A 209,968-nucleotide genomic window follows, 5' to 3' on the forward strand; every position below is an offset into this window, starting at 1 on the left:
CCACTGCTCACTTGTTGCTGTTTTAGTTCTGCAAACAACCCTCAAAGTGTAGACCCTTATGCTACTTTTCCATTATTTTTTTTTAATTTTTATTTATTTATGATAGTCACAGAGAGAGAGAGAGAGAGAGAGAGAGAGGCAGAGACACAGGCAGAGGGAGAAGCAGGCTCCATGCATCGGGAGCCTGACGTGGGACTCGATCCCAGGTCTCCAGGATCGCGCCCTGGGCCAAAGGCAGGCGCTAAACCGCTGAGCCACCCAGGGATCCCCTACTCTTCCATTGTTGAGAGTTCTCCACCCCAGGGCCCAACCTAAAACCTTCCTCACCAAAGTGCTCTCACATCTTGGAATTGCTAGCATCTATGTTCAGCCTGACCATGTTCTAAGTGAGAAAACTGGAACTCAGGTGAAATGACATATCCAAAACCACTTAGAACTGGCCCTGGAGGGGCCACTCCTGTTAATCTTGACCACATTGTGTTTCATCAGCCTGTTATTCACATTGAATACAAGAAATAATCTAAAAGTCCAACAATAAGACAATGATAAGTATAGTCATACAATGGTTTACTACACAGCTATGAAAAATCATGATGTAGAAAATTATTAAATAACAAGGGTAAATGTTGGCATCATAGATAAGTGAAAAAGCCAAGTAGTGTAATCACAATTTTGTGTATGTGATTTGTGTATACATTGGAAGGTTCTATACATCAAAATGTTATCTGTGGTCATTTCTGGAAGATGGGATTAGAGGTATCTTTATTTGTATTTATACTTTATAATTCCAAATCAATACTTTTATAATAAAAGGGTATTTTAAACTTCTCCCCTGCACCACACTTCTGATTAAAGATCTGTATTTTTGAACACTATGATATATCTATAAATGTTAACTTTTCTTGTATAAATAGGATTCATACAATATGTATGAGTCATAAATGTGTAGAAAACCGAACAAACTTCATAAATATAAAGAATTACTAGAGGGGCACCTGGGCGGCTTATTCAGTTAAGCGTCCTATTCTTAATTTTGGCTCAGGTTATGATATTAGGGTCCTAGGATCAAGTCCTGGGTAGGGCTCTGTGCTCAGTCAGGAGTTTGCTTGAGGATTCTCTTTCTCCCTCTCCCTCTGCCCCTCCCCTCCACTTGTGCTCTCTCTCTTTCTCTGTTAAATAAATAATAAATAAATCTTTAAAAAAAAAGTATTACTAAAAACTAAATTAAAAGAGAGAAGGACTTTTAACTATCTTAATCAGCTATATAACATGAAAGATTTTTGGGGAAACATACATTATTATTATTTTTTAAATTTTTATTTATTTATGATAGTCAGAGAGAGAGAGAGAGAGAGAGAGGCAGAGACACAGGCAGAAGGAGAAGCAGGCTCCATGCACCGGGAGCCCGACGTGGGACTCGATCCCGGGTCTCCAGGATTGCGCCCTGGGCCAAAGGCAGGCGCTAAACCGCTGTGTCCCCCAGGGATCCCGGAAACATATATTATTATAATCAGGAAGCCTTTCCTTTTTCTTTGTAACTTTCATGTTCTAAAACTTTTCTTCAAGCTAATTTATTTTTTACTCTTTCTCAAATTTTTAATTTCTTTAAAATTCTTATAGATCACCTTAACACAAAACTAAATGAGCCATCCATTTATAACCTTTTTTTTTTTTGGACAAGTACAAGGAGTTTCTAAGAGTCTAACTAGCTTGACTAATCTCATAACTTCCAAGCTCAAGTCTACACACCAATAAACTCATGCTCTGCTGCCTGTCTACAGTCCTTTAAATTAATTTGGTGGCATTTCTCTGCACAAGTGTCCTTTTATCACCTTGTCCACTCTTTTCATGCTCTCAAAGTGCCACCTCTTGCCATACAGAACTTCAGGATGCAGCAAGGCACCCAGGGCTGCTCCATGATCCGGATCTGAATCGTCACTCCCACTGTCACTGTGTATCTCTCCTGTGCCTCTGCTCATGTGTCGAGACTTTTGGTAGATGCTTGTCTCCAGACACTCATGCTGAGGACATCCCCTTGGATATCCATAGTTGGGGTTTCCATAGAGCCTGACTTACATCTTTCCTAGAGGACTCATTGCATCATTTTGTAAGTATTTGTTCTAGTTTCTGTTTGTTCCACAAGATTATGAGTTCTTCAGGGGCAGACACCAAGTCTTATCTATTTAGAAATACCCATGGTGTAAAATTAAATCTCCAAGTAAACTAAACCTCTAAACACAAGTTAAAGTTACAAAAGATGCTTTTCCCTCTCTCTCGGTGCCCCTGCTTGCGTTTGCTCTTTCTCTCTCTCTGTCAAATAAATAAATAAAATCTTACAGAAAAAAAAAGAAAAAAAAAGGAAGGCACCTGGATGGCTCATTTGGTTAAGCATCTGCCTTTGGCTCAGGTCATGATCCCACAGTCCTGGGATTAAGCCCCATATTGGTCTCCCTGCTTGATGGGAGCCTGCTTCTCTCTCTCCTTCTGCTGCTCCCCTTGCTATGTTCTCTATCAAATAAATAAAATCTTAAAAAAATAAAGTTACAAAAGAAACAAATATTATTACTTATAGTACATGGTGCCAGTATTCTACAAAGTAAAATTCACAATGTCTTGTAGCTAATAAAAAATGTAGCAAATAAGGAAAATAAATCCCATTCACAGGGGAAAAATTAAATGAACTGAAATTGACCCAGAAATGATAGATGACAATTTAACAGATGGATATATTAAAAGTTGTTATAATTGTATTTCATATTTTAAGATGGCAACAACCTTCCAGCTTTGTAGTTCTTACAACATCTATTTCCTGAACCTCTCATAGGCCTGAGAAATACCTGTTGGTGCATTTTCTTCCACAAATATCCTGTTATAGTTTACCACAGCTGCACTGCAAACCCATGTCAGGCTGTTGATGTTCCATCTGCACCCATGATGGACCTCTTCTTACCAGCTGGTCAGCTTCCAATTTCTAATTTAATATCTTCCTTTAATCTGTGTTTTTCATCAATCTGATCATGATGTCCCTGGGTATAGAATTTTCATATTTATTGGCTTTTGGGTTTATTGAGTTTCTGGGATTTAAGATTTCACAAAATTTGGAAATTTTTTGACCATTATTTTTCCATTTAAGTTTTTCTATATTTTCTTCTCCCACCTGCCCTGCCCATCCTCCCTGCCCATTCAAGGACTCCAGCTACACATATATTAGTCTGTTTGAGGTGATTTTACAGCTCCCTGATGCTCCAAAACTCTTCTTCTTTTTTTTTTAAAAGTCTTTTCCCTCTTTGTTTCATTTTGAATTGTTTCTATTGCTGTGTCTTCAAATTCACTAATCTGTTCTTCTGTGGTATCTAATCTGCCAACAATTCCATCCCATATATTGTTTTCAACATGAACATTGTATTTGCAGTTTTAAATGTTCTTAAGCTTAACATATTCAATTTTCCTTCTAGGTTCTTGAGCATATGGCCCACAGTTATAATAACTATTTTAATACCCTGTCTAATTCTGTCATCCATGTATATTTTTCTGGTTCCTATTCAATTGGTTGTTTTTTTCCCACCTTTTAATGGGATAAATTTTCATGCTTCTTTTCATGCCTATTAATCTTTATTGGATACCAGTCATTTTGAATTTTACCTGTTGGATGCTGGTTATTTTTGTATTTCTATGAACATTCTTAAGGTTTGTTCAAGGAAGGCTTTAACTTACATGGATATAATGTGATCATTTCAGGTTCTGCTTTTAAAGTTTGTTAGATGGAACAGTAAGCATTAGTAGAGGGTGAAATCTCATCCCTACAGAGGCAATATGCTGTGGTCCATTCCCTGTGAATTATGAGATGTCTCCAGTCATGCTGGTGGGAACAGACCCCATGTGAACTCAGAGAAGGTTGTTCCTTATAATCCTTTCTCAAGGTTTTTTTTTTTGTTTTGTTTTGTTGTGTGTGTGTGTGTGTGTGTGTGTGTGGCCCCAGGACATTTCTTCATATGCTTGTGCAGTTTGGTACTCAGACAGACACTGAGAGACATGCACTCCAAGAGTCTCCTCTCTGTATAGCTCTCTCCTCCACATACTCTGCACTGGGAGCTTCAGCCATAATCCTTCCTTGGATTCCAGCTCTGTCTCCCCAAATCAGGGGCACCATCAGGCTCTGCCAGTTTCCCTGACCTGTGTCAGAGCCTTGCAGTAAGCTAGGAGAATTATAAAGCCTGTCTTTTTTATTTTCTACCTCTTGGGGGAACACTGCCTTTCATTGTCTTCATTTATTTTATTCAGTTTATTAGTTATTGCACATGAGAAGGTAAATGAACTTCCTGCTACTGCATTTGTTTGGAAGCAGAAACTTTTCTAAATTTCCTTTGAGAGTGCTTCCTGGAATCATGCCTGAGATCAACTGTTCTGGGCCAATTTTCAGGACACAAACTTTAACACTCGGATTTGCATGCATGATGTTTATGAGTGAGTGTTTTGAATAACATCTCTGAATGTAAGGCAAGAAGAATTGGGCAGGAGAAGATCAAGAGCAGTGCTATTGTGACAGATGTCTCCGCCAAAAACGAGGGAGCTCTGGAGAGAGAAGAACCTTTTAGAGTTGTTGGAGTTATGTCCCCTCCCTTACACACACAAACGAGATGCAGGCAGCTCTCAGGGAGAAGGCATGATCTTGGGCTGAGTGACATGGGGAGTGAAATGCCTCTGTTCAGAAGGGGTTTCTGGATTAATAACAGTGCACCCACAGCAGAAGCGACAGCAACACCATGTAACTTCAGGTTAGTATGCACCCCCACGAAGTGTTTTATTACACTCAGGAAAACTATCGCTTCTTATTTAAACAACTGATCAAAATGGAAATTATTTTTCAGCCAGTATCATGAAAATACCTTATTTCCTTATTCTCCTATTTTTTTAAGAATCACTACTCAGAGTTTCCTTTCAAAGATAATGAAAACTGTAAGTTAAGGTTTACCTAGACTAATGAGACTACCTCAGGCAGGGACATTTGGCTTTATAGCTGCAAGATTCAAATCCTCCATAACTAGTGGGTTCTGGAGAGACAGAATATTAGGGGACAGAGCTGAATCTAAGTCACAATTTTAAATAATATTTTTGATGACATAGAGTAACCATTCTTCTCTACTCCCTCTGTTTGAAGGACGCAGTGTAGCAGAGAGCTGGAGTGACCACAGGCGTAAAGTTTTAGTTTCGTGAAATGAATAAATTTCAGAGATCTGTTGTACACCATTGTACACCATTGTGGCTACAATTAACAATACTGTATCGTACATTCAGAAATATGTTACTATCTTATATTAAGTGTTTTCATCACAATAAAAAAATACCCTATGATAGAACACAAAATGATGTAATAGTGAGTATACTCTGAAGCCAGACTGCTCACATTTAGATTATGGTTCCACTCCCTCTTTGCTTTGGACTTTGGCCAAAAACTCACTTTTCTACTCCATAAAATGGACTGATTGCATACCTCATAAGGCTGTTGATCCCTGAGTCTGAGGCAGAACTATGTGGTTGTAAAGTGCATTGGTCTGGCACCAGACTGGCCAGACTGCATGGGCTAGACTCCTGCTCGACACTTACTAATTTAATTTAAACTTTCCACCTGTTTCCTTGTCTACAAACAAAGAGATTGTAATATTAACACATTCCTAGGGTGTTTATATGAATTATGTGAGTTGATGCAGGAAAAGAGCTTCATAGAGGGCCAAGCATACAGCAAGTTCTCAATGAGTGTGAGCTCTGATTATGAGGTGTGGAGGGGGCTTGCAAATTTGAATGGAATTTGGTAAGGAAGAGTAGAACTCGAGCAGGTGCTACTCTCATGCCCTGGGAGGCTAGTACATGTGCGGGGCTAGGGCATAAGGAGGGATAAAAATAAAGCAGAATATTTAAGAATTTTAAGAGATGTAAAGCTCTGTGGCAAATAAAGGAAAATGATGTCAATGTCACAGAAGAATGACAATTGAAGGACAGAATCTGAAAGGACAATTAACCTGAACCACAAGCAGAACATGTAGAATTGACACCTTCTCTCGATGGCTTAAATTCTAGGTGATTTATAACTGACCTAACTGCAAAGAGGTGGCGGAGCAGCACCATGGGTATAATTGCTTCTGGCCGTGGGGCCAAGTATCTAAGCTGCCCAGAGCTCAGGCTTTAAGAAACAGAAATGCTGCTCCTCTCTCTGACTTCCCCACCCAGTTCTAGTCATCCGGGACTCCCAATGGTGGGTGGAGAAGTGCTTACCAAGTCTACTTCCCCATTTCAGCAGCTCCCCAAGTAATCCCAAGAGAAAGCCCTCCCTGTTCTGTTTTTGTGGGCATGGGGGAAGTGAATATTTCTAACTACTTCCCTATGGAGCAGGGTAGGGTTATGCTGCCTGAAGCCAAAGAACTATTCCTCAATAAGGTTAGTATAAGGGAGAAGCTGCACTGTGGGTAGCTCTAGTAAAAGATGAGCCCTGTTTCTCACTGTTTCTCAGCCTTTGAAAGTTACCAGAGAACTTGGAAATCCATAAGCTGAGCTGTAGGGCAATCATCTGGGTTGGTGACTCTGAAAGATTTCAACAAGGTTAGTTAGCCTGGGGTATTGCAGAGAGCAAAGGCTGTGGAGGTTGGCTCATCTTGCTCTGCCACCTACTCCATATCAGCCAAATCTCTCTACCTCTCTGCACTTCAGTTTCTTTACCTGTGTGAAATACGATAGTAGTTTTCACTATTTGAATGCTTATTATCTTCCAGAAACAACATTTGAGCTAAGAATTATCCTTCTTTTTTCATAAAAAAGCAAATGGAATTCAGAGGGTATAAATAACTTACCCAGGTTAACTCAACTAACAAGGATTGGCATTAAAATTCATATTTCTCTCTAAAACCCATGCCCTAAGGAGCTAGCATACCTCCTGAAGCCTGGCATATAGCAGGGATGCAATAAATCACAGCTATTACTGACATTTCAAAATGGCATTGATCATGATTACCATGTGTACATAATACGGATTTTTTTTTCTTGTTTTCTTTTTTTTTTTTTCATAATACGGATTTTTTAAGAAAAAGATTGATGGGTCAATTGTACTCTTTTGCGGTGGCACATACAAATACCATCTTGGTTTATAGGGGAAGCATATTGGCCTCTTAGATTCATGGCCTGACCAGAGTTAATTCCAGAAAGAAGAGAAATTCTGTTTATGCATGCTGCATACATATACATAGCATAATAAAGAAGAGAGAACACTGGTCTAAGAATCAGTAAGCACTTTATATTTTCAAAAAAATTTTATTACCTCATTTCATCCTTAGGTTAATTCCCTTATTTTTGTCCTAATTTAATAGACGAGAAAGGAGTCTCTGAGTGGGAGTAGTGATGTTTGGCTTAAACTAGTGCTCCTCCATTTAATGCCTCTAATCCAGACTGCCTCTCATCCAAGTAGCCATGAAGCTTTTGGCAAGGCACGTCTCTTGGTCTGGGAGTTTTCATCTATTAAATACGGGTGGGCTAAAGATTATTTGATTTCTAAGACTTTTCTAAGAGTCTTGGCATCTTGGAACCTTCAGAGATAGCCTTAGCTCAAGGCAAAACTCACCCATTTGTGTGTTGGTTGCTTAAAATTGTGCTATTTTTACCCAATAGTCTTTCTACATGCTTCCGGCTATGCATTTGATTACTTTGATAAGATTTGGTTATTAAATAATATCTTCTCAAAGTTTGGTCCTACACTTTCATTCAGGAGAGTTCTCTGGAAATTTCAGTCCTGGGATAAATGAGACAGAGCCCTCAAGATGTCTTTATGTATATAGGAGATGTTTATAGGGCACTTCTTCAACCATAACAGTAACACTACTGACTCTGAAGTTATTTATCTTGCATATAGAAATACAATGGCGTCGCTGTCTGATTGTCAGCTGTGTAACCTCCAATAACAGTAAGATTGGGACACTTGGCCAAGCAAAGGCTATGCTGAGTGCAGAGGGCTGGACATTCATTTGTCAGAAGAGTTAAAAGATTTACTTTATAGGAAACTGGTTTTCCCCTGCAGAGTTTGGCCTCTGAGCAATGCCCAGTCCCAAGAGCAGAAAGGATTATTTAAAGATAGTTAATTATTTCTAGGCTCATGGTAACAGCCAAGTAGTGACAGAGGTTCTAAACCTTGGGTCTGTGCTTGGTCAGATCTCTCTGTAGTGACGTTGTTTTGGATCTACAGTATATTTTGCTTTGTTATAATAAGTTTTAAAGTATTTCCAGTCTAAGTATTGCTTGGCTTCACTGATCATGCTAATCTGCCTGCTTTTTGCTGGCATTTGAGCTGTCATATCTGAAACAGGGCCCCCTATTTGCTGTACTTTCATCGTGTGCCACACATTTTACAAAAATATTTATTTTCGGGAGAGAATTGTGAATTAGATATTAGCATCTCCAGTTTACAAATGAGTAAAATGAGGGTCAAAAGGAAAAACTTGCCCGAGGCACGATAACTAATAAATGCCACTGTGGACCCGCTGAGCATTAGGCTTGGTCTTAATAGGTTGTGGTTTCCTTGGATCTGTTTCTTCTGACTCTAGGGCCTTCCCAAGTGAGTGTATCAAGGGCCTCTACTAGACGCTATGACTTGGATTTATTCTTTTGTATGAACAATGGAGACACTGGACTTCTTCATCACAGACTTCATTCATCATTAGCAAAAACTTGAGCAACTAAGGGTGTCCTGAACTTGCCTTCCCTGCAGGGATCCCCCTGCACCCACTCTATTCATTTAAGCACCCGCCCTTTTCAAGCCATTCAGAGCGTCCAAAACGTGTCCTCAGTTACTACTGAAAAGAACTTGTTCGGCAGACCTGGGGAGGGGCGACATCGCCTAACAAACAGCTTCAAACACTTGTACCCTGTTCAGACAATTGAAAATCCAAGAGAGCATAATAGTATGCCAGCGGTTCCGAAGAGCAACGCCAGGTAGAGTGGACCTGATAGAGCTGCAGCTTACCAGAGCTGCCCATCAATCCTAGGGCCACGCTCCTGCCTGGCCCCGATCCCTCCCCAGACACCCAGCCCCCAGGCGGCCTGGAAGCGCAGGCCTGGGCTCGCCGCCGCGCAGCCCCTCCCGGGAGCCGCGGGGGACCCGCCCCCAGCCCCGCCGCGCCCGGCCGCGGTCTCCTAGCAACAGCCGACGCAGAGCGGGTCCGCAGCCCTCCTAGCTCAGAGCTCAGCCCCGCGTGGGTCCGCCAGAGCCCTGGGTCTGCCTCTACCATGACCTCCAAACAAACCAAAAAGAAAGAGGTGCATCGTATCAACTCAGCGCACAGTTCGGATAAATCCAAAGAGTAAGCGACCCCTGCCTGCCCACCCGACCCCTGGCCTAACCCCTGGGGCTGCTTCCCTGCAGCAAGCTCTGCCAGGGAGGCGTGGGGCTGGCCTCCTCGCAGTTTCTCTACCTTCTCTGGGATCCCAGACCCCCGGAGAGTCTTGCTCCCATTTCTTCCCCATGTCTGGCTCCATCCGCCCCCGTCCCAGAGCCCCTGCTTTGCCTGCCCTCACCTGCCCATCTGCACCTCTTCTGGTGTCTGCCCGTTTGTCTCCCACTCTGCCCTTCTCCATAGCCCACCCAGGCACCTTCTGGGGTGCAGGTGCCTGAAGACAGAGGCATGGCTCAGAGGATGGCCACTAAGGGTCACATCTTGCTGGCCCCAGTAATGACAGAAAAAGACAGAGACAGAGATAGAGGGGCGGAAAGAGAACTTTGACCTTAATGCTTAAGGCCAAATGGTGATTCCCTAGTTACTGTCTGCCCCAGTTCAACAACTAAAGACCTTTCATCAGATGACATCAGACGTAAAATGGTTTTAAAAAGTTAAACTATATAAATTTAGTTTATATAAAGTTTAGTAGTTCATGTTACTAATATAACTTCTTTCCTACCTGCATCCCTGTGTTCCTGATTCTCTAGTTCCCAGTTCTGTCTTTGCTCATCAACAGGCTTCCTGCTACCTACAGATAATCCATTCATTTTATTAACTTAAATTTCAGGTACTATATTACATAAGTGATTTTAACAAGTCTTGTAAGTCAGGTCATTTCAACATTTACTAATGACTTCTATTCTTATAGGGCCAAGTCTACAAAGCCCTATAGGATCAGACTCTTATTACCTTTTAACTTTATCACTCCTTTGTTCATATACTAGTCTCCTCTCTACTCCCTAGAACACCCTTGTGTTGTTCCTACCTCAGGACCTTTGTACTTGCTATGTCTGCTGCTGGAAAACTCTTCCCCTCAGGTTTTTATATGGTTTTCTTTCTCACCTCCTTTAGGTGTGTACCTAAATGTCATTTCTTCATGTCAGTTTCTTTGGCCAACTGGTTTAAAATCACAACCCTCATTTTCCTGCTAAAACCAAAAAAAGCCCTTCCTATTTAACTTTGCTGCTTTATTTTTCTTGAAATTTTTGTTCATTTAATGTACCATATATTTTACTTTTTAAAAATCATGTTTATTTATATATCTTCCTGATAGAATGTAACTTCCATAAGGGCAGAGCTTTTTCTTTTTCTGTTTTATACACTATTGCCTCGTTAGTACTTAGAGTGATTCCTGGATCACATAGCAGACACTCAAAAATGCTTATTCAATAAATGAATGACAGTGATTAAATAAGAGATTATAACAGAGTTGTGAAAGAATTTCTGAATATATATTTTTTAAAAAGCCCTTAGTCAATGATGGTTATAAATAATACACGTTGAAGGCTCACAACTCTTAAGGAGCTTTGGGGAAAATCCTTGACTTTAAAGAGTTTATATCCTGGAAGAGAAGAGACTGTTAACTCCCCTGGGGGGTGGGGGGGACGATCAAACCAGGTACCATAAATTGTAGTACATGGTCTGGGCCAGTGATGATTGTATCGCATGAGAGACAAGATGCTTGCTGGTAAGATGTTAACTCTTTCCTTGCCAATGCTTCCTTTTTTTTTCTTTTTGATGATAATGTTATTTCTAGCATGTTTATTTTTTCCAGAAAATATTTGAGTTGAATTATATCAATAAAACTGTATGCATATATTCATGAGCATAGAAGAGTCAAGGCAAATAGTCATACAAAATTTAGACTTTGCTAGAAACTATCTGTTGAGCATTAAATATCAAATCATTAGATTTTGCTGTAGCATTATATGATAAAATGTGAAGTTTATTATAAATCAAGTCTGTCCTCCAAGTTTTACTCAAAATCCAATTACAGATGCCAGGCCAAATCATCATTAAAAGGTAAGTTGTCACCCAGCATGAGGTCTAGGGATCAAAGTCTATCAAGGTTTCAGTGTAATTGTCATTTGAAATGTGCTAGGAGCATTAACAGCAAGTTTTTATATATCATTTTACCGTATTTTGTGGTTGCACATCTAGTAAATGCAACCAACTCAAACATTGTCCTAGATATGGAAATGAGAGAAAAGGATTTCAGAGCCTTGAAAATAACAATCTCCAGCATACCTCTTTTGTTCCCTAAAATTGTGTGTCATAATGCAGGCAAAGATCATGTCTGGCTCTTGCTTAGAGTTGTGGCTAGTACTGAGCACTACCACTTGATTAAATGAGCTCATAGTTTAGTGACCTAGCTTGGTTTCCATTCCTTCTGGATTGTATTAAAGCCCAGTTCCCCCTCCCTTTCTAATCTGACCTGCTGTTGGCAAAGTGCAAAAACGGAGATATTACAACTGAGAAAACAGTCATCTATGTCCAGCTCTGACCAAATTCACATGTAAATATGACATTGAATCACCAAGAAAAGTTATGCCAAGTAACTGAGTTGTTAGTCTTTACATTAGATTCACTTATTATCACTTAATCTATTTTCCTGGGATGCCTGGGTTCCTCAGTGGTTGAGCTCCTGCCTTTGGCTCCGGTTGATCCTGGACCGAGTCCCATAATGGGCTCCCTGCGAGGAGCCTGCTTCTCCCTCTACCTATTGTCTCTGCCTTTCTCTCTGTGTCTCTCATGAATAAATAAATAAAATCTTTAAAAAATATATTTTCCTGTATCAGGAAGAATAGAATCTTTGTTATAGGATTCATCTGGCACTATTTTTTTGGTGGCTTTGGACATGTCATTTTTATATTCTGACATTCAGTATTTTTCTTCTTTAAATGAAGAACCACCTAATTAAAATTACTCCTGATCCAACACACTCTGTCCCTACTTCTCTGCTTTATTTTTCCTTCCAGCTCTAAACTTCCATTACTTCATCAGATTAAAACAAAACAAAACAAAACAAAACAAAAAAACAAACTCCACTGTGTCCATAATGGGTGAGGGAATTTCATTACAGTTAAGTGTTTAAAACTTTGATTTATTTCATTTTTAGTAGAAGTTATCTTTTTAAAATTCTGTCTTCAGGAACAATAATTGTCATAACAACTGTCACAAATTATAACTTTCATTATCAAATATCTAATGATAATTAGAAAGTATGAACCAATCTAACTTAATTTGAAAACTAACAGGCATGGCAAAGATACTTTCATTAGTCAGATGCTATGAGAAGGATTTGCAATGACACCAAGTCAAAATTTAATTTTCTTGGAAGTACTAAATATAAGCCTTTGTATAGATCATGGCTAACTTGAAAGAAAGAAAATAAAATATACATTTTAAGTATTAGTGGTTATTAGAAGTGTTAAAGCTTACACTTTTAAACACCACACTATTTGGAACTTTTTTTTAAGATTTAATTTATTTATTCATGAAAGACACAGAGAAAGAGGCAGAGATATAGGCAGAGGGAGAAGTAGGCTCCCCATGGGAACTCGATCCCCGACTCTGGGATCATGACCTGAACCAAAGGCAGATGAGATGCTCAACCACTGAGCCATCCAGGTGCCCCTATTTGGAACTTTAATGGACAGTTGAGATAGGGACTGTATAGTGTTTATAGTCAACAAAATTTTGTTTCACTTCCAAAATAGTGCATTCAAACTAAGCTCAAACAGATAATCTGTAAACTCACAAGAATTATACAACCTTCTAGATTCTTAATGATGATGAAATATCATTAAACCTCTTTCCAAAACAGAATGATATCTATTTCAGAGTGCTCAATAATCTAACCTTACCTACTGAAATGCACATCTAAATTTTGTAGACTTTCAGTCCTTACGAAAATTTGAAAACAGGACTATTACAAAATCCAAACTGTGATCAGTGTTATGAAAGCAACATAAGATAGAAGAATAAAATATCTTACTGATGGTTAAATTAAGTGGGTTCTTGGTTCAAGAGGGAGAGCAGATTAAATGAAAGCATGCAATAGAGGTTGGTAGAGAATATGTTCCTCCACTTTCAGAGATCAGGGAAGAAATTCCCCATAAGAGAGTGGGAAGGTACCCCATAGTGCCACCATGTTCAGTCATCACAGCTCCACAGAGGAAATCAGAGGTAAGAGGGCCAGCTGAGGATGAAACAACTCATGGCTCATACTGAGTTTTGTGATTTCCCTGGATGACCTCTGTGGAGCCCCAACAACTAAGGTCAATTAATTAATTTAAAGGTCAGCTGACAGAAGCTTCCGTGGAGGAAAGCTTATTCTTTATGTCCATTTCTCAACTCTTCAATGGCATGTTTCATGCCCAAGTCACTGGTAGGTCTGGGAGAACAAGGAATTGTGAAACATGGTATCTTCTCTCCAGTGATATATGATCTGAAAAAAATCCCCTAAGATTAACACAGAAGTAACTAGGAAGTATGTGGTCAGGAGGTATGTGTTGGAAATAATGGAAGGAGCTATATGTTGGCATGGAATTAGATGAGAGCCATCATGAGATTCCTACAATGAGGGCTCCATGAGGGAGAGGAGAGGAAGATCACTTCCAAATGGAGCGGGTCTGTCCTTACTCTTCTACCAGCCAATGCCCAATTCAAAAGGCACAGGTGAGCGAGACAATCAGTGCAGGCAATGGGGGTGTGTAAGGCAGATAGTCATCCAGATGGCTGGTGTAGAGAGTCTGTGTCTGAATGGACTGGCCCATAAAACATCTACAATAAATATGCAGCAGGGACAGATTCAGGGGTTTAAACTTTATTAAGGGATTTAAACTGTGAGGGAAAATACAGATGTTTTTCTATGTTAAAATGATATATGAGGAATGATTTGGCAATTGTCTGTGTGGACTTTATGCTGGATTAAAAATCTTAGTAGTAAGAAATGAGTGCTAGTCTGAGGTAATGGGGAATGCTTGATTTGAAGAAATCTGGATGTAGTGAGGGACATTTTTATTATTTTATTTAATTTTTGAAATTATTTATTTACTTGAGAGAGAGAGAGAGAGAGAGATCACAAGCAGAGGGGAAGGGTAGAGGGAGAAGCAGGCTCCCTGCAAGACTCAATCCAAGGACTATGAGCCAAAAGGCAGATGCTTAACCAACTGAGCCATCCAGGTGCCCCGTGAGGGACATTTTTAAAGGGGAACTCTCCATGATAGTGAGGGACATTTTTTTTTATTAGTTTCAGAGGTAGAATTTAGTGATTCATCAGTTGCATATAACACACAGTGCTCATTACATCAAGTGACCTCCTTAATGCTCATCACCCAGTTACCACTTCCCCCTACCCACCTCCCTCCAGCAACTAGTGAGGGGCATTTTTAAAGATGGGTGCAGAGCTGATCTATAAGGTGATTGTGGTCAAAGACTATAAAGGTCAAATTTCTGATCTTCAGTTGCAGTGGTAATATTTGTGATGTCCAGGTAACGATGCCACCCTGTCTGAAAAGACAAAGAGGAAAGTGTAAATAAAATTCAATGTCAATTTCTGAAGGCCTTGGCTGGTTTATCTTTGCATTCTCTCAGGGCCTGGTACAATGTGTGTTTTTAACAAATGTGTGTATACTTTACTTGAGTTGAACTGGAACCCTGGTGTGGCTTTTTGGCCATTAAACCCTCTGGGTCAGAACCAGGGTGAAACTGTGAGAGTCCAGAGGGAAGAGGGCCTGTCAGTCATCCCCAGAATGCAGGGTAACACTTGGCACACACTAGGGCATTATATAAATGTCTGTTGCATATTTTTAAATATAAAACCTCAGCCCCAAAGTTCTGCTTAATGAGTATAGAAGTACAGCATTCATCTTGATGGGTTCTTCCATCAGTGCTCCCTTTAAAAGAAACCTAATCTGAACATTTAATAATTTTTTAAGACTTGATATGGTTTAAGAATCATCTCTGGCAATGAAATCTTTTTTTTTTTTTTTTTTTTTTTACATCACCTAATTTTTGCTTGTTTGGTTAGAAATGGTTCCCTCTAAAGTTGATTCAGTAACATTATTAGAGAAGTAGAAGTTACCTTAAAAAGATTTAAATTTATAAACTCATGGAATTTGAAGGGTTTTTTTTTCTAAGATTTTATTTATTTATTCACAAGAGACACACAGAGAGAGGCAGAGACATAGGCAGAGGGAGAAGCAGGCTCCCTGGGGGAGCCTGATTCAGGAGTCAATCCCAGGACCCTGGGATCATGACCTGAGCTGAAGGCAGATGCTCAACCACTGAGCCACCCAGGGTGCCCCAAACTCATGGAATTTGTATTTCATTGTTCCTTAAAAACATAATCAAATGTGTACTTTGAAACCAGTAGTATTGTTGCTAATGCTTCTAGATGTGCAAACTAATATTGCCTTTATCAAAAAATTATTTAAAAATATTTTGACTTTAATTTTTCTTTGACATTTCCAGGTCACAGCTTATTTACTTCAAAGGATTAAATAATCTATAAACTGATTATTCTACTTGGTTTGAGATAAAATGACTAAAAAGTGTATCTAAGACTGATTAAAAAGAAGTCTTTGATATAAGTTGTACACTTTGGTATGATTTGTATACTGTGAAAGATTGATAGAAATATGTCTAATATTTCTCACTTTCACTCCCCCCCCCCCCCCCGCCGCTTTCACTTTCAACAATGAAGATTCGCATATGTTGTCATAAGAAGTATCCTACTAGGTGCTTTGAAATGGTATTAACATTCCTTCCAGGAGGATAGGTCCAGGCTAATTAATTCCAAGTTCTGGGATTACAAATCTGCTAATTCATAGGGCTGAATTAACATATGTTATATGTTTAAAGCAAACATATACTTCTATTTTGAATGGTTTTGTTTTGTTTTGTCTTTGTGTTTGCTGATGTCAGCACAAATGCGGTGGTCCAAATATTTTGTAATTATATTCATACCAACCTTCTGATATAACGAATATCAGAATTACATATATTACTCCAGTTGAAGCTCTGAAAATAATTACTGTGCCCTTTCTGCCCTCATTTCCTCGGGGTGCGTGGCTGCCATCCACAGCCTCAGTGGAGACTCTCAGAGGCCCTGTCAGCTCAGAGCTTCTCTGTTCTCTTCACTGTCAGACCTTCTACAGCATTTGTTTCTGAGTAGGACTGCTTAGGAGGGCATTCAGAGGAGCTCTCTACTGAATCAGAGAGGAGGATGTATCAAGGTTAGTTATAAATTAGTGGGAAAGCCTCCAGCTCATAGAATCTTGTAGGTACAGAGGCAAAAGGAGAGGAAGCAGGAACTCTGAGGTGTTTTGCTTGCTTTGTCCCAGATGAACCAGAAGCACAGTTTAGTCAGGTAAGTCAAGGTCAAAGATGAAGGCTGTACTGCACACACTGCCAACAGGGCCCTTTCTACATACTATTATAATGAATGAATTAGAAATTAGAGACAAAGCCTCATTGTTTGCTTCACCTTGGGTCAAAGTCTAGGAGGAACTTAGGACTGGTTTGCACCATAGATGAAGAATGAGGTCATGAGGTAAATAGCTGGAGTTGCAGCTAAAAAAAAAAGTCATCTGGAACCTGTGCATGTAAAAGCCTGTGGGTCCTGCACACCTGTTATTTGCTTATTTTTTTAAAAGATTTTATTTATTTATTCATGAGAGACACACAGAGAGAGGCAGAGACACAGGCAGAGGGAGAAGCAGGCTCCCTGCGGGGAGCCCATTGCAGAACTCCCTCCCAAGACCCCCTCCCAGGACTCCGGGATCACGACCTGAGCCTGAGGCAGACGCTCAACCACTGAGCCACCCAGGTGCCCTCCAGCTTTCTTTATGTGCAGTACTATTAGTCATCACCTTTTTTTTTTTTTAATTAGTTATCTTCTTTTTTTAAAAATAAATTTATTTTTTATTGGTGTTCAATCTTCTTAACGCACTACTCTACTAGTGGGATGTTTCTGCTTTACAAAAGAAAGCAAGAAGGAAGTGGGGAAGGAAGAGAGAGAGAGAAAGAGAGAGAGAGCTAGTCGATGGGGCCACAGCCAGCTGCAACTCCCTCTTCTTCCAAACCCTAACATACGATGTCCATTCTTCCTCTGTGCCTTTCCCATCCTCTTGTCTCTGCTTATAGTTGCTTTTACCCCGGCCCTACCATTCTATGAATATCTTAAGGCCTACTTTTCTGTGCAGCCATCATTTAAAAAAAAATAATTTAAATTCAATTTGCCAACATGTAGTATAACACCTAGTGATCATCCCCATCAAGTGCCCTTAAGTGCCGGTCACCCAGTCTCACCGCATCCCCCTACCCTCCTTCCTTTCTGCGACCTTTTGTTCATTTTCCAGTTAGGAGTCTCTCATGGTTTGTCTTCCATCATTGATCTGCTAAGTCGGAAACCATTCCATCCCCTCTTCTGTGCTGATAAAGCTTTTAACTTTTTTAAAAACCCTTTCACTTTTGCCTTTGTAGCTTTCTTACTGTGTGTATTGATTCTCATTAATTTTAAGTTATTTGGGAACAGAAACCAAGTCTTACCAAACTTCGTATTTACTCAAGCGCAATGTATTGAAAAAAAGGATAAATGTTGAACTCTTAAAATTCAGTGTCCAATTAAATAATTTTACTAAAACCAAGAGAATAAAAGGGCAGCATGACAACCTGGCCTTAACTATTTTTAATTGAAATTTTTTTTAAGATTGCAATTTATTTCCTTACATATTTGATATTTTTGAAGAGTACAGCTCAGAATGCCCCAACCCAAATTAAGTCAATTGTGTAAATCTGTTCATATTCTGATTCCTTCCGGGTATTAGCTGACACAATTTAAGAAGGCGTGCTGATTGCACAGTGGACGAATAAACTGCCCCACTATGAATAAAATCGTGTCTTTACTCTGACCAGCATACTTGAAGAAAACAATGGCAAAATTCCAGACCCTCATTTTATTGAAGTTTTAATCCCTTGGGTGAAAAATAATCTAATTAAAGCACATATAGGACTATGTATATGTAAATCAGGTTCTGAATTTTTTTTTTTTTTTTGCTTAGTCTCTAATGATTTTGTACTAGCTAAAGTTTTCTTTGAACGTTTTCAGCTCTTACACATTTTCTATTGTATTATTTAATCTTCTTAATTGATTTAAGAATTTTCAAGAAATCATTTTGTCATCTTTGCAAGGTATGTGATTATTTGTTTTTAAGTTTTAAAAAATTATTTTATTCATGTTGTATTAATAATTGGATTATAAAATACATTTTAATACAATTATGGACTACCTTTATTAAATATAAAGATGGTTTTGACTTCTTCCCAACTCCAAATTATTCAGGGTATTTAATTTATCAGGAATACGTATACATGAAAGAATATGTAGACAAAAGATGTTTTATTGCATATGACTCAGTAATCAAATATATCATACAATGTGGATTGAATTTTACTATATATTATCACTCTAGGAACAATGATATTGTTATTACAGTATGTTGTTTGGAATTTCCTTAATTTGTCTTCTATAATCCCTGGGCTTGTTTTGTTTCTTTTTCTGAGATCAGGCCCTGAGCCAAGAGCAACCTTAATGCACTGAGCCACCCAGGAAGCCCTCTTTTTCTTTATTTTTTGCAAATGTGTTTACTTTTAAAATTTTTAAAAAAGATTTTATTTATTTAGGGGAGAGATAAAGAGAGAGTGAGTGCACAAGGGGGGGAGGTAGAGGCAGAGAAAGAGAAAGAAAGACTCCCCACTGAGCAGGGAGCCTGAAGCAGGGCTGATTCCAGGACCCACAGATCATGACCCGAGCCAAAGGCAGACGCTTAACTGACTGAGCCACCCAGGTGCCCCTAAAAACAGATATGTTGGTGTAAATGTGACATACAGTAAATTACATGTATTTTACGGATATGTTTCAATGAGATCTACAGTACATCAACGCACATGAAAAAAAGACCACACACACACACACACACACATGAAAACATCAACATGAATGAAGACCACAAGCAGATTTATTATTCAAGATTTCTGTGATTTCTTGGTGATCCCCCACTTTCTGTCCCTTCCTCACCTGTCTCTGGACAACCACTCTTTTGTGTTCTGTCACCATAGATTAGTTTTCATTTTCCCAGAGTTTTATATAAATGGACTCATGTATACCTTTTGTGTGGCTTCTTTCATTCATTTAAATTATTTTCATATTCTTCCGTGTTGTTGCTAGCAGGTGGTATAGAATTGGCGTTATTTCTTCCTTGAGTAGTAGACTTCACCAATGAAGCCATCTGGACCTGGACTTTTCTTCATAGGGAAGTCTTTAATGATAAATTGATTTTCTTTAATAGATACAGGGATATTCAGTATCTCCAGTCCAACCTATCTCTTCTTTATGAGTTATTCTTTGTTTATGTCCTTTAAGGAGTTGTTCCATTGCATCTAAGTTATTGAATATATGGACTTAGAGTTGTTTGTAATATTTCTTTATTATCTTTTTAATGTCTAGAATCAGTAGTGATATCCTCATACTGGTAGTTTCTGTCTTCTTAGATCAAGCTGACTAGACTGATTAATTTTGATGATCTCGAAGAACTGGATTTTTTGATTCATTGCTTTTTCTCTATCATTTTTCCATTTTCTATTTCTGTTGATCTGATTTAATCTTAATTTCCTTACTTTATTTCCTTTAGATTTTACTAATTTAAGGTAGAAACTGAATATGTTGTTTGAGACTCTCTTTCCTAATATAGGTGTTTTGTGCTATAAAATTTCTCCTATATATTGCTTTAGTAGCAATAAATTCTAGTGTTTTTTTTTTCATTTTTATTCAGTTCAAACACTCTAACCTCCATTTTTATTTCTTCTTTAACATATTGGTTAGTCATAAGTATTTTGTTTAGATTCTAAATATCTTAGAATTTTTCAGATTTTTTTCTTAGTGATGTCTAGTGTAATTCCATTGGTCAGAGAAGATACTTTTTTATAATCTGAATTCTTTTAACTACAACATTGCTGAAAGAAATTAAAGGCATAAGAGAATGGAAACACATCTCATGTCCATGGATTGAAAGACTTCATGACTTTTTAATGCCATTACTACCCAAAACAATCTACAGGTTAAATCCAATTCCTACTAAAATATCAGTGATTTTTTTTTTTTTTGCAGAAATGGAAAAATTCATCCTAAAATATATGTGAAATGGATGACCCTCTGAAGATCTCAGTAGTTCATTCTTTGAGGCTTTCTGTTCTAGTCTCTGTCCTGCAAGGCCTAGCTGTTTTGGTGTCCCCTAGACTCTGACCTCCTGCTCCTCTATCCAAGGAAACTGCTGAGATATGCCTGGATTACTTCTCCTTGCATTGCAGCCCCAAACTCTCACAGCCCAAAAGCCGAGGCAGTAATAGGGCTCACCTCATTTGGTTCCTATCTTTTCAGAATCACCATCCTTTATCACTTGATGTCTGTCTTGAAGACCAGTTTCATGTGTTTTGCTCATTTTTTTGGTTGCCCTAGGGGGAGGATACATTTGGTCCCTGCTGCTTCAACTGAAAGAACATGCTATCTCTTAGGTTTCTTTTACCTAAATTTTGCATTTTATTTCTAAATATTAAGATGGGAGGGTTTAAAGCAGTATTTACAAATATATGCCCACAAATAATATATGCAAGTATGGATACAATTCATTCCTTAAAAATGAAATCCCAAATCACATGTAATTGCCAGTATATATTATCTTCTTAAATATTGGTTTTTGATGTAGTAGAGACATCTTGTTATAAGCATTTTAATTAAAAGAATGCAACTCACAGATATGATGATTACCTTAAATCATTTTCATAATTATTATCATTGTGCTCATTTTTGAATTGTATTGAAAATTCAGTATTCCTCAAGCATCCAGTTTTTTTGAGTTTTTCTTTTAAAGATTTTATTTATTTATTAATGAAAGACACAGAGAGAGCGAGAGGCCGAGACATAGGCAGAGGGAGAAGCAGCCTCCATGCAGGAACCCCAATGTGGGACTCTGGGATCACGCCCTGAGCCAAAGGCAGACGCTCAATCACTGAGCCACCCAGGCATCCCAAGCTTCTAGTTTTAAACCAATAGTCCATTATGGGATGATCCATAATATATATATCATATATATATGAATATATGAATATATCATATATTCATGAATATATGATATATTCATATATATATGATATATATATATGAATAAAATGATCATCTTTATACAATGGGCAAAGTCAATACTATCTAGAAAATAAAGTCCAAGCTCAACAGCAAGACCCTCAGTGGGGAGCTGGCTGCCTGCTTGCCTTGTATTTCTTTCTAACCTAATTTCCTCACTGGTTTATACTATATGCTCATGCAGTTCTGAAAAGCTCATAGTTTTCTGTACTCTGCTATATCTTGCCTCTGTACGGTCTCTTCTGCCATTCTCTTTTCTTACTGATGCCCTTTCTGCCTTTACAACCTGGAAAATTTCTCATTATCTTTCAGAACAGCTCAGATGCTATTTATCGCAGGAAGTTTTTCCTAATTGCCTTACATTGGGCACAATGCCATCTGTGAATACTTCCATCTCTGCATATACTACATTATATTGAAATCATCTGTTTACCTGTTTGAGTTCCAAAATAAACTCAAGAGCAGAGACATGTATTTATGAGCCTGTAACCCTATCATCTAGCACAGCGCTTGTCACAGAGCAGGTGTTCAATAAATGTTAGTTAAAAATAAGTGAACTGTTGGTTGAGTGAAATTCCTTTCTCATTCTGAAACAGTATTTTTCTAAAATGTCTTAGTCTCCAGACAGATTGGTTGATTTGATCTTACTTAAAAGAATTCTGCATTCTCAATTCCCTGTCTACCTAAGGCAGAGTTTACACTGAGTTATTCCCTAACGTCAGATCCTTTCTTTCTAAGTTCGGAAGTTTTATATTTTATTTCTTGAAGTATCTTTGCAATGAATTGAATGTTTGCTTACCCTAGAAGTTGCATATAGAAACCCTAATCCAAATGTCACGGTGTTGGATATGGGGCATTTAAGAGGTAATGAGGTCATGAATGTGATGCTTTCATGAGTGGGATTGGCATCCTTTTATGAAGAGGACTGAGAGAGGGGCACCTGGGTGGCTCAGTTGGTTAAGAATATGACTCTTGGTTTCGGCTCAGGTCATGATCTCATGGGTTATGGGATTGAGCCCCATATGGGGCTCCATGCTCAGTGGGGAATCTGAAGATTTTTCTCTCTCTACCCATCCCCCCACTCGTGTGCACACCCTCTTTCAAATAAATAAATAGATCTTTTTAAAAAACAGAAGAAGACAACAGAACTATCTAGCCCTCTTTCTACCATGTGATGATACACAGAGAAGACTTGGACATATGCAACCCAGAAGATGTCTCTTATCAGAATCTGACCATGCTGACACCTTGATGTCAGATTTCTGGGCTCCAGAACTATGAGGAATAAGTTTCCGTTGTTTATAAGCCACATAGTCCCTGGCCCAAACTGACTAAGACAATCTTTACTTTTAAAACACATTTATCTTCAGATACTTTCCTATGTAGTCAGTCTACAGTTACTCAACATTATTCCTAAAGCAAAACCAGGCACCTTAATGTCCATCAGAACTCCCTTTCCGACTTCATTTATTTTTGATAGCTTTTAAAAACATAAAGTTATTATCATTATTTGCTAGTGGGAAATACTTTTTAGAATTTTACCAAATGTTATATTGACACATTTGTTTACCATTGCTACTTGTAGCCCACACTTTCAATCTGGGTTCATTTCCTGTTTTTCTGAGAGAAATCCTTCAGTAAGTATTTTTATAGGAATCTATTATGGGAAACTCACAATTTTAAATGTTTTTATTTAATTCAAGATAAATGTTTCTACCTCATTTTAAAATAAGAGTTTAATTGGATCTTAATTTCAAGATTAACAGTTATTTTACATCATCAACTTTGATGACATCATTTCCTTGCTTTACCATGACTGTTATTGCTGTCAATTTGATTGTTTTTATATTTAGGTAATTTGTCATTTCTTTATGTATAGATTTTCATCTTTATCATTTATCCATAATTTTCAGTTGATGTGTCTAGATGTAGATTTCTACCCCTTGACCTCCCTTTTATCCTTTGTTATTGCTTGATGTACTTTTTTCCATCTGAAGACGTGCCTTTCAATTCTGAATATTATTCAGCAGTCATATTTCCAGATATTTCTCCTCATCCTCATTCTAGCTATTTTATCTGTCTGGGCCTCCTCATAGGCATACACTAGAGTTTTTCAATCTATCCACTTGTGTAGTTCACATTTTCTATCTTTTAATGCAAACACTTGATTTTATTTTTTTAAGCTTTTATTTAAATTCTAGTTAGATAACATATAGAGTGATATTAGTTTCAGGAGTGCAGTATAGTGAATGATTCAGCACTTCCATGCATCACCTGGTGCTCATCACAAGTGCCTTCCTTCATCTGCATCACCTATTTAATCTCTCTCCCCCCACTCCCATCACCTCAATTAGGTCTCTGTAGTTAAGAGTCTGTTTCAAACACTTGATTTTAAACATTCTACCTTCTAAATCATTAGTCCTCTCCTTTCTTTGGCCTTATTTAGTCTATTCTTTCAATAGCTGAACTGTCACTGATAAAATTTCCCAATCAATATCTCTTTGTTCACATTGATCTCATTTTTTGTTTGATTGCTTAATATCTTTCTGTGCTTGTTGCAAAGTAGAACTTTCCCTCCTTTATCTTTTTGGTGATTCTAAACATATTTAAATACCTTTTTGTAGATATCTGCAAAATATGAACTAAAAACATTAAAAAGAAAAAAATTAAAATTATGAAGAACTATCAGTAAATAAATTACAAAAAAAGAAATCACACCCAAGAAAAGAGAAATAAAGTAGCAAACTTACCAAGTATTTAAATATGTTTAGAAACACCCTTTCTAGTATAGCAAACTCTATATCCTTTTATTTTGCTTCATTTTTCTGGCACTTGGCAGTTGTCTCACTAATCTTTCCGTGTTTGTCTGCTTCCACAGGTAGGCTTTGTAAATTCCATGGGTAGGATCACAGAAACAGTGCCTGGATAACATAAGAAATCTGTCTCCCTGTCTCTCTGTCATCTCTTTACATGAAGTAAAGGGATGAATGCTCTTATGTATATGTCTATCATTTCTAATTAGAACTGTTTCAAGGTTTTACGCATAGGTAGAGATTGATCAGATGGCTCACCAGTCCTGTTTTCCATTTCTTATGTTTCCCATGTTTCCCATACTCCTTTGCAATTTGGCTAGTACTTTGTGGTGGTGTTTTGGACAATAGCATCTGGGAAGATGTGTTGTATCCCACCTTTAGGCTTATAAAACATCCTGTGAGGCACTTGTCAGCATGGCTCAAGCCTTCAGAGAAGATCTTAGAAAATGGTAAAGCCACAAGATGGAAGGAGCCAAGAATGCTTATTTAGCACATACAGAGCCACTACAAAACTCCTGATCATACCCTAGTATACATGAGAAATATCCTTTATTGTGTGATTGGGGGTTTTGTGATATTGTAGCTAGCATTGATTACTTCCTACTTGCTTCTTTGATATTGTAGCTAGCTTTGATTGTTAATGTTGACAAATATAAAGGGTATAATTCTTCTTTCAGGGATTGAATTTCTTCTTTTATATCATTATAAGCATATACATGGTAAATTACTTATAGATTATTTCTCTACTATCTTAAATTTTTGACGCTCAATTCTTTTTTGTTGTGATTTCTGAATATTTTTGTATATTCTTGCCTTTTAGGACACTTTTATTATGAGCCCATCCTTCTCAGGGTATTTTTTTCCTCCAATCCCCTCTCCCCAAGGTAATCCTGTACTGAAAGATTGTTTTTTCAATGTAATATGGAATTTTCTTCGTTCAGGTATCTCATGTAAATAAGCCATCCAGAAACCCATATGACTTTAAAGTCAGATCTCAAACCTACGTAAGTTTTAGTCCAAAGGTTTCCATTTCTCAAGGAAGATTTTTTTTATTTCCTTTTTCAGCCAAACACTAAGCATAGAAAATCTAGCTTTCTTATCATCTAAGATTATAGGGCAGATTTTTTTATTCACATTTTTACAAAGAATTAAACTGGGGAACCTGGGTGGCTCAGTTGTTGAGCATCTGCCATTAGCTCAGATGGTGAATCCTGGGTCCTGGGATCGAGTTCCGCATTGGGCTCCCTGCAGGGAGCCTGCTTCTCCCTCTGCCTACGTTTCTGCATCTGTCTTTTTGTCTCTAATGAAAACAAAAACAAAACAAAACAAAAAAATCCCACCACCAACAACAAAAACAACTTTGAAAAAAATAAACAAAAATAATTAAACTTTTGGAAAGTCGTGCCTTTATCTAAGGTTGGAGCACTCCCTTTCCTCGTTTGTCCTATGTATGTTAAAACAAAAGACTCTACATTCATAAGACTGCTAAGACTTCCCCAGGGAAGCTACAGCTTCAGCTTAGAGTTACAACATTCTGACTTTCAGTTCCCTCTTCATTTCTGGATCCTGAAGATTTTTATTTCTTTATGTAGGCATTTGTAGGTAATATTTTTTTTATCTTAATCCACTCTGCTGGAAAAGAAAGTCTAAAGACATATACATTTAAAGGAGGATTTCTATATAGCATGTAAAACAAACTGAGAAAAAGAAGACTAGAATAGTTTTCAGGAAGGAAGGGACATTTTTCATAATATTAATAGAAAAATCAAGGCATAAAATAGTACATTATAGGACCTCTGTTTTATGGAGTGTTCCTACAACCATACAGATAAAAAGAAGTTGGTGACTTTGTATCCATCAAAATCATGGTAAAATTTAACTCATTTGGGAAGTTCCATATCTTAAAAGCTATTTTTGTAAAAGGAGTATCTAATTTCTTAAAAACATAAAGAGCTAAGATTATATTTTGCTTCCCTCTTCATTCTGTCAAGTGTAAGTAAATGTGCTGGCTCCTTCCCTTAAGCTATTAAGCTTTATCACTAATTGGCCTACTTTCCTTGTAACATGTCAAATTTGATTCCATCTATATTGAAGATCACTTAAAAAAAGACTCATTTGAGGTACCTTATACCAGCCCAATAGCTCACCTACAGTGTTAAACACAATATAAACAATAGTCAAATATAGCCCAATGTCAAATATACTGTAGACTTCAAAAGATCATGCACAAATATGTTGCATTTGAAACTGTCAGCGCAGTATGCCTTTGATGTTGACTGAGAGAATGTGTCTACTGCTGTCGTACAGCCGATACCCTTAAATACGCAAAGCACATGACTCCTGGTCTCATCAATTCTGAGAGCAAGCTAATCTTTAAACACAGAAGCAATTCAAGACTTTTGAAGATTTAGGAACTGGTAATACCAGGAAATAAATGTTCCCAAATTCTAGAAAATTATATAGGCCAAGAAATCAAACTTGACACACTGAAAAATCAGGGGGATACACTATTTTATTCATATAGCAATATATTCAAGGACTAGTAAATGATTCAATACATTAAAATTAAAAATTGCATAAGATTTGAAATATAAATATATCCTCAAAATATATGGCTAAATACTCCCTTCTACACAGTGAGTCTAAATACGCTATTGAGACAGGGGAAATGGCACTGACACTTTTAAAAGAGGCTATAAATTTGTAAATAAAATATATTAATGGAAATTTATTGTTTTTTAAAAACTTAACACAGTCAATGCGGAGTGCTTATAATACACATCCTGTATATCATACACATTCTGGTATCAAAATGCCAAATGATATTCTAAAGGAAACTGATATTTGGAGGGAGAAAAAAGTTCTGCATAACCAGACAATAGGCTGATTTCCAGAGTAGAAATATAAAATATAAAGGTGCTCCTGGGGAAAAGAGAAGCAGCAGCACAAGCAAATTTATAACAGCAGGCCAAGTTGGACAGAAGAGTCTGACACGAAAATGATATATTAAGTAAGCAACAATACAAAGGTGTTAAGATGATTATATATATATGTATATATATATATATATATGTAACTAACATAGATATATAAATAAATATACTGTGTATATTATATATTTGTGACTGGAATGAATTTATCATGATTAAAAGCCTTTGAAAAATGTGAATGAGTGTTTGCCAGAGGCAGGAGTTAGGCAAAAATGGGTGAAGGTGGTCAAAAGGTATAAACTTCCAGTTATAAAATAACTAAGTCATGAGGATGTAATGTACAGCATAATGACTATAGTTAATAATACTATATTGCATATTTGAAAATTGCTAAGAGAGTAGACTTTTAAAATTCTCATAAGAAAAAGATTTTGTAGCTATGTGTGGTGATGGATGTTAACTAGCTACAATACCAAAGAAGCAAGTAGGAAGCTAATCAACACTAGCTACAATATCACACAACCCCCCAATCACACAATAAAGGATATTTCTCGTGTATACTAGGGTATGATCAGGAGTTTTGTAGTGGCTCTGTATGTGCTAAATAAGCCATGCTGACAAGTGCCTCACAGATGTTTTATAAGCCTAAAGGTGGGATACAACACATCTTCCCAGATGCTATTGTCCAAAACACCACCACAAAGTACTAGCCAAATTGCAAAGGAGTATGGGAAACATAAGAAATGGAAAACAGGACTGGTGAGCCATCTGATCAATCTCTACCTATGCGTAAAACCTTGAAACAGTTCTAATTAGAAATGATAGACATATACATAAGAGCATTCATCCCTTTACTTCATGTAAAGAGATGACAGAGAGCCAGGGAGACAGATTTCCTATGTTATCCAGGCACTGTTTCTGTGATCCTACCCATGGAACTTAAAAAGCCTACCTTGAAAAAAAAAAAAAAAAAAAGCCTACCTTGGAGGCACACAAACACGGAAAGATTAGTGAGACAACTGCCAAGTGCCAGAAAAATGAAACAATATAAAAGAATATAGAGTTTGCTATACTAGATAGGGTGTTCCAGAAAGTCCCTCCCACCCCAGCCCCAAAAAGTGAAACCAGGAAAGACCTTTAACCTTCTTGTTTATTTTTTCATATTTCAATTGTTGATCTACTACCAGCATTTAGATCTGTTGTGCATTTTTTTACTTTAAAAAATGTTTTACTTGGCACCCAAGGTAAAACCCTCTACTATTTTATTCCTACCACTGTTTCTCAATGCTGTCATAATAAAATACCACAAACTTAGTGGCTTAAACAATATAAAACTGTTATTGTGCAATTCCAGAGGTCAAAAGTCCAAAATGGGTCTCACTGAGCTAACATTAAGGCACTGGCAGGGCTGCATTCCTTTCTGGAGGCTCACAGAGAGAATCCATATCCTTGCCTTTTGCACCTTCCAGATACCACGCCCTCTTTTTGGCATGTGGCCTCCTCCTTTTGTCTTCAGAACCAGCAGTTTTGCATTTTTCTATTCATGCTTCCAGAATCAAATCTCCTTCTGACTACTTCTGTCTCCTTTCACTTTTGAGAACACCTGTGATTACATTGAGCCCATGCAGATAGACCAGGATAACCTCCCATCTCAAATACTTAAAGTTGTCTACACACTCTCTCTTGCCATGGAAGGTAACAGATACCCCAGTTCTGGAGATTAGGGTGTGGATGTGTTGGTGGGGCCAGGGGTGGGGGGGCAGGGAGAGAGGATGCATTATTCTGCCCACCACTCATGGACTGCTTTTCTGTTTTCTTCCTACTCTTTCTGACTTTTCATGTGGAGTATCAGGGCAAGTAGACAGCTGTATTGATAGACTATTGAAATATTTTAATATTGATTATTGAGTAGCCTTACCAATAACCTTACTAATAACCAGGAGCCCCAGACATTTCTGCCTCTTTCCTAGAGTCCCTGACCTACCCTGAGGTCCTTACATCCCTGATCCCATTATTAAAGTAAATAATGTCTGGCATATCTGGAGGCTTTGAGGGTTGGTCAATGCTCATTCCTTACCAGTTGTTAGGTGTTTTGATTAGCCTTCCTGGGAGTGCCTGTTCCTTAGGTATAGGCACTTTGTTGGTGATTTAACCCAGTCTTAAGACTTTAAACATCATCTAAATGCTGATGGTTCAAATTTTCACTTTTAGAAAAATCCTTTCTCCTAAAGTCTCAGAATCCTATGTCTAACTAACTATTCAACATCTCCACAAACATGTGATAAACATTTAAAACACAATAATTGAAAAGTGAAATGCTGCTTACTCTTAACCTCAGGTTTGCCCTATCCCATAGTCTTCTGTTTTGCAGGAAATATCAACTCAATCTATTGGCTTTATCTTAAAAACAGGGGACTCTCTTCCCTCCTCTACTGTTAGCAACCTGGTCCAAATCACCATTAGCTCTCACCTGTTATTTCAGTGCCTTCTATTTATTTATTCATGACAGACACACAGAGAGAGGCAGAGACATAGGCAGAGGGAGGGCGAGGGAGGTGCCCCTCAGTGCCCTCTAAATTCTCTGTCTTGTTTCCTTTGGCCTCTTCTCAATAGAGCAGCAAGAATGATTACAAAATTTCCTGCTTGGGGCACCTGGGTGGCTCAGTCTGTTAAGCTTTTGTCTTCGGCTTAGGTCATGAGTCCTCTTGTCGGGCTTCCTGCTCGGTGGCAGGTCTGCTTCTACTTCTGCCTCTGCCCCTGCTCGTGCCTGTGCTCTCTCTCTCTCTCTCTCTCTCTCTCGTTTACTCTCTCTGTCTTTCAAATAAATAAAATCTTTAAAAAAAGACCCAAAACAACAATAAAACCCCACAAAATTTCCTGCTCAAAACTCTCCGTTGGCTTCCCTTCTCACCTAGGGAAACCCATGTCTTTTCTCTGGCTTAGATCACCTTCATAATCTCTGCATCTCCTGTTACCTCTCTGAAAGTATCTCCTTTTACTTTCCTTCAGCCACACTGAATTTTTATTCTTCAAGTAAGCCAGGATGCTTTCTGCATCTGGAAGGTTCTGCATTGCTGTTTGTACCTGCTGTTTCCCGTATCCAGAACAGTTTTCCCACAGATCCACACAGCTTAATCCTTTATGTTCTTTTTTTTTTAAGATTTTATTTATTTATTTATTTGAGAGAGAGAGAGAGAGAGAGTGATTGAGACAGACCGAACATGAGGAGGGAGGGGGGTAAAGGCAGAGGGAGAAGCAGACCCCCTGCTGAGCAGGCAGCCAGATGCAGACTAGATCTCAGGAACCTGGGATCATGACCTGAACTGAAGGCAGACACTTAAACAACTGAGCCGTCTGGTGCCTCAATCCTTTATGTTCTTTCACTATTGACTTACCCTGTATTACCCTGTAATACTTACCTGTATTACCCTATTATGGAGTGCTTTCTTTAACCACTGTATTAAAAATTGTGTATCAACTCTTCAGTTCTCCTTCCTATTTTATATTTCTGTTTAGTATTTTTTGCTTTCTAATATACTATATATTTTACTTATTTTATGCTGTGATTTTGTGTCTCCACCCACTAGCATATGAACTCTATGATGGGAGAACACAGGGCTAGCTGAGGACAAGACCCGAGCGTGGGGCAGCACATCGACAAGTCCTTGAAATAGGCAGAGGGACATTCCCCTATGGACTCAACTGCCTCAATGTTCATACTTTGCTAAGGGCAAAAGCAATCTTAGCCCACCCCCCAGGAGCCTGTAAGCCTACTTTAACATATAAAAATTCCTTTAGAGATTTCCTTTATCTCTAAACCCCCAAGATACATGTTGGCAATCATCCCCCAAGCACATGGTACATCTGAAGGGTCTCATGACTCAGGTTTTATTAGACAGTAATAAGTGACCTTTTCCCAACAATAGCTAGCCCTCCCAAGGTTCTGGAAACCTTGCTTCCAAAATTCCTTGGAGAGTACACTATCCTCAAACTCCTCCCAACTCCCAGGTATATAATCAGCCACCCCTCACAGGCCCAGGGCAGCACCTCTCCCTGCCTATGGGTCCTGTCCCCGTGCTTTAATAAAACCACCACGTTGCACCAAAGATGTCTCAAGAATTCTTTCTTGGTTGTCAGCTCCAGACCTCACCTATTTTCCAAAACTTCATCACTCTAGAAGGGTAGATATTTTAGTTGTTTGCTCACTGCTTATCCCAGGGTCTGGAGCAGGGTTCCAGGCTCACTCATAGTTAAAACTTGAAAAATTAAACAAGGCACATATTTTAGACTTTAAAACTTACAATAATAAAAAAGTAGGGACAGGGATCCCTGGGTGGCTTTAGCGCCTGCCTTCCACCCAGGGTGTGATCCTGGAGTCCCGGGATCAAGTCCCACATCAGGCTCCCTGCATGGAGCCTGCTTCTCCCTCTGCCAGTGTCTCTGCCTCTCCCTCTCTCTCTCTCATGAATGAATGAATGAATGAATGAATGAATGAATAAATAAATAAATAAATAAATAAATAAATAAATAAATAAAATCAATCTTAAAAAAAATAAGGATGCCTGGGTGGCTTAGTGGTTGAGCGTTTGCCTTTGGCTCAGGGCATGATCCTGGGGTCTGGGGATTGAGTCCCACATTGGGCTCCCTGAGAGGAGCCTGCTTCTCCCTCTGCTATTGTCTCTGCCTCTCTCTGTGTGTCTCTCATGAATAAATAAATAAAATCTTAAAAATAAATAAATTTTAAAAGTTTAATTTTTAAATTTTTTAAAAAGTCAAAGTTTAAAGATATGAAATTGTAACATTTTGATAATAAGTGTATAAAACAAGTCCAACCTCTCTGTAGTTAATTAGTAAAAAAAAAAAATCACAAACTTTAAATATGTATATATTTGGGCACTGTAAATCTTCTTACTAAAATCTATCCTAAGAAAAGAAATAATAATATATGCAAAGATTTGGCAATAAGGATAGCAATCAAAGTCTTGTTTATGATAGTGAAAAAATTTTTAAATCAAAACCTTCAAATTTTTAAATATAGAAACTTAATTAAATGAGAGGCAGTATATTTATACAATGGAACAGTCTACAATAATTAAATTTGTATTTTATAAATTCTCATTGACAGAAGAACTATTTGCAATATGCTGATAAATTGAAAGAAATAGTTTATAAGAAGAATATGCTGAATGATATTATTTTTGAAAAAGAAATATATATCCTTCCACATTAGTCTGAAAGGATGGACAGTGGTTTAAGAATGTGGTTTATAAAATGGAGTGGGCCTGTCTTTCTTACTTACCTAATTTTTTAAGAAGATTGCTTTTTTATTTTATTTCTGAAGATTTTATTTATTTATTCATGAGAGGCATAGAGAGGCAGAGACAGGCAAAGGGAGAAGCAGCTCCCTGCAGGGAGCCTCATGCGGGACTGGATCCCAGGACGTTAGGATCACGACCTGAGCCAAAGGCAGATGTTCAACCACTGAGCCACACAGGCACCCCTAAACATTTTTATTTATTAATTTATTTATTATTTATCTTTTTATGATGAGAGAGAGAGAGGCAGAGACACAGGCAGAGGGAGAAGACAGCTCCCCACAGGGAGCCCAATGGGAGACTTGATCCCAGATCCCAGAATCACACCCTGAGCTGAAGGCAGAGGCCCAACCACCGAGCCACCCAGGTATCCCAAAGTTTAGTTTAAAATAATGATCACATAATACTCTCATACTGGCAAAAATCAAAATTCTATTTGTACGGATCTTCAAAAAGCCATTAATAACATACACGTAAAGGATTTTAAGTGTGAGTTGTATATAAATGTTCCCCTTTATGGCATTTTATGTATTTATGATGAGGATCCTGCATTAGTAAGTAGGGGCTAAGGCTCAGAATTTGTATATGGAATATTCTTTCTGGGTATTTTAGTTTTTTAACCCTAAGGCTAGGGTTAGAAGCTGTCTGACTACAGGTCAGACTATCGAAAAAGGTCTTTCGCATGACCACTGACAAGATCACTTACTTTATACCATGCAATGAATCCAGTATTTTGCCTCAGAGATTTAACTTAAAACTAACCCACCTCCCTGCTCTATCTCTAGTAGTAATATACAACCTAGTTCCGTTGAGCAGAAGAAGGGGAAGTTCCCGATCTGGCCAGAATGGAGTGAGGCTGACATAAATGCTGAGAAGTGGGATGCCGGCAAAGGTGCAAAAGAAAAGGACAAAGCAGGAAAAAGCCCTATATTTGTAAGTTCACTTGACTATGACTGGAGTTCATTTGAGTCTTAAATTTTAGAATAATATTTGTTAACACAGGAATATACTCATTCTTCTCCAGAGCCTCCATTCAAAAGAGAAATTTTCAATTTTGTCTTGGTCCATCTGTCTCCCTCCTTCCTGCCTGTGTTTCCCAGCTGTGGACCTGAACTTTGCTAATCACATTTGAATAAGCAGAAGGAGAGACATAATGAAATTAAGGGGAAATTGATAGAACAGGTTAGATAGTAGATTTTGGACAGAATTGGGAACCAGGCATTTAGAGAGAGGCCCCAACACACCTGTGAGCTATAATCTGGAGATTATAGGAGACTTATTTTTAAACAATGTTACTGTGAGATTAAAAAATTGAATCTTTCTTAATATCCCCCCACCCCCAAGATCTATTTGGTAAAAATCTCAGGTACTCTTTGTTTATTGATGGACATTTAAACATAATAGGCCCCTGAGATTGGAGCTGAGAATGATGTTCCTACATTTTCCAATGATATGATTTTAGTTTCTCTTGCCCATTTAAAAATGTTCACTCTATTTCTAAGGACTTCTTTGTTGAAGATATGAGTCTGGGTTGCATTTTAAATAGGACCCATTTATTTGGTGCAGTGATTCATTCAATAAAAATGTTTATAGAACACAATACAGTTTCAAAACACTAACAAAATTGCCAGAATGACCGTGTTGAACTCTGGTGTCTTTATTTGCATAGAGAATTCTAGAATGGTACTTATTAGCAATTACATTTTGTTCACAAAATGAAGAATTGTAAACTGCATGATTCATAACATAAATTTGTTTGCAAAAGATAATAAATGTAACTAATTGCTGATTCTGTTAGTACTTGAACAATTTCAAATTAGGAACCTGTGAGGGAATACATTCTTTGTACCATACAGAGAATATTGTGGAAGTTTTAGATGAAAAGGGATTTTGAGCTCTCTGGGTTCAAATGAAAATGGTCATATGCTATGTATTGTTAATAGAAGTTTACAACTAATGGGGGTTGAGTGTGAATTTACATCAGAAAGATAGATGCTGCAAATCCTCAGTTAAGCATTGAGCTCTAGAAAAGACCTAAAGAGGAGTCACTCCAAAGTGTAAAGTAATAACAGGGAAGAAAAGAGCAGAAGTGCCTGAAAACTTTGGAATGGGAAATAAGATATAACCTGTAATATGTTGGGGACCCTTGGAGAGCAAGTAAGCCTTTATTAGATGACTATGAAAAAATCTTGCAGATCTCTGGAAGGTTAGGCATCAAATTCTGGAACTTATCAATGTTACTGAAACAAGGCCAAGTCTGTTGGAAGAACATTTATTGGAGGAAAACCACTGAGACTGGAGCAGAAACCTGTGTGCTGGTTACTCGATGCCCATTTCATTTGGGAACATTGCTAGCTGAACATCAGACCCCAAAATTGATTTTGTGGCCCTTGGACTATGGAGATGTATAAAACTGCATGATTAGGGAAGCACCAGCCCTCCTCCTGGTGAATCAGGGCTATTCCAATCGAGTGGGATACATGAGAACCTTGGTCAACACTCCATTCTGCCTCTGCCATCTTCATAAGGTAGAAGAGCAGCAGGTCAAACCCTGGTTATTACAGCAGTGCGAAGGTACCTTCTGGGATGCAACCTTGTTTCCCACACTCAGTTCTGTTCTACAACACCATTCATGGCTCAGGAAGCAACAGTCCTTCACAGGAGTGAGTGGTGGATACCCCAAACCTGGTGATCACACTTCTGTGATGTAGCAGCATGGTAGGTCTTAGCCATGATTTGCAACATCCATGTTTTACCAGGATTAATTACCTTAAGCATCCAACCTTTAGCAAGTAGCCTTGGAACTTTCGAGAAAGTCTCTTCCTTAAATGTGAGGATAATGATCAGGGAATCAGCATCAGATAAGCTAACCCATTCCTGTAATTCCAGAATCAGGTCTCATTTCTTTAGCTAAGTGACAACAACAAACAGACATGATGGGTAAACCAAAATGAGATATATTTAATGAAGCACTGTAAGGTGGATATAAGAAATACAACTAAGGCAAAATGATATGGAAAGATTACCATTAATGTAGCAATAGGAGAAAAGGGAATCATACCAGATTATGATATGATGATTACCTTTTTTTTTCTTCTCAAAGACATTTAATAATTCAAGGTGTGAAAATTAAAGGCCAAGCAGAAAGTAGTAGCCTTAGGGCTTATGTCAGTTTCTCTGGGCTGGAGAGAGAGAAGATATTGTCTGGGACTGCAAAAGCAGCCAAAACTTGAAATCCCAGAAACACAATCTGAAAGTTTTGCATATAATTTTACTTCGAGACATTTACCCAAATCCTAAGCTATATGTGTGAGGATTTTGCTGCTGAGAAAATGAGTAAAAAAGCAGTAGCTTGGAAGCTAAATAACTTAGAAATGGTGCTAAGGCAAGAGTTTGGAATTTAGCGTATACCAAGGTGAAGGGACTTGGACACTTCAACCTTTCAGTTAGTGCCCCAACATAGCTATAGCATTCTGTGTTAAGTAAGGGAAAACCAAAACTACACCAGCCCTACCAAATGCTGAGGCTCAGTGTTGATGGGGTAAAGTTCATTTTGTACTTCATCTGTCAGAAAGGAATAAAGTCCTCCTCTTTGGAGGAAGACATCATTACTTAGTGCTCATATACATTTTTATATGTCATGTATATCATACAACCAAAATTTACCACACGTGAACAGAAACAGAACTAAGTGGCTGAAAAATAAGAGGAAAAATTAAGTAATAGAAATAGATCCACGGGTAGCTCTGACTTTGGAACTGTCAGATAAGGGACTTTAAAATAACTGGATTAATAATTTGTAAGGGGAAAAAAAACGACACGAAGCAACCCCAGAATTCTACTGTAACTCTTGGAAACTTCAGCCTATTTTTCAGGGACTCATTCTTTGATCGTTTTGACTAGATGTTGGGATTACCTTTGTCTTCATCCAAAGTGTTCCAGTCTCTTAAATATGCTCCAGATACATATAGATGCTCTGTGTAAAGCTCAGACAATACCCTAAAATATAAACTATTTCTCAGGTTACACTAGCATTAGGATAAAAATATGACTACCATAAAAAATCACAAAATGGTATTTATGTGCTCATGTCACTATTAAGTCAGGTGAAATTTAGTTGTCTCTTTCTTGATTAGCATTGTTTTTGTACTCTCAGCACTTTCTCTTTTTTTGTAAGGACCACCCCCACAACCTGACTACCTTATGAGCTGTGAGAACTTTTACATAGTAGCTACTTAAAGTCTCTCTAATGTACTATATTGCTGGCATCTGAGAGTAGACATTTGGATATTATTCTTCCTCCAGAGCTCACTAATTGACCCACATTAGGGTCTCAAAAATTAATAAATTAATTGCATACCTGGGCATTTATCTCAGAGAAATGGAAACTTATGTTCATATAAAAACCTGTAAACTGTATGCAACAATTTATAGCAGCTTTATAAGTAATAGCCCCAGATAGGACAGATGGTAAACAAACAAATATCTGTATCATGAAATATTACTCAGCAGTAAATAAGAACGAACTATTGATACATGCAACAGCTTGAGTAAATTGAATATCCATGGAATTAGGCAGAGAGGGAAAAAAGCCAACCCGCAAGGTTACGTGCTATGTGATTCCATTTGTATACCATTATTATTTTTCTGAAGATTTAGTTATTCATTTGAGAGAATGTGTGAGAGAGCAGGAGAAGGGACAGAGGGAGAGGGAGAGAGAGAATCTCAAGCAGACTCCATGCTGAGAATGGAACCCAACACAGGGCTGGATCTCACGACCCTGAGATCATAACCTGAGCTGAAACCAAGAGTCGGATTAACTGGCTGAGCCACCCAGGTGCCCCTCATATAACATTATTGAAATGATAAAATTAATGAAAGAGAGACCAGATAAATGATTGCCAGGTGGTAGGGATAAAACAGGTGGTAAGGAAGTTGGAGGGTGGGTATGCCATAAAAACGCCTGGGAAGGATCCTTGTGCTGCTGAACTGTTCTATATCGTGACTATGTCAATGTCGGTATCCTGGTTGTGACATTGCACTATAGTTTTGTAAGATTTTACCATGGGAGAAACTGACTAAAGAGAACACAGGAAATCTATTATTTCACATATGATGTGGTGAATCTATAATTATGTCCCAATGATGTTTAATTTTAAAAATTAATAAATGAAAGTCAGATCAAAAGTACAAATTTCATTGGCATAATATCATATTTATGATTCTTAAAAAAATCTTTTTATTCAGGTAAACAAAAGAAATCACAATATTTTTAGTGCAAAATATGTCCATATCTGGCTCATCCAAATTGTCTTCCTACTATACCTACTTCACATTTCGAAGCAGCTCATGCTTGTTTGGACTATTTCTTCTGCAATAAAATGTTACTCAACAAAGTTTCTCATTAAATACAGTATGATTAACTTCAGTATTCACCAAATACTCCACGAACTAGCTCTGAGAGCAAACACACAAATTGCTCTAAAATGCTTATTTACTGATCGAATCTATGTGCTTACTAATTTTTATTAGGATTAAGCTGCTTTCATTTTAATAAAACCGTATGGAGAAAAAAATCAATATATTTTTTATATAGCATTTTTTTGAAGACCCTGAAGGAAAGATTGAATTACCACCATCACTGAAAATTTATTACTGGAAACGTCCACAGGAGTTTTTAATTAATCAGGTAAGAAATATCTTCACTATCAAATAAAATACATATTAACTATGGGCTATAATATCTTAGTTGTGAAAATTCTCATTTTAAAAACAATTCAGGGTAAATTTTTCACATGGTATTCAGTAAGAAAAAGGAATTACTTCTTGGTATTTAACAGAAATAAATGTTTGTCAGCATAGTTTAATATTTCTTCTACTGGCTCCCAAGAGAATATTGAAATTTTTGTTTAGGGTCTTGAATTTTCCTTTTCTACGTGATATCAAAGCATAGCTTAAAATGTTTGGGAAGTTATTCCTTAATTTCTTTTTTTTTTAAAGATTTTATTTATTTATTCATGATAGTCACAGAGAGAGAGAGAGAGAGGCAGAGACACAGGCAGAGGGAGAAGCAGGCTCCATGCACCGGGAGCCCGATGTGGGACTCGATCCCGGGTCTCCAGGATCGCGCCCTGGGCCAAAGGCAGGCGCCAAACCGCTGCGCCACCCAGGGATCCCTATTCCTTAATTTCTGACAGACTTTCCCTTTAAAGTAATTTTATTCTTTAAAAGTTTTAGCCTTCATAAGCACTGCTACTAATGCAATTTATCCACCGTATTTCCAATTACAGCTACTAGTTGAGTCTAATAATCTGAAATTCAAAGATATTCGGGAAAATGAGAAAATGAGAAGATATATTTATTGAATGCCTACTTGTAAGACATTTTAAATAATATAAATCAAATGTACATGAACCATGCCTTTAAATTACTTGTAACGTTAGATTATATTGACATGAAGAATATAAATTCTATGGTGTTAATAAAGTGCACTTAGTAATAATGTATTATTAATAATATTCAGGCTCTGTGCAATGGAAGTTGAGAGTTTACATTCCATGAAAATAAAGGATATTAATTCCCTGCAGTGAGAGTGTTTCAAATGTGAATAAGTGGCAAAGTTTTATACCATCTCTTTTTCTTTTTAACATATCTTAGTTCTGAGAGATACACTTATATTATAAATTCATCCATGTTGTTAATGGCACCTCTCTCTACATTTATCATAATGCTTCTGCCCATCTCAGCACCTCTGCACTCCTGCACTCTTTATTCTTTTTCTTGATCCTGTGCACAGACTTCTCTTGGGCTATGGACCAGAACAGTCACAACCGAAAGTCTAGCTAACTAGGAAAACCTCAGAATAGTGTTTTTCAAGTTCTAATGTCCAGATTAATGGTGGTAAATACGTTTTACATTGAAACTCTCTAAATGTGGGCATATATAAAGGTTAGATAAAAATTTAGCAAAACAATAATGACCTTTCTGTGTGAGATTTACTCTATTCTACTCTAAGCAAAAGATGAAGTCTTTTGTGAAATCAAGTGGACATGATTTAAGTCAGAGAGAAGCTAAATTATGAAAAAACTAAAAAGCCTGGATTTAGGATAACCAAAATCAACATGGACTATTCCAACTGAGGAGGTTAACAAGCCCTGACCACTAAGGGAATGATCAGATTTATTTCTGAGAATCCGGTATTGATTGCTCAGGCCCTTGAACGTTGATTATATTGAACAGACGTAAGATGTCCAAAGATGTATTCTGTCTCGGGTACAGGCATAGGGAATAGAGACCTCCATAGAGACTTCTACTTAATATTTGCTGTTTTTTACACACTGTCAGTTTCTACTTTACATTTGTTGGTAGGCAACTATTAAGTTTCACTCCTCAAATTTTAGTTATTCAACATTTATTTAATCTATACTCAATTTTAATGTTGCCAAAGAGTATGGGCATTTTAGAAGTGCAATTAGCCAAACTGGAATTTAAATATGTATTTTTGTATAAAATATTTTATGCAATTTATATATATGTAATATATATATGTAATCATGAATTATAAACATAAGATTCAATTCAAGCCTTCAAGGTAGTTTTGGGTTAATTTTTTGGACATAAAATATTTTACTGAGTTTTCAAGATGCTACTTACCATATGTGATTGAGAGTAGTTGGTGGTATTAGTTTCCATGAAAATGTTTTATTAATCAAAACCAGATTTATGTTAATTTTATATGTTAAGTATATAAGCTTGATATGAATTTTAATGAATTTTAAAAACCTGTTGTGAATCATATTTTCCCTTATTATGTTTATTCCTTAGTGGTCTAAATACATAAAATCATCTTTAGGTATGTACCACTTAAATAATGACCATCAAATGATATTTTTTAAATATAAGAGGATTTGAAATTGGCCAAGATTTTAAAAACCTGTCATACCTAATATTTTTATCAAAGGGATGAAGATATCTTTCCTGCTAGCATGTATTAACTAAGCTTCAGGTTTAATTTGAAAGGTTAATTTAAATATCAATTCATTTTTTAAACTCTGAGATTGTGTGTGTATGCATGCTGAGATTATCTGCATATATTATATCTTACGACATTTCATTTGTATATGAAAATGCTGTGTTTGATAGGCATTACCTTATTAAGTGAATGTCACCTGTAGCTCCAACAGGGTTATTTTATGGAATAATGAGCTTTTTTTTTCTTTTAATTCTTCTGGTTGTGAGGAATTAAATCAGGTTTGACTTGTTTATATCACATGAAACTCTTATTTCATTCAGCTACATTTCCTTTATTTTTCCTAAGAAGTAATATTCCTTTTTATATATATATTTTAATTTCAGGCTCCAGTAGTTGTGAAAAATGAAATCCTGTTTGACTTGTTTTCAGCAAATGAACATTTACTCTGCAGTGAGGTATGTAGGGAAGTTTTAACTGAAGGTGATTGCAGAATAACTCACAGGCCTGCTTCAAACAATTCCGACGGTCAATTTCAATTCCTTTGCTCACCTCTAAGTTTTGATATAACTCAGGATTTTATACACTAGATATTCAAAGAGGAAGAGAAGCCTCTTCAATTGAGTTTAATGGTGGGAAAATGTATTAGCATTGCTGTGCCCTATTCTCCTTCCCACAGACCTATGTAGCTGGGATCTCATAATCTGAGAGCACTTCTGCTCTTGTTTTACATGCTCTTATATCTAAGAGCATGACTTTTCCCCCAGTGAGCCAGAGCCATTCACCTTTCTTGTCTGTTCTTTCTTTCCTGGTATTTGCTGCTACTGAGAGGCCTGGTCCCACCCAATCTTTGCCTAACAATTGACAAGTTGCTGTGGAACTTGCTCTGTACTGTGCTCAAGAGCAGGTTTTCCTGATGTTGTTTGGCTTGCTAATGCAGGGAAAATCTCCCCTAAACATCTCTCCACTCTGGATTTTACCCATCAGAAACAGACCTGTTCCACTCCCCTAAGGCGGTTATATCAGAAGCAGGGCAATTTTTTAAAAATTATTTTCTCCCAGAAAAAAATTCGTCCTCTTTTTTAAAAAAAGATTTATTTATTTATTCATGAGAAACAGAAAGAAAGAGAGAGAGAGAGAGATGCAGAGACACAGGGAGAGGGAGAAGCAGGCTCCTCACATGGAGCCCTATGCGGGCCTCAATCCTGGATCCCAGGATCACTCCCTGAGCCGAAGGCAGATGCTCAACCGCTAAGCCACCCAGGTGTCCTCCAGAAAAAAATTCTGACCCAGTCAGAATAGTCATTATTGATTCAAACATTTTGTCTTTCTTATCTTAAATATCTTGACCAGTATTAAGGTCAAAACATTGATTTCTTTAAAAACAAAAACAATTGATTTCTTCAACTTGTATGGGTTAGTGTAATGTTATCTCTAAATTGTTTTATACTTTATATTTTAGGCTAAAATATGCTCATCTGATGATCCAAAGCATGCATAGACTTTAGCTTTTCATTTTTTTAAGGAAGTATAAAATATTCAATAGCAAAATTCCCAGATATACATACAAGAAGATATTTGATTTACCTTTTTCAACTAAACTAAACTTGAAGAAATGTCCTAGATAATGTAAATTAAGGAAAACATGAATCTTATAAGGTTAGTCTCAAGTATTTAATCTTCTTATCAACCAGGCAATTAAACATGAGATGATTATTTCAGGAAATCCGATACTACTAAGGGTAATATCTTACTTAACACCCACTGTGACGCAGAGATTTTTAATGCATTATTTCTATTACCTATAAAATGCTGAAAAATAGATAGTATAATCTGCATTTTACAGACTGCACTACATAAACTGCAATTTAGAGACAGTGAAATGACATGCCCCAGAGCAGAAGGATATGAAGAAAGATCCAAATTCTGGTCTCTGTTTCTGCTCTGAAGCTCAGCTCCCCACTGTGCCTTGCTGCCTGTTGAAAACTCTGCAAGTGGGAGTTTTACTTAGAGCATTTCTGTATGTACAGATTGGCATATGAAATATGAGACTTAGGGAATATTTAAATGTGTGTGCAATTTTAATTCTTTCTCATATCTCATTCATTGTCGAGCTGATCCTATCAACATAAAAGAGATAATTTTCTTCTCAAACTTCTCAACATTTACAGATGAGTAACTTAATCATTTATAAAAAGTTAATTCCAAAATAAAATTATGACAACTTTCAGAAGCATTCAGTCTCCCCGCCCCACCCCACCCCCCTCAAAGCTGAAATGAAAATCAATGTCAAAAGGAGGTCAATGTCAAATTGCTGATAGTTTACTCTGGATAACAGCTCTTCCCTAAGAGTGTATTTAGCGTTAAGTCTTTTTCACTTGTACTGTGACTATATTTCCTGACAACAAAGGCAATAGATACAACTTTATTCTGTAAGTCAGAAATCAAAATATGGAGCATGTTATGTGCAGAATTTAATATTACCATTGGAAGTAGATTTTTGACTGGTTCCCTCCTAGATTACATACCAACAACTGAAAACACTTGATTAACATTAGTGGCTTTTGTCTCTAGCTGATGAGATGGATTATCAGCGAAATCTATGCAGTGTGGAAGATCTTCAATGGAGCTACTTTGAACAATTATTTTAAAGGGACTGCAGCAGAACCTCCTCTTCTTACCTGGAAGCCCTGGGAACACATCTACTCTCTGTGCAAGGCTGTGAAAGGTCATGTGCCTTTATTCAATAGCTATGGAAAGTATATTGTGAAACTTTACTGGATGGTAAGTAAGTTCACATTCATGTGCATTAAAATGTGTCCTTCATATTGACATATATTTGTCTTACACGCTGTTTCCTAGGCTAATACAAAATCGTGCAGTTTATACGGGACATCAATTGTGCAGTTACTTAGAAGACGTGCCCTACATATGTAATTTGGGACCAATAACAAACATCGTTGTTTGTCTTGTGACACCCACATGCTCTTTACATTGGTATATCTTGGAACATGGAGGGGTGGTCCTCTGCATTCTTTGTCCTCCCAGGCAGGTGGGCTGGGGAGGTAGGTGATGCACAGGGCTCTCTTCTTTCCTCCTCTCTCTGTGATATGATATGAACTCTTGAACAGAGGGAGTGTTCGAGCATGGTCTGTTCTTTCTTTCCTGGTATTTGCTGCTACTGAGAGGCCTGGTCCCACCCAATCTTTGCCCTGAACTTGAGATTTCTTCTCATGCTAACAAATCTTACCTTGACAAAAAGTTTTTGCTTCTGCCTGAAAGGGAGCAAAAGGAATAATAGAAATAGAGAATTAAAAATCCCCTAGTTAATAAAGCAAGTAGGCTCACACCACGTTTAGCAACACTCGACTATGAAACACCTTTGAGTTTTTGTTGATGGAGTGGTCTTTCTAAAGGCTCAGACTCAGAGGCAGGGACAGCTATATTATTTGCAGGGCTCCTTGTTAAAAAATTATAAGATGATAGCAACACTTAAAAAAATGGGCTCCTTCTTAGTGTGATGTTCCTTGTAACTATACAGGTTGTATACCCATGAAGCTGATCTTGGTCACTAAAGAAGAATACTTTTGAACATTTGAGGATGTGGGGGGAGTATGAAAAGTTAATCATTCCATTCTATATATCTAAGAGCATGACTTTTCCCCCAGTGAGCCAGAGCCATTCACCTTTCTTGGGATGGGGAATACTAAAAAGCCAATGCTTAGGAATTGATGGGCTCATTACAACAGAAAGGTAAAAGTAAAGAAGGTAATATTAGCCTCTGATCTCTAAAATAGGACTTTTGGTGTTTTGATGTTCACTGCAAGATAATAGACTTTGAAAGTCAAAACTTTATGAGGAGAGAAAATGATTTCCTAAATGCCTTTATCTTCCGTATTTACCAATCAGAAGGCAGATTTGTCAGACAAGAGTTCAAAGTTTTAATGTGCACTAAGGGGTGAGAGAGAGGATAGGGTATTAGAAGGTGGATGCACTGTGGATAAGGTTGAGAGATTACAGAGTGAAGGCAAATGTGGGAAGAATGAGGAGCTCACATGCCTGGGTATTTGCTTCCCGTTCTCCCCTTCCACACATTTGCTTACACTTGAGATGGGAGTGAGTTCAAAACCATTAAGAATTACAAAGCAGCATCAGTAGACTATTAAACCAACCCTGTTAGTTACTTTCTCTGTTTCTTGACATCCTTCCTTCTTTGCAAATTTCCTTTTGGACAGAGGCCAACATTTATTAACGCTGCATTCCATTTTACAAGGAAACTGTGATTGATTTCTCTTTGTACTGATTCCTCATAAGCCCAAACCCACTTGGATTCAGAATTTTAAAAAATATTTTAATACAATTTGAAATTTCATTCTGAACCAACCATTTAAGGAGTCTAGATAAGGTAGTCCTTGGGAGAAGAGGCGCCTGATGTCCAGTGGCTTCTTCTGGTTGCTCACTCATCTCACCTGAGGAATGGCTTGTGGGAGCTGCCACTAAGCTGTTGAGCACTGAGATACAATTTGTTACATGTGGATTATTTTTGTGAGCAATTTGTTGGTGCTGGTGGCTGAAGTGCCAGACCATATTCCTGCTCAGTGATACTAAAAAAAGAAAAAGCTTGACTGGCTCTCAGCATTTCTAAATCTACTCGTTGGTCCACAGACCCTTTAGGATCCATTGCACACAGAGGCAAAGGGACCACATCACTCAAGATAATAGACACCAAATATGACATGGAATGAATACAGATGAAAATAAAATATGGTGACCATGTAGAAGAATCTAGAGAAAGTTCTGACAAAGAGTACATTCTCAACACTATTAGTGTCCTCTCATTCATTTATTCCTTCCTTCCCTCTTTCCCATTGCTACTGCCTTCCTCTCTGAAAGCCAAAGGAACAGATCCTTCCTCTCTCTGCCTCTTACTAGCACCAGGGGAAAAGCACCTGATCAATGCACTGGGTGCTTCCTGCCCAGCAACTATTCTTACGTGAAGGTGTGAAGATGAAGGGACATATAGAGATGGTGGCAATGCTGTGTCCCACTGCTCCTGCAACATGGCCTTGCTGTGTGTCCTTTGCTCAAACTTGCTTAATTCCTACCAAGTTCTGATGCACAGTCCTCCAGTATCACGTCAAATCTGTATATCCCTTATACACCTCTTGAATTGCCTATGTTGTGCCTACTTATAAAACAGGTTAAGGTTTTGTTAACACTTACAGTTGCAAGTGTTCTTTTATATGTTGCAGATAATCACATAATGTGGGTGTAGAAGTGCTTTGAAATTTCTTTTAACCTTACATCTTCCATCCAAATTGAGTTTTGTAATTTTTATCTAGTCAATTATGTCATTATTTTTCTTTATTGAGTGTAGGATATTTATGTGATTTAAAGTAAGATATCACTGGGGGCCTGGGTGGCTCAGCCGGTTAAGCATCTGCCTTTGGCTCAGGTGCTAATCCTGGGGTCCTGGCGTAGATCCCCCCCCTCCTATGGGGCTCCCTACTCAGTGAGGAGTCTGCTTCACTTCTTCTCCCTCTGCCCCTCCTCCCTACCCATGTACTCTCTCTCAAATAAATTTTAGAAATTAATAAAGTAATATATCACAATCTCAAGAATATAAAAATATTTCCCCTTATTTATCTATTATTTTAAGCTATGTTTTAACATTGGTCCTTTGATTTGTTTATCTACTGCAAGACCTGGTTTATTTTTTACTTGAAGTCTCAGCTAATTGCCCCAGGATTATATATTGAACGGTTTACCGTTTATCTCCTAATTTAAAAAACCACTTGATCATACATTACATTACAATATGGACTTGTGTTTCTTTCTGGATTCTATTTTCTTCTATTGTTCTTGTCCTTTTTTGTTTTTTGGGAGAGTGAGGGGGATTATGGGACAGGAGGGGTAGGAGAAGAGAGAGAGAGAGAGAGAGAGAGAGAGAATCCCAAGCAGGCTCCACACCCAGTGCAGAGCCTGATGTGGGGCTCAGTCCCACAACTGTGGGATCATGACCTGAGCAGAAATCAAGAGTTTGACCCTCAACCAATTTAGCAATCCAAGCACTCTTTTCTTAATTGTTATGAATTTATCGTTTGTTTTGATTTTTTAGAACAAGATCCACCTAATATTCTTTTGCTTTAATATTTCCTTGGCATATATGCTTTTTGAATAAACATTTTTATTGGTATTTATCTTTGAACACATTTATAATTATGTATCCTATATTCTCTATAAAAAAGGGTTTAGTGCTTATTATCCTGCTACACCTTCTCCTCTCTTGAGTATTTTATTTTGATTCATTTTTAATTCAGCTGGAATATGCAATCTAGAATTTTATTTATATAGGATATATATATGCTGTATATTTTGGGTAATTTTAAATATTGAGGTCTATTTTCTTTTGTTATATGAATGATAATTTGCTTACATATGGAGTACTTAGATAATACTTTTTTGTTTTAGAACACAACAGACAATACCTGAGTATCTTTTGGTTGTAACGTTAAAAACACTCATTTTGAGGCCTTTACTCTACACCATATCTGAAACCCTGACAGTTTATTCTCACCTGTCCTTGCTTCATTTTTCTCTAGAGTCCTGAGATTGGAGCATCCCATGCCCCATCCTCTTAGGAAATTCATTAGTATATGTAAAAAAATGTAAGAAGCTATAGTCCTCTAAATGCTTTCTTCAGGCATTTTGCTTAAAGGTACATTTCTTATATTCATATATTGGTCCAATCTACAGGTTTTTAAAAGGTTATTGAAGTATAGATGACACACAAGTTACATTAGTTTCAGGTATGTAAGATAACAGCAATTCAATAAGTTTATACATTATGCTCTGCTCACCACAAGTGTAGCTACCATTTGTCACCTTAAATGTTGTTACAATATCATTGACTATATTCCCTGTACTATTTTTGTCTACCCACATGACTTATTCATTCCGTAACTAGAAGCCCGTATCTCCCACTCCCCTTCACCCATTTTTCTCATCCTTCCACTTCCTCCCCTCTGGTAACCACCAGTTTGTCCTCTGTATTTATGGGTCTCTTTCTACTCTATTTATTTGTTTGTTTATTTGTTTTGTTTTTTTAGATTCCATGTATTAGTGAGATCATATGGAATCTGTCTTTCTTATTTCATTTAGCATAATATCCTCTAGGTCTATCTATGTTGCCACAAATGCCAAGATCTCATTCTTTTTTATGGCTGAGTAATATTCCACTCTGTGTGTGTGTGTGTGTGTGTGTGTGTATTCCACATCTTCTTTATCTATTCATATATTGATGGACATACTTTGTTTCCATATCTTGTCTATTGTAAATAATGCTGCAATAAACATAGGGGTGCATATATCTTTTCAAATTAGTGTTTGTTTTCTTTGTTTTTCTAGTAATGGTATTACTGGATCATGTTGCATTTCTATTTTTAATTTTTTAACCTCCATACTATTTTCCACAGAGGCAGCACCAATTTACATTCCCACCAACAGTGCACAGGGGTTTCTTTTTCTCCTCTCCAACACATCTTATTTCTTGTCTTTTTTATCCTAGGTATTCTTTCACATGTAAAGTGATATCTCATTGTGGTCTTGGTTTGCATTTTCCTGGTGATTAGTGATGTTGAGCACCTTTTTCTATGTCTGTTGACCTGTATGTCTTCTTTGGAAAAATATCTATTTAGAGTCCCTGTCAAATTTTCAATTGGAATATTTATTTTTTGTTATTGACTTTTATAAATTCTTTGTATATTTTGGATATTAACTCCTTATTGTATATATCATTTGTAATTATCTTCTCTCATTCAGTATGTTGCCTTTTTTTTTTTTATAGTTTTGTCTGCTGTGGAAAGCTTTTTATTTTGGTATAGTCCCATAGTTTGTTTTTGCTTTTGTTTCCCTTACCTTGGGAGATATATCCAGAAAATGTTTCTATAGCTGAAGTAAAAAAAATGACTGCCTATATTTTCCTCTGGGAGTTTTATAAATTCAAGTCTCACATTTAATCCATTTTGAGGTCTTTCATCCATTTAGAATTTTTTTGTGTGTATGATGTAAGAAAGTCATCCTATGTCATTCTTTCACATGTAACTGTCCAGTTTTCCCAGCACTATTTATTTAAGACACTATCCTTTCCCCATTATATAGTTTTGCCTCCTCTTTTCTCATAGGTTAATTGACTATATAAGCATGGGTTTACTTCTGGGCTTTCTATTCCACTTCATTGATCTATGTGTCTATTTTTGTGCCAGTGCCATACTGTTTTGACTTCCATAGATTGCAGTCTACTGAAATCTGGGATTGTGATACCTCCAGCTTTGTTGTTCGTTCTTTCTTTCTTTCTTTCTTTCTTTCTTTTTTTTTTTTTTTAAGATTTTACTTATTTATTCATGAGAGACACAGAGACACAGGCAGAGGGAGAAGCAGGCTCCATGCAGAGAGCCCGACGTGGGACTCGATCACACCCTGGGCTGAAGGCAGCGCTAAACCACTGAGCCACCCGGGCTGCCCTGTTGTTCTTTCTTAAGATTGCATTCGCTATTTGGGGTCTTCTGTGGTTCCATACAAATTTTACTATTATTTATTTATTCTAGTTCTGTGAAAAGCATTGTTGGTATTTTGATAGGGGTTGCGTTGAATCTGTAGATTGCCATGAGTAGCATGGACGTTTTAACAAAATTAATTCTTCTAATCCACGAGCATGGAATATCTTTCCATTTGTTTGAGTCATCTTCAATTTCTTTCATCAATGTTTTATAATTTTCAGAGTAGAGGTCTTTTGTTTTCTAGAGGTTGCACTAAGGATTAAAATATACATGCTTAGCTTATCATAAACCAGTAATAGCAGCATTTTCCACTTAAATTGGAATATAGACACTCTTCCATGATTTGAGGCCCTTTCTTTCCCTTTCTTTATAGCATAGCTATCTAGATATTTTCTTTATACATATTCAGAACCTGCTCATAAATGTTGCTTTTAAATGTGAAATGTAATTTTTAAAGCTCAAAAGCCGAAGAATACTTTATTGTATTTAGTCATATGTGTTTATATTTTTCTTTGCTCTTTCTTCATTCTTGATGTCCTAAGATTTATTGCATTTCTTTCTTTTTTTTTTTTTAATTTCTTTTCACCATCTTTTTTGGTACTGGTCTCTTGGTGATAAATTATCTTAACTATTTTGTCCAAAAATGTCTTTTTTCTTTAACTTATTTATTTCAGTGAGAAAGAGTGCAGGGGAGAAAGGCTGTGGAAGAAGGAGGGAGGAACTCAAGCAGACTCCATGCTGAGCAAAGAGCATGACATGGGGCTCAATCTCACAACCCTCAGATCAGACCTGAGCCGAAACCAAGAGTCAGATGCTTAACTGAATGAGCCACCCAAGCATTTCCTTGTCTAAAAATGTTTTATTTCATAACACTTGATATAGTGTTGTGGGTTGGCAGGCCTTTTTCTCAGCATTGACAACTAGTTGGATCCTTCTGGCTTCTGTGGTTTCTGAAGAGCAATCCAGTGTTCTTTTTCTCACTAGCTGAATTTTAAGGCATTTTTCTTTGTCCTGAGTTTTCAGAAGTTTGAATTTCATGTGTCTGGGTGTAGATTTCTTTGAGATTATCCTCTTTGGGATGTTCTGAGCTTCCTTGAAACTGTAGTCATATCTTATGACAAATTTGGAAAGTTTTCAGCCATTATTCATTTAAATATATTTTCAGCTCCACATTCTTTTTTCCTCATTTTTGGGGACCCTGATGACATGCATGTTATATCTTCTTTCATTGTCTCACAGATCTTTGAGGTTCATATCATTTTTAAAAATCTATTTTTCCTTGTTGCTCATAATTTCTATTAAAATAACTTTCAGTTCTCTAATTTCTTTGCCATTTATATCCTGCTATTGTTCTTTCCCTATGAAGGTTTTGTTTGTTTAAGTTCAAAATTTCTGGTTATTTCCTCTTTTACATTTTTTATTTCTTTGCTGAGATATTCTATTTTTTATTTTTTTCAAGAGTAGTCATAATTACTTCCTGGAGCATGTTTATGACATCAGCTTTAAATTTCTTAACTAAAAATTCCACATTCCCTGTCCTTTTGGCATTGCACTATGTTGATTGTATTTGCTCATTGAAATTTAGATTTTCCTGGTTTTTGCATGATGAGTAATTTTGAACAGTTTCCTGGACATTTTTAGTGTTCTATTTTATGACTAGTTTCTAATTAAATTTTTTATTTTAGCACGTAGTCAACCTGTTTAGATTCAGAGTACACATCCTGGCTCATTCTGTGGGCTGTGTTTCAAATGTTAATTTAGTTTATAAAGCCTGTGCTTTGCTACTTCTCTCTGCCACTCTTGTTTGTTATCCAGATGATAAGACTCAATCCTGCAGTATCCTGAGCACCACCAGGGGAGGAGGTGGTATACTGCTTCATTCCTGCCTGGGTAGAGTGTAGAAATCAGAGTTCCTCCAACAGTTTCTACAAATTTTACAGTTTCTAATGCAGAAAGCACTTCCTCTTTACTGCAGGAGAAAGATAGAGGTCATAATTCTGCCCACTGACTCCCCTGGGGAGGGAAACTGCCTTGTTTACTTCAGGAAGTCACAGAAGTCAGAGTTCCACCTTCGGGCCCATATGGGAGGGGCACCACCTGTTACTGCGGAAATGGTGGAAGTACAGTCAGGGTTCTGTCTACATAATTATGCTCATTTATGTATTTGCTCAAATCACTGTCCTTGATCCTTTGTAATTGTGATTGATGCTGTTACTTAAAAAAAACATTTTTTATTATCCCTTCAGCATGGTTGTGGGAGGGAGAGGATATAAATTTATGTGGCCATTTAGTTATCTTGATCTAGAATTCAGGTGTGGAAGATATTAAAGTTTGAACATGACTATATTCTAGAGTAACTTGGTAATTTATATTTATTTTATTTTATTTTATTTTATTTTATTTTATTTTTTAAATAAATTTTTTATTTATTTATGATAGTCACACAGAGAGAGAGAGAGGCAGAGACACAGGCAGAGGGAGAAGCAGGCTCCATGCACCGGGAGCCCGACGTGGGACTCGATCCCGGGTCTCCAGGATCGCGCCCTGGGCCAAAGGCAGGCACCAAACCACTGCGCCACCCAGGGATCCCCCTATACTTATTTTAATAATAGAGGTGTCCTTTTTCATAAGCATGCTAAGTAATTAGTCATTTAAAATTATGTCGTGTTAACACAGTAAACTCAATAGAAACTGCCCGATGTACATCATTTACATGTAGTTTAAAAAAAAGTATACAAATGTTTTCAGTGTTCTATGATAAGGTCTCAAATAAACTCAGTGTTCTATGATGGCATCTCATATATATATATAATATTTATGTTATACATATATTTTAAAGATATTATTTATTTGAGAGATAGAGAGAAGGAGCACACACATGAGTCAGGGAAGGTCAGAGGGAGAGGGAGAAGTAGACTCCCCACTGAGCAGGAAGCCCGAATCAGACTCTATCCCAGGACCTGGCAATCATGACCTGAGCTGAAGGCTGACCCTTAACCGAATGAGCCACCCACGTGCCCCTATATATATAATATTTAATTTCTTCATAAGCTTTAAGGAAGCACCCCAACCAATATACTAATATTAAAGAATAAAAAAGTCCTAAGAACGTTATTATGTCCAGTTAAATTATGTTTTAGATATGTAATATTGAACACTTATCCCTTTGTATTTTTCACAATAGCGGTTTTGAGATGCAATCATATGCCATGCAATTCATCTATGTAGACTTATAGTTCAATGGTAATTAGTAATCAAAGCATTCTCTTTTTTTTTTCCAAAGCATTCTCAATTGAAATATGTTATTGATCAGATGGAAGCAGATGATACTCATTGAACTGGTTTAACTTAAGTTCTTATAGCAGCTTAAAACTTTTCCTTCATAGGGATCCAGTTGGTTCCTTCAAAAATTTTTTTTGAAAATTAAAATAAAGAAAGGGTACTGCTATTATCACTTTTTTATTGTGGTAAAATATGCATAATGTAATATTTAGCATTTGACCACTATAAATGTACAATTCAAAGGCATTAAATATTTTTACAATGTTGTACAGCCATCACCACTATTTCTTTCTACAACTTTTTCATCATCCCAAACACAAACTGTACCTGTTAAATCTATTAAACAATAATTTCTCAATCCCCTCTTCTCTCAGCCCCTGGTAACCTCTATTATGCCTTTTGTCTCTGTAAGTTCACTTTTTTCCGTATATGTCATATAGGTAGAATTATAAAATGTTTGTCCTTTTGTGTCTGACTTATTTCACTGTGTATTCCTTTGGGTCATATCATTTGAAATTAGAAGAGAGAGTGGCCAAACACCTGTGCTTCAACCCTGTCTTGCCCTATATCATCTCTTAGGGAAGAAAGAAAGACACTGCAACCAGGAAAGAAGGCGTATCAACTCACAGTTATACATGCCATACAAAGAAACCATGTTTCACCCTATTGTTCCTATCTACTTGGGAACTGTAGACTGTTTTTTGAATCTGTAGTTCAGATGTTACCTTCTTGTGAAGCTTTCCACCAGCAATATTTGTCACACTTTCTTTTCTGGTCCTAGAGCACTTTGAACACATTATATTTCATATTGTTTGCATATAGGTCTTCCCTCACTAGATTCTTTGCAAGTCAATGGTTTAGGCCATGTGTTGTGCAGGTCTTTAGGTTCACAATGTCTGTATCACTACTGAAAATATTTCTTGCTCAAAAGAATAAATCTATGATAAAATTTTGCATGTAAAACCAAAATTAAAAAATATATAGTTTTTGACATAATTATTAATATTATCATTTGTCTTTTTAAACTTTTAATTGTGAAGTAATATGTATACAGATAAATATATAATGATTTTATTAAATAAAGTATTAACTTCATCAGATCAAAATTAGATCTTTAATTAGGAGTAGAAGGAATCTGGCAATTGGAAGTTTAATATCACTTAGTCTAGCAGGATAAATAATTACTTATATTTGGAGAATTTGTGTTATGACTATATGGAGTTATTAATTACAGCCAAAATTATCCATGGCAGTATAATGTTTTGGTTCTGCTATTTGAAACACTTTAACAATAACACATTACTGCATGATGCAGGTGGGGCACCCAAAAATGTGTTTGCAAGAACACATAAATAGTGATGCTATTGATATAGTTACGGATGTGCTGATATTAAATAAAATGGTCAACAAAAATTCTCAGCTTCAGTAGAACTGAAAACCAGTATGCCAGGCTTTAGATGTAAGAAGATAAAGTAAAATTTAAAAAGCAGTAAAGAGTAACATCAGTGGTGTACAATAATGGATGAGAAAAAAGAATGTAAATCACTGACATATTCATTTTTTCTTATGTTTAGGGTTGCTGGAGAAAGATAACTATTGATGATTTTCTGCCTTTTGATGAAGACAACAATCTATTGCTTCCAGCCACAACCTATGAATCTGAACTCTGGCCAATGCTTTTGTGTAAAGCTATCATTAAGCTGGCAAATGTTGAGTATGTAGAAGGAAGAATGATCACTCGTATAAAAACAAAAAGACAAACAGCAAACAACTATACAGCTATATTACATAGCTTTATTTTTAAAAAAAAAATCAATTTAAAAGAGCTTTCCAAACAACATGAATATTCTAATATAAAAATGAATATGCCAAAACCACTAATTTGAAATATTGGGTTAGCCAGCAAAAAGACAAAATTCTCTCAAGAGACAATACTCAAAAATTATTCTATATCCAATGCTTTCTTATGATGAATAGCAAGTAATCATGAAAAATAATGTTTCAGCTTAATGTGAGAAAGAAGCTGTTTTGTAGGAGATAATATTGGTTCATCTAAATACTGAATAATACATCCCAGAATCCAGTTCAAGGTTTAGCTTCTGCATATGCAGCAAAAATTTACTAATATTGAAAACCTGAACTCTTCTGAGGGATGTCAGTTGCTCCTCATGTAACATTGGTTCCTTTTAATACATTTGTGATGAAAACTACTCATATTTGCTTCAATGCTCTTGTGAAATTTGCTTGTGTCTTCCATTCCTGTAGGTCTTGTGCACCAACATAGAGGCCATGTCTGCCATGCTTATTCTCTTGGCTTCCATCTAGAGACCCTAGGTCAATCCATCCCCACCCTAACCATGCAAAAATAGCTTAGATGCTTAACTTGCCAAAGCATGGCAACTTTGTATCATTGCTGACTGGGAGAATTTTCACATCCAGCTTGCATTTGATGACTTTTGCCCTCCTGCAGGGTGTGGGAGCATCTCATTCTCAACTGAACACCCACATGCTCTAACAGAGACTACTTTGCTCAAAGCTCAGCCTTCTCCCCTTCAGTAAACAGAGCCTTGTCCATCAGAAGCCTGCTCAGGTTTTCATGGATTTTCCTTTTTTTTTTTTTTTTTTCCGAAGGCTACACAACAAAACCAGCCACTCCTACTGCTATCCTTGTCATCTCTGTTTTCTATCGTCAACCCTTGATTTCTCTGTTTGGAATTTGTTTCACCTAGTTCACAGCTCTTAATTTCAATGATTTTTTAAAAGAACTCAGCCCAGATCTTTTAGGTAGCTGAATTGTACTAAGTATTCACACTGGTGACAGGTATGTTTGTTTGTTTTGAAAGAACATAATGTTTCTCATGTTCCTAATTCTCAGACCTAACTTGAAGTTCTGAGAATTAGAGCTGAATTAACATCAGTGAAGTGTTAAACATGTGACCTGGAAAGTTGGGAGTGGCATTGTGTCTTTCTTAAAGAGATAGTTGCATAGAATTTTATAGCAACCTAAGAAATAGAATTATTTTTATTTAAAAAAAAAACCAGATGAATCCAGCATGAAAATAAAGGACCACACTAAATGTAAGACATTTCTGAAGCTTTCTAGTGGACACCTGTATTGTGTTGTACAATTTGCATCTGTCTGTGTATTTATTTTTCACAGATTTTATAGTCCATAGTAATTATTTTCATATGAGTTTTAGCTTTCTACATTAAAAAATTAACATGTAGTAATTATGTCAATATCATTGTGAGCTATGAAAAGGACAGAATATTATCTTTATGAGGTTTGCATAGTTGTTCCTAAATATGATTTTCCACAGAGGAGTTTAGACTAGACTGTGAAATGCCCCAAGAGATTTTTGTTATCTCTGATATATTATAGACACATCAAAATTCATAATCTATAAACAATGAACCTATGCAAATTTATAAATTATAGAACATGTGACTATGGTAATAAGATTTCTTTCTGAAAAAGCACATGTATGGTCAATACCACCAATCACCACTATTGCTACATGATGGACTGAAGTTGTGACCCCTGGCCAGAATGAGCACATTTATATGTAAATAGATTAATCACTTCAGAAAACAGGAGGACTCAAATGGAAAGAGTGATATTTGGTCATTCACAATTTTATTTGACCTTATGCTATGGTGGCATATCTACTCTTTTGTATAGGATAGAACAGATGTTTCTGGTCTCTCTGAAATTATCTAAGAATTTATTTAGGGATATCTGATGCCTATCTTGACCTGCCAGGTATGAGACTGATTTAATATAGAGCCTCAAAGGCATCTTAAAATAACTGATATCAGAAAGATAAAAGACACTGTTTTATTTTTTAAAGACCATGTTAATATATTGAATATAAAAATATATATAATCTAAATTCATATATTTTATAATATATTTGTGAATGTTTTGTGTATATGACATGATTATTAATTTGTATCTCTTAAAAATAAGGCTTATAGCATATCTTTTTTAAATTATTAACTCATGAGAGAGACAGAGAGAGGCAGAAACATAGGCAGAGGGAGAAGCAGGCTCTTCACAGGAGCCCTATGTGGTACTCAATCCTGGATCCCAGGATCATGACCGGAGCCGAAGGCAGCTGCCTAAACACTGAGCCACCCAGGCATCCCTATAGCATATTTTTATAATAAATATGAAATTCTATCTTTGAATCTCCTTAAGTGCTTTAACAAAACAAATCTGTTTTGTTAGAATAGTATTTTCTTATATTTTAATATGTAATAACCAATGTTACATTTTTTATCATCATATCATATCACTGTTTATTAAAGATTCTTAGTCCTTATACCTCTCTGTGTTTCTTTTCAAATGTTAGTAACTATACTTTTGTTTGCTTTTTTAGTATCCATGTAGCAGAAAGGAGAGAACTAGGGGAGTTCACTGTTATCCATGCACTTACAGGATGGTTACCAGAGGTGATTTCTCTCCAGTAAGTTTTACTGTTAAGTTCTTCATATTTGTTTTTCCTTCGTCTCCAGTAATGTTTGCTTAACTAAGATATTCTTAATCTTTAACTAAGATATTCTTAGTCTTTAAGAAAATGTCAAGAAATGACACATACTACAGAATGTTTGTGAAAATAATATTTTATAGTATTATATATAATTTCTGGAGAATTTCAGAATAAATTCTGTTTTCTTAAAAAGACTATGCATTTAATTAATTTTTAAATATCTGAATTACAAATATTAAAACAATGTTAATTTTTTATTATGGTAAAATATTTATATGCATCCCTTTATACTTACACAGTTGCTACAGAAACATAAAGGCAACTTTTAATTAACTACACATACTAGGAAATAATAATAATGAAACACCTATTAGGCATTAGACACTTTAATGTATCATTTCTAATTAAAAAACACAGTCCTGAAAATATCCTTTAATCATTCATGTGATCTCATCAGCTGGGTATATGTCATTACAAATGAGGACAGCGAAGCCCAGAGCTTTTGGTTTGGTTTTTATAAGATCAAATCTATAGCACAGTTATCAACTTGGATCATCTCTGATCTTTGATTCATTTTAGGAAGCTACCATTCCCAAAAGGTTCAGGTTAGAGGAGATTGAATTCAGTCCCCAGCAATTTGGATCCTACCATCTGAAGCATCTTTTCAGCAGGATAAACTGGCTGTTGCTTGGTTCAAATGAACATATCTGCGGGGGAAGAAAAATGGAAGGGGAGATCCCTTCCTCCAAGGACTGCTTTCCTGAAGGGAGAGCTGATCTTATGTTTTTATTGTAGGAGAAGGTCTAGATAACACCCTTTTCAGTCTTGTCATGGAAAATCCTTTTCTGATATCGAAGAGAAGAGAATATTTCTTGACATAATATGGGCAATGTTAATGGAGGGAAGTAGAAATGTAGTGAGGTTTAAAAGTATGGACTTTTCTAAATTTTTATCTCTATCTAGAGTTTATGGAATGCTTATAATCTTGCCTTAATTTTTCCTGTGTGATAATGAATAAAGAAAGCAGAGATGTGAAAGTCCATTGGGCAATGGTAAAGAAATAGATCAAAATAATTCACAACTAGAAAATCGGTCGATTAGAAATTGTGAATCGTCTCTTGACAGAATCAGACACTGAAATCATAGATGATAATGGAAAAATGTTCATATACTTTCATAATTATAAGGAGGCCACCTTAAAATCAATAATAAAAATTTTGAGCAGTTTTAGATATTCAATTTGCATGAATTTGTGGTTGCTTATGAAATTTATGAAAATAATATAAGGGGAGAAAGCTTGAGCTTTGGAGTTAGCACCATAGCTAGATTTATGTTCTGACACTTCCAGTTTCAAGCTATGTGAATTTTGCAAATTATGTAACTTCTCTAGGTAGGCCCCCTTTTCTTCGTATGTACAATGGGGATAAAATAACCAATTCTATATAGTTGTTCTGAAGATAAGTGAGCAGGTGATAGAAAAAGTAGCTACTGTATGGTGGTACAGACATAATTACTATAAGTTTCTTTCCTTTTCTAGTGACTATCACTAGATTATTTAATATTATCTAGATATATGTGTAATAGTAATCAACCTTTGAAAATAGGGAAAAGTCTAAAGATGAATAAGTGAGACTAATACAAACATTCAAATTTCTCAATTTTCTCCTAAATACAACTAAAAAGGAAAAAATACACATTTTGATCTATGCATGTCATGATTTGTAGAGTTTTTTCCTATGAACGTTTTACATTATTCATATACTTTTGAATTACAATTATACTTTAAAATTACAAAGTTAATTTGTGCATACATATGCAATATTAACTGTAAAGGCTGTCATGAAATAGTGTATAGATGATTGTCAAGAAACATTTAAGTTGAAATATGGAAGCTATCTTTATCAGCCAAGGTTGCAGGCAGGGGTCAGGTAGGGGTTCATGGAGATGTTCCTACTTGGTCTGAGCCTTTATTGTTGACTGATTTTGTTTGAAGGAAGGAAGGAGCCATCTAGTGAAAGCAGGAGAAGGATATTTCCAGAGACACATGGTATGTTCGGAGTAGGATGTTTCTGTTACCAAGAAGGATGAGAATGTAAAGAGAAAGCCTCTTAGGGATCTGTAGTTGTGTTCATGGTTTTACAGGAGTCAAGGAGATTTAGAGTGCTGAAGTTTCAAACTCATGTTGGTTATTAGAACTTTTTTCCATGTTCAGTTAGGACTAAATCAGTTGGGACTAAAGTGTTCTGTGGCATTTCCAACAGACACCTTCCCTTCCACTCTCCTGTGGGAGTACCAAAGGGAAGCACTGGTCTACGTGCAGTTCTTGACCTCATCTCTTGTGTGTTCCTTCAATTAGTGCAGTTGTACTGTTTGAAAAGGAAAAAAAAACTCTTGACTCTCTATATAATAGAAGCACAATCAATGATATGTCTGCATGGATATAAAAAGACAATTTTAAATGAAGAGATGATTAGTTTCTAGGCACATTTCTCTGATGTTGGTATAGTTCATCTGGAATAGAGAGCACTTTGCCACCTTGCCTTTTTAAACTGAAATATAATTGACATACCATATCCTATTAGTTTTAGGCATACCTCATGGCGATTCAACATTTTCATATGTTACTAGATAATCTCGGTGACTATCTGTTACAATATAGTTATGACAATATTGTTGACTATACTCTCTATACTGTACACTCCATCACCATGACTTATTTTATAACTGGAGATCTGTACCTCTTAATCCCTTCATCTACTTTACCTGATCCTTAATTTCTCCCCCTCTGATACCCAACAGTTTATTTCTTGTATCTATATGTCTGTTTCTATTTTGTTTTTGTTTTGTTTTGTTTTTTTAAATATTTATTTCTTTATTTATGATACACACAGAGAGAGAGGCAGAGACACAGGCAGAGGGAGAAGCAGGCTCCATGCCGGGAGCCGGATGCGGGACTCCAGAATCGCGCCCTGGGACAAAGGCAGGCGCCAAACCGCTGAGCCACCCAGGGATCCCCTCTATTTTGTTTTGTTTTGTCTTTTACATTCTACATATAAGTGAAATAATATAGTATTTGTCTTTCTCTGTCTGACTTTTTACATCTGGCATTTTACCCTCTAGATCCATCCATGTTGATACAAATGGAAAGATTTCAATCTTTTTTATGGCTGAGTAATATTATACACACACACACACACACACACACACACACACACACACACACACACCCCACACCCGACACCTTCCTTATCCATATCTTGGCTCTTGTAAATAAATCTGCAGTAAGCACAGTTGTGCACATACCTCCTCATATTGGTGTTTTCCTTTTATTCAAATAACACAGAATTGGAATTGCTGGATCATATGGTAGTTTTTTTGTTTTTTTTTTTTAATTTTTAAAAGAACTTCCATACTGTTTTCCCTAGTGGCTGCACCAATTTACAATCCCACCAACAATGCATAAAGATTCTTCTTCCACATCCTTGCTATATTTGTTATTTCTTGTTTTTTTTTTGTTTGTTTGCTTGTTTGTTTTTGATAACAGCCATTCCAACAGTTATGAAGTAAAATCCAATTGTAGTTTTGACTTGCATTTCCCTGATGATTAGTGATGCTTAATACCTTTTCATGTACCTTTGGTTATCTGTATGCTTTTTGTTTTGTTTTGTTTTTTTGAAAATTATCTGTTCAGATCCTCTACCCATTTATTAATTGGAGAGTTTGGGTTTTATTGTTGTTGTTGTTTGTTTTGTTTGCTATTGAGTTGTATGAGTACTTTATATATTTTTAATTCCCTATAACATATATGATTTGTAAATATTTTCTCTCATTCAGTAGGCTGCTTTTTTATTTTGTTGATGATTTTCTTTGCTGTGCAGAAGCTTTTTTACTTTGATATCATCCTACTTTTTATTTGCCCTTGCCTTTAGAGTCAAATCCAAAACAAACAAACAAACAAACAAACAACAACAACAACAAAAAAACCAGTATCAAGACCAATGTCAAGAAGCCTTTTTTTTTTTTAGGAGTTTTATGGTCAAACAGTATAATGAGCTTTAATCCATTCAAGTATTTAATCCATTATGATCTGATTTTTGTGTATAGTGTCAGATAATGTTCCAGTTTCAATCTTTTGCATGTGACTGTCCAGTTCTTCCAACATCATTTCTTGAAAAGGCTTTTTCACATTGTGTATCCTTGACTCTGTTGTTTTAAGTTGATTGACTATATATGGGTGGGTTTACTTCTTACCTCTCTATTGTTTTCCATTGATCTAAGTGTCTGTATGTCAATAGTATATTGTTTGATCATTATAGATTCCTAACATAGTTTGAAATCAAGAAGTGTTGCCTCCAGCTTTGTTTTTTCTCATAATAGCTTTGGCTATTAAGAGATTTTTATGGTTCAGTACAAATCTTATTATTGTTTTTCCTATTTCTGTGAAAAATGTCATTAGAATTTTGTAGGGATTGCATTCAACCTGTAGATGACTTTGGGAAGTATGGATATTTTTACAATATTAATTCTTCCAATAAATGAGCACAGAATGTCTTTCCATTTATTTGTGTTGTCTTCAATTTCTTTTATTAATGTCCTATAGTTTTCAGTGTTCAAGTCTTTCACCTCTTGGGTTAAATTTATTACTGGGTATTTTATTCCTTTTGATACGAGTTTAAATGTGATATTTTTCTTTATTTGTGTTTCTGATGATTCATTTAGTGTGTAGAATGCAACAGATTTTCGTATATTGATTTTGTATCCCGCAACCTAACTGAATTCATTTATTAGTTTAACAGTTTTTGGTGGCATCTTTTGGGTTTTCTTCAAATAGTGACAATTTTTTTTTCTTCCTATCTGATTTGGAATATCTCTTATTTCTCTTTCTTATCTACTTGCTTTGGTTAAGACCTGCAATACTATTGAATGAAAATGATGAGAGTTGGCATCCTTGTCTTTTTCCTGATATCGAGGAAAAGATTTTAGGTTTTCACAGTTGAGTATGATGCTTGCTATGGACTTGTCATATATAGCCACTGTTATGTTGATGTATGTTCTCTCTATACCCACTTTGTTGAGAGTTTTTATCATAAATGGATGTTAAATTTTGTCAAGTGTTTTTTCTCCATCTATTGAGATGACTTTGTGATTTTTATCATTCACTTTATTAATGTGATGTATCACATAGATTTGCAAATGTTGAACCATACTTACTTGCATCCCTGGAATCAATCCCCTTTGTTCATAGTGTATTATCCTTTTAATGTATTGTTGAATTCTATTTGCTAATATTTTGTTGAAGCTTTTTGCATCTATGTTCATTAGAGATTTTGGTCAGTAATTTCCTTTACTTGTGGTGTCCTTGTCTGGTTTTGTTATCAAAATGATGATGGCCTTGTAAAAGAATGTATTCCTTCAGTTTTTTCCAAAAAATTTGAGGATTGGTGTTAATTACCTTTTAATTGTTTGGTAGAATTCACCAGTGAAGCCCTATCATTCTGGAGTATTGTTTGTTGGGATTGTTTTTATGGCTGAGTCAATCTCCTTGCTAGTAATTGGTCTATTCAGATTTTCTATTTCTTCATGATTCAATCATGGTATGTTTCTAATTTATGTTTCTTCTGTCTGATTTGTCGTCATACAATTGTTCATAGATTGTATTGTGATCCTTTGCATTTCTATAGTATTAGTTTTAATGTCTCCTCTTTCATTTTTGATTTTGAGTTTTCTCTATGTTTTTCTTAGTGAGTCTAGCTAAAGATTCATCAATTTTGTTCATTTGTTCTTTGAACAAATGTTTTGCTTAGAAATGTTCTGTTTCATTGATTTTTTTCTATTGTATTGTCAGCTCCACTTCATTGATTTCTACCCTGATCTTTGTTATTTACTTCTTTCTGATAGTTTTGGGTTTTATTTGCTCTCCTTTCCTAGTCCTTGAGGTGTTAAATTGTTTGAGATATTTCATGTTTCTCGATATAGGCATTTATCACTATGAACTTCCCTTTTCAGGAAGCTTTTGCTGCATCAGTGTGGGTTTGTTTTTTTTTTTTTTTCTCATTTCCAGATACGTAGAAGCTACTCAGCTAGTTATAGGCTTGTTTGTTGGAGAAAGTTATTCCATATGTAGCTCTAGACTCCATGTGCCATGGGAATTGTTAAGCTCAGAACCCTATACCACCATCTTGAAGCAGAGCTCTGTGTTTGGTCTCTTTCCATCAGCAAGGCCCAGCACACAGTAGACATTCAATCAAAGCTTATTGAATAGATAAATGTATAACGGTGTTTTTAACTAAAATTTGAAGTAACTGTTGAAATTAGTCTCGTGGAATAGAAAATTGATTTTTCTGTCAATAATTTCTTGATGTTCGATAGTGGTGTTAAAAAATGTAATTTGGAAGTTAATGTGGATGTGTTCTATCTAAGCCCAGGATATGTGGACAAAGTATGGGAGCTCTTGAAAGAAATATTGCCTGAATTTAAGCTGTCAGTTGAGTCCAGCTCTGAAAGCAAAATAACTGTGATAGATAGCAAATTAAAAGAACCAGGGAAAGAAGTGAAGGATGGTAAAGAAGTAAAGGATGGGAAAGAGTTCAAACCTGAAGGTTCATCGACAGCATTAAAGTTACCTGAGAAAAGTGACAAAGCTCCAAAGGGTAAGACATTTTATATTACAATGTAATTCATATGTTTAATATGGATATAGTATATAAATGCTCTATAATCATTGCTGAATTTAATGATTATATATTGTGATTATCATTTAGTAAGTGTTGTGAAAATAATTAAGATCCTATCTTTCTAGGATTTTAGAACTAGTAATGTTATTTACTAGATGTTAGTTATTAATATTTTACTGTCTTTTTAAAAAAGATTTTATTTATTTATTTAACAGAGAGATAGCACAAGTAAGGAGAACAGCAGGCAGAGGGAGAGGCAGGGAGCAGGCAACCCACTGTAGGGCTTGATCTCAGGGCTCTGGAATCATGACCCTAACCAAAGGCAGATACTTAACCCACTGAGTCACCAAGGCACTCCATATTTTGCTGTCTTTAAAAATCAAGGGCAATTATATATTTTGATGATACTGAAGTAGTATAGTATTAATATAGGAAGAGACATTAAGCTTTCAATTTCCATCAAACACACTTCCTTATGTTATATGTAGAGTGGGATGGAGCAAAACTGAAAAGGGGAAATTTGTCTTGTTTTTTTGTCTTTTTTTTCTCCCTACCAAGGAAATGTGAAATAGACACAGATTGGATTATGATTTGTTGACTACTTATTGTAAGGTGGAAGTTCAAATTTGGAAATAAAATAACTTCAAGTTATTTTACAAAGTGTAGGATCTTGTAGTGACAAACATTGAATAATTATTTTATATTTTCTAAAGTATTTCACATAGCTATGCATATGAATTATAATGTTTTTATAGTAAAGTAGAATTAAATATACTCAGCTTTTTTATATACCTTGAGAGCATCTATAATCATCTTTCAAATATCTGTTTTATTTTTTTTAAGATTTTATTTATTTATTCATGAGAGACAGAGAGGCAGAGATACAGGAAAAGGGAGAATCAGGTTCCATGTAGGGAGCCCGATGTGGGACTTGATCTCTGGACTCCAGTATCAAGCCCTGAGCCAAAGGCAGACGCTTAACCACTGAGCCACCCAGGCGTCCTGTCAAATATCTGTTTTAGAAAATATTGATATTTTGTCCCAATTTTTCCTTATCAAGATCTTACCTACCAGCATTTGAAACACAGAAATTATTACTCTAAATGTTCCTCAAGAATTCACCAAGATCAAGTGTATGAGTGATATCTGCCTATCATAAGCTCTTCTTTAAATGACCTGATGTGCATTAGTTTACGAAAGAAAACAAAACAAAAAGGCTGATTAAATTTGTTTTACCTAGCATATCTCAAATTAATTGGAACTTAAAAGGCTTTTTTCATGTATCACAAATTAACATCTGTTCATCCATCCATTCAGATGTAGTACTTGCTGGGTTGAATACCAATAAATGTTCCAGGAATTAGCGATAACCTGGTGAACAAAATCTGATGTGGAACTTATCTCCTGGTGTTTATGATCTAGTGTGAGAGAGGAACATTAATTTTAATTTTAAAAGCCATAACCATATACTAAGACATGAGATTTGAAGGAAAATACAAAAAACTATGGGAGTTCATACTTAGTCTAGGTCATCAGAGAAGAATTCCCTAAAGAATTTTGAGCTATGTTTGCAAAGACAAGAGATTTCTTGAGGAAGATGAGCGATTTTGGAAAGAGCATTTTATGGGAGAAAACAGCAGATATAAACCTAGTGATGCAGTAGGAGGAATGAGAAAAATAGCCTAATTCTAAATGGAAAAATTAGCCTAAAGTTATATATAATATATAAAGTTATATATTAATATATAATGTAAATTATATTCAAATGAATATAATGAATATGCAATTATATCCATCTCCATTTAACAAAAAATGTGTAGTCAATAATCAATTCTTCATGTCTTTGACAGTACATTGTCAATTTTCTAAGTTTTCTCTTGCTTTATTTTGATGTTTCTAATTAGAGGGGAGTAGTGTTTTGGGAAATTTGTGGCTATTGTTTTTCATTTAAATAACTATTGTTTTGGCCTTCTTTGAATATAATACTGAATAAATAATATAGCTTGAAGTTCGTAGTTCAAAGATTTATCATATATATTTTTTAATATGTTAGAAAAAGCAGATGCAAAAGACATTGGGAAGAAGAAGAGTAAAAATGGAGAAAAAGAAAAGGAAAAAGAAAAATTCAAATGGTCACTTCACACTTCAAGACCCTCATCAGATGTCCAGTACTCTCTGCAGTCTCTGTCAGATTGTAAGCTTCCAGTATCCTAGAATAATAACTATTTTAGCTGTTTCCTAAAATGTTGGGAAACTTTGGAGTTTATAAAATTGGAATGCAACTTTGGGACACAATAGTGTATTTCCTATTTTGGCATACGTAAATAAACTTGCTCAAGTTTGCCCATAATTTTTAAACTCTCAAGGTGATATTCATATGGGGGCAAAGTCTTACATATGAAACAGAAGTCTGGGTTGTCCAAGTTCTTATGGTACAACAGTCACAGAAGTGTTTGCAGGGAGGAGGATATATACTAGTAAATGTATATATTATGTATTAGTGAGTGTATCACAAATAATATATTATATATTGTTATTATAGTATAATATAGAAAACATACTACATAAAATACAATAGATATATGATATATAGTATAACATCCATAAATATTAATATGTAATCATATAAACTATATAAATAAAAAGTAGAATTACATATTAGTGTATATAAATATATATTAGTATTTGTCTTACTCCAAATAAACTATATACATAAATATACTATATATATGTGTGTGTATATATACATATTATATATATTATGTATATGTATATATATAAAATTAGCCTAGATTCAGGTCTGATGCTCCATGAAAAATATACAAAGTTTAATTTTTAAATGTAAAAATATGTTTTCCTACGTTTGGTATATTTTACATCTTAATCTATTCTAGAGACAACCTGGGTTCGCATCTAACTTATATTTTGTAGCTCTAAAATATTATTCTTTAATAAATATCTAATATAGTTCAATATTAGTGCTTGGATTTGTAAAGGGATTAAACAAATTTGTAATTAAAAATAAAAACAATAGAAGAAAATTAATTAATCCATTTTAGCCAGAATCTTTAAAGAACAAAAGCATACTGAATCAAATATAGTAATTTCAGGTCTGTTAAGAAACATGTGAAAAACTAAGTGATACTCAGAAGCACTAAATATTAAATAATCCATATTATATACCTGAAACTAAAAGAACACTGTATGCTAACTATACTGGAAAGGAATAAATACATTCACACATAGGAACTTCCTGGCCTAATATGTATATATACATGTATATGGCAATTGAAATTAAGTTACTTAGTTTTCTTTCTTCATGGAAGGATTATTTTGTTTATGTTTTCTTTCTTCTGGAAATAACATAGAAAGTTCTGGACTTCTTTAAATTCAAAATAAGTTTTTATCTATGAAAGCTAAAATATTTCAATTTTAAACTATTTTAAGTGACATTGACTGATAGCTAGAGTTTTTGTGATAACTTTTTTTTTATAGTGACATAAATAATTCTTAAGCAATTAGATGGTATTATAATGAAGGTAAAAACTAAGGTGTTCTATAAAACAGATGCATATGTGAGATTTAACATTTGTTAAATACATGTAGTCATTTACCTATTTTTCACCAGCAAAAATATGTTCATTAAGGAATTTAAACAGTCTGAAATGATTTACTGATAGACCCATTTGGCTAGAATGTCCATGACATGATATATGTTTTTTTTTTTTTTACAGGTTCTTCAGCAACACAGTCTCCTCACATGGTTGTATATGCTACCTTTACTCCTCTCTATTTGTTTGAAAAGAAAATCTTTTCATTAGAAAAAATGGTAAGCATTCAAGGCCGGGAAACACAGTACCATTTATGGGGTGTTCGTGTGTGTATGTATATGAGTATGTGTGTGTGTGTGTGTGTGTGCGCGCGCGTGAGAGAGAGAGAGAGAAAGGGAGAGAGAGAGAGAGAGATTATTTGTTGTAGAAGGTATATCAGAATTTAACTAAAATTCTATTGCTGGATTTCAGTCTACTTATCTTTAAAAAATTAGATACTTGAACACAGGGACCTAAAACATTCAAAATTATCTTAAATGATTGCAAAAAGTTCCTCGTTTAAAAAATGTAGGGATCCCTGGGTGGCGCAGTGGTTTAGCGCCTGCCTTTGGCCCAGGGCGCGATCCTGGAGACCCGGGATCGAATCCCACATTGGGCTCCTGGTGCATGGAGCCTGCTTCTCCCTCTGCCTGTGTCTCTGTCTGTCTGTCTCTCTCTCTGTGACTATCATAAATAAATAAATAAAAAATAAATAAATAAATGTAGACTCATGTATTAGTATCATTTTTTCCATTCTAAGCAAAAGAAAGGCATATGAGTTACATATTTCAGTAAGAATCATGTAAATGTACCTAAATGATAATAAATTACCTTTCCATAAACAGATCATATCAGATCATGTTTTCTTAACATGAGATGATTTAAGTGAACTCAGATCCACAGTTGGTTAAACTATTCTTATAACCTCCTTGTATCTTTAGACAATACACACAAAAATTGTTAATTGATTTTTCTAATAAATATAACAGTTTAGAAAAAATTTAGAAAATGTACACAAAGACATTGAAATTAAAATATTCATAGTACAAATACCTAGACATAGGCAATGCTAACATTTTGGCACCTATCCTTTTATTTTTTTCTTCTGTGCACATATTTTGTGTATATATGTATGTACTTTTTTTACACAATGGAATTAAAATTTATGAATTTATTAAATTTTGGAAGCCAGCTTTTTCACTTGATACTATATCATTAATTTTTTCCATGATGTTAAATATTTAACATAATATTTCATACTGGCATGGCATGTATAGATTTCTCATAATTTAAAATTATGGGAATTTTTATTTATGTATATATATATATATATATATATATATATATATATATGTAAATTTATACCTCTTTTACCCATTTCTCCTACCCCCCACCATCTGCCTCTAACAATTCTACCAATCTGTTCCCTTTCTCTGGGCTTGTTTTGTCTTAGATTCCCACATCTGAGAGATCAGATGGCATTTGTCTTTCTCTGACTTATTTCACTCTACATAATGCCCTTGAGGTCCATCCATGTTGCCATAAATGGAAAGACTTCATTCTTTTTATGGCTAAGTAACATCCCATCATTCTGTTTTCTTTTTTGCTGCTCTAATAGGGTGAGTTCCACTGCCTTGTCTCTGTGTTAGTTGATCCTTTCTTCTGTTTCATCTAGTCTGCCATTGGACTTTTCTAGAGTATTTTTCAGTTTTGGTACTGTATTATTCAGCTCTTTGACTGTTGTTGCGTACTTTCTTATGTTTCCAACTCCTTGTTGAAGTTTTCACTGTGTTCATACATTTTTATCCCCTGTTCAGTGAACATTTTTATGACCATTACCTTGAACTTTTTACCAAACTGATTACTTAGCTCTCTTTTATTAAGATTTTCCTCTGAGTTTTTATCTTGTTCTCTGTGTGTGTGTGTGTGTTTAAACATATTCCTCTGTTCTTCATCTTGCTTAATTATCTGGGTTAGTTTCTATATAGTTGACAAAACAATCATCTCTCCCAGGGTTGAAGGAGTGGCTCCATGTAGTTGATGAACCCAGTCTCGGTTCTGATTGTCTCTTAAATCTTGTGCTTGTCCAGGCAGTCCATTATATTTTTAATAGCTTCCCATCAGTGAGGATGTGCTAAGACCTGTCAGCATCTCTAAGGAGAGGATCTTAGCACTTGGATTCAGGCAGTTTGGAAGCCAGATCTATAAGCAGCAGCTTTAAAATTATGCAAATATATACTGTTCTAGGGCATACAAATGTCCAGACTATCTGGTGGTATCCCCTGATTGCAGACACAAAAAGTTGGGGTTCCAGATAGTAAAAAAGCTCTTTTCTGAACTCCTGGTGAGCTGCAATAAGTCAGAGGTAGAGTGCCAAGATAGTGTCCACAGCTTGCACTTCTTGAGAGCATCTCCATAGTTCACTAAGTGTGTGCCAAGCCTGAAGTCCACCTCAGACTGCAGCTCCAGGACAAGCCAAGAGTCCTCCTTAACAAAAAGACTGGGGATATGGCTCAATTTGCTATCTGTGCAGTACGCTGGGAGTGGCAGCCAGCCAAGGACTGTCTTACCAATTGCCACAGTCCTGTGGCACCCAGAAATGCAAGCTCCCCCTTGCTACCAGAGCCAGACAATCAAAAGACTTCCTCTGAGCTGTAGCTGCAAAATTCAGAGTGCCAGACATAAAACCAGGGCACCAGCCATGTATAAATCTCCCCTCCAGAAGACCTGCTATTCTCGAGTGTGATAGAGGGAAAGCACAAAGATAATGCTTGCTCTCTGAGGTCTCTGGAAAGGATCACAGGCAGACCCATGATTGTGTTTAATTAGAAATCTGTCCCTCAGGCTACAGCCATGAGGATTACTTAATAGGCCTCCTCCACAGAAAGACTGAACTCCTGGATCTGTTGCCTCTTGTGCCCTGGGGGTGGTAGTGATGGTAGCTGTTAATGACTCTCCATTGGTTACAGTCTGGTGGGACCCATAAGCGGAAGCTCCACTGGCTGCCAGAGCCTGGTGAGGCAGAGGTGTCCCCTGACAGCAGTCACAAAATCAGGGCACCAGACAGGAGCTCCTTGCTGGGTATCACTAATTGTTATAATCCCATAGGACCAGGAATACAAGTTTCCTAGGACTCTTGGCAGTCAAGAGGCATTCCCTGGGTGGCAGCTCCAAAGATCAGGCATTAGAGGCTTATAAAAAGCTTCCTTCTGGGAGATACTGGAGCAGGGCAAAAAGAGAGTGCAAAGCTGGCTTCCTCTGGTCTCTGTTCTGGGAGAGTGTTCCAGCAGGCACCTATCTGTGTGTGTGAAATAAGATGCCAGGCCCTCAGGACGAGGCTTTAATATAGGCAGGTTAGCCTCTTTCACTTTGCCTGGGTGCATTCAGCCAGACTTTGGGTATAAAAAACACTTTTCTCTTTCCCTTATAAAGGGTAAAGTCCACCAGATTACTTACTTTTCACTCTACTTAGAGAAACACAATTTTGCATTTGGAACTTATCAAATCCTAACCCTTTGGGGACGCTTAGACATCTAGCACTTTAGTTATAGAATTTCATATGCTTTGAAATCACTGCATTTAAAATATGAGAAGACTCTAGTCTTCTTCTAGTAATATAATTACACATAAGTGTTCAGTGGGTTAGTTAAAAACAGCTGGGTATTAAAAATTCAATGAAAATTTGGTTGAAGTGTAAATGATCCAATTGGATGCTTATTGCACTTTACAGTATATTTTTCTTCTAGATAACCTGCCCAAGCAGCATAACATTATCACTCCTTCTCTCTCCCTCCTCCTTCCTTCGGTCCCTCCTCCTAGGCCTCTTCCTCCCTTTCCTCTTCCTTCTTTGTCCTTTTTTAATAGAAACCATTTCTTCATATGAAAGTCTGCCATTTACCAGGGGTAATATTGTCAGGGTGACAAGGCATAATGTGCCATTGTGAATGTAGAGATAGTAGCAGTTTTTCTGATTTTAATTCAAAGTTAATTAACTTTAGTCATTGACTAAATCCAAGTGTGCTTCCTTGGCCTCCCACCAGTTTAAATTTCTGATTAAGATTTGAGCTGGTCGTCTATCTCAGCCCTGAGTTTTGTTTAAAATGTTTTATGTGGCACTGCCCTAGCTGCAGTCTTAAATATTCCAAAGATCAAATGCTCTAACACCATGGATTTAAAAATGACCTGAGCTGTGCTTTGTTGAATGCCATGATCTCATCATGGGAAGTACTTAAACACTTTTTATAACTACAAAATATGAGAATGGGATGAATACATCATACACACATACACAACACACAAAATAATCCTTCTGAACACGTGGCTGTCCTACTTAGAAATTAATATTTAAACACAAAGTTAGTTTTGAATTTAAAGGACAAAAAAGGTCACCTATGTTTGTTGTTAATTCAACATGTTTATTGGTTATCTATTATGTGCTAAACAATGATTGAGACTTTGAGGAGCTTGTAATGAGCAAGACTAACAAAACTCCCTCCTTAGAAAACTCAGAGTCTAATGAAGAAGACAAACAAGGCAACAATAGTAATAAAGTTAGAAAACTGGTGTAACAGAGATCATACAAGGTATTTGGCTGGTAGAAACAGTGTTCAAATAATGTGTGTTGAATGAGTAACCAAATGAATGAATGAATAAGTATAAAAATGGATATGGCACACGTAGCAGCAACACATCTTTCTAATGGTTGACTAAGGAAGTCTTCTCAAAGGAAGAAGTGTTTAAGTGATGGCCTTAGAAGTTAGCTTAATAAATGGGAAAAAGTATGCTCAAAGCAGAGGGACACTTTTATTGGAAAGTCTGGAGGTGAAGGAGACCTTGCTGGGTTCAGAAAAGAACCCAGAAAAGAAGTTGAGCAAGTAGTAAGGGGAGAAGTCTCAGAGGCAGTTTGAGATGTGGGAGGGAGTCAGCACATACAGAGTGTTATAAATCCTTCCTCTGGGGCATGAAAATGGCTTATGAGACCAGAGGTTCAGGAATTAGCCCAAAGTCTGTAACAGCAATTAAATAAACTATTTCACCCATCTCCCCACCCACCTCCCATCTAGTAACCATCAGTTTGTTCTCTATAGTTAAGAGTCTGTTTCTTGGGTGAAATAGGCAATAGGGATTAAGAAGCACACTTATTGTGATGAGCACTGGATGAACTACTGTAATTCAAGTAATATACTGGAATATATTACTTTGACTATAGTACAAATTACTGTATTGTACACCTGAAACATGTAAAAAAATAAATGAACTTCAAGGCTATAATGAGCTGGCTATAGCCTCATGTTCTCCCTAGTTTACCTGCTAATTCTTTTACATTAGTTATTAGGTTAATCTAGTTCTCCTGCTCAAATCAGAATATCAAGAGATACAATGTTTTAAAGATAAATCAAGAGAAAAAATTTGTATTCAAATGGAATTTTGTTAAATGCTATACATTTAGCAATATATACTGCTAAAAATTATAGCCCCAAAGACAATGAGGCCAATATGTAAAATAAAGTCAATACCTTACATTTCTTGTTCTTGGACCTTCTAAATAGTTTTAGTTTTATTTAAATAAGCAATCTGCAAGTTCTAAGAAAGCCATTCACTTGCTCAAACTACTACTCTTAGACTGTTAGAGGCATGTCTGGCTGGCCCAGTGGATAGAGCACTTGACTTTTGATCTCAGAGTTGTGAGTTCCAGCCCCACCTTGGGAGTAGAGTTTATTTTTAAAAAGAAGAAGAGAAAGAAGAAGAAGGAGAAGGAGAAGGAGGAGAAGGAGAATGTATAAGTTGGGATGGGGCAGAGGAGTAAAAGACTCTTCTGGGCAAGGAGCCTTCTAATAGAAGTCTATTTTGAATCATTCAAAAATATTTCTTGAGTGCCTACTCAGGGTTTCACCTGAGTGAAATTTTACTATTCTAAATCTCTCTTTGCCCCAACTCTAATGTAAGAAAACTTGAGGTCCTTTTTTCTCAACATCAAACTGCAACTATTATTAAAAGCATTAGTTTACATCATTCAGAAGTATCCTAGGGTAGGCGAAATAAAATGATGAATGAGAAATCAGCTTACTTACCTTAAATCCAGCAAGTACTTATGTGGATTATTCAAACAATACAATAGGTGTTAATATCATACTTAGTTACGTGACACAAAACCTTACATTTTCAAACGCTTGAAATCATTTTATTTTCTGATACTCTGAGGATCCAAAAAGAGTAAAGAATCTATATATATTTGGTTGCAATTATAAGAAGGATTTGAGATATGTAGACCAAATTTGATGAATAATAAACCATCTGGAAATGACTCAATTTATAAATATTACTTTGGTCATGGCTTCTATTTTGAAGAGGAAGTATAAATTTTATAATGTACTTTTTTGGTTACTATATTGAGGCATTGTCTTATTGAATAATATCAATAAATTCTCCCATAAATTTCCATTTTGAGTGATGGGAGATTTCAACTTGGCAGGGTCAAAGTTGTTTAGACTTTAGAACATCTATGAGAAAACATTTATTAAGTCATTATAAGGCATAATACCAGAGGTTTCCAATTTTTTTTCAAGAAATTGCTAACATCCACCAAAGGGGTTAAGAGGGTATAACCATTTCCTCTGCTTTTTTAAAATGTGGGTTCTGATCCCAGTGTGGAGCCCAACACAGGCTTGAACTCACATCCCTAAAATCAAAGCCTGAGCTGAGATCAAGAGGGAGATGCCTAACGAACTAAGCCACCTGGGCCCCCTTCCTCTGCTTTTTAATTAGGCTTCCCCCACTCCTTGAACATTGAATCACTTTCCTTTTTATTTTGCATATTTATAACACTTTTGGTGGCTTTTCTGGTCTCAGTACACTGATTAGTTCCTTCCAATTATTGATTAATTGTTACAATCATTAGTTAATCCCTGTTTTCAGAAACAACTGTTTTATCTTACAGACACCCCCACCTATTTGGCACCTTCCAGAAGTATAGATTGAGCTGTAGAGAAACAGTCACGAGAGCAAGACATGTTCTGGCAGAGGCAATAATTTAGAATAGGCTAATAAGTGGGTTTCTGGTCCTAATTTAAATGACTTTTATAAATTTACATTTTCAAGCATTGCTATTTGCACAGAAATCAATGATCCAAAATCACTAGGAAGAAAAAATAGTTACTGGCAAATCTGACCTAAATGTAGTTATTTTGTTTTAATTTAAATGTTTCAGCATTTAAGCTGTGAATGCCAGCATTTGACTATGGAATATATTACTTTGACTCTCACAGACTTTTTGATTTCTTATGGCATATTTCAGCCAGCAGTTAGTAACTGAAGTGCTCCTCAAACAGGATTCTGAATTGTCCCAAAACAGTGTGGCTTCAGGAGATCTGAAGGGTCGCCTAAGGGAAGCATCTTCCTGGAGAATTACTTGATTTGGCAGGATTTAGGGCAGCCTCTCCTCTGCCCTTCTCTGACTGGTTCCATTGTCCAGAGAGATCATGGGGATTTCCTGTGGGAGAGCCTCTGTTTGACGGTGAGGGCATAAGCTACAGACAAGACAACCACTTATTGCCACATTGACCTGACCTACTAAATGCATTGGATTTTTTCCTTTCTTTATTTTTATTTTATTTTTTAAATATTTTATTTATTTATTTATTTATTTATTTATTTATTTATTTATTTATTTATGAGAGACACACAGAGAGAGGCAGAGACATAGGCAGAGGGAGAAGTAGGCTCCCTGTGAGGATCCCAATGGGGGACTCCATCCCAGGACCGCAGGATCACGCCCTGGGCCGAAGGCAAATACCCAACCACTGAACTGCCCAGGCGTCCCTGGATTTTTTTCTTTAATATTACATAGCAATTGCTGGTGACTAAACAAAGAAACAAAAACTTCAGATGTTAAGCACTTTTATCAAAGATTTAGCTTATAGTAATAATAATGATTGATTTTTGGACCAAAACTGATATGTTGAGATTTTTTTTAAATCTCAGTGGATCTGAAACTTTTAGAGCTGAAAAATGGCTTCTAGTTCTAGTCTCTCATTTTGTAAATAAGTAAATGGGGGCCTCAAGAAAATAAAAACAGGAAGCAAAATACAAATTGTAATGGAGCTTATGGTAGGAGGTGGAAATATGGGTTATTTTTCATTTATTACCACTTTATTGTGGTAACCATATTTTTATAATGACAAGAAGTGGTTTATTTAAATTCACAAGGCAATGGCATGTGTCCTTTTAAATGAGCCTTCCACTCTTTAGGCTGATTCTGCAGAGAAGCTGAGAGAATATGGCCTTTCCCACATCTGTAGCCATCCTGTGCTGGTAACCAGGACCAGGTCTTGCCCCCTCATAGCACCTTCAAAACCACCTCCCGTACCTGCCTGGAAACTCTTTCGTCAAAAAAAGGAAACTGTGATAACAGATGAAGCTCAAGGTATGGTTCGTGTGTTGTCTGAAAATCTTTCTAATGAGCATTTCTCTATATGAAGGCCTAATAGTTTCATTTGTGATGAGAGATGTGTATCAAGGCAAACCCCCCAGCAGCATGCCTAAAGTCTACATTTAATTTTATGTCTAAATTTTACTTCTTTATAGGAAGAATTCTCCACATTTCAGAAGCTAAGCAGTTTGGTTTACATCTAAACTGACCATTCTTTGGTTGAGGGTATCATTGTCATTGTGATAGAAAATAGTTTGTAGTAAATAATAGAAAAAAAGATTTAAATAGTATATCTAAGTGAAATCACTCTAGAGTGCCCTGTGGCACATAGTCTTTGAAGTAACTGATTTATATTTAGAATAGAAACTGACCTTTACTTAGAATATAAGAATGGAACTTCCACCCTGGACTGGCTCCTGTGTGAACATTGACATAAGCCACCATGAATGGCTGTTGTGCCAGAAATACAGAAGTTCCCTTGGGCTGAGGGTGGGGTGGAGGACTGTGCTTGCCTGGCTCTTATTCTTAGTTCACTTCTAACTTCCTCACAATCTTCATCTCATCCTTCACTCCTTCACTGTTCTTTCTCTCCAAGTCTCCAGTCTTAACTCCATTTTTTCATGAGCACCAAGTTTGAATGGCAAAAGAAATGAGTGAGGGCATTAATAAAAAAAAAATAATAACACAGATGTATGAATCTGAGGAGACAGGATTAAAAGAAAAAAGAAAAAACAATACTTTAAAAATTATGGCCCAGCAGAATAACACACGATTTTTGTTCAGGCAACATCTGCAGTGTTTCTGAGGCTAATTTAGGCCTTATGGAGATATATGCTTGCGTGCGTGCGGGTATATATATATATATTTCTCATTCCAAAAAACTTAAATTGTCTTTGTTCAAAAATGTTTTTTTTTAAGTCCTTTGTGTTTGCTTGCTTTTGAATTTTCTCCCTTTGTCTTTGCTGATTGCTCATTGTTTTCTAATCATATTCATCCAGCCACAGTAGTTCTAGGGGTTATTGCATTAGAGGCTTGTGTTCATGGGCCTGTTACCTGAATGAACAATGAAGGCAAAGCCACAATGAACATAGCTAGGCCGATTTACTGATGGCATTGCTGTGAAGCTTCTAAGTTTGCTTTAAGCGTTTGGTCCCATGCAGCAAGTCTTATCCCCCTCTGGATGGTGCTTGCTGCAGCTCCTGCTACTGAATCAAGTCATCCATGGTGACCTGAGAACCTTGTCTTTGTCACAATGTGATATGTAAGTCTCAGTGGTACTCAGGATCCTAAAACAGCAATGGCCACATAGATGGGAATATTTACCTGGTTCCTGCCTCCTTCTTCCAACCATAATTTACATGTTTTTAAAATACAAATTACAACTGTTAACCATGTAATTTTCCTTACATTTGTTTTCTACGTACATGATACAACCAGTCCAGCTGGTAGTAAAGGTTTTCTAGCACAACATGTTAGATCTTTGCCAGAAAAGAACAAAGATTAAAGAAATATCTGATTTGGATGGAAAGAAGAAATGGTCAATTAGTTTTTTTTTTTTTTTAATTAGCCTATCTACATCTCTCTCCTGCTTGATTATTTCATTTCTTTATATCCTCTGAGCTTCTGTAGTAAGCTGTTGGTGCCAAATGCTGCTTTATAGGAACTGTCCAGTTTTTATTCTTCCCTCCCTTCCTTCTATTGTCTTTCCTGTTCTGTCTTTCTGAACCAACGATCAGCATTCACATGATGCTGGAAAGGAAATCTTTTGCTTTTAAATGCTGTATTTTAATTCAATGTGTAGAGCCACACTTAAAATGGTTGTTCATTCAGAGCATCAAATAATAGTCGAATGAAGGGGAAAAATATTGAACATACAGGCCTTTGCTGATTTCACTACCCATTGTAGTGTAATCCTAGGTAAGTGATGGCTCTAGTTGTTTGTTTGTTTGTTTTTTTGGTTTTTAGTTTCTTTCTTTCTTTCTTTCTTTCTTTCTTTCTTCTTTCTTTCTTTCTTTCTTCTTTTTTTCATGTTGGCTCTAGTTTAAGCTGGGTTAGAAAACCTGAAATTGGTGGGATTCCATAACTGTGGTGTACCACCTGCAGGCTCACCCTGTAATTATCTTTCTTCTTTCTATTTGGCTTAATATTTAAGGTGAAAATTAACAGGAATTAGCAGGACAATTAACAGGGAGGGGAAGAGAGAGAGAGAGAGAGAGAAAGAGATTATTTTAGAGGTTACTGTGGAAAAAGCAGAGAAAAGTATGTATTTGTGTCAAAGCTTCACTTTTTTCTCTCCCAATAGTTATCCTTCCTACTGTTGGAGGAACTTTTGTTAAAACAATCATCTCTATGTGAGTGCTTGGGCTCTGTGCCATATCCATGGAGAATTTCTTCCTCCTCGATCAATTTCAGACTCCTTTAGAAGGATCCACAGAGTATTCACTCCTGTAGGAGTGGATCCTTTCTTGATTCATTGCTTTCTTTTCTACCTCTAACCTCTACTTTGTTATATTTTTCTGTTCTTTTACTACCATCTCCAGGTAATAGTCTGCATTTCTTCTTCATGTTTCAGCAATTGTGTTGCAGAAGTTAACTCAAAGAATGCAGATTTTAATGAAAAACTTTTAAAGAAGTAGCAGTAAATGTCCAGCAAGGAGACATAGCTAACTTCTTCCTTGAGACTTCATTGTTTCACATCATGAGTCTGGAAAGCAACGGAGAAGCAGACTTTAAAAATCTAATATCGTCAGGATCTATATGGCCTTTCAATAAAAAAAATATATATATATTTATCCTAGTATAGTCCTAGTTACTTCTTTTGAGATTTGCTGGATAAACAGCTAATCTAATCAGCACTACAATAGATGTTAAGTTATGTGTTTAATCTTGGAAGATTAAAAAACAAAAGAACATCATACCACTTGTTTCTTTTAGAACTAATAATAAAGAAGCCTGAACAATTTCTTGAAATTTCAAGTCCATTTTTGAATTATAGAATGACTCCATTTACAATTCCAACAGAAACGTAAGTATGTTAACATTCTTTCCCACAAATACATCTTGCTGACAAATGAAGTATTTTGTGAATTGTGTGGTTAAAAATTTATGCCTTGGTCACAGGTAGACTAAAGCTTGTATCACTGCAATGATTATAGGAAAACAGTATTCTTAGATTCTTTTTCACAGTAATAAATAGCTAAGATAAATTCTGAATACATTAAAATAAAGCTTAACTATGCCTGGCTCTACAGCTTTGGCTACTGTTTTAGAACAGTAATGTCTTTTGTTTTATGTAAACATTAGCACTAACAAATGCTTTTGGTTATTAATTGATACTGAAATTATAAGAGCAGATGATTGCCATAGAAACCAGGGAGATGAAGTGTGTTACTCTTAGGGGGGAAAAACAACTTAAATAGAACAACAAGGATAATCAAGAAGTAAAAGGAGGAAGTGGAGGAGAAGGAATCCAAATATACTAATGTTTGACTATGACAAAAGAGTTAGAAAGCAAGACTGTTGTCTTGGATTTAAAATTTCTAATGAGTTCAGAGAAGCAAACAGAAGTCTGCAAGTAGCAATAATGAAAAGAAAGAGTGAGTGACATCAGTGGAGGATATGATTATTACCACTAAAGTTATGGTAATTTGTTACACAGCCATAGGCAACTGATACATGGGCATATACATGTGTCAAAGATTACTAAATTTATACTTTGAATTTATACTGTTAACTGTACATCAATAACACTGTAATACATAAAAACTAATAATAATATGTAAATATGTAAATGGTTTTAAAAAATCGAATAGGGATTCTAGGAATTCAAGAGTTCACAGAATACAATAATAGCTGAAAATAAGAATTCAGCGGATGTGTTTCATCAGACACTAGATACAGCAAAAAAGACAACTAGCAAAATGGAAAAATAGATCAGAAACAATATCCAGACTGAAGGATGAGACCAAACATAAATCAATAAATGAGTACAAATGCAGTAAAAACAAATGGGACAAGTTGAAAAAGACCAACATACTAGCAAGTGAATCTCAGAAATAAAAGACGGAGAGATGGGGGAATAATCACAAACTAAAAATATAATGGGAAAATATCCCCCCCCCCCAAAAAAAAATCAGGTCAAGATTCAGGCAGTTCTGAAATCAAGCAATTTAAGTACAAAGAAAACTGCAACTAGACACAGAGTAAAACCGAAGACAGATACGGTACAGTGGTCTGTAGGTATAAAGTGAAAGGAGTTCTGTCTTACAAACTAACATGCATGAATGTCACACACACAAATATGAGACCCCAGAAGTCTGGTGTGAAAAGTACACAGTTGCTTTTAATTATTCTACTAACAGACACTATGCAAAGAATAAAAAGCAATCCATGGTATTGGAAGTCATGATGGTGATTGTGGTGAGGAGGACTGTCCATGCTTGGGACACACAAGGTAGGACGAGGGGGTGCTGACACATTAGCATCCATTATCTGAATAATGGTGACATGGCCATGCTTACTTTGAGATTTTTCAGCTAGTTTTACATTTATGTTTTGGTCCTTTTTTTGAATGTCTTTTAAACATAAGTAAAATTTTATGACACATTTTGAAGGGCTTAGATGAGAGTGACCATTAGCTATGGGTTAGTCTTCCTTGAAGGTGTTGAGATCCATGACAGGAATGTCAACTGATGAAAAAAAGCAGTCAAAATTGAGATCAGTTCATTGTATTGTTTTACCTTTAGATCCTCTTGACATCACAACCAGTTAAGTTACATTTTATGAACTCTAAGTTGAAATATTAGAGATTCTTCAAATCGTTTGCCTTCAAGGCTCTTGTCAGTTCTATGCACCAACAAGTGACTGCTGAGAAGTGGGTTAGGAGGGACCTCTAGGCAACAATGTGACCGGATGGCTGGCAGTTAGCAACCTCAAGTTTTGAGGGACAGCTTTATCAATCAAAAAGACAGTTTGCTGCTACTTTGACTTCCAAAATTTGTTACTGTTACTAATTTGTAGATCTACTTTTCCTCAAACTTCTGTTTGAATTTTTCATAAAATCTTATTTTATACCTAGAGCTACTAATTTCCATTAAAATCTTAAATAAATTTAGTTTTGCCAAATTTAAACATTTTAAATGGCATTTACTACAACACTGTTTTGTTATCTCCCTAAGTACTTTAAAAGCCAAAAATCATAGCAAATAAAATCTTGCCTAGTATTTAAATCCTTATAGAAGTTTAAATAATCAAGCATAAGTATTTTGAGAACCTTAGTTTTTCTTATGTATGTTATTAGTTTTTACAAACCAAAATTTTCTTGTACCTTGTAATTTAATCATGAAGCTAAAATTAAACATGCTATACGTTGAAAGCCTAATTTGCTCTGAGCCACCCAAGTGTCCCTAAATGATTTTTCCATTCCCACTGAGTTTTAATTATTATCTTGCAACTGATTGAGATTGCATACTAATCAGAGATTTTGTGGATTTTGAGAACCAGAGCTGCAGACCACCAGGACAAATTTTCTCATGATCCAAAATGCCATACCCAGACTTCTAGAATTTCTGTGCCAGTAGGCACCACAAATGGATTGGTTTCATAGTCCGAATTCCCTGAGGTATTCCCTTTCTTGATTTCCTTAGGTCTTATTTCAGCTTTATTATCCGGTCAAGGTGAAAGGAAGTCTACAATCCAGATGTAGGTTATAGACTTTGACACCTGATTGGATTCAACTAATTTAGTTACAATTTGAATCTGTAATGAATTTCCTAGCTTATTTATTCAATCTAGCAGAGCCAAAAACAAAAATATGTGAATGACATTTCATCCTACACAAAAGAAAGGTCCCTTATCCTGCTTTGCTGTGCAATCAGAGTTCTCAGGTCAACATGAGTGCAAGCTCTTTTTTTTTGGCAAGTCTTTGGGAGTGACTGTATCACAAGTGCTTTTCCCTGGAACACTGTCTCTGTAGCAACATGCCAAATCTGCCCCTTCCTGGCTCCTGGCCTAAAGGGAATCCAAGCTCACAAATATGTTTGTGCTACCCTCTAGTGGCAGTTTCAGGTAAACCAGAGATGCTTAGCTTGAGGTGAATTGAGAACTATGAACACTAGAAGGGGAAAAAAAAAGAGAAAGTTTAGGAAGTCTGTATACATGAAACTTAATTTTATCTTTGAAAAATACTTAACCTAAAATGTATTTACTATAACAAATGTCTTTTTATTGTGCCTATAAACTTTTAGGTATGACAATGGCAATTCAAAAGGTCATATCAAACAATTAACTTGAAAGGAAATACTGTACACTTCAGTAGCTAGTATGAAGGTCACAGTTAAAAAGTGCTCAAGACTCATAATTAAATTTCTGACTCTGAGCCTCATTTCACAGATACATTACTCAGATGTTGAGTTAAGTCAAGTCCAAATGTCAAATCTGATTGCCAACATTTAAAAATGACCACCATAGTTTTAAAAGCATATCCCAGAAAATTTTTACACCAGTGCGATGACTGACAGAGATATTTCTTCAGTAGTGTAGAAAGCAAGTACATTTTTTTTAAAGATTTATTTATTTATTTATTTATTTATTTATTTATTTATTTATGAGAGAGAGAAAGAGAGAGAGAGAGAGGCAGAGACACAGGCAGAGGGAGAAGCAGGCTCCATGCAGGGAGCCTGACAGGGGACTCGATCCCGGGACCCCAGAATTGCGCCCTGGGCCAAAGGCAGGCCCCAAACTGCTGAGCCACCCAGGGATCTCCCCAAGTCCATGTTTTTAACATGAAATAAAAATTTGTTGTTGGATGTAAAAGGAGGAGATGATACAATGAAAAAAATCAGAATTTTCCACTGTTGACACAATCGTTGCTACTGGATATACAATGCATTATCATTCAGCCATAAAAAAGAAGGAAATCTTGCCATTTGTGATAACATGCATGGACTTTGAGGGCATCCTGCTAAGTAAAATAAGTGAGACAGAGAAAGATGATTACCATGTGATCTCACTTATATGTGGAATCTAAAGAATCAAAAACAAAAACAGACACCCAGGATACAGAGAACAGATTGATGGTTGCCAGAGGAAGAGGGTGGGTGAAATGGGCAAAGTGGGGTCAAAAGATAGAAACTTCTAGTTATAAAATAAATAAATCATGAGGTCCAATGTACAGCATGATGCCTGTAGTTAACAATGCTGTATTGTATGTTAGAAAGTTGCTAAGATAGTAGATCTTAAGAGTTCTCATCACAAGGAAAAAAACCCTACAACTATGTGTGATGATGGATGTTAACGAGACTTGTGTCATCTTACACTATATACGAGTATCCAATTACCATGTTGTACACCTGAAACTAATACAATCTTATATGGCAATTATACCTCTATAAAAACTGCAATTATTTATTAGTAACTTTAAATAAGAAATTAAGGTAACAGAAGTTTTTTTTTTTTTTCCATTAGTCATTTTGTACAATCTTTTATTAAGAAAGGTGTGCCTTCAGGGTTTGGTTTATCATCCCTGACTGAAAATGATGAAACCACCATCATTAGCCAGCCAGACATAAGCCAATTGACAGGAACAGTATCTCAGGTAACTATGTTACTCTTATTATTGATCCAATTATTTATTTTTTTAAGAGAAGATTTTATTTATCTATTTGAGAGTGATTGAGAGAGAGAGAGCACAAGTCATGGGGAGAGGCAGAGGGAGAGGGAGAAGCAGGTTTTCTGCTGAGCAGAGAGCCACATGGGGCTCGATTCCAGAACCCCGGGATCATGATCTGAGCTGAAGGCAGACGCTTTATAGACTGAGCCACCCAGGTGCCCCATTAGTAAAATTCTTAATTATAAAATATTTTTTCTTAAATTATGAAATATACACAAAAGACTGTATAATATGCATCTGGACAGAATAAAGAAAACTATGAAAATAAACTTTTTAATTAGAAAGTGGCATATTCATTCCTTACAGAAGTCCCCTGTGTCTCTTCCAGATTGTATCTCCTAACTACTATTCAGAGTTTGGTGTTAATCAAGTCCATACTCTTCTAATTTTGCCAATTATGTTTATATTTATAAACAATATAACCTTAGTTTAATTGTTAAATAATTTTATTTAAATGGACTCTTTTATTAATACTTCTGGGGCTTCCTTTACTTAACATTGTTTACGAGATTTGCCTTTTGTTGTGTGTCATGGTTTATTCATTTGACTGGTTGAAGGAATTTAATATACAACCAACCTACTTTTTTCTTAATCTTTCACACTGTTAATGAATGACTACATTCATTGTTTCTTGTTTCTTTTTTCCTCTTTCAAATTTAAATTCTAGTTAGTTAACGTAAAGTGTAATGGTTTCAGGAGTAGAGTTTAGTGATTCATCACTTGTATGCAACACCCAGTGCTCATCACAAGTGCCCTCCTTAATGCACTTGTGATGCATTCAACATTGCATTGATGCATCACCCATCTAGTCTGTTTCCCACCCACATCCTTCCATCAACCCTCAGTTTGTTCTCTATTAAGCATCTCCTATAGTTTGCTTCCCTCTCTCTTTTTTTCCTTTTCCCATATATTTATCTGTTTTGTTTCTCAAATTCCACATATGAGTGAAATCATATGGTATGTCTCTCTGACTGACTTATTTTGCTTAGCACATAATACCTCTAGCTCCATCCATGTTGTTGAAAGTGGCAAGATTTTGTTGTTTTCACTGGCTGAGTAATAGTCTATGGTGTGTGTGTGTATGTGTATAGTGAGTGTATCTGATAGATAGATAGATAGATAGATAGATAGATAGATACCTATCTATCTATGTATCTCACATCTTCTTTATCCATTCATCTGTTGATGGGCAGCTTGTCTCTTTCCGTAGTTTGACTATTGTTGATGCTGCTGCTATAAACATTGGGAGATTCTTGTTTCTTACTCCTATGAGCAGTAATACCACAACTATTCTGGCATGTCCCTGTACACATGTCTCAGAGAGTTGCCTTAGTTCCAGGGTTTGTGAACTTCTTTGTATCATGACTCCCTTTGCCAATTTTGTAGAACATTAACACACAATGAAGACAGTGCATCTGTGTCTGTATATTAGTTGATTATTGATGATAGGGAACAGTGGAAAGCAAAATAGCTGTTTGGGTTAGCACCATGAGAACACATAACTTCACTGTTTGGTACTGAAATGACCACTAAGTATAGTTGCCAAATGGTTGGCCAGCTATAGGTCACAGGATTATCTGTAGCAAGTAACACATGACTACTTGAAACCTAACAACAGGCCTCATAACTGCAATTTCAGAGTAGTGATCAACACATGTGACATTTTAAGACGTTTGCAACAACTGTAATAATATGTAAGATACTGTGATTTCTTTCATAAGTAAGGCCACAGTTATTACTAATAACATTGTGACTATTTACCTGGATTGATAAATTGAGGACTGAAGAAAATACTGAACTTGAACTGAAGATGAATTTTTTTCAACCATCCATTTTCCTGAATTCCTGAAATCTTAACCATGGGCCCCAAGGGACACACTAGACAAGGAAACCCTCTCCAGGATATAAATCTGGGAGCATGATTGATGAATCATAGGGCATTCAGCAATTTAACATGCCAAACAATTTTCTAATACAGGTGTATCAATATTTACTTCTGTCAGCCCTGGATAAGAATTTTCTTTGCACCACATCCTGGCCAACGCTGATAATGCCTGATATTTCAACTTTTGCTAGTGTGGTGGGTGTAAAAGGGTGTTTGTTTTTTAATAGGTAATATGTTCACATATTCAAAAATAAAAATATAAGGGGTGCCTGGGTGGCACAGTCAATTAAGTGTCCAACTCTTGATTTCAGCTCAGGTCATCATCTCAAGCTCATGAAATCAATCCCTGCTTGGACTCCATGCTCAGCAGGGAGTCTGCTTGGGATTCTCTCTCCCATTTCCTCGGCCACTCTTGCTCATGCAGTCTGTCTCTCAAATAAATAAATCTTTAAAAAAATTTTAAAAATAAAAATATAAGGCATACATGAAGAAGTCTTGTTTCCATTAATATACTTCTCCATTTTCACTGCTGTGGGCTCTGTAGGACACTTTCTGGGTTTTATTATGTAAATTCAGAGAAACACACATGCAATATTCCTTAACCTCCCATTTTCTATTCAAAATTTAACAAAGGAGTTTTTACTTAATACATACTGGAGATAATTTCATATCTATACATAAAGAGTGTCTTTATTCTTAAAGTTGCATAATGTTTCATTATGTGAATGAACCATAGTTTATTTTGCTAACTTCTCTAGATGGCATAAGATACCCTGGGTGGCGCAGTGGTTGGCGCCTGCCTTTGGCCCAGGGCGCGATCCTGGAGACCCAGGATCGAGTCCCACATCGGGCTCCCGGTGCATGGAGCCTGCTTCTGTCTCTGCCTCTCTCTCCCTCTCTCTCTCTCTCTCTGTGTGACTACCATAAAAAAAAAAAAAAAAAAGATACCTTGCAGGGCATGCCATTGCATACAAGTAAACAAATTTTTTTTTTAGTATTAGTTGAAAAGCAGATTAACAAATGATAATTCTGGTAAGAAGAATTAATAGATTTTAACATTTTTAAATTTTTTCTTTGGTTTTAAGCTATTCCATGAAATCATTTTTAAAAGTCAAAAACATTATTAAAAATAATAAATCTGTCTTATCCCTCCTCAATATTGGCCTTAGTCTTCCCCCCTAGAGAGTCAATTACTTTTATTTTTTTGTATTTCTTCTGGTATGTATCTATTTGTAAATAGTAGGCCTTATGAAGACAGAGATGATGATTTTATCATCATCACACTGTTTTTCTCTCAACACTGGCGAATATGCCTAGCATATGGCAGACACCATTACATATTTACTGAATGATGAGGTTCTTTTATTTCTTGATCTGTCAATTTAGATATTATCCATTGCAGAAGATGAGGATTTAGCACTCCTGTCCTCACTCACCATGGCAAATCTCCACTTCCTTCTGTCTTCCAGATTTATTTGTTGAATCAATATTCTAGCTATGTAAGGATTATTACTGTGGAGGCAAATACAATGGCATTTCTTATACAGCCTTTGTACAAGCTAATTACTGCATTTTTCCATTTGATTACTTTTCTATGAAACATTAGTAAACCTTCCCAAATATGAAAGAGAGAAAGAAAGAAAGAAAGAAAGAAAGAAAGAAAGAAAGAGAACTAATTAATTTCCTCTAACCAAAAAAAAAAATAATAATAATTTCCTCTAAAGACTGCTGGGCACACACAAACACTAGGTGTTCTATAAATGCCAGTGTGTTCCTGGAGACAAACCCCTTCACCCCAGAATCCTTTGCTGTCTTGCTCCAGTTCAAATGAATGCAACCTTATATCTGTCATCTTGAGACCTTCTTTTGTCTCTCCCTGATGGATTTCTTATTTCCTGAAAACTATGTTCTTCTTCTAGATTATAACCTAATTTTCAAGAGGTGTATTTTCCAAAACTTCTGGAGAAAAGATGTGTAGAAAATGGAAATAATGAGAATTTATATGCTTGTAGTAGTCTATAATCCACCTTCCACCTGATTTATATTTTGGTGGGATATAGATTCTAGTTCAGAAGTCATTTCTTTCAGAATTTTGAAGTTCTTCCTTAACCCCTTGTTCTAACTTCAAGCATTGCTTTCCTTTTTTTCTTCTTTTTTAAAACTTTACTGAATATCACCACACACACACACACACACACAAAGTAGAATAGGTTAACTATGTTAGGTGATGAGTTTGTAAATTATCTTTTTTTTTTTTTTTTTTTTTAAGAGTTAGGGGAGGAGCAGAGGGAGAGGGAGAGAGAATCCTAAACAAGCTCCATGCACAGTGTGGAGCCCAATGTGGGGCTCAATCTCACCATCTGAGCCAATATCAAGAGTTGGATGCCTAACCAACTGAGCTACTTAGGCACCTCAAATTTTAAATTATCTTGATCTTGGTATCATTCTACAATATTTATATACAGCATGTAAGCATTGCTCTTGAGAATACAAATAACATTGGGATTCTTAATCATTTATATGTGACTTTGTTGTCTTGAAAATTTTTAGGACCTTCTTTTCATTGGAATAAACTTTGCAGTGGTTGGCCTTGGCATGAATCTTAACTTTGCTGAGTGTTCCATGAGCCCACTCAACCTGGAAACTCATGTTGTTCAGTTCTGGTAATTTCTCTTAATACTCTTTCCTGAAGGATTTCTTCAGTTTTGGATGATTTTTCTTAATTCTGTTTCCTGGAGAATTCCTTCTTCTCAGTACAATTTTAACTACATTCACATTGTCAGGCAACCAATCTCCAGATCTTATTTCATTTTACAAAATGAAAACTCTATGCTCAATAAAGAGTTGCCTATTCCCCCTTTCTTAGTCCCTTAGAATCACCATCCCACTGTTGTCTCTATGAATTTGACTACTCTAGGTACTTTGTGTAAATGGAATCTACAGTATTTTTGTGTATTTTTGTGACTGACTTATTTTACTTAGTATAATGTTCTCACAGTTCATCCCATATTGAAGTGTGTGTCAGAATTTCTTCCTTTAAGGCTGAATAATATGCATAATATATTATACTATATAATATATGAATATTATATATTCATAATAATATATTCATAATATTATGCAGCCTTAAAGGAAAGAAATTCCTCTATCTATGTATCTATCTATGTATCTATCTATCCTTCACATTTTGTTTATTCATTCATCCAGCAATGGATGTTTGGTGAATAATGCTGCTATAACCACAGGTGTACAAATATCTCCTTGAGATACTGCTTTCAATTCTGTTGTGTTTATATCCACATGTGGAATTGTTGGATCACATGGTAAGTGTACTTTAATTTTTCAGGAGCTACCATGCTGTTTTTCATTTTATGTTCTCACTAAAACTGCACAAGACTTCCGATTTCTCCATATCCTCACCAACATTAACTCCTGCTTTTATTTTATAAGAGTAGCCATCGTAACGGGTATGAAATTATATCTCATTATACTTTTGATCTTCATGTCCCTAATGATTAGTGATGTTGAGCATCTTTTCATATGCTTGATGGTCACCTGTATATCTTCTTTGGATAAATATCTAAGACCTTTGCACATTTTTAAATTGGTTTATTTGGTTTTTGTTGTTCCTATTGTTGATGCTACCCTTTTATCAGATACATGATTTACAAATATTTTCTCCTATGCTGTAGGTGGCATTTTCACTGTATTAGATTTGTCCTTTGATGCACAGAATTTTTTTATTTTGATGTAGTCCAATTTATCTATTTTTACATTTGTTGTTGTTGTTGTTTAGTGTCATATCCAACAAATCACTGCCAAATCCAAAGTCATGAAGCTTTCTCCAATGTTTTCTTTTAAAATATTTACAGAGTTAATATCTTTGTCTTTTGTGTCAACTTTGTCATCCAGACTTTCTGTTGAGTTTATTTCACTTTCCTATTTTTAGTTTCTAAGAGCTCTCATTAAGACTCCATCCTTCATTGTCTGGTGATACTTTGTTACACATATATATCTAAGGAATTCATGGCATTAAAGAGCTGCTGATTGGAAGTGGCTTTATAGAAATGATAAGCTTGTCAGCTGGCAGGATAATTAATTTAGGATAATTGGGGATAAATGAGCTTCATCTGGGGGTAGGATTAGCTCCAAATGTAGATTCCTTGATGTTTTTCCCTGGCTTTGGTCAGTTTCTCCAGTTAGGAGTCCTCTAATCTCCCTCCTGGGGTAGAATGGGTCACAGAGTTTGGTATACATTTATCCATCAGTGTTACAGAAGCCAAGCAGCACAAAGGAGCTGAAAGTCTCAAAGTTTAGCATGTGGACTTTCACTTAATTCCTCTCCTCTCTGCATAGTAGCTTTTTTTGTTTCCCACGGTACCTGTGAACCCAGATCTGGAGATTTCTCATTTAATTTCTCCTCATGAAGCAATTTCTAGTGTTCTGTTTAAGCAGAAGAAGGCTAGATGCTAAACCAGAAAGGATTAGGGCAAAGTAGGGATTTATCTGTTCCTTAATCATTCCTATATTTTGATATGGGTCCATGTATCATTCTCTTCTTCTCAGATGCCTGCTAATTATTTCTGGGGCCCTAAGTCATGGATGGGCTTGCTTCTCACTTGCTTCTCAGTTAGCTTTGCTCTGTTATCACCTACCTTTACATCACCCAAAATATTGTTGCTATCATCAATCATTTGTCTGTATGAGTTTGTACATTTTACTTTTACACATATTTTAATTGTGTTCCAGAGAAAGCAGAGTTGCACAAAGCAAAATCAACTTAATTTCCCTGTTAAAATTTGGAAGAACCATTTTTATAATTTGAAATCCACCTTTCTAGATTCTGTATATTACTTGCTAATTATAATCTCATTATATTCAGTCCATAACAATGCCGGGTGCTTCATACCAAGTAGAATAACTACTTAAGGATACTATTGTTTTAGTTTAACTTTTAAGACTCAATCGTTTAATAAACTCTCATGTTCTAATGTTTTAATGTCACAACTTTAAACCCTCAGCCAATTATTTAATTAAATTCACATCGTTGAACTTTAAGGTTAAAAACAAATTTCTGCTTTATCATGTTTTAGTAACATTTGCAGAAATCTGTTTCTTCAATGATTAAAAGAAAGTATTGACTTAAAAACATTGGTGCTTTAGATAGCTAACATATTTTGCTGAATTTATAAATGGTTTCTTAATGTGTTCCTTTCACTTCACAGAGTAATATTCTTTCACAAGTTATCCTTGGAAAAGGTAAATTAATAATCTTCTCATGACTTCTATTAACATCAAAGCACAAAGGGACCTCTGCTTCTTGACAGCTCTTAGCTCTCCCTTCTCTTGGCTCTCAGGGGCCTCCTCTGATGTGTTAAATTTAATCTACTCTGGGCTAGAAAAATCAGATAATCTCACTTGTCAAATTCATGCTTAAAGTCCAAATAAAAGATGATCTGATTAAGGGCTCACAAGTACAGTTCGTGTGTTTTAATACATGCATGTGATGATCAAAGCATGGAAACCATTGCCAATTCCCCAGTTCCTAAACAAAGATTTGGCCAATCCTCAAATCCAAAAAAACGAGTTTTGTGGCATGTGCACATGTAACATTATAATTCAAGAAGCCTCTAAGACCTTCATGACATTATTTGATCAACCTAAGATAAAATGCAGAATCACTAACCGTGGGGAGCAGTTCAATGGCTTCTTGAAATATATTTATTGCAATAGCTCTCCAAGGTTCTACCTTCTTCTGGTGCATGAGCCATTCCCTCTTATACGAATATGTCTGCCTAGAGCAGGTGTTAAGTACCTAACCTAGCTAATTTCTGCTAGAACTTTATAATCTGTAAAGAATGGGCACGCAAATTTGTGAGAGCGATTTCAAATTTTGAACACTATGCCATTTAAGTTAGGATTAAATTCTTCCAAGTGTATGAAAATGTGTCTCTGCATGGATCTCCCCATATATGAGGCTTGCATGTAAAGGATTGCCTCAGGAAACTTTTTTTTCTTTATTCAAAAATAGACTTCACTATGCAAGCTCTGCTCTATAATTTCCCATATCTCAGGAACTCCCTATTTAACAACATAGGTGCAATTGACATTTTTGTTTCCTGCTATGCACAGACGAACTGATGGAACTTGGGCTGAATGACGGAGCCCATCAGGGTGAAGGATATAGTTTGGAAAGAGATTTGGTCAGCCAGACAACAGCAACACAGGAGAAATCACAGGAGGAGTTTGCAACAATAAATAATAGTGTTTCTAAAGAAATATGGTTGGATTTTGAAGACTTTTGTGTATGCTTTCAGTAAGTATAAATATTTTGTGTCCATTAGTTATAGTAGATATGTAAACCATTAATTTTTAGCTATCATTCAAAAAAGTTAAAGCAATATTAGTCTGGTGTTGATCTAATATCAAACAAAAATGTTAGAAAAATAGGTGAGTTGATTGTCCACAGAATATTAAGAGCCAGATCTCAGGCCAGTTTCAGCTCACCCTCAGACACTTATTTGTTGATCAGAATAAAGATAGTTTATTCACTGAGAGGGATCATGTTTGTCTCTTTTGGACAACTAATTCAATGCAGTTTTTATTATTTTTTGTCCAGCTTAACTGACATAATTTATAAATAAAATTATAAGATATTTAAAATGTACATGGTGATGAAATGATATACATTGTGAAAGATTCTCCCTATCGAGTTAACACATCCAACACCTCACACATTTACCAATTTGGAGGGTGGAGGCAGACACACGTAAGTTCTACTCTCTGTAAATTTCAGTGATACAATCCAGTATTAAGTATAGTCACCCTGCTATCCATTAGATCCTCGGAACTTATTCAGCTTATAACTGGACATTTGCACCCATTTACCAGTGTCTTCCCATTTCCCCCACTCCCAGCCCTTGGCAACCACTTTTCTTCTAGGTTGTTACTATTTTTAAAATTTTTCGTCTGTCTTTACCTCTGCCTGTAATTATTTGATTCTAAGAAACTTATTAACATATAGTACTGGTCTGTTGCATATGACAATGGTAACCTGTTATAAATAATGTTTTTCAGGAACATATATATTTTTCACAAGCCAAGTTCATATTGCTTTAACTTTCAAAAAACAGAATTCAAGGTAAATATATTATGATCTCTTCTCTTTTCCTTCTTTTATGTAAATTTTTTATTAAATCATGCCAGTGGAAAACACCTTCAAATCTATCAAGCATTTCTAAATTCGTAATTATATTAAACAAAACAAAATCAATTCTTTTTTTTTTTTATGATAGTCACACACACAGAGAGAGAGAGAGAGAGGCAGAGACATAGGCAGAAGGAGAAGCAGGCTCCATGCACCAGGAGCCCGACGTGGGATTCGATCTCGGGTCTCCAGGATCACGCCCTGGGCCAAAGGCAGGCGCTAAACCATTGTGCCACCCATGGATCCCCCAAAATCAATTCTTAATTCCTTACACAGCCAATAAGCAAAATTCTGCTACCTCATATCTCCAAGTGTGATTCATCTGATTATGTTCAATCCTGAGCTTCATTGTATAAATTCACATTAAAAATGTTTGATTTATGAATAACTGAAGCACAAATAAATTCATTATATTTGATTTCAATTAGCATCTATTGAATTACATGCTATTCCTAAGACAAAAGCACATTTCTATGCTCTCTACCCCTTTCTGCTCCATTGGTGCTCAGTATGTAGGTGGGGCAGGGGACACCCAGAGGTGCCCTGTGCAGACACTAGACCAGGGTACCTCCCTGTGACCTCCAGGGTCATACTGTCCCCAAATTCTCAGACTCTCAAAAATAGCAGCAGATGAGCTCTGTGCAGAAACTCCTCCTCTGGCATGCACACTGGGCTGGCAACCCTCAGCTTCCTTCATAATTTTAGAGAGTGAATACTTGAGTGCTTGAAACAACCATCTTTATAACCAACATGTGGCAGCTAAAAGGAAACAAAAAAGATAAATGACAAATGCTTACTATTGAAAAATATTGGGGGAAGCAATCATTTAAAACATATTTATGTTGTCTGGAGCATTTCTAGCAATCTTGTCATACTTGATTAAATAACAAGGTTGCATTTTTCACAGTATCACTAGAGGTTTTTGTATCATATTTTAATTGTTTATTTAAATATTGTGTAAAATGATATGAAAGCTCTTAATGTATAATAGCAATGAAATTAATTTAACACACTTACCCTATGCCATCAGTCATTGAAACAGCAAGCAGTTGAGAGACAATAAAAGTACAATAGTTTCAAAGACCAGCCCTGTTGCTGGCCAATAGACAGACCTACTTTTGAGTCTCAGCTTTGCTACTTGCAAGCTCTGTGACCTTTCGCAGATTACTTATTCTCTTTGTGTTTCAGTTTCTTCATCCATGATTATAGATGTTAACAGTACCCATACAGGATGGATTGAGTTCATGTTCATGTAACCCTTATGTGGCTGTCCTTTAAGGGTAGTTCTGGTTTTACTCAGTACTCTCCTGCACCTTCAAAACAAAAATCCAGTCTGGTACATTAATGTGCAATGGCTAGGGCAGCCACGGTGGCTCGGCAGTTTAGCGCCGCCTTCAGCACAGGGTGTGATACTGGAGACCCAGGATCCAGTCCCACGTTGGGCTCCCTGCATGGAGCCTGCTTCTCCCTCTGCCTGTGCCTGTGCCTCTCTCTCTCTCTCTCGATTAAATAAATAAAATCTTTAAACAAATGTGCAATGGCTATATTTCTGAAACTCTTGTAAAAAAAGGGAAGAAAGTGTTTATATCACATACTGCCCTATAAAATACCTTAACACAACCCCATTAGACATTTCCATTCTCTGCCAAAGTTATCAGGAACCTGCATTCTCAGAGCACTGCTCAGCCATCAGCCCAGTCTCCTCCATTTGTTATTTCTGGAACAAGCATACTCCTTTACTTTGTTCATGAAGAGTTTTGACTCTCTCTGACAGAGCAGTCAGTTTCACACAGATCCTATAGACCCAGCTTCCATAGACTATTGCCAACATTTACCCAGCATGATTTTCTTTATATCATTAAAACTGTAAAGTACTTATTGTGGTGTCTAGAGCACAGTAGGTCCTCTATAAATGAGGTATTGTATTATTATTAAAGTGGCAAATACAGCATTGATAGACTAAATATTAAGTTCAATGATTCACCTGATTTCTTGCAGTTCTCAGATGAACGTGTATCCTACTATTTATTTGTGGATAGTCTAAAACCTATTGAACTACTGGTTTCCTTTTCTGCATTGGTACGATGGGGAGAATCTGGAGGTAAGTGAGATATGAGAAAATTATAGTCTTAAGCCCAGCTTACTTTCATTCAGTCTAGGGGAAATACAAGATTTTTTTTTCTTTTTGAAATACAAGATTTTAAAGCTCTGGATAGGAAACTATTTCCTCTCCAAAGTCTCTACAAGAGTCACCCTTATACCACCTTCTATGATGCTCTTGCTTCTCAGATATCATTGGTGATGCTCCCTCTTGCCACCTCTGCCTCTCCTTGTTCAGTCCTGTGTTTATGTCTCTGGCATGACTAGTCTCTCTGTGTTTCTTTCTACCTCTATACGTCATCATCTTGGGTCTTTTAAAATCTATTGAAAAACATACATTCTTTCTTACCTGTGCATACATACACCTTACCTGTGTGCATCAGAGTAGCTGAATGCAACTGGAGGAAAAATAATCCTGTCAGCTAGCCCCACTTTCAACTGAGGGCTACACATTTCAAAGGGGCCCCTAAGTATGGCCATGCACATGGTTCCCTGGTTCATGCACTGCCCGCTCTTGTCCTCATGGATGACTATCTCAAACCTCCAGATTTCCCCAACCGTTGCTCTCATCCTCTTGCATTTTCAGGGGATGACCTTACTGCTATCTTCACTGGACAGATAGACAAAAATCAGGAATGACCCACCTCATCTTCCCATAAGGAGCTCTTCACAATTCTAGTCACCTTCCCTCTTGCTCTCATGGATGGACTGTTCTTGCTTCTCTCTGAGACCAGCCCCTTGAACATATGCATAAAACACCATTCTCTGGCCTGTTTTGTTAAAGTTAAATCTGTTTATTTATTTATTTATTTATTTATTTATTTATTTATTTTTAATTTTTTTAATTTTTATTTATTTATGATAGTCACAGAGAGAGAGAGAGAGAGAGAGAGAGAGAGAGGCAGAGACACAGGCAGAGGGAGAAGCAGGCTCCATGCACCGGGAGCCCAATGTGGGATTCGATCCCGGGTCTCCAGGATCGTGCCCTGGGCCAACGGCAGGCGCCAAACTGCTGCGCCACCCAGGGATCCCAAATCTGTTTATTTAAAAACAGATCAAGAAACATTTTTTTCTTATCAGTCTATAGTTTTACCTATGGTTTGTTTTCAATCTTACCTGTAGTTTTATTTTTAATTAAGATAAACTTGGCTAAACAGATCACATTATCCATTTTAAAGAAAATATGGGGCAGCCCGGGTGACTCAGCAGCTTAGGCCACCTTCATCCCAGGGTGTGATCCTGAAGACCCGGGATCAAGTCCCACATCGGGCTTCCTGCATGGAGCCTGCTTCTCCCTCTGCCTGTGTCTCTGCCTCTCTCTCTCTCTGTGTCTCTCATGACTAAATAAATAAAATCTTTAAAAATATGCATAATTGAAAAGTTTTCTTTATTTTTGGTAAATAAAATTCAAAATATTACCTCCTATTTTAGATGAAATAAATATTTTTACTGGATTTCCCAAGATCAATCATGTTTATCCTATGTGATCAAAGAAAAGCTATGGCTCTTATAGAAAAAGCAAAGCGTAAACAGCAAAATCCAATTATCTATAATTCAAATTTATATTACCTGGCACTGTGGAGGTACCATAAATATTTGCTGAATGCTTACTATTAAACGTACTACCAACTTTGATCACAGGGACTATGATTTTCCACCCAGTTATAGCCAATGTTTTGAATGGTATCTAGTGTATAGTAGTAGACAATAAATATTTGTTGAGTAAACTTGCCAAACTTAATAGTGTAAGCTTAGTATATATACTAATAACTCCTAAGCCACAGCATGTCCTAAAACACTATAGTTAATGACACTGTATTGTATATTTGAAAGTGGCTAAGAGAGTAAATCTTAAAGATTCTCATTAAAAGAAAAAAATTGTAATTGTGTGTAGTAATGGGTGTTAACTAAATTTTCATGGTAATCATTTTAAAATATATGCAAATACCAAATCATTATATGGTACACCTAAAATTAATACAATAACGTGTCGGTTTTGTCTCAATTTTTTTTTTAATTTAAAAAGTGTTTTGGTCTTAGCTACTGATGAAGAATAGTCTATGTTCTTTATTCATTTTAAGAGGAACATATAATGTTAAAATTAAATTTTTGTTCATTATTTGCTATTTCTACACATAGAGCTGAGAGTTAAAAGTAAAAACGTAGATTAAACAATGGGATATTTCCACATTGCTTTGTCACTATCTTAGGAAAATCTATTATCCCATGTGTGGTGCTTTTCTTCCTTAAAACTGCATCTCTAGGGGCATTGTGATTTGTGCTCAGATGATTAAAGTGATGGGTTACTCCTATGAGACAGTCTTGTCTGTCCTCTTACTAACTCTTCTGTTCCTTGTTTCTTTATGTGACGGATTATTCTGAGGAGGAAAATAGGACAGAGAGGAAGACTTGAGTCTCACTTCAGTATTATTCCCAATAATTATTTACCCAGAGTATTTTCTCCAGGTTTTACGAGTATTTTCAGAAAACATCTAATTCCTGATATTATTATTATCATTACTAAAATGTTGTGAAGGCCAGCTAAACTTTCAAAGTTAAATTTTAACATTTTTCCCTCTTCCTAGCTTTAACAAAAGACAGCCCCCACATAGAGCCTGGATTGCTTACAGCTGAATCAGTTTCTTGGAAATCTCTGAAACCACGGGAACTTGTTAGGAAGATTCATACATATGCTACCAAGGCTACAGTGGTTCGCCTGCCTGTTGGGTACGGAGTGACTTTATTTTTCCCATATGAAGAATTTTTTGAAGCCTTGTAAACCATTGGCTACTACATACAATATGGGATTTAAGATATTGTCTCCTAAAGTGATTTTGTAAGAAACAGATCTGTTATTAAGATTCTTCAGAAAAATAATTCTATGAACAAATACATTGAAGAAATGCTGTTCAGTGAATCTTCTTTCGGGAGATTCAGAATTGTCAAAGTTCGATAATTTCTTATGAAAGAATATGGTTTAAATCAGCATTGCCGGGAATCCCTGGGTGGCTCAGTGGTTTAGCGTCTGCCTTACGCCCAGGGCGTGATCCTGGAGTCCCGGGATCGAGTCCCACGTCAGGCTCCCTGCATGCCTCTCTCTCTATGTCTTTCATGAATAAATAAATAAAATCTTTAAAAAATAAAATAAAATAAATCAGCATTGCCTAAAATTAATGTATTAAACAATCTTTTTGTTTTCTTGTAAATCTTATATTCCTTGGCAAGAAGCACTATGATATTTAAAAACAAATGGAGAAACATAGCATTTTTTCCCCTATGGTTTCTATTTTTTTAACCTGTGGTTTGTTTTTAATCTTACCTGTAGATTTATTTTTAATTAAGATTAACTTGGCTAAGCAGATCATGTTTTTCATTTTAAAGAAAATATGCATAATCAAAAAGGTTTTTTGATTTTAATAAATAAAATTCAAAATAGTACCTCCTGTTTCAGATGAAATAAATATTTTTGCTGGATTTCCCAAGACCAATCATGTTATTCCTATGTAATCAATGAAAAGCTATGGCTCTTAAAGAAAAAGCAAAGCCCACAGCAAAATCAAAGGCTGAAATAATGTGTGGCAAGCATCCAGTATTCCTAGAAAACATTAAATCTTAGAACTTCTTCAATATTTCTCACATCAAAAAAAAAATATTTCTCACATCTACCCTAGAGAGATAGGGCCAGATAGGGTTTTCCAGGCGCAGCCAACACTGCTGCATCACACAGACCTCGAGCTTCTGATAAGACGGCTGGTTGGTGCTGGGCCCAACCCATGAAGGTTGGGAAGAGGCAGCAGGAATTTGTTAAAGGCAGCTGTTCCAGGCTCTTCCGTGTTTTTGCTGGCCAAATAAAGTATTTTGAGCACCACAATGGAGGAAATCCGGTCAGCCAAATGCAGAGCTCAGACTTCACTAAGGGCTTTTCTTCAGCTTTTACTTGAATGTTGACATAGAATAGATACCTGGATGGAGAACTCCTGGTTGTCCTACTGCCTGCTCTGCCTTGCACTGTGGTTATCAATTTTGCTGACATCAAATGTAGGCAGGTACTAGTAGTAGGCTCACAACGTTTGACCTCGACTGGTTTTTCTTTTTTTTTTTTTTTTTTAATTTTTATTTATTTATGATAGTCACACACAGATAGAGAGAGAGAGGCAGAGACACAGGCAGAGGGAGAAGCAGGCTCCATGCACCGGGAGCCCGACGTGGGATTCGATCCCGGGTCTCCAGGATCGCGCCCTGGGCCAAAGGCAGGTGCCAAACCGCTGCGCCACCCAGGGATCCCTCGACTGGTTTTTCTAAGTTATTTTGTACATTTTTCAGCAGCGAAACCAAACTGGGTCTTCAGCTTTATCCCCATTTCTTATACGGGAAGAGCCTTTATACAACTGGACACATTTTGGTTTTTCCTCATTGAGAATTTTAACCCTTTTGTATTCTTTCTACAATAATTTGTAAACATATTTATTTTTACTTTTTTTCTTTTTTGTTTTTTTACTTTTCAGGCCGAATATTTTATACTGCACTTATTTGTCAAAATAAAGATTCTCACTTAAAAAAAAAAATAAGGCCCTATTTTTTTTTTTCTTTTGCAAACATCTTTATTAATCTTGTATAAAAATAAGGTCCATGGAGAGTTCCCGGAGCTAAGGGTGGAGCACGAGGTTGCACTTTATAAGTTAAAGGCCAGGCTCCGGCTGAGGCTAAGTATGGCTATTAGAGGGTGAAGGGTGCTGCAAGCAGCATTTGGGGGAGCAGCCGGCGATGCTGCACCTCCACCACGCCCCTTCGCCCCCCCCATCCCCACACCCACCACCTGGGGTGGGCCCATCTCAGAAGGTGGCAGCGCCAGAGGGGGTCGCCCAGGCCCAGCCGAGCTGAGGGCCACCTTCCTTGGCATAGAGAGATTATCCCAGAAGTCATTATTTTGAGTACCCCTCCATCAAGACAACCAAGAACAGGGAATAATAAAGATATACATATATATATATATATATATATATATATATGTATATCTTTCTATCTACGTGTTTCCCCACAGTATCTAACCTATCAGCATGAATGTTTTGTTTTGAACATATGCTAAGTGCTATGTAACTGAGGGGAAATGAATGTCCCTGCTCTAAATGATACCACAACCTGATAGAAGAGACACAAACAACATACATAAAATTATGCATTTGTGAGGAAATGACTATGAAATGACTCTGAAATCTATAAAGCCCTGTAGCACCATGAATTATTGTTGTAGGGAAAAATCGGGACTTAGTCTCCTGCAATGTGACTGCAGTGTATGGGAAGATACCTCCATCATGTGTAAGTTTGTCATTCAGTGTAACCATTTTATGTCCTATATAAGTAATACAATAATATTCCATGATCTCTGATGATTCTTTCAGAGTGCTAATTCAAAGGTCTTTATCCTGTCTGTGTTAAAGAATTCAACTCTCACTAACCTTTGACTTCATTTGAGCATAAATTGTCACCAAACAACTAATAGAGGCAAGGACTACAACAAAGGTGCCCATTGGTCCTCATATATTTTCCATTGTCTTTAGGAGACATATGCTGCTTTTCACCGCATACTCCCCCATAGGGCATTCCATACACCTCTGCAGCATGGTGACTTTTGTCATTGGAGATGAAGATGTTGTACTACCCAACTTTGAGCCAGTAAGTATGCAAGCAACTGTGATTCTTTTTTTATATGTGCCTTATTTTCAAAGATTTTTTTTATTTTCAGATTTTGATCTAAGTCATATTCCTGTTTTTTATTCAACTTGTCCATGTTTTTACTTTTTAAAACTAATAAGTTTTCTATAAGAAATTCTATAAGTATTCTATAAGAAATTCCCCCAAGTGACATGTACAATAAATAAGTTAAACTCTGCAGGGATACAAATAAAATAAATTTAGTTTTCTCCAACAACTGCCTCTGCTCTGTGGAATCCCCTTTCACATCTGTTAGAATCTCAGTTAAGTCTCCTAGCATATTGGTCTTTGGGAATAGAGGATCAGTACAGTCCTTTTCATTACAGTTTAAAATGTGGTATCATATGGTCCTTTTACCCCTTCCTTGTCCTAAGGAATTTGGAGTGTTTGGGATTCGGGGAAAGAGGATCCATGGAAAATTCTGTCATTCTTGTTTATCTCCTCTTCTCTTGGCCTCTTCTTAGTGTCTCTTGCTCCTCTGTTCTGACAGGGTCTGAAGGAAGAAGCAAGGTAAATAGTCCCAGCATCTCCCCTGAGGCCCTGTCTTGGTTTTAGATGTCATCCACAAGACATCTTCTTTAGATATGTGGGCCTCTGCCTTTTTGGAGGCCAGTTTGCATGGGGCATTCCCACTACACAGTTCAGTTTTACACCTCCTCCAAACCCATCTCCATGTAGCACAGCCTCATATTAAAAAGGCAGGATCCTCTTAGCCAGTCAGTAAATCTCTGGGTTAATATAGCAACAAGATGGCTCAGGAACAGCTCTCTTTGCTAATGTTGCTGTGGCCCAGAAATGCTCAGTCATGGATTCTTACCTCTTCAGACAGTGGTTGTGCAGGATTCCCCATGACTGCCTCCTCTCTGCTGTGCTGTTTCTCACCAGTCCTCTCCCTCCTGCTCAATAGAAGGAAGATCAGTAAGCCCACCTTATAAGTACATGTCTCTTATTCCCTTAATTATATTTATCCTGATTATTTTAAATTCTTGTTTTATCTTTTCTTCATTTTCTTTAAAAAAAAATTCTGCTTTAGGTAGTATGGATTATCCAGTTTGCTTCTTTCTTTTTTTTTTTTTTTTTTTTTTAATTTTTATTTATGATAGTCACAGAGAGAGAAAGAGGCAGAGACACAGGCAGAGGGAGAAGCAGGCTCCATGCACCGGGAGCCCGACGTGGGATTCGATCCCGGGTCTCCAGGATCGCGCCCTGGGCCAAAGGCAGGCGCCAAACCGCTGCGCCACCCAGGGATCCCCAGTTTGCTTCTTTCTTTAGGTGACTTGACTTCATAGGTGTCTACTTACTTTGGTCTGTGAACTCATCTTTCCCTGGGGTTATCAATTCCTCCATCTTGTAAAAATGATTGAGGCTGGGGTGCAGGGGTAACTCAGTGGTTGAGAGTCTGCCTTTGGCTCAGGTCGTAATCCCAGGGTTTTGGGATTGAGTTTTGCATGGGGCTCCCTGCAGGGAGCCTACTTTTCACTCTGCCTATGTCTCTGCCTCTCTCTCTCTTTCAAGAATAAATAAATAAAATCTTGAAAAAAAAAATCCTTGAGGCTGAAAGTCAGACCCTATTATTCTTCAGTCCTAATGAAGAAGCAAGAGGAGAAAAACTAGTCCAAGAGCAGAGAGACTCAAGCTCCTCAGAGCTGTACGTGATCACTTTCAGAGTTGCTGCTTGACCAGACAACTTTTCTGGTCATGGTTTCACCTCAGAGAGAAACACCATTGAGAGAGGCTTTTTCTAGGCTTTGGGAGGTTGAGAAGAAGGTCATAGAATGGTAAATGCATTAAGGGGACAAGTCAGTTGCATCTGTCTTCATTAGCTCACCCCAGCAGGGAATCTGTACTATTTACACATAGCTGCTGGGCCATTCCTCAAAATTTCTGCAGGGAACCAAGGAGCAATGATGACGCCATAGTGCTCCCTAGGAAAGGAGCAAAAACAGTTTTACAAAGTTTTGTTCCAACTTCACCCTCTTAAATGCTGTCTCAAAGCACCCTCTGCTCTGGGCAGCCACTCCTCTATCCATTAATTACCTACCACACACCAACCAAAATAACCTACAAATTCCTCAGGGTTCTTTTTCTCCCTTTCTCTCTCTTTCTCCCCACCACCCCCCACTGACTCTCTTTTTGGTTTTGACCTACAGATTTGCAATTTGATATCCAATTTCTTTTTTTTCACCAGTTTTATTGAGGTAAAGTAGGCAAATTAAATTTTAAGTTATATAAACTGGACATTGTAGTGATTTGATATACATAAACATTGTAAAAGGATCCCTACCATCTAGTTATTAATAATTAACATAACTATCACCTCACATACTTACCTTTTTTTTTTCTTGGTGACAGCGTTTTTTTGGTAACATTTGAGTTCTATTCCCTTAACTGTATTGTATAATACAGTGCTATCAACTATAGTCACTATGGTTTACATTTAGATCTTCAGACCTTATTCATCTTATTGTTGAAGGTGTATATCTTCTCACTAACCTTTCCTTATTTTTCCCACGCCCAAGTCCCTGACAACCATTCTACTTGTTTTTGAGTTTGTTTATGTGTTTGTTTTTAAATATTCCACATATAAATGATATCATGCAATACTTGTTTTTCTCTGTATGGTTTATTTTACTTAATGCCTTCAAAGTCCATCCATCTATATTGTAACAAATGGTAGGACTTCCTTTCTTCTCATGGTTAAATAATATTCCATTTTGTGTGTATGTATGCATGTATATATATATATATATATACACATTATGTATATATATGTATATATTCAATATATACACACATACATACATACACACTACAACTTCTTTATCCATTCATCCACTGGTGGATACTTAGGTTGTTCCCATGTCCTGGCAAATGAGTATAATCCTGCAATGAATATGGGGGTACAGCTATCTCTAATGTCCTATTTTCATTTCCTTTGGCTATATACCCAAAAGTAAGATTGCTAGATTAGATGATAGCTCTGTTTTTTATTTTTAAAGATTTTTATTTATTTATTCACAGAGAGAGAGAGAAGCAGAGACACAGGCAGAGGGAGAAGCAGGCTCCATGCAGGGAGCCCGACATGGGACTCGATCCCGGGTCTCTAGGATCATGCCCTGGGCTTGAAGGCAGAGCTAAACCTCTGAGCCACCCGGGCTGCCCTCTGTTTTATATTTTTTGAGGAACTTCCATACTGTTTTCGGTATCCCTGTCTCCTTTTTTGCTTTTATTGTTTCCTCAGAGTCAATAGCAGTCCCAGAAGCAGGAGGGAGCCAGTTCACTTTCTTGTCTTTGTAATCTTTATCATTGTCTCCCTGAACTCTTCACTATCAGCTCTCCACTCCTACTAACTTTTGTCAAACTAATTCCTAGACACCCTTCAGAACTAAGTCTGGGTATTAATACTGTAGAGGAATTTCCCCTGGCTCCCAATGTGAACTAGGTGTTCTTTCCATGTGTTTCCACTGCAGCAGGAATCATATCCCTTGTTTTATATTGTTGAGATCACAGCCCCTAGCAAAATGCCTTGATCAAGCAAACACTTCATAAAGAACTATTGAATCAACTATATAGAAGTTTAATATATTAACAGAAATTAAATTTTTGTCAGCTTAATTAGACTTAAATTTTTAAAAAAGTGAATCTGGCTGCTATGTTTTGTCCTCACAGGAGAGCTACCGATTTACAGAGCAGTCTTTAACAATTTTGAAAGCTGTTGGAAATGTGATTGTTAACTTCAGAGATAAGGGTAAACTGTCTGTGGCTCTGAAGGATTTACAAACAGCTCACTACCCTATACCCCTCCAGAATAAAGAACTAACTGCACAGCACTTCAGGGTAAGCATGTTCAAGTTATGATGTTCCTAGAAGGATAATTTCTGTTTGAAAAAAATATATATCTTATATTAGGTAATCCCCAAAATTTAACCATTAAAAAGACTTACATACACTTCAAAGAGAAGGAGAAAGAACTTGAATTGCAAGTTTTCTAAAGTGATATCTAAGAAAAGGGGAGATAAAGTGTCTCTTCCTTTATTTTCCATAGAGAGAACTAAGCCTTGCTTTTGAAATTTGTATCTGCTCACCTAGAGCATGAGTAATCTACAAGAAATACCTGCCATGATTTATTCTTCAACCAATCTGATTGCCTCCCTTAAGTGAACTCTGTTATCCATTCTTCAAGGTGAGGCTCTAGATAGCTTAAGATGGTGTTCACAAGCTCTAAAAATAAGCAAATAATTAAATCATCATATGACAAGAAGGCTCTGGTCTCCACTGCTACAGCTGGCCCTCAGGCCATAGCTGGTATTCAACATCTCTCTCCTCTACCAGCCATTTTAGATTTCCCCTTCTTCCAACCAAAGCTTCAGTTGTTCTTGTTGCCTGGTGGGTGACCTAAACCTTCAATCCTGATGAGCACAACACCTTGATTGCCTTACTCTTTCTAGGCCATGATTAATCATTCACTGCTGAAGCACCAGGAAGTGTCTCAGCAAATTCAGGCATGATTCTTCCTGTCCCATCATGCAGCAGAAACCCTAGTACCTCATGACAATCAGGGTAAATTCTCCCCCCACACCAATTATATTAGTTTCTTTTTTTTTCCTATTTGTATACCAGAATGAGGAGCTCAAAGCAACCAGGGATATATCATAACTTAGGTTTACTGTAAATCATACTGTGTTCCCAGATGGAAACATTCCTTGACATCCATCCCCAGGAATTAGGTCCTCCAATTTAGCAAACTACCTTTTGGGACAGAGAACACTGATTATTGCAAATGGACCACTGGAAATAATGGTGAGAGATATCCATCCTACTTCCAATTTTTGAATCCTAGGCCTGTATGACTTAGCTTTTACAGATACAACACTGCATGTTGGTTTCTGGTTCTGTTCATATATACTGTGCCCCAGAAGATACTGTGTCAGTTCTGTCAGGTGTCATCTTCAGGTTGGCCTCTTAAATGAGGATTTTATATGCCATTCCAATTTACCAGGAATTCTAGCAATTATTTTTTTAAGTTTTTAAAAAATATTTTATTTATTTATTCATGAGAGACACACACAGAGAGAGGCAGAGACCCAGGCAGAGGGAGAAGCAGGCTCCATGCAGGGAGCCTGATGTGGGACTTGATCCCTGGATGCAGGATCATGTCCTGAACTGAAGGCAGACACTCACCACTAAGCTACCCATGCATCACCCCCCCTCCTTTTTTAAAAAAAGATTTTATTTACTTATTTAAGAGAGAGAGAGAGAGAGAGAGAGAGAGGGAGAGAGAGAAAGGACAAGCACAAGCATGGGAAGGGGCAGAGGGAGAAGTAGATTCCCCACTGAGCAGGGAGTCTGATGGAGGCTCAATCTAGGACCCTGGGATCATGACATGATCCAAAGGCAAATACTTAACTGACTGAACCACCCAGGTGCCCCTTTATCAATTGTGTCTATGGTATATATTAGGACCATTGAATCCCAGACATTCTCCAGTGGTTAAGTCTTTTCTGTATAATGCGACCCTTGGTCCAAGGGAGTGTTAGGCTGAATATGATGTTTGTAAATCAGATTTTCTGTAACCCCTTGGATAATGATGCTGGCAGAGGCATCAAGGAAAGAGAAAGCAAACTTGTACTTGAGGTATGTGTCAATGCTAGTGAGGACAAATCACTACCCCTCCTTGAAAGAAGCCCACCAACATAAACTTGCCACCAAGTGGCTGACTGGAATCCCCAGAGGATGATATCATATTAAAGTTTCTGCTACTGACAGCTAAGCCTGGGTGAAAGAGCCCAAACTATTGGAACCCTTCATAATTCCTGTCCTTGCCACCCTGTTTACTTATGCATGAGTCTGTTGTCCCTAGGCCAGATCTAATATGTAAGGTACCTTTGTGCATTGCATAAAAAGGAGCTATTTTGGCCGTGAAATACTTTTATATTTTTAAATATTTTTATACTTTTTAAAAAAGATTTTATTTATTTATTCATGAGAGACACACACAGAGAGAGAGAGAGAGGCAGAGACACAGGCAGAGGGAGAAGCAGGCTCCATGTAGGAGCCTGATGTGGGACTTGATCCCAGGTCTCCAGGATCACACCCTGAGCTGAAGGCAGGCACTAAACCGCTGAGCCACCTGGGCTGCCCTATACTTTTATATTACATAGTTATGTGACATTTCTTCAGAGCTACATCCCATACATTGATAGATTCCAAATTTGTCATAAATCCAGATGGATCTAGTGCAGCATACTATAAATATCCCATAGATAAGGATTCTTTCACTAGAAAATAACATTAATGTGTTTTCTTGGAGCTCTTTCATTAGCATGTTTACAACAGAATTGGACCAGGTGATCTTTTTTTGTTTCCTGGGATGCTCAAATCTCTTACAGATCTTTCTCTTGCTTTGGATCCCACTTAAAGCTGATGGCCTTCTAAGTCACTCAATAAGTGCATTAGAATAATATTCCCCAAAGCAAAATATACTATCACCAACTCCGGGGAAGACTATTAAGTATTGGTATCTTTTTTTAGTTGCAGTGTCTTATGTTTTACATTTGAGAGGATATCCCAGCATGCCTAGTCCTCTGGATCCCTAAAATCTCCACTGATGTGGTGAATCCATGCATCTGTTGCAGGGATTAATACCCACTCTCTAGCATGCATGTGTGTTAATCAGGAAGTCAGAGTAATGGCCCCTTTCTGCTCACAGGTCTGAGTTCACTGCTGTCATCAACAGTCACATGTAACCCAGAGTGATGTAACATCAACATGATCAAGGACTCTGAGCACTTAAATGTAACACAGAGTAGGAAAATTAACGTAATCATATATTTTTCTTATTTTTATCTTAGATGTTGAAACATTTTACTAACATGTCACAAAACACATCTAACTGATTAAAGTCATAACAAGGAGCTGGATGTGTTAATTTATTGTAAGGATATAGGGAAATCTTGACACCTAAAGATAGGAACGACTCAGTGAGGAACTTCAAAGAGGGGATAAACAGCTCTTAGAACTTATCTTCTTCATTTTCTTTTTCTCCTTATAGACTCCTAAGTTCATATCATGGAAAAACTGACTCCTGACTTATATCAATTTCCCATATGAGGCCAGCTTAGAAATTCTTGATCCTGATTTCAAGTTATTCAACCAAAGTAATGATTTGCTCAGCTTGGGTTAGGTGGTTGCTTGCAGTTTTACTCACCATTGTTAGCTAATGGGGCAGTTACAAATACAGATTATGAGATTAGATCCCTGTCTAAACATATGGGGAGGGGTGAGGAATAGTCAGAAGATGTGCACTAAGCAGAAAGTACAATGGTCATATGCCTTTGAAGGGCACTGGATTTCACCATTCTAGGATGCACATTTGTTTTCACACTTTAACATCAGAAGGAAGTCAGAGTGTGTCTTTTAATTGGTGATTCTTTACAATCATTGTTGGCCAGGTGGCCTTCAGGATTCTCTGCACACACATGGACTTGTTCATAGGGTTCGTATTGTCACTGCTTCAAAAGAAATATGTATATAGTTTGACAAATGCCTCGTCTTTGTGGGAGAGAATTAAATGACATTATAGAGCCTCTCAAACATGAAAGGACGGGGATTTTCCCTACACTGGGCTGACACCACCCTATCCCCCCCAGGGCACAGGGACAGAGAGAAGAAGAGCAAGTAGCTGGTTAAAAATCACCTTAAGTGATGCCCCTGGCACCTTACATCATCCACCAAGCACATTACTCCCTTTGGACAAATAAATAACTAAAAGTAAGATAGCAGCAATGTGCTGAGACTTGGTCATTATTTTAGTGGTATGACTGGATAAATGGAATCCCTCAGTGTTTCAAGATAAAAACCATGAAAAAACTTGGAATAAGGAATATGTGTTCTGGTTCTAATCTAAGAACCTTCCATGTGTCCTCTTTGGTAGGATCAGGAATGAGCCAGCACCAGCACCTACTGAATAGGGGTGGTGGCTTGAGCAGCACCCCAGGGATGAAAGAGCACACTTCAGGCCATGAAGCATCTTCAAAGCTTGACAACACAAATGACAAAATTATATAGGAAAATACAGATATTAAGTCTTTTCAGAAAGTGATTTGCAAGAGTAAGAGTTTGAATATGAATGTTTTCAGAATACTTAACCAGCTTATGTAGCTTATTTTATTTTTTCATGTATGTTTAAGTGTGTTGTATGATGAAAAAGCTCTGTCTAAATAAACCCCAAAGAGCTTTTTCAGTGGGAAGTAAATACTCATAGATGAAAATAAGAAAGTGATAAAAAAGTATAAATAGTGTATTTTCTTTTTGGTAACACATGAGACAATAGTGTGTTTTATGGTGGATGGCATTTTAGAACCAATGAAATAAAGAATTTAACTTGCGTTAGCATAAAGCCATATTTTTCATCTCACTCTATCTCTTCAACCAGTTATATTCTGATTGAGCATATATTATAAACATTGTTGTAGTGGTTAACTTTTATTAATTTAGAAATAGGAAGATGAGAAATAATTCTGGTCTCCTGCTGGGTGAGTGAGACTTTGAGGTCTTCTGTTATATCATGCATCTGAGAAATATGCATTTTTATTTTTAGAGTATCTAAAGGTCTTTAGAGCTTCTCTGTTCAGGTAATGTTGTTTTCTTGGTTTAAAAAATGTACTAACGTTGGGCAGCCCCGGTGGCGCAGCGGTTTAGCGCCGCCTGAAGCCCCGGGCGTGATCTGGAGACCCTGGATCGAGTCCCACATCAGGCTCTCTACATGGAGCCTGCTTCTCCCTCTGCCTGTGTCTCTGCCTCTCTCTCTCTCTCTCTCTGCATCTCTATGAATAAAAAAATAAAAAATGTATTTTATCTTTTTCAGGTTTTTCACATTTCTTTATGGCGCTTATTGAAAAAAGTTCAAATAACAAAACCTCCTCCCAACTTTAAATTTGCATTTCGTGCTCTGGTTTTGGATTTGGAGTTGCTCAATTCTTCCTTAGAAGAGGCTTCTTTAGGTACTGAATAATTTTAGATATTTGTTCAACAAAGGACTTTCTAGCCTTATGTAAGATAAGCAAGCTCAAAGTTTTTGTGGAGTAGGTAGTCTTGGACTATACCAACAGGTGGAGAATTCAAGCTGTGCTCTGGAAAGCCCACAGGCTCCAAGGATCTGCCTGGTGTCCCCAAGTTCACATATTTCTAGGGAAGCCCAGAATATCCCTGTTTTATTTGTTTTTGCCCTGAAAGACTATGAAAGTCACTAACACTTATGTATGATTTGAGAAATTCTGGGAAGATCTTCAGATCCATGTAACTCCCCTTTATTCCTCTCCATAAGCTCTATTCATGCAGTTTTAACAACTTCTTTCAATTTTGAAGGAAACCCTTTACTACTCTCACAGAAGAATTAATAGTAGCTCACTCAGGTGTGAATATGTAGTGTTTCCTTTCTCCAGAATATTTAAATTCCAAAAAAGGACCACTTGCAGAGCACAATATTAAATATAAAGATAAATCTGTCATAGTGGCACTTTATATGTCAGGGGACTTCAGAAGTTAAAGGCATTGAAAGCTGGGGAAAGGATTAAATACTTTAACTTAACTTTCAGTTCCAAGCTTTGTTTTTTTCTTTCCAGCGGAATGGGTGGATGTTAAATATTGTCTACCAGTAAGTGATAAAGAATATTTTCCTGAGGAGGTAGCAGCTGCAATTAAAATTCAAGCCATGTGGAGAGGGACTTATGTCAGATTGCTTATGAGAGCTAGAATACCAGGTATCATTTTCCAATCATTTATAAGATGAACCTTGTGTATGTAAGGGTGAATATTTGTGTGCTAAAGAAAAGCATTTTGGAATTATTTTACTTTATTATTTGGCTAATTCTTTTTAATTCTATAAATATTGAAATTCCTTGAGGTCAGAATGAGTGTCAGCACACTCACTCTCTGTTCCCAGAATGCTTGGCAGAGTAAGCACACAACAAATTTGTGCTGAAGAAATAATGAATCAGTGAATGATCAGCTATGTTTTCCCAATCTATCATGAGTCTTTAAAAACAGGGAACCAATGTTTCCCTCTATGTATCTCCAATGTCTAGTAGAATGCTACAGCAGTCAGCTTTAGCTAAGTCATGGATATTTTTGCATCTCTAGACCATTTTTCAAAGAAAGAAATGAAGGAATGAGTAAAAGAATGAATGAGTTGAATGAAAGAAGCTTTCATGTGTCCATGTGTCATATATTTAGAAAGCACAGAATGCATTTGAAAGCTATTCTATCTATGAAGTCAAATTATGAGTGCATTTTCTCAAATTATTTTCATATATAAAACTATTTTTGTGAAAAAGTTTTTGTTTTTATCAGCTTCAAATTAAACACTGCAGAAGCAAAAATTATAATCATTTTCATTCTGCAAGTTTTGTTTCATAAGGAAAGTCTTATTTCCAATAAAATTCTTTGAATTCTGTTGGAATTTTTCAAAATTCTTTGAATTTTGTTGTTAAGTGTCTCTTTTTGAAGTAGTTAATGAGAATGATCAAAATGTTTGTCTCAGCAGTGAAAACTCTAGACACACAAATATAAAATAAGTAAACTGCATTGGATAGTTGTGTGATAGAAAAATTTACTGTTGCTTGATTTTGATATTATTCTATTAGAAAAAGTAAATATAGATTTATCAAATTGAATATATATTAAAATATACTTTTTGTTGTCCACATATGCTGTAAAAATTATATTTAAACAATGATTTTTTTAGAAACAAAAACTTGAATAACTTAATAATGTTTTTAATAGTATTTGCATTTCTTTCACTCAGCGCATATTTATTGAATAACTTGTGTGCACAGCATTGTTCTAAATTCTGACTTTATTGAAGTCAGTTAAACTGACAGAGTTTCTGCTTTGATGAATCTTGTGTTCTAGGATGCTAGGCATATGATAGACAAGTAAATATTTTGAGATATCAATTTCAGATACTGGTAAGTACTATGAAGAAATTGAAATAGAGTAAGTAGGGAAAAATTAGTTTCTGGCATATTAAATTTGAGCCACTTACTATGGATTTGTATTTTTCTTACCAAATCATCTACTCCTAAACCAACATGGATTATGGGATTGAGCCATTGGTTTTTAGAAAAATTGGATGAATTGTTTTTTTCTGGCGTAAGAGCTTTCATAAGGAACTTTTGGTGTGATTAAAGATCCCCTGTTGTGAACTCTTTGATGAGAATCTTCAATTAGAACAACACTTTATGATTTTTAAACTGAAGATGAAGGGAAACAGCATAAATTAGTGAACAGAGCTCTCGACCAGAAGTTTATAATTGCTTTATATTTTAAACATGATTTTGCTGTGATCAAAGCCCATGACTTTGGATATCACCTTGTGAATTTCAGCTTCCTTATCTGCAAGGGGAGGGCTTTGAACAAAATGATCTTTCAGGCATCTTATAGTTTTTACGTTGCTATTTTTAATTATTATTTTCAGACACAAAGGAAAATTCCAGTGTTGCAGATACTCTTCAAAAAGTTTGGGCTATATTGGAACTGAATATAGAACAGTATGCAATTTCTCTCTTAAGGTAAAGTAGTATAGTGAAATTTCTTATTGCAGTGTCTTGGTATCCTTCAAGTTCCTTTCACGTGCTACCACATTCACTGACTTTTCCTAGTCACTGCAGCTAGAAATACACTGCTTCTGAACTCCCACAATATTTTATCTGAAACATTTCTATGGTACTTATTAATTTGATTGAACTAAAATTCTAAGCCAAAAACCTCTGAGAAGCAGAGCAAAATTCATTGAAGTCTTATAGTGCTGAGGTGACCAAGGTCAGAGTTTAGGACCCGCTAGGGGAGGGGATTCCAGCAAACATGATTGTCAGTTGAATCCCTGGAGGGTAACTCTAGAATCAGGGGTAAACTGGAAGTAGATTGAGCATTAGCAAAACTGACCTGTAGCCACAAACCATGTCTGAGAGATAGGATAATCTGAACAAAACTAAGAGAAGCTATAAATCATAAATTACATATGTATATATACACACAGATAAGTAAAAGATGCAGAACCTCTGGGGATGTTGGAGTTGGAAGATAAAATCTCAAAACATAACTAATGGAAATGCCAAAGAAAATAAAGAATAAGGAGAAAACAGATCAAAAGTTTAGATTAAGAAAACACAGTCAAAGGGAAATTTTAACATAAGTGAAGATTTTAACAACTGAAATTAAATAGTGGGTTTAACAGCAGATTAAGTCATAACATAAGAAGAGATTGGTGAACATGGAGGTAGATCAGTAGAAAAGTATCCATACTGAAGTATAGGAGAAAATGAGTGGGAAATCAGAAAGCAGCCTAAGGGCTATATGGAATACACTCAGAAAGTCCAATATTATCATTATACCCTCAGACTGTAAAAAAGATAACTGAAAACTTTCCAAAACTGGTAAAATACATCAACTTATGTTTTCAGGAGACTGCATACAAACTCCATGAGGAAAAGATAAAAAGAAAAGTACACCTAGGTTCATTGCCATCAAACTACAAAAAAAAAAAAAAAAAAAAAAAAAAAAAAAAAAAAAAAAAAAACAAAGGCCAAAATAAAAACCTTCTAGGCCCTCAGAAAAAAATAATGCATATTATCTTCAAAGGGCAATCAATAAATAGCTACACATAGGAGTAAATTCATGAGGCATAATGTAGAAGTTGGGTATAAGGTTTTAAAAAGTTCTAAGGTTATAGCATTATTTCAGAAATGGTAAAAGTAATAATTTAGATGAAACTCTAACTGGGAAGGTATCCTTTTTAGCAAAATATTCACAAACTGGTTAGTGAATTTAGGAAGAAATAAGATTAATCTCACAAATCTTTTAGAGAACAGAACCGATTCATAATCTTGATTTAAAAAATTCAACAAGAGCAATAAGAAAATGAAATTGAAAACCAGTCACCTACTTGAAATCACAAACCAAGCACCTTTTAGATAGATGCCAAAAATATGTAATAAAATATTAGCAACTGAAAATTGGAATTAAATAAAAAAGATAATGCCTTGTAATCAAGTGGGTCTCCCATTCCCAATTGTGGTTTAGCATTGGAAAATTTGCCATTTTAATTCAGTACATTAACAGGGAAAAGGAACAAATCATTTGGTCTTCCAGATAGATTCTGAAAAAAGCATTTGACATAATTTAACAAAAATTCAAAATTAATTTGTTTTTGTTTTTAGAAAATTTGGACTAGAGAAATCTTTCATTAATATGTTTTTGGTATCCAGTATTTTCAAAACTTACTACAAACATGATTAGTGGTGAATTTTGAAAGCTTTTTCTTAAGTTTAGAAATGAGACAAAAATGTCTACCTGACAGCTTCCATTCACAATAATCCTGGAATAAGAGGAGGCGGTGCAGGATGGAGGAAGAGCAGGGTCCCCAAGTCACCTGTCCCCACCAACTTGCCTAGATAACTTTCAAATCATCCTGAAAACCTCCGAATTCAGCCTGAGATTTAAAGAGAGAACAGCTAGAATGCCTACAGTGAGAAGAGTTCGGGCTTCTATCAAGGTAGGAAGACGGAAAAAAATAAAGAAATAAAAAAACCTCCAAGGGGGAGGGGCCTGCGAGGAGCCGGGCTAAGGCCATGCGGCGAGAGCCCCCAGGACAGGAGAGCCCAGGCCGGGAGAAGCAGGAGCTTCACCAATCTTCCTGGATGGAAAGGGGCTCGCCGGGAGCTCTGGCAGGACCCCGGGGGGGGGGGGAATGCCCTGAGGCTCCCAGAGCACTAACAGAGCACCTGCGCCCGGGGGAGAGCGGCCACACCCCGCAGCGGAGCTCCCTAAAGGGCTGCAGGGCGCGCCCGCCGGGCCTGGAGCAGCTCGGAGGCGGCTCCACACAGAGGGGGCTGCGGGCCGGGAGCGCGATCCAGCAGCGCAGGCTCCGGAGCCCAGGGCGCCAGGGGACACAGCCCAGGATCTAGTGCTCCCCCGCCACCCCCGGGACAGGCGGAGGCCGGGAGGGCACAGGACAGTGAGGACGCTCCTGCCCCCAGCGGCCCCGAGCTGTGTAGAGCAGCGCCCCCCGCCCTGGAGCGTCAGGCCCCCGCAGACCCAGAGACTGCGGTGGTTGCTGCTGGAGCTGACTCCAGGGCTGGAGAGCTGGCCGCTGCCACTGTTGCTGTTCCTCCTGGGACACCTTGTGCCTGGGACTGAGGGGGGCCGCCAGGGAGCAGGGGCCTCATAGGATAAACAGCTCCCAATGATCCGTGCACCTGGCAGGGGGCAGGGCAGCTCCCCCAGGTGCACACACCTGAGAATCAGCACAGCAGGTCCCTCCCCCAGAAGACCAGTTGGAAGGACAGGAGAAGAGCAAGTTCTTGACTGAGCAGCGCAGGAAAGTTCAAGGGAAAGTCTAGGGACTTACAATATATAGAATCAGGGGATACCCCTCCTTGTTTTTTGTCCCCTCCCTTTTTTCCCCCTTTTTCATTCCTTTTTCCAGTACAACTTGTTTTTAGCCACTCTGCACTGAGCAAAGTGACTAAAAGGAAGAACTCACCACAAAAGAAAGAATCAGAAACAGTCCTCTCTCCCATAGAGTTACAGAATTTGGATTATAATTCGATGTCAGAAAGCCAATTCAGAAGCACAATTATAAAGCTACTGGTGGCTCCGGAAAAAAGCATAAAGGAATCAAGAGACTTCATGACTGCAGAATTTAGATCTAATCAGGCTGAAATTAAAAATCAATTAGAGATGCAATCCAAAATAGAGGTCCTAAGGATGAGGGTTAATGAGGTAGAAAAACGAGTGAGTGAAATAGAAGACAAGTTGATGGCAAGAAAGGAAGCTGAGGAAAAAAGAGAAAAACAAAAGATGAGGATAGGTTAAGGGAAATAAATGACAGCCTCAGAAGGAAAAACTCTACATTTAATTGAGGTTCCAGAGGGCGGCGAAAGGGACAGAGGTCCAGAAAGTGTATTTGAACAAGTCATAGCTGAGAACTTCCCTAACTTGGGGAGGGAAACAGGCATTCAGATCTAGGAGATAGAGAGATCCCCCCTAAATCAATAAAAACCATTCAACATCCTGACATTTAATAGTGAAACTTGCAAATTCCAAAGATAAAGAGAAGATCCTTAAAGCAGCAAGAGACAAGAGATCCCTAACCTTTATGGGGAGAAGTATTAGATTAACAGCAGACCTCTCCACAGAGACCTGGCAGGCCAGAAAGGGCTGGAAGGATATATTCAGGGTCCTAAATGAGAAGAACCTGTAGCCAAGAATACTTTATCCAGCAAGGCTCTCATTCATAATAGAAGGAGAGATAAAGACCTTCCAAGATAGGCAGAAACTGAAAGAATATGTGACCACCAACCCAGCTCTGCAAGAAATATTAAGGGGGCCTCTGTAAAAGAAAGAGGAAGTCCAAGGAAGCAATCCACAAAAACAGGGACTGAATAGGTATTATGATGACACTAAATTCACATCTTTCAATACTAACTCTGAATGTGAATGGGCTTAATGATCCCGTCCAAAGGTGCAGGGTTTCAGACTGGATAAAAAAGCAAGACTCATCTATTTGCTGTCTACAAGAGACTCATTTTAGACCTAAGGACACCTACAGCCTGAAAATAAAAGGTTGGAGAACAATTTACCATTCAAATGGTCCTCAAAAGAAAGCAGAGGTAGCCATCCTCATATCAGATAAAGTTTATCCCAAAGACTGTAGTAAGAGATGAAGAGGGACACTATATCATACTTAAAGGGTCTGTCCAACAAGAGGACCTAACAATCATGAATATTTATGCCCCGAGTATGGGAGCTGCCAAGTGTATCAATCAATTAATAACCAAAGTTAAGACATACTTAGATAATAATACACTTATACTTGGTGACTTGAATATAGCTCTATCTACAATCAGCAGATCTTCTAAGCACAACATCTCCAAAGAAAGAAGAGCTTTAAATGATACACTGGACCAGATGAATTTCACAGATATTTACAGAACTTTACATCCAAACGCAATTGAATACATATTCTTCTCAAGTGCACATGGAACTTTCTCCAGAATAGACCACATACTGGGTCACAAATCAGGTCTTAACCAATACAAAAAGATTGGGATTGTCCCTGCATATCTTCAGACCATAATGCTTTGAAACTAGAACTCAGTCACAAGAAGAAATTTGGAAGGAATTCAAACACGTGGAGGTTAAAGACCATCCTGCTAAAAGATAAAAGGGTCAACCAGGAAATTAGGGAAGAATTAAAAAGATTCATGGAAACTAATGAGAATGAAGATACAACTGTTCAAAATCCTTGGGATATAGCAAAAGCAGTCTGGATGGGGAAATACATCACAATACAAGCATCCATCAAGAAACTGGAAAGAACTCAAATACAAAACCTAACCTTGCACCTAAAGGAACTGGAGAAAGAACAGCAAATAAAACCTTCATCCAGCAGAAGAAGAGAGTTAATAAAGATTCGAGCAGAACTCAATGAAATAGAGACCAGAAGAACTGTGGAACAGATCAACAAAACCAGGAGTTGGTTCTTTGAAAGAATTAAAAGATAGATAAACCATTAGCCAGCTTTATTAAAAAGAAGAGAGAGAAGACTCAAATTAATAAAATCACGAATGAAAAAGGAGAGATCACCACCAATACCAAGGAAATACAAATTATTTTAAAACTTACTATGAGCAACTATATGCCAATAAATTGGGCAATCTAGAAGAAATGGACGCATTCCTGGAAAGCCACAAACTATCAAAACTGGAACAGGGTCAATTGCCCAGAGTAGCCATGGCGGCCATGAGTATACTGCAGCGGGCTTCGGTCACTGCAGTGGCCACTTTGTCGGGCCGCGGGCTCTGTCCTCGTCTTGGATGTGGGGGTTTCCTCACCCGTGGCTTTCCGAAGACTGTCGCTCCTGTGCGACACAGCGGAGACCGTGGGAAAAGACTGTTTATCATCAAACCTTCTGAATTCTGTGACAGGCGTTTTTTGAATTTAATGAAATTCTACATTTTGTTGACTGGGATTCCAGTAGCAATTGGCATAACTTTGGTGAATGTATTTATTGGTGAAGCTGAGTTAGCAGAAATTCCGGAAGGTTACATCCCAGAACACTGGGAGTATTTTAAGCATCCTATATCAAGATGGATTGCCCGAACTTTCTTTGATAGCCCTGAAAAGAATTATGAAAAAACAATGGCTATCCTTAAAATTGAAGCTGAAAAGGCTGATTTACGGTTAAAGGAGCTGGAAGTGCTAAGGTTGATGCGTGCAAGAGGTGATGGTCCCTGGTATCAGTATCCAACTGTTGATAAGGCACTGATTGATTATTCTCCAAAAGCAACTCCTGGTAACTAATCTTTTACTTCTCTAATACAAACTGTATTCTCTTTAGGGGAAAAATCAATAAATATATTCTGTATTTTTGTTCACATGAAAAAAAAAAAAAACTGGAACAGGAAGAAATAGAAAACCTGAACAAGCCGATAACCAGGGAGGAGATGGAAGCAGTCATCAAAAACCTCCCAAGACACAAAAGTCCAGGGCCAGATGGCTTCCCAGGGGAATTCTATCAAACATTTAAAGAAAAAACCATACCTATTCTATTAAAGCTGTTCAGAAAGATAGAAAGAGATGGAATACTTCCAAACTTGTTCTATGAGGCCAGCATCACCTTAATTCCAAAACCAAAGACCCCACCAAAAAGGAGAGTTATAGACGAATATCCCTGATGAACACAGATGCGAAAGTTCAACAAGATACTAGCCAATAGGATCCAACAGTACATTAAGAAGATTATTCACCATGACCAAGTGGGATTTATCCCCGGGATGCAAGGCTGGTTCAACACTTGTAAAACAATAGATGTGATTCATCATATCAACAAGAGAAAAAACAAGAACCATATGATCCTCTCAATAGATGCAGAGAAAGCATTTGATAAAATACAGCATCCATTCCTGATCAAAACTCTTCAGAGTGTAGGGATAGAGAGAACATTCCTCAGCATCTTAAAAGCCATCTACGAGGGGATCCCTGGGTGGCACAGCGGTTTGGCGCCTGCCTTTGGCCCAGGGCGCGATCCTGGAGACCCAGGATCGAATCCCACATCAGGCTCCCGGTGCATGGAGCCTGCTGCTTCCTCTGCCTGTGTCTCTGCCTCTCTCTCTCTCTCTGTGACTATCATAAATAAATGAAAAAAAAAAAAAGCCATCTACGAAATGCCCACAGCAAATATCATTCTCAATGGGGAAACACTAGGAGTCTTTCCCCTAAGATCAGGAACAAGACAGGGATGTCCACTCTCCCCACTGCTATTTAACATAGTACTAGAAGTCCTAGCCTCAGCAATCAGGCAACAAAAAGACATTAAAGGCATTCAAATTGGCAAAGAAGAAGTCAAACTCTCCCTCTTCACAGATGACATGATACTGTACATAGAAAACCCAAAAGACTCCACCCCAAAATTTCTAGAACTCATACAGCAATTCGGCAATGTGGCAGGATACAAAGTCAATGCCCAGAAATCAGTGGCAGTTCTCTACACTAACAATGAGACTGAAGAGAAATTAAGGAGTCAATCCCATTTACAATTGCACCCAAAAGCATAAGATACCTAGGAATAAACCTAACCAAAGAGGTAAAGGATCTATACCCTAAAAACTACAGAACTCTTCTGAAAGAAATTAAGGAAGACACAAAGAGATGGAAAAATATTCCATGCTCATGGATTGGGAGAATTAATATTGTGAAAATGTCAATGTTACCCAGGGCAATTTACAGGTTTAATGCAATCCCTATCAAAATACTATGGACTTTCTTCAGAGAGTTAGAACGAATCATCTTAAGATTGGTGTGGAATCAGAAAAGACCCCGAATAGCCAGGGGAATATTGAAAAAGAAAACCATAGCTGGGGGCATCACAATGTCAGATTTCAGGTTGTACTACAAAGCTGTGGTCATCAAGACAGTGTGATACTGGCACAAAGACAGACACATAGATCAATGGAACAGAATGGAGAATCCAGAAGTGGACCCTCAACTCTATGGTCAACTAATATTTGACAAATCAGGAAAGACTATCCACTGGAAAAAGGACAGTCTCTTCAATAAATGGTGCTGGGAAAATTGGACATCCACATGCAGAGGAATGAAACTAGACCATTCTCTTACATCATACACAAAGATAAACTCAAAATGGATGAAAGATCTAAATGTGAGACAAGAATCCATCAAAATCCTAGAGGAGAACACAGGCAACACCCTTTTTGAACTTGACCACAGCAACTTCTTGTAAGATACATCTATGAAGGCAAGGGAAACAAAAGCAAAAATGACCTATTGGGACTTCATCAAGATAAGAAGCTTTTGCACAGCAAAAGAAACAGTCAACAAAACTAAAAGACAACCTACAGAATGGGAGAAGACATTTGCAAATGACCTATCAGATAAAGGGCTAGTATCCAAGATCTATAAAGAACTTATTAAACTCAACAGCAAAGAAACCAACAATCCAATCATGAAATGGGCAAAAGACATGAAGAGAAATCTCACAGAGGAAGACACAGACATGGCCAACAAGCACATGAGAAAATGCTCCACGTCACTTGCCATCAGGGAAATACAAATCAAAACCACAATGAGATCCCACCTCACACCAGTGAGAATGGTGAAAATTAACAAGGCAGGAAACCACAAATGTTGGAGAGGATGTGGAGAAAGGGGAACCCTCTTACACTGTTGGTGGGAATGTGAACTGGTACAGCCACTCTGGAAAACTGTGTGGAGGTTCCTCAAAGAGTTAAAAATAGATCTGCCCTACGACCCAGCAATTGCACTGCTGGGGATTTACCCCAAAGATACAGAGGCAGTGAAACGCCGGAACACCTGCACCCCAATGTTTATAGCAGCAATGTCCACAATAGCTAGACTGTGGAAGGAGCCTCGATGTCCATCGACAGATGATTGGATAAAGAAGATGTGGTATATGTGTACAATGGAATAGTACCCAGCCATTTGAAATGACAAATACCCACCATTTGCTTTGATGTTGATGGACCTGCAGGGTATTATGCTGAGTGAAATAGGACAATCAGAGAAGGACAAACATTATAGGTCTCATTCATTTGGGGAATATGAAAAATAGTGAAAGGGAATAAAGGGAAAAGGAGAGAAAATGAGTGAAAATATCAGTGAGGGTGACAAAACATGAGAGACACCTAACTCTGGGAAACGAACAAGGGGTAGTGGAGGGTTGGGGTGACTGGGTGATGGGCACTGAGGGGGGGCACTTGGCAGGATGAGCACTGGGTATTATGCTATATGCTGGCAAATTGAACTCCAATAATAAAAAAGAATCCTGGAATAATTCTGAGAAGGACAAAATAGCAATAAAGCAAAATAAAAATTAGGATTTGAGGGGAAAAAAATAAAACCATCACTGTTTACAGGCAATATGATTATATATGTAGAAAATGTTTTAAAATCTGCAGAAAAATTATTAGAATTAATGAGATAATTAAGAAAATTTGCTGGAGACAAGGTCAATATAAAATAACAATTGAATTTCTATTTATAAACAAGAGACAAAAAGAAAATTATATATAAAAATATATAAAAATATGAAGTAGCCTAAATATAATGAAAAAATTCACTATGAACCCAATATAAAAATTTTAAACACAGAGAAAATCCAAATCTGTATAGTACTCACCTAACCCTGGGAGTAAGTATCTCATTCACCTCACTCTAGTCCTGACCCACGGATTCCACCATTACCTCTTCATCCAACTTGACTAACTTTTGCTCCAGAACTTACTTTCTAAAAGGGCTATTCTTTTGCCTAAGATTCCAGTTGTACAGACAAACAAAGAGCACAACCTTTCTTTTCTAACTTGCTTTTGCATTGTGGGGAAGATCTCTGGGCCAGATTATACCTAATTTTCATGTAAATGAAGTGCTAAAAACATGAACTCTATCAGGGTATTTGAAGGTATCAGGTGTATTTGAAGGTGTAGGTGTATTTGAAACACAGCAGAATTCCATCAGGAAGTTGCTGTTCCTCTCCACGTGCTCTTTCCCCCATAGCCAACAGTATTTCTTAGAAACTCAGCAAATATCCATTACATAGGCCATGCTCTTTCAATATTTTGAGTTCTACACCCACATCTATTGGATGGATGGAACTGACAAGGCTGTCTTACCTTTAAATTTAAATAGCAGGGGCATCCAAAGCTGTGTAGTCTTGCTACCTGCCTCTTTTTTTAGTCAAGAGCACATCTTTCAGTGTAAGACCTAATGCTAACCTCAGATCTACTAATTATCAGATGTGTGATCTGAGATAAGTCTCTTAACCTCTTGGAAGATAAAATTAAATTTTATTAATAATATTTAATATTTTATTAATAATATTTAACATAGAGAAATAATTTTTATATAGAGAAAACAATATCTACCTCACAGTACTATTCCTTAATGAGGCTGTAAAGATAAATTAAGGTAGATCAAGAAAAGTAGTTAGTACAAGCTACAGATTAAGTCATTATAGAACATTAACTATTATAAATATTACTTTATAATTATTACTAATGAGGAACTTTGAGATCCTGGAATCCAGCTTTACATTCTCAGACCTTAAAGGGCAGAACTTTCCAAAGTGAACTTTGGACGAGGCTCAGTTTACTGATAATAACTTTCTTTCCGTACTATGATACAAAGTTAAAAGAAAACCTTTCAAGTCTGTCAGGAATATTTCTCTGGGTCATTCAAGGTGTTTCATATAGTACGTCAGGATTTTGATGGCCCTATATACATTAAAAATTAAAATTAAAATTTCGTGAGGCTTATGCAAAAGTGTAGAATGTATGATGGCAACAATGACTGGAATGCCTCTAAATCCCTCCCTTATCTTAGAATGGTGGCTGGTCCCATTACAGTCAATTCCCTAGGTAGCCTGTTTAGCTGCCATGTTGCCTCAGCCAACACCCACATTTGGCCAACACCCACATTTGGCCAACCCCATGTGATTGGCAGTGGTGCTCTGCATTGACAGACCATCATATTACAGTTCCTAACTAGGAAAATCAGGTTATTTATCATTTGAACTGGGGCACTTTTACAAAAGGAACAGAGGGTGCACTATTAATAATTATGACAGGTGTGTGAGTGCAAACCAGGACTGCCCCAGACAAACCAGGATATGTGGTCAATCTTTATTCTCATAACTTAGCTAAAGGGCTTAAAACTCTCCCAAGTATGAATCTGTCAATTTCCTCTCATAATCAAAGATCAGTGATCAAATGAAGCATGTGAATCCTGTCCCCCATAAGAATCTCCATGGCTTTATGTCTCACTGATGGTACAGTCAAGCCATCTACCTTCTGGAAGGCAAGAACACCTTTAGGTCTGTCTAGACCTCTAATACAGAACCATTTTCTATGGTCATTATGGCTTCCATCCCAGCTAATTTTATAGACAGTATACAAAAGATCTATACAGTAGATTCCTGGTGCTACTGAAGTGAGATCCAGTTCCTGGCAGTTGGAAGGAACAAACCTAGAGAGAGCATCTCTCACATCACTTTAATCATGTTCTGAAATATGCCACAGCTTTCAGGGGGGAAATCATGGAGAAACCTCAACCCATAATTCTTTTTACTAGTTATACACACCAGTCTCTTATGGGCCAGAAATCCATTCTGTCCTTGATTATGGCCTTAGTTTTTTGTTTGTTTAAATGGGTTTTTTTGTTTTGTTTTTGTTTTTACAAATCCATTCCTTACTTTAAACTCCATTCTCGTATTGATTCCCTATGTCAATTACAGACCTTCAGTTTTATTGCTACTTTGCCTGTTCCTGTTTTCCTACCCTTAGAGTCTGAGCTTTGGTGATGATTTCCCACCCATAAATTAAAATTACTTTCTTGATCATGAATTAAGTTCTCATTTGATTAAGAATTCAGATAACTTTAGAGAACTTTGAGATAATCTTTCATGGTTGACCTGGAATGGGCTCCCCTACTTGGGTGCCATGCCCTATGACCCCCACAACCTTTGATCAAGGACTCAATCCAGCCAACAATAGACTGTAATATTTTGTTATTTTGCCTACTTTTTTTTTGGTAAATAAAATTTATTTTAAAAGTTGCCTTTGCCATTGGAAATTAAATTATTTTTACGTTTCTAGACTAATGTTTAAAAGCAAGTGCAAGTCTATTGAATATTATCCATGCTATCAAGATGAAGAAACTAAGATTGTTTTTGCTGACTATACTGTGACTTATGCAGACCAACTACCAAATACTTGGTTTATAGTATTCAGGTGAGACTATCATAAATTGGCATACAATGTCTTCTTCAAATGACATGTAGTAGTATATGTGTAGAGTTTTATTTATGGTAGCAGTGAAAGTATGAACTTCTAGGTTGCTTTCACAACTTAGTACTTCCTCTCCATCTGCTATGCAGAGATGAGATATTACAGAAATTTTATCCATGTTTATTTAACTAAAATATGAAAAATGTGAAGTTAATTAGCATTTTTATGAGTATGATAAACATAGTCCATTGATGTGCTATCAGTATAGAAAGAAATCATTTAATTTCGAAGCAATATCATATTAGGTGACAGTCACAAATTATTATAAAATGGAATTTCTTAAAGGCTTTACATTTACATAGCAAAAGAGTATATTCAAAAAAAACAAGAGTATATTCATGATTAAAAAAAAACAACAACATGTATGCTTTGTAGTTATTTGTAACTTTAAACTTACTTTTTTATTTCTTGCATTAAACCTAATTTCAAACTTTCTGATTCATGCTAAGAGAAAGTTCATGCTTTTGTAATTACAGAGAAACATTTTTGGTTCCTCAAGATATGATTTTGGTTCCCAAAGTATATACTACACTTCCGGTCTGCATGCTTCACATTGTTAATAATGACACAATGGAACAAGTGCCAAAAGTGTTCCAAAAAGTGGTGCCTTATCATTATACCAAGAATAAGGTAGGTGCAAATTTTATTCTTTCCATATGATAGAATGGCAGCGAGAACCCAGCACCTTATAAGACTCCAGGAGAAGATAGAACAGATGTGCTTTTTCAACCTACTTATGAGAGGAATAAAGTCCTGGTCTTTTTCTACAAAAGTCCATTTATTTGACAGCCCAAGGTATTTAATGTGAGTGCTAGAATATTCACCTCTCAGCTCTCTTTTTTCTTTTCTCCAAAGAGGATATGACAAAAAGAAAGCACTGGAAATTCTTAGTAAAATCAGAAAATCATAGAAACCCTTAAAACGGGGATCCCTGGGTGGCGCAGCGGTTTAGCACCTGCCTTTGGCCCAGGGCGCTATCCTGGAGACCTGGGATCGAATCCCAGGTCGGGCTCCCTGCATGGAGCCTGCTTCTCCCTCTGCCTGTGTCTCTGCCTCTCTCTCTCTCTCTCTGTGACTATCATGAATAAATAAATAAAATCTTAAAAAATAAAAGATTAAAAAAAAAAGAAACCCTTAAAATGGAAATGGAGGTAAAGGGCTCAGTGAGTCCTATTCTTCAACCAAATCGATCGGTTGTTTCAGTTTCCCACTGGGTTTTATTACATCCCTAAGTATTTCAAAAGATTGTGATTACATCACCACTCACCGCGCCCCAGCCCGTCTTTTCTAGGCTACACAAATTTCTTACAAAGCACTTGGCATATTATTCCTACTGCATGATAGATCCTGATTTCTAGTGATCCCACTCAAATTATGTTGCCTCTCTATTAGAATCTCATCCTTGTGTTTGGGGGTATTTCCTCTAAGAGGGAAGCATGACCAAAGATAGTATGCACCTCCACTGCAAACTGGGAGATTTGTTTTAGCTCTAATCTTTCATTCTTTACCTATATAGCTTTGAATCTTTTCATTTTTCTCTTTGAGCTATGGTTGTAATTGACATTCAAAGTTCATTTAAGCCCATGATCCTGTGCATTATTGTGCACAAATTAAGACATACCTATCTAATGAATACTGGTTTATAGGGATGAAGGATAAATTTTTAAAAATATTAACTTCATAAAAAACTGAATAACTCTTTTGAGTTGTTTTAGAGATTAAAAAAATGAAATTAAAAAATTTTTTAAGACTTGGAAAAGTTTTGGGGCACCTGGGTGGCTCAATCTATTAAGCATCTGCCTTTGGCTCAGGTCATGATCCCAGGGTCTTAGGATGGGCACCCTGCTCAGTGGGGAGCCTTCTTTTCCCTCTCCCTCTGCCTGCTGCTTTCTCTGCTTATACTCTCTCTCTCTCAAGTAAATAAATAAAATCTTAAAAAAAAAAAAAAACAACACTTGGAAGGGTTTTAATATTTCATTGCAAATCTTAGGAGCAATAGATGAGAGCAGTTTTAGGTTCACAGCAAAACTGAGAGGAAAGTACAGAGATTTCCCACATATGTCCTGCCCCCACATGTGCACAGCTACCCCCAGTATTGACACATCCCACCAGAGTGGCACATTTACAACGCTGATCATCCTACATTGTGTCCATCATAATCCCCCAAAGTTCATAGTTTATATTATGGTTCACTGTTCATGTTGAATATTCTATGGGTTTGGACAAATGTAAAATGACATGTATCCACTCTCATGGCATCATAAAGAGTCTTTTCACAGCCCTAAAAATCCTCTGTGATCCACATATGTATTCCCCTTCCCCCAACCCCTACCTATCCCTTATCTTTTTTCTGTCTCCATAGTTTTGTCTTTTCCAGAATGAAGTAAAGTTGGAATCATATAGTATGTAATCTTTTCAGATTGGCTTCTTTCACTCAAAAACATGCATTTAAGATTTTCTCGTATCTTTGTATGGTTTAATAGCTCATTTCTTTTTAATAATAATGTTCCACTCTCTGCTTGTATCAAAGTTGGTCTACTTATTCCTGTACTGAAGGACATACTGGTTGCTTCTAAGTTATGGTAATTATGAACAAAACACCTACAAACATCTGTGGACAGGTGTGGACATAAGTTTTTCACTCTCCTGGGTAAATACCGAGGAGCAGTATTGCTGGCCTGTATAATAAGAATATGTGTAGTTTTATAAGAAACTGCCAAAGTATCCTTCGAAGTGTCTGTACCACTTTTAATTCCCACTAGGAATGAATAAGAGTTCCTGTTGCTCTATATCCTCACCAGCATTTGGCATTTCAGTGTTAATGGATCTGGGCTCTTCTAATAGGAGTGTAGTAGTATCCCATGCTTGTTTTGGTTTCTCTGATAATAGTCCATGTGGAGCATCTTTTTTGTATGTTTATTTGCCATCTGTATATCTTCTTTGGTAAGATGTCTCTTAAAATTTTTTAATCAGGTTGCTTGTTTTCTTATTGTTGAGTTATAAGAGTTTTTGCATATATCTTATATGTGTCTTTTGCAAATATTTAAATATTATGTTACTATTACTCAAGAGTCTTGAAGTTGTGTAGAATAGTCAGGTCTCTCTTAAAACCCTATCACCTGTTTAGCTTTAGAATTTCACTTACCAATATCCATCTACCATTTTATAAGTCTTTTTTTCCCCTCTCAAACTTATTCTCTGAGCCTAGACAAATACACAGTTATATAATTTTATTTGCTTCTTAATGCATTAGTACCACAAACTCAAAAAATAATGAAAATAGCAATTATACTTTATAAGTAGAAATACTTTAGCATATATGATTTATCTTCCTTTATTTCCTTGCTCCAAACATAATGTCAAAGGGTCCTTATTGGTACTGCAATTCTCATCTCATTGTGGGTATTATAATTCTGGGTTATATCTGTAGATTTTTATTGCAATGTATTGAATTTGTTCTGTCTTATGTATTTCTAATTTTTGTTTCTGAAAATCTAAACACATCAGAGAGCTTCCTTTGCATTAGAATCAACTGGAATACAAATTATATTTTTCTTCCTTATTAGAAGTGTCTGGAATTATAAACTCAGAATTACTTTGAACTTTTGTATCTCGTTACGATATCATGCTCTTGCTTCACTGACATTTTAGCCAGCTGGATATCCAATTATGTAGAACCAAGTTATTATCCAGTATGATGTTATCTCAGGTTTCTTAGCTGCTTGTTTTCTCCAACCTAAAGAGCTCACCTCCATACTCATATCTGGGTTCCCTGGAACCAGATCTGTTGTTAACTTGATAGCTTTTTCCATCAATTGTCATCCCAAGGGAATTACATTTCCATAAATGTTTCTGCTTTTCTCATCTTGTATTGAAAAAAACAGGGACATCAGGTAGGAAGTTATTGGGCTTCTCTGAGGTGATGCAATGATAAAAATCTGCCTTAGGAAGCATTAGAAGAATTGGAAAAAACATACCAATCATCTATCAGAGTTACGCGCTTTGTGTTATAGCTTAAGAAACACACAAACAAAAATGTTAGAGTGACTCATTTTCTCTAAAAACACGTAAGATTCACTTTCTAAGAGGAATTTCAAAATGTAATGCTGATGATTTTTATTTATCAAGAGATATTGGGATCTTTACAAATATAAACATAATAAAGCATTTTAATTTAGTACTATGAAGTCATATGTTGTACCTTTGAGAGAACACTAACAGTATGACTTACTTCTGTCTAATTCTCTTTCCTCTAGAAAGGCTACACATTTGTAGCTGAAGCATTTACTGGTGACACATATGTACCATCCTCACGATGGAAACTGCGCCTCATTGGTTCCTATAATCCACTCCCATGCCTATCTCGAGAGTCTCCATCTAATACCTTCACCATAAAGGAAATCAGAGATTACTACATACCCAATGATAAGAACATTTTATTCAGGTATAAGTTATGACAGAAAGGGAATGCTCAAAATTGGCATTTTTTGCCAGCAGATGGGTGCTGACAGTTTGTCCTTCAGTGACAATGGCTACAGAGGTTGGGCCTCTAGATACACAGAGGGCTTGACCACAGTTAACTGTTAATATAGAAGTATATTGGGCAGCCCCGGATGGCTCGGCGGTTTAGCACAGCCTTCAGCCCAGGGCGTGATCCTGGAGACCGGGGATCAAGCCCCATGTCGGGCTCCCTGCATGGAGCCTGCTTCTCTCTCTGCCTGTGTCTCTGCCTCTCTCTCTCTCTGTGTGTCTCTCATGAATAAATGGATAAAATCTTTAAAAAAAAAATATATGGAAGAAAAGGTCATCCGTAATCAAACAATCTAGAAAACAATCCTCTTAGTATCCTGTTGTATTTTCTTAGCGTGTTTTTTTCCTAGTTATAGCCTCACATTATTAAAATCATAATATAATTAAAGTTTTAATCTGTCCTTATTTTTAAGATTTTATTTATTTATTCATGAGAGAGAGAGAGAGAGAGAGAGGCAGAGGCATAGGCAGAGGGAGAAACAGGCTCCATGCAGGGAGCCCGACGTGGGACTCGATCCCGGGTCTCTAGGATCACGCCCTGGGCTGAAGGTGGTGCCAAACCGCTAAGCCACCCAGGCTGCCCAATCTGACCTTTTTGCTTACATTTTAGTGTACGCATTTCCTAGTGCCATTAAGACATTTTGTGAACTCTTGTTCATGATTACATAGTAATCATTTGTAGGAAAATATTTGTTACACATTTTCCATTTCTACTTTTTCTATAGTATTAACAGAGATGTGATGGGCATATTTTATTGTAAATATTAAATTCTTGATTATTGTCTAAATATTTATTATTTTAAAGAGATTATATGTTTTAAAGATCCCATATGCACTAGTAAATTTGTTTTCTTTTTTTTTTAAGATTTTTTTTTAATTTATTTATTCATGAGAGGCAGAGACACAGGCAGAGACACAGGCAGAGGGAGAAGCAGGCTCCATGCAGGAGCATGATGTGGAACTCGATCCCGGGTCTCCAGGATCACACCCTGAGTGGAAGGCAGGCGCTAAACCACTGAGCCGCCCAGGGATCCCCATAAATTTGTTTTCTAAAGAAACACCTAAGTCTATTTGACAATACATGAACAAATATAATTTATTGTATTCTGGTTAATTTTCCCCTCTAATTCCTATTTATTTGGAATAGGGATAAATAAATAAATTTTATTATTTATTTATTTATTTATTTTAAAGATTTTATTTATTTATTCATGAGAGACACAGAAACAGGCAGAGACATAGGCAGAGGGAGAAGCAGGCTCCCCTTAGGGAGCCCATTGTGGGACTCAATCCCAGGACCCTGGGATCAGGACCTGAGCTGAAGGCAGATTTCAACCACTGAGCCACCCAGGTGCCCCTATTTGTATTTTAAAACTTTTTAAAAAATATTTTATTTATTTATTCATGAGAGACACACAGAGAAAGGCAGAGAAAGAAGCGGGCTCCTCACAGGGAGCCCGATGTGGGACTCGATCACAGATTCTGGGATCACGCCCTGAGCTGAAGGCAGACACTCAACTGCTGAGCCACCCAGGCATCCTCAAAACTTTTTTTTTTCTTTTTAAAAACATGCATACATTTTTCTAATGTAAAATAATCAGTAGCAAAATTAAATTACAGAACAATAGATGTAGTATATCCCAAACATATGTTTTGTTTTTATATTTGTTTCTATATTTTATATGTAGGTAAAAGCTTAGAGAAAATACTGAAAGAAAACTTTTGAACTGGGGGTAGTAGAAGGGACAGAAAATTTTCTTTTTAATCTCTCTGCTTCTTGGCATATATCTGCACTTTGGCTGTTAACAAAGAAAAGGGAAAAAAGGGAAGAAGTAGAAAGGATACATAACACCAATTAAAAATAACAATTGTGATAAGGTATTTTAACTACTCTGATAGGAAGCCACTGTATCACACTGCAGGGCCACTGCTAATAGATTAATGAGTGATATTTAACCTAATTACTAAATTAGTGCTAGAAGCTGGTCCTAAAACTGTCAATCTAAGTGTTGGGGTGGGGGTAGGGGGTGAAGAGGGAACTGCTTCATGAACATATGTGGAAGTTCAGAAATTAAGGAGTGTATGACCTTTTCAGGGAACTGAATACATTTGTTTGCAAATTGAGGTTCTAGGGGGCTATGGCAAACAGTAAGGTCAGAGAGGTAGGCAGAGCCCTTTCCTGAAGGGCCTCATAAGGCAAGAGATTTAGATTTTATCTGAGAGAAAAATATGCTCTGAGGAGTTTTAAGAGAAATGGCCATAATAGACTTGCATTAAGACATTATGCCTGCAAAGCTTGAATTGAAAAAAAAATATTTTTTAAATATAATTCCTAAGAGCAGAAAGGTTGTTATAATCATATTATTGTGAAATTATATGTAATCATAAATGGTACAGAATATGGAAGGAAAAAAAACAACTGCATTCAAAAAAAAAAAATACCTCACTCAAAAGACTGCAGTGTGTTGAATGGATGAAGGGCAGCATAGCTGGAGACAGAGAAACCAGTCAGGGAGAAGCTTTGAAATAACCCAGGTGTATGTTGACGGCAACCTGAAGCAGGTCAGTGGATTAGTTCACTAGGGCTGCCATACATGAAGTCCCACAAACTGGCAAAGCAGGAGGCTTCAACAATTGAAATCAATGTTCTCACAGTCTCACAGTTTGGGATGCCAGAAGATCAAAATCAAAGTGTCAACAGGGATGGTGCCTACTGAGGGCTGTGAGGAACAAGCTATTCCATCTTTCTCCTAGCTTCTGGGGGTTTTTGGTAATCCTTGGTGTTCTTTGACTTATAGACTTATCATCACGACTTTTGTATTCATCTTCACCTGGTATTCTCCTTGTGTCTCTGTTTCTGAATTTCCTGTCTCTTAAGGATATCTACCAGTTATATTGGATTAGGCACCCCCCCATGACCTCATCAATGACTTGATTCCCTTGGAAAGACCCTGTCTCCTAGAAAGGTGACATTGTGAGGTATTGCAGCTACTCCAGGGCTCCAACATAGCTTTTATGGAGTTACACAACTGAACCATAATAGGCAGTGACAGTGAATCTGAAGAGAAAAAGGGTTTTGAGATACTGAGAAAAGTCAAATTGACAGTCCTGGTTGGTTGGGACTCCTGGGGACTAACGGGGGATCAGTTGATCAACAAGTGTCATTTACTTAGTGGTGACAAGAAGAAAACCCATTTTCAGATTGAGCATTAGGAAGACAATTAGTTCATTTTTATTTATTTTTTATTTTATTATTTATTTATTTATTCATTTATTCATGAAAGACACACAGAGAGAGAGAGAGGCAGAGACATAGGCAGAAGGAGAAGGAGGCTCCATGCAGGAAGCCAGTCGTGGGACTCGATTCTGGGACTCTGGGATCATGCCCTGACCAAAGGCAGACGCTCAACCACTGAACCACCCAGGCATCCCAATTAGTTCATTTTTTAAATGTTAATTATTGGTAAGTCAGTGAACTGTCCAAGTGGTATTGCATAAGGAATTGGGCTAGAGACACAAATTTGGGAACCATTATTCTGTCTCTGCCCATGGAAATGCCCAGGAGAGTTTGCACCATGACAGTCAGACTTCAGACAGAATATTAAGATTCTCTGACACAGAAATGTCAATGGGAGAGAAGGTTAAAAAAGAAAAAAAAAAAAAAAAAAAACAGCTCCGAAATAGAAGGTACAGAAGTTGTTACAGTTATAGGAAAAGAGTTTTTGCAGAAGAGGGAAATGAGGGTTGACTCAACCTTGTCAAATTCTCTTAAGAAGTCAAGAAAGATGAGAACAGAAGTTTCTATAGGGTGGTGACAAGCTGCTGGAAGCTGGCAATAACAAGGTTAGCACTTCAGCTCACAGAGTAGAGTGCTGTGAGCCAATAGGAAGAGATGAAGTTGTGGATAATGGCAATCAACAATTCTCCCTAGATGCCAAGCTGGGAAGGAGTGAAAAAATTAGCAGAGGCTGAACCACAGTGTTGGTCAAAGTTTTTTTTTTTTTTTTTTTGGCTTGTTTTGCTTTGATTTTTTTGTTAAAAGGTGGGGTGAGACCTGCGCTTGTACAAAAACCAATGACAAGGAGGGATAAAGAAGGCGAGATTTAAGATACAGGAGAAAAACAAAACTCAGAAAACAAATTTCTAGAGAAATTGAAAGTTTTTAAGGTCCTGAGCATTTCTGAGGATTCACCTAAACTAGGAAAAAGAACACCCCAAAAATAAAAAGCCAAACCAAACCAAACCTCTCCGGTTTAATCAAGGAAGGGATTGGGATGGTGTTCTATTGCCTACTGCACATTTTGTTGTTTTGTAAAAAAATTCCCAACCTGTATGGTAAAGATTGAGAATATAGGTGGTGGGTACTAATTTTGATTTCTCTGTATTTTTATGAATCAAAAAAAACTCTGGTAAACAGTGGAACTTTGAAGGATGTTGCCAGTTGTTCAACTGCAGAGGAGGTTATGATGGAGAGGTTTGGTGTGTCAGTAGTTTGCAGATCTATCATATGCAAACTTTTATTTTTTTATTTTATTTTATTTTTAAATTTTTATTTATTTATTTATGATAGTCACACAGAGAGAGGGAGAGGCAGAGACACAGGCAGAGGGAGAAGCAGGCTCCATGCACCAGGAGCCCGACGTGGGATTCGATCCTGGGTCTCCAGGATCGCGCCCTGGGCCAAAGGCAGGCGCCAAACCACTGCGCCACCCAGGGATCCCTGCAAACTTTTAAAACATGGTTTTATAAGTGTTTATCATATCTAAAGAAAAGTTATATTTCCTGCTTGGGATCTGATGATAATAAATATCCTATACCTGTTTCATTTGACCATAGCATATTGAGATATTTTGTCAAAGTCTGTAATAGTAATAACGTTTCCAGGATTTGGGTCAATTTTACACACTGGTTTTACTTTTAGATTATCATATCATATCAGTAAATTATCCAGTTTCCTTTACTGACTTGAAGAAAAGATCAATAAATTACTTATAAGTAAAATGTTTTTCTTTATAGGTATTCCATTAAAGTTGCTTTGCCACATCCTGTTACAGTACAGGTACGCACATCCAAACCAGATGCATTCATCAAGCTACAGATCTTAGAAAATGAGGAAACTATTGTCAGCTCCATTGGCAAAGGCCAAGCTATAATCCCAGCAATTAACTTCTTGGGGAGTGAAAAAGTTGTGAGCTCCCAGTGTGAGTACGCCTTTTGCCTCTTTAAATTTGTTGTTTAGATCCAGAAATTGATATTTATGTTTACGTTACTGATTTTAAAATGTTCTATTTAAGATAAAATAGCAAATAAACATTTAAATCTATAGAAATTGGTATTATAGTAAAATATTTTTAAAAACTATTCCATTTGTGTGTCAAATTAGTCTCTGAAAGAAGATTGTTATAATTCTACTTTAAATATTTTATTACATGAGCTTTCTTAGAATTCTGAAAAAGATATAACATTTTTTATTATTTTGAAAGAATTTTTCAGTTTTTTTAATCCCTAATTCATTATTTTTAGAAAATATTAAAATTAACAGAACCTTTGAAGTCATGACTTTCAATGTAATAGTCACAATAATTATTAAATAATAAAGTAAAATTGTTTCTGAAGTAATGGAAAACAGAGATACTGAGATACATATCCAGTTATTTTAGTAAAGATTCTGACCATAAAAACAATACGTTGCCCAATGTAGAAAATTTTGAAACAGAAAATTATAAACAAGAGAACAGAAAATCCCTTATGCTTTTCCTGAATCCTGCCATTGTGTTTTTTAAAATAATCGATTATATCTTTTAAAGATTTATTTATATAGTTTTGAGAGAGAGAGAGAGAGAGCGCGCACATGTGAGCGCATATCTGGTGGGGGTAGGGCTGGAGGGAAAGGGAGAGAGAATCTCAAGCAGACTCCCCACTGAGCACAGAGCCCTACACGGGTCTTAATCTCACAACCCTAAGATCATGACCTGAGCTGAAATCAAGAGTCAGATGCTTAAGTGAATGAGCCAACCCGGTGCCCCTAAATAATTGATTATATCTTATAGTTAACCTTTGCATAATAATTTGTAGCCAGCATCCTTCCTGAATTCTCATTCCCAATAGTGCTTGCACTGATTAAGTGTATAAGCAAATTACTAAAAATAACTTTATAGCTATGTTCTGTCCAACACTTGTATGTTTCCTTTTTTTTTTTTCTTTTTTCTCTTTTTTTAGAATAGATGCACCCAAAGCAGGGCTCTCTTTACTTTTTCCTATTAAGCTTGGAAACAATGTGTGAGTTGTCATTGCAGCCCAAGGATATTCCCTTCCAATATGAATAAGAATTTGGAGGACCAGAGAATTAAAGACCTCATGCTGTGATGGCACAAACGTATTGCTTTAGGCACAGGAAAATGGGAAATGTACTATGTTACATTAGTAAGACTGAGCTTGAGTAAAATTGCAAGTTAAGCAATTCTGTTGATCCTGTCTCCTTTTCTCCCATTATTTGCTCTTCAGCCCTGAATATACCCAGGGTTGTTTCCCCGACTCAATTCACAGTACTACGGGTGGTTTTTCATTCAAATCTATCTGCAATCCATTTATCTTTTCCCTCTGATATCTTAAGACCCCTCAGAGTACTGTTAAATTTTGCTAGTCTGAATGATGTTCTTACTCTTTAAATTGGCTTTGTTTTCTTCATTCTAATCCAGTCTACACAGATTTTATAGCGTGCTTCATGCAAGGATGCATTAATTCCAAAACGTTAACAGGCACTTATGTACAACTGTCCTATGGTATTTGTGGTCTTATGTTTTTCTCTTTATATAACTAGTTAACCCCAACATTCTTCTCCAAATCCTTTGATTCAAATTAGTAGAGTCAAAAACTTTTCATAGTTTGTCACTTAGGTTATCATCATTTCACTTGAAAAATTACTATTTCCAAGAGACTTATGGATAAACATTTAAATAATTTTAAAGAAAGGGACAGAAACAGAGTAGAAGGATGATTGGAACAGAATTCAGAAATCCAAAATTATCAGCCATTATCCAAGATTGCTCTTCTTTTATAAAATATTTCTATTTTCACATTTGTATTCCTAGATGACTTTCAATACAATTTTTTTTGAATTCCCTTCAAACTATGTAAAAATCTATCATTTTTCCTTCTGATTGCCTTGACTATGTAGATAAATTTAAGGAGAAATGACACCTTTATAATATTGAATTTATATGCAAGTAAAGGCCATTTCTTTAAATTTATTCATGACTTTTTGTATGTTTCACAGAATAGATTTTAAAATTTCTCCATAGATATTGGTAAAGTTATTACTGTGAATTAGATTATTTCTTTATTTAGATTTCAAACAGGAGCCATCCTGTTTTAAAGGGATGCTATTAAGTTGTATGTAGGAATTATGTAAGTAGACATTGAAATTCCTTTTTCTTTCTAAATATTTTTCAGTTTCTTCTCTTGGAAACATATTAATTTATGAATTCTTTACAACTTGTATTTCTGGCATACCCCCACCAGAAGAACATGCAAAAAAAATGTATGTGTGTGCACGTTATATTTGTAGTAGAATAGGATATAGCAGACTATAACATTTATTCTGTAAGCAGACATTCTATTGTACTAAAGAATAAACTCTATTGCAACAATGTAGAAGGCTCTGAAGTGACCCAGTAACAAAATCTTAAATATAGGCCTCTTCAGGTTTTGCTTTATCTCATGGGAATTTTAAAGAATGCCAATATATTTCATATAATTTTCAGGAATAAAATCTTATAACAGTGCTCATACTGTAGGGTTAATATCAAATTTATAATTTTCTACATATTTTACAATCTAAGAAATTGAGTCTTTGAGGAAGTGCAATGGACTAGGGATAGTAAAATATTTTATTTGATATGGATGTATAAGGCTCCATTTTATTGATCTACCATTATTAATGTAATCAGTCTCCTACTGATAGTGATTTCTGACAACTTTAATTTTATATTTACACAAAGAATGCTGAGTTGTTTTGTTTAAACCTGTGTATAGAATTTTCTGAACATGTATAGGCATATATATCGGATAAATGCTTAGATGTAGAGCTATGAGGTCAAAGGGTACATACAGTTTAATTTTGGTATATATTGTCAAATTGCCCTCCACTAAGTTTGTGTAACCTTACCTTATTTTATCCTTTATTTTTATATATCATATTTTTGACTTGTCAGTCTGACTGCTAAAAATATTAATTTATATTATACTTAGAGTTAGTGAAGTTCAAGCATGTATGTTTTTATATATCTTATTTATCTTTCTTTTGTATTTTCTTTGTAAATTTTTCTGTGTGCTACGCCTGTTTTTCTATTGGAATTAGCTAGGGTTTTTTTCTGATTGATTTGTAGAGTTTCATATATTAAGGAAAATTTTCCCTTTTTTTGATATGTGGTTGAATGAATGGGTTGAATGAAGGATTTAATGGCTGAAGGAAGTAATGAATAAATTACTTCTCAAAGGTAGAAATGTTGTATCATTCATTCTTAACTTTTAATCAAAGTGTAATTTACATAGAGCAAAAAGTGCAAATCTAATTTGATGAATTTTGGTCAGTGCATACACTAGTGTGACCCACATCTCTAACAATATATAGACATTTTTATTACTCACAAAGATCTCTCAAGGCCGTTTCTATTCAATTCCTCCAGTCTCCAAAGAGGTAACCACTGTTCACATTTTCATCAGAGTAGGCTAATTTTACCTGTTTAGAACTTCATGAAACCATATAAGTTCTCTTTTGGCAGTGGTAATCTTTAGCTCAGGGTAATGTTTTTAAGATACATTCCTGTTGTTGCCACTGTATTTCTTTTTATATTATGGAGTACTTTGTAGAAGTATTATTATTAAATACTTTTCATTTGTTTTCATTTTTCTTGAATCAATACCCAGGAGTTGAATTAATGTGCCCTGGCTTGACATATGTATATTTTATCTTTTTTTAACTTGGCAAAAAAATTAATCAAAAGGACTATATCATTTTATACTACCATCAGCAAAGTATAGGAGTTCTGGCTTCTCCATATTTTTGCCAACATTTTTGTTAATGTTTTTATTTTAATCATTTTGGTGGGTATGTAGTGCTATTTCTTCGTGGTTTAAATTTGTTGACTAATGATGTTGAGCCTATTGGTCAAAAGCCTATTGGTGCTTTTTGACTATACATATACCATAATGAAGTATCTAATCATTCCAGCCATATATTTTTTAAAGATTTTATTTATTCATGAGAAACACAGAGAGAGAGAGAGAGAGAGAGAGAGAGAGAGAGAGAGAGAGAGAGGCAGAGACACAGGCAGAGGGAGAGGCAGGCTCCATGCAGGGAGCCTGACAAGGGTCTCCATCCTGGGTCTCCAGGATCAGGCCCTGGGCTGAAGGCAGCGCTAAACCGCTGAGCCACCCAGGCTGCCCTCCAGCCATATTTTTAATGGGTTGTCTTTTTTTTTATATATTCTGGATATGAATCTTTATCAAATATATACTTTAAAAATATGATCTCTTATCTTTTCATTTCCTTAGCAATGAAAGGTTTTAATTTTAATGAAGTCAGTCATCATTTAGAAAATATTACTAGTGCAGTTTGTGTTTTATCTAAGAAATCTTTCTTAATCCAAGGTCATGAATATTGTGTCATATTTTATTCTATAATAATCTTTCCACCTATGTTTAATTTATTGACTCATTTCAAATATTGGTATATAATGAAGGTAGAGGATCAAGGGTTTTTTTTATTCCCGTATGGACATCCAGTTGTTCTAGCACTATAGGTTGGAAGGACATTATTTTATACATTGAATTCCCTTGACATTTTTATCAAAACTCAATTGAATATGTATGCATGGGTCTATTTTGGAACTTTATTTTGATCAATTGATATTCAATCAATCAATATTCACTCTTAGTCCAACACCACATTTTCTTAAAAATTGTAGCTTTAGATTTTGATTGGGATTGTGTTGAACTTGGAGAGAATTGGCATCTTAACAAAATGAATTTGCTGGTCCCACGAACATAGTATCTCTCTAAACCTATTTTAGTCTTTAATTTCTCTCTCAACTCTGTTTTATACATACAATGTACAGATTTTACAATACTTATTAAATTCATACCTAAATATTTTGTTTTTATAGTATTGCCATGTAGGACTAAGAATACATGTGCTTTAGATCACTTGATATCTGTATTAATTTCCTAGTGTTGTTGTAACAAATTACTCAACCTGGGTGGCTTAAACCAACACAAATTCATTCCCTTACGGTTCTGGAAGTCAAAGTCCAAAATAAAGGTGTTGTCAAGGCCACATTGCCCTCAAAGTTTCTACAAGAGAATCTTTCCTTACCTCTTCCAGTTTTTGGTGGCTCTTGGCGTTTTTTGGCTTGTGATTGCACACTTTTGGCAATCCCTGCCTCTGTCTCCACATAGCCTTCTTCTTTCTATGTGACTCTGTGTTATCTCCTTTTCACACCCATCATTAGATTTAGGGCCTATGCTCTTCCAGGCTGATCTCATCTCAGGATTCTTACCTTTTTTTTAAAAAAAAAAAAAAACTTTTTTTTTATTGGAAGTCAATTTGCCAACATATAGCATAACACACCTAGTGCTCATCCCACCAAGTGCCCTCCTCATTGCCCATCACCCAGTCACCCCAACCCCCTCACTTCCCCTTCCATTACTCCTTGTTCATTTCCAAGAGTTAGGTGTCTCTCATGTTTTGTCACCCTCACTGATATTTTCACTCATTTTCTCTCCTTTCCCTTTATTCCCTTTCACTAATTTTTATATTCCCCAAATGAATGAGACCATATAATGTTTGTCCTTTTTCCGATTGACTTATTTCACTCAGCATAATACCCTTCAGGGCCCTCCCTGTCGAAGCAAATAGTGGGAATTTGTCATTTTTAATGGCTGAGTAATATTCCATTGTATACATATACAACATCTTCTTTATCAGGATCTTTATCTTAATCATAGCCTCAAATACCTTCTGTCAAATAAGTTCACATTCTGGATAGGCCTATCTTCTTGAAGGTATCATTATTCTACTCATTATAATATTATATATAATATATAATATTCTACTCATATAATATAATTATTATAATAATATAATAATACCAGGGGCAGTTAGCCTCTGTTCATTTTTTTTCACTGTCCACTTCTATTTAGATCATTTTGATTACTTATCTTCAAGTTTACAAATATTTTCTTCTGACATGACTATGTGTTTTTAAAGTCCATCTAGGAATGTGTCATTCCAGGTATAGTCCAACCCTGAATTTTGTTTTGATTCTCTATTTCGTTTTTCTGTTAATATTCACCATTTATTCTTCCCTTATGTTGATCTTTTCTCTTAAATCCTTAAACATGTTTCTAATAGCTATTTTAAAGTTTTTGTTTGCTAAAGTTTTTTTGTTGGTTTTGTTTTAGTACTAACTCCAACATCTGTGTCAGCCATACCATTATATCTATTGACTTTTTTCTCAAATTATGTTCCTGTTTTTGACTTCTTCACATCATACTGATTGTGTGCTGCACATCATACATGCTACATTGTTGAGTTAAGATTATGCTCTCTTCATTAAAAGAGTTTTAAATTTAAGTAGTTTATTGAGAGGTTAGCTTAATCCTCCCAAGACTTGGTTCTAAGTTTTCTTAAATTGGGTTTATTTTATTTTATTTTATTTATTTTTATTTATTTATGATAGTCACACACAGAGAGAGAGAGAAAGGCAGAGACATAGGCAGAGGGAGAAGCAGGCTCCATGCATCGGGAGCCCAACGTGGGATTCGATCCCGGGTCTCCAGGATCGCGCCCTGGGCCAAAGGCAGGCGCCAAACCGCTGCGCCACCCAGGGATCCCTTAAATTGGGTTTAGAGCTTCCATTACTCTAGGGTTCATTGTAGTACCCTTAAAGAGTAGCCTTTCTTGAGTCTCAACTGATGCCCTGTGTATTCAATTTTCCTTACTTTGGCAGGATTTCAATGTCTCTCAACACTGTGCAAACTTCAGAATCACTAAGCTCATTATCTCCTAGGTGTTGTCTGCCAGGCACCATTAGATATTTGTATAAATGAAGTTTACAATTAAGTTAAAGACCCAAGTCTTTATTTTATTTATAAGCCCTATGCTTATTTCTGGGCTCCTTTGTGGCTCAGATACCTGCCCTCTTGTACCTTGCCTCACAAATTTTAGTGGCCTCAGGAGCCTCAAATTACAATCTTGCTTCCTGAGCCTGACAACATTGTTGTGCACTGTTTGGACTCTACTTCTCTGTGCCACAGTCGAGAAATCTACAGGCAGAAATCTACAGAAGTGGAGAGATCTTTTTGTATGTTTTATTTCTTTCAAGGATTACAGCTCTGAGTTGTATATTATTTAATGACTGAAAACAGTTACTAATAAATTTTGTCTAATTTTATTTTTTTCATGGTTTTGAGTAAATTCAATGCCCATTATTTTGTCCTGCCAAGAACTGGAGTTTCTCTGTGTCATTTCCTTATGTTATCTCAATATATGTTTAATCAATTAATGACATTCAGCACATTTCTCTTTTTATCCCTCCAAATGGTACTTTTATTATCTTTTAGTTACAAAAGAATGAATATAAAAATTAAAAATAAAATAGGAGTTTTACATAAGTGTAATAACACACACATACATAGTGTATTAAACACTGAAGAAGCTAGGGTATATGGTATTAGTTTAGTGTCACTCAAATGACACAAAATGAATGAAAAATTATTGAATTTTTATATATTCTTTCAGCAGTCAGTGGTTGCTCAGAATATGCATTGCTCTCTGCAAATGACATGCTATTATAGTAAATTTCTTTAAGACCAGAATATCTCCTAAAAGCCAGGAATATTGCTTTTTATCTCATTAAAATCAAACAAATTGACCTGTTCCTTTGAATGTCTTATGAAAGGATACACCTAAATAACACAGTTGATCATAACTATGCAATTCACACAATTTAACTGAAGTCTAATATTTTTCCCCTATTCAGCTAGCAAGCAAATTCTTTTAATGCATGCTGCATCCAAGAAAGAGCAAGAATTGTACATTAAGAAGAAATCTACCCAGGGAAGTCAGAAATCCTATAAGGGTAGACCTGCAAGTATAGTAGTAGACACTGGTCAGCCTCTTTTGGACGAGGAAATTATCAATGTGCCCATCACAGAAGAAACTGTTAGCACTCCACAGCAGGTATATTTGTGTTTAAGAGAATCCTTTAATGAATGGTATTACTCCTAAAAATTCAACAAAAATAACAATGATTCTTTTCCTAAAATTTGTCAATGTATATGATACTTTCTATCTGCAATGCCACCAGTGTATATCGGAATCAAGGGATTGAACATCGTTTAACAGTTTCTCTTTGCCAAGATGTTAAAATATATGGCAAGTTTAATGTGTACACTAGCCGTATAATGTAGATGTAAATATCATACATGAGTTATAAGGCTCTATAATTATGAAAAAGATAACATATTAATAAAAACTAATTTGCATATACCCTAAGTTTAAAAATATATATGTACATATAAAATAAGGGACAATTCATGTAATTTCAAGTAACAGAGAAAAAACAAAATGTATCCATCAGAAATAAAACAAGCAAAAATTAATAAAAATAAAAAGCCAAAAATTAATCCTAATATGACTAATGACAATAAGTACAATTATTGTCATTAATTAGTTAATTAATAAGTGAATTATTGATCAATGAAAAGAATAAAAAACTAATGTTAGATTAAAAAAATAAGATCCAATGATAACTACCCTAAAAGCGACACTTTTAAACAAAATGACACAGAAAACTTAAAGTTGGAATGAGAAAACTGTGATGATATATTAATCTCAGTGCATAGAATTCATGAAGGATATTGTGTAAAAATAAAAGGAAGAATATAACAAGTAAATATGACCATAACTTACATATAGCATAGCCCAGCTGTCCAGAGTCAATGAATAAAAAGCAAAAACTGTTTAGAACTACAGAGAAAAATAAAGTTAGTTAATATTGAAGACTTTAATACACAACTCTCAGAAACCAAAAGATCAAGCTGAAAAAATACGTATGATCACTAGGTTTGAAAAATTTAAGTATAAGCTTGATTCTTTAGATATTTTTATAGAATATTTCACCTAATAGCGAATATACTTTTTCATACACACATAGGAAGCCTCAATAAAAACCAAACTATATTATACTGATGTCATCTGAACATAGTGCAGTAATATAGAAATTAAATAACAGCCTAAAATCCCATAAATGTGTAAGCAAAATAAAATATGCTGAATAAGTTTTAGTTACAGAGAGCATCAAAAAAAATTATGAATACAAAGAACTCAGTAACAACTAAAAGATACAAATCAAAATTTGTAACCACATCTAAAGTAGCTTTCAGAATTCACTTTCAAATTAATTCATCAGGAAGCACAAATGATTAAAAACAAGCTAAGCAATTGAAGCAAAAAGTTAGAAAAAGAGCAAAAGAATAACTCACAAAAAAAGAAGAAAAAATCTTTAAACATGGATGCAAAAATTTAAATATTAGCCTATATAATGGCAGGTGTTGGTGGGGATGTGAGGACAAGTTTTGTAGACAATATGATCTTGCAAAATTTTGGAGAACTGTGATAGTATTCAATCAAATTATGAATATGTGATCCAGAAAATTATGCATTTATTGTGTGTTTATTAGGCATATACTATGTTTATTCTTTTTGTTTGTGCTTAAACATTGCATTTTATTTCACAGGTCAACAAATATATCATACAGTGTTTGGTATTGTATAACAGTTGGCCTCTTACTGAAAGTCAGCTGACATTTGTTCAAGCACTAAAAGAATTGGAGAAAAGTGATAGCAAAGGTATGTCACCCTAAATGTTAGTCACATACTTTATATTTCATATAAAGTATTTACTAGTAAATTAATCATGTTATTAATTTTTAATAAAACATTATTGCTTAAAATTTGCATTTCATATCTAGTGGCATTTTCTGTTTTGTTAACTGATTATGTTTCAAAATCTTTGCTGCTTCGCTATAAGAACTAAAAATAAATGATTGTTTGGGCCTTGTTTAAACTTTCTTTGTGCAGTTAGTAAAAATTACTTGATGATTATCTAAGAAGCGTACAGAAGACTTTTCTGTTATAAATGATATTTGTGTAAGTTGTTGAGATAGTATAATTCTTGAAGATTAGTTCTTAAAATATTTAATAGAAAGATAATCTCCAAGTGAGAGGATTCAAGTTTATTTTTTCAAATATAAACTACTCTCAATATTCCTGAGTAGGAAATTTGATGCATTAGAAAAAGAAGATCTCAAAGTAGACCCATGCAGGTCAAACCCAGGTTGTTCAAGAGTCCACAGTAGTTCTCACTAGCACATAATACCATTGAGGACAGGGAGTTCTGTGGAGTCTTGCCTGTTTAATCTTGCATTATCCATAGTGCAGACTGTGCACACAGTAATCACTCCAAATTTGTTGAATAAGTGAATGAAAGGATACATCTAAGCTACTCTTACTACTACTATTGCCCCTATTCACTGATTGTCAAAAAACCCTGTTCACACATTTGCTTGCTTATACTAAATGCATGAACCTGTTCATGTAAAGGCTTGATAAAGGTTTATCACCAAAATTAAGAGAAAATTATTATTATTGAACTAAATCTTTGTAAGAAGGGACAGATTCTATGGTGCAACATAAAAGCCAAAGAAAATATATGAAATTAAATGATACTGAGAGTCCCCATTTCCTTTGTCATGTATCTAGTGTGTGTCCATAGAACATGTGGCACTCTATGGGAATCTTAAACTTGTCTGCCTTCTCACTGCCCCTCTCTTACTGGGAAAGGGACTATGCTTCAGCCTCATTATGCATCTCTAGAACCAGATAGAAGTTGTTAGTAAATATCTAGTGAACAAATGCATGAACCTGCTGTGCCAGGAACAGCAAGAGTGTTTAAGTTCTAATAGCATCCTGGCCTGGTGTTTAGCATGGACACATGTAGAGAAAGTAGTGGCACCAGAGCCACTTTGTTACCACCTTTTTGCTATCCACATGTGTTTTGTGCTTAACCTGGAGCAAATTCTGGTGCTCAAAATTTGTTTCTTGAACCAGTAGCTGTGCCACAGGTTACTAATGATGTACATAAAATCCCAAAGGCAGACACCCTTTCATAATCCCCTAGGTAAATTCATAGAATATGAGTTTATCTGAAACATCTCTTCATTCTGCCTCTACCTCTCCTCCCAGAGGCAATAGTACCCCCACTGCCCAGTGCCACTGAGAATATCTGAAATAATCTTAAATACAGAGCAGATAAGACTTCAATATAAAATTCTTGTCTTCCAGAAAAGAACACAATGATAATATGAATAAATGGCATATGGAAGCTGAAAACTCCTTTAACTTAGTCATTATCTCCACTTTCTCTAGAGTACAAATCAAAGTCTCATAGTTTATACTATGCTAAAAAAATCTAGATATTTTTCTGGTATAAATCAATAGAAATCTGCTTGAAATAATGGGTGATGCAAATTACTGGGTGATTTTGTCTCACCCTCCTATAAAGATGTAGATAATATATAATATAGTAGATTATATATTTAATGCTAAAGATCCATGTGCCAATAAAATATTCATGATTATAAAAATAGGTCAAAATAATACAAAAATGGCACTATTTTGTGTGAGCATGTGTGTATGATGCGTGTTCAGCAAAGATAGCATTTTGTTTTTTGTTTTTTAAGGAAAATGTATAGTACTACTAGATTTTACATTACAGTTCTGGGTACCAGTGATTTTAATAGGTCAGAGACTGTGAATAAAATCCCAGGGGTTTTTTTTGTTTGTTTGTTTTTGTTTGTTTTTTTGTCTGTGTGGGCTCTTTCATGAGTTGTCTGTAGCTCTTTATGCTTCTGATTTCTATATTATAATATTCTGTTATGCCTGTTTCAACAAGCTCAAAATAGTCATGCTACTGTTGTTTATAGCAATGATCAGTGTGAACTCAGATCCACATGACAGGGAATAAATAATCCCAGTTTAAATCATGAAAAGGAAACAACAGAAACAATCTTTCTAAATTCAATTGAGGATCTAGTTCATGGGGAACACCTGTTTCTGAATAATGTTCCAGCAAGATGGAAGAATGCACACTGAGAAAGGAGATAATTGTGAAAACATTTAAGCTGTTCAGGAAAGGTAGCAAGGACATTGAATAATGCTGTTAGAATAGTGAATGAGGTGCTTTCTTTCCAACTCTCCAAGGTGAACTTCTAACGTCTAAAAAGGTGCAAAGTATCTTCAAATACCCTCAAGTCTAGTGAAATGCAAGTTTTTAAGTTTCTGTGTATATTTTCTTCAATAATTAGAAATTTGTTCCCAATATACATAAATTGTGTGAATTATGTAAATTTATGTCAACTGGGGGATATTTGGAAAGAGAAGAAATGACACTTTAAAGTGGAGCTAAGGGGTGCCTCGGTGGCTCAGTCAGTTAAGTGTCTGCCTTCAACTCATTTCATGATCTCAGGGTCCTGGGATGGAGTCCCGTGTCAGGCTCCCTGCTCAGCAGGGAGTCTGCTTCTCCCTTTCCCTCCGCCCCCAACCCTGTTCCTACATGTGCTTTCTCTCTCAAATAAATAAATAAAATCTTGAAAAAAGAAACTTCAAAAAATAATAAAGTGGAGTTGGGGGAAGGGGTATGAAATAGTTTGTATGATTAAGTCCTGAAGAATACCAAGCAGGGGAAGTGAACCATTGCTTTGGAAATGACAATGGTGAGAAGAAGATCATGTCTCAGAAGATATACAGGAGACTGTTTTGACCTTCAGGGCTGGAGAGAGGCTAATGTCTGTCAGAGGAACATGAGGAACAGAGCAACCAGGAAAGCCCTATGCACATGTCTCACTATTCAAGGCCATTCTCCTTCTTGACCTTGGTCAGGAATGATGGGGAAGAAAGATTCAAAAATGTTTTTTTGTGCTAAGTTCACAGAAATTCTTTATTGTTAACATAAGGACTTCATCTGCTGTTAGACATTAGTGATCCTAAAATGTCACTACTCTTCAAAATTATATGAGTGTGTCAGAGAGCAAAAGTGGGTATACAAAGAAAAGAAAATAAAGAGTACATACTAATATGTTAAAGTGGTTATGTCTCATTTATATTTTTTAGTATCTAAAGATAAAATTTCAAATTTAAAATGTATAAATCAGAAGCTTTTACTATTTTAATCAAAGCAAATCAAGCCAAAAAGAATGTAATTGTTATTTTATAAGCAAAAAAAAAAAACCACTGGAGAGATCTAGAAGTTTAGTTATTAAATTATGATCTTTTTAGTGCCATTATGTGCCTCTTACTGTGCTGTTTACTTTTCATATATGATCCTCAATTCTCATGAAAAAAATCTGAGAAGTAGTTAATGACCATCCTGATTTTACACATGAGAAAGTGAAGTTTGGATGCTGTAAGTAACTTGCCTATATTTACACAGATGGAAGCAGCAAAGATTTTCACCTAAGTTTGACTTATTCCAAAGCCCACAACCTTTCCACTATACCATTTTGTCCTTTAGAGACTTTCTAACTAGTAGTATTGACATAGTACTAATGGTGGTAGGGGTTGTACCTGCTAACATTTACATCAGAGGGTTTGTGAAGGCTTTATGTATATTGACCCAGTGAATCCTAACATCAATCTATGAGGTAGATGCTGTAACTGTTATCATTTTGCATATGGGACACTGAGGCAGAACACTCTGTTTAAGGAATATGCCCATGGTCACACAGCTAATTACAGGCATAGCTAGGATTTTGAATGGGAGTTGATTATCTAACAAAGGTTTTGGGATGGAAAAAATAATATATGATAGTACCAATCCAGATCTTTATTGTGTCCTCAATAAACATCTTTATTTAGGGAACTATCTGTATTTCTTTATTAAACACACAAGTTTGCATAAAGGGTCTTCTCATGTTTTTTCTGAAGATCTTTTAGGTTTCTCAACTTCAAGTTGTCTAACATGGATGCAGTTCCAATAAACAGACCAATATGACAAACTATCGTATTTCATATATTTTATATATATTAATAGATGTCAAACTCTAGAGGAAGTTAAAAAATTAGTATCTGAAATAAACACAGTAGTATAATTCATCAAATAGTATAATGTAAAGTATCCAGTTGGGTAATGATACAAAATTAGTAATATAAATTAAGCTATTTTAAAATTAGTATTTATTAGACTTATGGTGGTGATCGTTTTTGCAATATGCACAAATATCGAATCGTTACATTGTCTACCTGAAACTAATACAATATTATACATCAATTATGCCTCAATAAAAAAATAAAAAAAGAAGGAAGAGAAAAGGAATTACTAATAAATGGAGAAATACAGCATAGCACCTAGAATGCCTTAGGCTATCTGAAACTGGGTTATTTGTCACCTGAGACATTAGATAATAACTCCTATCTTTCAAGGTTGTTGTGAAGTTTCAAGATAATATGTGTAAAGTTCCTAGAATCTAGTCACCCTCAAAGAAATGGTATTCTCATTATTATGTACCCAACTAGAAAAGAGTTTTTCGGAATAATTGCATCTTCTTTTTTGACATCGCATTTGACAATTTTATGTGTGAATGAACAACTGCTAAAATTAAATTACATGTTGCCTTGTATTATACATTTGCTTCTGAAAGCAGCCAGTAAATAAATTCAGAATTGAATTGTATTTCAAATGAACTAGGAAATTTTTTTCTATTTGAAAGCATATGTTGGTCAATCTTATGAAAGTTAAGAAGCTTTTGGATTCAGAATAATCTGTATCATGTTTATAAATGTGGATTTGTAGGCAGCCAGTTTGTTTAAATGAAAACATATCGATATGTCAACTTCTATGTGCCAGTTGTATTTATAGCTCAAGACCTATCAACTTCAATTTTTAAGGGTATGATGTATTTTAGAAAAATTGTTACTAATCTTTTCAATTTTTAGCTTACTTTTTCAATTGTAAGTGCTTTAGATCAAGAAGAAATTGATCAAGTGGCTTTTTTTTCATTAATATATTGGTGTTCTAATTTAAAATTTCATGTGCTTCCTAAATTCAATGGAAATATTGCCACATTTATTGATTTAAATTCAACATTCAAATTCTATGAGAAATAAGATATATAATTTTTTTCCAAAAATTCATAGCTTTATAACCCATGATAAAAAATATGGCCTGAAATATACCTATGTTCAACTTAGAATATTTATGTTATAAATTTTTAGGAAACTTGTCTTCTGGTTAACATGAGACAACAGTGCCACCTTTAGTATATTTCAATACATAAGTTTTAGTAGAAATTGCTTGCTGCGACAGGTGACTTTCTCTTAAGGAAGTACAAATTAGAGGATCTGGAGCAGGTAACACTTTGTGATATCATCTACCTTCATAAATAATTAGTTGTGTTGTTATTTGAAAGTCCTTTTGCCAGTATGTTACATTTTTATGTTACTGGCCTGCTCCTTTCAAATTCTAGTCTATTTGCAAAGACACATATAAACTTTATCGTTCTCAAAAGACTTTGGTTTTTAAGTCCCACCCAATTTTATTAGCAGGACTATAATATTATTTTCTTAACTCTAATTAACAGTATATTGTTCTTCCTTAGGCACAATATATGCATGGTGTTTCCATTTCAAAGTCTTTGAAGAAACCAAACATAATCAGATTAGCTAGCTGGCTATCCATCTATCTATTTATCCTGTTTACGGGGTTCCCTGGGTGGCTCAGTGGTTTAGTGTTGCCTTCGCCCTGGGGCGTAATCCTGGAGTCCAGAGATCGAGTCCCACATCAGGCTCCCTGCATGGAGCCTGCTTCTCCCTCTGCCTGTGTCTCTGCCTCTCTGTCTCTCTCTCTCTGTGTCTCTCATGAATAAATAAATAAAATCTTAAAAAAAAAAAAGATTTTCCTGATTACATGTACCAAGTACAATCACACTTGGTAAATGTATACTTAATCCTGAGCAAGTATTCTAGTTTAGAAATTATGCTAATGTTCAAATTCCAGCTACTTTTTAAAGTTCCTGGATCCATAAATCTAAGCACTGAATTTTAATCATAAAAAATATGTTTCTGTAATTTTTTTTATTACCTACTGAAGATTTATGTCTACTGTATTCTGGGTAAATGTAAGATAAAGAAAGAGGAAAACTAAAGTTGTAATGCTAAAGGTATTTTCAAGTTCATTTCATCAATAGTTACTGCCCAGGCATTTCTTCTCTGCAAGGAGTATATTAGTTTATTTCAATGGTCATTTACTCTAGAACTCTGCTAATTACATGAATATACAACGTGAGGTCACATTTTTCATAGGTTTTGAATTAGTAGGGTATTTATTCTTATACCTTATTGATAAATATGCTCTAAACGCATACAGTTTCCCTATAAAGTTTTACTTATTAACAATCTGATATGAAGACATATAATGAATTCAGAATTATACTAGGTGAAGTTAGGGATCAAAATGAAGTATATAATGGTATTACGGCTTTTAAAGGACTTGCAATTTGTGAGAAAGTTACTATATTGTATGCTATTAAAGAATAGGAAATTATTTTCTTCTATATTAATGATGTAAAGGAAGGCAGTGGTGTGCATCTGCTGTATGCCTGACACCATACAATATGTTCACATATGTAAACTTGAATATTAGAATATGTCAATTTGAAGGGAGTCAAATACATCTAAATATATGACTGAAACTCTAAGACCTACGGTTAGTAAGAAAAAAAAAACCCCAGAAATACTTAATGGGGCAGTTTGAGGTTTAATTTCAGCTGAGTTTTAATATCTTAAAAACCCAGTGTGTATGATACTAGGTCCAGTCCTATTTTAAATTCCCTGTGTAGTTTATTTTAAGCCCCGTAGGCATGGTACTAACTTCTCCATTATACAGAAAAGAAAAGAAAATCAAAAGACTGTAATAAATCTGCCAAAGTAAACCTATTGAATAGTTGATCCAAGATTCACCCCAACTCACTTGGTTATATGACCAAAGAATTTTCCCTAGTGTAACATTTCTCAGCAACTGGGATTGCTGGCAGTAAGACAAGTTGCTCCCTTAGAGAACTGTGGTACTTACAGTCCCTCTGCAGTCATGAGGATGATATACCCTAATTTGAAAATCACTAATAACTGGCACTAAGTCATTGATAAGAACTGGATTCCTGACAATTACTATTTTACTTTGCTAGTGGGATGACTTACAGATTCCATTTTTGGAAGGGGCTTACATGTTCTTTGAACTCATGTTTGAATGATCACTCAACTCCCAACGTAAGCAAATTGTTGAATATGCCCTGTTGGGTCTTTGAGAATGATAAAAATAAAGAAACATAGTAGGGATTCAACAAATATCATTTGTTCCTTTGCCACTTGGATATGTAGTTGTTAGAAACAGGTAATAGAACATAAGGTAAAATCCTTCACATCCTCCTTTGAGCAAGCAGAGGGAAGAGAATAATACATATTATAGCAGAGATAAATAAATTTATTATTGTAGTGGAGATCCTGGCCAAGGAAATTAGGCAAGAAAATTTACTGAAAGGATCCAGACTGGAAACGAATTAGATAGTGATAATTTTTGAATAGGCTTACAAATATCAAAACCTACTGATTTATAATTTCAGTGGTGTACCATGTGTGAATTATCTCTGTTTTGTAAAAGAGAATCACACAGATCTTTATACAATTTTTTTTAAAAAGGAAAAGAAATCCAAAACTCTTAAATTAGCAACTTTTTTCCTGACCTACTCCCCTTTTCCTGCGTGACATGATTCTATTTTTACGATTCACTGGTTTCCATTTTTATGTCTCTCTAGCTCATGGAGAGAAACACGAGGAGTTAGTCACCTTAGGAAGCCCGGATTCCCATACTATTAGTGAGGGGCAAAAATCTTCAGGAACTTCCAAAACAAGAAAAGGCAAAGATAAATCTTCGGAGAAAGACAAGACAGCCAAAGAAAAGCAAGCACCTCGCTTTGAGCCTCCGGTGGGTGTAAATGTACATTCATGGGGTCCCTACTTGTCTATCTTTCCTGTGGACAAAATTGAAAATGTCCATCTCCTTGATTCTAGCAACCATCTAGATAAATTTAAGGATGTTCCTTGGATACTTTCTGCCAGCTGCTTTCCCAAGTTTAGAATCAAAAATCTATTAATCAAAATTTTAAGACACTGTGTCTATAAGACACTGAATTTTGGCTTTGGCCTTTAATATTAATATTATACAGTCCTTACCTTCAAAAAGCTTGCAGTCTGATGGAGGAGACTGATGGCAAACAGAGTTTTAATATGAGATGCTGCATGTGAAGTGGTAGGAAGAAGAGGTACTTATTCTAGCTTCTCTCTCCTAGAGGAGCCAAATCCTGACCTGATTCAAAGAGCAAAGACATTCTAAGGTGAAAATTAACACACTCTATGTGGTTTTTTGTTTTGTTTTGTTTGTTTAGCATTAAAGTATGAAAGATGGGGCTGGAGAGGTAAGGGTCAGAAGGAGGAGGACTTTAAGCCTCATTAGGAGGCTAGGACTCTATATCTACAGCCCAGAAGTCATGATTCCAAATTCCTTCAGGACCAGTTAGGTAATTACAATGATTAGGGATAAGGAAGAAGTTGTGGGGGCAAAGTTGAGGAGTGTAAGCACAGTCCTAAACATACTCAAATTCAGATTATTTAAAAACACTGAACTCAAATTACCCATGAGGATAAAATCTTCCGAACACTTGTGATCACTGTCTAGGCTAAGCTGGGCTGGGGGTGGGATGGAAGAAGAGGGATTAAAAAATAAATTGACGTGATCAGATTTACATTTCAGATACCCTGGTGGCTTTTAAAGGTATACATTTAAAGGGAAAAAGACTAGGGATGTGGAAAATCATTCAAGAAACTACTGCAGTAATCCAGACAAAAGCCGGCAAAGTGTACCAGGTACAGGTAAGAAAGGAGGAAGAAGACAAAAAAGAACTATCAACGAAATGAACAGTGCACATAGTTCTTAATGCCAAGTGGGTGAGAAGGAACAAGAAGAAACAAAGGATATCTCTTGGGTTTGCAGGTGAATCAACTGAATAGGGTGTTGGTATCACTAGTAAAGGACAATAAAGGTAAATTAACAAATTGGGAGAAAAGATAATGACCAGCTGCCCTACCCTTCAGTAGTGAAAAATCCTGTCCAGTTGCATTGCCAGGATTTAATTTGTTAGTTGGATTGTACCCTTGGAAACATTGGAAAGTAAAGCTTAACCTGACTTCTTGCTGGGGGTGGAATGGAACTGATGAGGGGTGGCCCCTTGGCTGCTGCTCTTCCTTTGTGTTGGGACTCAGCTGATGGAGGCCAGCTCTAGTCAATATCAGTGCTGAGAAGAGGAAAGTTACTAGTGCTGCAGGAACAGTTGCAACCTGCATCCAAGAAGTCTTCTTGGATGCAAGAAGTCTGGTGGGAAGCAGAGAAGCAGCTGCTTTTTTTTGTGCTCACTCAAACATTATTGGAGGATAAGTCACATCAGTCCACAAAGAGGTTTTCATCCAGGCAAAATAAGATATAAATGGATTAAAGTGAAGCAGATTCTTCAGGACCCTGAGATCATGACCTGAACTGAAGCCAAGAGTCTGACACTTAACTGACTTAGCCACCCAGATGCCTCCATGTGTCCTATTTTAAAAAGAACTTTGAACTTTGTTTCAAAGTCTGTTTTTGGCAATCAGAATGAAATGATTTCACATTTAGCTCAAGTTAAGCCAAGTTCTAGGACATTTTAAAAAGGGTCAGTTTGTGGCTGGTTAAAACAGAAAACCATTAAACCATTAAATCTCTGAAAAAGTATAGTGTTCAATGCAGCAGAAAATAGTTTTCCAGAAAAGAAAAGCCACGGTAAGAATGAAGGTGAAGATAGGGGGAAGTGAGTGAAGCCTTTTATTACACAGTATAACCACGGAATTTGAAGAGTCATTGCAGCTTCTATCAAATCATATTAATTCATACTTCAAATGTCAGGGGAAACATGCCTTATAAAAAGGAAAATAAACATTGCTAGGATAAATCAGAAATTGAATATAAAAACACTGAAGAAGAAAAATCCAGTTCTCCAGGTCCTGGCATCCTCACTGACAAGAAGCTATGCTTATATTTTCTTTATACGCTGTGGAAAAGCCTGCAAGCCCCACTGGACAGCTGAGATTCTTCCAGTTTCTACTAAGCAAAGTACCGCTCACTTTCTTATCCCATTGGAGGTGTGCAAACTCGATAGCTAGTTACACTAGTTGGCCTATCCCCAAATCAAAGTCTGATTGGGTCAGGAGAACAAAAACAGGGGATGAAAGCTGTGTGGGCTATGGCAAAGACAAAAAGGCAAAAAAGCAGAGAAAAAAAAAAGGATTTGTCTCTTCAGAAAGAAAAGATTATAAGGGTATTAATGACAGAACCCCGGCTTTAGTTCAAACATAGAACAACGGACCCAAAGATCTATGTTAATAGGATCAAAAACTGACTCTTCATCTACTGTAATTTCTTGAGGGAAAAGAAGTGACTTCCATGGAAAGAATTGGTCTATATTTATTACAATTATTACAAGAATGGTGCTCTTCAGGCCTTAATTGGCTACATGAAAACAATGAAAGGAAGAGCTATCCCAATTCTCACAATTGATGGCAGAAGAGCGAGGGGGTTGTGTGGTTGCTCTTCAGATACTTCCAAAATGAGTTAAGCTTGCTTAGAAGCCAGTTCTTCAGCTCTTCGACTGCATTTGAGGTGTATGCACAGCTGTCATATGAGCTTTCCTATTGAAGTTATTTTGTCGGGACCTAGATGAATGTGAGGAACTTTATCAAAAATTAGTATCACATGTGTTTTCACAAAACGTCATTGTTAAAGCAGTCAAACCGAGTTGGAGCCATGCATTTTTGACTCCTAAAAGGAGTCAAACGTGGGGAAGTACTTCCAAACCATGCATTTTTGACTCCTAAAGGAGTCAAACGTGGGGAAGTACTCTCAAGGATAGAATGGGATATGCACCAATGATTGAACAAGCAAGGAATCCACAGTCCTGAGGGAACTGCAATAAGTACCATGATAAACAAGGGGAAATGCCAAAAGCTTTTCTATTCAGAAACTATGGTCATTTCCCCGGAATCAACTCTTACTATTTGGGTAGCTGTCAGTATAAAATGTGGCAGGCCATATGAGCCTCATCTGCTACTCCAGGATACTTTGTAGAGCATGCATTTGGGAAGTGATCTTCATCAAGCTGAGTGACAAGTCACCTTCTGAATAGCTCCTAAGTGTTTGTGCTGCATGAGCATAAACATCTTTGGCCAGATGTCCCATTCGAGTGCATAGTATACTACACTATAGTATATATAGTATCTGGGCATTGGACATTATAAGACACATGTGAGAGACACTGATATACACAAGCTTGAAAACCAAACTGTCTAATGATACAAATAGTGCTATAAATACAGCAGTCCATATAGTACTTGATGATTTATTGCTTCCTGAAACATATTTTAGAGTCAGCCCTATAACGTGTGATAACATACCTCTCTCTGGATGAAAATCGAAATGAAAAGCTGCAGCTGGGGGCATTAAGGTATGTAAAAAGAAATGAAGAAAAAAATTAAAAAACTTGTAAAAATATTAAGTCAAGAAAAAGCAATTCTACAGAAAAGTAGTGATTGGGAAAAAAAAACTGGTGGCCCTCCATTCTTTTTCAAATTGTGATGAATGTTCAGAAGATCCATCATTTAATAAGGAGTTGTGGAATTCGACCTGAATTAACTTTGAAATACTCATGAATTCTGAGGAATCCGAGAAAAGATGGTACTTGGATCAGTTTGCGCAGCACACAATGCATTCTGTAACCAAGAATTCACATGAGAATTACAGAATTCACACAAGAATCAGGTTTTTAAGATAATAATAACTAAGCTTTAGGAATCTTAATATTGTGCCAGTTGATTAGTAGGCATTGATGTTATATTGTTTCATATTTGAAGATGTATTAACATATATGCCAAACAAGAAACTGAAAACATATTATACTTTGTATTTTCACTTTAATCACCATAATCATGTTGAATTTACTTGATCATCGATTTTATTTCATGCAGAAAAGCTAATTTCTTCTTAAATTTATGTTACTTATGTTTTCACTGGCTACATTTTATAATCCAAATGCTGCCCTTTATTGTAATAGCTAAATAGATATGGAAAAAGAAAGAAAAATTTCTTTATCAAGGGATTATTACTTTTGAAAGGACCAGACTCAATTTTCTTAAAAGCAGGTTATTTTTTAAAAATTTTTTAAAATTATTTTTTAAATGTATGTAGTCATGAGAGATAGAAATCTCTTTCTAGAGAGAGGCAGAGACACAGGCAGAAGGAGAAGCAGGCTCCCTGCGGGGAACCTGATGTGGGACTCAATCCCAGGACCCTGGGGCCACGACCTGAGCCAAAGGCAGACACGCGACCACTGAGCCACCCAGGTGTCCCTGAAATTAGATTATTTTTTAACATTGTTTGGTTAAAAAACATAGGTGAATTGATTTCAATCAACCACTTTCTTTCCTTGAAATGTCAAAATAATGCTGCGCGTTAACTTCTCTAGATGTAGCTCCAGTTTATCATTCAGTTTTATGAAATAAATTATTTGGATTCACTAAGAAAATATTATTATCATCCACAAAATAAATTATTGAGCTTTAAAACAAACTCTTACATGTTTACAAATTCATAAACTCTTACATGTGCCCCTAACCCTGTAGTCCTTCATCATAGTCCCTTTCCTGATCCTAGAGAAGTTTCTGATAGACTCATTTATCATGCAGCATAAAAGATAATAAAATCTTTTGTACTGTGTTGTAAAAGGAAGAAATAAAAGAGCTTTCAATTGTGAGATTTAAGTTCTCATCTGAGCATTAGGGGAATATTGTAGAAGGGAAAAAGATCTCTCACAAGAACTTTATTCAGTGGCCCTACAGATCCCTGCTTCGCCATCTACATTATTTAACATGGATAATTGACATTGTCTCAATAGCGTATGTAAAGTGCTAGTAACCACGTTAGATTCAGCCTCTCTCCCTATCAGATTGTCACCAATGAGCCTCACTTATCTACATATTTCAAGCCCTATGTCAATCTGCTTCTAGCCTATAGTTTGTGAAAATAATCCTATGAGATTTCAAATGTTAACTTTCATAATGTGTATATATCCATTATGGACATGATCAACTATTCCTCCCCTCATTTTTTAAAGAGATGCTGTATACTCCTAAATGCAATTTAGAATTTTCTTTTTTTCTTTGTTGACAGTTGTTAGGTAAAATTTGCATGCAGTGAAATGCAGTAATCTTAATTATACAATTCAATGAATTGTGACAAGGGCATTCACCCTGTAACCCACATCTCTATCAAGGTATAAAGTATAGACCATTTCCATAAGCTTGGAGATTCCCTCAAGCCTCTTTGCGCTGGATTCTGACATCTTCACACACATCTGCAGGCAGCAGTTTTGCCTGTTCTGGAATTTCATACAAATGAATCATAAAAGATGTATTCTTCTCTGCTCAACTTCTTGATCTTAGTATGATGTCTACCTGTAAGATTCATCTGCATTGTGGTTAACCTCAATAGTTTATTACTTTTTAATGTAAGTAGCCTTCAATGATATGGCCAGATGATAATTTGTTTATCTGTTCATCAATTGAGAAACATTTATATTGTTTCCTTTTTTGGCTTTTATGAGTAAGGCTATAATAAATTTTTAGTCCAATATTTTTGTGAACATGTGTGTTCATTTCTCCTGGGTAAAAACTTAATAGTTAGATTATGGGTCATGGGCTAAAATCCAGAGCCTTTTGAATGGAGGAGAAAACACCTGACCCAAAGATTTTTATTTTATTTATCAGGTATCCACTGTTCACCCTCAACAAGAGGACCCAAATAAACCATACTGGATTTTGAGGTTGGTCACTGAACACAATGAAGCAGAATTTTTCGAAGTGAAAAAAGATACAGAACGAGCAGATGAAATCCGAGCCATGAAACAGGCCTGGGAGACAACCGAGCCAGGAAGAGCTATCAAGGTCACTCGAGTTTGAAAAGTTGTTCTTTAACTTTCCATTCCTAGGCATTGGTCTGAAGGAAGGGCCATGTTGGTAAAAGTGCCTAGTCTTTCCTTTAGGAATGGTACCTGGAATTTTGTTAGACACTCACTAAATGTTAAGACCACATTTGAATACATTGCGAAATGTTGTGCAGATGACCAATACCAGATGACTCGCAGAAGCGAAGTACATAATGGTGCCACTTATTGGCCCAAACTACAGATTCCCTCATTCTTTCATGTGGTGTGGGCAAATCCATGTCTGTTCTCACTCTCCCAAGTCAGAAAGGATAAAAATATTTAATATGTGCTTTCATGTACTTTGGACAGCCTTGAATGGATAGAAAGCATGTAGAATAACATACTTCGTGTCTCCCATCCTACTCGATTTCACATAAGAATCATTGCTACAGGGAACCATTATTGCTCATCTGTGTTTCATGTTCCAACTCAGGGTTAGTAAGCCAGATGAAAAAGGCTCAGGAGCAACTGGATCTAAGCCTGCATGCCTAGTGTATTCATTTTAGGACTGCTTCTTCATTAGTTCTCAAAAACAACTGTCAGAATGATGGATGGCTCAGAATTTGAGTTTCTTTGATAATCAGAGCTGGCCTCATTCAAACTGCCATACTTATTCACATTCTCCTGCTTCTTTCATGCATTCTTTAAGTGTTGTTGCCTGGACTGTTGTTCATTGATAGCATTTGTTCTTTAGGCTTCCCAGGCTCGCCTGCATTACCTCAGCCAGTTCATTAAGAAAATACCAGATGCTGACAGTGTGCCTGTGAGTGAGAGCCAAACTAAAGCAGTGGAGGAAGGTCAGTGAACCCTGCCCCAACTGCCTCTGAGCATGGAGCTGTGCCTTGTACCTTTTGAAAGATAGAGCATATTCTACAGGATAGGAAAACAGATTCTGAGATGTTTGCTTTTTACCAAGCAGATGTTTGCTTTTTCCACAAGGAGGCAGGGTTTTCTCCATTTAAGAAAAGATGAAACCAGAAATATGAATGCAGCCTGGTTCAAAGGTGGCAGTGTGTGACCTTAAAGGCAGGCCTACTAGTGTCAGTCAGGCACCTTTCTAATAATAATAACTATAAATAATAGCAATAAGATCAAGCTAACCGCTTTTACTGAGTGATTGCTGTCAGCCTAGGACCAAAAATACTAATTATTTAATTGAACACTCTCATGAATCCACTGATCTATAATAGGATTTCCAACTTACCAATAAGGACACAGGCCCAGAGTAATTTGCTCTGTAAATTGCTAAGTTCACAAGAGCCAGCTTGCAGATGGCTCTCTGTTACCCCAGAGTGCCTTTTGATGCTCCTGTCTATCCGCTCATTGGGATGCCCAGGGAAGCTGAAGGCATTCACATCCCTAGTCATGCTTTTCCACATTGACATCTTCAAGAATGTAATTCAATGATTGTTATAAAGATAATGTCCCTTAAGTTTTCATATAAAGAGTATAAACAACAAATATCACCCTGATTTTATTTTCCTGGGATGGGTACTCTTCACAACACTCTTGTTTGTTTTCTCTTTTTTAACCTACAGCAACGAGAGGTTGACAGTGCTATTCCTATTTTACATATAGAGAGACCAGTGCTCAGAGAGTCACCATACTCTTCCTAAGTCACACATCTAAAAAGTGATAAAGTTGGGATTTGAAATATTTCTAACTCCTAAAGTACTCACTTTTCTAACTGTTAAAGTCTGTTACCATATTAATAATACAAAGGTGAATAGGTTTTATTATGATTCTATCAGATTATTATTTTTAAATTCATTTTATTAGATTTTATTATTTTTTAAATGTTGTATTGAGTTATATGCATAAGAAAAATGTTGCACTAGATAACTTGTTAAAAATGGCAAGGAAGACTATTCAAGATTATTGCAATAGGAGTCAAGACCATTGTAGTAGGAGAGAGAGATTGAATTCAGCTTTGAATACAGCAGGGACAAATGGCGCTTTATAGTGACTAGGCAGAGAGGGATGAAAACTTACTCAGAAAAACTTGGTTAGATATCCAGGGTAGGGGAAGAGAGGAGCTGGGTTCGTGAGTTCTTGATAAATTAGTCCAGCAGGATTCTTTGCTAAAACTGGGATTCACAAGCCAAGGACAAGGCCTCGTGGAGAACAAGGCTGAAAGGAGGGTGACTTTGTCCTAAAACATCTAAGCAATAAATGCGCAAATATTCATTGTATAGCTTGATAAATTTTTACATTTGTATACACTCAGGAACCACCATTCAGATCAAGATATAAACACTTAAACATCCCCAGTCTTCCTCATTCCCTTCCCTCAGCCATGCTCCCCCTCAAGGTAATTACTAGTCTGACCTCTATTACCACATTTTCATTTTGTCTGTTCTTGAGCTTCATGTTTGGACTCGTACACTGTACACTTTCTATCCCTCACTATTTAGCTGGTCTACTTCTACTTGGGTCAAGATTAGTAAGGTACATTTTATAAGAAATTTATTTATTTTATCTAAGTTAAACTTCCTGGAATAAATTTTATTTTTTAAGATATTTTTAAAAGATTTTATTTGTTTATTTGAGAGAGAGACAAAATAGTGAGAAAGAGCATAAGCCAGTAGCAGAGGGTGAAGCAGACTCCCCACTGAGCAGGGAGCCTGATGCAGGGCTTGGGACCATGATCTGAACCAAAGGAAGGCAGACACTTAACCTTCTGAGCCACTTGGGCACCCCTGGAATAAATTTTATTTTAATTGCTTTTTTATTTGATCCTTTTTGCTCTAGAGGTTTATCAATTTTAATAATATATTTATTTCAACATTTCTCCATGCTTTCAAAAATTATCACCTTTTATTCAAAGCAGAATATAATATTAATTAAATTTTCTGCACATGATAAATGTGGGGGGGGGGATGTCTGCATAATGTGGAAAAGCAAGAGCTCTTTTCAGCTCTATTTTAAGATAATTTGAGACAAGTGCCTGGACACAGGGCTCCTCCAGAGAGGAGAATCCTACTCACATACATTTCCCCCAAAGCCAGTTAGTTGTACTTCCTCCAGGGCTCACCCTAGCAGTGGCCCCAGTGGTTAGAGATCCCATTTCATTGACAATGCCCCCCTGCCCCTGCTAAAGCGTCCATTTTTATGTGATGTTTTCATATCCTGAGGCACTTCCAGACATGCTAGTTGTCTGGACCATCCATGGTGTTTTCAGAGGCTACTAATGATTGTTTTTGCTAGTACTCTGGTTAGAGGTGGCAAAGCTTTCAAGTCTGCACACAACTGGCTCCCACAAGCCCTGTTACTTTTTGCATATGATTTTTATAGAGTGAAAATTTTCTTTAGTAATGCACATATCATGTTGTAGTTGAAATATCTTCGAATGCCATAAAAGAGTCAGACACAAAGGGTTCCATTGGCTCTGAGAGCAAAGATGTCATACTATCGGGGAATATGCTGTGGAAGAAATGGCAAACGAGCAAGGGCTTGAAGGATCTATCAAAATTGGTGAGCAGTGAAAGTGGAGGAACATCCCCAGCAGGGAAGGAGGAACAGAGTACACGAAAAGAAAATATCAGTAAGTATTATTCTCATTTGTAAGACAAATATGTACTTGGAAGTAAAAATTCTGGAAAAGACACTAACGTGATGACTAGGGTTATAAAACAGAAAAATATGTATTTTGGATTCATAGAGTTTCATTTTGCTTATCCAGAGTTGATCATTTGCTCAAGGACCTCATTACCTTAAAGATAGATGTGGACCCCCCAAAAAAATGTAGCAAGTGTATTTTTGTACATTTTTCTGTGTCTACAAATACTAAAAAATATGGGATGCCTGGGTGACTCAGCGGTTGAGCTCAGGGCCTGAATCCCGGGGTCCTGGGATCGAGTCCCACATCAGGCTCCCCATGGGGGGCCTGCTTCTCCCTCTGCCTGTGTCTCTGCCTCTCTCTGTGTGTCTCTCATGAATAAATAAATAAAATCTTTAAAAAAAATACTAAAAATAAAATTGCAGTGACCGCACATGCCCTTGTCACCAAACACAGATCCTTTCTATTTTATCTACAATATGCTACATGATATATTTTCCTTTTACCTTTTATAACAAATCTATAATATTTGGATTCTACAATTTTGGAGGAGAGGAGTTTTCAATGGTGCACAATGCACACTGATTTGGTTCATTTCTGTATAATGGGGATTCGTATTTGTTTGCTAAAATGAACCTAAATCCTTAATAGAAGGTTTTACAGAGAAATATCTTTTCATCCTGGACTCTATGAGGAAGGATTTCCCCTAAGCAGTTCCTGGATTCTCTGTTGCTAAGGGATTAAATGCCCTATATGGTTGAAACAATAAACTAGGCTGCCCATAGGGGATCCTGAGTCCCTTGCTCATCCCTGAGTTAGAAGCACTACCTATGGTAGTGACAGGGCAGCAGGGGTCAGCTATCCAGCTGTTAAGTTTTGTGACCATGGCCCGTTTGCCTCTCTCATCGAACTGCATTCTCCAATTATACCTATATCAGTGGCAAAAATCTTACTCTTTATTTCTCTACTTGTTCAGAACCCAGGCAGGAAAGAAAGATATTTTGGAAGGCTGCATCATTAGAAACAATAACAATGGTTCTCTTCTCAAAATTGCTAAACCAGTCTGAGAATTTTTAAATTAAAAACTGTTTGTGGTTAAAACAGGTCCTTGAAGGATTTCCACAGGGCAGAAGAAAATTCAGAAATTCAAAGAGCTTTTACTTATAGTAACAAGAGATTCTATTTTTTGATCCAATATTTTGAAAGTAAGCACTCATTTAATAAATAATGACATAAATGACGTGACACTAAAACTTAATTAGAATAGCATCTATCACTCTATATTAATATTTATTATGTAGAGTGGCTTTGCATGTATTATCTCACTGGAGCCTCTATGAACTAGCCAAAGCATATACTACTATCTCTGCTTCAAAATTGAAGTGACATAGATGCATCATGTGAGGGAGGGAGGCTGAAACAGTGCAGAGTAAAGCAGGATTCAAACCCTAGTTCTTTGGAATCCATATATTGTGATCTCTAAAGGAATGCAAACTTTCCCCCACACTAGGTTAAAGACCTGCGAAATGAAAATATAATTACATTCGGAAGTAGAACTGTTTATTTATATACTAACAAGGTAAACTTTCAAGTTGTAAAAATGGGATGTAATCAGGATTCTTCACTCCAGCCTTGGGTAGTGAGTCGTGCTGCAGATTTCATTTTTTGCGTAGAGCCCCAGACCAGAGTTGGCAGGCACCACTTCCATGTCAGCTTTTCTGCTCTCATTTTTCACAGTTGATTAAGCATCTGCCTTCAGCTCAGGTCATGATCTCAGGGTCCTGGGATGGAGTCCTGCGCTGGGATCCCTGCTCAGTGGGGAGTCTGCTTCTCCCTCTGCTATTCTCCTGCTTATGTTTTCTTGCTCTCTCTGTCAAATAACTAAATACAATCTTTAAAAACAAAAGATATTTCTAAATGCATATTCTCACTTTCAGAATTTATCCCATAGAGGGCCAGTTTGCAGACAGAGGATGGTATACACACACACACACACACACACACACAGAAACACGTACATCCACACGCACACACTTTGGGCTGCACTGTTCTAGAGGTACAAGGCTGTCATAATACACTTTCACCATATTCTGACACAACAGAGTTTTGCAGAACATCGAGATGAACCTTCTTGGCCCCTTTCCCGCACCCTTTTCTGTTTAAATATATGTTATTTGGTAGGAGGTAAGAAAACACAAGATTATACTTTCAGGGATCATTTCTATAGTTTGTTACAAACATCTAATTAACTAGTATTTTCTTTCCAGTCAAAGTAAGCACAGTTATGTCTTATAGAAACAACTCATGTTTGAAATGCCAAAAAGATAGCAGTATAAGTAGGTATGTTCATAAGAAAAGTAAATGAACTTTAGAAATCTAAGATCCCATAATAATCAAAATGAAAAAAGAAGTTATAGGCTATTGCTTTCTAAACATATTGTAGAATGTCAATTCTTCAAGAATGTTTTATGTTATAAAATGAAGAATATGATCGAATTTATGTTTTCATCATGGAGCTGAGTTGAGATGGTCACACAACTCTGTAAACATATTAAAAAGCATTGAATTATGGGATCCCTGGGTGGCTCAGCGGTTGAGTGTCTGCCTTTGGCCCAGGGTGTGATCCCAGGATCCGGGATGGAGTCCTGCTTTGGGCTCCCTGTGAGTACCCTGCTTCTCCCTCTGCCTGTGTCTCTGCCTCTCTCTGTGTGTCTCTCATGAATAAATAAATAAAATCTTTAAAATAAATAAATAAATACATAAATAAATAATACATACATACATACAATCTTTAAAAAAAGCATTGAATTACACTTTTAAAATGGGTGAATTTTATGATATGTAAATTATACTCCAATAACATTTTTAAAAGGAAAATAAATGTCCTGGAAAACCTGAATGGTTAATATTTTAGACTCTAAAGTCTCTTTTTAAGCTTGTACTCATGGGTTCATACGAGTCTACGGAGTAGAAATCTCCTGCTAAATTGATTTTCAGTGTTTGCCCGATGTATGTTACCTACTCCACAGATCTATAAGTTTCTTTTTTTTTATTTTTTTTATTTTTTTTTATTTTATGATAGTCACAGAGAGAGAGAGAGAGAGAGAGAGAGGCAGAGACACAGGCAGAGGGAGAAGCAGGCTCCATGCACCGGGAGCCCGATGTGGGATTCGATCCCGGGACTCCAGGATCGCGCCCTGGGCCAAAGGCAGGCGCTAAACCGCTGCGCCACCCAGGGATCCCAGATCTACAAGTTTTTTAAAGTAGACTGATATGTCTCAAATATTTTTTATCCTATTCTCATAATGTTTATGACGGCTTTTAACCCTAGACTAAGCATTTTAAATATTGAGTTATTTAGTTTATGATGAAATACAGTATGACTTTTAGTTCTTGTCTCCCTCTTCATTTAACTAGCTTCATGATAAGATTCTGTTACTCTTCTTATAGAATATATTCATTTTTCCATCTCCTTCATGTAACTGTAAGTATAGTAACACCAGCTAGAAGAGAGATATGAAATATAATTATATTTTAATAAAGTTACATTGTGCCACATTAAAATCATATTAAATTAGATAAGTCCAATCATTGGTTGCTTTTTTTAACAGAAGATATTTTTTTAATTAAAATAAGATATAACAGTCATGTAGTAAGTGTTGATTCTTTTTTGAAAGTCTAGGATTTTTTTAACAGGGCCTCCTTCACGAACCCCAACAATTTTGGAAATGTCTCCACAACTTATTAGAAAAGCGCTGGAGTGTGTAGACTTAACTCAGTATATACGGTAAGTTTTAATAAACATAATTAATGCAGACATCTGCGTTCATAGAATTTTGGATACATTAGTAAGCAGATACTAAACAACTGAAAATTTGAATTTAAATGCTTAATATACATCAATGTATTCAAATTTTTAGAAGTACATGAGTTTACATCTCAAATTTAGCAAATGTTTTATTAGGTCAACTATAAAAACATTTGAATATTTTATGTAAAGATTTAATTTGTAAGCTGATTAAGGTGAGTTGAGTACTGAAAATTCCCAGCATTCCTGCTGATATTTAAGTAGGTTCAATTTTATTGAAATCAGACAATAGGATTAATAGAGGGAGATAGTTACTCAAGCATATTTATAAGTTTGCAAATATTTTCAACATTATTTAGCTTCATAAATTAAATAAGGAAAACCTCCAAATATTCTTGTAGTTTCCAACACCAATTCCATGAATACCTCATCACATGGTACATTTGATTTTATTGGCACTTTCCTAGAATTCTTTCCTAAAATATTAGTGACTCAAGAAGTACTGTGTAATCCATCAAAAATTAATAGTTTATCCTTTCTATTCCTAATATTCTATTGGATTCAGTCCACCACACTGTTCATATGATTTTAATTTTTGAATTTTAAAGTAAAGTTCATCCTAGCATTCCAAAATGATTTATGCATCTCTTTGGATGTTTTTATAGAAGAACAGTAAACAAAGACCCTGTGCTACAAACAGAGGAACTGAACCAGCAGCAGGCAATGCAAAAGGCAGAGGAGGTTCATCAGTTCCGCCAGTACAGGACTAGAGTCCTCAGCATTCGAGACATTGACCAAGAAGAACAGTTTAAAGTAAAGGATAAAGTCCTGGAGATGTATGGGGAGATGCGGGTGAGTCTCAACATACACATAGATTACAGTTGGCACATTCTTGTTAAAGTGATATTGTAGAATCATATAGGACCTGGGTGGAAAGAAGTCTTGAGAGCATTTAGTTCCCAGCTCCTCAGTAAAGATGGAGGATTGGTGAAACACATCTACTTCCACTTACTTCCTTAAACCCCTCAAAATTGTAGTATTGGGGATCTATCCACAAAAATAAGATGAAGGAGAGAGAAGACAACAATAAAATATATGAAGTTGGAAGAGAGCTGGGTGAAGATTGTATTAACAGACTTGAGGCAGCCAAATTCTGAGCTTGTAGCAGAAAAACTCTTTAAGAATCAACCCAATTTGCTCCACAGAATCCCTGAAAGTCTCTGAAGTTGGTAGTATCAGCCCTATGAGAAGTGAAGGGGAAGTGGGAGGAAGACAGGGCTGTTGGGTTTGCTTGGCTTGAAGCTATGTAAGAAGCAGTTTGAATTGTAGGTCACTACCTCAACTTTTTGTAATCAGGTGACTGTCCCTTCTCCACCCTAGCAGAAGACTAAAAGTGCTTTATCTAGGCAAGTTCTAAAAACAACAACAACAAAAAATAGGTTGGGAGGGTGGGTTTCTGTAGTGAAAAAGTAAAAAATGGAAGTATCATACTTGCAATGGGGACATTCAATAAATATATGGTTGACTTCCACTATAGAGGATGAAGATTTATTTTCATCCCTCATTCCTACAACACACACACAGACTTCCAAAGACACTGATGGCTACAGGACTTCCTAAATGTATCAGCCTTAGTGACATTAGGTTCTCCATGTCATTTCAGTATTGGCTGACCTGAGGAATATGCTTAGTTGACTCCTCCTCTTGCTTGTCCAATAGGCACCTTAAACCAAACCTCTCCAAATCTAGATTCTATCATTCTTGCCCTCTTTCTCATGTCAGCCCAAACATTTCACCTGCACCAATATTCCCCACCCAGAAAGGGCAGTTTGAAGTCTTTCAGCTGCTCAAAGCACAGACTTTGGAGACATCTTTGACTTCTCTCACCTCCTTCATCTAATCCATTATCAACACTTGGTAGTATCAACTTGAAAATATATCTATAATTCAATCACTTTTCATTCTATCTAATCCTACCACCCTAGTCCAAATCGTGTTTTCTACTCAGAGTATCACAGCCTCCTGACTGATTTCACTGCTTCCAGCTTGCTCTTCTACAATGGAGTCTCTGCTTAAAGCCAAAATGATTGTGACCATTAGGACAAACCATTTTATCCTGTGGTGACAAACAGCCCCAGGGTCTCAGTGGCTGAAGACAGAGGTTAGCAAACTTGTTTTCTGTAAAGGGCCAGGTAGTAAATATTTTTGTCTTTGCAGGCCATATGTTGTATCTACTCAATTCTGCTGCTGTTAACACAAATTCAAAGATAATGCCTATGTGTGTATCAATAAAACTTTATTTAGAAAAATAAGCATGAGCCATATTTTTTGACACGCCTTAATTTACCAAGCCCTGGATTAAAACAATAAAAGCATATTTACACTTCACTGGCACGTCCAATAAAGTCCAGGAGAGGGTCCTTTACATCTCATTTACATTTAATAGTCACATTTCATGGGTCAAAGCTAGTCAAATGGTGACATACAACTTCAGTGAAGGAATTGACCTTGCTGATGCCTTGATTTCAAATTTGTAGCATCAATAAATCTGAAACAATAAATTTTGGTTCCTTAAGCCACCCAGATGTGGCACTTTGTTACAAAAACCCTAGCAGACTAATATGGAGTGCAGTGCTACTTTGTGCTTGGAGGATAACTGCAAATATTTTATGAATTGCACTAATGGTGATCACAGTACATCTCTAAAATGGATAATGGAATTGTTTCACTCCTATAATGGCTTCACATTTCACTAAGAGAAAAAGAGAAAAAAAGTCTTTACTACGGTGTCTAGAGCTCTATATAATCTAGTGCCCACTTGCCTCTCTGACCTTTTCCCCTGTAACTCTGTCTGCTTTGCTTCCTTTGTTTTTTGCAAACTGATTTCACCTTTCCACTAAATAGTCTGACATGTTCCCAACTCTGAGGCCTTTGACTTGCTCCTACCTCTTTCTGGAATATTCTTTCCTCTAAAGAGTCAAATGGTTTATAGCTTCACTTTTTGAGATCTTCCATGCATTGTCACTTTATTAGAGAGATCTTCTCTAGCTTCCCTTTTACAGTTAGCATCCTTCAGTATTTGTATACCCATGCCTGGTTTTATTATTTTCTTTAAAGCAATTATCATGTATGTGTATTCATTCATTGGTTTAACATGGAAAAGTATATTTTATTTTATAGTTATTATTTATAAATATTTATTGATCATATAAAATATATTCTACAATATATAAACATATATAATTATATATAAATATATAATATGTACACATTTTTAATCTCTCTTCTGTAGAATTTAGATAGAATATGAATAGGAACTTTGTTTTGATTCACTGTTGTATACCCCAAACCTGGAAGGGATGTCTATTTCACAAAAGTTTGTTTCAAAAATGAATCAGTGAACCAAAAAAATGAATATTAAAGTTATGCAGATTCAATTTATCATATAGAAAATAGTTTAAGTTATAGTATCATAAGACAAAAGGAAAATTTGTTATTTCCATTCATGTTTTTTCTGTGTTTAATGGACAAGTAAACACAGTAGATGGGAAGGCAATAGGGAAGAAATATTAACTGGGATTTTTTTTTAAGATTTTATTTATTTACTTATGAGAGATACAGAGAGAGAGGCAGAGAAATAGGCAGAGGGAGAAGCAGGCTTGCCTGCAGGGAGCTTGATGTGGGACTTGATCCCAGGACCCCGGGATCACACCCTGACCCAAAGACAGATGCTCAACCACTGAGCCACCCAGGTGCCCCTAACTGGGATGGTTTTTAATTCAGATTTCATTCTGTGTGAGGTACAAAAACTCTAGTTTTGGTTGAAACTACCTTAATAGAAACATTATCAGTACCACATTTCTTATCAGATGGGAGAAAAACATACCAATCCTCAAGAGATTACTGACATATATTAAACTTACATTACACTAAATCATTAGAAGACTTTCTCTCTTTTTTTAAAATGGCACTATTATCATTTTGTACAATTGATTTAGTAAAGCCAATTTTATTGTGGTACTTTCCTTTTGCCAAAAATTTTGAGAAGAGTCTGATTCTGACATTTAGCTCTTCCACAAGCTCTACCAAAATCATGCAGTTGCAAAACCACAGAAAATTTCTTGAAGAATTCCAATGAAGACACAACAGTCATTTCTAGAAGCCTCTCTTCTAGCTAGCATCAGTTAACTAATACTTTTTAAAAAAAATTATATCATTTTTGAAACAAGAAACAATCAACAGGTTGAACCATAATTGTGCCCATACTATCAGAAATGCAAATGAAATGAGAAAGCCAAAGCCTCTTCGTAAAGCTACATTGACCCTTAGTTATATTATTGCTTTATTTGTGAACATTTTTAGAATATTGCCTGGAACTAACATTAAGTTTTAAAAATTACCTTTCTTTTTGAAAATATAAACTATATTTAACTGTAGCTTATATGCACTTTGCAAGTAGAATCAGAATTTCCTGATGGATTGTTGGTATAAGAGAAAGTAAAAGAGTCAAGAAATGCTCTAAGGTTTTTAGCTAAACAACTGGTAGGGCTGAGTTGCCATCAAATCTGATGGCTCGAAAGGAAAGATAAAGATTTAAATTTGGGACATTTTTGGAAATATCTATCATATCCAAAAAAGCATTCTTACCTATCTATTACAGTTATGTGGAAGTATTGAATAGAAGTTAGATATGGTTCTGGAATCTGGGAGAGAGAGCTGGGCTCAAGATCAAAAAATTGGGAGACCCATCAGTCTAGAAATGGAATTTAAAGCCATGGGGTTAGATAAAATCACCAAGGAAAGAGTTCTAGGATCTAAGATGTGGCCACTTCCTCAATAAGAGATGAAGGAGAAGAGGAAAAATTAGCAAAGGCAACTGACAAGGAGCAGCTATGAAGGTAGAAGAAAAGTCAATGGTGTATGATGTCCAGAAAACCTAGTGAATCGGTTGATCCAGGAGGAGAGGGTAGGGGTGATAAGAATAGGACCAAGATGTGATCGCAGATTTAGCATGGTGTCCTTGAATGAAAACTGAACTTACAAAAACAAAGATAACCAGTGAACTGGGTGATAGTCAGGCACATTTCATCAAGTCTAGAACAATGTGGGGAACTAGTAGCTACTGAGCACAACTGAAAAATGCACTCATGAGAGATGCACTGATCAGCATGTTTTATTGATATTATATTCATCTTTCTCTTTCTCCTACTGATGCTTTTATTCACTATTCTGTTAAAATTTCATGTACCGGGGATCCCTCGGTGGCTCAGCGGTTTGGCGCCTGCCTTTGGCCCAGGGTGGGATCCTGGAGTCCCGGGATCGAGTCCCGCATCGGGCTCCTGGCATGGAGCCTGCTTCTCCCTCCTCCTGTGTCTCTGCCTCTCTCTCTCTCTCTCTCTTTCTGTGTGTCTATCATAAATAAATAAATAAATAAATAAATAAATAAATAAATAAATCTTTAAGAAAATTTTCATGTACCCTTTGTTGTTAGCTCATGTTTCATATATTGATAAACATTTGAGACTATAACCTAATTTTTGACTCTTTTCAGTAATTTGCTGCCGGAATCTATTGGCATAAGGAAGGGATAAAAAGATTGATTGCTTTTTTTTCCCCCAAATTTTTTTTCTGGAACCATGAGCCTTTAATTGCTTGGGATTTTGTTTTGGAATAGGACTCCTTAGATGAAGCCCGACAGAAGATCTTCGATATCCGGGAAGAGTATAGAAACAAGTTGCTGGAAGCTGAGCGCCTAAGATTGGAAGCCCTAGCTGCAGAGGAAGCAGCAAGTTCAGTGGAGCCAGAAAAGAAGACGCTGGCTCCTGACACACAGAAAAAAAAGAAAGGAAAGAAAAAGTAACCAGCAGGTGCCCAACTTGTACCTTCTTCTGGAGAGGAAACCCCTTATTTTTTTAATATGATCTTTAACCTTTCCTGCTGATAAGGTATTAGGCCAATAGAAAATAGAGAAGTTTTCCTTCTTAGAATGAATTTCTGTATTTTAATATTTATTTGTTGGTTTTTCTCAGAAAAAACTATGATTTGAGAATTTAAACTTTTCTAATTTCAATAAAAATTGCCTCGAAATATGTAAATTGCAATAAAATTTACGTATCTCCCTCTAAATCATTGCATTTTAGATAAGTAGTAAAAACAAGATCATAAATGGGCTAACATGATTACATTTGAAAACATTCAACAAGGAGAAAAATAGCTATGGTTCTTAGAGGAAATTTTGTTTCTAACCTTAGAGACTTTAAAAATTTTTTAAATATGCTTCTGTATTTGTGTTTTTTTTTTTTTTTTGGAAAGGCTGAACTTTCATAAACCTCCTTCACTGAGTAAGAATTGCTGTGGGTTAAACTCCATTGAAGTGTTCGAAGTCTGAATCCTAACACTCAGGCAATGCAGACATAGAGACTTTGATCACAAACACATCCCTTGTCATGTGACCTGGCATCATGGTTTTTTGTAAGACACAGGGCATGTTCTTATATGCCAGTTTTAGAAAATTGCAGTGAGTGTATTAACTGAGGCATGTGATGGGAGATGGGCTTCTCCTAAAAGCACACTTCCAGTTCATGGCTTCCTCAGGTGAAAACTCCAACAGTAGTTTTAATTTTTTAAAAAAGATTTTATTTATCTATTCATGAGAGACAAAGAGAGAAAGCAGGTCTCCATGGGGAGCCTGATGTGGAATTCGATCCCAGGACCCCAGAATCAGGACCTGAGCCAAAGGCAGATGCTCAACCACTGAGCCACTTAGGTGCCCCTCCAACAGTATTTTTTAATCAGTCAAAACTGTTCCATTTTGATAGGTGATTTTCCTTTTTTCATTTACTTAGATTTTATTAAATTTTATTTTAAAAATGTTTAGCGATATGTATATATACATATATATGTAAGTTTACTTAAACATGCAAACACTTGCCCACATTGTTCTTTGCCTAAACTTTCCTTCATCACCCTATGATCTCCCAAACCCTACAAAATAGTACATGATGATGACCCAGAATAAATATTTCCTTGTTTTTCACTTATCTAATATAATCATACATCAATATTTTATATCGTGTCCTAGTTTACAAAATGACATTTTTAAAAAGATATTATTTATTTATTCATGAGAGACACAGAGAGAAGGCAGAGACATAGGCAGAGGGAGAAGCAGGCTTCTCGCAGGGAGCCCGATGTGGGGCTCCATACCAGAGCTCCAGGATCATGCCCTAAGGGAAAGGAAGATGCTCAACCGCTGAGCCACCCAGGTGTCCCCAAAATTACATTTTATACATTCTTTACCATGTTTTGATTTTTCTCACCAAACAACACAAAATTTCTTTGAGACAAAGCTAATTAATTCTTTTTAATTGCTGTGAAATATTTCATGGCGCAAATATATTGTCATTGATTCAGCTAATTCTCCTATATTAGCTTTGTTTCTAGACCTTTTTCTTTTTTAAAGATTTTATTTATTCATGAGAGACGGGGCGGGGGGGGGGTGGGCAGAGACACAGGCAGAGGGAGAAGCAGGCTCCATGCAGGAAGCCCGACATGGGACTCGATCCCAGGTCTCCAGGATCAGGCCCTGGGCCGAAGGTGGCGCTAAACCGCTGAGCCACCCCTCTGCCCGTCTAGATCTTTTCTATACAAGAAAAACTAGTAAGAACAGAAAAGAATTAGCAATATGGTAAATTTAACAAGGTATTTTCTAATAAATAAAAAAAGAAAAATATAGTGCCTGACCTTTAAAATAAAGGAAAAATAAAATCAAAATATTTTGTAAGAAGATACTATAAATATTACTGTATAAGTGCTTACAGTGACTACACTGGAAATACATAGAACACAGAACACCAGGTACAATGCTTATACCTATATTTGGAATCACTGACCATGCAGTTGATACAAATAAATGCAGACTGATTTACAGGTAGTTTTTAATTGTCACTCAAATATTTGGAATGGGGTTGCCATTGGTGATACATTTTTCAAAATGGTGAACAACTTTGGTAAATTTTCAAAGATAGCAATGTTTAGTCTTCCCTTAATATACACAACTGTTGCAGTCCTTGAAATATTCATTGAACTTTAAAACTGTGCAAAAAATACGTCTGTTTTATATATCTTACAGAGTTAGGTTCTTGGATCATTAATTTGCTTTTAGACTATATCAATGATAGACCATTGAACTCATGGAGAGGTAAGATGATTCTTTGTTGCATGTGACTCTTTGAAAGATTAGGGGATATCTGACATCCTTGACATTTAACAAGTTCTATCACATTCTTGGGCCAACCCAAAATGCCCCCACATGTTTCCTTAATACTCTCTAGAGTTTGTACTGTCCCCACTGAGATCATCTCCATGGAAAAGAATAGTAAAGATTATTGAGAAACTGAAGATAATAATGTCTATGGATCATAGTTAATACCTAACTCCTTTAGAATACACAGCTGTATAAAGACCCTCCATTGTATTGATTGAGTTAACCAGGGTACGTGTATAAAACATACTATAATTCCTACACTTCCTAGATCATTGTCTTAGACAAATGTATGGCTTCCCATTCAGTTTCTTTCTCCTTAGACTCTTATCATCTACCTCTTTACATCCCCTACCAGTTCTTCAAAGTCAACTCTCCACATCCTTTCTCAGGGGCTTTTGTAAGAGCTGAGAAAACACACTTCTCTTCTGCAGTCACAGACCTGTTGCTGAGTAACAACCCCAGGGTGTGACTCTGATGGTAATGAAACATTATTATAAGAGCAATTTAACACTTCAGTGTCTCTGACACCTCACTGAAGAATAGGATGTGGCTTTCCCTTTTACAAAATCAAAGTGTCCACTAAAGTGTTTCTGAAATGTAACAAAGGACAGTCTTCATTTAAATGAATTAGAAAATTGCTGACATATTTGCTAAACTTTTAACTTGCTTTTAGAAATCAAGTTTTCAGGGCCCCTGGGAATCTGACTCTTGACTTTGGCTCAGGTCATGATCTGAGGGTTGTGAAATTGAGCCCCATGACACTCCATGCTCAGCATGGAATCTGCTTGAGATTCTCTCCCTCTCCCTCTCTTTCTCCCTCTGTCCCTCCCCCCACTTGCACTCTAAACAAATAAATAAAAACAATCTTTTAAAAATAGAAATCATTTTCAAATCAAAAAACACTGATTTTTAGTCTCTGAGCCCTCTGTTATTATTATATTAAAAACATTAAAAACACATTGCACGATATTCTGATATTTACCTTGTGTCTCTGTCTCATTCCAATGTGACCCCTGTATCCACTGTCTCTTGGAAAATAGAAAAGTACAAGTGGAAGTGGCAAGAAGAGCCAGATAGTAATGGAATTTGCCTCAGAGAAGAAACTTTATACCCTGGGCCATATCCTAGGTGGGATTATTAAGAACAGATTAATAAAAGTTTTCAATGACCTTCCCAGAACATTTCTGAAATTAACATTATGAAGGAACTTTGTTTTAAGCTGGTACAATATTTTTTGTCTGATCAATTATAGAATAAATTCTATTCTTCTTAATTAGATAAAATAGTTTCCAACCATGGGTGCATTTTCATGGAATAAGACTTAGGCTCTACATCCTCGTTTTTGGTATAAGCACAGATGGCAGCATCAACACATAGTATGATTTATTTTTTAAGTGAACCTGTATAACAAATTACCATTGTATAATAATTTCAATCCATAACTAAAAAATCTAAGTTTATCCAACTAAACCAAGCATTTTAATACATTTTATTAATTATAAAAATCTACTTACCTAACCTGTAAATTCTTTTCCCATCTATCACATAATATAATGATACTCTTTATTTTCAATGCTTATCAAACCATTGATTTCGGAATCACCAATTCAGATGGCATGTGGATAACTCTTTCATTCCATATTCGACAGTGGGTGGTTGATATATATATAATGAGAAAACTCATTAAAAATTATATTTGCCTTCATGAAAAAAATTCCAAATTAATATTTACACAGTAAAGACTTACCAGTTAATAAACTGCTAAATAATATAAATCAATATAGCTCATTGGTGAAACTGGGCTCAGTCGGTTAACATCTCTATATTTTATGGGTTTGAAAAGAAAATTTTCATGCTATTTTCACCAGGAAAATTACATTTGTGCAAATGGCCAAAATTACATTAGATACAACCTCACCAACCAATGACTTATTTGATTATTGGTAGAATTAATGATTATATTGTTATATAATTAATAATATAATACTAAATTGTTGCTGTATGTTTTCTTTCTGAAGGAACTTTGAAATTTTCCTGTACTTTTTTTCATAAACTTAGTGGATTTTTAACTCAAGTGCTTCTGGAGTAGCAGGTGCCCAAAGTCTGCATATTTTACAACATAATGTGTGGAAAACAACCTTTGGCAGACATTAAAGTTTTGCCTAAGACCATAATTTCTGTTGCCATTAACTATTAAAGCCATTAACTATTAAAATAGGACTCCGTGAGAATAGCTATCAAAATGGTCAACCTTAGGTGCTTGGGTGGCTCAATCAGTTAAGTGCCTTTGGCTCAAATCATGATCCCAGGAGCCTGCCTGGGATTAAGCCTGGCATCAGGCACCCTGCTTGGCAAGAGGTCTATTCCTCCTTCTCCCTCTATGCTTCCCCTCTCCTGTGCTCTTTGTCTCTATTAAATAAGTAAAATCTTTTTAAAAATTAAAAAAAATAGTCAACTTGAATTCAAAAGCTGTTTTCCAGTTTATGATTCATACAGACTGCTTGTATTTACTCTTGCTTTTCATTTATCAACATTTAAATCATCTCTGGCTCTATAAAGACAAAGAGGAAGAAAGCAGGGGGAAATCCAAAGAGTTTTATCTGTGGCTTGCAGATATGACAAAAGAATGTCCTGGAGGGAGGTTAAAATTCCTTTTGAGAAGCTCATATATCATTTGCAGATTTCAATAACTCTTGGCTTTCAGAAACCTGGATGCTTCAAATTTGACTGAGCAGCTTTATTTCTTCTGTTATGCCACTACTATTTAACTAGCTTGTCATAGTAAGACCATTTCTAATACTTTGTGTGAAGATTTCATCTCTCTGTTATATAATGAGTTATATTCTCCTTGAGTGCAAGGACTATATTGTAATTGTCATATACTGTGCATTTCAATCACCCTCAAATCATAGCACAAAACCTCACAGAGTAGGCTTTCAGTGGATTATAATCAAATAAAGTACACTATTTCACATTATGTGAGCTATTAGGCTGATATTAAAACGGGTCTAAAGCAATGCTTATGATCATTTTAAAAAATGCGTCAGATTGGACTTCAAGTGAAAATATTGAAAAATACTGTTTATAGGACCTGAGAAAAGAGTCCCACCATTGAGAGACTGTGATAATACCAAATGGCAGGTTGTCAACAATGGTATTCTGCAGTGTTCACAGAAGATATATATCATAGAGTAGTCAAGACAGCTTCATTTTTCAAATAGGATCTTGATTTATATACCACTAAGACAACCAGGGAGCTCGTCATGTTTATGCAATTAGAGTGAGAATATTCCAAACTGTTAATAGTGCTGTGGGAAACCGAGGCAAAAGAAATGTAATTTAAATTCAAATCTCCTTACAGTTTGTAGCTAGTCCACTGATAGATCCCTGAAACATGCAGCATGACCATTCTCAAGGAACCCATAGCTGCCTTAGTGTCTTTATGTTAAAAAGGAGCCTTGGCAGCAACTGGGCCATCAAAAGTCATCAAAGCTTTGCTTCCAGATTCCTTGACACTTGTGCTTATCCCTAAATCCCACTAACTAAAAAGTATGTAATCACCCACTCCTCACAATCCCAGTATAGCTCTTTCTGTCCACAGATCCTGTCCTATGAATAGGGAATGAGTTAAAGTATAGGCAGGAGAGATAAGAGGCCCCTGACTCCCCTGACTACATTCCAAAACTATCTCTGGCAGGTATAGATGGTGAGAGCTGAACAAGAGATAAAGGAACAAACCAAGATGGCACGAGAATCTCAAGGTTTCCCAGTCAGTTCTCAATAAAAAAACTGCCACCAGAAGCCCTCATTGGCAACCCAATAGGGACCCCTCTCACTCTAGAGAGCTTTTTACTTTCCTTTCTGCTCTCACTTTTACTTAATAAACTTTCATTTTACCTCACCCTTTTGGGTTTATGAGATTCATTCTTTGGCTCCGTGAGACAAGAACCCTGTAGTTCTGCAACAATAGTATCTGTCTTTTACTGATGTCTTTGGCCAGAGGAGCATCCTTTTTGGTTGTTGTTTTTTGCCCATTGCTCTCACGCAAACCCAACTTGTAATTGTGGATCAGACTCTCAGCATTCATTCAGCAGAGAGGAATGGAAGATACACACACACACACACACACACACACACACACTTCATAGCCACTCTGAAATTCCTCAGTGTAAACATGGTGAAGGCCCCCACCAAGAAGTGAGGAAGTCCAGGATCAGATCTGATTTTATATTCTAAAAAGACATGTCTGTTCAGTTGATGTCCATGGCCCCTGGTTCCATCTTCTGAGAATGTCTTCTTACCTGTTAGACTCTGGCCACATGTGGAGTGGTTGTTTGAAAGTATGTTCTTCTTAGAGGGTGACCAATGTTTGTATCCTGGTTCCTCAAAATTCATATAAATATGTTATATGCAGATGTAAATTACTAAAAAGTATAATTGTGGCCATAAACAAAATAATTAAATGGCAGTGAAGATAAAGCAGTAGTTTCCATTATTACCTTCTCAGAAATCTGTGGCTTCGGTAATAGGCATTTCTTGTTTCTGCCTACCCTGAATCCCTTCTGCTGTTTTTTGTTTTGTTTTTGTTTTTGTTTTTGTTTTTGATTTTTGGTGGTAGTAACAAAAGGACTGAAGCAGAGTCATCATGAGCCTCTCAAAAATACATTAGTATCTGCTAAAGACTTGATGTCCTTTTGAAGTGGGAGCGCTAGGTTCTTGTCTCACAGAGTCAAAGAAGGAATCTTGCAGATAAAGGAGAGTGAGTAAAGTGATAGTTTATTAAGCAAGGGTACAGAAAAAAGCTCTCAGGAGCGAGAGGGGTCCTGACAGGATTGCCAGTGTGGGGTCTTTTATTTAGAACTTCGGGTGCTTGCAGCCTGATCATTCTTGTGACCTCTTGGTTTGAGTAAGGACTGGCGATAACATCTTTAATGACTTACTTCTTTTTTAGGAAGTCCTAAAAAGTTATTTGTTGGTCATGGGTGACTGTCAAAAAAAAGACACCTAGAGCAGGGTGGTCTGGTGTGGTCCCTTGTCTCTGATTTTCTTACACCTCAGAACTTTTGGAATTTTTGTTAACCTGATCACATAACCCCTTATCTATCTCTCCCTACCTAGCCCTGCCTGTTCCTTACTCAATTTCTGGTTGGGTTTTTCTTCAAAGCTACTCAAAAATATCTCCAGTGACTTTATTTTTTCTTAAGTTAACCAGAGTTTCTGTTACATAAAACCAAATAATCATAATTGATATACTTGAATTTCATTTTAGATTCTACTCCTTGAATAACATCCTATTTGAAGGATTCAAAAATTTAGAAGAGACATTTCAGAATTTCTCAGAGAAAATTACCTTACTGCAGAGTAAGAGCTCTTAACCCAGGGGCTTTGGGTGGATTTTAGGTGACCCTGTGAGCATCCTGCAATTATATATATCTTCTTTCAATGAAAAATAAATTTAATCAGATTATTAAAGGAGTCTGCAGCCCATAAAATTCTAACAATTACTGCTCTAGAAATGTACTTTCAATTTTTAATTAGCATAAGGGATAGTAAAATATTTTCTTCTGATATTATTCTTTTTCTTTGAAGAATGCCTTGATGCCTATAATACTTACAGAAATTGACTTGGAAATAAAGCTATTCAATATTAGAATGTATCTTCAAAAGATAGCATGAAACTTATTTTTCTGGAGGTTCTTAAACACAATGTAAATTGTTTGGTTTAAATTTGTCCTTAAAAAGATTGAGTTGGACATCTTGTGAATTCTGTTTTTAAGATTCTATATTTTGGGGAAAAAACAGAGTGGCATTTAAATGCAAAATACTGCATGGTGTCAGAGCTTTGGGCCAGCAGTTATTAAGGACATATGAGCAAAGAGATTGAACTGGAAGGTGTTCATTTGAGAAGTAAAGATGGAGATTCTTTCCTCAGTTCTGCTTATGGGGAACAAAGGCTAAAGAAAATATAGATAAAATTAAACATCTTTATAATCTACAGCCCATTGATAAATACATGAGGCAGGCAGAGTTATTTTCTCCAGGAAACTCTCAATTGTCTTGATGTTAATACTTTGCTAGAGGGAAAAACAACCTTAGCTTGATTGTACCTTGGCCTCTAGGATCCTGAGAGTTTTCTTTAACAAGTGAAAGTCCTTGTGGAAATTTCCCTTTGTCTTCACCTCCCCCAGCTCCAAAGTATATAATCATCCATTCCTCACAACCCCAGTGTATCTCTTTCCTGCCCATGTTTCCTAGTCCCGTGCTTTAATAAAACCACCTTTTACCCCTAGAATATCTCAAGAATTCTTTTTTGGCCATCAGCTCTGAACCCCAACATTTTCTACATCTGAACTACCATGTGGGAGGATAAAGGTAGGTACAGATTCATTGGCAGGAGCTAGTACACTCATCCAAATGTTGCACTTGTAAATGTCAACATGATTTTTTTCCCCCAGCAAACAGATCTCTTTATTTTTCTAAAAGTATTAAACAGATTAAAAAACAATAGCAAGGAGAAAAAAAGAGGGGGGGATTTCAGTCAAGGAGAGAAACAGAATGCTGATTCAAGTACACAGTCTGCAGGCTCTGGTGATGTTATAAATCCGGTGGGGTAATTAATTAAAAGGTGTTTCATCTCCAGGCAGCTCGCAGAACTCGGCATCTATCTCAGGGTGCACAGCCATCCTGTTCCACTAGTTAAAGACAGAACATGAAGAAAACTGCATGTGATTTACACTGCCAAGGGAATTTGGAAGATCAGTGTACTTATTCAAATTGGAATTTAGCCCAGACTCTATTTTGGTCAAAGGAAAAAAAAAAAAAAAAAAGAAAAGAAAAAAAAAGTTTAAGCATTTTAATAAGGCACAAGAACATCAGTTAATTGGGGATATGGCACACATTTTCCAGACTCTGAAATTTCTGTTCAATTCTGCATAAAGGGTCAAGTGCTGCTCTTTGATATACCAGTATCTTCTTTATTGAAATAAGTAATTGCTTATCTATTGTCTTTTAAAACATCTATGTGATAGATTCTGACCTGATCTTATCCTTGCTCCTCCTCACTAAGCACAACTGTAAAGTCTGGAGATGATGCCCTAGACAACCAAAGTTGGTCTCTGGGAAGGGATAAGAAGGTAAGTTGGTTTTGGACTTTAGTACCAGAGACACAGTGAGGCAGCATGGCATCTTTCTTCTCCCCACACAACAGAGAAAGGCCACCCAGACTCATTGTTTTCTGATCACCAAATTAGCAAAAGAGGGCAGTCAGGTAGGTGTATTTGTTAGGAGTAAGTTGGACAGTTTGGTAGTCAGGGCCAGGATCCTCAACAAGAATGTATGGAGTCAGGACAGCTAAGATAAAATAGCACTGACATCCTGTTTTGCAGCTTAGACGGGAGCGTGCTAGGATTCTGCTTTACAGCCTTTCCAGAAGTGACTTCTGCATAAAGTAAGACAATTAACCACAAAGCATTTGTCCCTATCACAGAGAGGGGGCAATGAAGACATAAGCCCCCAGATGTCAGCAAAAAAGACCAACAGCACATAGACAGATACGTGGTAGATAGGTAGGTAGGTAGGTAGGTAGATAGACAGATATGTGACCAAAGCTCCAACTGGCACAACTCAGCTCACCCTGATTGCTGACTATAGTTCCTCAAAAGAAAACCACCTTTAATAAAACCCCATAAAATTAGAAACTCCAAGGGTAACCCTCTTGGGCCCCCTTCCCTCTCCTGGAGCTTTATACTCTTGCTCAATCAATTTTGCTTTGCTGCTCACCACTCTGTATGGTCAACCTCTTCATTCTTCAAAGTAGTGTGACCAAGAACCACCAACACTCAAGGCAGAAAATTCCTGCAGCACGTTTTTCTCCCTGTTAGAATAGGAGCCTCTCTCACAACCACAGGTGAACTGACACCACTGGAAAGATAATTAGCTGAGAGCCCTACTACAAATAAACAGCTGTTAGGATCATTGTCCTTCCCAATGGGGCTTATGACTCCCCTTTTTCACTTAGATACCAGACATTTAGTGGAGCTGGTAGGGGGAGCCCAACTACAGCTGATACCTGGTCAAGGAAGCATCTTTGTCCACATATGCTCAAGATTCTCTAGGTCATAAGCCCTAGAGCAGCTAAAACAATAATGACAGGGGAGAAATTATTACACGGAATATTAAGGCAAATTGCCTACCTATTTGTTATCAAAACAATAAAATACTGTCAACATTGTAAGTAGTAGATCAGCGAAACAGAGAGGAGAACCCAGAAAGAGATCCATACAAATATACCCAGCTGATTTTTGACCGAGAGCCAAAAAAATGCACAACCACATCAGTGGGGAAAGATTGCTTTGCAACAAATGGTTCCAGAGCAAATGGATATCCGCAAGCAAAAAGAAAATGAAAGGAGAGAGAGAAGAAAAATGTAAAAAAAAAAAAAAAAAACAAACCTCAACTTTAATCTGTTGCCTCAGACACAATTTAACTCAAAATGAACCATGACTTTAACTTGGGAACATAAAATCATAAAACTTTTAGCAGAAACATGAGAAAATCTTCAGGATTTTTGGCAAAGACATTTACTTACACTTGACCTCTAATTACAACCTCATGATAGGAATATTTGCTAAATTGTGCTTCATCAAAATGTAAAACTTGCTCTGCAGAGCATTGTATGAAAAGAATAGTCTAACTATCCACTGGGAGAAAATATCTGTAAACCACATATCTGAAAAAGAACCAGTATCTAAAATATATAAACATCTCTAAATTCAGCAGTAAGCAAATGACACAATTAGAAAATGGACAAATAGCATTGAAGAGACATCACCAAAGAAGAGAAAATAAGCACAAGCTGTCCAACATCATTAGCAATCAGAGAAATGTAAATTAAAACCACAATGAAATATTATTATATACCTACCAGATGGCTAGAAATATATTGACAACACCAAGTACTGGTGAGGATAAGAAGAAACTAGATTACTCACATATTGCTGGTAGTAATATAAAGCAGTACTGTTAGTCTTATAAATTTGGCAGTTCCTCAAAAGAACTAAACATGCAACTATCATATGACTCAGCAATTGAACTCTTGGATGTTTACCTCAGAAAATAAAACCTTTGTTCTCCCAAAAACTTCTACATGAATGTTTGTAGAGGCTTAATCACAAGAGCGAAAAATTGGAATCAGCCCAATGGACTTAAACAGTTGAATGATTAAGCAAACAGTGATAGACATATACCGTGGAATAGTACTCAGCAATAAAAAGGAATGTACCATGGATAGGCATAACAGCTTGGAGAAATCTCTAGGAAATGATATTCAGTGAAAAAAGCCAATCCCAAAAGGTTACATCGTGTATGATTCCATTTAAATAACGTTGTTGAAATGACAAAATTTTAGCAATGGAGGACAAATTCATGGTTGCCAGGATTTGGAAAGGAGAGCCTGGTTGTGTTATAAAAAGACATCACAAAGTACCCTTGTCATATTGGAAGGGCCTGGCACCTTGACACTGGTTGTAGGTACACACACCTACACAGATGGTAAAACTGTACAAAACCAAACCACATGCATGCAAAGGAATACAAATAAAACTATGGAAATCTGAGTAAGACTGGTTGATTGTACCAATGTTAAGATTCTCGATGTGACATTATACTACAGCAAAAAGCTATGTGCTTGAGAATTTGGGGCTTGGGATCTGCTTAGAATAGTCATGTTTTTCTTGCTCTGTTCCTGTGTAGGAACAGGGTTGATGAGTACTAGGTTGATACTGGTGGCGTCAGCTGCTCTCACAAGCAGTGAATGGTGCAATGCCCAAGCAAGAGCTCAGTACCTAGGACAGAGGTGATGTTGCACGATGGCCATGATAAAGAACTTTCTAAATGGGGACATCTCCTTAAATGCTCAGAAGAAGCATTACCTGCTGCTTGGATTTTTAATCCACATACCTGTGTTCCAAACCCCAGGGATTTGAAATGCAAACTGAGTTATTTGAAATCAGTATATTATCCCAGCTTTCAAAGAGAAAGTAAAACTATTTCATTAGTGTTTCTTCCCAAGTGACTTTTCCCATCTGTTGTACTTTAATTTGGCTGGAATTTTGTGTGTTGAAGCACACAGTGGAGACAAGTCAATTATGAGGTAACTTGATGCTTCATTTAAAGAGCTGTCGAAGTGTGAAATGATTCTCGAGCCTCAGATACAGGGCTGAGTGACGGAACACCCAGAATAACTCCTAATCTGTGAGGACTGAAAACCAGGCAGGCCAAGGGGGAGAAAGTTTGATGTTGCAAATTGATTTACTTCAGCCTCCAGCAGAATTAAAGTTTGTTATATAATTTTTGTTTTGAATAAAGCAGGGAATAAAAGCTACGTCTTTATTTATTTTTTCAAAAAAGCTACATCTTTATAAATCTGCAGTGATTCCATGTCCTTCCTTTAGCTTTCCCATACCCTTTCCCATTTAGTCTTCACCTTCCATCTATTCTCCCCCTCACAGTGGCTAGGAGATACACATTTGTCTATATTTCAAGGAAGAGAAGGCCTGTTGGCTCCATGTTCTTTGAGTTCTTCCTACATAGACCACATTCTACCACAGAATGTTGTCACTGAATAGATAATCTAAGTCTAGTTTAGTGTTACTTTGCTTTCCCTTAGTCCTCTTTAGTTTACCTATAAGAGCTCTCTGTATCTGGTATGGAAGTGGACAGGGGTTTGCTATCATATTTACAGGAACTCCCTAGCTTCCTTACCCAGCTCCATTTATCAGCGTCCCCAGAAGGCAGATGAGTGGAAATCATGAACTCAGGGTTTCCACATTACAGTATTCTCAGGACCACATCCCTTCTCTAAATAAAAAAAAAAAGAAAAGAAAACAAAAAGCAACATGAGACAGAAGCAATAATTAATAAATGGTAAGTAATTATACCTTATGTGAAAAAATATGTATTCCATTTGCTATTTAAAATTTCAGTACTCAAATAAATAAGTACATAAATAATAAAATTCCAGTACTTAAAATGGTTTGGACAGAATGGGTGAAGATGGTCACAAAAGATTAAAGAATTTGGGGAATCTGGGAGGTTCAGATGTTTAAGTATCTGCCTTCTGCTCAGTTCATGATTTCCAAGGTCTTGGGATTGAGCCTCACCTCAAGCCTCTCCTCAGGCTCCCTGCTCAGTGGGGAATCTGCTTTTCCCTCTCCCTCTGCCCCTCCCCTGTAAATACTCTCTCTCTCTCCTCTCTCTCAAATAAAGAAATAAAATCTTTAAGAAAAAAGATTAAACAATTTTATGCTATTCAAAATGAGAACTGCTTTATCCAGAAGTCCAAAACTAGAGAAGCATCTCTATCAGGTAGTAGAGAAAGTGTGGAAATAGAACTAGTATTAGATCCAGGAATTGATCGTTGGGTCATAGAAACATTTATTCAAATTTATTCGATATTACACATTTATGAGAATTATTCAGGACAGTACAGTCATATGCAGTAGAGGAAAACCTGTTCCAAAAGTTCAGCAGAACTTATAGATTTATAGATTTATTTTAATTTTTTTACAAAGTTATTACAACAATTTTTTTTAATTTTTTAAAAAGATTTTATTTATTTATTCATAGAGACAGAGAGAGAGAGAGAGAGAGGCAGAGACACAGGCAGAAGGAGAAGCAGGCTCCATGCAGAGAGCCCGACGTGGGACTCGATCCAGGGTCTCCAGGATCATGCCCTGGGCTGCAGGCGGCGCTAAACCGCTGCACCACCGGGGCTGCCCTCTATGTCAATTTTAATGAGAAAAATTATGATTCCTTTCAACCCAACCTAAGATGCCATAAGGATTTTCACAGGGAAAAATAGATTCATTGACAATAAAATCAAGTTTACATAAGCAATAAGAAGCAATTTGAGGGAAAACGGAATCTGTTTTTCATAAACAGAATGTCATGAAGGCTTAGTGTACTACTCACTGAGGAACAGAGGTGGAAGAGGAGCATGAGGGAGGTGTTCTGAGGAAGATTGGGGAAGGTAGGTAATCAGATTTTCAGGCTTGCATTATCTACATCCCAATTTGTTTAAGTTTGACTTGGTTTATGGTGTTTTTTCAATATAACATTTTAACATATAAAAATTTTAATATATTTCATAATTTTATCTTTTTGTTGTTATGATATAGCTTAATTTCTCATCTTACTTAAATAGGTTTCATCCATCATTAGTTTATGACAAAACTGTAGCCAGTATTTTTTCTGCCGTGATTATAATATATAATTTATATTATATCTAAAAATTATTTTTATTAAATTATGTGATAGACCTCATTAATGCCTCCCTGATGCCTGATTCTCATCTCCTGCCTAGACTTCCCAGTCTCTAAGTAGATAAAAAAGTCTCTATGGCTAATTGTGGCAAATGGATGTAGTCAATGTGATGCATATGTCACTTTCATGCTGGAACAGAAAACAGCCCCTTTGTGGTTTCACATCTTTTGCATCCCTGTTGGCATCAAGTATAGGGGCCATGTGTTGAATGTCAGAGCCATAAGACCTAAACAGCTTGGATCTCTGAGACTCATTTGGAAGACAGTAGCCATGGAGGTTCACCCTTGCATGAATAAGAAATAAACACTTGTGTTAATTCACTGAAACATTACAGATATTTTACTACCCTTATGTTACTGACATAAACTTAATATACCTTGACAAATACAAAGTAATATACTATGACTTCAAAAAGAACAGATGATAGATAAATAGAATTTTCTTCCAAGTGAATAAGCATCAACCACATGAGTAAACATCACAAAGGTAATGTTGAACCAAAGAATTAATATACAACCGAATACATTTTAAGTAATGTAATTTCAGTAATATAAATTTCAGTAATATAAAGTATGGAAACAAAACTAAACTTTAGTGTCAACATTGGAATACTGGTTACCTTAGGAAGGGGAGAGTTTACCAGGGCCAAGAGATTGTGAGATGACGGTATTAATCTATTTTTTCATTTAGACGATGGTTATATGAGTGTTATCATATATCCAAGAGAGTTTTAAAACTGATTTATATGGTGTCATTATTAATATGCTATAAAAATAATTTGTTTTGCTCAGATGTACACTGATAGGCATAGATTTAGTGAGATTTAGTTCATCCAAATTTTCGTTCTCCAAAATTTAAAAATATATCAAGGCTTTTTGCTGACCTAGGTATTATAAACTAAAGTAAGGAAAATTCACTTTCCAAGTGTTTTCCTTCACTCTGCTCTTTCAGATTCAGGAACAAAATGACATGACTTGAGGATAAAACTACTCTATTTCCTTTAAAAACAAAAGCTCAAACACACTTGTCTTTTTCTGTCACTATTGCTCCTAATATTAGTCTCACTCACTCATACTAATTATAGTTTTTCACCAAAGTAATTGACTTCATTTTACTCAGAGAAACTTGTGGTTGTAATATTGAAGAACTATCATACACCAACATTTCAACAGACTAGCGAAAGTCATGAGTACAACTTAGATTTAAATAATTTGTCTCAGCTCACTGATCTGTCTGGAATTCTGTTCATTCCCTCTGGACTGACTTTTTTTTTATAGTCATAAATATATTCTTCATTTGCTATTTCACAGAGTGATCACATGGCAAACTTTCTTAGCCCTTCTATCACCCTCGCAAGAGAATTTGACCACAAAGAGAACTTTGGCAAGATGACTTCCCGAAGCATTCTTAAGATATTGCTTCATTGACGTCTGGCATCTACTTCTGCTGATAAGTAATCTGACCTCGGTCTAATTGTAATTCTCTTGAAGGCAATGTGATTTTTTTTTTCCTCTCTGGTTGCACGTAAGATGTTATCTTACCCTTATTCTGCAATTCCACCCCATGTGTGTAGTATGAGTTTATTTCTGTTTATTCTGATCAGCACTCAGTGTATACTTTCAATATGAGAAATTATATCTTTGTCTGGAAAACTCTCAGCTGAGGTCTCCTTAGATACAGTGTTTACATAGTGTCAGGAATGATTTTTCTCAGGCATTCTCTCATGCCTTTAACTTTTGGGATTTCTCTGAGATACAAGTTGGAATCCCTCTTTCTACTCACCAGGACTATTAACCATCTGTTTCATATATTTAATTTTTTTTATCTTGCCATGTCAAGTTCTAGGTAAATGACTCAGTGCTACTTCACTCAGTCATCTGTCAACTATATCTTGTTTTGTTTTGTTTTGTTTTGTTTTTTAGAGAGAGGGAGAGAAGGAATCTCAGGCAGGATCTGAGCACAGAATCACCAGCACAGAGCCTGATGTAGGGCTGGATTCCACAATCCTGAAATCATCACCTGAGCTGATTTACCTGAATTCAAGGGTCAGATGCTCAACTGACTGAGGCACCAGTTTGCAGGCTTAACCTAAATGAAACCCTGTGTGTCTTCATTTCCCTTACTTTTCTGGCCAGGTCTTTTGCTATTGTTCAGTGCTTCTATCTAGAAATTACATCAGAGACATTGAAGGCCTGTGCATGGAGGGGCAGGTGGCTTGGCCCAAGTACTGGTTGTCCTATTACTTTCTTTTCATCATGCAGCTTGGACAAGTCACAGCCCTTGACAGCAAGCAGGCTTATTTCTCAGTCTCCTTTATTACAGAGAGAATGCCATCCGAGTTCCCAATTTTATACCATGACTTTGGCTATGGTTCTTTCCCGTCTGTTGGTTATGTCTGGTCTCCATCGCCCTGCAGAATCAAATGCCTGTTTCTGTTCCTGGAAGCTAATATATCCACAGATTCAGCTCTAGTTTCTACTATGTGTTTCTGTTCTGTTTTTCTTTCTCTCTCCCTCTTTTTTTGTTGTTGTTCTGTTTTTCTTTTAAAAAAGTTAAATTCTGAGTGAACTACATCCTTTTGATTAAAATTTTTAAAACTATATCTGTCATTTCTTATTATTTGTTTCTAGGCAGGGAGTGATAGTGAGGATGTGTGGGGGTGCAGAGGAATTCAGCTTAAAGTAGCTAAAAAGTAAATGCTAAACACCATCTTGACTAGAAAATACCCAGAAGCTTATGACTAAGGACTTCCCACTGTGCCAAAAACAAATTCATACTAAGCTAAAAGATAGTGCATTCTGCGAAGCTAAAATCTCACCAGTATTCCAGAATCCTATACCAGAGTTCTCCCAACAGTGTTAGATGCAGACATGCTTTCCTGACATGTTGTTTTGTCTTTCGTAGGGCTTGATTATCTGAGATGAACTCTTAAGATGATAGCTTACTAAAGATTCTTGAGTTTTCTTTGTATAAATAAAGAACTATTAATCAGCATAATGTTATACAGTTAATTTTGCAGGTTATTTGTACATGTTCATAAATTACACATCTCACCTCCTATATGTTGCAAGTAGTTGAAGTTTTAGGGCACAAATAAGAAACATTCTTCTTTACCCTTACTGGATACTGAAACAATTTGAGAAAAGAGAAGAATCATGGCAGGACCAGTAGCTTATTAGAGAGAGAAGACAGGATTGGAAAGCATGGGTTAATCTCCATCCACAATCAGATTTCCAAAAACATCTATTCCTCCCTGAGCTTGCCAACCCCGAATCTCAGATCCTTCTCTGCAAAGGCATGTGTGCCCTGGAAATTATCTTATTGGATACACGGAGACTGGGGTCCTCTTGATGACAGGACATAGTCTGACACACTTATCTCTGAAGAGAGAGCCCAGCCTTGGCTGAGTCACCCATTCTCCAATCCTTTTCTCAAACTCCCCGGTCAGCTCAATCTGTCTTCCTAAAGGGAAAAGAGTGTAAAGGGGGACAGTGAGAAAGTGACTTAGGTCAGGTTTCCTCAGAAGCAGATCCTGAGACAGAACGTGAATACAAACAATTTATGTGGGAATGATCCCATTCCACAGTGGATTGTGAAAGTGAGACCCAGAAGGGACAGGAGTTAATAAGGGGCATCAGTGAACAAGTGGCTACTGGGAGCCCCACAGTTACTGTGGAGAGCACATCTGAAAGCTGCCCCACCCAGTCAGAGAGGCTCCTGAGGTATAATCCACCAACCTTCCCCATCATCAGAGGAGAGCTGCTCCTGGAGGCAAGAACACCCCAGTGTGCTGGTGGCCCCCATTTAGGAGAATAGGCTCCTGTGGCCAGAGAAAGTCCTCAGGCAGAGATTTTCACTTGGCTTGCAGGAAAAAAAAAAGGTAGGACTAGGGGAAGTGGTAGGTGTTGTGGGGATAGGCGTGGGGTATTGTCAGCTTCTGCCACATACAAGCAACTCTTCCTGGTACTTCTCAAAAGGTGAAGTTACTATTTTATAGGCCATAATGGTGCAACAAAAGGATAACTATGACTTCTCTCTCTTTTTAAAAAATATTTTACTTGTTTTATTTTAGAGAGAGAGCATATGTGAGCAGGGGGAGGGACAGAGGGAGAGAATCTCAAGCAGACCACCCATGAAGGGCTCCATCTCAAAACCCTGAGATCACCACCTCAGCTAAAGCCAAGAGTCAGATGCGCCTAATCTAGCTCAATGTCTCTCATGAGATTACAGCCAAGATTTTGGTAAGGGCTGCAGCATGTGAAAGCTTGACTGGGGATGGAAGATCTGTTCTTAAAGTGGCTCACTCAGAAAGCTGGTGACAGGATGCTTAGTTTTTTGCCACACGGACCTCTCCAGTGGTTGTGTGAGTATCTTCACAATATGGCAGCTATTTTCCCCCAGAGTGAGTGATTCAAGAAAGAAAGGGAGCAAGCAGGAAGCAACAATGCCTTTTTACGATCTCATCTTGGAAGTCTCATATCATCACTACCTTTCTATTTCTAGAGACAAGCCACTAAGTCCAGGTCACACCCAAGGGCAAGGAAATTAGGCTCCATGTTTCAAAGGGAGGAGTTTTAATGCAAATTATAAACATACTTTAAAACTGCAACAAGTGCCAACAACCTCTATATTCTAAAGTGAGATCTCACTTGCAATTTTACAAGAGATTAAGATGGAAAGGTCCAGAGAACATATCTGGAGTTAGTTGTTATGCTCCCTAAATCCTCCCAACATGGGAAAAGGGATGAGTGCCCCTTACGTAAGCTTCAGTCCAAGTGAAATGGTTTTTAAGGAGATTCTTTAGAGAGTTGCACGTGTATGTCCAGGAATGTAGGGAACATAAGGATCAAATTCGGAGATATGCTTGAGAAGTCTAAAGGTCAGAAGCCATGTGCATAAACCTCCTGAAGGATAATCAGCCAAGTGCCCCTCCTTACGCAGGCAAAGGCTTGAATTTTTTTTTTCTCACTGAGGGGAGCTGGCTGCAGATAATCTAGAAAAGAGTCATCCACAGTGAATGCTTGGAGCCAAGTATAGCCCCAAGAGGGGGTGGAGCACTAGAGTGCAGGGACTGAGCTGGGAGTCATAGCTGACTGCCAGATGACAGGTGAGAGGCATCTCCCACTTATAGAGAGCATCAGGTCAAGGTCTCCAGAGCAGGACCTCTAAAGACTCGCAAACATCCCACAAGAGACCTTCAGACATCTAGTGTGGTCATGGGTCACCAGCCTAGATGACGGTTATATCTGCCTCTAACCCTTTACAACTCATGCATCTGTTCCCTTGGACCCAATCCCAGAGGAATTAAAAGGCAGCAGTTAGTTAGCAGTGGAAGCCGTAAGAAGGTCAACGACGCTCCCACCCTTCCCTCTGGTCTCCACAACAACCTCTGTTAAGCTCAAGTTGAGGGAAGGAGAAACTTCAGATTATCTGAGCATTTAGAAGGTGCATTGTAACAGTCGACTGGAACCCTATAATTATTAGACTGGCCAAGGCTTTTTAATGTCAAATTAGGGAATATATGTTAGTATCCAAGACCTCACCAAAACTGTCTCCCCCAACCCAGGATGGAAAAAGAACTTCTCCTTCCACTCTTACCTACGAACTTCCACATTTACCTAACTATTCCATTGTGTTAAATGTACCAACTGGTATGTATATATATATTTTTAAATGCACCAGTTATGTTTGAAATATTAGCTGGGGAGACAACTGATTCTGTTGAATTATGAAGCAGGTCATTCTGAAGTGACTAATAAGACGCATTGTTTTGCTTCAAGCATTGACAGAAACTCTTTGCTATTAATAATATTTTGAATCTAAAAATGAGAAAAGAAACGATCTCAGTTGTTTATGAAAAATTGGTCGGCCTTAAGCCTGGAGACACAATCCCTGAGGGCCAACCTAGTCCTAGCCGAGACCTATTTTCATTCTGTGCGTGTCTTAACCACTTGGCTCCTTCCTAGTGATACACTTGCCCCAGAAGGGCTCCATCTGCTGCCGCACTGCACTGCATAAATTTTAACTGTTTGCAATCCCCTGGAACTTGAATTCTGTCTTTGATTTTTCTTTTAGTTCCCCTATTGTTTACACTCACTTGAGAAACCAGTCCAGTTCCGTGTATGTGGGGCAAATAGAGACTTTCTAGAAAGGGTTTGAAAAAGATACTACTTCTGGTCTCCATGAGTTTACAGCTAAGTTTGGTCTGCATTTGTTTAGACTCCCCAAATGGGTTTTCTTGTTCCTAAGTCTCTTGGATGAGTTTGCATCCTGTCCCCGCTCAACACATGGCCTCTTGGTAGTCTGCTTCAACCACCACCGGGCACCCCGAGTCCACATGTTCTGTGTGCTAAGCAAGGTTCTTCTGGCACATTAACTCCCTGAAACACAGGCAAAGTGGCCATCCTCTATTCTGAGTCAGTTATGAGTCAGCTGACCCATCTTCCTAAGCCTGTCTTGGGGCTTTCCATCCCTAGTTTTTGAAACCACATTATAGTACGGCCTACTCTTAGTTATTTGTTAATTTGCTAATGGTAATATTTCAGGCTATTTGTTATAAAGGAATATACACCTGTTTTTGCCCTTCCCAGTCCGCTCATTCATTCATTCATTCATTCACTTGTTCATTCATCAAACACCTCTGAGTTCTTATTTCCCATAAGATCATGTCCCTCAAGCTAGGAGTGTAAAGACTAGAGCAGTGGTTTTAAACCTTGGTGGATTCATGTAGTCACCTGAGAATCTTAAAAAAAAAAATTACAGATGTCCTGTCTCTGCTCCCCAGAGATTCTGATTTAATTATTCTGGGGCACAGCCTGAACATCAGCAATTTTTAAAAGCTCCCTAGGTGATTCTAAAGTGCAGCCAGGATTGAGAACCATGGGAAGACAAGATCATAAATAACTTGGGCCACAATTAAATGCCAAGGATTCCCTAAAAGATTCTGAGAGTACACTGCCCCTCCCCTCCTCATTTCTGTCCTACACACCACTGTCAGCCCCTCAATCTATACTCAGCCCGGACACACTTGAGCCACAGCTCAGGTGAGAGATGTGTCACATCTCTCTGAGCAAAGGGAAGGTGATGGTATCATTCACTTTTTCTCAGTTGGACGTTAATGATATTGCCTTTGTGTAGTGCAGGTGCACCGTGGTGTGGGAAACTCTGCGCTGCCACAGTCCATCCACCTCTAAGACAAGTTAGAGGCAAGACTGAGCACCTCAGACATCTTATTGCTAGTTGAATCTCACCTCCAGGGAGACCACTGCAATTCTACAGGAGCAACGGGCAGTTTGTCCAGCCTGGAGAAAGCCAGGGGAAAGCATAGGACATCCCTGCAGTCTGGGGGTCCTTCGGCTTCTGTGATGCGCGGTGCAGAGGCAGGAGAGCGCTGCAAACCCGCAGCCCGGGGGGGTGGGGGGAGTGTGTGTGGGGGTGTGGGGGGCGGAGGGGGCTCCCCCCTCCCCGCCCCACACTAACACCTGGTCCCTTCTCCGCTCGGTCAGGGGCCTGGCTGCGCCACTGCTCAGCGCCCCGGCTTAGGCAAGAATTGGAGCAACTGGGGGAACTGGCGAGGGTGAGCCCTTCCTCCCAGGGAACGCGTCCACCGACTGCTGCTCCAGGGGATGCTTCCTGCTGCGGGGTTGAGGTTCACCGCTCCTCTTCGCCTGCGGAAAATTCCCTTCTGCTGGCGGCTCGCGGGGAAGAGGCCCCCGCACGCGGGTGGGGGGGGGGAAGCTTGGGGCGAGCGGCGGAGGGCGGCGAGGGCGGCGAGGGCGGCGAGGGCGGCGAGGGCGCCGTCTCCCCTTTTCTCCAGCAGGGGGAGCCGACGACCAGCGCCGGGCGCCGGGCGGCCCGGGAGGATTCTGCACCGCGGGGGGCGCGGGCCGGAGCCGACGCAGCCCCGGGTGGGGGCGGAGAGGCACCTCCGGGGCCCGGGTGACCCGTTTGCCCCGCGGGGGACGGGCTCTCGGGACTGTCCATCCTTCCCGCGCGGCCCTGGACGGGGCTCCGTGGTTCTGGCTGCGTCGCCGCTGCGTGCAGGGCTCCGCTGCCTGCGAGCCGGTGGCCCGGAGACGCGAGCTCGGTGCTCCCGCGGGCTCCAAAAGGGGCTGTCCTGATCTTAATTTTTCAGACTAAATCATACTGGTTATGATGGCATCTCCTCTGGTTTGTGAGCATCTCCTCTGCCTTTGCTAAACTAGGTGCTTGCCACGCCCGGCGGCTGCGCTGTTTCCTCCCCCTGGTCCCGCGGCGGGGGGTCCTCCCAGCGGCTCGCGTCAGCCCCTGCTGCTGCGTGGACACAGCTCGGTTGTCAAAGGGACAGAGGGAGGGAGGGAGGGACCAGACCAATCCGTGCCCGAGTTTACTGGATTTATCACACAGAAAGCTTGAGTTTAGAGAACAAGCAGGGAACTGAGTATAGTTCTATTTGCTTCTTTTGAAATCTGTTGCATCTTGCTGCTATTTTGCCGTTTAAGGTGTGTGTGTTTTGCTTTGTCTTATTTTCAATTTCCCTTAAATGCATCAGTGATCTTTTCTGATACCGTATTCTAAGGAAGATAGTGGTTAAAAGGGAGGCAAAAAGTGCTCTGGAGTTGGTAGGGTCGTAGGGCTGTGTGTTTTATCCCTTTCCTTTCTTAATTATCGTACGGAAAATCATGAAATTATTTTTTTAAAGAAAAACAAGAAAGAGGTCAAAACCCAGCTCGTTCATTGAAGACATGTTAACTGTAGGAAATTGAGAGAATACAGATCTGGAAAGATAAAAGAAGATAAAATTCACCTATAATCACTTAACCTAGAGGTAATTGTTATTTAATTTAGTGTATGAACTGAAGGCCTTCTGTTCTAACATTTTAAATGCTGTGCTACAAATTATTATAATAGTATACATACTGGTTTATAATCTGTTTTCCCTCTTTAATATATTGTGGTCATCTTTAACACCGGCATAGGATGCCTTATCATGCGCATATAAATGTAGCATAGTATATTCAGTTAATACCATCAGGTTGGACATTAAAGCTATTTCCATTTTTTTTTTACAATGGTAAACATCACTGGGATAATAGTCTTTATATACATTTGTATTTCCTTAGGAAAATGTCTAATAGAGAAATTAAAGATCAACAGATATTTTAAGATTGTGTGTGTCTGCAAATGCCCTTTCAGAAACATGGTGCCAATTTGTCTTTTCACCAATTTTGAGCCAACACTGACATAATTCCTTTTCTGTATGCTTTGCCAGTTTTATAAGTTACAAATAGTATTTTGTTGTTGTTCTAATTTGTATTCCTCTGCTGTTTTCGCTTGAATTTCTCAGATTTTCTTTAAGGATCTTTCTAACGGGCCTAGATTCTGATGTAGGCAATAAAAAATAAGAGTGTGTAGCAGCCAAAGAAACAAGGCCATGCTGTGGGAGGCACTGACATTTAAGGCATCTGAGACTTGATGAAACAATGCTCCTTGCGTAGACTGATGCTTTTATAGAGACTCAAGAACTTTAGTGGGAAGGATTCACAGCAGAGAAAATCAGAGAGAGGCCATGCATGGGGAGCCAGGTTGGAATAATGCTTACATTTGGTTACTCAACTTTAATAACTAAAAGAACCACCATGGCCAGAAAGGCCACACACAAGAATTCTGGTGACTTTTACTCCCAAGGTGGCTTAACAGAAGGTAAGATTGTTGCATAGGGGAAAGAGATGGCCTTCCAGAATTCTTTCTTTTTTTTGTTTTTAAGATTTTATTTATTTATTCATGAGTATATAAAAAGACAGAGAGAGAGGCACAGACACAGGCAGAGGTGAAGCAGGCTCCATGCAGGGAGCCTGATGTGGGACTCAATCCCGGGACTCCAGGATCACGCCCTGGGTGGAAGGCAGGCCCTATGCCGCTGAGCCACCCAGGGATCCCACCAGAAGTCTTTCTTCACCTTGGGACTCACCCTCCATAACCAGTTTATGCATACAGGTGTGCATATCTGTCACCTTTCGGCATACACGTATGCATAGTTGGGTATGAATGTCTTCACAGATGTCATTCCTTCTTATTTTAACTGAGTGTGAAAGAGATAGGAGCCTCTGCTAGGAAAGAGAGAGATAAGTAGGAGACAGCTCTGCTTTGGGGAAGGCAAGTCAATGTACTGAGACACCAATTTACTGAAAGGCAATTTGCCAAATGCTCAATCTGCAAAACTTTGGGGACCTTTACAAAGTTTGTTTTATCCTTGCGGGCATGGTGCTTTCTCCTGCCCGCCCCGCCCCCCTCCCCTCCCCCCACCCCTTAGAGGTTTGCCCAGGCTGTTTTGTTAGAGAGGCAGAGGTAGGGGCAAGAACTAAACTAAAATTTATAAAGGAGTCAGACTGTTGGTCATTTGTGAAGTTCATTTTAGTAAATTAGCTTCCAACAAACTGGCTCAGAGCCGTGTTTTGGCGCCTTCTTCTAGAGATGATACCTCCTTTTTCTTTTCAGTCCTTGGTCATCCAAAGCTGTATTTCACCTAGACCTTGAGATTGAACTATCTATAATTGTAATCCTAACACCCATAACTTACTTTGGGACATAAAGTGTCCTATAAAATGTCCCAAACCCAAGCTGGCTAAATGCCTATCTGGAACCTTTCAGAGACTTTAATAGTGTCAAATAATATATTCAAAATTTAGAGGATGGTGATAATTTGAAAATAACTTCTCTTACCTATTCTGGCCTGCCTTCCAGTTCCATCTGTGTTCGTTCCTAGGGCCTCAGCAAGCCCCAAGGTTGGACAGAGAAGCTCCTGTTCCTCACCAAGCACGCCCTTTCCTGCAGCCTCTTTATAGACTGATCACCACCCAATGAACAAATAACTAAAAATAAATAGCAATGCCTGCTGCCACCACTTGCCTCTGCCTCTGGGGTGAGTTAGCATGTGTTTGATCCACCAGTGGACAAAGGCCTTTGAAAGCTTGGAGACTGGCAAGGAGGGCAGGTCCCTCACGGTGATCTGGCCTGTGGGACAAGAGTCAGGGGTGAGCAGACATTTTGCACTGAGATTAACTGCCTGCCAGTTTCCTCAGAAATTTTCCTAAAATAAAAGTACAACTCTTTCTCAACCAGATGGCATTTTCAAATCCCTCTTCTGCTATGGTAGCCCTGATAGATGCTAGGTGACCTGGCCTGTGGGGAGGAATAAGGTGATGGGGATTGTGGAAAGGATGAGTCTGTGATGAAAGCTGTCCCACCACACATGGGGTCATAGTACATCTTGGGTAAGTTCAGATTACTTGAAGCACACAATTATTGTCTCTGTAAGGAAAATGCAAAGTTTGCTATAGTTATAGTGTTCAGATAGATAAAATTGTGTTTGCAAAAATTTCAATACACTGTGTTATGTACTAAATGGTAAGGTTTTAGAATGGTCATAATCTTAACAGGGCATCAGGGATGTTGGCAGAGGTGTCATAAGAAGCAAAACAGTTAGTTGCTGAAATGATTAAGGAAGATGGTAGAGTGAACTGAAAGACAATGTCAAGGGCACATCAACATATGGCCTGAAATGTAAAAGAGGATATATAATTGAGTAGTGGATGTGGAACACTTTCATCTATCATGTTGGAAATCTAGCAGGTTGACTGTTTGAAGTCAACCCTATAGAACTCTAGAGCTGAGGATAATTTATCTGCAGGGACAAATCAGATTTGCTCTCTATCAAGCATGGAAACATATTAAATATGTAGGCCTTTAAAGAATCTTCTTGCTATATTCATAGATAAGGATACAGGTACATATTTGTGGATTAAGGCAATCATAACCCAATAGATAGTGGACTATTTGTATTCTTTTTTTAAAAATCCTCATTCTACCCAACAGAAGGAACAATTTCATGCTTTACAAAAGGCAGTGTGACCTCTGATCTATGAATGATTTTATTTCGAACACAACTTATTGTTACAATTTTGTCTACTGCTTGGTTGGGAAAAGGTCTTTCTATATCTCACTCACTGCAGAGCAATCCAATTTTCTTGTAATATCCATCTGGTGTTTATATCCATCCCTTGAAATGTAGGGGCTATTAGAATTAGATCAGAAATATTCCATGTAGAATGGAGCCAAGATTCATGTCACTGACAACCAGAAAGAGAGAGCTAGAGAGAGAGAGGAAGAGGGGAAGGGAGGGAAGGAGGGAAGGAATCTATGTAGATAGAGGGAGAGTAGGGAAGGAGAGAGAGAAGCTAATAGCATAACAGGGGCAGAAGGGACTCCCTTATGGATCTCTGGAAGGCTAGCATCACATCCTTCCTGATCTGTCCTTGCAAGGCTAACTCTGAGGTCCTGGATGGTGTCCACTTCACCCTTGGCCCTGACCCATTCTGATGTGGACCATGCAGTTAGCTTTTCTCTGGAATCCCCAGAATAGCTGACTTGGTTATACTGGGTCATTTCAGAAGGCCCACTTCAATTCTCCCCTCATTTATTTGTTGACATTAGGAATTCTCTTTTTTAAGAGGAATAACTCTTTTCATTCTGGTTGGAAATAAGGCTTTAAGAAAAATGGCTGGGAATGGTGACATGTTGCTTTTAGCTCACATTCGGCCTTCCAGGCTCTACAAGGTGGGTATCAGAACTTTATCTAGGAGAAAATTTCCATGCAGAAAAAAAACTGCTCAAGGGTGGTGGATCATGGGCAGCTCCCAGCAGAGGCGGAGCATAGGCTGGAGGTCCCAGACCCATCTCGAGACTTGGACCAGGGCCTGACCTCCTTTACTCTCTATGGTCTATTTCCAAGCACCTTGTACTTTCTAAGAATTCAATATATTTATTAAAAGCCAAACTACCACAACTATATTATTTAGCATTAATAATTTGACTCTTCAAGATTTTAGCGTGTTGAAGGGCTGTATCAGTTTGTTTCTGAAAAGCAAGTGTTTTTCTTTCAAGTCAGGTACTAATGCTGCCCTTGGTGCATGCTGGCCCTCCAGCAAGAGTTATGAGTTATGTGTCCAAACAAGAAGGATCATCTCATTATAGAATTATGGCTTTATCAACTAGAAAGGAAGCTTCAAGGTCACCTAGTGCTGCCTCAGAGCTGTTACGGGAATTCTCTATACAGTGTCCTTATCAGGGGCCTTCAAATCTACCTGCTTCTCACCCAGGCGAGAGCTGTCCGGAACCTTAGAGAAGCCTGTTGTGCCACCCAGCAGCCTCAATTGTAGGAAACATTTGTGTTATTTTAAGACAAGATGTATCTTTGTATAACTTTGGTTGATTGGTTCCCCTCCAGCAACCCAGAAAACTGTGCATTGCCTTTGACATCAATGCCCTCTGAAAGTCAGCCACAGAAGAGAAAGAGTGTTGGAGAAAATTTTGAGAATCCCAAATTTGCTTCTTAGCTCTGCTAAAAATCAAATGAATGACCTGAGTATTTCCCTAAGGATGTTGTTGTTTTTCCTTCCTGGTGGGTTTCTTTTTAAAAGATCTGTGTCCGCACATTTCAAATGGAGAAAGTTTGTTAGCACATTGAAGTATTTTAAACAGAGATATGGTTTAACTATTACTTTAAAGAATTTTTTTTTAATTTTATTTATCTATTTGACAGAGAGAGAGTGCACAAGTGGGGGGTGAGGGCAGCAGGTGGAGGAAGAGGAGGGAGAAGCAGGCTCCCCATGTAGCAGGGAGCCAGATGCGTGGCTCAGTCCCAGGACCCTGGGATCATGACCTGAGCCAAAGGCAGAGGCTTAACAGATGGAGCCACACAAGCGCACCTATTACTTTTTATAATGCAAAATTTCAAACATATAGAGAAGTCGATGTAATAGGATAATGGAAGCTCCTGTTAGTTAGCACCAAGTATAAATATATACACTTGCCTTTATCTTCACCCTTTATCCTCACCCAGCATCCTTCTTTCTTGGGTTTGTCTTGAAGCAAATCCCAGATGCCATCCCAAATCATCCATAATGATTCACAGTTTCTCTAAGATATAAGGACTCTGACTTTGTAACACCCCAATACCATTATTATCCTCTCCCTAAATTAAGAACTAATTCCTAAATATCTTAACTATACAGGTGGTGTTCACATTTCTCCGACATGTACAACCCCCAACTCTGTCCCCTGATCTTTCTCTCTGTCCATCTCTGCTTTGATCAAGATACAAATAAGAGCCCATCATTACAATTAACTAAGTCCCTCTTTTTAAGCTACAGGTGGCCCTTGTCCTTTTCACTTCAATTTTTTTTCCTTACAATTTTGTTAAGGAAACTAGGCTATATGTAATTAGTGTACAATTGACTGCTTTGTGAATTTGTGCTCTTTGTTGCTTTTTTCATTTTCATTGGTGTATCTTTGTACTAATATCCTAGAAATGGAATTTCTGGATTAAAGGTAAGCATATGTATAATTTCTCGAAATACTGTCAACTCTTGCAATATTGCCTCTGTGGGTCTTGTACCACTTTGCCTTCTTGCCTCTGGGAAGGCTGTTAAATTGATAATGTTGGAGGCTGCTAAAGCTCTAAAATTATGGAATAATTATTTGATGAGACCTCTCACGTTTCCATGGGTCTTCTCTTTTCCAGGCTAAACTTATTTTGGTTCTCGCACATTTGAGAAATATATCCTTTGTGTCTGCAGTCATTAATAAAATTCTAAACAGGAGTGGATTGAGTAAGACACCTTGACAAGTACCAGGAGACTTGCAGGCTGACATCGGTTGAGCATTTTGAATTTATCTTAATGCGCATCTCACAGTTTTCCATCCAACTATCGTAAGATTATATCCAATGGCACTCAAAATTAAAATACACTCATCTACATCTTTCCTCTAAAGAACAGTGTAGTGTACTTGTCAGAGTGACCTCTGAACTTAGGCTACTTGGGCTGTATCTTGTCTCATTGCTTCATAACTGTGTTCCTTTGAATCAGCTATTTAAACGCCAGTGCCTCAGTTTCACCATTTGCAATGTGAGGATTTTAATAGCAACTCTTGTGATGATTATAAAAGATAATACATGTAGAGTACCTAAAACAACACCTGGCAAGTAGTAAATCTTTCCCAAGCACTGGCTATTAAATAAAAGCTGCTAATCTGATAAAGTTTCCAAATAAATGAAGGTAACTAGGCAATAATTCTCCTTTTTGAATGTGTCTTATCTTTTCTAAAGCACCATTTCCTTCCCTAGTACTTTCAAGGTGACTTAGAATTCTTTCTAAGGTTTTTTTTTCTGGGATGTACACATACTTGTCTCTAGTCCTTGAAACCCATCAGTAGTTTCTGGAAATTTTATCCATTAGGATTAGGTTCAACTGCATAACAGATACTCCATTAATAACATAACCTCATTCAAATAGACATATTTTTTGTTTGTTTGTTTCTGAAATAAGAGTAGTCCAGGGGTAGACAGTTCAGAGGCAGACATTCCATGGAGCCATGAAGAATCCAGATTTAGTGCCATCTTCACTATTCTCAGCACATAACCTCCCTCTCTCAGACTCTGGCGTAGTCCAAGATGATTTCATTACAGGGTGACAGTTGTCAGGACAGCAGAGACAAAAGAGCCACTCTTCCCAGCTCAATGATCTTGGTCAACTTGAAATTATATTAGCACCAATTCTTGTATTTCATTGACCATATTATCACATGGCCATAGCAAACTGGAAGAGAGGCTGAGAAATGCATACTTTTCATCGAAAACATTGCCCTTGAATGAAATAAATTTAGTTTTGTTTAGTTCACTGCAGTTCTGTTACTAAGGAAGAAAAGGTGACTAGCTTTTGGGGTAGGCAACCAGATGTCTCTGCCACAGTATTTTTGCATTTTCTGATACCTTTCTCATTCTCCATGTGTCATCACATGTTGTCAACAATGATGTTGGGATCTCATCAGCAACTTATAAGAACTTGGGATAAAATTTCTCCACATGGAATTAATGAAAGAAACTTGGTGACTCTCACATCACAACAGATGCTGAGTTATGAAGATGAATAAAATAGGGCTGTACTCTACTCCCTTTTGTAAACACTGCCCCATATGGGTCCTTAAAAATTGATTCTTCTTCATGTTCATGCACTGGTGCTTCCATTTTCTCATCTAAATACTTTTGAAAGTGAACAGTAAGCCTTTTCCTATTGTTGTACATAGTTCCTTAAACTGCCTCATTATCAAGGTCTTCCAAGATTGTATCATTACAGTGTTTTGAGAATCTCATTCCTATTTAGCTATCTTTACTTTTCAAAACCTCCAGTCATGGAATTGTTCTTATTTTTCTCTCTGATCCCTTAAAAACCTGTGTATTGTGTTTTCCCTGTATTTCCTTCCAAGTTTATTAGGAAAACTAAGATGATATTATTACTTTCTTCCAATGTTCTTTCTCATTTCCCTTCCCCTCACATTTTATTCCCAGTTGCTCAGACTTCAGTCCAAAATGGTAATTTTATTTTTCTTTCCTCTACCTTCTGAAAAGTGAGCCTTGTGACAAAGTAAGTTAAGAATTTCTCAGAAGACCTGCATTCATCAGGATGATTCTTTCTGCCAATATTCAAATGGTCAAATTTTAAAATTCAGAATTGACTATGACTCAGTTACATTGTCTGCACACAGAAAGGGGAAAAACCACTACTGTGTACATGGGGTAAAAAAAAATCAGACCAAGTGATCATTATGTGATAATGTATTAATAATAGATGGTATAATGAACCAAAAATGAGCTTGGCAAAACTCCCAGGTACTTTTCATAAAATAATTTCCATGATCTGCTTTGCCTTTGAAGAGTACATTATCCCACATTTACTTGGGAGTGGAGAGGCTGGCACAGATCCAAGGACTGGAGCAGTGACTTTATGCTTGGCTCTACACCTCTCCAAAATCCTTGGCCTTTCCCCCCTTAGAATGTGGGTATTTGTTGAAAGGAAACTAAGACCCTGACTGTGCTCCACAGATTGAACTCCCATGTCCCTGAGCTCTTTCCAGCAAACAGGCATGGGAGCCCCTCTGACAGTTACAGAAATTCAGCTCCTGGAAAGAGTGGATGAGTTTCTATTGTCCACTTGAAGTGATGTAGTATAAATGCACATAGCAAACACTATGAGACCTAGTAATGTATTTCCTTGTTACATTATTCAGCAATAAAGTTAACTAATGTTGATCAGGGGGATGAAGCTGATCTTCAGAGGCTCACGGTTGGCAGAAGAAACAGCATGTGGGAGAAGTCACACAGTTACAAAAGGAAAAGCTGGGGCTTGCTTCTCACTCCAAATCCTGTGCTCTATCACACAGCAGGGTTGGTGCCTGCTTCGACTGTACCAGTCATCAGACCCTCTGAGGAGTGGTAGGTAGCATATGTCCCCAAATCTTCAAATATGAATTTATGTGTTAAACTAAATTATATAGGACAGGTCATGGAAAGCACAGAAGAACTATGGCTGGAGTTTCAGGAGTCATCTGGCTTGGACATCAGAAACATGAACTTGCAACACCTCTAGAAGAAGGACCATTAAAGCCCTTATGATACGTGGCATTGCTGACATGTGCCAGAAAGGTTGCTGACAGCCTTTGGCACCAAAAGGGCAGTGGAAGTGAAACGGAGCTAGCTATTCAATGAGAAGCTCAAATCCTTAGTCGATTTACAGTGTTTTTATCCAGGCACATGCATTATAAATTCCATTATTTCAAGACTACTTCCATGAATGGGGTTTTGAATGGGGTTTCATTCACTTCTACACACTCATTTAACCCATTGAGTGGTTCCAAATTATGGGCAAGTATAGTCACTCAAAAAATATTTATGTAAGGAAGAACAGAGCAAAGCTATTAGGGACCTCTTCAGTTATCTGACTTACATGGCATCTCCGAAAAGTATTGAGCAGAGGCTTAGTAGAGGAGTGGAGAACACCAACTTGCCCATCTATCTCAAAATCACAATGGCTATTGTGCTCATAGCTATGGACTTCTGGATTGGAAAAGCTAATTAACATGTTAATAGGTGAGGTCAGAGTAGATATGTTATCCGAGCCTATAAACTAGCCAAGGAAGAAGCCAAAATCCTAAATTATCTTTATTTTTTAAAAAGATTTTATTTATTTATTCATGAGAAACACAGAGAGAGAGAGGCAGAGACACGGCAGAGAGAGAAGCAGGCTCCATGCAGGAAGCCCGATGTGGGACTGTGATCCTGGGACTCCGGGATCACGACTGAGCTGAAGACAGACACTTAACCGCTGAGCTACCCAGGCGTCCCCTAAATTATCTTTATGAGGCCTAAGCTATAGAGTCTAAAAAGCAAGGGAATGCTTAGACATAACATATTTGCCAAATAATCCAGCTTTTATTACATTTCTCCGTGACTTTATCTAGTATGCATTTCTCTTCCCACTAGCCAAGACGGTATTTGTAGAAGTGTATTACATACAATTTTCTGTGAACACTCAAACTGGGCCCCCCAAAAGAAACGTCTTCTGTGAAGTCCAGGGAGCACCTTCATAAAGATGCCGCCTACCTCCTGGGCCACAAGGAGACCCATTTTCCCTGCAGAACTACTCAGGTTACAAACAGGTTCTTTCTATCATTTCTGCTTGAGGATGGCTGCCTCTAAAAGACACCATAACCTATGGAAAAGGAGTTCGAGGTTTTGTTTTGTTTTTTGTAGGTTTTTAAGAATAACATTATTTATTATTTTATTGAGGAAGGTAATTGATTCACAACAGATGATTTGGTTTAAGTTCCAAAGAAAGTCAGCAGCAAAGTTAATAATGGAAGTAACTGAATAGCTACAGATGTAATGCCAATTACATGGCAGGCTAGTTCAAGATCACAAGTAATCTTCTTACTTCTGATCATTACGAGGTACTATTTGCTTTGTAGCAAACTTTGAATATGTGCAGTTAATGCACCACATGGGGTCAAAAAATAAGTGCTCCTAAAAAGTTAAGGAGAATAAATGTGCAAGAAATTGTTTCACTTACTTACCTGCGCATTAAGTGGCATTCTCTTGTCAGTAAAATGAAGCAAGGGGATAGGAATAATTGACCAAACCTACTAAGGTTAAATATTATTTTAATTATATTATATTTCCATTCAAAATTAGGTGCTCATTAAAAAAATAGGTGCTCATTAAATAATTATAATAGAGGCTGCTCTCTGAAGATTCACAAAGTTTCTTCTTTCACTTTTTTCCAACATATTCTTCCCATGCCTATTTCAGCATAGCATCCACCAACACATTTAAAGGCCATGAGCTCTTTAAAATATTGGATTACAGCATCTTAGAATGAGAATTATCTACAGATTACTTGAGTTGATGATATTCATGTGTAGCCAAGATGAGTCACTTTTTTCAGCTTGCAGTTTAAGATCACATCCCTTTTAAATGTTCTACTCCTTCTCAATTAATTTTTAAATATTCACAATTTTTTATTAGAAAAATATCCAGCATCACTTTAATCAGGTTCTCTGTTATCAACTTAACCAAGAACACTACAGGCTTACTCAGTCCAGAGTCCACTCTAAACAAGAAGGACATGTGGTCGGTCAGAAAGAGGGGAAAAAATACAAAGTCTGGGCAATGCACTAGCAATGTGGACACCAGGCTCTACTGCTGGAGACCAGATCTGCATAGTCTGAATTGGTTCTTTTTGCCTGACACTCAAGAGCTTTTTGTTACCAGTACAGTTTATCTTATCTCTTTTCATGGGTTTCTTCTTGGGGAACTTGGTGTTGATTCTTGCCTATAGGTCTTTACGTTGTTCAGGATACAAGTTATTGTAATTTCAAATGTCAAAGTTCAGTCTTCAGCCCTTTGCTTCTCTAAAGCCCCAGGGATTCTTATGCAAACAGATGCACCTTCTCTTTAGGTTTTAGGGAGAGGGTAGCCTTTCTCAAGTGGTTGAAGGTCCTTGTATAGTCTTCCCCCAGGACATGAAATGTCTCTCCAACCTATACAGGCATCATCAAGAGTGGCTTCAGGTCGCCCTCGGCAGTACCAAGAATATCTGCCCAAAGGTACCTCAACACAGAGAAGGTGATGTGCGAATACAGGGATTCTATCCCCATTCAGCACCTAGTAACATCTGGCATTTCTTTGCTTTGCACAAATTATACAAATGAGGGTAGAAATATTCCCACGTCATGTCTTTGCTCTAGCTCCAGTTATTTTTTGAGGCCTTGGGCAAATCAGTAAATTTCTCTGTAGGAACAGACTAGGCATTGTCAATCTTCTTTAATAGAACAGAAATATTTTTTAAGTTGCAGGATTTTTTTTCACCTGAAATCTTATAAATATAAACTTTTACCATAATATTCTAAGGTATTACTGAGGTATAGCTTTATTTTCTAAAACCGGTATTTATTTATTTATTTATTTATTTATTTATTTATTTTAAAGATTTTATTTATTTATTTCTGAGAATACACAGAGAGGAGAGAGAGAAGCAGAGACACAGGCAGAGGGAGAAGCAGGCACCATGCAAGGAGCCTGACGTGGGACTCGATCCCGGGTCTCCAGGATCAGGCCCTGGGCCGAAGGCGGCGCTAAACCGCTTGAGCCACCCGGGTTGCCCCTAAAACCGGTTTTTAATGTATGACTTTGAATCCTTAATTTGCCTTATGTAGGAAACTTGATTCAACAAATTCCATTTAAATCTAACAAGATTTGGTGATTTCTCAGTCACTCTGAGGTAAAAATTCAGGTATATTCAAGACAGCTTAACCTTTTTCTACTTCCTCATCTGGAGAGGGACATGGTAAAATTGAACACAGTAAAACTGAAGACAGTGTTTCCAAGGGGAAGCAGGACACTTTATAATTGCACATTTGTGTGCCATCTCTGGCAAATGTCCCAGGATTTGTTTATACAACAACTTCCCCTGTGGACACACACTGTTATTCTCAGCTCACCCTCCTCTGTTCCTTTATTCATTCACTCTTTTCTCATCTGTTGCCACTTTTAATTTTTCCTCTAAAAGACAAAGAATATAGGTATTCATTCTCTATCAGAAGAGGTGTGATGGTAAATTTTATGTGTCAACTTGACTGTCCACAAGGTTCCCAGATTTAACATTAGCTTTGAGTGTGTCTGCAAGGGTGTTTCTGGATGAAATGAGCATTTGAGTTGGTGGACTTGGTAAGTTGAATGCCCTCCCCAACTTGGGTGGGTACCTCCAAACTACTGAGAGCCTGAATAGAACATAAGGTAGAGGAAGGAAGAATTTGCCACCTTTTTTTGTTTCTCTCTGCCTCACTGCTTGAGTAGGGGCATCTCATCTCATCTCCTCCAGCCTTTGGACTGGGGTTTGTATCATTGGCTTCCTTGGTTCTCAGGCCTTCGAATTTATGCTTGGATTAGATTACACCATTGGCTTTCCTGGGTCTTCAGCTTGCAGATGGCAGATCGTGGATCTTCTCAACCTGCATAATCATGTGAGCTAATTCTCATAATAAATAAATTTCTACATATAGATTTATCTATAAGTCTACAAATCCTATATAAAGTATCTCTATATTTTATATATATATACACACACATATGTGTATACACACATATATATGTAGGATTTGTGTGTGTATATATGTGTATCCTACTCATTCTGTTTCTTTGGAGAACCTTGACCGATATAAGTAGATTAAGTGAAAAGAGACCTAGCTGTCCCCCTACTCCACCTTCCACAGGACTTTGGCAATTCACCTGACCTCCCTGAGCCTTAGCTTCCTCATTAGTAAAGAAAAGGAATTAGATGATTTCAAAGCTGCTCCCACTTCTGAAATTCTATGACCTTTGAATTTTGAATGCTCAGGCTTGGACCGCTCCCAAGCCTTTAGAACCACCCTTATAGCTTCTCAAAAATAAATATCAGCACAACCATAGTCTTCAGTATTTCTACAATTTACATGCAGTTCAAGAAGCCCAAGAACACTGGGCTTGCCGCCACTTACTTTAATGTCTTAGAGCAATCTTTGGACATAAAAGTTTTGCCATCTACTCTAAAATCAACAGCATGAAGTAATACAGCCACAAGGTGACAACCTGGGTTTGAGACTGAAGTGCATTGGAAGTCAGCCAAGCAAGATTTGGATACTCTGAACTCTGAAAATGACCAGCCAAGTTCCCCTGGTTTAGTCATATCCATCTCCCGTGTCTTATTCTTACCTCCTATAAAATGAACATAACAATATCTTCACTACCTACTTCATAGGATGGTTCTGAGGTGCTAAATCTCAGAAGCTGGTCAGACCAGACCTACTTTCACTTAGTCACCTGCCATCAGACACCATAGTTATAGGCCACCCCAGAGTAGAAAGCCCTTTATTCCTGTTAGGGAAGTGTGACATCGCTGAAGAATTAAAAATCCTATTCTTATCCCAACTTATCTTTGCAGAATCCCTTACTTACCTTACGACACACTCTCTACCTTAGCACCCATTTCATCATATGTGTATGTGTATATATCTATATTGATATCTTAGCATATAGTATAAAATGTAAATCAGTCATTTTTTATTATCATAGTAATCACTTTTGGAATCTTACCTTTGCTTATTCCACTTGCTTCTCCTTGAATGCCTTTTTCTTCAATGAATAAATATCCAGCAAAATCCAAATTATTTTTGTGGAAAAAAGAAGTGAATGTTGTGAGCTCCCATGTTTACACAACTCTTTTTTTAATATTTTATTTATTCATGAGACACAGAGAGAGAGAGAGAGAGAGGCAGAGACACAGGCAGAGGGAGAAGCAGGCTCCATGATGAAAGAGCCAGATGTGGGACTCCATTCTGGGTCACCAGGATCAGGACCTGGGCTGAAGGTGGCGCTAAACTGCTGAGCCACCCACCCAGGCTGCCCTGTTTACATCACTATGATAGGAGTTTCCACACCTCCTTTTACTGTGGTTATTCATTGTAAGTAAATTTTTCTACTATGCATATGCTCCTGTGGATCACCAGACTGTGCCTTCTACATGTTTACATAGTCCCAAAGCAGCTAACCTACAACACTTTACTTATAGAACTCAATAAATAGTATATAATTGACAAAGATTTAATGAAAACAGACCCAAGAGCCCCAAAATCATTTCTTAGCTGTGTAGCTTGCTTGATTTTGGCTTGCCATGTAGTTCAGGCAGGGCAGAGAGTATTTCTAGACTTGCCTAAAGTTGTAGTGTAATGTATCTGATGTCATTAAACCCAGAGCCCCAACTGCCCCAGAGTCCATTCCATTTCTGAGCATGTCTGTTGGGCTGAAAGTAAAAGTCTTTATAATAGGACTGGACACTTTAATAGACCCTGGAGAAATAAAAGCACTTTTTGAAGGTTATTTTTTTTTCTGAACAAAAGCAGTCTATGCATAGAACAGCCAGGAAATGTGTAGTAATTAGGAAAATATTGTGTTCTTCCCCTGAAATCATAATATTGGTAAATGACATGTATTGAATTTTTATCATATGCCACAGTATCAGATGCATTATTTCATTTAAGCTTCTCAATAGGCATCATTATCTCAGTTTTACAGACAAGGAAATTGTGATAGATGTCAAGTCAATTGTTCAGGGCAGCAGCACAACTACCAAGTGATAGAATAACATCTTAGCCATGACTATCTGGACATAAACATTTGAGGAATTTAAAAACAAGGTGGTTTCCCTACTCCAGGACTCAATCTTTGGTCTTCAAGATACCTGAACGTGAAAATGGATAGGACTTATCATGATCACTGTATAACCTCTATTCAGTTAGCCTTGAACCTTAGTTATCTCTCTCTCTTTCTCTCTCTCTCTCTCTCTTTCCTTCTCTCATTTTCTCTGGAGGAAAAAATGAAAATGAATTTGGTTTCCAAGAGTTGTCAACCACTAGAAGAGTTTCCCCAATGCTCCAAAAAAACAGGACCCTATGACTTTTTGCTAGGGATTTTTTGTGACTCAGGCATTAACAGCCATCAGGAGCCAAGCAGCAAAGATACCTTTTGTCAGCTGTCACTGCTGTATGAAGGAGCAGGGAATCTCGGCTCGGCTTGCCTGTACTGCTCTGCCAAAGGCAGGAGGTACAGGGTCCTTTGTGCCACTTTTTTCCCACCAGGACAGGCACCAAATAGCCCATTGGTAAACCCTTTCACCCAACAAGGGACACTGAGAGGCAGCTGCTAATCAAGCCAGGTGCTGGAGAGCAGAGGGAGAGAGGGCCATGGGGAAGAGGGGCATGTGAAGTTTAGTATAACAGGGAACAAGCCTCTTCTTCTCATACATGGTGCACTTCTTATTAAAAGGATATACAGATTAGGAATTCCTGTCATTGAAAAGATCACACATGTGGTACAGAAAATATAACTAGATGTCGAATACTCTACAGAAGGCCTTTTGTGTGACTGAGTGATTTATCAACCATCACATCATGAAAAACTGCTCACCTTTTGTTCTATCGCCTAACTCAACACTAAAGAGCTGAAAGTTGAATGCAGAGAGTGTCTTCTTCAAACAGCTCTGGAGGATCACTTATATTCCTTTTTTTTTTTTTTTTAATCATGACCTGACAGCTCCATCTGTTACTGATCCATAAAAGATGCAGGTTTTGGGGCATTTCATGCATTTTATTCATACCGACAATACTGGGCACTTTCCTGTTTATGCTACTCTCCAGCATTTTTTTCTCTAGTTCCTAGGCAGATGTCTTTTCTAATGACACAGGCAAGGTACACAATACTTCAATGATTGCAGCATAGAAGCCTCCTGCAATACTGAAAGCCATGACCTCATACTGCTCTGTACAGTAAAATACAGAGTGGCCTTAGAAAAAGGAGTCAGCCAAGTGTTTTACAAGAGAAGAAACT

General features: G+C 37.0%; 2 protein-coding genes and 1 pseudogene across 4 annotated transcripts; all 3 read left to right on the forward strand.

Annotated features, from left to right (window-relative positions):
- Window positions 1-9,181: 9,181 nt before the first annotated feature.
- Window positions 9,182-170,713, forward strand: ADGB (androglobin). Of its 3 annotated transcripts, none has more exons than XM_025422506.3 (36): window positions 9,182-9,338; window positions 33,300-33,447; window positions 38,111-38,203; window positions 40,870-40,941; window positions 43,058-43,267; window positions 53,898-54,037; window positions 56,706-56,792; window positions 63,237-63,466; window positions 65,544-65,684; window positions 67,225-67,319; window positions 75,328-75,502; window positions 78,443-78,533; window positions 82,973-83,102; window positions 90,288-90,321; window positions 91,195-91,378; window positions 92,140-92,203; window positions 94,268-94,370; window positions 96,955-97,096; window positions 99,928-100,042; window positions 103,751-103,918; window positions 108,948-109,083; window positions 109,705-109,842; window positions 111,558-111,651; window positions 123,271-123,405; window positions 123,939-124,092; window positions 127,719-127,906; window positions 133,009-133,193; window positions 141,036-141,235; window positions 142,795-142,906; window positions 150,922-151,091; window positions 157,007-157,183; window positions 157,919-158,021; window positions 160,559-160,768; window positions 164,480-164,570; window positions 165,257-165,443; window positions 170,266-170,711. In XM_025422506.3, exons 1-36 carry the CDS (start codon window positions 9,265-9,267, stop codon window positions 170,449-170,451), a joined length of 4,962 nt encoding a protein of 1,653 aa, XP_025278291.1. In that variant the 5' UTR covers window positions 9,182-9,264; the 3' UTR covers window positions 170,452-170,711. The 3 variants fall into 3 exon arrangements, with proteins under 3 accessions (XP_025278291.1, XP_025278292.1, XP_025278293.1); XM_025422507.3 differs by having other exon boundaries at window positions 33,303-33,447; XM_025422508.3 differs by lacking the exon at window positions 160,559-160,768 and having other exon boundaries at window positions 170,266-170,713.
- On the forward strand, window positions 116,861-117,532 carry LOC112644265 (NADH dehydrogenase [ubiquinone] 1 beta subcomplex subunit 5, mitochondrial-like). The gene has a single exon (XM_035707960.2). It carries the CDS (start codon window positions 116,876-116,878, stop codon window positions 117,443-117,445), a length of 570 nt encoding a protein of 189 aa, XP_035563853.1. The 5' UTR covers window positions 116,861-116,875; the 3' UTR covers window positions 117,446-117,532.
- LOC112645555 (calcium-independent phospholipase A2-gamma-like) lies at window positions 151,967-154,820 on the forward strand (annotated as a pseudogene).
- Window positions 170,714-209,968: the final 39,255 nt, after the last annotated feature.

The sequence above is a fragment of the Canis lupus genome, chromosome 1, assembly GCF_003254725.2.
Source record: "Canis lupus dingo isolate Sandy chromosome 1, ASM325472v2, whole genome shotgun sequence".
In the NCBI taxonomy this organism is placed as follows: Eukaryota; Metazoa; Chordata; class Mammalia; order Carnivora; family Canidae; genus Canis; species Canis lupus.

What these genes read in the sequence shown, in the direction of transcription:
- ADGB (XM_025422506.3), top strand. Translation starts at nt 9,265, where the DNA reads ATGACCTCCAAACAAACCAAAAAGAAAGAGGTGCATCGTATCAACTCA. An exon ending in TACTACCCAACTTTGAGCCA is followed by an intron (nt 100,043 to 103,750) that starts GTAAGTATGCAA and finishes TTGTCCTCACAG; the next exon opens with GAGAGCTACCGATTTACAGA. An exon ending in CTTAGAAGAGGCTTCTTTAG is followed by an intron (nt 109,084 to 109,704) that starts GTACTGAATAAT and finishes TTTTCTTTCCAG; the next exon opens with CGGAATGGGTGGATGTTAAA.
- LOC112644265 (XM_035707960.2), top strand. Translation starts at nt 116,876, where the DNA reads ATGGCGGCCATGAGTATACTGCAGCGGGCTTCGGTCACTGCAGTGGCC.